This window comes from Trachypithecus francoisi, unplaced genomic scaffold (genome assembly GCF_009764315.1).
Source record: "Trachypithecus francoisi isolate TF-2019V2 unplaced genomic scaffold, Tfra_2.0 Lachesis_group16, whole genome shotgun sequence".
Classification (NCBI taxonomy): Eukaryota; Metazoa; Chordata; class Mammalia; order Primates; family Cercopithecidae; genus Trachypithecus; species Trachypithecus francoisi.
Window position 1 is genome coordinate 74,929,753 of NW_022681461.1, and position 288,358 is coordinate 75,218,110.

At 38.9% G+C, this 288,358-nt stretch overlaps 1 protein-coding gene and 1 non-coding gene across 5 annotated transcripts; one reads left to right on the top strand and one right to left on the bottom strand.

Annotated features, from left to right (window-relative positions):
* The first annotated feature begins 33,823 nt into the window (after positions 1-33,823).
* Positions 33,824-218,623, top strand: LPAR1 (lysophosphatidic acid receptor 1). Of its 4 annotated transcripts, none has more exons than XM_033237838.1 (5): positions 33,824-34,027; positions 106,438-106,515; positions 107,767-107,914; positions 135,211-135,958; positions 216,168-218,612. In XM_033237838.1, exons 3-5 carry the CDS (start codon positions 107,870-107,872, stop codon positions 216,467-216,469), a joined length of 1,095 nt encoding a protein of 364 aa, XP_033093729.1. In that variant the 5' UTR covers positions 33,824-34,027; positions 106,438-106,515; positions 107,767-107,869; the 3' UTR covers positions 216,470-218,612. The 4 variants fall into 4 exon arrangements, with proteins under 4 accessions (XP_033093729.1, XP_033093728.1, XP_033093732.1 ...); XM_033237837.1 differs by lacking the exon at positions 33,824-34,027 and adding an exon at positions 34,209-34,511 and having other exon boundaries at positions 216,168-218,623; XM_033237840.1 differs by lacking the exons at positions 33,824-34,027; positions 106,438-106,515 and adding an exon at positions 107,111-107,151 and having other exon boundaries at positions 216,168-218,101.
* LOC117099475 lies at positions 179,375-179,480 on the bottom strand. The gene has a single exon (XR_004443813.1). It is a non-coding gene; the product is annotated as a U6 spliceosomal RNA (small nuclear RNA).
* Positions 218,624-288,358: the final 69,735 nt, after the last annotated feature.

The following is a 288,358-nucleotide window of genomic DNA, read 5'->3' on the forward strand; positions in this document are numbered from 1 at the left end:
GTGAGATGATGCCTCGCCCTGCTTCAGCTCTCACTGCTCGGGCTGCAGCAGCTGAGCAGCACCGATTGTCTGGCACTCCCTAGTGAGATGACCCCAGTACCTCAGTTGAAAATGCAGAAATCACCGGTCTTCTGTGTCACTCGCGCTGGGAGTTGGAGACTGGAGCTGTTCCTATTCGGCCATCTTCGGGAACAGCATTTTCATAGACACATGCAAACACAGAAGTCCAAACAAAGTAGCTCACAAGGTATATATATATATATATATATAATGTATATAAATCAATTATATAGTGTATACATCTTATACAAATTATATTTAAATAAAATAGAATATTCCATATTCTATATGGGATAATATACTATGGTAGTATATATGTCTATATTATAATATCAATAGTATATATTACACTACATATATATTATATATACTACATACATTATAGTATATATAGCATATCACATGATTTCATTTGAATATATTTTCTTTTTTTCTTTTTGGAGACAGAATCTCACTGTATTGCCCAGGCTGGAGTGCGGTGGTGCTATCTCAGTTCACTGCAACCTCTGCCTCCCGAGTTCAAGTGATTTTTGGGCCTCAGCCTTCCAGGTAGCTGGGATTACAGGCGTGCATTACCATGCCTCGCTAATTTTTGTATTTTCAGTAGAGATGGGGTTTTGCCGTGATGGCAAGGCTGGTGTCGAACTCCTGGCCTCAAGTGATCCACCCGCCTCAGCCTCCCAAAGTGCTGGGATTATAGGCGTGAGCCACCACTCCCAACCTGAATAGAATTTGCTTAATGAAAATAAAACGTTAACTAGGTGGTAAGGCATCAAGGAATTACTATCCTTATTTTAACTTTTTCTGAAAATACCTCTGACAGAAGCTGAAATTTCAAGAGCTCTTAGCATACAAAAAATGGGTCAGATTCTTGCAAATGGTATTAAGGGTAGAGCATAACCTTACTAAAGCTAAAAATGGAAATGTGGGAACAATGGAATATGAGGTAGCAAGAAATTTAACCTGAGAGAAATGATGATGTTGAAAGAGGGAGTAGCGTGGTGAGAATTAAAAGTGGAATTCAGCAGATAGTGCCAAGCTATATGTGCACAGTGAACTTCGCGATCTGCATTAATGAATAGGTCTGAAACTTAGAATTTATAATAGAATTTGTATTTCAAAGTTCGACAGAACTTCGGAAGGAAAAAGCACATTTACCAAGCACTAACTATGCACCAAGCGTAACATTTTCATACAGGTATTTTCAGGGAGGCAATACCTTTGAAGTCAGTTAATATAGATGCAAATCTTGGCCCTGTCACCTTTTGTGGCCCTGGAGAAATTAATTAACCTATTTAGTTATTTGGTTCCTTCCTTCCTTTCTCCTTTCCCTTTTTCTTTGCTTAGAACTTAATGGAACACACTGGGCTTACTTTGTTGGAGTTTCTTTTCCTCTCTTCTTTGTTATCTCCTTCTTCTCCCTCTCTTCCTCTCTTCTTCTCTCTCTCTTTGTCCCCCTGCTTCAGTTTCCTCATGTGTATATATATAGAGAAAGCCTTCTTCTTCTTCTTCTTGTTTTTTTTTTGGAGACGGAGTCTTGCTCCGTTGCCCAGGCTGGAGTGCAGCCGTGCGATCTTGGCTCACTGCAAGCTCCGCCTCCTGGGTTCAGGCCATTCTCCTGCCTCAGCCTCCTGAGTAGCTGGGACTACAGGCACCTGCTACCACACCTGGCTAATTTTTTGTATTTTCAGTAGAGATTGAGTTTCATCGTGTTAGCCAGGATGGTCTCGATCTCCTGACCTCGTGATCCACCCACCTTGACCTCCCAAAGTGCTGGGATTACAGGTGGGAGCCACTGCGCCTGACCCAGAAAGTCTTCTTTGCAAGAATTTTGTGTGAATAAAATTGAAGTAGTTCTCTGAAGTGTATGGAACATTGTAGCTACTCAGTGGATGTTAATTTTCTGCTATCCCTTTAATAGTTTAGAACACTGAGGCTTACAGGTTAGGTGTCATCTTCGATGAAGAGATTTGGCCAAATTTAGGTTGTTTTGTTTTGTTTTGTTTTTTCCTGGTTACCCGCCTCCCCCCACCTCAATTACACTTTGTCACCACTCAAGTTTGAATGATGTCTACTAGGTAACCTGAACACAGCTGGTGATGCCACGTCACTAGGCAGTTTCTAAAAAGGCAACTATTCCTTTCTGTTTCCTAGAAATGCGTAAAAAGTAGCCCTACCATGGAGACAGCGAGGCAGATGACCAATCAACTGTCCCTGAAGGTGCATAATTTAATCCAGTGGTTGAATTAGATGGAAAAGAACTGCAAGATATTGTATAGTAGGAAAGGTCAGGCACTTAGATGATCTGAGTGGAACAGTGAAAGTATTTATTAATGAAAAAGTGTTTATTGATGGGCCACTGGGATGGTGGAGCTAAGCTTTTGGGATCTTGTGGCTATAATATGAAAGCTATTTTTTTCCAACTTTGAGATAATATTTCATCTGTCATTTTCTGGAATAATTGGACATTAACAAGACATTAAACACTGAGCTCACTGATTCGGATTCACACAGAATAGAAGCTTCAACAAGTCTTTTCTTGGGAGAGGTCAAGCTTATCTAAGCACTCTGAGACTTGTGTGGTATTATTCACGCTGGACAGATGCAAAAGGGCACTGGCTTAAACTCCTTCTCTTTCTCCATTTGTTTTTTATAGAAAAATATACAAGGATGATCATGCCTGTGTATTGTACAAGTCAAAAGCCATGTGACTTGTGGTTTTATGAACTTAACTGGTAGCTCTTTCCAATGGGTAATAGCCACTCCGCTCCTAGGAACATACCCTAGGGGCAGATATGTAGATTTGTTGATGGCAGACATGAGACATCATACCCTTTACTGGGGCTGTGGTCCCGTGGTCAGATAAGAAACAGACATGCTGAGTGGTGTGCTCTCAGACAGTAAATGGAAGGATTGATGTCACTTGATAGTCCATACTTCACAATAAGGCACGAAGTCTAGCTCTCTATCCCTTCAGAACTGAATCATGCGCACAAGCCTAAAAAAGGAAAACTAAAAGCAGAACATGAAGAATATGTTCCATTATAAGCTCAGGAGGGAGGTGAAAAGTTTAAGCAAATGAAAAACAGAATCATTGTCAACGGTTGGATATTGTGATTCACATACAAATGCACCAACTCATTAACCAACTGCCAATTGTCTTTTGGGGGCAGAAGAAAATATTCCAAGATATAAGATGGATATTTAGCTAGTTTTCCTTAGCATAATAAAATGCAGGCTTTCGATCTTTTCCAACTCTTATGTACTATGGAGATAGGGTTTTAGTAGAGAGTGAAAGAACAGATCCCCGCCACAGGGACACAAAGCTGGTATAATCAGAGGAGGGAAAAGACTGTATTATTTAGGATAAACAAGAAAGGGAGAGCAATTTAATTGGTTCCTGATGTTCCACATAACACAGGCCAGGGCTTTTAAAATCCAGTGGCTTATTTTTATTTGTGAATATATTTGAGTTTTTTAAAAAACGGGTTTTCTGGCTGGGCATGGTGGGTCATGCCTGAAATCCCAGCACTTTGGGAGGCTGAGGCAGGCAGATCATGAGGTCAGAAGTTTGAGATCAGCCCGACCAACATGGTGAAACCCCGTCTGTACTAAAAATACAAAAATTAGTCGTGCGAGGTGGCACGCGACTGTAATCCCAGCTACTCACGAGGCTGAGGCAGGAGAATCGCTTGAACCCGGGAGGCGGAGGTGGCAGAGAGCCGAAATTGCGCCACTGCACTCAGGCCTGGGTGACAGAGTGAGACTCCATCTCAAAAACAAAAAACAAGAAACAAAACAAAAAAAGCGACACAACAACCGGTTTTCCATCTGTGTTGGTGGAATTCCAGTCAAGGAACTTCGATCCTGGCTGCTTTGATCTTGTGTTCACCTTTCAAAACCATAAAAAGGTCTTGTCTTTTCCTTTATGTAAAAGTACTTCCAGCCAATATTTAATATGAAAGGGATGTTTATCAGATTTGGGATGAGCATATTGAAGCTATTCAGAAGTTGATGCTTTCTTTCCCTGTCTCTTCTTTTTCTCATATACACTTTTTTTCCCCCTACCAGTCTCAATGCCTTAACTATATTTCCTGTTGTGGATTTGTATAGCTGAGAGAAGTATAGGTAGAAATGAAGTTCTTTTAAAAGCAAGTGAGAAGACTAAGAATTAAAGGGGAATTGCTACGTAAGAGAGAAATGTGCATTAATTCAATTGCAAAACCTCTGACTGACAGTGAGCTGAGATTATTTCAGAGAACTGACAATTTCAGTACTGTGTGTTTGCCAGATCTTGATCTGAAGTCCAGACTTAGAGGCGGTATTTGGAAGATAATTCCCAGTGGGTGCTGTTGTTACATTTTTTTCCTTCCTATCTCTAGGAAAGCTATCTGTCTATAAATTATCTAAATTCAGTAAATCAAATGGGTTTCTTTGTGAACTTTTGCAAATAAAAATGGAATTTGTTATTTTAAAAACAAACTGAGGATTATTAAACAGTTTTTTTTCCATGTGAAAGAAGTATCTAGTTTCTGAATCATGAAGCCTCATGACCTGAGACAACTCTAAAGCAAACTAACATGTTTCAATCCACTTTCCCCATAATGTTTTTTATAAGCTGTGATACTCATGAGTTAACTTACATATAATTAACATGTTTCTGATACAAGGTAAACATACTTGCAGCGTTTGTGTTTATCTCAACCTTTAAAACAAAACACTCAGTGGAAGACGTGCCTCTATTTTAAGAAAAATAATTTTTTGATCAACCTTAATTTATAAAATAAGACACAATAGGATGAATATTTTCATGTCAAAAAGAATTAATTACTTGACCAAAAAGTTACTACACAATTCCTTTAAATACAGACTCTGGCAATACTATTTAAGTATACTTTTACTAACCATAATTTCATCAACATGTAACTTTTCAGTAACAGATTGCAATAAAGGACCACAACCTTCTAATTAGTTGCATTTTTAACTGTTTTTAATAAAACAACCACAGTCTTTGCCTGTATTACACTTCTGCAGGCAACAGTTTTTGAAAAGATTTTTTTTTCATACTCTTCTAACAGAACTCTAGTAACACATGGAATATTTAAGCCTTTTTTCATAAGGTCTATAGGATGGAAGCTTTCTTGAAAGATAATGAGCTAGTAAAATTATGGTGAAGGATAAAGGTGCCAGGACAATGTCAGCTTTTAAATATCTATTTATCATACATTCCAGATGATAGAAAAGAAATGCTGGAGCAAGAGGTCAGCTGTTTTAATGTTTCTCTCTGAATCAAAGAGGGGAGGGGACTTTATGCATCCCAGCTGTGCTTACTTTCGGGTTTCCTGGCTCGTTACCATTCCGTATTCTGTAGTCTACATGTCCAAAGCTCAAGGGAGATTTTGATCCAGCAGCTCTTGCACAAGTTAGTTTTCTTTTCTTTTTTAAAATAAAAAATATCAGATACTTGTAATGTTTAGCATGCTGCCATGATGCACTTAAATGCCAGGCCAAGGCAGGGCAGGGGTGGTGGTGCAGGGATTTGAGGGGAGACCGGGAAAGGAGGAGTTGGGGAGAGGCTGAGAAAAGAGAGATGAAGAAAGAGGGGAAAAGAGGAAGAAAGACTCCCAGAAAGTGAGCCCAGTATGTTCCATTAGGTGCCAAGGATAGAAAAAAGGGAGCAAAGAAGGAAGGAACCAAACAACCAAGAATTGAGAGGATTAAAGGACCTTATGTATTTTTTTTTAACCTCTTTTCTAGGTCAGTAGTTCTTTTTTTAAAAAAGTTTTTTTGAAACAGTCTTGCTCTGTTGCTCAGGCTGGAGTGCAGAGGAGTGATCTCGGCTCACTGCAGCCTCAACCTCCCAGGCTCAAGCAATCCTCTCACCTTAGCCTCTCTAGTAGCTGAGAATGCAGATATGCACCACCATGTCTGGCTAATATACATTTTTAAAAATTTCTTGTGGAGACAGGGTTTCACCATGATGCCCAGGCTTGTAGGTCAGTAGTTCTTGAGTGTTAGTATGCATCATCATCTGGAAAGCTTACAAAATACAGACTCCCAGGACCTGCCCAGAGTTTCTGATTTGTTGGGATGGGGCTGGGGTCTGGGAATCCTCATCTGAACAAGGAAATACTTAATAGTAATACTAGTGTTGAAAAGCAGTTCATCCAGGTATTGGGGCCTTGGAGAGGTTGCTTGAAGACGGGCTACATGCACTGGATGAAGTCACATACACAGAAAGAATGAACATTTCAGATGGAACTGGAGGACATGGGGAGAGAAGTGTCTAATGAGCAAAACAAAAGTAACAATAATGAGATGTGGGAGAAGGGGAGTTGAAAGAGGAAGTGAGTAGCTACAGAGATCCATTTTAGATTATAACATCTAGATTTGCCTACCAAAATGAAATAGATGACCATGTTGCTGTTAAGACATTCATTAAATTAGAACTTATGGCTAAATTTCTTGATCCCGTGGTCACATATCCCAACATTTCTCTTTGAGATACTTACTGCACAACAGAGAAATCGTAAGAAAGTACCATCAGAAGTAAATTACTGACTGAAATAATTGTCCTTATTACCAGAGAGGAAGATGGTATTTCAAAGTAGCTGAAGCAAACCTGTTGCAGAAGAGACATGATCAAAAAATTCACCAACAGAAGGATGGAAGCCTGTTATTCTCTGCCTCAAAAAAGAAAACTTCAAAATTCAAGTGCTCGTTTTAAGGGTTTAGAGTTGAAAATGGTACCTGGTTAGCCACTGATGATTACAAAATTTATATGTATAAAAAACTTGGAGGCAGCAATAGGGTTGGAAGGAAGCCTAAAGTTGGATTCACACAACACTTTACCTAAGTTTGAGAAAGTCAGCTGTTCCTTTCGAGGAATAAGGGGTGACAGAGATTACTGGTATTGGAGTAGGGGTGGGTAAAGCTATCCTAGTCTCTTTTTTGGTGTGCCAACAAGGATACTATTTCCTGAAGCAGATTTACATGTCTCACTAAAATTTCCATAAAACCACAGGAAAAAAATGAAAACATGAGTCTTCAAAAAGACAAACTATCGTCTGCATTCTGGAGGGAACTCTACTTAGACTATCAAGACCTCAGAATAACCTATACACATGTCATCACTGCAGTCTCATTGTCTCAACAACATTCATGTGCACTGGTCCACCAATCTCTTTGGTGTCCTATGTCCTCCCAGGAAGGCATGTGCTAATGTCAGGTGCCCCTGTATGGCTCACACAAACGTGGGAAGCCATCTATCCAGTCACTCTCTCGGCCAGTGCTGCATTATGGCTCTCATACATTGTTGGACATCACATTGCACAAGTGTAGTTAGGGGTTCTCTTAGTCCCAAGAAAGCACTCCATGAGCTCCAGCATTCTCAGTTTCTCTGACACCTTTTCTGGGTGTTTTCCTCTAAGAGGAGGAAAGTGAGGACACTGGTTTCTGATTTCATCCTCTCCTTTCTCTCAAAACTCTGCAGAAAAAGAAAGGATAGACTTTCACTCTTTCCTATGTGGCAGGGGCTTTGTTGAGTGCTGTCTACTTTATACTTGTAATGAAACTCTATGATCAAGCTAGTAATTGTGTAAGTGAGAACTCAGATAATTTAGGAAATCCCCTTCCAGTCGGTCAAAGCCATTTGACAGTCAGAAGCTGAACATCGACTGCTTTCTTTCTCTTGCACTCCTGCTGTTAACAGTCCTAATCATCCCTGACTATCACCCAAACTAGATGGATAATCGAAAAAGGAAAACCACATTAAAATATTTCAAAAAATAATTTTCATATTGCATAAATATTTTTCCCAGTTTATCATTTTAAAAAAATATTCCTTGTTTTTATTTATAGGCATTTTAAATTATTATTTAATTTAAACCTGTCAGTCTTTTTCTTTATGCTTTCTTCCAGTGGTGTCATGCCAAGCCATTCCCAAGTCAAAAGATTTTTTAAAAAATCAATCATATATTTTTCTAATGCCTTTGTATGTATTGTAGGTATTTATTTCATGAACGACCACTGCAGTACCCCCATCTTAGTAAATAATACTTCCTTTCTTCCCGTTGTTCAGGGCAAAACTTTGGCATCATGTTTACTCTGTCTTCCTCTTATGTTAACATATTAAATCCCTCAGCAAACCCTCTTAGCTTTTCCTTTGAAATATATTCAGAATCCAACCATCTCTTGTCTGGTCAATTGCAGTAGCCTCCTAAACGGTCTCCTTTCCCCTGTCCCCGGTAGTCTCTTAACACGGCAGGCAGATTGTTCTTTTAATACCTGTTATTTTTCTGCCTAAAACCTACCAGACTGCCATCTCATTCAGAGGAAAATCCAAAGTCCTTCCCATGGGCTGAAAGGTCCTCTGTGGTCTCTACCACAATATACACACCAACTCCCACCACACCCAACTTTCTCTGACTTTCTCTCCCAGCCTTCTTTCCCTTACTCCTTTCTCTCCAGCTATGACCTTGACCTCATTGCTGTTCATTGAATAAGGGAAGCAAACTGCCATCTCAGGACTATTGCACTTGCCTTCCTTTCTACCTGGAATGTGCACTCCTGTCCCTTCCTCACCTCCTTATCTGCTTTCCTCAGGTCTCTCTTCAAAGGCCATCTTTACAAAAGCTCGTTCCTGATCACTTTATCTAAAATAAGCACTCACAACACTTATTGCTACCTGACATATCACTTATTTTCAATTTTCTGTCTCCTCCCATTAAAACAGAAGCTTGAGGGAGAGCTGTGTTTTGTATATTGTCATATCGCCAAGGTCTAAAATGGGACTCTACTATCTTTATTAAGATGTCTTTTTTTTTTTTTTTTTTTTTTTTTACATTTTGACCACATTTTGCTACGATTGATGAATAAAATTACAAGTCACTTTTAAACACCTAAAATTAATTGTATGTACTTATTTTTAAATTTCATAATAATGGAATCTACTCTATAATGTTACCTTTCAAACATTTTAATCTATACTTATGTCAGATTGGTTTGTACTTTGTTTTGCTGTATTAAAATCTTGTATTTCTAATAATTTTTGCTTTAGATAGTTTAAGGCAATATTGCTTGAAGCTCAAAGGTTCACTACTGTAGCTTTTTGATAAATTATGTTGTGTATTCCTATGCACTGTCCATGTTTACCTCATTTAATTTTTTCCTTGAATATTACTTAATCTGATCTTAATAATGCCACCCATGAGTTTTTAAATTAGCATTGGCTTAGTACTTTCCCATCCTGTTTATTCTCAAACTTCTGTTTTCTTTTCATTCTAGGCATGCTTCTTAAAAATAGCAGACATTTTAAATTCATTCAACCTTTAAAAAAATGTTCAAACTTGTTTTTATTGCTACCATTCATGTGTCCTTCAATTATTTAGAAAGAAATCTCAGACATCATATCATTTTACATTTAAATATTTCAGTGAATATCTCAAAGAGAATTCTTTTAAAACGTAACTATAATAGTGTTATCACACCTAAAAATTCATAATAGTTTCTTAATATCACGAAGTACTCAATTACAATTCAAATATTCCAATTGTCTCTTTTTTCTTTTTCTTTTTTTGAGATAGGGCCTCGCTCTGTTGCCCAGGCTGCAGTGCAATGGCGCAATCTCAGTTCACTGCAACCTGTGCCTCCTGAGCTCAAGTCAACTTCCCACCTCAGGCTCCCGAGAAGCTGGGACTACAGGTGCATGCCAACATGCCCAGCTGATTTTTATATTTTTCACCGAGATGGGGTTTCACCATGTTTCCCAGGGTAGTCTGAAATTCCTGAGTTCAAGTGATCCACCAGCCGCGGTCTCCCAAAGTGCTAAGATTACAGGTGTGAGCCATCATGTCTGGTTCATTTTTCAAAATATAATTTATTTGTATGAGAATCCAACTAATGTCTAAGCATTGAAATTGGCCAATATGTCCCTTAAATTCTATTTATTCTAAAGGTCCACCTCTATCTCTGATTTTTTTTTTCTTACTCCACCCTTCAGTCAAATTCCTCACCTAAAACTGTCCCAGAGCAAATTGTCAAGAGAGAGCCTTGGACTTTACAATGAATGGTGCATTTCACTGGTAGCCTCACATTTATTTTATATTTTCCAGGTCTCATCAACATCTTGGACCAGACTCAGGTGGAACAGGAGTTAGATACAAACGTTATCTTTCCCTGATATGTCTGCTATGTCCATGGCTTAGTAGTGGTTTCATGAGGTAATATGTACAATCAATGAGAAGCACATGTAGTCGTTTACATGAACTTTCTGAAAACTCTTACCTTTCTACTTTCTCTTATTATAAACTGGGGTTGGGGGAAAAAGTGTTGTTAATAGCTAGGACATATTATGCCATCTCTTATTACAGCTTGTAAGTCTGCCACCACTTTTTAGCATCTCTCTTTAGAAAGTGCATACTTGGAAGCTCTTTATTTTCAGCTGTGAACCTTAATTACCCACTTTTGTAAAATTTGAAAACTTATACTCAGCACCATATCAGTTGCCATAAAGCAGTTGATCTCCCATATCTTTGCTTTATATTAATAACAATAGCTAACATTTATTAAGTATTTTATGTCAGACATTTAGAATTTTGCATAAATTACCTCATTTAATCCTTGTGGCAATTCAGTAACAGAGGTACTACTAGCTCAATATAATAGGTGAGAAAATTGACACCTAGAAAGTTTAACTAAAGCAGTATGAGTCTAAATAGCTAAAAAGGAGTGGAGCTATGATTTGAACTCAAGTCTTCTAACTAAATGTTCATGATGCCATCACAGTGCTGCCATGGTTATACTCTGTTCTAGAAGAACAATGTATATCAGTGACTCTAAATCATTAATTTGATTTCCAGACTTCTGCTGCTTAATTGGTTTTGCTTTTCTTTGTTGGCAGTCATGTTTTTAAATCTATTAGAATTCATTCTTCTTTTCCAATTACTACTTTCTAATACATTCTAATGGAAGCATTTTTTTAATTGTATTTATGCATTATCCAAAAGATCTTATTGGAAGTGCCACTTCAAAATTTTTAAAGGCCTTATCTAGTTTTCTTCATTACCATTGTTCCCACTGAGGCCATTTTTCCTGATTTTAAAAAAATTTCCTTTTCTCTTCTTGTGGCTTATTCTTTTCCTTCATCTGGTGATTTTTCACTGATCTTTTACTTATAAATGAGGATTAGAATGATCAGCACCAGTGGGCTTCCCTAACAATCTGGTTGGATTGTGTTTAATATTCTTTGGTGGGGACCTATCCCTCCTTCCCTTTCTTCCTTCCCTCCCTTCTTCTCCCCTCCTTTCTTCCCTTCTCTTGCCTTCCCTTCATGGGCTTCCCTAACAATCTGGTTGGACTGTGTTTAATATTTTTTAGTGGGGCCCTTCCCTCCTTTCAATCCTTCCCTTCCCTCCTTTCTTCTCTCCTCCTTTCTTCCCTTCTCTTGCTTTCCCTTCATGGGCTTCCTTAACAATCTAGTTGGATTGTGTTTAATATCCTTTAGTGGGGCTCTTCCCTCCTTTCCTTCCTTCCCTTCTCTCCCTTCTTCTCCCCTCCTTTCTTTCCTTCTCTTGCCTTCCCTTCTTGGGCTTCCTTAACAAACTGGTTGGATTGTGTTTAATGTTCTTTGGTGGGGCCCTGCCCTCCATTTCTTCCTTCCCTTTCCTTCCTTCCTCTCCCCTCCTTTCTTCCCTTCTCTTCCCTTCCCTTCATGGGCTTCCTTAACAGTCTGGTTGGATTATGTTTAATATTTTTTTGTGGGACTCTTCCCTTTTCTCCCCTTTTTATGAGAAAGGAGAGAAGGCTGTGGTGAAAGATTCAGAAAATGGGAGTATTAGAATAGATGTCAAGCTGCTATAAAAAAAAAGTACCTCAAAATACTGGCACTTAAATAGTATACCAATTTATTTCTCTGTCAATTATCAGTCTAGTGGTGAGTAGTCCAGGTTGGTGGGGCAGCTCTCCTATCTTCAGTTAGTCATTTAAGGACATTGTTTCTTCCATCTTGTTGCTTCTTCAATCCCTATGGTGTTATCTTAACTGGCTGAAATTAGATCAAGCTAGAAGGAGAAAGTACAGTGATGAAGGGCAAGCAATTTCTTTTCATGCAAATGATATAGAAGCTGCTGCAGACATCTCTTCCACTCACATTCTTTCACACACCTCTTCCATTTCCATTGATGAGAACTAATCACATGACCATAACTGGTTACAAAGTAGGTTGGGAAATGGAAGCTAGAGCTGAATATCTATGTGCCTAGCTAAAATTCCACTACTACGCAAGAGGAGAAGAAAAGATTTCTGGTGACCACTAGCAGTCTGCCACACCAAGTTGATAGGAAACAGATCTCTTTAAAAGTATGTAAAGCCAGGTCAATAATGTTTCTCTAAGAGCCCAAAGTCATCTGTGTGGCTCACAAGCTAAAAGGTGAGTCTCTGAAGTCTGGTGCAGGAGCACAAATGGAACCTCTTTTTTACCACCATAAAACTGGTTTTTAAATTGTTGAAATAATTTTCTTTTCCCTTCATCCCCAAAGATTCTATGTGAAAGTGCAGAATACTTTTTCTGATGTTCTAAAAGGTAGCAATCTAGGCTATTTATTTAAATACCCTGAATGAAGAAAGTCTATTCAGGGATATCCTCAAATCCCAACTCTTGTTCTCTCCAGAGTCTTCTTCAAGTGCTCCATTGTTTCCCTTAACAAAGGAAAACGGAGAAATTCTCCCCAAAGGGGCCAGGGACTCTTGGTTCTCTTCCTTCTGTTGGAACTCCTTAGACAGCAAGGGAAAATTTAAAACTCTGAAATAAAAATGGGAATGTATTCGCTATGCAATGTAAAAGTTCAAGGAACAGACAAGAGATTCAACTTGATCCAGGGGTTCAAAATAGGTCATCGGGATATGTATTCTAATGCTACTTTTCTGAGTGTTGGCTTACCCCTTTGGCAAGTTCTCAGTCATGGCAGTCTCCAACATTTGAAGTTTTTGGTTTCACAGCTCCAATTCTATTTTATTTTATCATTAGTTTTTGAGACAGGGTCTCACTCTGTTGCCCAGGCTACAACAGTGGCATGATCATGGCTCACTGCAGCTTCAACCTCCTGGGCTTGAGTGATCTTCCCACTTCAGCCTCCTAAATAGCTGGGACTACAGCCACATGCCACCACACCTGTCTATTTTTTTTTTTTTTTTTTTTGCCTCAGCCTCCCAAAGTGCTGGGATTACAGGCATGAGCCACTGCACCTGACCTCAACAGCCCTACTTCTAGCAACAAAAGAGCATATACCACTTTCTCATCAGCTCAAGTGAAAGTACCCAAGATCATTAGCATAGACCAATGACTCTGACTGGATCACTGGTACATCTTAGAACTTTTCAATTCCGTGATCACATGAATGTTCTGAATGGTCAGTACCACATCATCCACATCATAGGCACCCATAAAAAGCAAAAGGTTAAGACCACACAAAGTAGTAGAAAGGAAGATCAAGATGCTGTTAGCAGAAGGGAGCTTGGATTGTAGGCAACAAAATAACAACAAATGTCCACCACTTATCCATTTGCCTATGGAGTTGACACATCTGGCTAATCTTAGGATGACTCTTAAATACTTGCCTTTGAGTAAGGATGTTCTGAAAATCCCTTTAAACTACTGAGTTTCCCTGAGTCTTCCCCTTGCAGTGTCTTATTCCAAGTGTTTGTGGTTATCGTGCCCCCACGTTCTTTCACTTTCGGGGCAGGCATATGTCTTCCCACTAGGACCTACTGATCCTGAATAATATCACAATAATGACCATGTTGCAAAACTCCTTGTAGTGTTGATTTTATAGGTCATTTCCATTTTCTGTAACTTCATGCCACACTTTATTTCTTCTGCAGATGGATATTTTTTAAAATTTCATGTTTCACTTTAAGAAAATGGGGAACACCAAGAGTCATAGCAAAATAGGTTGTAAAGAATTTTAGGGATAAAAAAACTTTTATTTAGTAAACAGAATAATGGATCTCTCCAAGATTTTTTTTTTTTTTTTTTTTTTTTTTTGAGACAGTGTCTCACTCTGTCACCCAGGCTGGAGTGCACTGGTGCCATCTCGACTCACTGCAAGCTCCGCCTCCTGGGTTCACACCATTCTCTTGCCTCAGCCTCCTGACTAGCTGGGACTACAGGTGCCTGCCACTACACCCAGTTAATTTTTTGTATTTTTAGTAAAGACAGGGTTTCACTGTGTTAACTAGGATGGTCTCGATCTCCTGACCTCGTGATCTGCCCACCTTGGTCTCTCAAAGTGCTGGGATTACAGGCATGAGCCACCGTGCCTGACCGGCTCTCCAAGATTCTTTAAAGATTGGACCTATTGATACGTGGTTGTATACCGTGGGGTTTTCTCTAAGGCTTGGAATAGACAAGTCATTTGTTACAATAATACCAAGGCTCTGTTCATATTGATGAGGACTAAGAGGGGAGCAGAGAATTTTGTTTTACCATTGTTCTTTTGAACAAGATAGATTAGTTGGGACTTCGACAATGTGGTGTGTGGTGAGGTGGCTAAGAACACAGACTGTATCAAAATGCTAGTTCTGCCACTTACTGCCTACTTGATCTTAGGTAAGTTACTTGACTTCAGTATTCCTTATTCTTCAATAAAATGGAAATAATAACAGTATTCACTTCACAGAGTTGTGATGCTTATAGGAGTTAATGTGTACAAAATGTTTGGAGTAGTGTAAGAACTTGAAAGTAATATAAGAGCCAGGTAAGGACACAGTAAGAACTTTGTTAGTGATTATTATATTATTTTTCATGAAAATTCCTACATAAATATTCAATGAACAAAGTGAAAGAAGTGGTTGGGTGAAGTGTAATCTCAATCTCATGCCTGTAATCTCAACACTTTGGGAGGCTGAGGCAGGAGGCTTGCTTGAGGCCAGGAGTTTGAGGCCAAGAGTTTGAGACTACCCTAGACAACGTAGAGAGAATCTATCTCTACAAAACAACAATAACAAAATAAAATAAATAAAAAGTTTAAAGTGAGAGAAATATGCAGTAGCAAGTTCCTTGAAGAAACAACCAATGCACAAAACCCATATTTTCTTTTTATGAATTCTGCCTAAATTATCTGCTTCTGAGTAAGAAGGTAGAAGTAGCATACTAATGGAAAAACAGGCTAATGAGCCTACCCTAGTTTCACATTCAAGAGGTGGAGTAATTTATGGGAAAGCTTTCAAAGCTTCCAAATGCTGCAATCAAATCACCCTATGGAGAAAGCTACAAAATCAAATTCCAAACAATGAAGACATCAGTTTCTTAATGGAACAGTTCCAACCATCTGGCATTCATATGTTGTTTGTAGGGGTGGTTATTGTACAGATATAATGACCCAGTTCCACCTCTAGGCAAGAAGCTTTCATGAAGGAAATTTACCCTGGCCACTTGTGGCTGGTTAAAATGACCAGAAGAGTTTTTTTTTTTTTCAACTGTGCTATTGTTAATGTTTCAAATTCGGACCTTTTCCCAGCAAAACACAAAAAGAAGTAGCTTCAAATATATTCATAGAGTGCAAGAAAGTGAGCAGGAGATTTCAATGTTTCAGAGAGAAATTTTTTCTTCAAGACAATTTTTTTTAAAAAGAAGTGCCTTATTATATAAGCTGGATCCAGGATTAATGATACTCAGTTATTACTACTAAACAGGTTTAGATTTGGGATACATTTTTTAAACTACACGTTAAAAACAGACTTTGAATAAAACTTGGGACACAAAAAGTAAAGACATTTCATTTTCCTTTGGATGCACTGCCAATTTTGTTAGCATAGCTTCTTTTCCATTTACTATGGAACTTGACCTACAGTCTAAGGTTCAATTGTTCATTTAAAATTAATTAATTGAACAAGTATTTACTGTGTAACTAGAAAGTGCTAGATATTGAGGTAGGTATGTTTAATGGAGTGCAAAAAAGTGGTTTTAAATAAATTGGAACAGGCAGGTTGTGAAAAGGGCAGGTTGATACAAAATGTTAACAGCGTGAGAGATTTTTTAAAAAAAGATAACCAGATAAGATGACAAAGAAAATGGAAGACAAAAGGGAGACATGCGAGAAAAATTAAAATGCATTCTAAATAAAATCTATATTGGAGTAATTAAAGATAAAAATGTTCTGGTTAATAGTTAGTAATGTGGATTTTACAGTTTATAAGCTCTCCTAGGATGCAATGGGGAAAGGCAAAGAGATAAAAATGACAAGTGAGTGACTGAATGGAGAACAGAGATCTCAGAGCCAATATGTGGATAAGGCTGTTCTCGAAGAAGACTGAAATGAGCAAAAGCAACAATTAAATGTATGGTAGAAGAAAACTTTCCTGAACCTATTTTATGAAGGTTTATAACACAAAGACCTATTTGTGTAGATTTGAAGGGGTTTCTTAGTTCCAACATAGTTTTTTAAGGGAAGAAAAACATTTAAAGATGTGCCAAGACTAAAATATAGATCATTGCTGGAGTGCATTTGGGCTGCTATAATAAAATACACTAAAATGGGTAGCTTTTAAACAAAAGACATTTATTTAAAACAGTTCTGGAGGTTGGGAAGTTCAAGATGAAGGCAACAGCAGATTTGGTGTCTGATGAGGGCCCATTTCCTGGTTCACAGATGGTACCTTCTTGCTGTGTCTTCACATGTGAAAGGGGTCAGGGCACCTCTCTGAGGCCTCTTTTCCAAAGGCACTAATCCCATTCATAAGCACAGAGACCTCATGACTTAATCATCTCTCAAATGTTCTACCTTCTGATATCATCACCCTGGTGATTAGAATTCAACATATAAATTTGTGGGCAACACAAATGTTCTGACCATAGCAACACCCAGGAGGCCTTGTTGAAAAATGTAAAGATTATCCCAAGCAACTGAGTTGTATACCAAGTTGAGAGCATTTAAAAAGTATTATTAAGGGCTGGGTGCAGCAGCTCATGCCTGTCATTCCAGTGCTTTGTGAGGTCCAGGAGGAAGAATCGCTTCAAGGCTGGAGTTTAAAACCAGCAATGTAGTGAGACCCCATCTCTATAAAAAATTAAAAAGTAAATTTAGCGAGGTGTGGTGATACGTGTCTGTAGTCCTAGCCACTCATGAGATGGAAGGATTGCTTGAGTCTAGTTTGAGGTTACAGTAAGCCATGATTGTGCCACTGCACTCCAGTTTGGGTAACAGAGTAAGACTCTGTCCCAATAAATAAATAAATAATAAAAAATTATTTAATAAATAATAAAAAAATTATTAAAAAGGAAGAAAAAAAATTAACTGAGCGTTCAGCACCAGAAAAGAAAGAGGATAACAACATAAACCCAAGGAAGTCAGTAGCAAAATAATTAATGAGATACACAAGAGTAAAATGAACTGCATTGATAAATACATCCTGGATCTGATTTTGCAAGTTTTTTTTAAAGTATCTACAGTACTAGGGTAAGCAAAGGGGTAAAGTACAGTAAGCAAATACCATAACAATTTCAGTTCAGGCAATTTGAAATCTCAACAAAAAGATTATTACATGAAAATTATTTTAAGATAAATAGTAAGATCCATAGGATAGTAGCTATGGAAAAGACTTGTTATAGGGTGAGTTCTCAGGAAGTAGATAGGGGAGATTTAGGAGTGCAGAGGGTTCACTGGTGAGTAACATCTGTGAATGGAAAAGGTAGAGAAGCAGGATAGGGCAGGGGATGCCATCAGATCGTGATACAGACCCTACAAAGTCTTTGCTATCCCAACGTGGATCTTGGGAGCAAAGATGGTTCATCAGAGAAACTTCTCACTGGGCTCTTGCCCAGTCATTGGGCATGGTACACCATGAGAAGAACATAACCTCGGCTATCACCTCTTTGCTCATTTATTGGCTGAAAGGATGCCCCAAGAGGAATATGAACCCACTTCCGAAGCTACACAGGACCCTGAAGGCGCTAAATACCATGGGCTATTAGCTAACTATACTATTTGCAGCTGGTCAGTGTGCTTTCTTGAAAGGGATCTGAATGGCACATTTCCATGTCTTCTATAGTCCACCCCTTGCTCCATGTGGAGCTATTTCTCCAAACTTGTTGAGGTAGCAGCACCTCCAAGTGTCTGATGGGCCTCTTTTCCTGAGGGAAAACTTAGAAGAGGAAGATAAGCAGGATGTATGTCAGGCTTCATCACAATAGTTGGTCTCAGGATCAAAAATAGTATTCACCCTCTTCTTCCCTTATTATACACGCTAATTCTCTAAACCCTCAGTGAACACCTCTGCCGGTCTTGCTAATGTACCTCATGGTATGACCCAAGCCCTCATTCCTCACAGGTCTGTGTTTTCTTAACCGTACTCTTCTTTAGTTGTGATGTTTGTCCATTCATAGCCATAGTTGGACAAGGGAGTATCAAAAGGCACCCAAGTGGGCTCTGTGAGTTTCATACATCTTCCTTCCTGCCCCCATTTAATTACAGCAGCCCTATCTCCTCCTGTTAATTATCAGGGTGGATTATTCTTGAAAGGATGGTGATTGCACTTGTCTGCTGATTTCTAGGCATAAGGACCCCAATTTGCCCAGACAACAACCATGGCTTGTAGTTCAATGGGAACTTTGCAAGAGTGCAGAACCTCTAACCCTGAAAAGCCCAAAGTTGTGTGAAGGGAAGCACGAGGTGCTGCAGGGAGTCACTGACAGTGATGATAAGTGGGGTCACTTCTGCTTCCATCTTCTTGGTCCATGGACCCATGTATTTTTCCTGTTAGTGGCAAAGCACTGCATAAACATCCCTGATCCAATGCATATAATGCATCCTGAAAAATAGTTCTGTATTCTTGCCAGGTACTGTCCCAAGTTGGTGCCTTAGCTGCGTCTTCATCGCAACATTCCATCCGTTAGTAGGAAACTTCTGGATGGTGCAGTATGTGATAAGCCCACATACACCTTCTTCATTGTAAACTAAATGCCCAGGTTGAATGTTGCATGGTTTTCCATGCCTGTAGGTCAGGCATTCCATAAGCCCTGGATAGCAATACTGGCTGAGGCCCCAAGGGCAGGAAAGGAAATGACATATCCAGACTAGGTGTCTTTTCCTAAGGAAATGAACTACTAATCCGTCCAGAAAGAAGAGGCCCAACCTAGCAATCTTGCTACCAAGTTACTAGTTGGTCTCATCAAAGAATCTAGGGGCTGAGCTGGTCTCTGTTGTTGGCAGTTTGAAGGTTCAGAAGTAGCTCTAGCTAGATCAGCTTTGGTAAGTGGAAACCCATGCTCTTGGGCCCATGCAGCCTCCCTCTTTGCCATGGTGGCCACTTCATTCATTTGTTCATTGTGTTAGCACTGGTAGCGCTGCTAACAAAGGGTGACTCAGTGTTCCTGCTTGAGAAGATAAGCAGCAATTCTACCTCTTCCCTCTCCTTTGCCTGTCGGAAGAATTATGGAAGCAGGGGCCAGGCACGGTGGCTCCTGCCTGTAATCCCAGCACTGTAGGAGACTGAGGCAGGTGGATCACTTGAGGCCCGGAGTTAGAGGCTAGCCTGGCCAACATAGTGAAAACTTGTCTCTACTAAAAACACAAAAATTAGCCACACATGGCAGCACACACCTGTAGTCCCAGCTACTCAGGAGGCTGAGGCAGGAGAATCACTTGAACCTGGAAAGTGGAGGTTGTAGTGAACCTAGATTGTGCCACTGCACTCCATCCTAGCCAACAAAGCGAGAATCTGTCCTAAAAAAAAAAAAGAAAGAGAGAAATTATAGAAGGGGAGGATTGTATTCATTCAAGTTCATCTTGGAACTGATTATGGTACTCAGTTTAATACACTTGCCAAAACTTGTCCCTAATGGTCAGATTCATGCTCTCTCAATCTAAATTTCTACAAGTCAGGGCAGATCTCTCTCTGGGAAGAAGTCCAGTAATTTCTACTGTTAATCTTTCAGAAACCTAAAGTCTCAGAAAAAATTTTTAAAGATAACTTTTCATATTCCTTCCTTTCTAGATGTTTTCTTAGAGATTGGAAATAAATTATCCTCATCAGCAAATCCTAGTAACACTCAAGTGCTATCACTTTCTTTCTTCTGATCACACTGCGTCTTCCCGAGGGGTTTAAAGTGTCCTCTGCTACTGTTTCAAACTCATTACAGTCAATTTGTATTCTGCAAATTAGCAGTGATTTCTGCAAGGTCACCTCTTGTCTGCATAGTAATCCACTCCAGGTTGTGACTATGTCTTATACCAAAGTGGCTCTTACTCTGGGATTTGTAATCTTTCCATAGTGTAGACATGAGGTGCCCAAGGATTCCTGGCAATCATGGATGAGGACTCCACAGTTAGTGGGTATTATAGGCTGAAACGTTTCCCCTTCTAAATTCCTAACTTGAAGTTCTAAACCCCAGTACCTTAGAATGTGTCTGTTTGGAGATAGGTCCTTAAAAACAGTAATTAAGGTAAATGAGGTCATATGGATGGGTCCTAATTCAACACGACTCATATCCCTATAAGAAGAGGAGATTAGGACATAGATACACACAGACCTAGGGAATATGAAGAGAAGATACAAGGAGAAGACAAGCCAAGGAGAATGGCCTGAGAAGAAACAATCCTGCCAACACTGGGACCTTGGACTGCCAGACTCCAGAACTTTGAGCAAATAAATTTCTGTTGCTTCAGCCAGCCAGTCTGCAATATTTCGTTATACTAGCCTTATCAAACTAATACAGTGGGCTTATTCCTTTTCTTTTCTTTATTTAAATTATTTTTAAAAACAGAGACAGGATCTTTCCATGTTGCCCAAGCTGGTTTTGAACTCCCGGGTTCAAGCAATCCCCTTGCCTTGGCCTCCCAAAGTGCCAGGATTATAGGTGTGAGCCACTGAATCTGGCCAGTACAGTAGATTTGAATCATCCCATCAATAAATTTAGATATGCAAGAGTATTTTTCTTTATTTCAGATTAAATTCCTGCTCTGGTACCCTTATTCTTCAGAGTTAGTGGGGAAACAGGAGCTCAGCTTTTTGGAGTTTTCTTTCATTCTTAGGGAATTACACATAGCTACCCAAGTCAGTCAGCATTCCAGGGTTTTCTGTAGTTGCAACATGTTGGAAAAGGTCCAGCTAGTTTTGGTCATTAGAGGTTAACTTTGCTACTTCATTTGCCCAAGTCCATCGCCACTCTGCCATTGACGGGACATAGGCATCTGTGACTAAGCTATTCTAGGGTCCATCTACCTAAGAATTCCCATCTCTTGAAGTCTTTTATTCTCCAGGGTCTTTCTGTCTCCCCAGCCTCACTGCTGGGAAGCAGGGCAGATGACCTCTCTGCTCTCAGGATGCACAGACCTCTGTTTATCACTCTTTCACTTATAGAGTATCTGTTTTTAGTCTATGGAACTAAGGTCTATTCACACCACTTTTTAAATCCCTTTCTCCTAATCTTTCTGTAAAGATTTTTGGCTCTTCTGTTTCCTGTCCTGTCGTGTACTTTCTTGAGCAATAAGCACAGAGTATATTACTATGCAACAATGAGAGAGGGAAAAGTGGAAATACAGGGAGAAGACAATACGGAATAAGAATCTCAAAATAGAGTCCTGTCAATTAATTCTTCTATCCCGCTACAGACAGAAAAACCATACACACTGATTATCAAAGTATATTTTATGGTTACATGGAATTAGGATGCTATCTCTAAGAAACCACAAGCTTTATGCATAGGAACAAACTATTAACTTGTTTCTTATAATTTGTCTTAGGACATGTTTATCGTGTGTCTTGGTTTTACCTAGGAGTACAATCACTTTCTGCTGTTAGGTGTTACAGTGATAGTATGTGGTTAATCACAACAGTAGCTCCCAAAGGATCTAATGGCTGAACATTATTCCATAATAGTTTTAGAAATATTATTGTAGGGATAGACCCCAATAATTTCATTTGCTTTTTTTTTTTTTTATTTTTTGAGACAGAGTCTTGCTCTGTCACCCAGGTGGGAGTGCAATGGCGTGATCTTGGCCCACTGCAACCTCTACCTCCTAGGCTCCAGCGATGCTGCCTCAGCCTCCTGAGTAGCTGGGACTACAGATGCATGCCACCACACCCAGCTAATTTTTAGTATTTCTAGTAGAGACAGCATTTTGCTATGTTGGCCAGGCTGGTCTGGAACTTCTGGCCTAAAGTGATCTGCCGCCTTGGCCTCCCAAAGTGCTGGGATTACAGGCATGAGTCACCACAACCTGCCTCATTTGCATTAAAAAATATATTATTGAGGTATAATTTAAAAACGATAAATTCTACCAATCTTAAAAGTTCAGTGCAATGTCTTGCATCTTGCTTTGTGTGGTGGTTACATATACCCATGTAAATATTATTTACATATTTACATATACCCATGTAACCACCACACAAAGCAAGATATACAGGACATTTCCCTAACTGCAGTTTCCTTGTGTGCCTTTTCAGTCAATCTCCACCCCAAAGGCAATCAATGCTCATAGATTAGTTTTTTCTATTGTAGAGCTTTATAAACATGAACTCATGTAGTATGTACTGTTTTGCGTCTGTTTTGCTCATCATGTTTTGAGATTTACCCATGTTGTGTATATCAGTAGTTTGTTCCTGATATTGCTAACTAGAATGTTATGCCCAGACCGTTTATTCCCCGAAGAAGACCACCAGAGTCCAGAGTCAAAGCCAAGCGGCAAGGATCTTTAATGCAAGTTCGAACTTGGTCCCTCCGTAACACAGCATTCAAGAGGGCCCTAAACAATGCGTGCGCTTGCTTTTTATAGCTCGAGGTAAACAGGACTTGTCAGGTTACAGAGGAACAAGGCATTTCTCTAGGCTACAGCATTACAATTGGTTTACATGTTAATGTTAAGTTATGCTTTTAGCAGCCTTCTTATTGGTTCCTGCGCTTTTACAAACGGTTGTAACCTTATTGGAGCTTCTCCAGGTGTTGTTTTTCTTAATGTGTTTGTGTCGGGCAGGCATATGGGGGGATGTGATGTGCTCAAGGCTGTGATGTGTTTGTGTTGGGCCCAGGAAGTGGAGGCATATGGAGGGATGTGATGTGCTCAAGGCTGTGATGTGTTTGTGTCGGGCCCAGGAAGTGGAGGCATATGGGGGGATGTGATGTGCTCAAGGCTGTGATGTGTTGAGGAATGTGTTCTTTCATTTCCCCCTCTCACTGGAATGTACTCTGTCTCTGTATCTGGCAGAGTATATATTGGCCTCTGAGAAATGCAGGGGTTTGGCAGAGTCCTTCAGTTCAACATAATCAGTGCCCAATCCAGCAGAGTTTCTGCAAAGGTGTCACATCTCTAACTTGTCCACTTATAGTGAGTGCTCACTCTAGGGGAAGTACATTCGAGTCTCTCCTTTTCTCTGATCCATCCACGATCTAGGCTACAGGGTGTCATTGAACCCCTGAGATTACGTTCAAAAGGTGTGTGAATATATGCATTACTTAAGCTAAGATTCTCACAATTTAATGGATCAAGGAAATTTCTTTTTCACACAAGAATCCATAGTGGCTATTTATGTTAGCAGAGAGGTGCTACTCCATATGAATGCTTAGGTGTCAGGACTATGGCTGCTTATTACCTTCAACTCATGGCTTCCAAAGTTGGTGTGAGCAACACTATCTTAGCCAGAAGGGACACACAGCACAGAGGAGCACCCATGGGAGGATTTCATAGGTAGTCTCAGAACCGGCAGAAGTCGCTTATGCTCACATTCTACTGGAGAGAACTGTTACATATCCTCAACTGTCTCCAAAAGAAGCTGATGTCCAAGATGGAAAAGAATGGATATTGTCACTAGGGGCCTCTCCTACAATATGTATATTCTACATTTATCTATAGCTTTGATTAGGTTCTCAAAGAGACAGGTCTATACCTAGAAATATTTCAGAGCCTGCTATAAGGGCACATGGGCACTGCTGCTTCCACCTTGCCCTAGAAGGTATACTAGGCCATCAAGGCAAAACACAGAAATGACATAAAATACATATAATGTATGAAAACCTCTTTCCTGCTGTTGCACAGGATGACATAATACTGTTCACATTCCCTGGAATACTCATTGCAGAACTTGAGGCCAACATCCTGTGAGCTACTAGATCTCGCAAAAATCCAGCATATCAGAACAAGCCACATTTTATTTGAAAGAAAGGAGAAATTCTTTGTGGTTTGTATTTTTGTGTCTTTTGTAAGAGATTCTTTTCTACCTTGAAGTGATGAAGATATTCCAAAAATCTGGAAGTTCCACTTTGCAAAGTTAGGTTTTTAATTCATTAAGAAGTTTTTTTTTTTTAAAACTTATTTAATACTCATTTTATATATAACAAAGTAACTTTTAATTAATTAATTAATTTTTTAAAATTATACTTTAAGTTCTGGGATACATGTACAGAACGTGCAGATTTGTTACATAGGTATACATGTGCCACGATACTAAGATAATTGGCACTTTATATAGAGGAAAAATATCAGATCCCTATGTCACACTACTTTTTAAAAGGTTCTTATAGAGGAAAAAATATCACATCCCTATGTCACACCATTTTTTAAAGGTTCTTATAGAGGAAAAAATATCAGTTCTCTACATCACACTATTTTTTAAAAGGTTAAGAACCTTTTAAAATGGCCTCCAGCTCCATCCACGTTCCTGCAAGGGACATGATCTTATTCCCTGTTATTGCTGCATAGTATTCCATGGCATATATGTACCACATTTTCTTTATCCACATTTCCTTTAGCCCATCTGTCACGGATGGGCATTTAGGTTGATTGCATGTCTTTGCTATTGTGAATAGTGCTTCAAAGAACATAGGTATGCCTGTGTCCTTATAATAGAATGATTTCTATATTCCTTTGGGTATATACCCAGTAATGGGATTGCTGGGTTGAATGACATTTCTGTCTTTAGGTCTTTGAGGACTTGCCACCCTGTCTTCCAGAATGGTTGAACTAATTTACACTCCCACCAACAGTGTATAAGCTGTTTTTTTTTCTCCACAACCTCACCAGCATCTGTTATTCCTTGAGTTTTTAATAATAACCATTCTGACTGGTGTGAGATGGTATGGTATCTCATTGTGGTTTTGATTTGCATTTTGCCAATGATCAGTGATGTTGAGTTTTTTTTCATATGATTGTTGGCTGCATGTATGTCTTCTTTTGAAAAATGTCTGTCTGTGTCCTTTGCCCACTTTTTAATGGGGTTGCTTGTTTTTTCTTGTAAATTTGTTTAAGTTCCTTACAGAGGCTGGATATTAGACCTTTGTCAGATGCAAAGTTTGCAAAAATGTTCTCTCATTTGGTAGGTTATTTACTGTGTTGATAGTTTCTTTTGCTCTGCAGAAGCTCTTTAGTTTAATTAGATCCCATTTGTCAATTTTTGCACTTGGTGTCTTCATTATGAAATCTTTACCTGTGCCTATGTCCTGAATGATATTGCCTAGGCTGTCTTCAAGAGGTTGTTATAGCTTGGGGTTTTACATTTAAGTCTTTAATCCATATTGAGTTAATTTTTGTATATAGTGTAAGGAAAGGGTCCAGTTTCAATCTTCTGCATATGGCTAGCCAGTTATCCCAGCAACATTTATTGAAAAGGGAATCCTTTACCCATTGCTTGTTTTTGTCAGGTTAGTCAAAGATCATGTAGTTGTAGGTGTGCAGTCTTATTTCTCGGTTCTTTATTCTGTTCCATAGGTCTATGTGTCAGTTTTTGTACCAGTATCATGCTGTTTTGGTTACCGTAGCACTGTGGTATAGTTGGAAGTTGGATAGCGTGATGCCTTCAGCTTTGTTCTTTTATGCAAATCATCCTTGATGTATGAATTTGCATGGACTTGGACATTTACATGTAGTTGTTTCTGAATTCTCTTTCACTACGTTATTTATCAGCTACTGCACCAATACCACATTTTTTTGTTTTTTTTTTTTAATTTGAGAAAGAAGCCTTAGATTATCTTGATAGCTGGATGGAAAATTTTCCCTCATTAAGCTTCTCCAGAGTTCTCTTGATTATTCTTAGCTTCTTAGGCTTACCCCTGAATTTTAGAATCAAGTTGTCAGAGTCTGTGAAAAACCCTATTGCAAGTTTGAGTAGATTGCATTATGTATATTGGAGGTTTTGCATCCACAAACATGGTGCATATTCAGGCCTTTTAATGTATTTTAATAAAGTTTTATAATTTTCCATACAGGCACTGTACTTTTCTATTAGTTTTGATTAAAGTTATAATAAAGACTTGTTGCTAATATGGGCCAGGCACAGTGGCTCATGCCTGTAATCCTAGCACTCTGTGAGGCCAAGGTGGGCAGATCACTGGAGCCCAGGAGTTCAAAACCAGCCTGGCCAAAATGGTGAAACCCCATCTCTATAAACATACAAAATTAGCTGGGCATGGTGGTGCATGCCTGTAATCCCAGCTACTCAGGAGGCTGAGGCAGGAGAATGGCTTGAACCCAGAAGGCAGAAGTTGCAGTGAGCCGAGATAGTGCCACTGCACTCCAGCCTGGGCAACAGAGCTAAACTCCATCTCAAAAAAAAAAAAATTTTTTTTTTTTAAAAGACTTGTTGCTAATATTGAGATGGTATTTGTTACCTTGACCTTGACCCCCTTCGTGGACAGGAATGGAGTGGCTCATTTTACTCAGCCAGCAGTCCGTGGATGGCTAAGTGTTAACAGCTCAGTGAAGAGTCAGGGTGACAGCCTCTTGCACCTGCCCTTTTTGACACTCAGTTCTTGTTTGGTGTCCAGGGAGAATCAGGTCACATGAACTGTTTAAAACATGAATGCAGAAGACTTTAGTGAGCAGTGGAAGTGGCTCTTAGTGAAAGGGGAGCTGGAAAGGGGATGGTGCAGGAAAAAGGTGATCTTTCCCTGAAGCCCAGCTGTCTCTGACTGGGCTCCCTTCTGAAACTGCACCTTCTGAAGTTAGCCACATTTATCCATAGCCTCTGATGCTTAGTTGTTTCTCTGCTTGCTGCTTGGCTGCTTGTATCCCCTCCAGTCAGCTGCTTGTGCTTCTCTTTTCCTTTTATTTTCTGCCAGCTGGTCTGGTTTTTATGGGCACAGGATAGGGGGCAGGGTGGGCCAAAAGGCAATTATTTGGGCGGAAAAATGGGGTCAGCTGTTTTCACTTAGGGCCGAGGTTCCAGGCTTGAGGGTGGGGCTTAGCCAGAAGCCCAGCCCTTCAGGATCAGCGGTTTTTACTTAGATCAGGGGTTCCAGGCTCAAGGGTGGGGTTTAGCCAGGAGCTCAGCAGTTCTGTATCAATATGTGTGAGAGGTCTTTAAAAAATTATCTTTTCTAAGGGGGTGTGGCTTTTTTGCATATTGATCTCATATTCAACAATGTTGCTAAGCTCTCTTTATTAGATACTTTACTGGATTTGCTTGAATTTCTTAAGCAGACAACTATATAACCTATAAATCATACTTTTCTTGTTTTCTAACTTTTATACCTTCTAATTTGTTTTTCTTGTCTTATTATATTGACAAGTGGCTTCAGTATGATATTGAATGGAGATGGTAAAAGCTATCTTTGTTGCCAATTTCGAAAGAAAAATGTTGAATGAATTAACATTAAAAATAATGCTTCTAGGCCGGGCGCGGTGGCTCAAGCCTGTAATCCCAGCACCTTGGGAAGCCGAGACGGGTGGATCATGAGGTCAGGAGCTCGAGACCATCCTGGCTAACACAGTGAAACCCCGTCTCTACTAAAAAAATACAAAAAACCTAGCCAGGCGATGTGGCGGGCGCCTGTAGTCCCAGTTACTCGGGAGGCTGAGGCAGGAGAATGGCGTAAACCTGGGAGGCGGAGCTTGCAGTGAGCTGAGATACGGCCACTGCACTCCAGCCCGGGCTACAGAGCGAGACTCTGTCTCAAAAAAAAAAAATAATGCTTCTAGAGTTGGGTTATTGGTAGCAACTCTTTATCATGCTCAGGAAATTCCTCCCTATTCGTACTTTGCTAAGATAAAAAAATGAGTTGTGAATTACTTTACATTTTCACATTTTCATATATATATATATATATATTTAAATTATTTATTTATTTATTGTTTTCCCCCAGAGTCTCACTCTGTCACCCAGGCTGAAGTGCAGGGGCGTGATCTTGGCTCACTGCAACCTCCACCTCCCAGGTTTAAATGATTCTCTTGCCTCAGCCTCCTTAATAGCTGGGACTACAGCCGTGCGCCACCATGCCTGGCTAATTTTTATATTTTTAGTAGAGATGGGGCTTCACTATGTTGGTCAGGCTGCTCTTGAACTCCTGACCTTGTGATCTGCCTGCGTCAGCCTCCCAAAGTGCTGGGATTACAGGCGTGAGCCACCGCATCCAGCCACATTTTCTAATATTAAGCCATCTTTACATTTATGGTATCAATCCAACATGTTTATTATGCATATTGTGAAAACACATTGGCCGGGCGCAGTGGCTCACGCCTGTAATCCCAGCACTTTGGAAGGCCAAGGCAGGTGGATCATGAGGTCAGGAGATCGAGACCATCCTGACTAACACGGTGAAACCCCATCTCTACTAAAAATACAAAAAAATTAGCCAGGTGTGGTGGCGGGCACCTGTAGTCCCAGCTACTCGGGAGGCTGAAGCAGGAGAATAGCACGAACCCGGGAGGTCGAGCTTGCAGTGAGCCGAGATTGCGCCACTGCACTCCAGCCTGGGCCACAGAGGGAGACTCCGTCTCAAAAAAAAAAAAAAGAAAAAGAAAAAAACCCAAAAAACCACAAAAAACAAAACACATTGAACTTGGTTTAAAAACACTATATGTAGAATTTATCGTTTTTTTATTCCTTATTGGATTGGTCTAGTATTTTCTTTTCTATGGCTTTGTCAGGTTTTGGTATCAAAATTTTATTAGTTCATAATGGACTGGGGTGCTTTTTTTCTTTTTCTATGCTTTGCAACCATTTGAATAGAGGTTATTTGTCTATGAAGATTTGGTAAGTCTTACCAACCAAAACTTTGAACTTTTTTGCATATTTATTTAGAAATAAGAATTTAAATTATTTAAAGATCTTAAATACATTCATATCATTTTTGAATTAATACAATTTTATAATTTATTAAAAAGTATCTGAGCTCTGTAATTTTGCTGTTTTTCAAGTTTTAAAAATACTGAGCTTTATATTACTTTAAAATTTTGCAAATAAAGTAAAATTTTCTTGATATGTTTATCATACATTTAAATATACTTTGGCTGGGTGCAATGGCTCATGCCTATAATCCCAGCATTTTGGGAGGCTGAGGCAGGCAGATCACCTGAGGTCAGGAGTTTGAGACCAGCCTTACCAACATGGAGAAACCCCGTCTCTACTGAAAATACAAAATTAGCTGGGCATGGTGGCACACACCTGTAATGCCAGCTATTCGGGAGGCTGAGGCAGGAGAATCACTTGAACCCAGGAGGCAGAGTTTGTGTTGAGCCGAGATTGTGCCATTGCAGCCTGGGCAACAAGAATGAAACTCCATCTTAAATAAACAAATAAATAAATGTACTTCAATTAAAATCATACAAAATGTAACTATACTGTCTTGCTAAATTACACTACAGAGAGTTTGCATGAGTTTATATCTATATTGCAAATATCATTATTTTAAAAAAGCTTTGTTAACAAAGGAAAATGTAAAATCATATATTATTTCAATTTTCATCTTTTATTGAATTAAAAATTAACTTATTGAAGAAAGTGTTTCAGCCAAGTTTAATGTTCATAGTATTCTGAGATTTTAAAAGTTCTACTAAAAGTGTAATTATAATCTCCATATTCATAGCCTTGTTTCTTTTCTCTTTTTTCATTGTCAATTTTACCAGAAATTTATCTATTTTACTATTGTTCTATAGCACTAGGTTTTTGTTTTGTTGACCCTTTCTATGATTTCTTTGTATCCAGATCCATTTTTAGCTTTATAGTTGTATATATAACACCCATAAATTTTTTTCCTGTTCCTTTTCTGTCTTCACTCTGTTTTAGATCTAAGCCTTTTTTTTACTTTGGGTGAGGGAGCCTACAGAGAAAGGATTTGCCAGCCTTGACCTACTTCCGATATTACCCAGATTATTCATGCAGATGTATGTGATAAGAAAAAGGTGTACACAGAGTTACTCTGTTTGGGGTTTTCATTGCAGCCTAGTCCTTGCAGGAGGCTGCTGCACACAAACCCAAATTCTCTTCATTTTTGGAGTCTCCTTGTGCCACCTGTATTCTAAAGAGTGTTATTATTATTATTTTTTTACTAAATTGGGCTGCCACACCCACTTTTGCCGCTGGCCTTTTAAAATAGAAAGGTTTCCTAAGGAGAATGCTTTTTTTTTTTTTTTTTTTTTTTCCCCCTAGCCAAGGGGAAAAACACTGGAGAGGCACAAATACCCTAGTTCAAGGAGGAAGAAAACTATGCCTGGAGGCATCTGCAAAACTTTTCCGAAAAGGCTGAGTTCTCTCAGGGTATTGTTTCACCAAAATACAGTCTTTGAATCAGTCTCTACCTTAATAGACTGGAGGGAAAGTTTCCAACAGATCGTTTTGCTGATAGTTTTGATTACTCTCTAATAGAAAATTTCAAAAGCTTTTTGCCAGAGGGAAGTAAACAGAGGGAGGAAGAGAGAACTCTTCCATGAGTGTGCCATGACTGGGGAACGCTTTTGAGCAAATAATAGTGCCAAAGGCAGTGACAGCCAATTTTTCCACCCTAAATGCTTCTTAAATTATAGTCCTTGGATCACTAGCTTATATCAATAGTCTGACAAGGTCTATGGTGTCCTTCCAGATATTAATGTAAAACCCAAACTTGAAATATCCATCACAGTGTTTCATTTTGCTGAACTTTTTCTTTTTTGAGACAGAGTCTTGTTCTGTTGCCCAGGCTGGAGTGCAATGGTGCAATCTTGGCTCACTGCAATCTCTGCCTCCCAAGTTCAAGAGATTCTCATGCCTCAGCCTCCCGATAGCTGGGACTACAGGCATGCGCCACTATACCGGCTAATTTTTGTATTTTCAGTAGAGACAGACATGTTGGCCAGGCTGGTCTCAAACTCTTGGCCTCAAGTGATCTGCCCACCTCGGCCTCCCAAGATGCTGGGATTACAGGAGGGAGCCACTATGCCTGGCTTCATTTTGCTGAACATATATATTTAAAAATGTAAAAACTTTTTAAAGAGACAGGGTCCGGCTCTGTTGCCCAGGCTGGAGTGCAGTGGCACAATCATAGCTCACTGCAGCTTCGGACTCCTGGGCTCAAGTGCTCCTCTCGCCTCAGCCTCCCAAAGTGCTGGGATTATAAGCACGAGCCACTGTGGCTAAGTATATTTTTTGTCATGTTTGACAGCTCCAGGTGTCTTTTGGTTCTTCGCCTCTGCTGAAGTCATTCGAAGAAACAAATCTAAAGAAATCCTGCTTAGCAGAGGGTAGGAGAGAAAGATTAGGACAGAAAGCATCAGGATGACTCTTCAAGAAAGGGAATGTCTGAATGACAAGAGGACTACAGACAGGAGAAAACATTCAAGAAAATTTATCAAGGTATTCTTTGTTTCTGTTGAAACCTCATCATCAATGTTAGTGTCTTCAGAAGCCCACTCAAATATATTATTTTATTTTGATAGAAGACAACTTGGAACCATATAAAAGACTGCACTGGTACTATTATTCCATTTTACAGATGAGAAAAGTAGCTCATTTGGAACATAATGAGCTAGGTTTTATGGATTAATCTAGAAGATGAACTGAATTCTGTATTGTATTTCATTTTCTCTTTCCTTTTCCACTGGATGTACATACTTACATTTAATTTTAAAGTTATCGATCTAAAGCTGGCTGCAGAAGCTGTCTCATTCAGACAGGTCCACGCTTGTCAGGAAGACAGGTCTGTCCAGGCAGACCTTTTAGTTTGTTCTGTATTTCATTTCAGGCCACACCAGGCCAAATAAAGAGGAAATGAAGTGTTTTATAGCAAATAACTTACTTTTGAATACACATGTCTTGTACGGACAGGCCTCCCAATTTGACGTTAGAAGGGGCCACAGAGTAGTTAAAATAGTTAATATGTAGTCAAAACAGAAGCAACTGTGTTCCTTAAGAAGGTAAGAGAAAAAAATCAACATATTAAAAATATTCAAGTTGAGTGGTAAGAAACTCCTTTTACTTTACCTTTGATTTATGGGGGAAGGCTAAACATGGAAATAATTAATTTTAAAATGTTCTTTATATTAGCTATAGAAGTATTGGTGTTAAGAAATCTGACAGTAAGTAGAGTGTATAGGAAGAAAGAGACAGGAAAATTAGCTAATAAGTGATTTTTCTGAATTGAGTAGAGCTATGGTTAAAAATATATGGAAACCTCTTTCGAGTATATTTTTTTCTTACCAATATATACTTTTTATGATACTTAGATTTTATAGTGAACATTTGCCTATTCATCCCAATATAATATTTCTTATAGTTTAGTATCAACCCCTATCATTATCTGTGAGATAAGGGAGTGGTCTGTCTTCATGGGTATACGTATTTATACACATTTCTGCATGCTGTACACAAACATAGTAGCATTCTGCATGAACATATTAGCACTGTGCATGTACTAAAATTTCAATTTTTTCACATAGTAAATTGTTATAAAACAAATCATATATTAGTAGGAAAGGTATAGAAAGCAAAGTTATTTAAAGTGGATTTTTAAAAAAGATTTGAATTTTTTTTTTTTTTAAGAGTAGAACCATTGTTTCAAAAAGGAAACAGCTTTAGATAGTAAATTATTTACAGCCAGGGCTCAGCCCTGAGCATCCTGCGAAAACCACACGAGCTTGGTCAAGGTTCTAAGCAGTCACCGGTGGGAGATGGTCATGGTCCCGTCACAGCATAACTCACTTGAGGCTTGAAAAGCTTCCTTCCAACTGCGGTTTGCAGTGACCTTTCTCTTTTGCAAAGCCCACGGTTACCCGGTGGCCACCACCAACATAGCCCTGCCCCGCTGTTCTGCGTTTCTCTCAATGGGATCAGTTCTGCTGAGTTCCCATGCCTTACTGCTGTCGTGCTGTGTCCTCTGTGCCATTTCAAGGCGAGGGCTTATGAAACTTTTACTCACACGCTGCTATTTTTGATATGCGGTGGCCTTAGCTGTGCAGCGAGAGGTTGATAATTCTGATTACTCCGGAAATTCTGGGAAGCCAGAAGTGGGAGATGGGTGTGGTGAGGTGGCGTGGCTAGGGAGACCCCATCGAGTGGGTGTTGTTGTAAGACCTGGGCGAATCCCTGTGGCTGCCACTCTCCTGAGAATGATCCCTGGGCCTTAGTCCCGCGCCGCGCCCACCTACACCTCCAGGTGTGCAGTCCCCGCCCTTAATTACTCTCACTAAAATTGATAGTTTACACTTGCAAAGCTACACTGGGAAAGCGGAAGAGAAATGTATAATCATGGATATGGAGAACTAGGGGAGCAGACACACTTGCTTTGGTTTGCAGATCCAGTGAAGTGAAAAATCAGAACTAGAAACGTATGCACCTTTCTAGCAGCAAAGCCGTCTCTGCGTTCTTCTCAGCCTCCAGTGTAGGGCGGCGCTGGGAGAAACTTTGCGCCCTCTGGAAAGTTTAGAAAATGAACCACGAAAGGGAGGCCACATTTCGGGGGTTTGCGGGCCCCGCGATGTTTTCCACAGCTTTTCGAGTGGCAAGAGGAGAGCAACAACGTGAAAATGCCCCGTGCCGTGCCGGGGCGTCCACCGGAGTCCTGCCAGCTGTCCCGCGCTGGCGTGAGCTCGGGGGGGGTGGGACCCGAGCTGGCGGCCACGGGTCTCCCGCTGCGGGTCTGTCGGCTCGGGGGCGGGGCGGGGGAGGCTGCTGAGATGATGAATGGGAGACTAAGGCCACCCTCTAGCCCCGGCCCTGCAGCCAGCGAGGGCTGTCCAGCCAATGAATGGTGGAAGGGGCGCAGAAGTCAGGAGCGCTGGGGGCGCCACACCAGGTAAGGGGTCCAGCTTGGGAGCGGGGAGGGCGGACTCTGGGGGTTCGGGAGTTGCTGACTTGTGCTACGTGGAGCAAGCAGAAAAGAAGGAAGGCGGAGGAAGAGAAGACGCTGGCGTCGGCGCTGCTCCTCCGGCCCTCCCTCTGCGCCCCCTCCTCCTGCCAGCGCGCCAAAGCCGGGCAGTAGGGCCGACCGGCGGCTGACGCTTCCCGAGTGGCGACTCCATCTGCAGCTCCGCTGCTGAGTGCGGGCCAGATCTGGGGCGGCCAGGGCCCGGAGCCGCGGAGCCCTCCCCGCCGCCCGGCCGAGCACGGGATCCCGGCGGGGTGGGCGCAGGGGGCGGCCTCGCTCTGTGCGACGGCCGAGGGGCGGGCGGAGGGACGGACTCGGCTGGCGGCGGGGCGGGGGCCGCCGGGACTGGGCGCGCGGCCTGAAGCCAACCCGGAGGCGGCGGGAGCTGGACGCGCGGCGGCAGCAAGCGCAGGTAAAGGGGCCGGCGCGGCGTGTGGGGACGGCGCCCCCTGGGCGCGAAGCCAGAGGCCGCGGCGACGGCTCTTTCGCCACACGGCGCACTGGTCTCACACTGTCCCGCCGCGGACGGGCTTTGTGGTTGGGGGCGCGCGTGCGGGTGCCAGAGAGAGTGTGAGTGCGCGCGCTGGGCCACGGCGCGGGTGGGTGGCCGTGAGTTCTTGCGAGCCGGCCTGCAGGAGGCGAGGCTCCCCTGGCCTCCCGCACCCAGCGGCTGGCCGATCCTCGGGAGGGAAGTTGCCGCAGCCGCCCGGGCCGCCGGCCCTCCTGTCCCGCGCCAGGTCAGTGCGCCCCGGGGCCCGCCCAAGTGACACTTAGGTGGCCTCCGGTTACCTGGGTCGGGGTGGGTGCGCGGGAGAGTTTACGAGGGGCCCTCGAAATTTTCCCAAAACCTCGTCCCGCTGGACGTGCACCTCCGAGGGGTCCCTGCGCCACTGGGGCTTCCACACCTCTCGTTTCCCACTGACGACTCGGTTGTCCCCTCACACCGGGCTGAGGACTTTTAACTAAGTTTCTGTCCAGCCGCCTAACAAACGTGCTTAGCAAGTAACTGGAGGTTGTAAGGCAAGGGAGGGACCTGGCTTTGAGTTGATGGTTTTGAAATCGACGGCTCCTTTGGCTTGCGTGGGACTGCTTTGTGGTGAATGGATTTAAAGTTTATTCTTGTTTTTCTTTGCTGCCATTTGGCCTTTGAAATGTTACGAGTGAAGGCATTCAGGACTTGCTGCTGCCTGCTGTCTGGGGCCTGAGGTTGTGGCTCTCTGCTTCTGCTCCCCTCTCTCCATTTTTGTTGAAATCCGTGGATTTTTTCATAAATATGGGTGCTGACTTGTTTCATTATGGACGCGTCGTTTCCTATGGGGTTAGATAGATATTGGTAAACATAAATATTGAAAACGTAAATAATGATCACAGCGAAATCCTCTATTCCTTCAGGCTCTAACAGTTTGTTTTTCACGTATTTGCATAAGTGTGTTTGCTCAGCTAAGCATAACTGGTAAGCCAGAGGTCTGTGATTCAGAGTCTGCAGTTCTGGTTAAGGGGAGACTGTGCACTTGGAAAATGCGAAGTTTTTAAAGAAGTTACTCTCTTGCCAGATAGAAGAGTGAGTCCAAGGAAAAAGGGTGAATGTTAAAGGTATGGTTATTGAACCAAACTAAATAGAATTAAAATACACAGGGAGGTAGAATGTCACCTAGTTGTTTCTGCCCTTGATTTCCATATCCCAGTAGGAGCGAGGATAATTGCCCCAATGCAAAATTATGAATAATAATCAGCATTGTAAGTATTATTAAGGTTGCATTTTTTTCTTGATACTTGTCTAATTTGAGGATAAAAACACCAAGTGGCAAGAGAAGGAGGTAGCTTGAGGCAGGAAGGCACGGGCGAGGAGCGAGGAGGGAAGGCTGGGTTGTCATCATCCGAGCCCGCAAGGCACACCACGTCCCCTAGCGGCGCGACCTCAGCCGGTCGGGTCAGCTCAGCTCCTGGTCTCCTCCGTCTCCCCATCCGGAAAATGGAAGGGGTTGGTGATCCTTGCTGTTCCTTCCAGCTTCCCAAATAGCTAGAAACCGGTGGGAGGTTATTTTATGTTAGAGCAGTAGGAAAAGGTAGAGGGGGAAGTGAGAGGTCCAGAGAGCCAGGAAGATGGAAGAAAACCAGCAACAGAGGATGCCTGGAGGAGAAAAATCCTTAAGCTGGGAGCTCATTTCCTCTGTTTTTTTTTTTTTTTTTTCTTTTCCTCAAGGGAATCAATACTTCCCCCCTCAGATCAGTCTCTTGTTACCTTTATTATTTAAAGCTTGTGAGTTTGCTTAGCTAATGCACTAAGGTGAGGTCAAGGTGATTCTTGCAGTCTGACTTATACTAGGCATCACTTGACCCATTTGCATCATTGCCTCTCAGGGGAACAGCTCCTGCTCAGGTCTGTGGGCACACAGCACTCTCCCTGTGAGTGATGGGAAAGAAATAACAGAGGTAAGAATGTAAGTGGCAGCCCTTTCGAAACTCCTATTTTTGTTCAAAGCTAATACTTTCCAGAAAGTAATTTGATTTTTTTTGTTGTTGTTGTTTCAAATTATACCATAGACTCTGCAAGGTTTTACTGAATCTATTCCATTAGTGACCTACTGGAACATTCAAAGAATAAAATTTTCACTTGCTCAGTGTTTTTGATACACAGTGACATTCAGTCTGAAGTAAGTGATATTTAGGGCCAAGAATAATTTCAAATGCTTAGTATGGAAAGTTGCAATCTGGGCAGAATACACTGTATCATTTTCACTGGGAAGCTCCAAGTATTCAGCAGATAACAGAACTTTTAGAATTTAGTTTGAGGTCAAGATTTTAATGTCTGTGCTTGATGTGTGGCCTATCTTCCTTTTCTTTTATGTTTTGGTATCAATATGCCTACACCCTTGAGGAACGTTATTTATTTTAAAAGCCGAACTGTGATGTAATAAAAACTTAAACATAAGCTCTTGGTTTAAAGTCCAATAGTCTTCTCTGGCCTTAAGTCAGCATCGTACTACTGTTTGGTTTCTTATTTTTACATGTCATGTGACCCTCTTATTTAAATATCCTTGGCCAGGTGTGGTGGCTCATGCCTGTAATCCCAACACTTTGGGAGGCTGAGGCAGGAGGATCACTTGAAGCCAGGAGTTTGAGACCAGCCTGGGCAACATAGTGAGACTCTGTCTCTACAAAAAAATAAATACATTAGCTGGGTATGGTGGCATGTGCGTGTAGTCTCAGCTACTTGGGAGGCGGAGGAGGGAGGATGGCTTCAGCCCAGGATTCAAGGCTGCAGTGAGCTGTGATTGTGCCATTGCACTACAGCCTGGGTGACAGAGAGAGACTGTCTCTTAAAAAAAAACTTAGGGAAAACTATTGTAGATGTCTTAGAAAGTTGAGAGAAAAGGAGGCGATTTTATTTCAGCAGTTACTGAATTCCTTCCATGTGGTAGATGCAAGGCTGGTGAAAAGGAAGCTCCAGAAAGAACTGCAATGCAGGGGGGAAGATGCAGTGAGCCTCACGATTTATATTGAATATGTATGTACAGTGTTGTGTAACTGGGTGGTAGCTGTAGGGTCCAAGAACTTTGGCATGCCAGGGAATGGAGAATTACGTTTCGATTCAGGGGACGACTTTATAAATGTGGCTTGAAGAATAACATATCTTTTAAAAGACGAATGGTGGGGTAATGAAGACAAAGAGTGTGGGGTGATGAAGGCTGGAAAGTTACAAAGGGACAAATTGTGGGGGAGTTGTGCTACATGGGGATAGGGAGGCGAGGAGGAAGTATTACATAACCTCAAGATGCAGAAAGACACTGAATAACACATATTGGGGCAGAGTGAGGGGCAGAGATGATGGACAGAGGACTGGGCTTTTATTCCACTACAATCCGTGTAACTTATGGCTGCTAGGTTTTAAGACACTATTGCCAGTTTACTCAAATTATATAAAGATTGTAGAATAAACTAATAAGTGGTTTCTTCCTCCCCACTCCCCGCAAATTGATAGTGCTTTGTACTTTTGAGAAATTTAGTTTAGTAAAAATTAATGATGCTATTGTGTTACAGCTAGACCTTGTGGAGCCTTTTGAACATGTGGGATTGAAGTCATTCTGCAAGCACAGAGCTGTCCAAGAAAACATTTTTTTCCCCCTCTCTTTTTGTTTAGGGAAGGGCTTGCTGGTTAATGCTAATTTAAACATGACTCTTCTGGCAACTGGCATTCTTGACCCTGTTTATGTTATACATGGTATTTAACCACAGTGGTTGGGTATTTGTAGCACAGAAGAAAAAGAATTATTATTAGTTTGAAACTGGCATTAATGCCTCTGTAAATGGTAGGGCAAGGCAGTAGAGGGAAGGAGAGAGGGGGGAAACCAAGTAGCACCCTGGGTACTGCAGTGAGAGATGACATAATGATGAGAATTCTTTAAGTTTAACTTCCCGTAGAAGTAACTTGCTTTCTATATATTTTAAATCCCTAGAGCTAAAGCATTTAACTCATTATCTTCACTCTGTGGGATCCATTTGGGAGAAGTATTCAGGAGCTCTGTAGGTTCACATGTGCTCCCCAGTACCTCTGTGTCACAGGAGGATATACGTCGGTTTTCAGTTGCATGTCAGAGGTGGAACTGACTTGGATGTCTCTGAATTGCTCTTGAATCTGGAGATGCTAGGGTACCCAGGAGACAGACAGGAAAGAGAAGAGGCTGAGCACAGTGACTAACGCCTGTAATCCCAGCACTTTGGGAGACTGAGGCGGGTGGATCACCTGAGGTCAAGAGTTTGAGACCAGCCTGGCCAACATGGTGAAACCCTGTGTCTACTAAAAATACAAAAAATTAGCCAGGTGTGGTGCCGGGCATCTGTAATCCCAGCTATTCAGGAGGCTGAGGCAGGAGAATTGCTTGAACCTGGGAGGTGGAGGTTGCAGTGAGCCAAGATTGTGCCATTGCACTCCACCCTGGGCAGACAGAATGAGACTCCATCTCAAAAAACTAAAAAAAAAAAAATAAAAACTAAAAAAAAAAAAGAAAAGAAAAAGAAAAAGAAGCTGGCCAAATTTCTTTCAATTACCTTGTGAATTCAATTTGAATGAATGATCTTCCCAGAAGTTTGTTTTATCTTCTGCAAGGGAACTTGAGTTTGGCATGTTTAATAAATTAAGTTAATTAAGTTGGAGAAGCCCAAGGTTAGTACACTTCATTTTAGGACACACTTTTGGTGGGAGAAGTGGAGGGGTGGTGTGGTGGTGGTGATGATTTTATTTAAACTCCTTGGCATTTTTTAGCAGGTTAGTATGATTTCAAAGCAGTGTTGTTGTATTATTAACTTGTGGGGCTGGGCCAAAGAAAATTGTCTTAATACTTGCATGTCCCTGTCATCTAATCAGTGCTATAGAAACTTTAACCCTGAAATCCATGTAAAATTCTAATTACTTTTTTCCAAGAAATGAAAGAGAACTATTTTACTGCATTCATGGATTTAGGTTATAATTTATTTTATTTTTGTGTTACTGTTTAAAAAAATTGATATAATGACAGGGCAGACCCTTAACTTTAGTCCAGTGCTAAAACAAACATGCAATAAACTTGCATGAGGCAGGGCAAGCTGTGTTTGTTGTATTATGAAAATAAAGGAAAATGTTTTCAAAACCATCCTTTTTCTCTAAAAGCAAAAGACTTTGACTAATACCCAGCCATGGGTGGGATTTCCAACTGTTGGTTGAAGGAAATTTTGTTCATTATGGCCATTACGTGTGCTATGTTTTTCAGAGTTTAGGATTTGCTATGCTGAGATTGCTACTGTGAACCGTTCCTTTATAGCCAGTTTCCCCGTATTCATTACCTTGTGTGTCTAAACAATGCTCTAGATTAAACTTTATGTCAATCTGCTATACTAAATTTTCTTCGCTTATGTCTAGGTGTTCTCTTTGACCAAACTTTAACTGCCCTGGTCCTGAAATTCTGCCCTAATTGAAGGATATTCCTGGGTCTTTGGAGGGAGAAATGGTTCAGGGGCAGAGGCAGAGGAAACATGTTTTTATTATTATTTTTTATTTTTATTTTTTTTAAGCCCCCATCTCAGGAGCACTTAACTGACTGCCTACTATATACCAGACTTTGTGCTAGTTACTAGGGGTGAGTGTGAATAAGGCAGGAATCCCACCCTCCAGGAGGAGCTTACGCACGATTAACAGATAATTACAATTCAGTGTAACAAGTTTTATGAGAGAGATAACTTTGCGGGAGCACCAAGCGAAGCACTTGACCCTTAGCAGTGAGGTGGTGGAGGTCAGGGAATGCTCCTGGAAGGTTAGGATCTGGAAGGACCCTGGAAGATAAACCAAGCCTAGAAGAGGTGAAAAAGGGATCAAAAGGCTTTCTGTCTCCAGTTTTGCTACTCCTGGGTAGGTCAAAGTGCCTGTCTTTTTACATCTGGAAAATAAGAATAAGAACTGATATCTGGTTGGTAATTCTAGTTTTCATTTACTACGTATTCCTTAATCCTTTATATTACTCTTCCATATTGAGTAGACATTTGTACCCACCCTATACTGGGAAGATAGCACTGCAGGAAACAAGATGTGGATGGATCCCTTCTGTCATGGAACTTACCTTCTATCATATGACATTAGTAAGAGAAGTTCTTTTAAAATGCCTTCAAACTCAGGCATATATATCTTGTTACTCTTCCATTTTAAGAACATTTTCTGCAAGATAATCTCAATACTTTGAGGTGAGTTGGCCTTTCCCTCTTAGGGAAGGAGACCACAGAGCCTGGTAATCTCATTTTCATTTTATATGCTTGAAATGTTTTGCTAGGATTTATGTGTTTTAAAGTCTAGAGATAGACATAGCTGTGTTTTATCTATAGCCCTGCCTTGCTTCCGTCTCATTTTCTCTATTCTTAATTTAACCCAACTTGTGTTTGAGATTCTTTGCTCAGTGTATAGTTTGCTTTCTAGAATAATTCAAATCTAGTGCCTGTGGAAAGTCAGACTTATTTCTTATTTATTTGAGATAGGGTCTTGGAGTGCAATGGCATAATCCTGGCTCACTGCAGCCTTGACCTCCTGGGCTCAAACTATTCTCCCACTACAGCCTTCCAAGTGGCTGGGATTGCAGGTGTGTGCCACTATGCCTGGTATTTTTTTCTTTTTCTTTTGCTTTTTTTTTTTTGCTTTTTTTTTTTTTTTTGCTTTTCTTAACTGCTTTAATTAAATTTTACAGAATAAAGATATTGACAGAATAAGAATACAAACCTGAGGACCATTTTCCCTCAAAATGCACATATTGAATACGTTGCCCGTCCTGACACAGGAGGAATTAATGCAACAGAAAACATTACCATGCAGGGAAAAAATACATCTTTTACTAAGACAAATTTAGCAGGCCCAGGATTACCTGTATGGTTCTCTGTACCATGCTTAATTACTTGTATGGTACAGAAAATCATAAAGTCTTTTTTTTTTTTTTGAGGTTTCAAGATTTTTTTTTATTTATGAGTTTATGTTTTATTTTTTATTTTTTATTATACTTTAAGTTCTAGGGTTCATGTGCATAACGTGCAGGTTTGTTACATATGTATACTTGTGCCATGTTGGTGTGCTGCACCCATCAACTCGTCAGCACCCATCAAGTCATCATTTATATCATGTATAACTCCGCAATGCAATCCCTCCCCCCTCCCCCCTCCCCAAGATAGGCCCCAGTGTGTGATGTTCCCCTTCCCGAGTCCAAGTTTCCTCATTGTTCAGTTCCCACCAATGAGTGAGAACATGCGGTGTTTGGTTTTCTCTTCTTGTGATAGTTTGCTAAGAATGATGGTTTCCAGCTGCATCCATGTCCCTACAAAGGACGCAAACTCATCCTTTTTTATGGCTGCATAGTATTCCATGGTGTATATGTGCCACATTTTCTTAATCCAGTCTGTCACAGATGGACATTTGGGTTGATTCCAAGTCTTTGCTATTGTGAATAGTGCCGCAATAAACATACGTGTGCATGTGTCTTTGTAGTAGAACAATTTATAATCCTTTGAGTATATACCCAGTAGTGGGATGGCTGGGTCATATGGTACATCTAGTTCTAGATCCTTGAGGAATCGCCATACTGTTTTCCATAATGGTTGAACTAGTTTACAATCCCACCAACAGTGTAAAAGTGTTCCTATTTCTCCACATCCTCTCCAACACCTGTTGTTTCCTGATTTTTTAATGATTGCCATTCTAAGTGGTGTGAGATGGTATCTTATTGTGGTTTTGATTTGCATTTCTCTGATGGCCAGTGATGATGAGCATTTTTTCATGTGTCTGTTGGCTGTATGAATGTCTTCTTTTGAGAAATGTCTGTTCATATCCTTTCCCCACTTTTGATGGGGTTGTTTGTTTTTTTCTTGTATATTTGTTTGAGTTCTTTGTAGATTCTGGATATTACCCTTTGTCAGATGAGTAGGTTGCAAAAATTTTCTCCATTCTGTAGGTTGCCTGTTCACTCTGATGGTAGTTTCTTTTGCTGTGCAGAAGCTCTTTAGTTTAATTAGATCCCATTTGTCAATTTTGGCTTTTGTTGCCGTTGCTTTTGGTGTTTTAGACATGAAGTCCTTGCCCATGCCTATGTCCTGAATGGTACTACCTAGATTTTCTTCTAGGGTTTTTATGGTATTAGGTCTAACATTTAAGTCTCTAATCCATCTTGAATTAATCTTCATATAAGGAGTAAGGAAAGGATCCAGTTTCAGCTTTCTACTTATGGCTAGCCAATTTTCCCAGCACCATTTATTAAATAGAGAATCCTTTCCCCATTTCTTGTTCTCTCAGGTTTGTCAAAGATCAGATGGCTGTAGATGTGTGTATTATTTCTGAGGACTCTGTTCTGTTCCATTGGTCTATATCTCTGTTTTGGTACCAGTACCATGCTGTTTTGGTTACTGTAGCCTTGTAGTATAGTTTGAAGTCAGGTAGCGTGATGCCTCCAGCTTTGTCCTTTTGACTTAGGATTGTCTTGGCAATGCGGGCTCTTTTTTGGTTCCATATGAACTTTAAAGCAGTTTTTCCAATTCTGTGAAGAAAGTCATTGGTAGCTTGATGGGGATGGCATTGAATCTATAAATCACCTTGGGCAGTATGGCCATTTTCATGATGTTGATTCTTCCTATCCATGAGCATGGTATGTTCTTCCATTTGTTTGTGTCCTCTTTGATTTCACTGAGCAGTGGTTTGTAGTTCTCCTTGAAGAGGTCCTTGACATCCCTTGTAAGTTGGATTCCTAGGTATTTTATTCTCTTTGAAGCAATTGTGAATGGAAGTTGATTCCTGATTTGGCTCTCTGCTTGTCTGTTACTGGTGTATAAGAATGCTTGTGATTTTTGCACATTAATTTTGTATCCTGAGACTTTGCTGAAGTTGCTTATCAGCTGAAGGAGATTTTGGGCTGAGATGATGGGGTTTTGTAAATATACAATCATGTCATCTGCAAACAGGGACAATTTGACTTCTTCTTTTCCTAACTGGATACCCTTGATTTCTTTCTCTTGCCTGATTGCCCTAGCCAGAACTTCCAACACTATGTTGAATAGGAGTGGTGAGAGAGGGCATCCCTGTCTTGTGCCAGTTTTCAGAGGGAATTTTTCCAGTTTTGCCCATTCAGTATGATATTGGCTGTGGGTTTGTCATAAATAGCTCTTATTATTTTGAGATATGTTCCATCAATACCGAATTTATTGAGCATTTTTAGCATGAAGGGCTGTTGAATTTTGTCAAAAGCCTTTTCTGCATCTATTGAGATAATCATGTGGTTCTTGTCTTTGGTTCTGTTTATATGCTGGATTAAGTTTATTGATTTGCGAATGTTGAACCAGCCTTGCATCCCAGGGATGAAGCCCACTTGATCATGGTGGATAAGCTTTTTGATGTGCTGCGGAATCCGGTTTGCCAGTAATTTATTGAGAATTTTTGCATCGATGTTCATCAGAGATATTGGTCTAAAATTCTCTTTTTTTGTTGTGTCTCTGCCAGGCTTTGGTATCAGGATGATGTTGGCCTCATAAAATGAGTTAGGCAGGATTCTCTCTTTTTCTATGGATTGGAATAGTTTCAGAAGGAATGGTACCAGCTCCTCCTTGTACCTCTGGTAGAATTAAGCTGTGAATCCATCTGGTCCTGGACTTTTTTTGGTGGGTAGGCTATTAATTGTTGCCTCAATTTGAGAGCCTGCTATTGGTCTATTCAGGGATTCAACTTCTTCCTGGTTTAGTCTTGGGAGAGTGTAAGTGTCCAGGAAATTATCCATTTCTTCTAGATTTTCTAGTTGATTTGCGTAGAGGTGTTTATAGTATTCTCTGATGGTAGTTTGTATTTCTGTGGGGTCGGTGGTGATATCTCCTTTATCATTTTTTATTGCATCTATTGATTCCTCTCTCTTTTCTTCTTTATTAGTCTTGCTAGCGGTCTGTCAATTTTGTTGATCTTTTCAAAAAACAACTCCTGGATTCCTTGATTTTTTGGAGGGTTTTTTGTGTCTCTATCTCCTTCAGTTCTGCTCTGATCTTAGTTATTTCTTGCCTTCTGCTAGCTTTTGAATGTGTTTGTTCTTGCCTCTCTAGTTCTTTTAATTGTGATGTTAGAGTGTCAATTTTAGATCTCTCCAGCTTTCTCTTGTGGGCATTTAGTGCTATAAATTTCCTCTACACACTGCTTTAAATGTGTCCCAGAGATTCTGGTATGTTGTATCTTTGTTCTCATTGGTTTCAAAGAACATCTTTATTTCTGCTTTCATTTCGTTATGTACCCAGTAGTCATTCAGGAGCAGGTTGTTCAGTTTCCATGTAGTTGAGTGGTTTTGATTGAGTTTCTTAATCCTGAGTTCTAGTTTGATTGCACTGTGGTCTGAGAGACAGTTTGTTATAATTTCTGTTCTTTGACATTTGCCGAGGAGTGCTTTACTTCCAATTATGTGGTCAATTTTGGAATAAGTGTGATGTGGTGCTGAGAAGAATGTATATTCTGTTGATTTGGGGTGGAGAGTTCTATAGATGTCTATTAGGTCCGCTTGGTGCAGAGATGAGTTCAATTCCTGGATATCCTTGTTAACTTTCTGTCTCGTTGATCTGTCTAATGTTGACAGTGGAGTGTTAAAGTCTCCCATTATTATTGTAGAGGAGTCTAAGTCTCTTTGTAAGTCTCTAAGGACTTGCTTTATGAATCTGGGTGCTCCTGTATTGGGTGCATATATATTTAGGATAGTTAGCTCTTCCTGTTGAATTGATCCCTTTACCATTATGTAATGTCCTTCTTTGTCTCTTTTGATCTTTGATGGTTTAACGTCTGTTTTATCAGAGACTAGGATTGCAACCCCTGCCTTTTTTTGTTCTCCATTTGCTTGGTAGATCTTCCTCCATCCCTTTATTTTGAGCCTATGTATGTCTCTGCATGTGAGATGGGTCTCCTGAATACAGCAGACTGATGGGTCTTGACTCTTTATCCAGTTTGCCAGTCTGTGTCTTTTAACTGGAGCATTTAGTCCATTTACATTTAAGGTTAATATTGTTATGTGTGAACTTGATCCTGCCATTATGATATTAACTGATTATTTTGCTCGTTAGTTGATGCAGTTTCTTCCTAGCCTTGATGGTCTTTACATTTTGGCATGTTTTTGCAATGGCTGGTAGCGGTTGTTCCTTTCCATGTTTAAGGCTTCCTTCATGGTCTCTTGTAAGGCAGACCTGGTGGTGAGAAAATCTCTAAGCATTTGCTTATCTGTAAAGGATTTTATTTCTCCTTCACTGATGAAACTTAGTTTGGCTGGATATGAAATTCTGGGTTTAAAACTCTTTTCTTTAAGAACGTTGAATATTGGCCCCCACTGTCTTCTGGCTTGTAGAGTTTCTGCCGAGAGATCTGCTGTTAGTCTGATGGGCTTCCCTTTGTGGGTAACCTGACCTTTCTCTCTGGCTGCCCTTAAGATTTTTTCCTTCATTTTGACTTTGGTGAATCTGGCAATTATGTATTTTGGAGTTGCTCTTCTGGAGGAGTATCTTTGTGGCATTCTCTGTATTTCCTGAATTTGAATGTTGGCCTGCCCTACTAGGTTGGGGAAGTTCTCCTGGATGATATCCTGAAGAGTGTTTTCCAACTTGGTTCCATTTTCCCCCTCACTTTCAGGCACCCCAATCAGATGTAGATTTGGTCTTTTGACATAATCCCATACTTCTTGCAGGCTTTGTTCATTTCTTTTTCTTCTTTTTTCTTTTGGTTTCTCTTCTCACTTCATTTCATTCATTTGATCCTCAATTGCTGATACTCTTTCTTCCAGTTGATCGAGTCAGTTACTGAAGCTTGTGCATTTGTCACGTATTTCTCGTGTCATGGTTTTCATCTCTGTCATTTCGTTTATGACCTTCTCTGCATTAATTAGTCTAGCTGTCAATTCTTCCACTCTTTATTCAAGATTTTTAGTTTCTTTGCGCTGGGTACGTAATTCCTCCTTTAGCTCTGAGAAGTTTGATGGACTGAAGCCTTCTTCTCTCATCTCGTCAAAGTCATTCTCTGACCAGCTTTGATCCGTTGCTGGCGATGGGCTGTGCTCCTTTGCAGGGGGAGATGCGCTCTTATTTTTTGGATTTCCAGCTTTTCTGCCCTGCTTTTTCTCCATCTTTGTGGTTTTATCTGTCTCTGGTCTTTGATGATGGTGACGTACTGATGGGATTTTGGTATAGGTGTCCTTCCTGTTTGATAGTTTTCCTTCTGACAGTCAGGACCCTCAGCTCTAGGTCTGTTGGAGATTGCTTGAGGTCCACTTCAGACCCTGTTTGCCTGGGTATCAGCAGCAGAGGTTGCAGAAGATAGAATATTGCTGAACAGCGAGTGTACCTGTCTGAGTCTTCCACCCTGTGAGATGTGGGGTGTCAGACTGCCCCTAGTGGGGGATGTCTCCCAGTTAGGCTACTCAGGGGTCAGGGACCCACTTGAGCAGGCAGTCTGTCCATTCTCAGATCTCAACCTCTGTGTTGGGAGATCCACTGCTCTCTTCAAAGCTGTCAGACAGAGTTGTTCGCGTCTGCACAGGCCTCTGCTGTTTCCCCTGTTGTTTTTTTAGCTGTGCCCTGTCCCCAGAGGTGGAGTGTACAGAGACAGGCAGGTTTCCTTGAGCTGCTGTGAGCTCCACCCAGTTCGAGCTTCCCAGCGGCTTTGTTTACCTACTTAAGCCTCAGCAATGGGGGGCGCCCCTCCCCCAGCCTCGCTGCTGCCTTGCGGGTAGATCGCCGCAGACTGCTGTGTTAGCAATGAGGGAGGCTCCATGAGCGTGGGACCCTCCCGGCCAGGTGTGGGATATATTCTCCTAGTGTGCCCGTTTGCTTAAAGCGCAGTATTGGGGTGGGAGTTACCCGATTTTCCAGGTGTTGTGTGTCTCAGTTCCCCTGGCTAGGAAGAGGGATTCCCTTCCCCCTTGCGCTTCCCAGGTGAGGCGATGCCTCGCCCTGCTTCAGCTCTTGCTGGTCAGGCTGCAGTAGCTGACCAGCACCGATTGTCCGGCACTCCCTAGTGAGATGACCCTGGTACCTCAGTTGAAAATGCAGAAATCACCGGTCTTCTGTGTGGCTCGCGCTGGGAGTTGGAGACGGGAGCTGTTCCTATTCAGCCATCTTTCTTTTTCTTTTTTAAGAAATGGGGTCTCACTACATTACCTAGGCTAGTCTCAAACTCCTGGGCTCAAGGGATCCTCTCACCTTGGCCTCCTAAAGTGTTGGGATGACAGGTGTGAACCACCGCATCTGGCTAATACTTATTTTGAAGTCACCCTATCATGGTGCTTTGCTTCACTAATGCATTTCACTTATGATCTTCAAGTCACTCAGGGATGTAAACACAATAGAAAGCATCCCAACCAAATCACCTTTTTGCAGTGATTCAAACACTACAGATGTGTCTAAAGTAAACATAAAAATCTCTCTGCCACTTTAACCTTACACATCTGATATCAGTTTGTTTCATAGCCTTCCATAGTTGTCGTTTTGCTTATAAAAACCTACAAAAATTAATACTTATGTATATTTATGTGTGTGTGGGATGAGTGTGGGTATGTTTATACATACTTATATGTATGTTTGTGTGTGTATCTGTCTATGCCTGCCTCCATTTTCGTTTGCTTTAGAGCGGCTATACTTGAGGCTGCCATTAAGAGTGAGAAGTTTGAAGCTGGAAGAGCCTGCATGGGCTCTTCTTGAACTTGTGCAGCATGACATCACTCAAGAGTTCTTGTCAGAGTGATGATGAATGTCTGGCTATTGTAAATGGGAACAAGAAAACTATTTCCAGCTATACAACAACCAAGCCGACAAACAGCATTGCAGAGAATATTATTGCCACAAGGACCCTGCTTCATCTGGGTCTCAGACCACAGGAGGAGGGGCATTTTGGAGCACGCGTTTGGCATCTGTGAAACTTTTGTTAGGTAGAAAACAAGTCCTGGATGAAAGGCCTATCAGCCACTTCTGGAGCAGAGAAGATAGGTAGAGTTATTCATTATAGGCAGGTTTCATTGCAGGAGTATTCAATGAGAACCCCTGCCTTGGAAGTCTGTAATCAGCAGATGATAAGGATGGTGTGTTCTTACTAAGAGAATAACACAAATGAAACAGAGTTGCCTTTTGTTAAGGGGATGCTTTGCCTTCTTGGACTACGATTGTGGGGAGAAGGATTATTGTCAAGTAAATGAGACATTCATTCTGTGCCCACTATTTATTGTAGTTCCACAGAGAGCTACTTGCTTTACTTTTTGACTAGGCACAGAGAAGTAAAGGTTCAAAGGCTAGGGCAAGATGACTGACTTTTCCAGATTCGGCACAATCTGTTCTCTGGTCACTTTGAGATGCTGTCAGTTTAGTTTTGTGCAACTAAGATCTTGGAGAACTTCTGTGTCCTCTATGTTCGGCTGAGGACACTAATTTTTTTTTTTTTTGAAGCAGAGTCTCACTTTATCGCCCAGGCTGGGGTGCAATGGCATGATCTTGGCTCACTGCCTCCTGGGTTCAAGCAATTCTCTTGCCTCAGCCTTCCAAGTAGCTGGGACCACAGATGTGCGCCACCATGCCTGGCTAATTTTTTTTGTATTTTTTGGTAGAGATGGGGTTTCGCCATGTTGGCCAGGCTGGTCTTGGACTCCTGGCCTCAAGTGAACTACCTGCCTCGGCCTCTCAAAGTGCTGGGTTTATAGGCGCAAGCCATCATGCTTGGCCTGAGGACACTAAAGTCAAAAAAATTTAAGAAAGTATGGTCCTCACTCTTGAGCAGGTCATGAACATGGAGTGACATGGACTCATCATTAAGATCAGGTAGGTGGTGATGAATGTGGTAAACCAAGGTTCAAGCAAAGAGCTGTCTGCGTATCTGAGGATGGAGAGGATAAGTCAGCCTTAGAGGGGGGAAATGACTTGCAGCAGGATGCCAGCCTCGATGGTCTGTGGAGCTCATTCCATGAAGAAGAGTAATGAGGAAGACCCATTGAGTGTCAGGCTTGAGGAGGAGTGCCTGGAATTGACGGTTTGTGGCCGGAAGTGGTGGGACCAGGCTCAAAGGCTGTGGAGGTAGAAGGGTACTGGAGACTACTGAGGACAAAAAAGGGCATGTTGATGCCATTACCAGACAGGACATGAGAGTATGCTAATTGTTGTAGTGAGGCTTGTTAGTTTTAGACATTTCTAAAACCACGCAGGCAGAGATTTTCAGCTGGTAGCTGGCAATTTGAGTTTGAAGTTTAGCTGAGGAGTCAGTTGGCAGTATTCAGGAATAATGGCTAAATGTAGAAGTAAATGCCAGTGAAATGTGTGTGATAAGATGGAGAGCATTTTTAGAGTGAAAAGAGTGATATATTTTCACAAGGACAAGACTTATTTCAATTCTTTAGTTTTCTTTAGCAGATTAAAGTAGTTTTATGGGTTATCAAGCATTTGTTGAGTATTTACTATGGCTTCTCTTGATAGGTGGTCCTGGGAATACAGGAAGGAAATGGTGCAGATTTCAACAATATCCCATTGGGGTGAACAAAAAATCCCTGAAACAGCCCATTCCAGCTATTGTTATCTGGAAAAAACTTCTTACCATAATTAGGTAGTGATTTGAGGTCTGGGGGAAATTGCAGATATAGTTTTAATTTACTGTAGGACTAGTGGCAGTGAGTGTCATATTGCTGTCATATAAAAGATAAACCTTCCAGAAGAACTTTGGAAATTTCAGTAGCCTAAAGACCACGCTTTGAGAAACTCATAAAGGTTGGTCATAGAGGTTTTAAAAGCTGATCAAATAATTTTAAGCTTTAGTTGCCTACTAAAAAGTAGGATGCAGTACAAGTTTGTCCTTTACTTGGTTAAAAAAAAAGTCTTTTTCTAATTAAGAATTTATTTTCACTTTAGATAATTTTATTGGCATGCCTTCTTGCATGCAAGATAGAAAAAAGATAAGTTTATTCTTAGTTTTCCTTTTTCTAAGCCATTATGATTCTTTTAAATTATACTCATTTCAATTTGATAGGGAAAAACAGTACATGCTCATTTTAAAACATTTGGAATGTACAGGGGATTCATGTGTAATTCCACCACTTAAGATTGACTTTCTTGCTGGGCATGGTGGCTCACGCTAGTAATCCCAGCACTTTGGGGAGGCGAAGGTGGGTAGATCACTTGAGGTTAGGAGTTGAAGACCAGCCTGGCCAACATGATAAAACCCTGTCTCTACTAAAAGTACAAAAATTAGCTGGATGGCTCTCTTGAACCCAGGAGGCGAAGGTTGCAGTGAGCTGAGTTTGTGCCACTGCACTCCAGCCTGGGTGACAGAGCGAGACTCTGCCTCAAAAAAAAAAAAAAAAAAAAAAAAAAAAAAAAAAATTCGTATTCCATTTTGGGATGATTTCTTGTAGTTTTAAAAAATATTTGCTTTTACGGAATATTTAACAGCATTCTCCTTTGTATCATAAGTATATACACAGGCCATTAAAATCTTTCATTTTTAACTTCTAATGGCTACATATTAGTCACACTATTTAATGTGTGTGACTAATTAAATACACCTAATTATGTTTAGTCATTCCCTATCTCTGCTTGCTTCTTTTTGTTTTGTTTTGTTTTGTTTTGAGGACTTGTGCTTCTCTGCCCATATTTCAGTATTGATGTACCCAGAGTTGTATCCTTACTCTAAATGATCTGTGTTTTTGAGCTTATCCACACAGTGGACTGTGGTTTCCTGGTCTGTGTCCTTCTGCCTAGGATGTTCTTTCCTACGTATCCACATGCCTGCTTTCATTATTTTCGTGTCTTAACTCAAAGGTCAACTCCATACTGAGGCCTTCTATCACTACATTTAAAATTGTGTGACCTTTCCTGTCTACCCAGCTTGCCTGATATTTTCTTCTCCATTGCACTTTCCTTTTGACTTCTTAGATGAGGACAAGACTTAAAAAAAATTCTGTTTTTATTTTCTGCTGTTTACCCAAAATATTTTTCTTGTTTTGTTTCTTAAAGACCATGTTTTGCTCTGTCACCCAGGCTGGAGTTCAGTTGCTCAATCATAGCTCACTGTGGCCTCAAACTCCTGGGCTCAAGCCATCCTCCTGCTTCAGCTTCCTAAGTAGCTGGGACTACAAGCACATGCCACCATGTTTGGTTATTATTTATTTATTTTTTGGATAGAGACAGGGTCTTGCTTTATTGCTCAGGTTAGTCCCTAACTCTCACCTTGACTTCTCAAACTGTTGGGATTGCAGGCATGAATGCCACACCTGGCCTGTTGATGTGGGGTGGAGAGTTCTGAAATTGAGGCAGTATTTAATAGCCTACCAACCACAAAAAAGCCCAGGACCAGATGGATTCACAACTGAATTCCACTAGAGATACAAAGAGGAGCTGAGACCATTCTTTCTGAAACTATTCCAAATGATAGAAAAAGAGGGACTCTTCCCTAGCTCGTTTTATGAGGCCAGCATCATCCTGATGCTAAAACCTGGCAGAGACACAACAAAAAAAGAAAATTTCAGGCCAATATCCCTGATGAACATTGATGTGAAAATCCTCAATAAAATACTGGCAAACTGAATCCAGCAGCACATTAAAAAGCTTATCCACCACAATCAAGTTGGCTTCATCCCTAGGATGCAACACTGGTTCAACATATACAAATCAATAAACGTAATCCATTGCATAAACAGAACCAATGAAAAAAACCACATGATTATCTCAATAGATGCAGAAAAGGCCTTCGATAAAATTCAACACCCCTTCATGCTAAAAACACTCAATAAACTAGGTATTGATGGAACATATCTCAAGATAATAAGAGCTATTTATGACAAACCCACAGCCAATATCATATAGGCAAAAGCTGGAAGCATTCCCTTTGAAAACTGGCACAAGACAAGCATGCCCTCTTTCACCACTCCTATTTGACATAAGTATTGGAAGTTCTGGCCAGGGCAATCAGGCAAGAGAAAAAAAGGGTATTCATACAGGAAGAGACGAAGTCAAATTGTGTTTGTTTGCAGATGACATGATTGTATTTTTAGAAAACCCCGTAGTCTCAGCCCCAAATCTCCTTAAGCTGATAAGCAACTTCAGCAAAGCCTCAGAATACAAAATCAATGTGCAAAAATCACAAGCATTCCTATACACCAATATAGGTGAACAGAGAGCCAAATAATGAATGAACTCCCATTCACAATTGCTACAAGAGAATAAAATACTTAGGAATACAACTTACAAGGGATGTGAAGGACCTCTTCAAGGACAACTACAAGCCAGTGCTCAAGGAAACAAGAGAGGACACAGACAAATGGAAAAACATTCCATGCTCATGGATAGGAAGAATTAATATCATGAAAATGGCCATACTGCCCAAAGTAATTTATAGATTCAGTGCTATTGCTATCAAGCCACCATTGACGTTCTTCACAGAATTAGAAAAAACTACTTCATATTTCATGTGGAGCTAAAAAAGGAGCTGTGTAGCCAGGACAGTCCTAAGCAAAAAGAACAAAGCTGGAGGCATCATGCTACCTGACTTCAAACTATACTACAAGGCTATTACTGGTATGAAAACAGATATATAGACCAATGGAACAGAACAGAGGCCTCAGAAATAACACAACACATCTACTACCATCTGATCTTTGACAAACCTGACAAAAACAAGCAATGGGGAAAGGATTTCCTGTTTAATAAATGGTGTTGGGAAAACTGGCTAACCATATGTAGAAAAGTGAAACTGGACCCCTTCCTTACTACACCTTATACAAAGATTAAGATAGATTAAAGATTTAAATGTAGAACTAAAACCATAAAAACCCTAAAAGAAAACCCAGGCAATACCATTCAGGACACAGGCATGTGTGTGCCACCAAAAGCAATTGCAAACAAAGTCAAAATTGGCAAGTGGGATCTAATTAAGCTAAAGAGCTTCTGCACAGCAAAAGAAACTATCATCAGAGTGAATAGGCAACCTACAGAGTAGGGAAAAATTTTTGCAGTCTATTCATCTAACAAAAGGCTAATATTCAGAATCTACAAGGAACTTAAACAAATTTACAAGAAAAAAAGAACTCCATCAAAACGTGGGTGAAGGTTATGAACAGACACTTTTCCAAAGAAGACATTTATGCAGCCAATAAACATATGAAAAAAAGCTCATCATCACTGGTCATTAGAGAAATACAAATCAAAACCACAATGAGATATCATCTCATACCAGTTAGAATGGCGATCATTAAAAAGTCAGGAATCAACAGATGCTGGAGAGGATGTGGAGAAACAGGAACACTTTTATACTGTTGGTGGGACTGTAAATTAGTTCAACCATTGTGAAAGACAGTGTGGTGATTCCTCAAGGATTCAGAACCAGAAATACCATTTGACCCAGCAATCCCATTCCTGGGTATATACCCAAAGGATTATAAATCATTCTATTTATAAAGACACATGCACACGTATGTTTGCTGCAGCACTATTTACAATAGCAAAGACTTGGAACCAACTCACATGTCCATCAATGATAGACTGGATAAAGAAAATGTGGCACATATACACCATGGAATACTATGCAGCCATAAAAAAGGATGAGTTCATGCCCTTTGTGGGGACATGGATGAAACTGGAAATGATCATTCTCAGCAAACTAACACAAGAACAGAAAACCTAACCCTGCATGTTCTCACTCATAAGTGGGAGTTGAACAATGAGAACATATGGGCACAGAGAGGGGAACATCACACACTGGGGCCTGTCAGGGTGGGGGACAAGGGGAGGGATAACATTAGGAGAAATACCTAATGTAGATGACGAGTTTATGGGTGCAGCAAACCACCATGGCACATTTATACCTGTGTAACCTGCACGTTCTGTACATGTATTCCAGAACTTAAAGTGTGTGTGTACACACACACGCACACACACACACACGCACGCATATATAAAAGATGCCCAGCACACTGAATGTATTAGCTGCCATTTTCATTATCTTCATTGGTAAGTTGAATCATATGAGATTGTTGGTATTTGCTCTTGACCTACATAATGGCAGTTTTCTGCGGTTCAGTCTAATATTACTGGCTCTTCAGATTTATCTGGCCAGTTGCATCTTCCGCATTTCCTGAGTTCAACTCAGGATTTTTTTCTACATTTGTTAGAGAATCTATCTTGTTGAAGTTCAAAAGGTATGGTATACATTGTGCATATGGTCCAAGAACATGCTTCTTACCCATTTTTTATACTAAGTAGTTAGTGGAAATAATGCCTTGACTTTGGCTTCTTTTTCCTTGTATATTTTTAGTGCTATTGCTAATTTTTGTCTTTGTGTGCACCTTCTTGAGCATTTTAATGGGAAATTGGGATGAGTTTTATTGGGCCATTTAGTTCAGTGACTTTCGAACTTTTTAATCATGACCCATAGTTAGAAATGTTCATATATGTATATGAATGAGACATTAGTTGTATATAGTTTACTACACATAGTAAACTCTGATATTTTCTTTTCTATTTTTTCCTATGATAATTTGTTCATTTTCATTTTTAAAAGTACTGGTTACAACTCATACATTTTGAAAACACTGATCTGGTCATAAACTGCAGTTTGAAAGACACGATCTAGTCTGTTGCTGTGCTGTCTAAAATCAGGTTCATTCATTTTTCAACATCCATTTGTTAGGTACATTAGCGGTTATCTTGGTAGTAGCTGGGAATAGAGTGATGAGTAAAGCAGTAGTTATCATTGGAGGCATGATGCATAGAGCCTAGTGGGATGGAGCACATGAACCAAATAAAATCATCCAGATGTATATATACTGTGCATGATCAATTCTGTGGGAGAAAAGAGCAAAAGCGATTAAGTGGGGGAACCTCATCTGACTTTGGGGGTGATGCAGGATTTCCCTGGGGAAGCGACATTTGGTTAGGTCTGCAGAATGAGAATGAGTTAACTCTGTGAAGGACTGAGCGGGGTGTGTGTGTGGGATTGTAGAGTCATGGAAGGAATAGTAACAGATGCAAAATAGAAAACTGGAAGGGAAAGACAGGTGGAAGGCAATCTTCTTTGTTTGATGAGTTGGCATTTTTTGTGATACTTAGTAGGTCTTCCTGTTTGTGTTTTTTTTTTTTTCCTTACTTGACAAAAGTCAAATAGGAATGTCAAGGATTTTTTTGGGGAGATGGGTATTAGTGTTTGTTGAAGTAGTTTTGTATTAAAGCAATATCATATTTTGGTAAATAGGGTTTTTTGAAGGCTTGCTCTGTATGAGGAGCTGTACAAAGTTGTGTATGATCTGTAGGAGAAGTAGATTTGGTTGGGTTAAAAATACTTTTATATAGTATAATTACCAATTTGTAACTATGCATAATTTGTAAGAAATTATAACACTGAAGTTAAGTTTTGGTAAGTGAAGATCGGATGGTTGGGTGAGTATTTCATTGCTTGTTGATTTTGAATGTAATGATAGGAATTATTGCTGTGCTAGGATTTTTATTTTTTTAACTCGGTAGGATTTTAGTGTTCATTTCCCCCATCCTCTTTTAAAACTACATGAAGTGTTTAAAAGAAAGCTTTTAAATTAGAAATTCATAAAGTAAGTTGAAGACCACATGAGATGGGAGACCATGATTCAAGTGCCAGTTCTTCCACTGCTGCGCATGGTACCTTTGACCTTTGATACCCAACCTTTGAGGCCCTGGGGTCCTTGTCTTCAAATGGAGGACTTGAAATCAGTTTTCAAGAATCATTCTCCTAGTCCTATTATTAATACTAAGTGCCTTTATGCTTTCTCTTTTCAACTTTGCTGTGACTCTTTAAAGACTTGGCACCCCACCATTTAACTAACCTAGTCTAACAAGCTCAGGCCAAACTTGGGAGAACTCCAGGTATTTGCATTTTTCTGTGTCGTTGTGGAGTCAGGCTCAGGTGGCACTAATTCCTTCACATTGGGCAACACTGCTAATGCTTCTCATTAAAACATGGAAGAATGGGCAAAGAATAGAATTCTCTTGAGACTTTTTTTTTTTTTTTTCTTTTGGTGATGGAGTCTCGCTCTGTCACCCAGGCTGGAGTGCAGTGGCGGGATCTCGGCTCACTGCAACCTCCACCTCCCGGGTGGTTCAAGAGATTCTCCTGCCTCAGCGTCTTGAATAGCTGGGATTGCAAGTGTCCACCCCCACACTCAGCTAATTTTTGTATTTTTAGTAGAGATTTGTTTCACCATGTTGGCCAGGCTGGTCTTGAACTCCTGACCTCAGGCGATCCACCCACCTGGGCCTCCCAAAGTATTGGGATTACAGGCATGAGCCACCGCGACTGACTTAAATCTTTAATACTTTATATCATAATTTGTAGTTTGACCACACTTGAAATTATTTGTTTTAATCCTTTCAGATTCAGCAAACATGGAAAAATATGATTATCTTATGTTTATATGCTGGATGCTTGCTTTGGAGAAATATGCAACATCTAAGTTATATATAATCCACATTTTATAAAAACCCATTGGATGAGGGTGATGTTATTTTAAAAAGATTTAAAGGGCTAAGGAATCATATGGAAGATGAATTCAGTTTTAATGACTATACCAAGTTTAAGGAATATTTTATAAGAAATGGGCTTATGTGGAAGAGAATGAAAGGTACTTGGCAATTCAGCTTATCTTTTCTTTTTCCTCCTAGCTTTATTGATGCATAATGACAAGCAAAACTGTATTTAAGGTCTACTTATGATGATGATATACATATATACTGTGAAATGAGTACTATTAACTATCATCACCATGCTGTGCGTTAGATCCCCAGAACTTACTCATAACTGGAAGTTTGTACCCTTTGACCAGCGTCTTCCATTTCCCCCACCAACTCATCTTTTCTTACCAGTATATTAAATCAGTTGATTCAAATACATTTCAACATTATTTTTTGTAATTCAGTATATTCAGTCTTTCAAGTTCATTTATTGTAATGTGAATATGTTATTACACTTGTTCTTGTTTTTTACTTAGAAATCAAGGGAAGAAAGATGAGATGCATGCTTTTTCTGTTTGTCTGAACTCTACTGAAGTCCTCATTCATAGTAAAATATTTACTCAGGAAGTCCAGGTAACTATGGAGATTTTACTTAGTGTGTTTTGGTGCCAATTCATCAGTTGATTTTATTTTTATTTGTTGTTGAATATCTTCTTAAGCTAATTATTATATGGAAACCATCCAGGCCTCCAGGCTCCTGATCTGAGACAAGGCAGGGGCAGGTCACACAGGCACAGGCAATGTTCGGCAATGTGTAGGTCCAAGCAGGTACTAGGCACAAGTGCTCAACGCTAGTACTAGAAACAGGTTGGGTCTGAAGGGGTTGGAGTCATGGGGTTAGGGTAGGTTCAAGGTAGACAAAGCCAGGAAGAGGCATAGAGCATGTAGATGCCTGGCCTAGAATTCCACAAAAGGCATTCTGGATAGCCCTAAGAGAGAAGTGGTGTAGACAAAAGTCTAAAGTTCCCAGGAGAAATTTATTTTCAGAGTTGGAAGCATCACTTGAACTTCTCTGATTGTTCAAGAGCATTTCAACACTCAAGCAGGGGTTTAGTCACCATGACCTTGGGAAAAAGTCCCAGCTTCTCTTTAAGCATTTGGCCATCTTAATTTGTGATTTAATTTAGCTTCGAAATCATAAATTCTCATCTGATTCAGGGATTAGGAACCTTGTTGAATACTATTTCTCTAGAAGCAAGAATTAGCCGAGGTCTCATGACGAAATGTATTCTTTCTACAAGAGATTTATTATAAAACATATTTAACATTTGCTATGGACTGGATTTTCTCCCTAATATTCATATTGGAGCCCTAACCCCCGTGTAGCTGTATTTGGAGATAGGACTTTTAGGAGATAATTAGGATTAAATTATAAGTGTGGGGTGCTAATCTGGTAAGATTGGTGGCCTTATGGGAAGAGGAAGAGAGAGATCTTTGTCTCTATACACATTCACCAAGGAAAGGCTGTGTGAGCAAACAGTGAGAAGACAGCTGTCTGCAAGCCAAAAGGAGAACCCTCACCAGCAACCAACCATGCTGGCACCCTGTATTACATTTCTAGCCTCTAGAATTATGAGAAAATAAATTTTTGTTATTTAAGCCACCTAATCTATGGAACTTTTTTTTTTTCTTTTTTTTTTTGAGATGGACTCTGGCTCTGTCACCCAGGCTGGAGTGCTGTGGCATGATCTCAGCTCACTGCAAGCTCCACCTCCCAGGTTCACGCCATTCTCCTGCCTCAGCCTCCTGAGTAGCTGGGACTACAGGCGACCACCACCACGCCCGGCTAATATTTTGTATTTTTTTTTTTTCGTAGAGACGGGGTTTCACCGTGTTAGCCAGGATGGTCTTGATCTCCTGTCCTTGTGATCTGCCCGCCTCAGCCTCCCAAGGAACTTTTTAATGGCATTCTAAGCTAATATAATATTCCATTAATTTGGGTAGGGAATAAGAGTAGTAACTCTGTCCAGTAGCTGTTCAGCAGAAAATACACACTATCATTTACCTGCCTTTCCTTTTTCCTTCTTCATCCTGTTTTAATGGCAGAATAACTCAGTGAGTAAAAATGTTTTAGTGAACACATCTTAAAGTGTTTAAAACCGTTGAACTTATTTAAAACTAATTGTTTTTATATGAAATACTGTTTATTATCTTTTAAAATATATCTCTATTATTGTTATTTTTAATAGAGAACGGGTCTTGCTATGTTGCCCAGGCTGGTCTCGAACTGGGCTCAAGCAATCTTCCCAAAGTGTTGGGATTAGACGTGTGAGCCACCATGCCTGGCCCTTGGTGTATTCTTATAAACATTTAAAAAATTATTTTTGCAATCACATTATGGCAATATTTACATGAACAAACCCACTTGTATTTGCAGTTCCCTAATGAATATATTTGTTATTTAGTCATGTTAGTTTTATGGCCTATTTCTATTATGTTCTATTTTATGGTCTGCTTCTACCTAGAAGTAACAAATATGTGTTCTTATTTCTACTGATCGTTTTTAACCCACTGTTATATAAGGCAATATAGTCTGAATCATATTTTTAATAGCCTGATAATAATCCATTAAGCTGTTAAACTGTTCATTAAACCATTGCCCTATTTTTACAGTTTTATTTCCTTTGTACTTGCTGTTTTAAAAAGCATTGTACTCAACAACTTTTATGTAATTTCTGTAGACCGATTAAGAGTTAGATCACTGATTTGAAAGTAGTAGTATTTGGTTTCCAAGTCGATTTTAAAAGGTAGTTTAAAAACTTGACTTTCAAAAGTAACACCTGTTTGTGTTCATTTTAGAAAACAAAGAAAAACATAAAGAAGAAGAAGGAAAAAGTACCCATACTCCCCACCTAGAGATAGCCATTGTCAAGTTTATGGGATATTCCCTTCTAATATTTTCTCTGTAAATTTTATCTAGTTGAAATCCTACTGGGCATAATCAGTACTTTGTCCTTTCTCTTAATAGTATGCAGTAAATAGAAGTGATGTTAATTCCATTCAGCTACTGCTATACTGAACTCACTTCAGTGAACATCGTTGCAAGCCTTTTTTTGCATTTCAGGTAATTTCTTTAGAGTAGATTCCTAGTAATATAATGTGCTGCCTTAAAAGGCAGGGATGATTTTTATGACTAGAGATAGAAATGATTAAATTGATTTCCAAAACAATGATAATGCTTCATACTCCTACCAGCAGAGTTTGAGAAAAACTTAAAGATGGAAATTAGTATAAGTGAAATGTGGATTTGTAAAACTTGGAAAATGATTAGAGCAATGGGAAACTAGTAATAATCTGTCGTGGATGACACTGACTAGACCTCATTGGCGGATGTTCTCTCCACTGTGGTGATATCCTTCACTCATCCACAATTTTGTCTTCTAACAGAGAACATTATGTTTCAAGCTTCCCTTAGTTTTTATGTCCTTTAATATGCTGTGAAAAGGTTTTTTTTTTTTTTTTTTAAACAGAGTCTTGCTCTGTCGCCAGGCTGGAGTGCAGTGGTGTGATCTCCACTCACTGAAACCTCTGCCTCCTGGGTTCAAGCAGTTCTCCTGCCTCAGCCTTCCTAGTAGCTGGGACCACAGGCGTGTGCCACCATGCCCAGCTAATTTTTGTATTTTTAGTAGAGATGGGTTTCACCATGTTGGCCAAGATGGTCTCGATCTCTCAATCTCATGATCTGCCTGCTTCCGCCTCCCAAAGTGCTGGGATTACAGGCGTGAGCCACTGCACCCAGCCAAGTTTTGTTTTTAACTGTATTCACTGCATCAACTGATGATAGGGTATTCCTGATGAGTATACTTCTGTGAAATAACTGGTTAACTACCAGAAAATGGAGCAAGTACTCTAAAAATGGATAGCAAAGAATTAAAAACTAAATTGTAATTTTATCTGTGCTGGTTTAGTGTGTATTTTGCATATTTACCCCCATAAGCTTAATTTTCTTCTAGATGCCATTGATATTACAGTCAGACACCACTTTCGTGCCTTGAGGAAATAAAGTGAGCTTCCTTAGGAGGTAATAGATTTGCAATTTCACCCATTACTGGAAGTAGTCACATGTAGTCCAATTAAATTTGACATCTAATTAGTGATCACTTATTAGACCCTGGAGATACAGAGGTGAGCAAGATGGAGGCCCACCTTCAAAAAACTCGAGGGATGGGAACTGAATGAAGATACCATGTGATAAATGCAATGTTAGAAGTTAGTTGCATATCTATTTTCCTATTAAATATAGTGAAGTTTAATAAGCATAGGAAGGAAATGGGGTAAGAGGAAGTGAGAGTGTGAATTTAAGCAGAGACCAAGACCAAGGCCCACCTTAGGGTGCTATTCATGTATTAGACAAGGGCCACACGTTTTGCTGTTCTTCCTCGTATTTGACATGAAGAGGGGACTCAATGAGCTGTGTTACCGTGAATATAAGGACTAACCAGGGGGGACAACTCTTCATGTGCTGGGAGGAGATGGGATTTTATCCATGGTTCTCCAAACATTAGATACTTTAATGTAATGAGTCGTGTCTCCAAATACAATCTTACAATGAATGTGACAGTGGGGTTAAAAAAATTGTATTGCTCAATGTAGGTTAATGGCATAATGCCAGTTGCTTATCTCAGAAAAGCCATTCTGTAAGAGCCAAAGCAAGACAGTTCAGACAAGCAGCTCACTGCTGGCTCTGTCCAAGGATAGACATTCCATATTCTTTGTGGAATGCTGAATTAGATACTTTTCAGGATGTTCCCTATGAATATTACTTCATCCAAAAGGATATTTTTGATAAGAACTGAGTAGCAGTGAGTTCAAGGTTATTAAGCTCAGTACTGCATCCTCTCTTTGTGGTCAGTTAAGTGTAGGTTCCTGTGCTTTAAGCGCTGGCTTGACTGAAGATAGCATGAACAAAGATCAGCCTATGAGCACGGATTTTCTGGAGTCTTTTGCTTCAGGGAGCAGAAGGAAGAGAAATGAAGGCTCCGACGCCTTTGGCCAGAGTTTGCAAGACTGGAAGTCTATGTGCTAAATGAATTTGGCTCCACATACAATTTATTTGCTCAGGTCAAGTTTCAAAAGTCAACATAGACAGGTGGGCATTGTGATTGTTCCTCGTGCAAGTATAGTTTCTGTATCATGGAAGTTGAAGGTCTGTTTTCACTAGGCACTTCATGTATTTATGATACCTGGTTGGTCCCTGTGGGTATTTGTGTTTGTGACATTTGCTGGCATATGGTCACAGTATAATGATGTATGTGTAAGTTCAGAAGCAGCATAGAGGTGGCGGTGACTAATCTGGGTGGGGAGTAGGACCCATAAAAGGCTTCATTGAAAAGCTGTGACTGGAAAGATGAGTAGGTATTTGCCAGGCATGGAATTTGGACAAGGGAAGGTATTCCAGGAAAAGCCAAGTGCATATGCGAAGACAGTTGTGTGGATTAGCATTATATGTCAGGGGATTTCTGAGTAGATCCAAAGTGCTGGGGCTTAACAAGCAAGGTGAGTTATAGCCTAAGCCAGAAGTACGTGAAGGACTCAGTTTGCTGTACATGAGGAGGCTGGGCTTGGGGCAATGGGGAACCGTGGAAAAGGTTTAAAACAGATCATTGCCATACTAGATTTCTGTTTTAGGCAGATTATTCTCCAAACACCCGAGAGAAATAGTTGCAGGTAGAAGGGACTAGAATAGCTTTTTTTTCTAAAAAAGTTATTTATGAAAACATCTTTATTTTTCCTATCAGTAGTTTTCCCAAGTGTAAGAATTACTTCCTATTGTCAAAAAAGAAATACACACATAAAGTTAAAAGCAAGGTTTGGAAAAGAAGAGAAAGGTGGAATGTTGGTTCTCTGAAATTATTTTTGTTTACAAAAATGATACTTGTGTTCAGTATCACAGAAACATTTAATTGAAAAAAATTACCCATAATTATATTATTGAGAGATATCCATGACATATCATTCTAGGTGACTATTGCTGTTTTTTAAATCCCAAATTAAATAGCTTTAAGCAATAATTTATTATTATCTTTCACTGTACTGGGATGAAAGGTCAGGCATTGAGGAAGGGCTTGGTTGATACCACTTGCGTTGGAAGGTTAGAGGGGTCCCTGATTATCGCTTTCCTTGTGGACTCCACTGAAATTATGAGGAGGACATCAGGGTATGAATTTTTTTACACCCTTTATTTGCATCTATTGAGATGATCATGTGTTTTTAAAAAAATTATTAATATACTTTGTATGTATCAAAATATCACTATGTACCCCATGAATGTGTGCAACCATAATTTTTTAATAAGAAATTTAATATTTTCAATTGACAAATCAGAATTGAATGCATTTATAGGTACAATGTGATGTTTTGATCTATGTACACAGTGTATGATTAAACCAAGCTAGTTAACATATCCATCACTGCACTGACCTATATCATTTTTTATGGTGAGACATTTGAAATTTAGTCTTATTTTGAAATACAGAGTACATTATTATTGACTCTAGCCACTCTGCTGTGCAGTGGGTCTCAGAAAGAAGTTATTCCTCTTATCTGTCTGAAACTTTGTACCCTTTGATCAACAACTCCCTATCTCCCACCCTGCTGTTCTTCATCCCTTGCCTGCAGACTCTGGTGACCATCATTCTACCCTCTACTTCTTGGTTCAACTTTTTAAGATTCTACCTGTAAGTTGAGATCGTATAGTACTGGGATATCTTAAGAGAGATAATTAGGGCTCGAGTTAAGGCAGTAACAGTGGGTTTGGAGGGAATAAGGTAGATATGAAAGACATTTAGGGGGAAGAACTGATACAACCTGGCTGTTGAATAGATATGGTGGGTGAGGGAGAGGGAAGAGTGATGGTGAATGGATGGCAATGCCATTGAATGAGACAAAGTAGGAGAGAGTAACAAGGACATGGAAAGTGTATTTATATTAGATTGCCAGGGCTGCCTTAAAGTCCCATGGACTGGATGGCTGAAACAGCAAAAATTTATTTTCTCATAATTCTGGATGCTGGAAGTCATAGAGAATTATGAGGACTGCTTACTTCTGAGGCCTCTCTCTTTGCCTTGTATGTGATGATCTCCTCCCTACGTCTTCATGTGGTTTATTCCTCTGTACTTGCCTTTGTCCAACTTTCTTCCTCTTATAAGGACACTAGTCATATTGGATTAGGGCCTACTCTAATGACCTCATTTTAACTTAATTACCTGTTTATAGACCCTGGCTCCAAATGTGGTCACATTCTGAGGTACTGGGAGTTACGACCTCAAAATATGAATTTCTCGGAGGGACACAGTTTAGCCTAGAATAGGAAGGATGAGGAGTTTGGTACATGTTGAATTTGCAAACCCTATGGAGTATGTACTATAATGCATTTGGATATGTGAGAACACAGCCCAGAGAAGAACTCCATTTAAAACCATGGGCGTGGATAAAATTGTCTTCACCAGTAATACCCAACCTTGGCTTATTTTAAGAACACCTGGGGGAGCTTTTGAAACATACCATGTGCAGGGGGCTCACTTCAGGCCATGACTCAGTCTTTGAAAGAGAGGCCAGGGCAGACACATGGTCATTCTAATGTGATCCAAGGTTGAGAGGATGGGTCTAGGGTAAGTGTAGAGAAGAGATCTGAAAGAATGGCTTGGATCATTTAAGTCGTGGTTGGTAAGAGAGAGAAGGATGGGAAGGATGGAGGTTTGTGGGGTTTCTTGCCTGATGTCCATCCGCTTCTCCATGATGGATGTGCAAACTGGGGAGTTTCTTTGAGGGGATTTAAGGCTTGGAAGGGGTGCTAAGAGAAATGGCAGCATTGATGGCTTCTCTTTGTGGGCTCATCTGAGATTAGAACGCATTGATTAATAGTGACAGCTTTACCTTGTCCTTAAGTTTTCCCCACGAGGCCTCTGGAGGCTGTGAATGGGAGCAGAACAGGCAGTTTGGAGTTTAATCATGATTGTGGTGTTAAAGGGCAGATTGACAGAAAGGAGCGTGGATGGTAGGTAGCAGTCTGGTGTGAGGGGAGCCCAGAGGGCTGACCATGGTATTTAGGCTGGGCATTGTGAGAATTGACCTTGGATGGGGCTGTTGAACAGGAAAGAATGGAAGGAGCAGGAGGCTGGGTATTTTGGAGGGCTGAAATAGTGTGTGTGAGCGCAAACAGCTGCATAGATGCACAGTTTCAGATATAAAGGGGGATTTTGAAGTGTCACAGGCAATTCTGAGGGATGAAGGGCTAAGTGGTATAGTTAGTTCAGTAACTAACTTGACAGGTCAGACTGCTGGGTGTGATGAAATTGCCCTTGATAATGACTTGCTTGATGATTGAGTTGTTTGCAAGAGGGAATGAAGGTTGGGGAAATTTACTAGATAACCTTTAAGGTTTCTTCCAGCCTCAGGATTTAACAAAATGTCATTGTTTTGTGCCAAGCTCCTTGATCTCCCTTTTTTTCTTTTTCTTTTTAGAATCAGAAGAATAGAGCAATCTGAAAAATGCCATCTAAAAATCCAGTTCTTATTGATCCCATTGTAATTGTAAATGTTTGACAGGATATAGCCTCTTTAAATGCCTTTGGAATCCATTAATGCATGTTTCATAGAGTTCACACAGGGTAAAGTGGTACTTTGGTCAGAACATGCTTTGCTGAATGTCACTGATTTGTCTCTGCCACACAGCTGGCTTCTGAGGCTTATAATGGGCAATTAGGACAGGAAGGAGTTACTTAAGTTCTTTTTAAGGTAACATTAATTGGATTCATCTTTTACCACATGGTGAGGATCATGGTTATTACATTTACCATTTCGGGTTTGGTGTTTAACCTCTTTATTGTGGATTGGTTGGTTCTGGACATTTTCAGATTTAGTTTTGTGGTAGGATGTTTTGTCTGTAGTTTGCATGTGTATTTAGAACTGGAATGAAGTGTACTTTATAAAACTGTGACCCCAACAGCAAAAAGGATTTTACAAGCACTTTTGGCCTTCATTGTTAGAGTTTCTTCTTGTTCTATGAGGACATAAATTTGACCTCATCCTGGAATTAAAAATAAATCCTTGAATGTATTTTTTGGTGTTCTTGCTACAGCAAATGCAGATATCAGCGACTTTTGTGATGAGTTTCCTTATTTAGGGGAGAACATTTTCTAAATCACATAAAGCTTAACATTAACAGAACAAAACTTGAAAATTAAAATTATGAGAGTGAAATCCTAGACCTTTCACAAAGTTACAGGCTGAATCCAGCTGTTCTACCCTGTCCAGTCACAGGAATTCCTCCTTACTATTACTTGAAATTTTCCTTCCTTCTTCCTCTCCTCTCTCTTTCCTTGCCTTTTTCTCTCCTCTCTTTTGGCATATTTCTCTCAATTAAACAGTTTCTTAGTCTTTTACCACCAACCTCAAAGAATCAAGTGTGAATGAAGTAATTGCTTTATTTTAGGCTCTTTATTTTGCCCCATCAGCCCCATTTAAAACTCTGTCTCATCCACCTACCACATCCCAGATAATGTTCTCTTCTTTAGGGGACAAGCTTGGACTGGAACTGAAAGATGTGATTACCTCGGTCTCGTTCTAATCCCAGCTTTACCATCAATTGAGACCAACCCAGATTCACTTCCACTTTTGTGGACTGCCAGGACACTGAGTGTGTGTGTGTGTGTGTACAAGTGTGTGCGCATGCATGTGCATATTTGTGTTTGTTAAAACAATAACAATTTGGCAAGCATAGGGTAAGGCATTGGTTCTCACTGTTTACTGTCATCAGAAATGCCAGAGGTGTGTATTTAAGTGCACAGTTTTCAGCCTGCTCACAGTGTTCACGATTCAGACAACTTGGGAAGGATCTAGGACTCTGCATTTTTTGTTTGTTTGTTTTTGTGAGACAGGGTTTTGCTCTGTTGTCCAGGCTGGAGTGCAGTGGCATGATAACTGCTCATTGCAGCCTTGAACTTCTAGGCTCAAGCAATTCTCTTACCTCAGCTACCTGAGTAGCTGGGACCACAGATGTGCACCACCATGCCTGGCTAATTTTTAAATTTTTTTGTAGAGACAGGGTCTTGCTATGTTGTCCAGCCTGGTTTTGAACACCTGGGCTCAAGTGATCTTTCTGCCTTGGCCTCCCAAAGTGTTGGGATAACAGGCATGAGCCACTGTGCTTAGCCGAGACTCTGCATTTTTGACAGACAACTGGTGGGCCACATGTTCTTTGAGAAACAGTGGATTTGGGGACTTCAGTTATCATTTTCCATCTCACTGTACAGCATTTTTCAAAGTTGGGCCAATTTGAAATGGCTGTTTTATCAAACTGTAGGCAGTTTTTTTTTTTTCCATTATAATGTGCTCTCTAAACACCTCATATCCAAACATTAAGAGCAAGTGGGTTTCATCATATTCTGGACTGGTCAGAACTAGCCAGCAAGGGTACCATATTGTGTTTTAGGTGTCATCCTTGAAGGATAGAATAAATCAACTGTCGTGTTCTCAGTGAAAAGTGGAAAGAAGTTGTAAAGGATCTGCAAATAGAATTATAAGACAGAGGAAAGAAAGAAACAGACAATCTGATCTCTATCTTCATCGACCTGATAAGCTTTGAAGTGTTCAACGAATGGGATTCAGTTTGGTTACAAAAGAGTAGCTGGGCCCCAGGGATGGGTTTTTCAGTTTAGATAATCTGAACTACATTTGAGAGAGAATTTCTAGCAAACTCTCTGTCCAAGGACCTCATGACTGGCCTTGGAAGGTAGTGAGCTTCCCGTTATTGGAAGTGTTCCAGCAGACATCATAGAGAATAGATTCTGCAGTGACTAAAGGATTGGATAAGATGTAGAACTAGATGACCTCAGAAGTTTTCTTCCAATCATGAGATGCTATAAATTTTATGAACAACACACTTAAAATAGCTTTAAGACACTCTACACGAATTCAAGGCTGAAATAAGACTAGTTAAACTATAGTCAGTCAATTGATTATTAAAACCAAGCACAGACTTACACCCGCTACACACACTTATGCCCACAAATGATAAATGCCAGGATAGTTTGGATTGCCTTTGAAGTTTATTATTTGCAGGTGTAGAAGCTCTTAAGTTTTAGTTTGTAGTGTTTCTAAAAGTGAGGCATTCTCTTGAACTGTCTTTGATGATTTGATGTTTATACATTGTGTCTGCTGTGAATTTGGAAAGCACTGCAGAATCACTTTTTCAAAGATCAGAGGAACGCGGGATAGAATAAATTAAGTTTTTGGCTAATATTTGGTATTCTTCTTTAGGGATCTGCTTTCAGAGGTCTGTTTCTGGAAGGAGAAGGGAAGTCATGACATTTTATGTGAACTCAACTGGGCAATGTGAAGTTTTCCTATCATTAGCTAATAATATACATTTAAAGTCACATGGAAGTGTGTTGCCTGTGATCTGAATTTTTATTCCTAAATAAATTAGAGATTAAAATCTGTGGTTTCCAGTTCAAGGGTAGTATACCAAAAAAATTTGTCTGATGTGGGTTTTTATGTCATTAAGAAAAGTGGAAAAACAGTTAAGCATTATTGGCTTTTCCCTTTTTCTTGGTTGATTGGTTCTTTTCCCTTATCTTGAAGGGCAGTAGTAAATGTTGACTTTTTGCCTCTCATTCACCTCAATGATTGTACATTTTACCATGTTTTAAGATAGGTGGTTTTAGCCCCTATCTTATTTTCCTGGTCCTCTTGCTTCCACTGCTCTGGTTCCCAAGAATCAAAGTTGAGGCCAGATGTGTGTTAACATCAAGAAACTCTGACTGGCTCTCTTGTTCTCTCCCTCCCCAGATATTAATGCAAGAAGGGAACTAGGACACCAGGAACAGCCACTGTTAACATTCTCCTGTAATTTCTGCCTGTTATTCCTCTGCAAGACCTTTATGAGAGCTGCATGTATTTTTGTTCTGTGTTTTAAAATTCTAACATTTAGAGGCAGTGCTTTCCCTTAACATTGTAAGTCTCTGAAAACATTGTATATAAATATATAGATATATTGCATTTTTGTTTTCAATTTTAAAATGGGATTTTATTGCACAAAGTTTTGTACACAATTCTAAGGCCAACTGACCTATCTATGTATCTACATATATATTTATCTTTTCCTAATTGTGAAATGATAAATGAAAATATGTAAAGTGTAAACTATATAAACAACAAAAACAAATGAGAATTTGTAAAATATAAAAATCATGGTAACTTAGCATCCATAATAAAATCTCTATTAATGTTTTTAAGTACCAAGTCTTTTCCCCTCCATATTTAGACATGTAATTTATTCAATTGTTGATTAGAAATTATAGGTAAAAATCATCCAAATCATGCAAATTCTCAAAAACTAGAAATAGCAGCTGTTAACAGTTTTGGTATATGTCCCTTCATATACTCAAATATTTATATGTATATATATATATATGCCCAGTATTATTTTCTATTAATTTTTAAATAACTTTTTTTTACTATGAAAGTGATTCATATATAATTCAGAACCCCTGGAAATTATAAAAATTTAAATTAAAAATGGACTGAAATATTTCCACTCAAACATAAACCAATCATTTTTACCAGTTCTTCCAAATATGTACACTTATGTCTGTAAACCCCACACTTTTCAAAAAATAAAAATGACACAAGTATATGTTGGTTTGTGGCTTTTTAAAAAATATTTAGGAATGTGTCAAACATTTTTATGTCAATAAAGGCTCAATAAAATTTGTTTTGGTATGAATTTTTTTTTTTAATCTCATTCCTGACTCTAAACCTCACTTTGAGATTTCCCGTCTGTGCCTCTGTGTAATTTGTTTGTAGTGATGGTCCAGTTTACTAATTATCTCTTCAGTTGCACTTAATCAGCTGTATTACCTACTGAATTTCTAATTTGAAATACTGTGTTTTTATATTTCTAGGAACCCTGTTTCTATTTTTATTTTAGGAACTCTGTTTATATCTTCTTAAAAGTTGTGTAGTCATTTTTAATATCCTTTAATATGTCCTCTTTTACTCCTAAACCTATTAAACATTTTTATTTTATAGTCTGTATTTGATAATCCTAGTATCTGTAGACTTTGTAAATCTGTTTCTGCTATTTGTTCTTTTTGGTAACTCTTGTAAATGTTGACTTGTTTCTGTATGTGCTTTGCGATCCCATCCCACTTCCCACTCTCCCAATGTAAGCTCGTGTTTCTAGGAACTTTTTCTCTGGGAATTCTTTGAGAGCTTAAGGTGAATCAGTTCAGAAAGAATTTGTGTTTTCTTCTGTTTGATGCATTAAAGACACTCTTAACCCATGTCCACATCAGATTGAATTATTAGCTTGAGGTTTTTGGGTGGCTACACCAGCAGTATGAGTTCAGGTCATCCCCAGTTGATTAAGGGCAAGTGTCCGGATATAAATTCTCAGGGGTGACTCTTTCCTACCTAGATCCATGTGTGAGACAGTCACATTTTCTGACCCTCTCCCTGTGTGACATGGGTCAGTATTTTTATTATTAGTTCAGCTGTTAAGGGTAGGATGTCCCAGCTTTTTACAGAGGTCTTTGATCTGACTTCCATTTTTCACTTGATTTTTGCTTTTAAAGCCAAAACTCAAAGTCACCTGGGATTATTGGGATATAATTGGCTGACAGACTCCGTTTTTTTTTTTTTTTTTTTTTTTTCTCTTTTCCCAGTTGACTTCTTGACTTATATTTGTTTCTTGGGAGATTCATGACTTTTGCCAAGTTGGGTAAGCATTTACAGAGGTGGAGGTGTGTGCTTGTGTATGCAGACACATACAGCAGTTTTACACGTTTTTGTGCTAGGAGAGTTTTCACTGTATTTTGCTCTTAGTATTCTGGGAAAAGACATCTATAGTGTGACTTTTAAAATAGTAGGACGTATTTTGTCCTTCAAATATATTGTTATTTACTTAATAACTTTTTTTTTTTTTTTTGAGACAGAGTCTTGTTCTGTTGCCCAGGTTGGAGTACAGTGGCACAATCTTGGCTCACTGCAACATCCACCTGACAGGTTCAAGTGATTCTCCTGCCTTAGCCTCCCAAGTAGCTAGGATTACAGGTGCCCACGATCAAGCCCAGCTAATTTTTGTATTTTTAGTAGAGATGGAGTTTTACCATGTTGGCCAGGCTGGTCTTGAACTCCTGAGCTTGGGTGATCTGCCTGTCTTGGCCTCCCAAAGTGCTGGGATTACAGGTATGAGCCACCATACTCGGTCTCTTAAATTAATACCACTTCTTGAAACCTTAAGGTTGCTTTCAATTTCACAGATAGAGTTTTGTAATGATTGTCCTCAATAGGTATGTTAGCACAGATTGCTGATTCTTTTCCAATGATAAACATCTTGAAGTAGAATTGCTAGGTCAAAGGGTGTGTTTGTCTGGCTTTTGATACATATTGCCAAAATCATCCTTCAGGGACAGGATGAGGTTGTTCCATACTGAAACCCCTGATCACAATGCACAAAAGTCCAGCAACTTCATTAACCTGAATATTATAAATTTAGAAAAATTATCAATGTGTTGGGGGCATTTTATTTTTAAAATTAGATTATTTAATCACTTGAAGTTAGGTACAATTTTTTCTTATGCTCATTGATCCTTTGTATTATTTCTCATAAATTTCCTGTGGATGTTTGTCAACCATTTTTCTATTAGGATGCTCATCTAAAAATTTACTTGTTTAAGCTATATATTTAATACATATAATTTTCTTTTTTAAAACTTTAAGAATGTTAACAGTTTATGATGTGATATAAAGCATTTTTTCATATATGCATTTGTTTAATATAATGAAGCTTTAAATGTTTAGGGTAGTGTATTAGGCCATTTTTATACTATTGTAAAGAAATACCTAAGACTAGGTAATTTATAAAGAAAAGACGATTAATTGGCTCACAATTCTGTGGGCTCTACAGGAAGCATGGTGCTGGCATCTGCTCAGCTTCTGGGGAGGCCTCACAAAATTTACAGTCATGGCAGAAGGTGAAGGGCGAGCAGGCACCTCATGTGGTGAAAACAGGAGCAAACAAGCACTACTGAAAGAGAGAGAGAAAGGGAGAGAAGGAGTGAGTTAGTTGGGGTGAAGTGACACATGCTTTTAAATGACCGTATCTTGAGAGAACTCAGATCACTTACCACCAAGAGGATGTTCCAGAACCATTCATAGGGATCTGTCCCCGTGATCCAAACACCTCCCATCAGGCCCCACATGTAACACTGGGGGTTATATTTCAGTGTGAGATTTGGGTGGAGACAAATATCCAAACTATTTTAAGTAGTTACCTTTATCAGTCTTTTCTTTGGCCTTATGCTAAAATAGCCTCCTCTCAGTCTGTGACTGTATAAACATTCTACTATATTTTCTTCTGGATCTTTTAAGGCTTTATTTTTCATACTTAATTCTAATGCATAAAAATTTGTTTATGTGCTGTAAAGATTTATACCTTATACCCCTGTGAATTTATTTGAGTTGGCTTGCCTGTGTACCAATTTGAGGTGTGATTTGGATCAAGCCAAATCATTTGGGATTTTTTTTTGTGTGTTGAGTCTGTAACTTTTGAATATGTAATTACTATGGCATGGAATTGGTAATATAGATATTTGCACAGGTAATGGTGAACTCCAAATTCATGATGGAACAAGCAGGTGAGTGTGTTGTGTGTTAAGGAAGAAGGAATAAGGTAAAGGATGTGCCAAGACAGAAAGTTAATTATAATGCTTAACCTTTAGGGAGCATTTCCCCAACATTTTGTATATGTTTCTTTTTCTTCCTAATGGCCATTGGGAATGGAATGTGTGGGATTGACTAGGAAGGCTCTTGTATCACCAGAATTTGCAGTGACTTGAGAAAGCTGGGAAGATTATATTACCAGCACTTTGTGTCTTGTGTACAGCCTTTTGCATGCATGTATGCATGAATGAAGAAAATCATTGGACAGGAAATAGTTGTGTTAGAATACTTGAACTTTTGGGCAAACCAATTCTTCAGTTCATTTTTCATTTTTAGTGGCTGTATGCCTTCACTAATTCCTCCTTTTCTTGTTCAATTACCCTTTATTGAGCACTGTCTATATTGCCAGGCACACTGAGCATTTGGATAAAGAAATAATTATAGTGCTGGCTGTATCCTCAGGAAGCTCAAAGTCCAGCAGTTGTCTCATAACTGAATAGGGTGTAGTGTGATGAATGTTATGACTTATGTGCAAGGTACAGAGGTGATGGCATATAGCAGGGCACACCAATGCACTGCTGATGATGTGTGAGTGGCAGTGATTAAGAAGGAGACTCCTGAGACATCAGCTGGACATTAGAAGATTGAAAGATAAAGGGAGTTCATCTTGTGGCTAGGCAGTGGAAGAAGGCATTTTAATTGTGAAAACAGAATATGGAAGGCATGAAGTACCATGATGTTTTCTAGGAACTCCAGGTAGTTTTGTTGGTAAATAATGTAAGACTTGCTAGTGGATGAGGCAGAGGCTGGATCAGGGGTGGTCTTGTGGAATGTAAAAAGGAATCTGAAGTTTGCTTCCTCCCTCCTAATTCTTTTTTTTTTTGAGACACGGTCTCTACTCATTGCTCAGACTGGAGTACAGTGGTGCGATCACAGTACACTGCAACCTCCGCCTCCTGGGCTCAGGTAATTCTCTCACCTCAGCCTCCCGAGTAGCTGGGACCACAGTCACACACCACCACACTTGGCTAATTTTTTTCACCATGTTGCCCAGGCTGGTCTCCTGAGCTCAAGCAATCCACCTGTCTCGGCCTCCTACAGTGCTGGGATTATAGTCTTGAGCTGTCTTGCCAGGCCTTCTTCCCTGCCAATTCTTAACAATTGAAAGATTTCCACAGTTTTGTTAGATCATTGCAAGAGGTTAAATTGGAGAGAGACAGAGAAATGAAATGAGATTAGAGATAGAGACCCTTGCAATTGTCCGGGGGAGGTAACTTGAACTAAGCAAGTGACAGTGGGGGCTGGAGGAGAAAGAATTTTTTTTTTTTTTGAGACTCTGTCACCCAGGCCGGAGTACAGTGTTGTGATCATGGCTCACTGCAGGTTCGACCTCCTGGGCTCAAGCAATCCTCCTGTTTCAGCCTTTTGAGTACCTGGGACCACAGGCACACGCCATCACACCCAACCGTTTTTTTTTTTCCTCTGTTTTTTTTAAAGATAGGATCTCACTTTGTTGTCCAGGCTTGTCTCAAATTCATGGGCTCAAGTGATCCTCCCACTTTAGCCTCCCAAAGTGCTGAGATTATAGGCATGAGCCACCATGCCCAGCCACGAATGGATTTGAATCTATTAAGTTCGAATGTTGGATTACGTTCTGGAATGGGGATGCATAATTAAGCATCACCAGACTGTAAGTGTCTGTGGAATTTATTGGTATGAATAAGATGACCTAAGGAGAGTAAGCAGAAATAGAATAGGAAAGGGCTAAGTACAGAGCTTGTGGGTAAGCCAACATTTCCTAGTCATCAGGGGAAGAAGGTCCTCCGAAGATGCTTAAAAAAAAGCTATCACAAAGTTAGATAATAATCAAGGGAGCATAGTGTCGTGAGTAGGGCAAAATTAAAATGAGTGATTAATGTTGCAAAATGCCAACAAAAGGTCAAGTAAGATAAGGACAGAGAAAGATCCTTTTTAGAGGACAGTGATCTCACAGTTTTGAGTTGGTGGAGGAAGCCATGGTTCATCATATAAAAATGTAAAAGCAATAAGCACTGTTTCTTCAGTATTTTGGGCCTTGAAAAGGGAGGATGAGGAAGAGGGACGGGAGAGAAGGAAGAGAAAGAAGTTGGGGTCAAGGGAGTATTTTTTCTTTCTTGAATAGTAAATTTAGCGTGTTTATATTCTGAGGACTGGGAACTGAGAAGAAAAGAAAACTGAAGCCACAGAAGAGAGAATAATTGAATTAAGTAAACTGCAGTTCAAAACAAGATGTGGCCAGCTGAAGACTAGGATGAATGGGAGAGATGTCTTGCAAAGTCATTGTTAGCCAAAATTGACAGTGACTATCATTGGAGGATCAAGACATGCATTTCACAAATGTTTATGAGCACGAAGAACTATGGCAGCTGTGTACTGGGTGAAGGATGGAGCCTTGATTATGCCCTCATGGAATGATTACTTTTTCTTAAGTCTGGGTTGTTGGGATGAACTTCATTGAAATAGTTAATGTGACTTTGACACTACTAACAGTATGAATATTACATGTTAGTTGGAGTAGTGGTCCAAGACATATATAAATCAGTTATTTCTGAGTTATGAATTCTGAGCCTAATTATTATTACCATTATATTTTTGTTTCTGTGAGCCATATAAATCTGAGATACAGCTGGAGGTTTGGGAGAATTATTCCTAGAATATGTGGCTGCAGCATCTTCCCTTAACTCCCACAAAGCATGGTTTGGTTTTCATGGTCCAGCTCTGTGGGATGGTGGAGGAGGAAGCTCCTGACCTGGCCACACTGCATTGGCTCCTGGGTGACTGCCCTTTCTGTGATTGCAGCCACCACTTTTTAGTCGCTGAACCCCAAATAATAGGTCACCATACTTATCCTCCCTTCCCCAAAGAGAAGGAGATTTTTCTTCCAAAAAACAAAACTCTTTAGGGCATCCTCAGGAATGCCTATGTCTTTGTAACACTTTTAGCACCCAAGATAGCCCTTTGTCTTTTGGTTTATGGTTCACTCTATTAAGCAAATTACATTCATTGTCCCTAGAGAATGGGTTCTAAGTAGATTTGTGTGCCACCCTGCTGGTCTCACTCTTGTCTGCTTTTACTTGAGATGTGAGGGTGCATGTGTTGACTCTGTCTTACCTTGGAGTGTTCTGGCTTGCCTACTAAACTCCAGGGATAGGGACAGCCATAATCCTCCCTTCTCTGTGACTGAATCTCTGTGGTTTAAATACATTATATAAAACTTACACATTTCAACTGATTAATAACAGCTATGCAGGAAATTCAATTCTGAGACAATTTTAACGTAGTCATTGATAAAATACAAACTATCATAATAAAATGGTTTAATTTACAGTTGATTCCACAGGATCAGGGGATTTCCATTTCAAATGGGATCCTGATGATCTGCCTGGATTCCCAGAATTTCTCATCTGGATATACAAATTAGGTTTCTTGTAACCAACACTTCATATTTTATTTTATTTTATTTTTGTAGAGATGGGGTCTCACCATGTGGACCAGGCTGGTCTCAAACTCCTGGCCTCAAGCAGTTCTCCTGCCTCAGGCTCACAAAGTGCTGGGATTACAGGTGTGAGCCACCATGCCTGGCTCCCTTCATATTTTAAAGAGAAGTTAACGCCTACAGTGCTTTCGACTTTTGATGGACACATCTTTCTAGAGCATAGTTCTTGTATTTATCTTTTACTGAAAGTTGTAATTGCTTATTTCCATTAGCCTCAGCAGGAAAAATCCTATCTCTGGAGTTTTAGGTCCCTTGGTTTATCCTTATTTCGATTAGGAATAAGAGAATACCTACCTATTCAACTCTCAAACAGCAATGAATATGGCACTGTGTTCATCCTCACTATTTCCCATTATTAGTTTATATTCTGGGACACTTTTTCTCTCTTTAAGGATAAGTTCATTCAGAAATATGTTCCCACATTGAGCCATACTTCTGGTTTTGTGTGATTAACTTTGGCACCCCACGAGTAGTGTCTGTTAAAATTAAATGCTTGTTTTGCCTCAAGAGAGCTAGAATACATATACCTATTACTGTAATTTACTGTTAAGTGTGCAGATTGAAGTGGTTTAGAAGTTTAAAATTAGTTTACCAAGGGAAATTTACAACAAAAGTATAGTAGATGAATATGTGATTAGAACTGTATTCCTTTTGTAAGTAAATTAAACAGTTTTATTATGATAGCTTGTATTTTATCAATGACTACGTTAAAATTGCCTCTGGAATTGAATGTTCCTGTGTAGTTGTTATTCATCAGCTGAAACGTGTAAGTGTTATATAAAGTAAAAAGAGCTATAAACAGAGGAGAAAGTCTCAAGATACAACTTTAAAAAACCACTGTTATTTCCAGGTAAAATATTTAATTTCCAAAGAAGGTTAGCATATATTAAAAGCTAAATCTTATTCTGCATTTTTGGCTACATTTATATGAATTTTTATATGGAAGTTTCTATCCAGGGCATTTATTAGTCATTTTAGAAGTTTTTATCCAGGTATTTATTAGTCAGCATCTTATATGTTCTTTGAGAAGCTATATTATATATATTATTTATATATAATTATATATATAATATATATAATTATATATATATAAAATAATATATATATTATTTTTTAAAACAGAATTCTAATTGAGCTTTTAATCTGTCTGCTGAATCAGGAACATTACATGACTCTCTTTGGAGGGGAAGGAAACCAGTGGTTAGTTTTAGGTATAAAAGAGATCTTCAAGCACAATATCAACTTTTTAACTTTTTGTTTCTGTATCATTTCAGGAGATAGAGGCAGCTTTCCCTACATTAGACTGTTAGCACAGAGTAACAGTAGAAGCGTTCAGAAATGAAGCTAAAAGGAAATAAGAGACCAGCATGATGCTGGAGTTCCCCTAGGACAGTCAAACTATGTTCAGGCCTTTAATCCATCTGGATGTTAGTTCTGTTTATGATGTGAAGTTAGAGTGTCTGATTATGTACATTTTTTCCTTTTGCCTTAGAACCATTTTTTTTCCAGTCCCTTTGTGTCCCCACTGTAATGTCATGTGTATCATTTATGTAAGACTGTTTTGAGACTCTGTGTACTTCTGAATGTCTAGCCTGGAACAGTTGTCACATTACCTTCGTTATATGGCTTTTTATGTGTCTTACTCATTGGTAGGTCAAGTCTTCTACTTCTGTTCTCTTAATTTGTATTGGCTATTTTGGTCCTTAGCATTTCATTGGAAATTTTGGAGCAGGTTCATCTGTAGACTTTCTTGGACTTTGAATTTAAATAATCATTTTGATTACAAATAAGGAGAGTTTTGACTCTTTTACTCCTTGCATGTTATTGTTGTCTTGTTTCATTGGATTAACTAGCCTGTCTAGAACTGTGTTGAATAGTAGGAGTAATAGTGAAATTCTTGTTATTCCTGATATTGAAGAAAATGCTTCTAATGAGAACCTATTCCTTTTTGAGGAGCATTATTTAAAACAGCTCAATATTTCCATGTGTTTGATTTTAGCATATTAAAACATAGGAAACACACAGTGAACAAAAGGGGTTATTATGAGCTTAGCGTACTAGCTGTCTTAATGTTTTCATTGTTTTAGAGGCATTTAGTCAGATTTAATTCTGACTCCAAAATGACCGACCTCTCTGGAGACTGTATTTTGTAGGAGAGAATAAGAGTATTTCCATTTTAATTGAAAAGTTGCCAAGTGTCCTTCCACTTCGTAATTTTTGTGGATAGGATTCCAGCACCGTCCAACAGATTTTTGCGATAATGGAAAATGTTGTATTTCTGCACTGTGCACGTAGAAGAGCAACTATCAAATTGGACAGTGCGGGCCTAGACTTTGGAGTTCTAACCATGCCCCATTTACTAGCTGCCTGGTTTCTGCCTGGTTTGAGAAGGCTTATTCTTTTGGGCGAGCACAGCTCACACTGAGGCACGTGGCTGGGGGGGTAGTGCAGTCCTTGCTGGATTGCAGCCATGGCTCTCCTTTTAGCTTGGTGCCTTTGTGCAAGTGACCAGCTGGCACCATTGACAAGGGTGATCCTGGTGACTACCTCTGGAGGCTCTGGGCCCTGACTGCTGAAACAGGAGAAAACCCTGGCCCCATGCCCCTAAGAAGTCACCTGATCAAAGTGGAGCCTGTTGTTTCCCCAGTCACAAGTCAATGCTAAGAGATTTGGCTAGTGACAAGGAAATTTTTCATGTTAGAATTCTTGTACCCAGCTCCTTTAGAACTGGACTACTGTTCTCCCATATTCAGGAGGCCATGAACCAACCAGTAGATTGTTTATTGTGCTGATTTATGAAAAAACTTCTTTGTACAGAACTTCTGAAAGGGGTAAGAGAAAGGGAGAATAGCAGTGTTATGGACTGAAGATTGTGTCTCCCTGAAATTCATATGTTGAAATCTCAGTCCCCAGGGTGATGGTATTAGAAGGTGATTAGGTCATAAGGGCTCCGCCCTCATGAATGAGATTAGGGGCCTTATAAAAGAGACACTACACCCGGTGTGTTGACTCACACCTGTAATCCCAGCACTCTGGGAGGCTGAGGCAGAAGATTTGTTTGAGCCCAGGAGTTTAAGACCAACCTGGGCAACACAGCTGGACCCTGTGTCTACTATTAATAACAACTTAAAAAAATTAGCCTGGCGTGGTGGTGTGTGCCTGTAGTTTCAGCTTCCTAGGAGGTTTAGGTGGCAGAATCACTTGCGCCTGGGAGTTTAAGGCTATAGTGAGGTATGATCGCGCCACTCCAGCCTGGGTGGCAGCAAGACCCTGTCCTAATATGCTCTTAGGAGTTTCATTAAATGTGACCCCAGAAGAGCTCTCTAGCCCTGTTTCCACTTGTGAAGCTGTAATGAGAAGATCACAGACCACAACCCTGAAGAGGGCCCTCATCAGAGCCCAACTTTTTGGCACCCTGGTCTTAGACTTCCAGCCTTCAGGTCTGTAAGAAAGAAATGTTTGTTGTTTAAGCCACCCAGTCTATGGTAGCTTTCATAACAGCCTGAACTGACTAAGACAAGTGGATAGCTGTTTGGTTGTTTTAGAAAGCAGGGCTGCACAGTGTGGGGATGCTGTTGCTGCTCAATCCTGCTGATTCCAGTGTTCTGGAAAATGAGGTAGGGTGGGGGAGGTCTGAACCTTCTAATTTATTTCTAGCTGTTCTTTTTTAGCAAGCAAAGCATTCATTGGACACCAATTGCTTTTAATTCAGTTCCATCTGCACTGTACTTAATAGATATTACTCCCAGGTTCTTATAAATGGCTGGCTGTTATTCTTGGTTTCTGAGCTATTTTGAGTTTTTGTCTTCATGTATATTTTGAGTGGAAATTGGATATGGACATATTGGGGAATTGGGGCTGATGTTGTCTTTATTCAGAAGTCACTTTATGACCATTTGTGGGATATATTAATTTCACCACAGCTTTTGATCTTAATAAAATGTCTCTGGGTTGAGGTGACTGATCATGAAGATTTTAGACTTTAATGTTTCTTAAGAGGATTGATACAGCCATCCAGAGAATAATGTAGTATATGGGAGTTATCTTTTGGCAGATCAAGTTCCATTTCCAAATGGTATAAAACCCACCTGTGTCCACAGCCTTATGCCTTCTTTTGAATCTATGATTTAATAACTTAAGAAACCTATCTATGCATTAGATATTGCCTTTCCGATAGAGCTATGGTGTGATCTTATGCTCACGAACAGAAAATGAATTTAAGAATCCTCAGACCTATTGGCCAATTCTTTTCTTTAAGGAGAACTTGCTATTGACTTTGTCAAAACTAAATCTGTTGCCTTGCGCGGCACCCTCCAAAATTCAGATTCAGATGGATTACACTAAATACCTTTATGCTACAGATCAAGTCATATAATGTGGAGGTACACTTGCAGCTCCCTTATTGTTGTAGATGCTTGCCGGGATGAAGTTCTCAAACTTAACATGGTCTTAGGAGTTTCATTAAACATGTGTGTGTATTTTTAATGTCCAAGATTTATAAATGGTAACACCTGCCCTCAATCCTTTTTTCCACTGGTCCACGGTGTTTCAGTTATAGTCTTTATTGAATAATTCAAAAGTTCTCTCCTAAAACAGTATTTCTGTCAGTCCTTATAATTGACCAAGTGGAATGGCCTTCAGTTTGGATGAAAGTCCAATTTATTTATTTATTAATTAATTAAAATGCCAAATTTGTCTTTTATGCCAGGTATTAATAGCACTTAAAACTGTTTCTAATCAACAATACTAAACACTTAAGATACTTATCAGAGACTTTAGTCTTGAATTATATATTATTTTAAATTATTATTTCCAGTTCTATTAAAGGCCATGTGAAGCCACTGATTTATTAAATGGATAGTTTAGTGAGTGGTTCTTAAAGTGTGGCCCCATGACCAGCACAAGCATCACCTGGAGACTTGTTAGTAAATGCAAATTCTTGGATCCACCCTGGACCTACTGAATCAGACATGCAACGGGTTGGGGCTCATACATTTGTGTTCGAACAAGCCCTCCAGTGAATTCTGTGTGCCACATATTACAGTTTGAGAACCACTGGTGTAATGCAGTAGTTAACACCCCTAGCTTTCAACCTAGACCCACTTTGGGTGCTTGTTAAAATACAGATTCTTGGTTCTCTCTCACACAGCATCTTATTCACCAGCTTTGGAGAAGATATAGGACTCAGTGTTACTGTATTCTGCAGTAAAGCTTGCTCTGCTCACCTTGTATCATATTAAATCACTTACTAGCAGTAAATGTAGAATATGAATATAATACATTTGTTCTAGTCCAAGTGTCTGTGAAGAACTCTGATTTAAGATAATGGCATGTAATCAGACATATGCTTCGGAATTAAGAAGACTTAAAAAAATACAGGTGTCTGGGTTCTACTAAATCAAAAACTCTGTTTTGTTTAAGTCTGGTTTTGTTTTGTGTTTAAATTTCATGGGCGCTATACTGTGCAAGAACCATTTATTTTATCTTCAGCTTTCACTGAGAGTTGATAGAGAAGAAATAGCCGTATTAATATTTTTGTGTATTTTATACCATTTGATAACTCTTACTAGGATTTAGTAGAAGAAAATAACATCTCTCTCTCTCAATAGTTCATATGCAACTCTTCATTTTCCCTTTTGCTTTGGTTACCAGAGAGCTCAGAGTAACATTTTGCCCTCAGTTTTGAAATACCTATTTCCCTTGCTTACTTTAATCCATGACTCTTGTTCTTTATAATCTTCTGTAACATATCTGAAACTTATTTGGAAGTAGATGAGGCTCCAAAACTAAGTAAATGGTGAAATATCTGTCCTTTGCTTTGAAATGGGCTTCTTGATGGACTCTTTCCTAGCTTGGGGTCAGTGTCTTCTTTATAGTGTCCTTCCTTTCATAGACAAAATACAATTGTTGGTAGCCTGACTGTGAAAGAGTTAATGTTTCCCAATACCAGGCACTGACATAGGCAGTAGGAAAAATCTGGTTCATTTCGTTTCAAAATACACCATACCACGAATAAGTACAAACAGCTGCAATTTGGGCTTGGGGCCAAAAGAAATCAGTGTGGTGCTATGAATTCCAGCTGAGAGGAGGAGTTCATGTAACTTGGATCAGAGATCAGTCTCCATAACGAGACCATCAGACCCCAGAAGGAGAAGGGTCCTTGTATGTCACTTCAGTTACCTCCACAGTCACCACCAAAAGAAACTGGGGTAGTTCTTTGGAGAGTTGGCCTTTTAGAAATCTAAAATTATACCCTTGGAGCCACTTCTCTGCAATGGGTTGAACACATCACATTTTATCCCTTGCCCCCAGCACTATATTACTGTAAAATGGGGAAATCTGGGAATACAAAAGATTTAGAGACTTGCCACCTGCTCATTTTATCGCTATGACTTGGCTTAAAACAACAGTCACTCTAACCTCAGCCATTTGGCACACTGCTCCCTTCTCAAGCCCCAGGAAATTCTTGGTCAGGTCAAACCCACAGCCACTGAGTCTGGTTGTTTCTTCTTCTCCCAGATTTGTTAGGGAATATTGGTTTAATAAAACTTAATTTTTTGTAAGTGGACTCCTTTTGTTTCAGAATTCCCTTCCTTTAAAAATATTTTTGTATTTATTATTTTTTTTATTTTTTATTTTTTTATTTTTATTTTTTTATTTTTATTTTTATTTTGAGACGGAGTCTCGCTCTGTCACCCAGGCTGGAGTGCCATGGCCAGATCTTAGCTCACTGCAAGCTCCGCCTCCCGGGTTTACGCCATTCTCCTGCCTCAGCCTCTGGAGTAACTGGGACTACAGGCACCCGCCACATCGCCCGGCTAGGTTTTTTGTATTTTTTTAGTAGAGATGGGGTTTCACCGTGTTAGCCAGAATGGTCTCGATCTCCTGACCTCGTGATCCACCCATCTGGGCCTCCCAAAGTGCTGGGATTGCAGGCTTGAGCCACTGCGCCCGGCCTATTATTATTTTTTAAGTAGAGATGGCATCTTGCCATGTTGGCCAGGCTGGTCTCGAACTCCTGGTCTCAAGTGATCTTCCTGCCTTGGCCTCAGAGAGTGTTGGAATTACAGGCGTGAGCCACCACACCTAGCCCAGAATTCCCTTTCTAATGTCATAATGCCTTATCTCTTTTTTGGAGTGGTCATCAAATTCCTTTTCACACTAGTTAGAAGTTTTCTGTGTGACATTCTCTATTCTCTACATATTTGGACTATCCCCCTGTGTTTTTTGGACATGTCGGACAGCATCTTTCAGGCCAATTAGCAGATAGAAGTCTTTCAAGTGGGGCCTCACAGCTGTTTTTAGGTCTCCAGTTGGTTTTTAGGTCATGTTCAGACATAGGGGCTTTGTGGCTACTTTGTGGTTTTACTATCTTCTCACCGTTTATTAAAAAAGAGGCTTCTTTTCCCTTCCATTTTCTGCTGCTTTCCTGATAAAAGACTTCAGCTATTATTTTAAAAAGTGTCCGCTATTATGTTTTAAACTCTTTCATAACAGGAAAACAGGAGTTAACCACTCACATAAGTTAGAGAGGGGACCCCCCCCCCACCTTTTTTGGTGATTTTCATAGTTACTAAATCATTGTGAACAGAGAAAAGTCACTTAATTCCCTTTGCTTCACTTCCTGATTTCTTCAACAGAGTGGTAACATTTGAGATGTTATTCATAGAATTGTATATCAAAGAACGAGGCCAGCTCTTTCTTGGTGCCCCCTCAAGTTGGTAAAATCACATATGTGACTTCTCAGGAAGCCGGAGTATTTACATATCCTCTACCCAGCTGGGAATAATTCATCCTCTAGCACAATACTAGTTTTCTTTAGATTCCCCTCTATACTTACTGTTTTAGAGAGGTATTGCCAAGAGGGTTTTCAATGAGGAAGAATGGTAATATGCTGGGAGCAGGAAAGGAAATGAAATTCAAGCGTCTCATTATTTTTCCCATGCTGAAGTAGATACTAGGATTGTATTCCACAGGTCTTATTTTCTTCACCCTCCCCCGCTCAAAACTTTGGGCAGGATGTATAAGTCTAGACTTAGGTTATATACTGATTTTTTTTAAGCTTTTATCTCCAGTTTAATTAGAGGCTGGTGAAGGAAACTGGGTTTCTTATTTGGCTCTCAAACTTTGAAAATAAACAAAACTTTCATGTATTTGAATAGCACATTTGGGCCAAACAACATCTGGAAGAGATTAGTCTCACTGGTAGGCAGAAGAAATTTCATAATGTACCATCTTCAAAGAACATGGTACCTCGTCACATTTCTCATGTGACATGTATCCTGGAAACAGAAGTACTTAGGGCCACATTGCTGGAGCATCTGCCTTTGTCTTTGTTTTGTGTTGAACATAAATGTATCTTTCTAATACTATGATATTTAGCTTTTTTGAAAACACAGCTAAACCTGGTGGTATGATGCTGCCTGCACTATTGACTGTGGTCTAGACTTCTCCTTTTTCAGAAGTCCTATTTGACTTTTGGCAACATGCCTCTTGGAGTTTGTGATTTGTTTGAGACATCTTTTCCTGTCTTCTCTAAAATCAGGCACATGTGTGTCTGGGGTAGTCATGTACTTTGTAATAGTCACTTCTAGCCAGATCTTGGGGATGTCTATTCTTGTGGTTAGTAGTGACACATGAACCCTCTCTTCCACTTACAATTATTTTATGTAAGATGACTGCCTCTCCTTCTAGCCCTGCTCCTTCCTGTGCTCCTCTACTCTGCCTCCCTCAAACTTATAGAAAAGTTGCAAGTACAGTAAAAAAAGGTGTGAAGAACCTTTTATTTCCCTAAGTCAATTAAGAGTGAATTGTTTACACTGATGCTCTAACATCCTCAAATACTGTTTTTCTCACAAACAAGCAAATTCTTCAACATACTCACAAAGCAACCACTGAAATCAGTAAATTAACCCTGTTATCTTACTATCATCTAATTATCAGATCCCATTGAAATTTTCTCATATTGTCCCAACAATATCCTTGATAGTGAAGTATCCAGCTAACCATCTTGCATTGTATTTATTACTAGGTCTTTTCTAAGTCTACTTTATTATGGAATAGTTTCTCAGTTTTTTCTCGGCTTTTATAACCCTTGATCTCTTGATTATAGGCTGTTTATTGTGTAGAATGTTCCTCAGTGGGTTTGTTTCATGTTTCCTGTTGATTCAATTCAGATTTCGAACTTTTGGCAGGAATATGACAGAAGTGATATTCTCATTGCATTTCATCAGGTGGCACACACTGTTGATTTGCTCCATTATTGGTGATATTATTTTAATCACTTGATTAAGGTGATGTCTTCCAGACTTATTTACTGTGAAGTTATTATTTTGCATTTTATAGTAAGTATTTTGTAGGGAAGTGTTTGAGTCTCTGTAAATACCATTTTTTTTGGTCAAACTTTTATTTATATTAAAATGAACTTACGGATTCTTTTTTTTGTTTTCAAAGTTAGAAATAATTAGACCAGTGGGTACCTTTGAAACTAGTTTCCTTGTCCTTTTTACATGTCTGCATAATTCTTTAAGTGCTGTCTTAACTGTCTGCTCAAGATGTCCAAGACATCATATATTTCCCTAATCTGAAGAGCATACATATCTCCAAGGAGCCTGGCTCCTTTCAGTAGAGAATGGTATTAAGAGACCAAGATATAAGTGTTAGGTGTGCTCATTGTTATTGGGATATCACTACTCCCAAGCTTCTCACTGTGCAACACACACATTGATAACTTTTTATTTCTATTTCTATTGAAAACCTCTCTCCTTCTCTCCTGGATTACCCCTGTCTTTCTCTCCTGGTTGACCCCTCATCTTTCAGGCTTTGACACAAACTCTGGGCTGCCTTCCCATGGGGGCATCCTCTTCACTTCACTTAGACTCTGACACGCTACATTGGGTTGTCCTTGCATTGTTACAAATGTATAGTTTTTAAAAATTAGTTTGTGGTGTCAGGCAGGGGAGCATCACACACTGGGGCCTGTCAGTGTGTGGGTGCTGGGGGAGGGATAGTTAGGAGAAATGCCTAATGTAAATGATGAGTTGATGGATGCAGCAAACCAACATGGCACATGTATACCTATGTAACAAACCTGCACATTGTGCACATGTACCCTAGAACTTAAAAGTATATTAAAAAAATTAGTTTGTGGTTAGTGGTCATATTTTCTTGTATGCCAGAGTTTGCCATTTAAGGAGAATGTTCTTTAAATATTACATTTTAAAAAGTTGTAAAATAGCATTTTTCTTTAAGACTTATGCTTTCTTTTAATGTTTTCATTGATAACAGACTGCATATATTTAAAGTTTACAATTTGATTTGTTTTGACATATGTATATGTCACTCTCAAAATTATCACTGCAATGAAAATGGTGGACATATCCAACACTCCTCAACTTTTCTGCTATTGAAATCCTTCCCTTATGTCATTCTGCTCTGGTACTCCCAGGCAACCACTGAACTGCTTTTGGTCACTATAAATTAGTTTGCATTGTCTACAGTTTTATATAATGGAATCATACAGTAAGTGCTGTGTTTTGTCTGGCTTCTTTCACTTGGCTTATTTTGAGAGTGATAGATAGTATTATGTATACCAGTAGTTCATTTGTTTTTATTGCTGAGTAGTCTTCTGTTTTATGGATATATAACAATTTGTCCATTCATTTATGAATTGACATTTGAACTGTTTCCAGTTTTTTGGCTATTTACAGATAAAACTACTAGAAGCATTTGTGCTCAAGTCTTTGTATAGACAAATACTTTCTTTTCTCTTGGGTAAATACCTAGAAGTAAAATGGCTGAAGTGGATAATTAACTTTTAAAGAAACTGTCAGATTATTTTCCACACTGATTCTATCTTACATTCCCACATCAGTGTGTGAGAGTTACAGCTTCTTTAAATCCTCACTGACACTTGGTATGGTTGGTTTTTTCAGTTTTATCTATTCTAATAGACATGTAGTGGTGTTTCATTGTGGTTTTAATTTGCATTTTTCCTAATTGCTCTTCTATGCTTATCTGCCATCTGTATATTATCTTTGGTAAACTGTCCCAATCTTTTGCTCCTTTTTGAATTTTGAAATTTCGTATGTGCTTTGGATACAAGTTCCTTATGAACATATTCTTTGAAAGTATTTTCTCCCAGTTTGTGGCTTGCCATTTAATTTACTTCACGATGTCTTTTAAAAAGTAAATTTAAATGAAGTTCAGTTTTTCAGTTTGTTCTTTATAGATCATGCTTTTGATATTTTGACTAAAGAAAAAAAACAAGCTTTTAAAGAATTGTAAGTTAGCTTTATTCAGAAGTCTTACTTAGAGCTATAGCCTGAGGACTACAGCCTGCGGGGAGTCCTTCAGAAAGGTTCTATTGCCCAGGAACGGTGGCTCACGCCTGTAATCCCAGCACTTTGGGAGGCCAAGGTGGGCGGATCACCTGAGGTCGGGAGTTCGAGACCAGCCTGACCAACATGGAAAAACCCCATCTCTACTAAAAATACAAATGGCACATGCCTGTAATCCCAGCTACTTGGGAGGCTGAGGCAGGAGAATTGCTTGAACCTGGGAGGCAGAGGTTGTGGTGAGCCGAGATCGTGTCATTGCACTCCAGCCTGGACAACAAGAGTGAAACTCCATCCAAAAACAAAAACAAAAACAAACCCCAGAAAGGTTCTATCACACTGCTCCAAAATAGTGTTTCAACTCATAGTTTATATACAGGTTCAGTACATATAAAATCACATCAAAGTTTGGGTACAAGAGTCTATCTAGTTATAGATTACAGAAGCATAATCACTAACCCTGTCAGGTGTTCTCTTATGTGTAGGAAAAAGCAAGGCAAGGACTAGAGCCGTTTATCTTTTTTTTTTTTTAGGGAGCCGTTTATCTTTTAAGGGAATACAGTGATTCAGGCAAGAGCTGGAGGGTGGGAGGCCCTGTTCTTTATTCTGTTTTGTCTTCGATGAAACTTTCTGGAGAGCTGCACATTGTCACAGAGTCAGGGGCTTTGGGAGGGTATGTTGACAAGCAGAAATGAGCAAGTATGTCTTTTTACATTTGTTGCTGTGTCCCACAGGTATCTTATCTAAGGAAACTTTGCCTACCCAAAGTACACAATGATTTTCTCTCATGTTTTCCTCTAGAAGTTTTATGGTTCTAAGTTTTACATTTAGGTTTATGACCCTTTTCAGTTAAAATTTGTATATGGTATGAGGTATGAATCAAAGTTTGTTTTTTCAGTTTATAGTTTTGCTTACGGATATCTAATAGTTCCATTATGATTTTAAAATTGTGACTTCATTTTTTTTTTTTTTTTTTTTTTTTTGAGACGGAGTCTAGCTCTGTCGCCCAGGCTGGAGTGCAGTGGCCGGATCTCAGCTCACTGCAAGCTCCGCCTCCCGGTTTACGCCATTCTTCTGCCTCAGCCTCCCGAGTAGCTGGGACTACAGGCGCCCGCCACCTCGCCCGGCTAGTTTTTTGTATTTTTTTAGTAGAGACGGGGTTTCACCGTGTTCGCCAGGATGGTCTCGATGTCCTGACCTTGTGATCCGCCCGTCTCAGCCTCCCAAAGTGCTGGGATTACAGGCTTGAGCCACCGCGCCCGGCCAGACTTCATTTTTAAAAGTGGAAAAAAGGCCATACTACACTGTCTTAATCATTTATTATACTTTTAATGTCTCTGACAGGGACAATAGTAATGACCCCTTTTTCAATTTTATTATTAGTCATTTATATCTTCTCACCTTTTTTCTTGACTAATCTGGTTAGAGGGTTAGCAATTGTATTGATATTCTTAAAGAAATATCTTTTGGATTTGTTTTCTAGTTTCTATATAATTATCTACTATTTTATTTTTTCCTGCTTACTTTGATTTTAATTAGATTATCCTTTTCTAGTTTTTGATGGTAAAAGAGGAGGTCATTTATTTGAGACTTTTCTTCTTTTCTGTTGTATAGTGTTGAATGCTATGATTTTCCTCTTTGGCACTGGTTTAGTGACATCCCACAAATTTTGATATGTTTTGTTTTCATCTTCATTTAATTCAAAATATTCAATTCAAAATATTTTTTAATTACCCCCTTTGACTTCTTTGATTTATAAGGTATATAGAGATATATTACTTATTTTCCAGCATTTGATGATTTTCCAGAGATCATTCTGTTATTGATAATTTAAGTGTGGTCAGAGAACAGACTTTTTATGACTCAAATTATTTTAAATTTGTTGAGACTTGTTTTATGGCCCAGAATATGGTCTATATTCATATAGATTTCTTTTGTTCTTGAAAGGAATGTGTAGTCTGGCGTTGGGTTGAGTCTTTTCAAAATGTCAAATTAGATCAAGTCGACTGTATTGTTCAAGTCTCATATCATTACTGATTTTTTCTGTTCTGTCAACTAATGACTGAGGAGTATTTATCTCTGGCTATATTTGTAGATTTGTTTATTTCTCCAGTTACGGGTTTTTACTCCATATATTTCAAAAATCTGTAATTAGATGCATATGCTTTTAGGATTGTTATGTCATCTTGATAAAGAGACTATCATTATGAAATAACTTTTTTTTAAATCCCTGGTAATATGTTTTGCTCTAAAATCTACTCTGTTAGATTTTAATATTGGCACTTCAGCTTGGTTTTGTTTTGTGTCAGCTGGGTATTTCTTTTTTTTATCCTTTTACTTTTAATCTATTTGTGTCTTCATATTTAAGGTATGGTTCATGTAGGGAGTATATAGTTGTGTCTTGCTCTTTTATCCAGTCTCATAATCTATGCCTTTTAATTGAGTTGTTTAGACCACTTACATTTAATGAGTGTATATATATATGTGTGTTTTCATATGATTATGTTTAAATCTATCATCTTGCTTTTGTCTATTTGTTACATTTGTTCTTTTTTGTTTTTTGGATTTGGTGTACTTTATGATTTTATTTTACCTTCTGGTTGGATTATTAGCCACAATTATTTATTTTGTTTTTAGTGGTTGATTCAGTGTGTGCAGTAGGCTTTAATTTATTGTAGTCAACTTTTAAGTGACATTGTATCCCTTTATGTATAGTACAAGAACCTTACAATAGTACACTATACTTACTTTACTCCCCTGCTTTTTAAAACTTTTTAAAAAACTCTATTGTTATTATTTTCGTTGATTATCTTTTTTTGAACAACTTTATTGAGATATAATTTAGTACCATAAAAGCCAACCATTTAAAATTCAGTAGTTTTTGATACATTAAGAGTTCTGCAGCAGTGGCATGTGCCTGTAGTCCCAGCTATTCAGGATGCTGAGACAGGATCACTTGAGCGCAGGAGTTTAAGGCCAGCCTGGGCAACATAGCCAATCCTTGCCTCCAGATAGATAGATAGATAGATAGATAGATAGATAGAAGATAATGTGCAACTATCACCCCAGTCAAGCTCAGAAAATGTGTATCATTCCAAGAGAAACCTCATATTTGTTTTCAATCACTCCCTATTTATCCTCTTCCAAACTCCTGAAAAACACGAATCTACTTTCTTTCTCATAGATTTACCTATCTTGGACATTTCATGTAAACAGGCTCATATATTTGTGGCCTTTTTCGATTGGCTTTTCACGTAGAAAAAAATGCACAATACTGCATGTTGTAGTACGTATCTTTCTTTCCTTTGTTGTTATTGCCCAATAATGTTCCATTGTTTGAAAATAACATATTTAACTTTATCCTTTCAACAGCTGATAGACATTTGGATTATTTCTACTTTTTGATGATTCTGTAATGCTTCTATGAATATTCTTGGAGAAGTTTTTGTGTGGATATATATTTTCAGTTCTTTTGGGCATATACTTAGGAGTGGAATTGCTGGGTCATATGAAAATGCTATTTAATATTTTGAAGAACTACCAGATTTTCACAGTGGCTGCACCTGTTATATTCCCATCAGCAATGTATAAGGTTTCTAATTTCTTCACATTCTTACCAACACTTGTTATTATGTCTTTTAAATTATAGCCATCTTAGTAGTTATGAAGTGTGGATTTGACTTTTGTTTCCCTAATGGCTAAAGGATATCCAGTGTCTTTTCATTTTCTTGTTAGCCATTTGTCTATTTTCTTAGAAAAATATCTATTCAGATATTTAATCATTTTAAAATTGGCTTGTCTCTTTATTATTGAATTGCAGGAGTTCTTTATTCTGGATACAAGTCCCTTATGATTTGCAAATATTTTTTCTTTCTATGAGTTGTTGTCAATTATATTTTTAAGATACTTATATAATAAAATGGTTTTTATATTTATCCATGTTATTACTATTAATATTTTTGGTATCCTTCATTTCTTTATGAGGATCCATGTTTTCATGTGGTATAATTTTCCTTCTGTCTGATGAACTTCTTTTTAACATTTCTTATAGTCCAATGTCTGCTTATGATGAATTCTTTCACCTTTTTTATGTTTGAAAATGTTTTTGTTTTACTTTCACCTCTGAACATTTTTTTATGTGTATAAAATTCTAGATTAATAGTTCCCCCCACTTCTCATTATTTTAAAGATGTTGATCCCCTGTCTTTTTGCTTGGATTGTTTCTAATGAGAAATCTGCTGTCATTCTTATCCTTGTTCCTCTCTGTGCTACATGTCTTTTTTTTCTTTAATCCAGTGACTTTAAATATTTAATCACCATGGTTTTGTAAATTTGATTGTGCATTAATTATTCTTTGTTTCTTGTGCTTATGCTTCGTTGAACTTGTTGAGTCTGTGGGTTTACAAGGTTTTTATTTTTATCCTTGTTTTTTCACTCTCCTTCTTTCCTTTGGGGACTCCAAATACATGTACAGTTGACCCGTGAACAACATGGGTTTCTACTGTGCAGATCCATTTATATGCATGTTTTTTTCCAACCAAATGCAGATCAAAAATACAGTATTCATGGTATGTGAAACCCACAGATATGGAGGACCAACTTTTTATATATATGTGCAGGTTACATAGGGTTTTCTGTGGTGCAACTGTCCAATGGGTTCTCCTTACCTACTCCCCAGATAGAACTGATTTATCAAGACAGGAGAATTGCAATAGTGAAAGAGTTTAATTCTTATAGAGCCAGCTGAATGGGTGACTGGAGTTTTATTACTCAAATCAGTCTCCCCCCAAATTTGGAGACTGAGGTTTTTAAAGAATAATTTGGTGGGTAGGGGGCCAGGGAGTAGGGAGTGTTATTGATAGCACTGGAGATGAAATTATTGGTGGTTGAAATATTATATAAACATATATATTATATAAACATATGTATATGTTATATATACATATATGTATATATGTTAATATACACCTATTATATATGCAATATATTATATAGAATAAACATAATAATTGAATAGATATTATATAATAGTTGAATTGAATGTAAATGTAGTTTTAATAACAAGTTGCCAAGTACTGTATTACTGAATGCTTAGACTGTTCCTAAATTTTCCTATCATACATGATATTGCTTTAAGCATCCTTGTAGCAAACTCTTCGTCCTTTATATTGTTCCCACAGTATAAATTCCTAGTGGTGGAGTCATATGCCTTCTGATTCAGCATACTTTTTAGGATCTTGATGCTAACCATACATATACACACGTATCCCTAATATTAGCATTCCAGAAAGGTTACAACAGTTTCACCTATACCAGGAATTTGAGTGCCTATTTTCCTACTTTGTATACAAACACATCAGAAAAACCGTCTTTCAAGGATAACTTGCTTATGTTGAGGCAGTTTTAAATCACAATCCTTCAAGCACTCAGTATTGATTTTGATTCATTCTCCCAAAGGTGCTTGAATTTTAAGCTACTTGAAACTTTAAATAATGAAAGATGTCTCTGTTAAGAGAACCCTCTGCTATTGAACACTGTTATTCAGGGATGAATCACTTTACTTACCACAGCCACAGACTTCTGTATTCTGACTAGCTATTTCGACACTTTGTTTCCACCCCCATTTGTCTCTTTTCTTCCGTTTTTCTTTCCTTCACTTCATATATTCACATTCCTTCTATTTTAGGCCATTTGGGAATTACTTTTTTTTCTTTTTTTTTTTTAAGAATAGTTTACTTTAAAAATTTTTGTTTTATTTTAATTTTTGTAGAGAAAGAGTTTCACTATATTGCTCTGGCTAGTCTCAAGCTCCTGGGCTCAAGCAATCATCCGGCCTTGGCCTGTCAAAGTGCTGGAGTTACAGGCACGAGCCACCACACTTGGCTGAGAATTACTTCTGATGTTAGAAACATGCACTTACTCTTAGAATAAAATATTTTTCAAGACTCACCAGTGGTTGGAAGAGTCTAGGCTGGCTGAAGCTTGGTTATAGAGGTTGTAATTCTCCTTGTTCTGAAAACCATGGACTGAAAACACCCCACCTTGGCACAGTGGCGCCCTCAGTAGAAATGTATCCACTCTGTAGGGTGCTTCTCCTGTAGGTGAAAATCCTAATTCTAATTTATATTTGCATTGGTCTAGGTCCCTATGCAAATGACGGAGGGTCATGGCGTGTACACACTAAAAAGATCAAGAGTTTAGATGACTCCAGAAGGAAACGGCAGAATGAAGTCTGTCTCTTACTCAGAGTAGAATTCTACTTTTCAAGAGGATTTTTTTTTCAGTCTTCTTTGTTGAATCCTCTTCATTTTCCCTTAAAATGTAGATGTCATTCCTTCTCTTCTTGCTCTCTGCCTTCATGACTGATCACACTCCCTTGAGTTCAATTTTCTCCAACTCAGAAATCTGTAGTTCCAGGGCTGTTCCTGATTTACCACTTCTAAGCAGAGATTTTCTCCCATTTTCTAAGCATTGTAACACAAACTAGCTTGACCTTGAGGCCAAACAGTTTGGCCAATATATCCTTTGCCTTCATGGTGACACTTATTCTAAGATGGTAATCTCCATAATTTGAATTTTACAATTCTTGGTTATTTTGGTAAGTGTCAGGATAGCATTCCTATCCATCAGGACCACTTCTAAAGTGAAAACTATATAGTTGGCAATACAGTCTTTGAAATTAAGACAGTGAGTTTACTTATATAAGTTTTGACCAGTTTCTCCAGCTTCTAGAATACTGTACCCTGACCTGATAAAATACATGTAAAATGGCGCAATTGTGTTAATTGTGTTTCTCTCTCTGCATTCAGTGTGCACAGGATGGGCTGGTTGTATTTCTTCCTTGGAATGCATCAGCTCTGTGCCCTGTAGAAAAAATGATAGACTTTTAGACAAATTTGAGAATAAAAGGTCTAATTGAAAAGCTGGAGAAGCAAATGAAAAGACTGATCTTTTTTGTGGAAAAGGATTTATGAACGTGAAATATACTGTATCCTGTGAGTACACTGAAGCAAGATCTTATAGGCCTGACGCTTTGAGGAAAAGAGGAAAGCCACAGAGAGGAAAGTAGCCTGTAGCCACAGGTGGCGATGGTATTTTAAAACAAAACATAAGGTAGTCATTTGGTTTCTCAAATGCAGTTCTGATTTCTTTGTCCTGAATCTGCATGTGAAGCAAATGGACCCATAGCCTCCTTCATCCCAGCTGAACCATTTGCTTCACTGTCAGTGAAGGGGATAGAGTCAGCGGTATGCTAAGTGAAATAAGCCAGTCAGTGGTAGGGTAAGTAATCCAGATAAAAAGTTTAGCATGGCCATATCTCTGTCATCCTGTTTTCCCCTTTCCTTTTTCCGATTCTTTAAACCAGAAATTCTGATTTTATCAACTTTAGAAATGAAATAGTATTGATTGGCTCCTTTCTCAAAAGGTGAAGAATGGTCTCCTTTTTCTTATGATTTTCTGGAGTTTTCATCTTAGCTTATTAGTTACACGTATTTCAACTGTATGTGTTAAGTGAAATAAGCTAGTCACAGACAAACTTTGCATATTCTTATTTGTAGGAACTAAAAAAATTAAAACAATTGAATGTATGGAGATAAAGAATAGAAGGTTAGTTGTGAGAGGTTAGGAAGGTGGGTTGGTTAATGGGTACAAAAATATAGTTAAATAGAATGAATAAGATCTAGTGTTTGGTAGCACAACAGGGTGAATTTATTGCATATTTTATAATAAAAGTATAATTGGATTATTAGATTGTTTGTAACACAAAGAAAGAATAAGTGCTTGAGGTGATACATACCCCATTTACCCTGATGTGACTATTACATATCGCATGCCTGCATCAAAATAGCCCATATACCCCATGAATATATACACCTACTATGTACCCACAAAATTAAAAATATTAAAAGTGGCTTGTTTTTGTTATTGCAGGTAAACAAAGGCTTGATTGGCTGTAGAATTTTTGAATCATTCCATATTTCTGACAAAATCTTGAAATTTATTCCTTCATCTTATTTGTTGGGGTGAGGTTAATGGCTGTGTCCAGCCCATTTTTTTTTTTATTATGATTTGATTTATTTTCCCCATTTGATTTTTTAATGGGATTTCTTTTAATTTTTAAAGCTTATTAACTTAAACCTGTTTTTCAGTTATCATTTACTTCATAGTTTTCCTGGAATTTTTAATCATGGTAAAATACACATAACATAAAATTTACCCTCTTAACCATTTAAGTGTGTAGTTCAGTAGTGTTAAGTGTATTCAGACTGTTGTGCAACCAATCTCCAGAACTCTTTTCATCTTGTAAAACTGAAACTCCATACCCATTACACAGCAATTTCTCACTCATCCTTCTCCCCCAGTCCCTGGCAAGTACTACTGTACTTTGTCTCTATTAATTTGACTACTCTATTAGCTATCTGATATATGTGGAGTATTTGTCCTTTTTGACTGGCTTATTTCACTTAGCATAATGTCGTCAGGGTTCATCCACGTCATAGCATATGCCAGAATATCCTTTTGAAGGCTGGATGATAATCCATTGTATGTATATACCAATTTAGTTTATGTCTGTTCATCTGTTGTTGAAAACTTGGGTTGCTTCTACCTCTTGGCTCTTGTAGATAATGTTACTTCGAACATGGGTATACAAATATCTCTTTGAAAAATCATTTTCAATTATTTTGGATATATACCCAGAGGTGGGATTGCTAAATCATATGGTAATTCTATTTTTAATTTTTTGAGGAACCTCTATACTGTTTTCCACACTGACTGTACCATTTTTGGTCCCACTGGCAGTGCTGAAGGGTTCCAGTTTGTCTGCATCCTTGCTAATACTTCTTTTCTTATTTTGATAATGGCTATCTTAATGGTATCAGATGTTATCTTACTATTTTGATTTGCATTTGCATTTTGCTGATGATTAGTGATGTTGAACATCTCTTCATGTTTGGCGGGGTGTGTGTGTGTGTGTGTGTGTGTGTGTGTATACATTTTTGTAGAAGTGTCTACTCAAGTCTTTTGCCCAATTTTTAAGTTGCTTGTTGTTTTTGATTTTGAGTTGTAGGAGTTAGGAAAGTTTACTTTTATCGCTAAGTAACTTCTGTTCCACTTATTTTTCTCAAGTGTGCCGATTTGTTAAATCTTTGTGTTCTGTAATTTATATCTGTAATTTCTTTTTAAATTTTTTTTTTTTATGTTTTATTATTATACTTTAAGTTCTGGAGTACATGTGCACAACATGCAGGTTTGTTACATAGGTATACATGTGCCATGTTGGTTTGCTGCACATATCAACTCATCATTTACACTAGGTATTTCTCCTAATGCTATACCTCCCCCAGTCCACCGTCTGATAGGCCCCAGTGTGTGATGTTCCCCTCCCTGTGTACATGTGTTCTCATTGTTCAACTGCCACTTATGGGTGAGAATATGTGGTGTTTGGTTTTCTCTTCTTGTATTACTTTGCTGAGAGTGATGGTTTCCAGTTTCATCCATGTCCCTGCAAAGGGCATGAACTCATCCTTTTTGATGGCTGCATAGTATTCCATGGTGTGTATGTACCACATTTTCTTTATCCAGTCTATCATTGATGGGCATTTGGGTTGGTTTCAAGGCTTTGCTATTGTGAACAGTGCTGCAATAAACATATGTGTGCATGTGTCTTTATAGTAGAATGATTTATAATCTTTTGGGTATATACCCAATAATGGGATTGCTGGGTCAAATGGTATTTCTAGTTCTAGATCCTTGAGGAATCGCCACACTGTCTTCCACAATGTGGAATTTACACTCCTACCAACAGCGTAAAAGCATTCCTATTTCCCCACATTCTCTCCAGCATCTGTTGTTTCCCGACTTTTTAATACTCGCCATTCTAACTGGCGCAAGATGGTATCTCATTGTGTTTTTGATTTGCATTTATCTAATGACCAGCGATGATGAACATTTTTTTGTAAGTTTGTTGGCTACATAAATGTCTTCTTTTGAGAAGTGTCTGTTCATATCCTTTGCCCACTTTTTGATGAGGTTGTTTTCTTCTTGTGAATTTGTTTAAGTTCTTTGTAGATTCTGTATGTCCATAATTTCTAATCAATCTAGTAAATTCCATTATTGTAAGCACATGTACTTTTTCCCAAGCCAGACTTCCATGGCACCGACTCGGTTTTCTGCAGTGGCACTTCTGTCTTTTGTAGTTTTAAATTTTTAGTTTCTGCAATGATATTATTATTATTTTTTAATTTTCCTAAAAAATTTAAAAATCAAACTTGTAAATTTTTATAATTTAAAAATATATAGGTAGATACTTTATTTGGCAAACAATTCTAGCTATCACTTTTACCATGTTCACTATATTGTTCACAGTATCATAAGTATTACTGCAGATATCTTAGGTATATTAATCAATTCAATTCTTACAGTTATACGTGGCAGCCTTACTATTATCATATCCATTTTACAGAGGAGAAACTGAGACAAGGAGACATGACATAACCTGCCCAAGGTCACACTGGCAAGACAAGGATTTGAACCTAGGCAGTTGGATTCCCTAGCTTACTGTACTTGTAACTACTATGCAGCACTGCCTGTCTCTCTTCCTCCTTTTCTTAAAAAAAAAAAAAAAGAAAAGAAATGTATGTGCTTTATTTGAATTCTGACTCAACCAACCAAACTGTTAAAAGTTATAAGAAAATTAGGGGATTGTGAAATTACTGAATATTTGATGATATCAAGTACCTATGGTTAATTTTTTAAGTGGTGATGGTAAGGTAGTTTCCTTATACAAGAGTTCTTTTAAGGACAAAACAACTAAATTGGTTTACATAAAGTTATTTACAACATATATTTTATGCTGAGCTATTTGCAGAAGAAATTAAAAGATGCTTGGGATTTGTTCCTCTATATTATCTTTTAATATATTCATTTTAATTGACATACAGTTGTACATATTTATGGGATACAGTGTGATATTTTGATACATGCATACAATGTGTAATGATCAAATTAAGGTAATTAACATATCTATCACCTCAAACCTTCATCATTTCTTTATATGGGTAACAGTCAAAGTCCTTTCTTCTAGCTATTTGAAAAAATACAATAAATTGTTATTTGCTATGTCACTCTTCAGATCTATAGAACACTAGAAGTTATTCTTGCTATCTAAGTGTAACTTTGTATATCCGTTAACCAAACTCTTCCTATCCCTCCCTGTTCCCTAGGCTTCCTAGTATCTAGTAAGCACTATTCTACTCTCTACTTCTGTGAGATAAACTTTTTTAGCTTCCTCATAGGAGTGGGAACGTTGCAGTATTTATCTTTCTGTGCCTGACTTCGCTTAACATACAGTCCTCAAGGCTCATCCCTGTTGCTGCAAATGACAGGATGTATGTAATTTAAAGTGTTAAGTAGCTCTGAGGCTTGCCAGGAAAGAGGAGTCCTTGCTCCCTTCCTACAATTTTACCTTCCCCACAGCTATCACTGTCAGTTGTTTTAGCAGCCTCATTTGATACTTGCATTGAATCTGTAAGATTTTTTTTTTTACTTCTTTTTGAAAATTTTTAAAATTGTGAATATGTTTTGAAATATATACTTTGTGGAATTCTAAGATTTTTATTTATTTTTGTCTTCCTAGTTTTGAATATTTATAGATGTACCATGTGCAAAGTGTACCATTCACATACTCCCATCCAGAACCTCCTTGTCTTAGTATAGTTTGGTCAAAATTTTGACTAGGCCATTATTCAGTGTTAATAGGATGATGACCTTGTTAATGCCTTTCATATCTGAGCCATGTAGAATTCTATGAATCCTTTTCCTCTTCTGCAAATTTTTTGTTCTATTTAAACTAATTGTTCTTTTGATGTTTGCTTAGTTTTCTATGGGCTTTTTGCTCATTCAGTCCTAAACGCTCTTGGTTATCCAAATCTCCTCTTGATATACTACTTCTTGAGTCTTCTCGCGTATCACCCAAGGATTTCCCTTCATAATTATGTCAGGAGTTCCTTTTTTCCCCACTCCTGTATCGGACTCCTGTTTCCTGTATCACATGCCTGTCTTTTTCCTAGTTTCCTCCCTGCTTTGCAGAAGAACATCCGCCAATAGAGTTCTAGCTTGTAAACTGCCTTCCTCATTGCTTCATTGTATTCTAGCTTTCAGGGTTGCTGTTGAAAAGTCCAAAGACTTTCTGATTCCTAATCCTTTGCTTATGAGCTTCCCTACCTGCTTTCTGATATTTTATAGGAGCTTTTTAATATCCTTACAGTTAAAAAAATACAACTCATAATGACAGATACTGTGTTTAATGTGGGCATATTGAAATCAAATGAAATGGGCAGGTAGGCACTCAGTGAGCCCTTACAATCTGCACAATTATAACCTTACATTTTAGGAAATATTTTGAGTTAGTCATTTGACTTCACTCCCACCCCCATTTCCTTTACTCTTTTATTCTGGAATTCTATTTGGCTATTAGACCTTCTGGACTCATTTTGTAGCCTTCTCACTTTTACTGTTCTAGTCTCCTTTACTTTTTTTTTTAAACTCTACATTTTGGGCACATTCCTTAAAGTTATATTCCAGTCTGTCTACTGAATTTTTTTTGAAATTCTTAAAAATTGACATATAAAATTATATGTATTTATCATGCACAACATGATGTTTTGAAGTATATATATATATATATATATATATTATATATATATATATATATATACATATATATATAGTGGAATGAATTAACAAATGCATTACTTCACATAGTCTTCATTTTTTTGTGGTAAGAACAGTTAACATCCACTGCCTTGGCATTTTCCAAGAACACCATGTATCATCATTATCTATAGTCACCATCCTACACGATATATCTGACCTTATTCCTCCTAACTGCAGTAGATCTGACCTTATGCCTCCTGTCTAACTGTAAATATGTATCCTTTGATCAACATCTTCCCAACTTCCTCTCTCCACAACCACCCCAGCCTTTGGTAACTACCACTTTGCTCTATACTTCTGTGAGAATAACTTTTTTAAAATTTTGAATTACCAATTTTTAAGCATCCTGTTTTTGTTTGAATAAGTGCAATATATTATGCTTGATGTTACTGTTGTTAAACCTATTCATCTGCTCAGATTCCAGAGAGAAAAATCATTCAGCCTCAGGCCTTAGATGGTGTAAGATTGGCTTCAGATGCTATTTAGCTCTGATATAGGGAAGAGATAATAAGAAACAAGACAAGCTTCAGCTCTGGCCTGCCTGTATCTCATCTTGTCCCTCCAGGTTTGGGGTTCAGGAATTTTTTCTATTTTGTTTCTATCAAACCATAGGGCTCTCTGAAGAATGATACATAGTCTGAAAAATTTCCCCATTTTATCTAAATTGTTGTTCATCTGTAATAGTTTTCTAAAGTTTTGAGAATAAATGTGTCCTTTCCTGGTTTCAGCATTGATGGTTTCTTCTTTCCTCCTTTATTGCTTTTTGTTCATCTATTCTGTTTTGGGGATGAAGGCTTTAAAATCTTTACCCATGTAGCTTCCCCCAACCACCTCTAAAAGTCTGTTTTATCTTTTGCATCACTAATTTTATTTTTTAAAAATATTCTACTTTCTGCTTCATTGGTTGCTTTTATTCAAGTTCATAATTCAGATTTTCTTTTCTGGTTAACACACTCTTCTGGTCTCACGTTTCTTTCTATGACTACCTGCTCTATGTGCAAAGATTCTGCTATGTCCCCTAGAATTTTAAGAACATGAGCTAGAAATTTTCTGTTAATAGAGTTTTCTCTTTTATGTAGTATACCTATTTCTTAAGTAAATATTTGCTCTGATTCTAGAATCTTCCCCCTTTTTGAACCATAATGTGTTCTATTTGCTTGGTGGATTTAGATTTTTCTCCTTTGCTTATCCTTAGGGAAGTCAATGCATATTCAGTATCGGGTATTGCCCTGTCTCTCTCCCTCCCTCCCTCCCTCCCTCCCTCCCTCCCTCCCTTCCTTCCTTCCTTCCTTCCTTCCTTCCTTCCTTCTTCCTTCCTTCCTTCCTTCTCTTTTTGTTTTAAAAATTTACTTTAAGTTCCGGGATACATGTGCAGAACATGCAGGTTTGTTACACAGATATACATGTGCCATGGTGGTTTGCTGCACCTATCAACTCATCATCTAGGTTTTAAGCCCCGCATGCATTAGCAACCCTGTGTTCTTTCAAGAAACTTGGATGAGTCACTGTTTGACTCAAGTCCAGACAAAGGAAAAAGGTTACGTTTGTAGTAGATTAATTTACCAATTATGAATTCATATTCCTGTGAGGCCTGGGAAAAGTGCCAGCATCAGTTCCAGAAGTAATCACAGGGAAGTTTGCCTCAAACCAGAAACTTTCTTTTAGGTATTTGGTGTGGCACTCAGTAATTAGCAAGGTCATTGTCACTTGGCATGGCTGCCATTGCCAGGAGCCAGCTGGGAGTGTCTTTTTCCCACGTGTTTTCCGTGGTAGTCATCATAGCCACCTGTCAACCAGAAGTAAATGCAGCCAGAGGTTACTTGCTTGGCTGGCCTCTGAAACCAGGAACCCTTTTAAAGGAGTTAGTGTATTCTAAATGTACCCCGAGTCTCCCTGGGCTTCAGTGCCCCCATCCCACTGAACTAGGGGTATCATTATGGGTTTAGTGGATTCTCATTTGCTTATTTTCTGGTCGTGCAGTTGCAGTTTCACATGAAGAGGATATCATGTTTTAGTCCTTTTGTCAACCTCCCATGTTGATTCTTTCAAGTATATATTTCTAGATGTTTAAGATCTATCTCTAGTTTCCAGGGCTGATTCAGGATATTTCCTGTCTTATAATCAGCTGGTCATTTCTTTGGTAATCTGGCGCAAAAAAATATGCTTATAGCTTTCTTATTTGGAAATTGTATTTTATACATGAGATTTGAATTGTAGGGGGGATATTGAGGTAATTTAGACCCAGTGATTGTAAAGGAATGGATGAATGATCCAATAAATAAATAGATGACAAAGCTCATCTTTTGCAAGTGAGAGGCATTAGAGGTAATTTTACGGTTTTGAGAAGAGAAATATAGATGAGAAGAGATGCCTAGGAGAATAGAAAATGGAGACAACTAGGAAAGAAGAGAAGGGGCAACAGTAATGCTCCAAGGGCAGTTGGAGAGCCTGATGTCAGCTGGGCAAACCCACATTGCTTCATGGTTTTCTGTGACTAGAACACAGTTTTGAAGCTCAAGCAAAGGAAAGGGAGAGTTAGGTTGATGGCAGGCTGGAAGAGTTGCAGCACAGGTATTGAAGTACTTGGAAGAGTTCAGAGGGGTGTATTTCTTAGTCTCACTCTGTTGCCCCGGTTGGAGTGCAGTGGTGTGATCTTGGCTCACTGTAACTTCTGCCTCCTGGGTTCAAGCAGTTCTCTGCCTCAGCCTCCTGAGCAGCTGGCATTACAGGTGCCTGCTACCATGCCTGACTAATTTTCTTTTTCTTTTTGTTTTTCTTTTTTGTATTTTCAGTAGAGATGGGGTTTCACTATCTTGGCCAGGCTCGTCTTGAACTCCTGACCTCATAATCCACCCGCCTGGGCCTCTCAAAGTGCTAAGATTACAGATGTGAGACACCACGCCCTGCCCGGGGTGTATTTTCTTAAAAATTATTGTGCAACTCTCTAGTTGACAGTCTGGGGCTCTGGTAAGGCGGGGGTTTGTCTGTCAAAGTGAACCAGCTTACTCAGCTAGATACTGCATGGCATGATTACTTAGGGTGATGTCTTTTTTGTCTCTAGTTCCCCCATGATATGTGCAGTTTCGTAAATAAGTTGAGAAGCAAATAGATTTCATAATATAATTTTAAGACTTCACCCCCAAAAGAAAACTGATTTGTACCTTTGAAGTTAAATGTCATTTAGCCCTTGTATTTGGCAAAGTAACCATACGCTATTTTATAAAGCATTCTCGTAATGTTTGAATAGGTTCAACAAAATTAGACATGTCTCATGTTTTAGGAGAAGGTAGTTAATTTTCTGTCTTATTTTCTTCTTGAAAATGTGATGTTTATTAGGCGTCTGTCATGTTTATTAGGCGTCTCAAGGAAATGAAACATCCAAATGAGGGTCACATGATTAAAATTTTATATAGATGAGAGGAGCACAAGGTTCTCTGTCTCAGGGTCACTCTGCAAGTCATCTGACTTTCATCCTACTTTCTCCATTTTTTATCTGACATTTTTGCTTAAAGATTCCACATGCTTTCCATCTCTTTTTAATCTTTGATCACTTGGAGTATTGGCCTGTGGAAAGAGTATGAATCTTAGCGTAGGCCCTGGTTCATACCTCAGCTCTTTCAGTTCCTGACTGTGTGACTGGGGGTATGTTGCATAATCTCACAATACCTTTCAAAGCCTCAGATGTCTCCCTTGTAAAATAATTGAATAGTATCTGCCTCAAACTCTAGGGTAAATTACTGCTCCAAAGCTCAGCATCCAGTGGCCTTTCATTAAATCCCAGTCTCCCATCTTTCCCTCTGCTGTTGTTAGTAATAACGCCATATGACATATTTGTTTGGTGGATCTCATCCATTTCTATATCGCTTTCCTTACTGTAAGCTAGCTGCCTCTATTTACCTTTCAGGCAACTCTCTATATTCTGAATATTGAATATATTTTAAGGTTCTATTGCTTAATGACATAGCTTGGTGAAATATTAGACCTGAGCATATAGTATGCATCCTTAAGAATGGAATCTTGTGTGCTTGATTTTTTGCTTTATAGTTATATTATTGATATATTCATTTATGTCACATAGAACAAGATAATGTGAATTATAAATACATAAGAGGGAGAAAGGAAAAATGAAAGTAGGAGTGGGCAAAAAATAATGCCAGGAATAAGTTCAGTATAAAACAGTGCACCTTGAGGTTCCTGTAATTTTCTTGGGTACGTTCAGCACTCCAGCAGTCATCTTGAAAAAAGAAAGGTCCTGTATACATATACTCTTCTCCTGGGTTGTTTATTTACTTTCACAGTGTGATAAACAAGTCTTATTTGTCCTATAACTGGGACTAAGGAGATCATCAGTATTGTCACAGGGCAGCGTGGAATTCGCTGTTGAATGTCATGACAAGATAGCTTGATAACTTTACTACTTATTTGTCAATGAAAATAATTGCTTGAATGGGAGAAGAAAATAGGAAGGCTCTATAGTTCTAAGCAGCTAGAATCTAAAGTGATTGAAACTGTAGTATGAAGGATACTGCACAAAAATGTAGCAATTAAAAATTTAAGCTTATAAAAGTTGCTGTCAAACCTAGATTATTTCTTAGAAAAGCAACACTTCTGAGCCTCTCATTTGCCCAGTATCCCTGAGCTAATATAGGGTAGCACCATGGGATTCGGGGGACAAAGGACTTGGATTAAATGTCTAACTGCACAGTTCCTAGGATACAAGATTTGGATCTTGTGACCTCTGGTTCATTACTTTTACTATTATGAAAAGTATCATTTCCCAGTAGTTTAAAAAGTGTTCAGGTAGCCGGGCGCAGTGGCTCACACCTGTAATCCCAGTGCTTTGGGAGGCCGAGGCGGGTGGATCACCTGAGGTCAGGAGTTCGAGACCAGCCTCAACATGGAGAAACCCCATCTCTACTAAAAACAAACAAACAAAATTAGCTGGGCGTGGTGCTGCATGCCTGTAATTCCAGCTGCTCGGGAGGCTGAGGCAGGAAAACTGCTTGAATCTGGGAGGCGGAGGTTGCTGTGAGCCGAGATCGGGCCATTGTACTCCAGCCTGGGCAACAAGAGCGAAACTCCGTCTCAAAAAAAAAAAAAAAAAAAAAACCTGTAATCCCAGCACTTTGGGAGGCCGAGACGGGCGGATCACGAGGTCAGGAGATCGAGACCATCCTGGCTAACACGGTGAAACCCCGTCTCTACTAAAAAATATAAAAAATTAGCCGGGCGAGGTGGTGGGCGCCTGTAGTCCCAGCTACTCGGGAGGCTGAGGCAGGAGAATGGCGTGAACCCGGGAGGCAGAGCTTGCAGTGAGCTGAGATCTGGCCACAGCATTCTAGTCTGGGCGACAGAGCGAGACTCCGTCTCAAAAAAAAAAAAAAAAAAAAAAGAGAAAAAAGGTGTTCAGGTATCATCTTGCATGCTGGTGAAGCTAGAAAGTGTATTTACTGGCAAAACCTCCTTAAAGGCAAGGTTGGCTTAGCCTTACTTCTTGTGCACACAGTTCCCTATTGATGCTCAATAACTTTTTTTTTTAGATGGAGTCTCACTCTGTTGCCCGGGTGGGAGTGCAGTGGCATAATCTCGGCTCACTGCAACCTCCGCCTTCTGGGTTTAAATTTTTAGTAGAGGTGGGGTTTCACCATGTTGGTCAGGCTGGTCTCAAACTCCTGACCTCTAATGATCTGCTCCCATTGGCCTCCCAAAGTTTTGAGATTACAGGCGTGAGCTGCTGTGCCCAGCCAATAACGTCTTTGAATAAAAGAAGAGATATTGTTAGGGGGTATGAAAATCACCAGAAAATGAAAATGTTTCTTAAAAATGAAAGAATTTTTTAAAATTCTTTTCTTAAAATGAAAAATTTTTTCTTCTGGGCTAAATTGCAATGTGGAAAGAGTCACATCAGCCTTTGGACAGAACTAGGGCCGTGATTTAGTGTGGGGAAGGTAGCATCTGTCTGAGTTTTCCTAATGAACATGTAAATAAGAGAAGATTTGGTTATACTTTGTGTTTATTTAGCATCCTCTCTTTGAGGATGTCAGAAGGATTTTAGAAATGTTCTCTTTCTCACACAGGTGGACGTCTGATTTATGAAGCTCCCCATCCACCTATCTGAGTACCTGACTTATCAGGACTGACTCCTACAGCATCAGGTATCTTGCCTTTCTTTAGTCTTAAAAGCGGTGACTAAGTTCCTTGAGTAAATATAGGCAGGGAACACATTCACTTTGTTACGTTTCATATAGGCCTGGGAATTGGAGTTACTGCTGTAGTCCTGGTCCTACCATTAAATGTGTGACTCTAGTCCCTTTTCTTCTCTAAGCCTCAATTTTTTCTTCTGCAAATAGGTGGGGTTGAACTGGGTGATATCTAATTACTTGACGGTATTATGGTAGTCCACCCTTATCCGAAGTTTCACTTTCCACAGTTTCAGTTACCTGCAGTCAAACTTGGTCCAAAAATATTAAATGAAAATTTTCAGAAATAAACAATTCACAAGTTGTAAATTGCACTCCGTTCTGAATAGTGTGGGTGAAATCTCATACTGTCCATGTGATTCTTCCCTTTGTCCTGCGTCTCCACACTGTGTATGCTACCTGCACATTAGTCACTTAGTAACTGTCTCTGTTATTTACAGGGTTGGGTACTATTCACAGTTTCTTTTTCTATTTTTTAAAGATGGAGTCTCGCTCTGTCGCCCAGGCTGGAGTGCAGTGCTGCCATCTTGGCTCACTGCAACCTCCACCTCCCAGATTCAAGCAATTCTCCTGCCTCAGCCTCCTGAGTAGGTAGGATTACAGGCACGTGCCACCATGCCTGGCTAGTTTTTGTATTTTTAGTAGAGATGGGGTTTTGCCATGTTGGCCAGGCTGGTCTCAAACTCCTGACCTCAGGTAATCCTTCCCTCTCGGCTTCCCAAAGAGCTGAGATTATAGGCTTGAGCTACCACACCTAACCCACTATCCACAGTTTCAAGTATCCACTGGGGGGTTTAGAATCCACTCCTCAGATAAGTGGGGGTGGTTACTGCATTCCCTTTGCCCTCTATGTAAGCCCTCAGCTCTCCACTATGGATTATTCAATTCCTTTATTATTTAATGGCAGGATGACTTTTCCCCCCGACTCACCCTCCCCAGCTCTGCAACTTGAAACTGTCTTCCCAAAACATCTACCTGGCATGTTGGATTCAAACCTATGAAAATTCCTCAACTTAAGAGTATTTGGACAGATAGCACAGAAGTCATGGCTTTTAGACTTTAGCTTTTCCCTACAGGCTTTCTGTTTGCATTAAGCTAGTATTTGAAACTTGACTCTAGGGATTCTTACCTCCTTTGGCCAATGGTACTTCACACCCATATGCTAGTCCTTTTATGCTAAATGTGGGTTTTCCTGTTGTTTTCCAGATACACAGCTTCTCCTAGCATGACCTCGATCTGATCAGCAAACAAGAACATTAGTCTCCCGTAGTTCTGGGGCCAGTTCACCATCTACAACCACAGAGCTGTCATGGCTGCCATCTCTACTTCCATCCCTGTAATTTCACAGCCCCAGGTAAGGGCTTCAAACTAGCAGAGGTCTGACGTAATTATAAGTTTGTCAAATATTTAAACTGGGTTTCAGGAAGTGTGTTTGACTCTAGGGATCATGCATATCTCTCTCGCTATCATTTGGGGCGTATTTGAATAATGGTGCTTTTGTGAGTGAGGTGCCATTTAGTTCAGGAAGCAGCTGGAACAATGAACAAGTGATTTTAGTGAACTGGCCTCTGTTCATAGGAGGCCTTGGTTTTCAGTGCTTAGGATGCCCGACTGTCACTATAGGCATCACACTCTAAATCAAAATAAGTCAGTAGTAAACCCTGCTGCTTTTCCTGTCTTGGCTTTTTTTGTGGGTCAGGGGTTGGAGTGGGGTTTAATGAAATATATCAGAATGAATTTAACTTTAACAAGTTTTTTGAGGGCTGTCTTGTCGTCCTTCTCCTGTACTTACTCTTTTGCCTTGACCTGTTCTAGGAACTTTGAAAACAAAATGCAATTCCAGGAACTTCTGAACAGTAATCGTATGAGTTATTTTTTTCTGTCCAGTGAAGAGCAGTAATACGGCAGGGACATGGTCTTTGTTCGGATGATTTTACAGCCTGATTTAATCAAGCATTCACTGGACTCTTTCAGATTCAGCAGGCAGCAGGGTACAATGTGGAAACAGACTTTGGAGTCATAAGGCCACAGTTCACATCCCTGCTCCTCTGATTGCGGGATAAAGAGCCTTAGTCATGCCAACCTCTCTCTGCTTCAGATCTCTCTCATGTAATCGTTCCTCACATGATGGTTACATGGATTAATTGATGGTTTATATACATGAGGCATACAGAGGTGCTCAGGAAGTGTAGTTTCCCATTTACTCTTCATTTATCTTCTTTCTATAGTGTGACCTCCTCTCTCATTCGTGACAATCATTTTTTGGCCAACTTTATTTTTATTTATTTATTTTTTTGAGAGGGAGCCTTGCTCTGGTGCCCAGGCTGCAGTGCAGTGGTGTGATCTTGGCTCACTGCATCCTCCGCCTCCTGGTTTCAAGCGATTCTCCTGTCTCAGCTTCTTGAGTCGCCTGCCACCAAGCCCAGCTAATTTTTGTATTTTAGTAGAGATGGGGTTTCACCATGTTGGTCAGGCTGGTCTTGAACTCTTGACTTCAAATGATCCACCTCCTTGGCCTCCCAAAGTGCTGCGATTACAGGCCTGAGCCACTGTGCCCAGCCTCGGGTAACTTTGAAGAAAAAAGCATACTTTCAAGAAAGAGCCATATTGATTGAAATTTGAGCTTGATACAGAACGTTATTCCACACTGTTTTTTTCAGTATGATTTTGCAGGCTCTTTAATTTTGTATGTATTTTAATAGGGGTTTGTGTGTTTGTGAGAGAGGGAGAGAAGAAGGAGAGGGAAAAAGGAGAAAAGGGGCATTTTTCCTTCATATAGTATAGTGTTTTCTCCTCAGCACCATTTGGGATGTCATCATTGTTATCCACCTTGGGATTTTATCTTATGAATAAAGCCCTTTATTCATATCATATGAATACAGAATAAAGTACCAAGGCCTTCAGTATTATTTTCCAGAATGTTTAGTGTTACCATCGTCATATGCATTTCTCTTTCTGGTAAGTGGACCATTGTCCTTTCAACACTTCATTTACTTTGGGTGTTTGGTTTCCCTTATCTTCAGTAGACTTTTTTGGTATCCGAGAGACTTGGAGAATGGGCAAAGAGATTTAGTGCCTGTTACCTGAGGTCACCATTTCAAAGTCCACAGAAGCTGTTCCCATGTAATGACTCTTCGTAGTCCTTTTGTGAAGTGAGTTAGGCTAGTGCAGGTTTTCTAGACAAGGCATTTCCACATCCTGGTGTTGCTGCTGTCATCTGTCAGCATTTCCAATAGCTTCTTCTTATCTATACATCTTCTCTGTTACACAAGCTCCTATCAGCTGGTGAGGAACAGAAATACCTCTAAATGACTCATTTAATTAAAATGTTTAACACTGCTCAAAGGAGAAAGAGGTTCTATTTCATACAATTACTGGGGGAAATGTGTACTCTTGTAAATTCTCTGTGGGAAAGTAAGTTGGTACAGTCACTCTGGAGGGTAATTCAACAGTATCTATTCAAATTATACATTTCTGCACATGCCCTGCTGCTGTCTTGGAATCTACGTTAGAAAAACACTCACACATGAGCCCAAGGAGTGTATAAAGATATTCATTGAAGCACTGGTTGCAAACCAAGAAATACAAAAGTTTGTGAATATCCAATAGTAGAAGACTTAATGAATTCAGGAATGTGGACATGATTGAAATACTATTCAGTCATTTCATTTCTTTTTTCTTTCTTTTCCTTCTTTTTTTTTTTTTTTTTTGAGACAGAGTCTTGCTCTATTTCCCAGGCTAGAGTGTAGTGGTGCAGTCTTGGCTCACTGCAACCTCCGCCTTCTGGGTTCCAGCGATTCTCCTGCCTTAGCCTCCTGAGTAGCTGGGATTACAGGCATGTGCCTCCACGCCCGGTTAATTTTTGTATTTTTGGTAGGGACGGGGTTTCACCGTGTTGTCCAGGCTGGTCTCAACTCCTGACCTCAGGCGATCCGCCCGTCTCGGCCTCCCAAAGTTCTGGGACTATAGCCGTGAGCCACCGCACCCGACCACTACTCAGTGGTTTTAAAATGAGGATATCTACACAGCTATATATTACTCCAAGATATCGTATGGAAGAAAAAGAAAGCAAGATGCAAAATAGTACTTATGGGAAGATACCATTAAAATTCTAAAACAAGACTGTGTATTTTTAGGGACAAATATATGGTACATTAATGGAAATGGATAATGAAAGTCCTAGAACATACATTCTTAACATAGTGATATTGCCCCAAGAGGACAAAAATTGGGTTTTGGGAGATGAAAAAAATTCCTCCAAAGCTTATACCTCTATCCAACAAAATCTTATTCCTTAGTGTTTAGTTTTTTCTCATTACAGAAAATTTAAATATAATTAATTTTTCTCCTTAAGGATCACTAATGAGAAAAAAATGTGGCCAAGAAACACTGGTTTCTTGAGGGAGAAACATAGGCTCACCAGTCACCCTGCTTCGATTTACTAATTACCTGAGCCTGAGGGGAAGGTATCCACCCTCTTAGTGCCCCTATTTCCTTACCCACAGAATGAGCCTGGTAATAATGAAGCCAACCTGATAGGGTTATTTTAAGGAGGAAATGAAATAATTTCTATAAAACTCAGAATAGTGCCTGGGACATATTCTGGGCACATATTGCCCAGTGTGTGTTAGCAAGCATTGTTATTATTGTTCAGCAAGCCTGTGGCAGGCCTGGGGAATACAAGAATAAGTAAGATAAATAAGTTTTGCTCTGCCAGAGTTTAGAGATAAGTGGGAGATATACAGATAAAACAAAAAGTTACAAGGTTTTGTCACCAATGTAGGAATGCACAAATACAGGAAGTATGGGTGCTCTGGGAGGAAAGTGGAGAACCCGGAAAAGATTTAGAGGATCAGGGAAGACTTCCTGAAGGAAGACCACTAGGCTGAGAACAAATGAATATGAGTTATCATGGTAAAAGAGAAGAAAAAGCATGGGTGAATGTCAAGTGTCCCAAGGTGGTGTGTGTGTGTGTGTGTGTGTGTGTGTGTGTGTGTGAGAGAGAGAGAGAGAGAGAGCAAAGCATTTAGAATTCTGTTTTGGATGGTTGCACTACAGTGGGGCGTGAGATTGTAAACAGTGATGTCCCTAGAGCCACCTATACCAACTCACAGAGGCAGATTGTTAAATTTTCAGGAATTTTGTGAGCCAGTTGACTTCATGCTAGCTTCTTGAAATCAGCCATATGAAATAGTTACACTGCAGAAATTGGCAAATGCTGGAATTAGCATAAATAGGTTAGGTTATAAAATTGGAGATTTTACAAGGCCTTTCAAACCATATTAACAAATTTAACATTGATCTTAAAGAAGTCTGTGTTAGCTTAATGGTCCCAGCCTTTGAAATAGACTTGGGTTCAAGTCCTGACTTTCGATAATTGTTTTATTGAGCAAGTCTGTTAATTAACTTTAACCAGGGTAGTTCCATTATTCTCACTGTATTTTGGGAATAGTGGCAGCCTCTGATGGTTGGGGAACTAAGCCCACGGGGAAGGAGCCAGCTATACACTCGGGCATTAGGTCATAGAGATAGATAGCTTCTTCTGGAGAGATGCAGACCATTGGGTCACTTGGTTCCCAGGATCCTTTGGCCAGTGATGGGCCTCCTAATTATATGTCAATTCCTCACATGTAATTTGTACAGTCAAATTTAGTTCAAGGCTCACTTGCCCTTGCCCTTGCCCTGAAAATTCTACTGATGTCTTCTCCCTTATTATCAGTTTTGCCCATGTTCAAAGAAGGTAAAAATAATTTAGATATAGCATCTTCTTAGGCATAGCATAATAAGCAGCTCACTCAGTCACCTTAGCCTGGTATTGTTTGGCACATCAACTTGCATTCTTTTCCAGTGAATTCAGGGACTTTGTAAAGATAAATCCACATTCAAGTGTGAAAGGCCCGAAAATCCTTTTCTAAGGCCAAAACAACAATTTTTTTAAAAAAGCTTTTGGTTTTGTTTGTTACTCTATTCATTTAGTAACAAAGAGCATTTTTCTAATCAAGGCTTCCTAATACTACATATAAACTAATTAATATGGACAAATAGCTTGTGATTGTTTCAAACAATAATAGGGAAGAAAGCTTGCATTGTCATGCCTGCTGGGATTGCTGTTTAGTTAGTTGAAAGATATGCCTTGTGCTTTGAAGTGGGGCAAGTTCGTATTCTCTGCTTTACCCCGCCTTGACTCTGAGATAGATTTTTATTTTCTCATGCTAAGAGAGCACCTAGCTCTTACAAAGCTAGGTGATGAATACTAAGACGAAACTGGACTAGCGGCAGCAAGAAGATTCTGTGTTTGTAGCCGATTTGTAATTCTGCTGGTCCAGACCCAGAAAGAGAGTTTTCTTATTCAAAGGAAACTCCTGGGACGTATTTGCAGACAGGAACCTGTTTATCATTAGGCTGAGTTAATGTGTTCATGTCCTGTGGATATTGGGGGCATGGGGATGGGGTAGTAAACCAAACAAACTTGCAGCTCTCCAGAGCCATTTTCTGTTTCTAGCACTGTGTTAGGCACGTTACCCTGTGCTTGATCAGGTTACTGTGGATAGAATTTGGATTAAAAGTTTCATTTTCGTTTTTCATGAAAGAGTCAATAGTTCAGTACCAGAGTGAGCAGTTTGGCTTCTCACAAACCTAGGATTATATTAGAGACCAGAATAGGTATCTGAGAACCTCAAAGGTATTCAGGTCTCACACCTGTGATTCTGGTAAGGAAAGATTCTTCTATATCAGTATTTTTCAAGGTGTATCATGCTGTCTCTCATTTGTTATATGACCATTTTGTTATTTTTAAATTTTAATTTTTATATTTATTTGAATTTAAATTATTTTATTTTAAAATATTTTACTTTAAGTTCCGGGGTACATGTGCAGAATGTGCAGTTTTGTTACATAGGTATACATGTGCCATGGTAGTTTGCTGTACTGCTGTACTGTCAACCCATCATCTAAGTTGGATTTTTTTTTGAGATGGAGTCTCACTGTGCTGCCCAGGCTGGATTGCAATGGTGCGATCTTGGCTCACAACAACCTCTGCCTCCCAGGTTCAAGTGATTCTCCTGCCTCAGCCTCATGAGTAGCTGGGACTACAGGCGTGTGCCACTATGCCTTGCTAATTTTTGTCTTTTTAGTAGAGATGGGGTTTCACTATGTTAGCCAGGCTGGTCTTGACCTCCTGACCTCGTGATCTGCCCTCCTTGACCCCCAAAGTGCTGAGATTACAGGTGTGAGCCACCATGCCCAGCCCATCATCTAGGTTTTATGCCTGCATACAATAGGTATTTGTCCTAATGCTCTCCCTCCTCTCTTCCCTCACCCCCAGACAGGTCCTGGTGTGTGATGTTCCCCTCCCTGTGTCCATGTGTTCTCATTGTTCAACTCCCACTTATGAGTGAGAATATGTGTTATTTGGTATTCTGTTCCTGTGTTAGTATGCTGAGAATGATGGTTTCCAGCTTCATTCATGTCCCTACAAAAGATGTGAACTCATCCTTTTTTATGGCTGCATAGTATTCCATGGTGTATATGTGCCATGTCTTCTTTACGCAGTCTATTGTTGATGGGCATCTGGGTTAGTTCCAAGTCTTTGCTGTTGTAAATAGTGCTACAATAAACATGTGTGTGCATGTGTCTTCATAGTAGAAATGATTTATAATCCTTTGGGTATATACCCAGTAATGGGATTGCTGGGTCAAATGGTATTTCTGGTTCTAGATCCTTGAGGAATCACCACATTGTCTTCCACAATGGTTGAACTAATTTACACTGCCACCAACAGTGTAAAGGTGTTCCCATTTCTCCACATCCTCTCCAGCATCTGTTGTTTCCTGACTTTTTAATAATCGCCGTTCTAACTAGTATGAGATGGTATCTCATTGTGGTTTTGATTTGCATTTCTCTTATGACCGGGAATAATGAGCTTTTTTTCATATGTTTGTTGGCCACATAAATGTCTTCTTTTGAGAAGTATCTGTTCATATCTTTCAACCACATTTTGATGGGTTTTTTTTTTCTCTTAAATTTGTTTAAGTTCCTTGTAGATTCTGGATATTAGACCTTTGTCAGATGAATAGATTGTTGGCCACATAAATGTCTTCTTTTGAGAAGTATCTGTTCGTATCCTTCACCCACATTTTGATGGTTTTTTTTTTTTTTTCTTAAATTTGTTTAAGTTCCTTGTAGATTCTGGATATTAGACCTTTGTCAGATGGATAGATTGCAAATTTTTTCTCCCATTCTGTAGGTTGCCTGTTCACAACCATTTTGGTTTTAAGCCAAGAACATAAAGGTATTTTGATCCCTCCAAGTGATTTCCTGTAGCTTTCATTGAAGATGTGAATTTGGGTAGATTTTCAATGTCTTAGTTGAGAGATTGTTCCTCCAGTTCTCATTCTGTTCTGATAAAAGGTGATTGAGGCTGGATGTGGTGGCTCACGCCTATAATCCCAGCACTTTGGGAGGTCGAGACCGGTGGATCACCTGAGATCAGAAGTTTGAGACCAGCCTGGCCAATGTGAAACCCCGTCTCTACAGAAAATACAAAAATCAGCCAGGTGTGGTGGTGTGCACCTGTAATCTCAGCTACTCAGGAGGCTGAGACAGGAGAATTGCTTGAACCCAGGAGGCAAAGGTTGCAGTTAGCCAAGATTGTGCCACTGTACTGCAGCCTGGGTGAAACAGTGAGATTCTGTCTCAGAAAACAACAAAAAACAAAATGCAAAAAAACGTGATTGGTGTCTGCTTGTTGTCTTTTGGAAGACACTTTTTTTTTTTTTGGACATCCTTACCAATAGGTTCTCTCAACAAAATATGTATTTTCAAAATCTGTGTTTTAGAAGGTTTTATTTCTGATATTAGAAAGTGGATTTTTTTTAAATCAAAGCAACGGAATTTCACATTAAGTGGGTTGCTTTTTTTTGAGGCTGAAAGATTTGTTTTTTTAAATAGAACTTTGTACTATGGCAGTTTTCAGACATTCACAAAAATAAAAATAGCAATGAATCTCAATATAGCCAACACCTAGATTCAGTAATAACATTTTGACATACTTGCTTCACTTGCTCCTGTTTTTGGGGATGAAGTATTTCAGAATCTCTACCATTGTCATCTTTTAAAAAGTCCCCTTATGTTAATATGCATATCTAAAAAATAATTTGCTTAAATAACCACACTGCCATCATCACACTTAGCAAAAGTACAAATAACTCCCTAATATCACTTGATACTCAATTGATATTCAGGTTTCTTCAGTTGCTGTTCTAAAATGTGTTTTTGTAGTTGGTGGGTTATTTTTATTTTTTAAAAACATTGATTAGATCAGTTTACTCTTTTGCATAATATGATTCAATGACTCTTAAGGTTTAGAAAGGCAATTCCACTTCCTCTCTTTATTTTCTAAGTGGGAATATAGATTGAAATTATAACCAGAATATTTCACAACTGAAGAATACAAAAATGAGACAAACAGAAGACTCCAGAGTAAGGGAATTAATACAATGTTTGCAATTATTAAATTATGAGTTTCTGAAGTAAGGGATTACAGATTATCTTGATAGTGCTTTCTTTCAAACTAAAATGTGAACAATTAATTGCAGTATGAAGTATGTTTCCAGTGGCACACAATAATTTCATCTAACATGGAATTGAGAAAAGGTAATGCATGGGCATAGACCCAGGTGGATTTTGGTTCAAATCTAGACTGTTATACACCATAGCTAGGGGATCTTCAATACATAGGTCTTTTTCAGCTTTATTTTTTAAAATCTCTAGAATTCAAATAACATACACTGTAGTCACAAGTTTAAATGGCAGAAATAACTGCTAAGTGCTTTGTAGAGTATCAGCCTTTTAATAGATACCTGACATATGTTAGTTCTTTCCCTTTTCCCCATGATTATTCTATAAGTTCTTTACAGGGAGAAAGGGGGAACCACTACATATGGTCTGTGTATGTGGTATGCCAGAAGACCCATCAAAGGAAGGCAACGTTGGATAAACACTCTATGGAAAACTCCAATGTATTGCCAGAAATAAATGCATCTGGAGATAAACATTGAGACTTCTGACTTCATCTTGAACCATGTTTCTATTAGAAGTTAAATTTGTTTCCATATTGCAATTTAAATTCATCTTGTGCCTCCTTTTGTGTTTATAAACTCAGATAAAGTTTGAAAAGAGATATTATTTTGGAATCTGAAAGCCCATTTTGAATTTTCTATTCATAAGATGAAATTGTACAGGGGCACCTAGGGTAAACCACGTATAACACCTTTCATGTTTGTTTATTTTTCTTTCTAATACATCCTTTTTAATTGGTTTAGTCTTTAATGGTTAGTGGAGCTACTCCTTTATCCTTCAAAGTGGGTCTGGCTTATTCCCACTTCTTGCCCATTAGGAAACTGCCCGATCTTTTCGTACACCTGGATTCTCCAGTCATCTTTCTTTGAACTTTTGTTGCAGCTTTGCTGTGACTACACACTAAGGTGGGACAATGGCCTGCTGTTTTTTTCCATTTGAGGAAATCGTAATTATAGAGCCCAGGGAATTTCTGTCTTTTAATATCTGTACCTTGCCTTAATAAGACTGTCACTAAAAAATATCAACCTTTCCCTGCTGTGTGATAATATTAATACTGCCATTTGGTAATTGTATAACATCACTTAAGAGCTGCCCTTAAGTTAAACTTATCCCATTTCATACCTGATTGTGTTAGACAGGCTCAGGCCAGGAGAAAAGTAAAAAATACTTGCTTCTCAGCATCAGAGAATATGTTTATCAGAGGGCCATGGAACATATTAGTTTCTGAAAGCATAGCTTGGAAATAAAGCAACTTTCAATGATTCAGACAGCCTTTAATAGCAGGAATTCCAATCTTGCAGGAAAAAGATTAGGGTGTGTGTGTTGGTGAACTAGGTGGCTGATTTCAAAGTCAGAATGTCCAGCAGGTGATATCAAAACATTTGCACTTAGATGGTTTTCCACCACCAAGCACAGGAAGGTTTTGGAGTGGATCAGGTGTAGGCCCCAATTCTCAGAGCTTTGCATACTTAGAACTCTGTTTAGTATTACCTTAATTGTGGTTGATCAGGTTACTGAAGTAACCTAGTAAAGACAATGGAGGAGAAGACCCCGGAAGCAGCCCAACTCAGTGGCACAGGTCATAGTGCAGGGCTCACCTCTGACATGCTGGATTGTGTAGAGATGACTGATGGGAACTTAAGAATGAGCTGTCATGGTCAGATGTAAATCCCACTATGTAAGATAGGTCAAGATGGAGAGACTCAGCCATAGATCATTCCACTGTCTCATTCAAAACTAGCTGGAAAACTAGGGCAACATTGAAGTTGCAGAGGGAAATTCAATGCTATGGCAGTGCAGAAAGAAAAGGCAGAAGAAACAAGGTGGCAAATGATTGTGAGAATTATAGTAATCAGTTACACCATGGTATTTTACTCTTTCGAATGATGTATCACGAATATACATGATATGGTTTGACTGTGTTCCCACCCAAATCTTATCCTGAATCATAGCTCCCATAATCCTTATGTTGTGGGAGGGACCTGGCAGGAGGTAATTGAATCATGGGGGTGGATTTTTCCCATGCTGTTCTCATGATAGTAAATAAGTCTCATAAGATCTGATGGTTTTATAAAGGGCAGTTCCCCAGCACACACTCTCTTGCCTGCAGTCATGTAAGATGTGGCTTTGCTCCTCTTTCACCTTCTGCCATGATTGTGAGGCCTTCTCAGACATGTGGAACTGTGAGTCCATTAAACCTCTTTTTCTTTCTTTCTTTCTTTCTTTTTTTTTTTTTGAGATGGAGTCTCGCTCTGTCACCCAGGCTGGAGTACAGTGGCACGATCACAGCTCACTGCAACCTCTGCCTCCCGGGTTCAAGTGATTCTCCTGCCTTAGCCTCCCAAGTAGCTGGGACTACAAGTGTGTGCCACTACACCTGGCAAATTTTTGTATTTTTAGTAGAGACGTGGTTTCACCATGTTGGTCAGGCTGGTATTGAACTCCTGACCTCAGGTGATCCATCCGCCTCGGCCTCCCAAAGTGCTGAGATTACAGGTGTGAGCCACTGCACCTGGCCCTAAACCTCTTTTTCTTTATAAGTTACCCAGTGTTGGGTATTTCTTTATAGCAGTATGAAAATGGACTAATACATTTACTCATAGGAGTCTTAGGAGCACATTTGGCTTTTTTTTTTCCCCCTTAAAATGGTTATAAATGAATTGATCTCAGTATCTAAACTATTAAATGCTGTTTTTTAAAAATTGTATAAGTTTATTGCTGTCTCTTAACTCGTCACAGAAAAAGATAGTTTATAGAGATAAGCTGTTTCGTAATTAATAAAAGGACAATAATGGAAGGTAGTAGAAGATAATAAAAACTAAAATAGATACAAAATTCCATTTTTAAAATTGAAATGGAATAAGTTTATAAGGAAATATATTGTTATTAGCCTTTCAGCAAAATGAGCTAATGGAAAATAATTTTTCATTTTTGTCAGGATGAATTATTATATTGTTTTGACCTGTCAGTTCAAGTAAGGCTGCATTTTAGAGCTGGCATTTGGTTTATGAAGGTTCAAGTCTTCTGGGTTTCTGATTAAAAGTTTCAGGAGAATAGATGTCACAGAAATAGAGTTCTCAATGCTCAACATATAAAAAAAGGTGATCTTTTCCTCTTTGTTTTATGGATGAGTAAACTAACATCCCCTCCCGTTTCTTCCTCTCCCTCTTAATGGCTCAGACGGAATTCAATTTCTTTCTTTCTTTTTTTTTTTAAAAAAAAAAATGAAGCAAAATGAAATGCATACAGGGAGTTATAATGCAATAACATAGCTATTACCAAGCTTTGTAAAATGTTAACATTTTGATGTAATTTCTTCAAGATCTTTTGGGACTTAATACATAAAACAATTCAGTAATTACAGATAAAGTTGGAGCCCTTTTACTCCTTCCTAATTCCATTAGCCTCCTCTTTGCCCAGGCCATTACTTGATACTTATCATCTCTCTGCATGTGTTTGTGAATGTATACGTATGTGAGAAAAACATAAAAAGCACATAGCAGGCTTCTGCAGGTTTATTTATAGATACATAATGTTTGTACATGTTTACAGGGTACATGTGATATTTTATTACACACAGAATGTGTAATGATCAAGTCAGGCTATTCATCACCTCATGTATTCATTATTTCTGTTGAGATGTGTTGGTAACACATCCATGTGTTCCCATCCATATCAGTGTGTAGGGAGCATTTTAAGTTCTCTCTTCTAGCTATTTGGAAATATACCATACATTTTCACTAACTATAGTCACCCTACTGTGCTATCGAATGTTAGAACTTACCCCTTCTATCTAACTGTATATTTTTTGTACCCATTAACTAACCCCTCTTTATCTTTACCTCCCCATTACCCTTCCCAGCCTCTGGTAACCACCATTCTATTCACTATCCATCAGATCAATTTTTTTTTAGTCCTATGTTCATAGACCCCATGCCTGGGATATTTGTTGTTCTGTGTCTGGCTTATTTCGCTTAATATAATGACTGCCTCCCCCACCCTCCGCCCACACTCCATTCATATTGCTGCAACTGACATGATTTCATTCTTTTTTATGACCAGATAGTATCCCACTGTGTATATGTACCACATTTTCTTTATCCATTCATTAATTGATAGGCACTTAGGTTGAATCTGTGTCTGCTGTTTTAAATAGTGCTGTGGTAACACATGAATGCAGGTATCCCTTTGATATACTGATATCTTTTTCCTCTTCTTTTTTTTTTTTTTCTTGTTTTTTTTTTGAGATAGGGTCTCACTCTGTCACCCAGGCTGGAGTGCAGTGTTATGATCTCAGCTCAACTGCAACCTCCATCATCCAGGCTCAAGTGATCCTCCCACCTCAGCCTCCCAAGTAGCTAGGACCACCGGTGTGTACCACCACACCTGGCTAATTTTTTTGTATTTTTGGTAGAGACGGGGTTTCACCATGTTGCCCAGACTGGTCTTGAACTCCTAAGCTCAAGCAATTTGGCTGCCTCAGCCCCCTAAAGTGCTGGGATGATGCCCTCCTTCCCTTCCTCTTTTCCTTCCTTCCTTCTTACCTTCTCTTTCTTTTTTCTCTTTTCTGATAAATAGCCAGTAGGGGGATACCTAGATCATATGGAATTTCTGGTTTTAGTGTTTTTTGTTTTTTAATAGTGGCTGTACTAATTTACATTCCCACCAACAGTGTATAAGATTTCCCTTTTCTCTGCATCCTTGCCAGCATTTGTTGTTTTTTTATCTTTTTAGTAATAGCCATTCTGGCTGGCATAAGGTATCTCATTGTGGTTTTGATTTGCATTTCCCTGATGATTAGGAAAGTTAAGCATTTTATTTTCATATACCTACTGGCCATTGGTATGTCTTCTTATGAGAAAGTGTATTCATATCCTTTGCCCACTTTTTAATGAGATTATTTGCTTTTATTATTATTTTTTTAAACTCTTGACTTGTTTGAGTTCCTTCCTTGTATACTCTGGATATTAGTACCTTGTCAGATGAACAGTTAGAGAATATTTTCTCCCCATTCAACCAGTTGCCTCTTCATTCTATTGATTGTTTTAAAACATTTAGTTTAAAATAGTCCTTTTTGCCTGTTTTTGTTTTTATTTGTGCTTTTGAGTTCTTAGCCGTAAAATATTTGCCTAGATCAATGCCCTGAAGTGTTTCCCAGTGTTTTATTTTAGTAATTTTATAGTTTGCGGTCTTAATAAAGTCTTCATCTTGAGTTGATTTTTATATATGGTGAGACATAGGGGTCCAGTTCTATTCTTCTGCATGAGGATATCCAGTTTTCCCAGCACCACTTACTGAAGAGGGTTTCTTTCCTCAATGTAGGTTCTTGATGCTTTTGTCAAAAAATAGGTTGACTGTAAATACAAGGATTTATTTCAACGTTTTCTATTCTGTTCCATTGGTCTATGTGTCTGTTTTTATACCAATACCTTGCTGTTTTGATTACCATAGCCTTGTGATATATTTTGAAGTCAGATAGTGTGATGTTTCTAGCTTTGTTCTTTTTGCTCAGGATTGCTTTGCTATTTGGGCTTGTTTTTGGTTCTGTATGAATTTTAGGATTGTTTTTTCTATTTCTTTAAAAAATGACATTGGCATTTTGATAGGGATTGCATTGAATCTGTAGATTGCTTTGGGTAGTAAGATCATTTTAACAATGTTAATTCATTCCATCTATGAGCATGGGATGTCTTTCCATTTGTTTGTGTCCTCTTCAATTTCTTTCATCAGTGTTTTGTAGTTTTCCTTGAAGAAGTCTTTTCCCTCTTTGGTTAAATTTGGTCCTAGGTATTTTATATTATTTTATTTTGTTTTGTTTTTATAGCTTTGGAAAGGGGATTGCCTTATTTATTTCTTTTTCAGATAGTTCATTATTGGTGTGTAAAAACACTATTGATTTTTGTGTGTTGATTTTGTATCCTGCAACTTTACTGAATTTATCCAGTGTAGGAGATTTTTGGTGGAGTCTTTAGATTTTTCTAGATATAAGATGATGTTATCTGCAAAGGGGGACAATTTGCCTTCCTCTTTTCCAATTTGGATGCCTTTATTTCTTTCTCTTGCTTGATTGCTTTGGCTGCAACTTCTAGTATTATGTTGAGTAGGAGTGGTGAAAGTGGGCATCCTGTGTTGTTCCAGTTCTTAGAAGAAAGGCTTTCAGCTTTTCGCTATTCAGTATGATGTTAGCTGTGGATTTGTCTTATATAGGCTTTATTAGGTTGAGGTATGTTCCTTTTATGCCTAGTTTGCTGAGAGTTTTTGTCATGAAAGAATATGGAATTTTATCAAATTTTTTTGCATCTATTGAGATGGTCATATGATATTTATTCTTCATTCTGTTCATATGATGTATTGTGTTTACTGATTTGCGTGTGTTGAACCATCATTGCATCCATGAGATAAATCCTACTTGATCATGGTGCATTATTATTATTATTATTATATTATTATTATTATTATTATTATTTTGAGACAGAGTAATGCTCTTATCACCTAGGTTGGAGTGCAATGGCACCTTTTTGGGTTGTATCTGTTTGGGGATCCCTGAGCCTCCGATAGCTGGATGTCTAATTCTCTTGCTAGACTTGGGAAATTTTCAGCTATTATTTTGTTAAATAGGTCCTCTATCCATTTCATTTTTCTGTTTGCCTTCTGGAACATGTAAAATTCAAATATTTGATCAGTATATTGTGTCCAATATGTTACATAGGCTTTGTTCATTCTTTTTTTATCCTTTTGTTTCTCTTTTGGTCTGCCTGAGTTATGTCAGAAGACCTGTCTTCAAATTCTGAAATTGTTCTACTTGATCTTGTCTGTTGTTGAAGCTTTTTGAATGTATTTTGTATTTCTTTCAGTGAATTCTTTAATACCAATATTTCTGTTTGGTTCTTTTTAATGATATCTGTCTCTGCTAAATTTCTCATTTATATCCTGAATTGTTTTTCTGATTTCTTTTATTGTTTAATCTGAATTCTCTTATAATTCACTGTTTTAAAAAATATTATTATTTTGAATTATTTATCCTGGATTTCATAAGTTTCTTTTTCATTAAAGTCTATTGCTGAAGAATTATTGTGCTCTTTTGAAGGTGTCATGTGTCCTTGCTTTTTTGTGTTTCTTTTGTTTGCATGTTGATAATTTACACATCTGATATAAAAGTTTCTTATTCCAGTTTTGGGAATTTACTTTCATAGGGGAGGATGTTTTCCTGAAGATGTATCTGTGATGCTGGTTGTGTAGGTCACTTTGGCTTTGATTCTGAGTATGTGAAGTAGTGTAGTCTCCATATAATTTCTTTGGCTGTAAATGCATCAGTAGTGTCTGTAATTTTTTTTTTTTTTGAGACCAAGTTTTACTGTTGTTGCCCAGGCTGAGTGCAATGGTGCGATCTCAGCTCACCACAACCTCTGCCTCCTGGGTTCAAGTGATTCTTCTGCCTCAGCCTCCTACATAGTTGCAATTACAGGCATGTGCTACCATGCCCAGCCAATTTTGTATTTTTAGTAGTGTTGGGGTTTCTCCATGTTGATCAGGGTGGTCTTGAATTCCTGACCTCAGGTGATCTGTCCACCTCGGCCTCCCAAAGTGCTGGGATTACAGGCATGAGCCATCACACCTGGCCTACGTGTCTGTAATTTTTTAAGTGTCTTAGGGTATGGTTGGTTGTGGAGGCTGTGGGAAAGATTTGCTGGGGCCAGGGATGTCAGATGGGTCAGTCCTGAGCCTCAGTAGTGGCAGTTGCAGGCTGAGCATGCCTATTCTTGGTGTATGCTGGTACCAGTGTAAGGGGTCCAGGCAGGCTGATTCTTGGGCTTCCAGGCTTGCCTGAGTGGCAGCAGTGGGCCAGGCATGTGAGTAGGTCCTTAGGTCCCTCTGAGTGTCAGGTGTGATGTGGGAGATAGCAGTATTAGTGATAGGACAACCCTGTGGGATCCAAGTGGTCCATACTGTGTTGACAGTGGCTGCAACAGACTGGGAGCGCCAGTCGCTAGTCCTGCAGGTGGCACATATGTCTGTGTGCCAACTGAGGTGATAGTGGCAGTTTGGGTGAGCCCATCCTGAGGCCCCCAGGAAGCATGCTCAGATGCCAGTGGTAGTGGTTGGGGCAGGGAGATCCCGAGGCCCCTGGATGGCATGCTTGAGCACTGGGGGTAGACGACGGAGCTGGGCTCCCAAGTGCTGTGTGCCGGTGCTAGCTGTGGTAGGCAGGGGTTGGGTGATCCTCAGTTCTCCAGTGGAATGCTTGGTGGGGGTGGCAGTGACTGTGCTGTGGTCCTGCTGCTGGAGAGGGCGGGGTTGCTTTCAGTGGCAGCAACCATAGAGAGGTGGCTGGAGCGCTCATGCTTCAGCCCCAGGTGGCAGCTATAAGCAGAGTAGCCATTCCTCAGGGCACTTTTAAATGTATTGTAGCTCTGCTATTGCGGGCAGCAGAGTTGCTGCCAATGGCAGTCAGCTGTGGTGGTAGATGCAGGCAGGGGGTGTCAGTGTAACTTCAGATATGTGGAGCGAGGGGGGTCTTGGGCCCCTTGAGTAGGATGCAATTTGGTGGGGGCTGGGCTCTCAAAGTGGTGCTTTGCTGTAGCTGCTTAGGACTAGAGGGTGAGGGGGAAGGTGGGAATTGGCATGAGCTCCATCTCTGGAATAATACTGTTGTATGGTCTCCAGGCAGCTCCCTACGTGAGTCTCAGGGCCCTTGTGGGTTGAGGGCCTCTTCTGTGTCTAGGATTGGAATCTGTGGTGGGATTGTGGACCACTGGGGGTCCTTTCCCCTTTCGCTGCATCAAAGAGCCATTCCAGGCTTTTCACCAGTCCCAGAACAGCAGGCTGCCTTGCTTCCCTCTTCTTCCTTGCCTTAGGTGTTTCCTGTCACTTCTCTGTTGAATTCTAGTACTCTTTCTTAGGTGGTCTTTTTGAGGTGTGATTATCTACTTGCTATTTCCATTCTTTGTGGAGGAGATGAGTACCAGATGCCTCTAGTCAGCCATCTTGGCTTCTGCAAGTTTTTAATATTCACAAGAATAATGTACTGCATGCATCCTTGTGCAAATTGCTTCCATCATTAGCATATTTAAAGCTATACTTTGTTTATTTTAACTGCTTTATAATATATCTTTCTGGTAATATTGTGGTGTATTCGTTTACCAGTTGATCAATATTTGTGTTACTTTTGATATTTTGATATTATAAAAGAGTGGCAACTGGAATTCTTGTGTCTCTCCTTAGGCACATGTTTGATTTTTTTTAACTAGGGTTAGAATCTTTTGATCTAGTATATGAACATGTTCATAGTTAATAGTTTTTGCCAAACTGGTTGTCAAAGCTGTTGTACTAATTTTACTTTCACCAGCACTGTAGGACTGACCTCACTGACTCTTTACATTTTCCGACTTGGTAATTTTTGCCAACCTGATGAAAATAAATTGGATCTCACTGCAGTTTGTAATTAATTCTCTGATTCCCTGTAAATGTAATTTTCTTTTCATGTGATTATTGGCTCTTAAGGTTTTCTTTTCTGTGAATTGCCTATCCACATCCGTGCCCCTTTTTCTATTGGATTTTTTGGCTTTTCCCTTTTTGATTTGCAAGAAGTCTTTACATTTCGCTGTAGAGAAAGTCTTTCTTATGTGTGTTTCTAAAGTTTCTACTAATTTAGTTTTTCTTTTCACTCATTAGATTTTGCAGCACAGAAGTCTTAAAATTTTGATTAGTCTAGTTTTATCGATGCTTTTTGGTCATATTTAGAAATAGTCCCCTCTTCAGAGCTTATAAATATATTTTTTCATTTTCTTCTTAAAATTATATTTTATTATATGTATATCTTCATATTGCCTGAAATGGATTTCTGTGTTTAAAATAAATGTTAAGTTTTTAAGTATTTTTACATGAATGAAGAGATAGGTCATTTTCTCAATTGATGGGTAAAATCATATCTCTCATATCAAGTTATAATATGTGTATTTCAGGCTCTCTATTCTGTTCCATTGGGCTATTCATGTGTTCCTATGCCAATATCACAATGTCCCAACTACCATCACTTTAAAATGTAGTATTCAATAAGGCATCTAGTTATTCGTTTTCCAGTTGTCTTGGGTGTTGTTCTTTTGTGCTTTCATATTAATGTTCAGGGAGTCTGTCAAGTTCCATGAGAAACTCTTTTGGGATTTTAATTTTATCATGTTAAATTTATATATTGATACTGGGAAAACTGATGTCTTTACATCTTTATTCACAAAATATTTTATTTCTTCATTTAATTAGGTTTGCTTGTATGCTTTTGTAAAGTTAAACTTATTCCTGGATACATTAGAGCTTTCATTATTGTAAATGTGTTCTGTCTGGAAATAATAACTGGCATTTTTTTTTTTTTTTTGAGACAGCGTCTCGCTCTGTCGCCCAGGCTAGAGTGCAGTGGCATGATCTTGGCTCACTGCAAGCTCTGCCTCCCGAGTTCACACCATTCTCCTGCTGAGTAGCTGGGACTACAGGCACCTGGCACCACGCCCCGCTAATTTTTTGTATTTTTAGTAGAGACCGGGTTTTACCATGTTAGCTAGGATGGTCTCGATCTCCTGATGTTGTGATCCGCCTGCCTTGGCCTCCCAAAGTGCTGGGATTACAGGCGTGAGCCACCGCGCCCGGCCTTTTTCTGGTATTTTTATAGTAGCACTTGATTCATATGGCTTGATGATTAATTCAGAAAATTTATTAAACTCTCAATACAGTTTGTTTATAGGTGTCCTGCATTTTCTATGTAGCTGATTATATTATGTGTGGATAAAAATAAGGTTTTTTAAAAAATTTCGTGTTCTTTTTTTTTTTTTATTGAGACAGAGTCTCACTCTGTCACCCAGGCTGGAAGGCAGTGGTGCTATCTCTGCTCACTGCGACCTCTGTCTCCCAGGTTCAAGCAATTCTCATGCCTCAGGCTCCCAAATAGCTGGGATTACAGGCATGTACCACTATGCCCAGCTAAATTTTGTATTTTTATTAGAGTAGAGATGGGATTTTGTCATGTTGTCCAGGCTGGTCTCAAACTCCTGGCCTCAAGTGAGCCACCTGCCTCAGCCCCTCAAAGTGCTGGGATTATAGGTATGAACCACTGCACCTGTCCTTGTTTCTGTTTGAAAGTGAATGCTTAAATATGACATGAATGTCATATTTAAATATGATATGAATGTTTGGAAAGCGAATGCTTAAATATGACAATTAGTGTACATATTTGATAGCTACCTTTCAATAAGTTAGGGAAATTAATTATCTTCTAATTATAGATTGTCAAAATATCATGAAAGTGTATTAAAAATTACCAAGCACATTTTCCATGTCTTTTTAGATGATCATTGGCTTTTTTCTCTCTTTGAATTTGTTAAAGTGGTTAATTATGTAACCAAATTTTTAAATGTTAAGTCATCTTTGCATTCTGGAATAAACCCTATTTAGTCATAAGAAATATATATACATACACACAACCCATTTAGTTATACATACACACACCCTATCTTGTGTGTGTGTGTGTGTGTATCTTGAAGATACATGTTTTATTTACTTGCATTTTATTTAGAAACTCTCATTTATGGTCTTAAATTAGATTAACTCATCATTTATCTTGTTCTTACTCTCCTTGTTTGTTCTTGTAACATAATTCTACTGGCTTCTTATGGGGTAACCAAATAAACTTGGAAAATAAGTAATAGCAAATAATTTTAGGTAGGCTTCAGAACAAACGGAAGTAGAATGTTGAGCCACAGTAACATGTAAGATGGGAGTGGAGGCAATGGAGAGAAAACATATCAAGGGAAGAGGATTACCTTTAGACTTCTCGTCAAGTGTGCGTGTTAAACTATTAAGACTAAGCATTAAGGAATAGAAACAGTGTATAACTCTTGAACAAATAGAAGTGGAAAAGGGAGAATGCAGTTAGTTCAGTTTTGTCTTTAATCATTTATTATCTGACATTCTTGGGTCTAATCCTGCTGTGGACTGTTCTGGGGATTCTCACATGTTGCATCCTCCTGTGTTTTTTCACTTTTGGAAGATGAGTTTATATTCAGTGGGGCTGGTTTGAGAGAATCCCATGTGACTGTGTTGAGGTCTCGTCCTCCAGAAAAGTTTGGTGTTCGCTAGTATTAGGCAGTGAGTGGAAGGAGCATGGGGAATCCCAAACTCAGGGCCTTGGTTTGTGTTAATTTCTTCTCCTGGAGGTTCTCAGACTTGACATAGTCTAACTTCAAATCCCAGCCTTGTGTGATTTATGGGACTAGAGTCATGATTTCTTAAGGGACTCTTTATTTATTTATTTTCCAACCTGGAGCCTGAGCTCGACAAAACTTCCTTGTTCTTCCCAATGCAAGTAGGGATATCTTTTTTTTTTTTTTTTTTTTTCCTGATCTACACACTTACTGTTATGAAGATCTTTGAGGCTGCTAGCTTGATGGGTAGGTCTTAATTCCAACTCACTGCCTCAGTCAAGCCCAAGGGCTTATCTTGTTTCCCAGTAGTATTAAAGCCCTGTCCCCATGATCTCTGACAGTCTGCTGCCTGGACAGCCTTTCACCTTGGTTTAAGTTCCCTCTTAGCTTAGCAGTGCATCTAAGGACTATTTATTATACTTTATCCAGTACATCTTAGTGTTTTTAGTGAATTTTTCCATTCCTTCCTCTTAGGACTGACACAGAATTCTCTTTGGAAATCTGGCAAGTGTGATGATGTGTACCTTTTCTCAGCATGGTAGACAATGGGCTGTAATAGATAAGAAGTGCTTTTATTAACTTACAATTTATGTGTTCCACAGTTTCTTTTTGCCTATGTGTATATCACATTGATATACATTATTATTTTATAAGAAGTAGCATTTTATGTACTTTTTTAGGTAAACCTAAAATTTACTAGTTGCATATTCTTCAGCAATTTTAAGTATTCTAGTTTAAAATCATTTTTAGTGGATCACAGTATTGTTTTGTGGCCCATTTTCTAGTTCTTGTGACAAAACACCTCACTTTTGAAAATGTCCAATTTGAAGCTCTAAGAAGGGTGAGGACTTTTTTCTTGTTAATAGAGACTTAATGGAATTTAATTAAACTCTATGCTGTCTCTTTTCTAATCTTTTTTTGGAGAAAGAAAATAGGCCTGATTATTTTGAATTTAAGAATAAGAATTTAAAAAGTCTTAGAGGTCATCCTTACCTTAATTTACAAATGAGACAACTGAGATTCAGAACAGTTTTGGAACGTACTGAAAAACAAATTAGCTGGTTGAACATGAGAATCAGAAAGAGATCTGCTTAACCAAAGCTACAAATCAGGCTCCCGCCTCGGCTCACTCTATTGTATTTTAACGGAAGTGGAGGAAGTAAGTTTTTTTGATTTATATCTTATTACTAGTTCTTTATCAGCAGAGATTACAGTCTCTCAGTAGAGTACATATTTACATTCATATCTAAATACTAAACCACATTGATGTAATTACTAGTATGTGAGTTTATGCCAACTGTTCCTTTTTCCTCTTGGCTAATGCATATGTAATTGTCTTTCAAGAGATGAAAGAACACATCAGATGTACTATGAGTGGCTCCATGGCAGGCACTTGGGTGCATTAGTCATACCCCAGAAGGCATAATGCAGTGCCATGCCCAACCTGTTATCCTATTAAGGTTCATGGATGTATGCATGGATGAATGAAGTGCATGGTGAAGGTGAACACCATATGTAACGCTTTAGAGTTTAGGCTTGGCAGATTTGTTATAACTTATTTTGAGATCACACAATAAGGTGAGGTAAATTTCTGAGATTTGGAACATCTACTGTACAGAGCAGCCAGAGAGATCACTTCCCTTGAACCCTATCATCTTAAGATAAAATAATTGGTGGGTGAGAAAAGGCCATGAATATGAACTTCTCTTTTCAGTTTTGAGGACAACTTAATTTGGGAATAATGCTATCTTATTTAATGTTTTTGTTGCTTGGGCAGGGTAGAATTCTATAACTTCTTATTATAGAGAAGTTTCTAATTACAGTGATTTGGATTTCATAATGAACTTTTTAGAAAAGTACTTATTGAACTTTGTATGATGTATTTTTGTTCTTCCCAAAATTTCTTGCAATAAATATGAGCTACTTTCTAAAGATGAAAAAATCATCTATAATCTCACCTATGTAAATTTTATAAAATTGTCATTCTGTATATTGCTTATGCATTCCTATTTTGCACTCTGTTTTTCTCCAGTAATACAAAAAGTTGTCATTCTGCTTTAGTGTATTAATTATTCAATTCAGTGGTTTTGAATCAGCATATTTAAATTTATTTTTGAAAACTTGTCACAATTTTAATCGTCTCATTTTTACTTGAGTAATAAGAGAAAATTAATGTTTACATTCTGCTTCCCCATTTCAAGTTTTTATATACACAGTAAGTAATTTTAATCCCAGATTATTATTAAATTGCTATTTTATTAATAGGTATAGCTTCTTTCAATAATTATTTTTGGTATTTGCTTTAAGTTTTATAACCCTATGAAGAACAATGATTAAGAATCATGTTCTGTGGGTTTTAATGCTTGCTGCCAGGGTCTCGTATTTACTGTATGTGTATATTGTTTTTTTCTTTTCTCATGAGTTAAATAGTATATATACTTTCTCTACGAAGGAAGTGTAGATGGCATTCTTTCTGAATACTTACATTTCTGTGACTGTTCTTTATTGTCCTCATATGAAAACATCAATGTAGTTGGCTGTGTATCTCAAAAAATTTCTCTGCATAATGGGTCTGGTTTTGCAATTCTTATTCTCTCTCTCTTTAGATATTTGACTTGTTATTTATTTTTTCTCTAAATTCTTACAATTTTTCTTTACCATTGAGATCCCAAAATCTCATCAGGATATGCCTACATTTTAGTTGCTTTTAATTAACTTTGTTTTGTAATCTATGTAAGTTTAAATTAGTAATCTGAGACCTTTCTTTTCAGGCAATAACTTGTCTTCTGTTTGGAGCTGTGTTTCTTCAGGTTCCTTCTGATCTTTCTTGGATTCCTGGTGCATCTTGAGTTTTTTTCCTATATGTGCCTTTTCTTTTGTTCTTGTCATCTCTGACTCTTTTCTGAGTATTGGGTGAATTTCTTAAGTCTCCTACCTGCCATTTCAGTTTTCTGTAATTTTTATTCTTCATTTCATTGTCTGCATTGCCATTTTTAATTCAGAAATTGTTTTTCAGTTTGTTCTGATAGGCACAATAATGGCTTCCAAAGAGATCCATTACTTAATCCTCAGAACCTGTGACTACTACCTTGCATAGAGAAAGGGACTTTTCAGATATGTTTCAGTTAAAGATGTTGAGATAGAGAGGTTCTCCTAGATTTTCGGGTGGGCTCAGTGTAATCACAAGGGTCACTGAATGTGGAAGAGTGAGAGAGAAGATTGACTGTCAGTCATGTGAGGAAGACCTGACTCGTCATTACCAGCTTTTGAAGATGACAGGTGACCATGAGCCAAGACATATGGGCAGCCTCTAGAAGCTGGAAAAGACAAGGAAACGGATTCTCCCCTAGAGCTTCTGGAAAGAAATGTAGCCCTGCCCTCTCTGTGATTTTAGTCCCATGAGACCTATTTTGGACTTCTAACCTCTAGGACTGTAAGATAATAAATTTGTATATTTATGCCACTAAATTTATACCAATTTGTTAAAATAGCAATAAAAAACTATTTTTGTGAAGTTTTTACTGATTTCTTTTGTCTTCATAATGGCTTGTTCTATTTTCAGTGTTACTATATTAACGAAACACGTTGAGGACACAAATCAGAGATGTCCCATCATTTAATCTTTTTCTCTTTCTATCTCTTCTTTTTTTTTTTCCCCTCCCATACATCTGCTTCAGTGGAAGGTGATTTCTTCTTTGGTGGGAGATGAGTGGCCATCTCCTTTGATGACATTTTTTCCCGTTATGTTCCATAATTGTTTTTCTGTTATTATAGCACTGACTATCTTACTGGCTTATAGTCCAATCGCAGTTAGATTGGATTCTCTCTGAACCATGTGGGTTTTCTAAGTCTGTCAGCTCCTGAAGAAGTAGGAAAGCCCATTCACACTGCCCTTCTGACTGCCATTGGAGGTACTTTCAGGGTCTCCACTGCTTATTCTTTTGACCTGTTGCTTTCTGCAGACGATAAGAGAGGAGATTTAATTCCTCTCTTTTAATTCCTCTATTGTCATAAAACCAACTGAAATTCCTCTCACTTCTTCTCAAGCATATTATACACTCCCAATTTTTAATTCCTGGTGTATTTTCTACTCTTTCAATATTTAGCTGCTAATTTTCATGAAATACAGAGTTCTTATCCAGAATCCTCTTAGTATAGGATTTTAAATCTGAAATAGACCTTATGTATAAGTTAGTCCAATTTTCTCATTTCACAGATGATAAAACTGAGTTTCAAAAATCATTTAAGTTATGCCATTAAATATGTATGGTTTTTATGGCATTACAGTCAATTGTTGAGAGAAAAAAAATGGCACAGGACGGAGCACTTTTCTCTACCAGAGAAAATCTGTCAGTTTTACTCATCTTTGTATATTGTGGCTTAAAGAGATAATTTATACTTTTTAATTTTGCCATCCTTAACTTTGTAGTTTTTCCCTGTGGAAAGGGCTAAGAAGCTTCTTATATCTCTGCTTAACTTTGTTGCTACTTGGTGTTCAGAAGTTGGAATGCTGTGAAATAATATATGCTTGATATTTGGTTTAAACCTTTCTTGATTCAGAGAAGGTAAATGGTTATAGAGACTAATGAAAAGAACAGACTTTTATATTTGTCTTGACAAAGTTTTAAATATCCTTTGCAGAAAGGAAAGTTGTAAAGTTTAAACACTTTTGGAAATATCTTTAATTTATTAAGGAAATCAATATGTATTTAGCATGTAGTCCATAGAACAGTTGAATACTATACAACAATGAATATAAGCAAGCTAGAATCTCTGTGTTTATAGGGTTTCATAGCCTAGTGTAGAGGGGATCAACAAATAATTAAGCAATTATGATATAGTGATTCCCTGGACCAGCAGCCTTAGCATTACTTGGGACCCTACCTCAGATCTACTGAATCAGAAGTTCTTACGGGATATGTCAGCAATCAGTGTTTTACAAACTCTCAGGTAATTCTGATACAGGAAACCACTGTTTTCACTGTTGAGAACCAGAGTTGAGAGAGAGAGCACAACACATTAAATAGAGCTGAACCTGAGAGTTTGGAGTCATTAATATCTTGAGTTGAGGCTAGAGAGGCAGGTAAGTAAGGTCTGATAAGATGATTGAAGAGTTTAGACTTTTATCTAACGTGTGCTCATAAGCCATTCAAACATGTCTAGTGGGGAAACAGCTTGATCAACTTTGTCTTTTTTTTTTTTGCGATGGAGTCAGGGTCTTGCTTTGTTACTCAGGCTGGAGTGCAGTGGCATGATCTTGGCTCACTGCAACCTCCACCTCCTGGGTTCAAGTGATTCTCCTGCTTCAGCCTCCCAAGTAGCTGGGATTACAGGTGCCCACCACCATGTTAGTAGAGAGGGGGTTTCACCATGTTGACCAGGCTGGTCTTGAACTCCTGACCTCAAGTGATCCACCCACTTTGGCCTCCCAAAGTGCTGGGATTGCAGGTGTAAGCTACCGTGCCCAGGACTGTAATCTCTTAAAGAAGCAGACAAGTAAAGAGATAAATAATTATACAGTGTATTAAGTATAATGTTTGAAGCATAGTCTAAAAGCTATTGAAGTCTAGATAAGGAAAGAGACTTTAGATGCCTGGGTAAGTCAGAAGACTTAACCACTTAAGTGTTTCACATTGTTCTTGGAAGTTTCAATGTTTGGTAAACATTTATGTACAACCTATGGATATTCAGTAGAATATTTGATCAAAAATAGTGGTTAAAAGTGTCATATCTTTTGGGTAATTTATTAGATGCAAAGCAAAATAAAAATGAAATAGTAGAATGTGAACTGTCTTCAAGATACATTTTTTAATTTTAGGGGTCCCAGGTAAGCTTACAGCTTCAAGAAGAATGACTTACTCTATGTGATGTACAATTTTCTAATTTCTCTTTTGTTACTTATTTTCTAATTTTGTTTAAATATATTATTATATATAATTACATATTATATATAATTATTATATATTATGATATATGTAAGTAAATATATATTATTCTGTTTTACACTGTCTCAATCCTTTTTAGATTTAAGTGAGAGTATAAATAATAAGCAAATATATTCTTATCAATGATGTTGAAGAATAAGTAAACATGTTATAAAGCATTGTCACTCCACACTTTAAAAAATACGCTGCATCTAATCTAAGTATATTTTACTTGTAGAGAATTGTCAAAGGGTCACCTACTCTTTGGAGGTTACGTTGGGTCCTCCAAAAAGAAAAAAAATCCTCAAATGTCATAGATTGGTTGACGAGTCCTATTCTGAGGTTAAGGAGTTATGGGAGTAGGCAGTGCTGACCACAGGAATGTTGAGCAGCAAATGCTGGCTTTGGGCAAAAAACCTTTGATGCACAGTGACTTCTTTGAAATGTTCAGAATGATGGTCCTTGTGGGAACCTGCATTACAAAATGTCTATCCCACATAGAACATACTATGTGAGAATAGAAATGGAGAATAATAGGGCAATGATACCCTATCTAGAAACCAACTGTGTTTACAGATTCCCTAAATAACAGATCAAATAGATTTTACTATGGTAAATATCCAATTGCAATGTTCTGCAAAATTTTTGTCTGTCTCATATATTTTGAGCAAGATTTCTTGGCCATGTGGCTTTTCTAGTAGACTTCAATGACATGAAACCACTAAACAGAGACCTTGTCATTTATTTAACTTCAACTGCCTTTAATCTTGAGGACAGTAATATTGTGAGAAACCTTGGGGTTTCAACATAATCACAAGATGGTATGCAGGATCAAATATTCAAATTATTTGCTTTTGTTTTTCTGTTGCATGTACTATAGAAGTCTTGTGTTGTCTATATAAGCTTTAAATTTGGACCTGTGGCTTCTTTTTCATCATCTTTTCTCCTTTTTCTTTTAGTTCACGGCCATGAATGAACCACAGTGCTTCTACAATGAATCCATTGCCTTCTTTTATAACCGAAGTGGAAAGCATCTTGCCACAGAATGGAACACAGTCAGCAAGCTGGTGATGGGACTTGGAATCACTGTTTGTATCTTCATCATGTTGGCCAACCTACTGGTCATGGTGGCAATCTATGTCAACCGCCGCTTCCATTTTCCTATTTATTACCTAATGGCTAATCTGGCTGCTGCAGACTTCTTTGCTGGGTTGGCCTACTTCTATCTCATGTTCAACACAGGACCCAATACTCGGAGGCTGACTGTTAGCACATGGCTCCTTCGTCAGGGACTCATTGACACCAGCCTGACGGCATCTGTGGCCAACTTACTGGCTATTGCAATCGAGAGGCACATTACGGTTTTCCGCATGCAGCTCCACACACGGATGAGCAACCGGCGGGTAGTGGTGGTCATTGTGGTCATCTGGACTATGGCCATCGTTATGGGTGCTATACCCAGTGTGGGCTGGAACTGTATCTGTGATATTGAAAATTGTTCCAACATGGCACCCCTCTACAGAGACTCTTACTTAGTCTTCTGGGCCATTTTCAACTTGGTGACCTTTGTGGTAATGGTGGTTCTCTATGCTCACATCTTTGGCTATGTTCGCCAGAGGACTATGAGAATGTCTCGGCATAGTTCTGGACCCCGTCGGAATCGGGATACCATGATGAGTCTTCTGAAGACTGTGGTCATTGTGCTTGGTAAGCTTTGTCTTGACTGTAACTTACCTTATAGATTCTCAATGACTTAACACAAACCACATTTTTGTTTTTGTGACAGAGGTAACCAACAGTATGAATATTCACCAGGTATATATGCAGGAATCACAAGGGGATGAGGCACCTTTATATTAAATGTCAGCTTATGAGTCTTTCTAAAATTATAGAATTAGTGTTAGGGAAACATGGGTCTCAGTGGTGCAGTATAAATGATGATGATGTAAAAAATGTCATTGAAGAGTTTGGCTATCTAATATTGAAAATACTAGAAATACCAATCAAACTCGTTTTGTTTTTCTTACAGCCTAAATTGTGAAACTTTTGCATTGTAGTTTCTGTATTACGTATTTTCAGACAGAAAGTGCTTTCATAGAATATGAATATGCTTCCATGTATAGTTATTTTTATTAGTCTATTCTGTAATTGTTACTACATTATAGGTAAGTATATCAAAGTTTTGTATAGATTTACTGAACAAAACAGATTGGAATTAATGATATTCTCTGACCGTCATCTTCATGAAAACTTCCTTCTTTTCTATTAATTTTCTATTTGTAGTAATGGAGGTTAATCCATATTTCAAGGTGAAGAGCAAGATTTGTAGAGTCAAATACTTTCTGCTTTTAAATAAGCATTGTTTTTCTTGGATGAAAAATTCATAGTAGTGATCAAGAGGAACATATTTATTCACTTATGTGTGTAGAAGGTAGTTAAAGAGCACCTACTATGTTCTGGGCTCTGTGCTAGCTCCTGGAGGTATAACCATGAAAAGGACAGATACAGACATTTCCTTTGGAGCTTTCCTTTGGAGTGAAAATTTTTTAAAATAATTACCCAATGGAATTACACATTCTCCATAGACTGTATTCAGGTTAACATTTGATCACATTAAAAAATCTTTTTTGAAAACCTTTTATCATTTCATCTTTCCCTATGGAAATTGAAAAAAAAAAAATTTTATCACCTCCTCTTTCCCCGCAGAAATCCAGTGGGAAGTTCCTGTAATTCTCTGTGCTCCAATTTGTGCAGCATTTTTGAGTGAATGTAACATGGGATTATGTGGTTCCTCTGAAACTTTGGGAGTGACCTTAATTTTAGCCACTGAAAGGAGACAGGGTCCTAATGATCATTATATAAAGTAGCATTCAGATTGATGCATAGGTCTCATCTGTTTTGGTAAGGGTGAATGCATCATGGACATCATTTTCAGCTGTACTCATTGTTGACTGTCTTGTAGACCTGTGAGAATAGCAACTAAGCCTTGGGATCACTGACACACCTAAAACCCTGCCTCACTAACTGAAACACTGAGGACCCCGTCACCTCAGATATGAGATTGTCTTATTTCATCCAATGAAAATTAGTAGTAGAACTACAAAAATGATTTCTCTGTATGTTTATTAACAGGACCTTAAGCACACCTGTGCCACAAGGCCGTATTTTCCATAATGTGGATGAAACACATCTTCGTTTACCATGGATGCTATTTTTGTATGAAATAAAACATGAGACATTAAATAACATGAGACTTTTTTTCTGTATTGACTCAAATGTTTATTTGCTGATGATCTAAATGTTGGTTGACATTTTTTATATGCGTGAACTTTTTCTATTACGAAAAGGGCTACTCATAGTTCATAGAATTGCCAGCAGCAAATGACTACTGAACTTGGACTATTAACTTGCCAAGTTCTTGTTTTAATTTTGACCTTTCTATAATATCTTATGTATTCCAGTGTGCAAAGTACTGAATGATTGACATACTTTTGGGCCTCATTGGGTTTTCATGTTGAAATAATAATTTTGAGGCTGTAGGAACTAGTGTTTCAGTGTACATCTGCCCTAAATGCCTCTTTCTCATGCCCAACTACTACCACTACACAACCACTAACTTTAAAATAACAGAAATAATATTTAAACTAGTATACTCCACAAAGATAGAATGCAGTTGACATCTGTGGAATAAAGAGCATGATTTCTAAAGCTGTGGGATGGAAGAAGTTTTAGAACATGGAAAAACCCCATCACAGTGACAGGTGAAGGTATTTGGTGAAGAAAGATGGGAATATGATTGTGATAGGGGAAGCAGAAATTAAATGGACCGTAGCCTTTTTGAGAAAAGTGGCAAGAATAAGAGAATGGGCAGGATGTGGGCAGGGAGTGGTTGGAAAGCTTAGAATAGGGAAGTCGCAGTCTTTACAGATGTTTTTCAAGGCATGGTGCCTAATGCCATTCCTACAATGTGCTCCCCTATTTGAATTGTAAGTGTCCATCCTGAGATAGGCATGGTAACATGGGAGACATGGGTTGGTCTTGTCGTAGTGTAGGCAAACCCCAAAATTGGGGCTCAGCCTGGAAGAGTTCTTGGCTTTGCCCAGGAAAGAATTCAAGAGTGAGCCAACAGGGAAAGAAAGCAAGTTTGTTAGGGTAACAGTGTACAGCAAAATGACTGCTCCATAGGCAGAGCAGGGCTATCTCATAGGCAGGGTAGCACAGAGCAGCACTAATGGATTGCTGGCTAGTTATATTTGTACCCATTCTTTTTTCTTTTTCTTTGAGACAGGATCTTGCTGTATCACCCAGGCTGGAGTGCAGTGGCGTGATCTTGGCTCATTGTAGCCTGGACCTCCTAGGCTCAAGCAGTCCTCCCACCCAGCCTCTCAATTAGCTGAGACTACAGGTGCATACCACCACACCCAGCTACCCAGATTTTTTTTCTTTTTTTTTTAGAGATGGGATTTTGTCATGTTGCCCAGGCTGGTCTTGAGCTCCTGGGTTCAAGTGATCTTCCTGCCTTGGCCTCCCAAAATCCTGGGATTGCAGGCATAAGCCACCATGCCTGGGCCCCCACTCTTAATTATAAATATAATTAAACAGGTTATTCATGAACTTCCTAGAAAAGGGGTGGGGAGTTCCTGAAACCATGTAAGGTTAACTTCCAAGTCATTGCCATTGCATTTGTAAACCGTCATGGTGCTGGTAGGAATGTCTAATGCATATGTATTATGATTCCTGGTCCTTGCTGGTTTGGGTTGGTTTCTTTGCTACATCCTGTTTTGATCAGCAGGTTGTGAAAACAAGTCCTGCTGATCTCCCACTTCAGTAGGAACAAGAATTCTGGTCTACTCGAAGTTCTTCTCTTTGTAAATTAGTCCATTGATAATTCTGGTTATTTTACCTTAGTTTGTGCACATTTGGTTTTTAATATTTTTCTTCACTGCCAGATTGCCAGGTGTGTAAGGGCAGGCAAGATTGTAATGATTTGTTGTCTGTTTTCTCCACATTGCCACATTGCCTGCCATGGCTATCTGGTAGTCAATGAATGCTGAGGAAATGCATGTGATGACAAAACCAAGTTTCTGTGCCTTCAAAACTGAAGACCAGAGCCATAGTGAATTCATTACAGTAAATGCCACTTTATTCAACTATGTGGGAGCCAAACCTAGCGACACCTTTATGTTCCATGCCTTCTAAAATACAACAGCCTGGAAGATGCCTGGCTACAATGGGTGCTCAGTAAATAATATGTTTGTTTTACTTCCATTTATTCTGGGAATGATTACTCAGTTTCCATTTTAACTTCATCAAAATGATCCCTGGGTTTTAGACCTATTCAGCCTTCATGATCAAGAGAAGAATTTGTTGGTCAGCAACTGACTTCCTGTGAGTCAACTTATATTAAAATAAAGGCATCTTTGAGATTAATGATGGGCAATACCAATGGCTGATTTTTAAGCATAATCTTGTATTAAGCTGCTTTTGAGTGAGTACTGGATCTTAATAATTATTTTTAGTTGTGAAATACTTACCTGGCATAAATCAGGTGCTACCTTAGAAATTAGTATTTGTTTTTACAACCCTATAGAGTATAGGTACTGTTACTGATTTGTTATCCGTATTTTCCAGATGATAAAAACTGAGGTAAGGAGAGGTTAGGTAACTCTCTCACAGCCACACAGCTAGTAAGTATAGGAACAGGGATTCAAGGTCAGGAGCTGGGATTCAAGGTTGGGCACTTGGGTTTCAGAGCCCAAGTGTTTTTCCCCTCCATTTTATTCTACTTCCCTTTAATCAAAACAACTAGCAGCACATGCTGTATTTAGTGATAACATTTGAACAGCCAGCAGTGTGCTATTAAATTGAAACACTGTGATCTCATTTGTTTCTGTTGAAACTGCCTAACTTTGCTGTCTGGCCAGAGAAAGTTTTTAAGGGAGCAATCTTTTCTTCCTTTTGCCTCTGATGACTCTTGTTTCATCCACCCTTTTCCACTGTTTGGTGTTGCATTAGCACTAACTGATGGCTTCTGATTGAGGGAGGATTTTGTTCAAGGTATAGTTAACTTGAAGGTTCATTGCCCTAGCATGAAGTCGTGTTATCCCTCCCTAGGCTTGAAGTCTCCCTACTTGACATTTTACCAAGAATTCCTTCTGAGTCGGTTCCACTATTGAGTCAGAGTGGCAGTCAAGATGTTCTTCCTTATTTGACCACGGCATGTCTTGAATTATAAGTCCTTTCCTTTCTGGCTGTATTCTTTGTGATGTCACTTCTGTCTGGGAAACTTAGAAAGGAGGAAATCCAGAATTTGAAGAGAGAAAATCATGGTTAAGATGTGGAGGTTTTTACATCTGAGTCCTGTGGAGAGACGTAAAGTAAAATGAATCCAGGTGTGACTTACTTCTTTGGAGAAGAAGAAGGATACACTGTTTTTCTAGTTTGATCTGTTCTGGTTGGAAACTATCACCATGGAAATCAAATTGCTCCTTATGTCTGTCTTACTCTGTGCTAGGGTCAGTACGCAGCCCTACTCTTCCTGTGTTGTTTATAATCTTACATCAAGGAGTTACATTTCCTTCATTTTATGTTGAGGGAACTGAATTAGGATAGGATAAATAACTTGTCTAAGATCATTCTTTTTGTAAGTGGCAGAACTGGAAATCAGCTTTCAGATTCTTGTAGACCATGCCTTTTGACCACAGGACACTGACTCTTCACATACCATGGTGACTGTCACCAGTGGTGACGAAAGTGGCGGGAGTCAGATAAGTTTAAGACCATTGTTTTCTTGTTCACTCTGATGAAAGTTTAATTTGGCTAGTATCCTGTTAGCAAATCTATATGTGCTTTTCTTTTCAGTTTACTCCAGTGAACATGTTGTTGAGTGCTAATTGTGTTCTAAGGGATAAAAGAAAAAATTCTTTACAGAGCTTATGATGTAGTAGAGGAGATTAAAAAAGAGCTGCAAAGCACTCGGGTTCATGTGCTAGTAGAGGTATGGGCAGTGAGTGATGACAAGTGGAGGGATGGGAGGGGCTCCCAGAGGAGGCAATCTTGAGCTGAGTCTGGCTGGATGTAGAGGAGCTTGCCTTACTGTAGCACTGGGTAGAGGAGAAGGTGACCAGTTCATGAGCATTGATGATCACCTTTGAGGAACTGAAAGTAGTCAGGTGTGATTAGCATCTAGTGGATATGCCGGATGGAGTTTTGACAAGAGAGTCAAAACCTTTGTAACATACTAAGAAGTTTGAGCTTCTCTCTGTGGGAGATGGGAGATAGTGAAGGGTCCCCTAAGATCAAATGAACACCAATTCCTTATAGGCAGCATCCTCACATAATGTATCATCCAAACTGAGACACTTTTGGGAGCGAAAACAGGCACTAACTGTTGGGAATCTGGGATAACAGGAGTAAATCAAGACTGTTTAGGGCAACCTAGGATGTATGTTCACCCTCCTTTGAGGCTCTGCTCTGTTTGTTCTTTTTTTGTTTTAGAGACGGGGTTTCACCGTGTTACCCAGACTGGTCTTGAACACGTGAGCTCGAGTGATCTGCCCACCTCAGCCTCCCAAAGTGTTGAGATTACAGGTGTGAGCCACCATGCCTAGCCAATATTTTTTCTAGGTTCTCTTTCAGCTTTTCAAATGCAGCTTTCAACACTGGACTTGTATTACTGCGTATAATTGGTAAAGCTTTTTTTTTCTTTTTTTGGCTGGAGTCGGTCCAGATTTAGAATTCTTAGAACTTGAAAGGATCCCTAAAAATTACATCATTCAACTCCTACATCTTACAGATGAGGAGACTGAGACCCCTAGGTTAATTGAGAACTTCAGGTCTTAGTTAGCTCATGATCCAAGGCAGGATCCAGGTTTCCTGACTTCCACTAAGGTGCTGTTTTTACTGCCCCTGCCTTGTTCAGTCCCATCCACACTTTCCATCTTCATCTTTTTTGGGAACTTCAGCCATGTATTTATGTGGCTAGCCAGGATTAGGTGTAAACATTGTGGCTGTGAAGGTAACTGGTTCTCACAGAAAGAGTTTCCTTGAATAGGTCTTCTTATAACCAATTGGTAATCTCCCTCCCTAATGAAACCTTGAAAAAAGTCATCTGAAACCGAATTGCTTGTATATTATTAGCATCACATATAGTAGCTTTTCACATATATTAGCATCCTGTTAGCTTCCTTGACAACAGCATTATATTACTATTTTTCATTCCACTTGGTTTTTATATTAAGTTTGTGCTCTCTCTCTCTCTCCTCTCTCTCTCTCTCTCTCTCTCTCTCTCTCTCTCTCTCTCTCTCTCTCTCTCTCCTCTCTCCTCTCTCCTCTCTCCTCTCTCCTCTCTCCTCTCTCTCTCTCTCTCCTCTCTCTCTCTCTCTCTCTCTCTCTCTCTCTCTCTCTCTCTCTCTCTCTGTTCACTTATATTCACTAAGTCAGGGCACCTCTGGAATCTACTCTTTGACAAGAACTATCTGGATGATTCTGGGCAAGTTACTTTCCCTGTGTGTTAATTTTTTCTGTAGGATGAAGTTGACCAATTTGATTTCCAAGATTACTTAGGACTCTATTTATTCTATAAATAAAATTATAAGGACAGTACTTACTGTGGATCAACCATGTAGAGCTTTCTAGAGAAAAACTTGAAAGGGGATTAGGACAAACATAAGAGACTATGATTCTTCTTTGTATAAACGATGCGTCCCACCTTCTTTTGAATTTTTTAAGGCTAGTCAAGTAGAATAGTGGGAGTGGAGAAAGAACAAAGAAATCTGTAATTGGTTATGATCAATTAGTTGTACACCTCCCTGCACTCGGACCAGCCATTACCTTCTCTAATAATAAGCTTTTAGATGCACTATCCCCCATTAAAGGGAGTGGTGAGTGTATAAAGGATCCTCTCAAAGAGATGAATCTGGGGGCTTTGCTTTCCTGTGGAGAGCCATGTGACAGGAAGGGAAGACTTCCCAATTGGTCCTGTTGCTAGGGGCAGGGAGTGGACACAGAGTCTCTTATTCCCTGGTCACAGGTGACCAGCTACACATTCTGTTACTCTGAAGAGGAACTAAAGCTACCCCAAGTCTCCTCAGGTCCCAGTGGCATCCCTGTAAAGGCCTCTTTGAGGAAGAACCTCAGAGAATATCCATGAGAGCCTCCATTGTTTGGCCAGCCACTAGGCATGGGTGGTGGCCAGGAGACAGTCCTTGCAAAAGTCCCACAGTGCTTCCCAGACCCCACACCCTGGGCTTGGGTCAAAACAGAAAACAACTTTCAAACACCAGTCCTTTATACCCTTTTGTTGCCCATCTCCATTCAAATATTTTTTCTCAGAAGAAACGTTTAAACAGAAACAGAAACCAAAAATACCACATGAACCTAACAGAGTTCCTTTTGAAGTGTGGACAGAGGAACCAGAACATGAAGCTCTTATTTTAGGTCTGTTGAGAGTGATTCAGGCCTTGTCTGGCTGAGACTCTTGTTCATCCAAATATGAATGTTGGAAAGTCATTTACTTTTCCTTGTCGTTAAAGGTAATAAATGATGCAAAGATTTCTTAAATGAAGTGTGGTGACCACTGAGAATCACTGTTGCCTAGGGATTGAGAGTTTAAATTTGCAGTAAGATAGGCCAGAGTTTGAAGTTCACATCCTGGCTCCTCACTTACAAGTTCCATAATCCCGAATAACTGACTTAACCTCTCTGAGTCTTGGTTTCAGAATTAATAAAGTAAGAATCGTAGGACCTTCCTTAAATGGTTGTGAGCATTAGATGAACTGATTTATGTAAAGCACATACATGTGGCTTACAGAAAACACTTAATGGTAGCAAGTATTATTACTCTTAGGTTGTGTCCTCATGAGCATTCCCCTTCTTTTTTTCTCTTTCTTTCTTTTTTTTTTTTTTTTTTGACACAACCACATCCATTCACATCTACCTACACACCACGTCCACATATAATTTGATGTTTGAGAGGGTGTTTCATTTCTATGACGTAGTATGAAATTACTGTTGTGTTCCGGCAGCTGTTGGCTTGAATTATACTCTGCAAATTTTTATCCCGAATGAATGGCCTTTGCTTTTACTGCAGCTTTGCCTACACCCTACTCGTTGAGCCTCAGCCCTGTGTATGAAAAATCCTGTTAGCATCACAGGAAATGCTAATAGTTTTGACCTGCTAACTCTTCAGAGATGGTTAAATGGTGTTGACTATTAAAAAGAACTTTGGAATGGAACAGGCCACTTTGTCAATATAAGAAAGTCATGAGCTCCTTCAGATGGATCTGCAGTACTTAAGGCACAGTTGAAAGCCCAGGTATCATCTAGGGCAGTGGTCCCCAACCTTTTTGGCCCCAGGGATCAGTTTCATGGAAGACAGTTTTTCCATAGATGGGTTGGAGGAGAGGGGATGGTTTTGGGATGAAAATGTTCCACCTTGGATTGTCAGGCATTTAGATTCTCATAAGAAGCACGCAGTCTAGATCCCTCACATCTGCAAATCACAATAGGGTTCACACTCCTATGAGAATCGAATGCCACCACTGATCTGACAGGAGGCAGAGCTCAAGCAGTAATGCTTGCTCATCTGCTGCTCACCTCCTAATGTGCGGCCGGATTCCTAACTGGCCATGGACTGGTACTGGTCCTTGACCTGGGGGTTTTGAACCCCTGATCTAGGGTACCATTCTGTTGTTATATCTCCTTTTGATCAGCAGTGAAGGGCCATGTCTGGCATGTATAGAAGAAATGGCAAATGGTTGGGGTCATGAGACTTGATTGCTGTTGTCTAGCCAGTCCTAACTTCACAGTGTGACCACCTAGGAATCCTTTAGTCTGGGATTCATCGTCATTTACTTAGGAAGAAACTGATATTTATTAATGGCTCCTAATCTCTCACTGCTACCTCATGAATCTCTGTGAAGAATCGTCATGGCTGTTCTATGATGCTAGGGCTTTAATCCTACTTTCCAGCACCTAGAATAGGGCCTGGCACTCTAGATATTTGTTGAATGACTACATGAAATATACCTCTTGTTTTGGATTGGGAGTTTTACAAGTTGCCTAGTTACAATAGTAATATACCCAGGTATCCGAAAATTCAATGAGATTTAATAATGGGTCCCATTCAAAGGGATATTTGCCGTAAGGTCATTGTAATGAAGCAGCTATAACTCCTGCCTCTCAGGACTTTTTTTAAGGCTAAGTTCCAGTGCAAACTTTTTGATAATAGTTTACTTTGTCAGCAAACATGCATTGAAGTCTTCTAGACCCTCTGTTAATGAGGATGACTGCAAAGATCAACAAAAATATGTATCCTGCTTTCAAGAAGCTCTCATTATAGTAGATGACAGATAATTTAAATAGGTGCAATATAATATGGTAAATAAATACAATATAATATGATAAAATAGGCAAAGTGCTATATGAACGCTGTATTTCACCGGGCAGTGTCTGGAAAAGACTTCGAGATGAAATTGATGTTGGAATTTCATCTTAGATGGTGTAGAGAAGTTTTCCAAGTAAGCCTAGGCAAAGGAATTATTTCTATTAGATATTCTTTATACCTTGAATTGAATGAAATAGTCAATTACCTTTCTTATATTGTAATTAGTATTTCACTTAGCTATGACAATAACCCTTGTTAGGCATGTACATTTTGTATAAATCCTTAGAGTGGAAAGGGAAGCTTCCAGAATTGTCAGGCAATATTTACTTATAACTTTTTGGCTGCATTTTGCACTGGCATAATATTTACTTTTTTTTTTTGAGATGGAATTTCGCTCTTGTTGCCCAGGCCGGAGTGCAGTGACGCGATCTCGGCTCACCGCAACCTCCACCTCCCGGGTTCAAGCAATTCTTCTGCCTCAGCCTCCCGAGTAGCTGGGACTATAGGCATGTGCCATCACACCAAACTGATTTTGTATTTTTAGTAGAGATGGGGTTTCTCTATGTTGGTCAGGCTGGTCTCAAACTCCCAACCTCAGGTGATCTGCCCACCTTGACCTCCCAAAGTGCTGGGATTACAGGTGTGAGCCACCGCGTCCGGCGGAAAGGCATTCATTTCTATATGTCAGAATAACATCCTATGGAGAAGAAGGGATTGACAGTGACATGTATGTGTTTCAGGATCTGAAAGATCATTGCCAGGAGAAGTTGACACCTATACCTGAAGCATAATGGGAATATAATTTTCTATGGTATTTTACAGTCTGTAATGGCCTGGTTGAGGTTTCAGAATGTCTTCAGGTGTTTTTTGTTATTGTTACAGCAGTAGAATTCACAAGCAGCTGTTTCATCTAGAAATGTATAGTTCTGTTTTCAGGGGTTTACATTCTTTGCGACTTGAAGCATCATTTCTGATTTCCTGATACAGATTGAAAAAATGAGAATGAACATAGGAGGCACACACATGAATTGCCGAATTCAGCCAATAAAAATAATTGCATAGGATATACTTATACTAAAAACAAAAGAAACACAATACTTCTTTATTTGAAATTAAGATTTAACTGGGTATCTTGTGTTTTATCTGGTAACTATCACACACACACACACACACACACACACACACGCTATTGACTGGGAAATACAGCATTTTGGATAGCAATCAATTCTATGTTACATGGATTTTCTCCTTTGTCTTATAGGCTTCCATATTATCCTGGAGTTCAATTTAACTACACAAGAAGTTTCACTTATTTACTATTTCTGCATTTTATTTTGAGTTGGCTTGAAATAAAGGATTGTATTCAGTTTATAGTATCATGTATTTGTTTCTCAGAAATTTTGCTTGCTTATGAACAGGTAATGTTGTCTACTTCTATGTCAAAATTGAATTTTTCCCTTCTGTTACATAGTCTTTGTCATGCTCTTTGAAAAAAGCATTTTAATGAAATTTGTTTTTTCATATAAACAATTTTTTTTCTTCTGTTGGTACCTTTGATATTTTTTTCTTTGAGGCCTAACTAGAGCCTGTGCCTCTGAGAAGTTACTTTCTATTCATGTATTTTAGTGAAGATGATAGTGTCTAGACTGAATGTGGTCATGGCTTTACTTAAACCCTGGCAGGGCTCCTGCACCCATAGAGGAGTTATTATAATGATCCAAAGCAAATATGAAGTTCTAATAGGGTGACACAGCAATAACGGTCTTTTTGAAGAAATGGGATTTAATCTGGCATTGGGAGACTGGAAATTCATGGCTTCACTTATTTATTCTGCCCAAGTAGACTTTTGTTGACACAAAGAACACTGCATTTTAAGTTGGGTTTTCCATGAGTTCATTCTAAACAGGTATTTCTGTGCTTCAAAAAGCTTCCCATATTTATATTGCAGGCATGAACTCATTCACTCAAGTTATTTTCCTTTCTCTTGGGAGAGAGAGAAGGTAGTCACTTAGGAGCCTAGCCTTAAAGAACATGCAGAAAAGATGGATGAATTGAACAGTCAAGAAGCTTTTGCTGTAGCCAGCAAGTGATTCACCATTTTATGCTGAAGGGACTGGGTTTGCTAACCTTGCCAAGCACGTGGTACTCCTTTGTATATTGGTCCAGTCTGAGAGGAAAGGCCAAGCTATAAATTGAGGAGCTGGAATCAGTCAATTTCTGAACTAAAGCAAAAGAGGTTGTATTTAGACATTCTTTAAAAGTGTGTGTGTGTATATATATATGTGTGTGTGTGTGTGTGTGTATAAAACGATCAGATGGTAGAGATTAGAGCGCTGGCTTTGTTTATTTTGGCAAATTCTAATGTTCTAGAAGAAAAGTGAAGATGTTTTAATTAAAAACACTATTTAATTAGAGCATCATACATATACTCTAGATTACCAGTACATGAAAACCACTTATTTAGAGTGGAAGAGCATGCTTTAAAAACAAAATTTGAGTAATTCTAACAGTAGTTTATGTTATTATATAGCATAGTGAGATAGTAACATTAATAGAATTCCTTAGTGGAATTTCGTAATGCTTTAGTTCAATCTAAGTTAGTATTAATACTTTTAAGGCAAGACATCTGTCTGAAAGCATTTGTACATTTAAGAAGCATTAAAATTAGAAGCAGAAACAAAAAGTATTCATTTCTATGTATTGCTCTATCTATATTACATAACTGATTTACTACCATTAAATTATAAAATATTACATGTTCAATGTATTGTCCTTCTGCAGTTACCGATTTATAACTTTAATAGTAACAGATGTAACTTTATTACTAGGAAGCTTTTTGAGGTCATGGGACATTTTGACTTATTGTTTTGATTAGACTTCAAGGACATTTTTATACTGTCTTTATAAATATGGATATTTAAATCAGAATTACAGTAAGATTGATTTTTATTGAGAAGACTTTCTAGAGTGTATATTATTAATTCACTTTAATCCCTTCAACATATAGCACGGTTAAAATATTTCTAGTTTGCTACAATTTTGAGATACAGCTAAAATTTTCATAACAATAAAATCTTTGTGTATAAGTTACACAATGAAGGCTTAACTCATTGATTAGTTTTTTAACATATCAAATAGTTACTGCATCTATCTATTATTGTGAGTTATTTTTCCTCTCACGTTTACTTTTCCTTGGCCCCATTTTACAGCTAAATTTTATAAAAAGATTTGATTCATTTTTGAAGTTCTAATATGTATTAAACTTTATTGCATGCGATTTGGCTGTTTTCAGTTTTGTTTTCAATGTTTCCTACTTTTCTTAACTTTTCCTAGGTCAATATTTTTAGTTTTGAGAGTTTCTAAAAAGAAAATATAATAATGTTTAACATTTGAGTGCTTACTAGTTATCAGGACTCATTAAGTCCTACTTTGTCCCAAATTGAGTATAATTTTGAGCAAGAATCTTAATCTGTCTGAATTTCAGCCCCTTCATCTGCCAAATACAGAAAATATATTTTTGTGAGGATCATATTGGTTAATGAATGTGAGAGCTCTTTTTATAGGAAGTGCCACACAAATGTAAGCTATGAATGTTTTTGCAGCTGCTGCTTATAGAGCAGTGACCCAAATTTAAAAAAAAAAAAAAAGTGTGGAATGCTAAGCAAAAAATGTGATGTAGCGTAGTTGCAAAGGCGTTAGCTGTATTCTAATTCCAGATTTGCCGCTTACTAGTTGGATTGACTTTGGGCAATCCACTTAACCTTTACACAACTTCTTTATCTGTACCATGAAGGACTTCACCACCTCAGTGTTTCTCCAGGTGTGGTCCAAGGGCCACCTTGCATCTGAGTCACCTGGGATGCTTGTTTAACAGGCTGATTTTTGGGCCTGAGCCCAGACTGTTGAAGCAGAATCTTTGTGTTGGGATTCAGGCATCAGTACTTACATCACACAAACCTCGACAATGACCATGTGAGGAGTTGCTGGCTTTGGTTTAAATTACATGGCATTCAACCTGTCCTTGCTCAATTTTAAAACCCTTTTCACCTTTTCCACCGGAGTGGATACATTTTTGGTACTGTAAGTATCCGTGACTGCCCCAGGCATGTGAGTTTGCACATTTGCTTTACAGGGGAGAGGATCAGAAGGGAAAAGGAAAGGAAAGGAGAGTTAGGGGAAAAAAAATCCCACAAAACCACTAGGGCAAAATTCTTGGCTCTTGAAGAGCTATCAAAGAAAATAGATTGTTTCACACTAAATAGACTTTCCTCTCAAAATATTTGAAACATCCACACTAATTAGTTTTATCACCCTAGGAATGTTTGTCACCTGTAAATTAATGTCTGAAAATCACCCAATCTACTAAAAGGTATCTTGAGAAATTATGGGGTATCTAAGAATGTTTCAAGTAGGCATATGATTTTATATTATTCTGAGGAGAAACCATTTGTTTCCCGCAAGAATGGGGATGGAACAACAATGTTTATTTTTGCATTAACCTAATACAATTGTATGTGTCTGCATGGAAACTTTTGAAGAAAAAGGGTAAATCAATCATTTGCTTGTTCATAGGCTTTAATTTCTTCCTGAGTCAGCATGGTATAATCTGAAGAGCTTGGGAGTTGGACTTACATGTCCTTGTGTGCAAAAGCCCAGTTCTGCTGACATATTAGCTGTGTGACCTAGAGCAGTATATTTACCTTTCTGAGTTTCTATTCCCATCTGTAACTGGGGAGAGTACTCTCCCCTAAATGGGGAGGTTGTTGAGAAAATTAGATTTGTTCAAGTGCTTAGCATGCTGCCTGGCACATGCTGCGATGAATGTAATGCTCTCATACTTTTCCTATGGCTCACATACATGAAAGGGCCACCTGTGGCCTGCTGTGGTTAGTGCTTGGAGCTACCTTCCCAGGATGGTCATTCCTTGACATTATCTAGCTTCTTTTATAGGCTTGTATAATGATGAGTGGCATTTTCCCATTCCCTGCCTGTACAAGGTGATCTGAAGGTTCTATATGGGGATTCCACCCATTAATTTGTGTATTTATCCATAAATTCATTCTCTAATCATTCATTCAATCAATGAATGTAGAATCCCAGCAGGATTCTATAAACTGTCATCTATCAGGATTATGAGACTATCAGGACTATGATGTTCATACAGTCTTCCAAAGCCAGGCTTGAATTGTCTGTATGGTAGCAATGTTAAATGGTTTTTCAGCATCTGCTCAAACATCTTGGATACAGGGATACTGGCCCCCTAGAGGCCAGACAATCTTTAGATATATGGACTGTTTTATATATGTAAGATATATACAATTAAATATATATATGTAATATATTTATATATATCCAAAATCTCAGAAAAAAATTGTACTCTGGGGTACCATCCACTGAGTGTATTTGTCTCCTTGGGTGCCATAAAGAGCACTGCAACTATATACAAACCAATTCAGCTTGGGTGTCATATTGCCTATTGTGTGATGGGAAAACAGAAACCAAAATGTATAATCCCTATTCACTTACAAATATGACTAAAATACAGGGAAAATGGGAGTCAGACTCATGGCAGATGTAATTATGAAGCAAATATGGCCCTGACTTGCCAATGCCTATAGTCTGGTAGGAAGGATGGCACATATAAATAGATAATTATTGAGAAAGGCAAAAGGTGACAAAAGTACCATAAAAGAAGTACAAATAAAGCTGTATGAGAATTTAGAGGAGAGAGACTATCTTGTTGGAAGCAAAATCAGGAAAGCTTTATATAAATGAATTTTATGACTTGGGTGTTGACGTATAGGTGATGTTTACGGAATGAAGTATTAGACTGCATTTACCTTGTTAAGTACTGAATCTTATTTTAATCACATCACATTTCCTCTTTTTAAATTTTTTTTTTAATTTTAAGAGCTAGTGTATTGCTATGTTGCTCAGGCTGGAATTGAACTCATGGGCTTAAGTGATCCTCCTGCCTCAACCTCCTGAGTAGCTAGAACTGCAAGTGCATGCCACTACACCCAGCTTACTCTTTTTTTGATTAGCAAACTAATGCATATTCATTAAGAAAAAAAAAGAAAATCATTTAGAATGTTACCTTTCATAGTTAATCAAAATATTAAATTGAATATACTGTTTCTCGTCCTCTGCTAATTGTTTACAATTCAATTCATACAACACATACAATTTTATAGATTCTTTAAAAGATTGCCTTGAGCATTTATTATGCCGTTAAGTAATCTTTGAAAGTGTGATTTTTCTACCCAAAGTTTGGTACATTCATATGATGAAATAAATATATAATCACTGGACATCTAATTTTTTTGTTTTTGCTGTTATAGCATTAAGACAAATATCTCCTATGATTCCTTCCTCAGAGAGTAATGAATCATAATGACTTATTTTTAAATGTTCTTCAGAAAGTTTGTGCCAATTTATACTCTTATCACAAGGGAATTGGGAGTCTTTTGTCACATTCATGCCAATATTGGATTTTTTTTAATGGCACTATGTTACAACCTTTATGTTATCTTTATTCATGATGATAAACATTAGCAAACCTAAAAAAGAGATGGAAACTTTTTAAGGATTTAGAAACTAAGAATAAACAAAAATAGTAATGCATTTGGCCACATTTAAATATACGTACTCCTTTGAAGTACTTTGTTCCATGTGAAAGTCTAGTGTATATTTACTTCTTTAGAAACCCAAAGGCCTAACAGCTGAACAGTACAGCATGGTGATTAGCAGTGTTACTTTTGAAGTCCCAACTTCCTGGATTCTAATCCTGACACTACTGCATACCAGCAGAGTCCACTTGAGCCATGTATCCAATTGCTGCAAGCTCCAGTTTCCTTGTCTGTTAAATGAGAGACACAGCAGAAACAGTAAAACCTCAAAAGGTTAAGTAAGATTATTACACAGATGTTTCCGGACTTAACAGTGAGTGGGGTTACATCTCCATAAACCCATCATAAATTGAAAATATTGTAAGTCAAAAATGCGTTGAATACACATAACCTTGGAACATCATAGCTTAGCCTAGCCTACGTTAAACATGCTCAGAACACTTACATTAGTCTACAGTTGGGCTAAATAATCTAACACAAAGCCTGTTGTACAACAAAGCATTAAATATCTCATCAATTTATTGAATACTGAAATGAAAGTGAAAAATAGAATGGTTGTATGGGTACCCAAAGTACAGTTTCTAAGGAATGCTTGTATCACTTTCACACTGTCGTAAAGTCAAAAAATCCTAAACAAACCATTGTAAGTCAGGGACCGTCTTTTTAAGATGCCAAGTATATAAGCATTTAGCAGGTACTATTATAAAATACATGATACATAAGTTCTTTTCATCAGATTATCATATTGCCTTGCTGAAATCTAAAGTCCCTGAATTAATCCTCTTACTGTGGCAGATCTTTATTATGCCTTGAGCAGGACCAGACTACAAGGATCAGGACCCATGATGCTTCTGGGACTCAGTGGGGCAAGTCTCCTTTGTATTTAGTGGTGTTGCCATGTCAAAGCATGGACACAGGGCGGAGAATACCACACACCAGGGCCTGTCAGCGGTTGCGGGCTGGGGGAGAGATAGCATTAGGAGAAATACCTAATGTGGATGATGGATTGATGGGTACAGCAAACCACCATGGCACGTGTATACCTATATAACAAACCTGCACGTTCTGCATATGTACCCCAGAACTTAAAGTATAATAATAATAATAGGAAGGTCTCGAAAAGAGATATGCAACTCACTGCTGAGATCCTTTACTTTTCTATCTTCCCTAGACAACTTTAATCCCTAAGTAATGTTCCCACGACTTCTCAGTTCAGTGCTCATACTATCTCAGTTTTTTTACAGTGCTCCAGAGCTAAAAGAAATACCTAACAGTTTCGTTTATTAAATCAGCTTAAGAAGTATATTCAACTTAATTAGTTAATTCAACTTAATATGTATATAGGTCCTAATAAATTAGTAGCCATTTTGTAAAACAAAACCATAAAAATTGAAAGAAAAAATTATTTTTATCTAATTCTTCATATTTGCCAAGGTATGTATGCACCTGTTGGGCACTCCACAACTTCTCAAAACTTGAATTCAGATTGGAAAGCACCATCTTCATTTTCTGTTCCACACTGAGTTTTATGTTTACACTTCATTTTTATTATAGCAGATATCATATTGCAAGGACATGATGTCATTGAAAGGAATGTAATGCCATCTAATGTTGAAGCGCTGAACTACTTCATACTAGTAGTTCACAGGATGTCTGACAGATGTCGAGTGTTAGTTGCCCTCAAATTAAAAATATCTAGTAGTATTCCTCTGAATTAACTGTGGCACCCCAAGGTGCCTTGGGGCACAGTTTGGGAACCAGAGCCCTACTGTATTTCTGGTTTCTGGCTTTACTTCAGTTTTTTTTTTTTTTTTTTTGGTTTCATTGACTCTTCTTCTTCCTCAGTTCCTACTTTTATTTCTTGGTTCCATCTGTCTGGTTACTTTCTCCATTGCTCAGGTCGGCTCTCTGCATAGTCACCATCAAGCAGCAGCAGTCTCTGTAGCCTCTGGACCTTTGCAGACCTAGATGCAGCCCGGTAGGCTCTGATGTGGTTTGGTAGCTGGCTGTAGGTCAATCAATGTGTTCTAAATTCTACAGGACTTCTTCAGTTCACAACTCCAGGAAGCATTATGTCCATCATAACCTGCCCTAATGGCATGCCTTTCATGTGGCTGGCCATTAGGTTCTGTCTGCGGCGGTCTCCCTGCAGTGTGGGTGGGCTTATCCTCCACATCAGGTCTCCTAGCTCACTAGGAACACTCTCTGCTTTACAACAACAAAGACCACCTGTATGCCGAGACCACATCTCGTCGCTCCTTTTCTTGGAGTATCAACCCAGAAAATGTATTTGAAACAGTTGAGTGGTTAATTGTGGACTCTGGATTAATCTGCTTAACTTTTTTTATTACAGGTTTACCACTTACTCTTTAACTTCCTGAAACTTCAGATTCCCTATCTGTAAAATAGAGATAATTAGTTTCCTTCATGTGAGAATCAAATGAGAAGTTATTTGATGCCCCTTAGTCAATGTCTGACATTTATTAAATGTTAACTGTTACTATATGTATTTTTCTGACAGTAACTTTGTAATTTACTTTTAACTATTTTAATTTTTTTAGAAACAGAGTAATAAACTACTGGCTTTTAAAGTTTAGTTTGTCAGTTCATGAAAGGAAACATAAATATTGAAATGAAAAATACATTCATATAATTTTTAAAAATTAAATTGAGATAAGGTCTTGCTCTGTCACCCATACTGAAGTACAGTGACTAGATCAAAGCTCACTGTAGCCTCAGCCTTCCAGGCTCAAGCCATCCTCACACCTCAACCTGTCTGTTTTTGTTTTGTTTTTATTTTTGTTTTTTGAAACAGGGTTTTGCTCTGTCAGGCTGGAGTGCAGTAGCAATCATAGCTCATTGCAGCCTCAAACTCCTGGGCTCAAGGGATTCTCCCAATTTAGTCTCTTGTGCAGCTAGGACTATAGGCAAGTGCCACCACATCTGCCTAACTAAAAAAAAAAGTTTTATTGTTGTTGAGATGGGGTCTCATTATGTTTCCCAGGCTGGACTGGGACTCCTGGCCTCAAGCATTCCTCCCACTTCAGTCTCCCAAAGTGCTGAGAATACAGGCATGGGTCACTGTGCCTGGCCACATTTGGTTTATATATTCTACAATATCTTGGTAGACATATGATCTGTGATGATTTTACGGAATTATAGGTATGATAGTGCAGATAGTGTTTTACCCATTTTAAAGATGATAAAGCAGATTCAGAGAGATGGTGTGAATTGCTGAAGGAAATTCAGTATTTGCTGGACCTCATACCCTAACCTCGGACTTGTAGTTTCAATGCTGGTGCTTATTACTTGCTATTTTGCTGCCTTTAGTATTTCAAAAGTTAAAAACAAAAGGGGAAGAGAAGAAAAAAAGGAAAAGAAGATTGTTATTCTCTGATTTGTTTTTAAACAATGAAAATTTGCTATTTCTGCTGTGTCTAGTATATATAAGTATTATAATGGTTTTACTTAGTGCATAAAAATCACACAACAGTTGAAAAAAATTGCCAATTCTTTCTCATTAGAAATAATTTCAAAAGATAAATTGCTTATAGACCTTACTTAAACTATGCATCCAAAGCAGCATATTCCTCACTCAGAAAAGTATAATGTAAGCATTGGTAAGTTTGATTTCCAGTTGACAGAAAAATGCTTCAGAAAAACAGACAAACTTCCCTTCCCCCCATTCTCTACTTTTCTAAATATTCAGATGCCTAACCCTTCCACCCATGCTAGAGCTGTTGCTGCCTAACCACCTTCTGGGCACAGTGGCATGGAAATACATAATCAGGGTATAATTTTGTGCAGAGCAGAGAGAACATGCTATTATGGAATCAAGTCTCAGCTGAATAGCCTGGCCTTTGGCTGTGTTTTGATCTCAGTGCTAAAATGGAAATGAAACGTTGCCTCCTCCTGTGAGGCCTATACAACGTTTGCTGATTCTGTGCTCATTTGGTGATTTTCACGCCCAAGTAGGTGAAGGGAGAACAACTACGTACATAGATATGCAGCTTTGGGGTTGAAGGCATTGATGTGTGTGTGCTGAGTCATTATGACACTCTAAAGAGGACTCTCTGGTGGCTGATTAGAAAATTGTGGAAGTTACAGGCTGTCTGGGTTAAACATTTCCTGGTTTATTGGAGGCAGATCTCCTTGGGCAAGCAAGCATTGAAACCCCCACAATGGTATCATGTGATGGTTCTCCAGCGGAGCATTTTGGATATGGTGACAGCTGCTTTAGTTTAAGTATCTGGAACATCTAATGTGGGAGAACTTGGCTAAGTGATGTGAAGTTAAGAGAGGAGTCTGAAGTTTCCATTACATGTTTTTTCTGTTTAGTTGATTAAAAGGCAATTTGCAAGCAAATTGTCTCTGTCTTTAGATGTTGTATTCATTTTCTATGCTATATCACAAATTGTCACAAACTTAGTGGTTTAAAACACACCCACGAATTATCTCTTAGTCTCTGTAGGTTAGAAGTCCAGGCATGCTTAGCTGGGTTCTGTGCTCAGGGTCTCACAAGCTGAAGTCTGCATGCCAGTTGGGTTGCATTCTCATGTGGAGGCTCAACTAGGGAAGGATCTGCTTCCAAGTTCCTTAGGTCGCTAGTAGAATTCATTTCCTTGTGGCTGTAGAATTCATGGCAACTTGTGTCTTCAAGGCCAGCAATGGGTGGGGGCGGGGGGTGGGCAGAGGGAGAGAGGGAGGGAGAGAGAGAGAGAGAAATCTGTACTTCTTCCAGTCTCTGGCCTCTGTGAGAGCTCACTTAAGTAAGTCCCAGGATAATCTCCCTTTTGAGCAATTTATTGTCAATTTAATTACATCTGCAAAACTTTTGCTATTTAACAGAACCTAATCAAGGGAGTGGCATCCTATAACCGTTGTCATATTCTATGGTTAGAAGCAAGTTACAGGTTCTGCTCACATACCAGGGGAGGGGGGACTACACAAGAGTGTGACTCATTTTGGAACATCTTAGGGTGTGTCCACCATAGATGTACCATTTTGAGTACAGATGGAAAAAAAAATCAGCTTTTCAAAAATGCTGTTTTAAAGGAATTGATGTTGTTAGGTTGAAGACTAAAGGATGGAATGTTATGTATTTAAATGTATGCTTAGTTTTTAAAAAGTTTGTGCCAGGAATATTAGTCATCTGTTAAAGAATGTATCATCTAGTACTTCCTTTTTGAATTTGTCTCTAATTTTGGCTACAGAGACATTACTCTTTTCTGAGCCTCATATCTCTTTACCTGTTCCTTCACTTCCACTTCCTTCATCCCTTCTGTTTGTTTTTGAAATGCTGCATCTCTAACCTGATGGTCCCTTCTGTCCACTCTCCTCAAGGATGGCTAGAAATCTTATATCCAGACCACTTACTTCCTGAACATAGTGGCATGGAAACACATAATCACAATGTAATCATGACCGCATAGATAAGCCAGCTGCTCTGTTGGGTTCAGGTTGTAACCTGAGTGTCTGCTGAATGATCTGTGGGTGAGAGACCTTAGATTGTTTCAATCTCACTGTTAAAATATAAATGAAAATTTATTTTCTTTTTGGTATAGGAAATATGCTGGTTTCATTCATGTTGGGTGGTGTTTATGTCCAATAGCAGTATTGCATAAACAGTCTTACAAAAGTGGACAGAGTATGTGTCTGTTTATTTATACTTAATCTTTTATTAAAAAAAAGAATTTTGCTGGGTGCAGCGGCTCACGCCCATAATTCCAGCACTTTGGGAGGCCAAAGTGGATATGGATTGCTTGAGCTCAGGAGTTCGAGACCAGCCTGATGACATGGAAAAACTCCATCTCTACAAAAAAAAATACACAAAAGTTAGTCAGGCGTGGTGTCTTATCCCAGCTACTTGGAAGGCTGAGTTGGAAGGACAGTATGAGCCCTGTAGGTGGAGGCTACAGTGAGCCATGATTGTACCACTGTACTATAGCCTGGGTGGCAGAGCAAGACCCAGTCTCTAAAGAAAAGTATTTAAGACAGCTTAAAAAGATGTATTCAGTTCAGAGGACAAAGTTGAGTTTAAAATAAGCAAGAAAAAGGAGGGAAAGGGAAAAAGAAATCTAAGAAATTGACGTGGAGTCAGGTAAAGACATACTTTCCAGCAGTTAATGAAGATGTAAAACACAATAAGATTCGTGATTTAGTGGCCATAAAGTAAAATCAGGAGAAATAATCCTTCTAAGTACTGAGTCCAAAGAGACATTTCTCATGTGGGTGTTGCTCTGTGATGGATGCATCAGCTATGATGTGGTGTTCTGGAGAGCTCTACATTCTTTATAGTGCATTCAGTGCCATGGCCCATAAAGTCATGTCATATCATTTCTCAGTGAAGGTTGGTGGTCTGTAACCAAAGTGCAGTTCAATGAAAGCAATTCTTTGGGGCTTAAAAGATACAGCCCAGTCATGTGGCTTTCTAATATATTTGGTTGGCTCCCTCAACAATCAGGTTTAGCACAGTGTTTCTTAGTCTTATTAAAAACTTATTGCCCTGCCCCCGAAAAGCTTAAGAACTTTTTATTATTATTATTTTTGAGATGGAATTTCGCTCTTGTTGCCCAGACTAGAGTGGAATGACACAATCTCAGCTCATTGCAGCCTCTAACTCCTAGGTTCAAGTGATTCTCCTGCCTCAGCCTCCCAAGTAGCTGGGATTACAGGCATGCACACCATGCCTGGCTAATTTTTTTTTGTATTTGGTATTTTTAGTAGAGACAGGTTTGCACTTTGTTAGCCAGACTGGTCTCAAACTCCTGACCTCAGGTGATCCACCTGCCTCGGCTTCCCAAAGTGCTGGGATTACAGGCATGAGTCGCTGCATCTGGCCAAGAACATTTTGAAGTTTTGTTTTTCATATCTTAGCTTATATTTGAAAAGAAGTTATTTTATCTTCCAACTACAAAGTTGTTACAATATTGACAAGGTACACATTCAACACTAGTTATTCTGCTGTATCTGCCCTCAACAGTGTTAAAAAAAAAAAAAAAAGAAAAGAAAAGACGTTGTTTTGGCCTATCCAAAAGAATGAATTATGTAGTTCTCCATGCATATTGTTACAGTTATTTTTTCCAAGTTTAAAAAATATTATCTTTATTGCTAACATCTGGATATACCTTTTTAATAATTTCCAGTTAAAGTCAGTGGAGTTTTTTTTAGGGGGTGGTTTGGGAGTAATTAGCATTCTCTAGAGAAAACTGGAGGAATTTAAAAAGACGTCTGCCTCATTAGGAGACTGTTCCACGTTAGCTACAAGAAAAGAAGAGGAAAAAAAAATCATGGCCAACCCAAGGGTCTCTGCATAATAATAATAATGGCCTTTCTACGGAGGGTCTGAGTGATCCAGGCCACCTGGGTCTGAGTCACAAAGCCTGCATGCAATATTTATTATTCATTAATTTATTTCTAATTATAAAATTAAATTGTATCCTATATCAGTGTTTTATAGTATACAGAATCATTTAAATAAAGATACAAAAGTGATCCTGAACTTGACCACCATTTTGACATACTTCCATCCAGTGTATTTTTTCTTGTGCCAATATAGCATAGTGGCTAGGAGCAAAGGCCTCTGGAGGTATCCAGATCTAGAGTAAAATCCCAGCCCTGTCATTCCTACCTGTATTGCCCAGAGAAGTTTCATGACTTCTTTGAACCTCAATTTCCTCATTTGTAAAATACAGACAGTCCTATCTCATAAGGTTATTGCCAAGAACTACATGAGAAAGTATATTCAATAAGCTTATTAGCACTGTGCCAATTATATGACAGGCTTCAGTAGATAATGGCTATTGCATGCTTATGTGTGTGTACACATGCATTTAAATGTATACAGTAGTGTTATATAATTGATATCATACTCAAGGTTCCTTTATCCTTTAAATTTAACATCTGTCTAACATTTTATCATAAGGTTATATCATTCTATACTTACCTGTTTGTTTGATTTTAGTCATTCATGTTATTACCATGATTTTCAAATTGATAATTTGATAACATTATTATATTGACAGACAGAAGTAAGAAGTAAGACACTCAGAATTAAGCAAGAGAGAAAAATAAGGCACACTTGTTCAATTTTTCTTCTTTCTTAGGGTAGTCAGTGTTTCGTTTTTGATGATAACATATGGAAAAGTAGCTAAAATCTACATCTAAGGAATTTAAATCATTCATATCCATTTACATCTTAATAATTCCAGAAATTTATTCTAAGAAAAATGAGTATGTACAAATATATGATTGTGGTTATATGTGTACATACACATGTGGACATATGTATGTGTGTATATACACATGTACATATTTTGTATCATATGTTCACAGATTGGATTTTGGATCCTGGAGATGGAATTATAGATACTTTTTTGTTGTATATTCTTTTTTTTGGAGAGACAGAGTCTCACTCTGTCTCCCAGGCTGGAGTGCAGTGGCATGATCCCAGCTCACTACAGCCTCCACCTCCTGGGTTCAAGGATTCTTCTGCTGCTGCTGCCTTAGCCTCCCAAGTAGCTGAGATTACAGGCACATGCCACCACCCTTGGCTAAGTTTTGTATTTTTAGTAGAGATAAGGTTTCAATATGTTGGTCAGGCTGGTCTCCAACTCTTGACCTCCAATGATCTGCCTGCCCCAGCCTCCCAAAGTGCTGGGATTACAGGCATGAGCTACCACACCTGGCCTGTTGTATATTCATTTTCAAATAGTCTATAATGCATACTTTTTATTCTCGTGATCATAAAATAGCAATAAATATTACTGTTTTTTTAAAATGAAAGAAAATAAAGAAAAACTATGAATCATAAGCACACTTTAGAGGATACAATTATATGGGGAGTTTAAAAACCATTGAAATTATCCTTAAGGACAATGTCTGCATCTTAAATGAGAGACCTCCTTGACTGCGTTTGCATTCAGCTTGCACAAAGGGGCTCTCACTATCATTCTGATCACTAAATTCTTTTTTTTTTAATTTGTGAAATCTGTTTTATTCAAGTTTTTTTCAAGCCAAGTGGCTAGAACTAAGGATAGGTTTCATTTTTGAAGATGAGATTAGCATTTGACTTAGCTCGAGAGCTAAAACATTAATTTTGAAGGACGAAAAGTAAAACAGAAGTATCATCTCAGCAAGCAAAATAAAACAAGCTTTTCTTTTTTTTTCCTTGAGTCTTTAATGAAGAGAGGAAGTGAAAAGAGATAAAAAGAAGCCTGTCTCTGCATGCTGTACTAGGCATCTTACATGTCAGTATCGGCATTCTGCCTCTCTCGATAAGACTGTCAGCCTGGGAAAGAAGGAAACCAAGAATTATTCTCACAACCAGAATTGTTCTAAAAATTTTGTAGAAACACATTTATTAAAGACTGATATAGTTTGGCTGGGTCTCCACCCAAATCTCTTCCTGAATTGTAGCTCCTATAATTCCCCTGTGTTGTGGGAGGGACCTGGTGGGAGATAATTGAATCATGGGGGTGGGTCTTTCCCCTTCTGTTCTGGTGGTAGTGAGTAAGTCTCATGAGACCTGATGGTTTTATAAGGGGAAACCCCTTTCTCTTGGCTCTCTTTCTCCCTCTTGCTTGCCGCCATGTGAGATGTACCTTTTGCCTTCCACCATGATTGTGAGGCCTCCCCAGCCATGTGGAACTATGAGTTCATTAAACCTCTTTTTCTTTATAAATTATCCAGTCTCAGTTATGTCTTTATCAGCGGTATGAAAACAGACTAACACAAAGGCATTTGTGTACACAATGATAAAATGGTTTAAAAGTTAGGGAGACAGGCCGGGCGCGGTGGCTCAAGCCTGTAATCCCAGCACTTTGGGAGGCCGAGACGGGCGGATCACGAGGTCAGGAGATGGAGACCATCCTGGCTAACACGGTGAAACCCCGTCTCTACTAAAAATACAAAAAAAACTAGCCGGGCAAGGTGGCGGGCGCCTGTAGTCCCAGCTACTCGGGAGGCTGAGGCAGGAGAATGGGGTAAACCCGGGAGGCGGAGCTTGCAGTGAGCTGAGATCCGGCCACTGCACTGCAGCCCGGGCGACAGAGCGAGACTCCGCCTCAGAAAAAAAAAGTTAGGGAGACAGTGACATAAGACAAGGGGAAACAGGATTAGAATCAGGCAAAGGAGTTTGTAAGTTCTTGGGTGTGGAGCTTGCTTGTTCCTGGGAAGAGTTGTCTTTTGAGATGCTGGCATCCTTTGTGGACAGGAACCAAAGGAAAAAAGCAATGAGGGAACTTCTTTTTGTCCCAAATCGCCTGCCAAAAATAAGTCAGTGATGCTTGTCAAGCTTGGACGTGTCTTGTTCATACAGTCTGGTAATAACCAGCCTTCTTGTGGAAAAATATAGCAGGTACCCAATTGAGCTTCTTAGACGTTCTCTCCTCTTTGAGCATGTAACCTTTCATCTACGTTCTACAAAATAGTCACTTTGATCTTCCTACTCAACAATTTAAATGGATCCCCACTGCCTAAGAAGGAAAGCAGAAATCTCTTACCCTAATGTTCTCATCCTTCCAAAATCACATTGCAGCCTGTCCTTTAGTCTTATTTTCCATAACTCCACTTCACTTGCTTTGTTCCATTCAGAATGTGCTTTTTGTTTCTGGACATACTTGATTAGGCCTATCTGCTGGTCTACTCTGATTATTACATAGTTTTGTAATATCTAAAGCTAAAAATGGATATATATACTTATTGAAATGAACTTGATATGTGTGTACATATACATATATATATATGTATAAATACCTTTCATCAATACTTTTGCAAAACTTTCATTTAGAGACTTTTAGAAACAAATTGTGTGTATGTGTATTATGACAAGTTGGCACTGATTTTAATTTCTTTTAGGATAATGAACCTTTCTGATTTGGCTGACTTGTAGTAGTGGTAAATACTACCTATTGGAAACCTGTACTTAATCTAACAGGTGCTTTAAAAGTCTGTACTTTCTATGCAGCATGGTCTGGCAGAAAAATGCTTTTGGAGTCAGACAGTTCAACACCTATCTGATATATATAAACAAGAATTATCTACATAGAAACATAGCTAGATTCCTAGATAGATGGCACCTATTATATCCCAGATGGTTTTCTAGGTCAGGGAATATAATGAAAGATCTGGATTTGAATACAGACTTCAGTTTGAATGGAGCTTGACAAGTCAATTACTTTCAAGTTTAAGTTCCACTCTGGGAAATAGCACAAATAGCACACATGACACCACTTCATAGGATGTGCTAAAGAGTAACTGGCTTAATGCCTGTTAACCTCCTAACCTTGTTCCTGTGACAGTACTTTCTGAGGCAGAAAATCTGATCTTCCCAGGTTTGACCAGTTGCTCTATTTAGCTAAGGTCAGCCCATTTATTATTTGGGACAGTCCCAAGAGAGGCAAGATTAGCATCCTTTGAGCTGAAAGGAACCCTTCTCATCTGGTGGGTGAAGAAGGAAGAACAGAGTGTCCTGGTGACATTTAGAATGGAATCTCTAACCCTTCTCCTGTTTGAGTAATGAAAAAACTGTGATATGGAGACACTGTCTCCAGCAAGAAACTTATGGCTGTATTTCAATAGTTGGTTCAAATTTAGACTATGCCAGCTTCTATGGTTGATGAAAGCCTGAATATCCATACACTATCTCCATTAATAAAACCTCAATGTTCTCAGAATGAGGAATGTCTGAAAACGGGTTTTATTGTGAAAGGAGAAGCTCATTTGGTGTTTCCTCTTCTCTTTTTGCTTTTAGAAGAAAAAAAAAATGAGAAAATTCTATAGCCAGCCAAAAGATCTTTGCCCCCTAATAATTCTTTTTTTAAAACTGTCATGAAAAGATAAGAGTTTTAAAGTTTTGTATTCTATCCCTGGGTCAGAATCAAATATTTGCATTTGTAAAGAAATCAGAATTGTCTCTGAGGGGTGGAGATTCCTGGCAATGTTCAAGCTCACAAGCTGCACAATTCTGTAATGTGAAGTTCTAGTCACCTCGATGATGGAGAGGGTCACAGCAGAGTTCTGGCCTCATGGGTGGTCAAAAGTAGGGTGTGTTTAGAAAGAAGTAGTTTTTCTTTCCATTTTCTATTATTAAGTATTTAAATGCTGTGATGTAGTCACATTGTTTCTGCATTGATACTGTGCTTTCCTTTCTCCCTCCCACAGCCCTCAGTAACCCAGATGTTTATTCTTCTATCTACCTACCTTCACTTCCTATCACCCAAGGGTTTCTGCCTTTTAGGTTTTCTTCAGACTGAGATACTGTCTCCCTAGCCTTTCTGCTTCCCAGCTGGCCCTTAAAACAATCACTCAGCCCTTTTCTGTATTACAGGTGTTAATCCTGATCTCAATTGGGAAATAGGCAAGTGGGAAAGATACAGGCATACCTTGGAGATACTGCAGATTTGGTTCCAGACCACTGCAATAGAGCAAATACTCCAATAAAGTGAGTCACACAAATTTTTTGATTTCCTGGTTCATATGATAGTTATGTTTGTAATATACCATAGTCTGTTAAATGTGCAATAGTAATATGTCTAAAAAAAAGTGCATACCTTAATTTAAAAGCAGCTTATTTCTTTAAAAATGCTAACTATCATGTGAGTCTTAAGTCATAATCTTTTGAAAATAATTTTTCTTTTTCTTAAAAAAAAGTATCTTAAGTTGTTTCTTAATTTTTCAAATCCTCCACTTTTTTTTTTTTTTAGATAGGATCTTCTCTGTCACCCAGGCTAGAGTGCAGTGGCACAATCTTGGTGCATTGCAGCCTCTGCTTCCCAGGCTGAAGCAATTCTCCCACCTCAGCCTCCCAAGTAACTGGGCCACAGGTGTGCACCACCATGCCTGGCTAACTTTTGTATTTTGGGTAATGACATTATTACCCAAAATGACATCTTGCTATGTTATCCAGGCTTGTCTCAAACTCCTGGGCTCGAGCAATCCACCTGCCTTGGCCTCTCAAAGTGCTGGGATTACAGGCATACGCCACCATGCCCTGCACAGGTCATGATCTTTTTGCTGGTGGAAGGTCTGGCCTTGATGTTGATGGTTGCTGACTGATGAGAGTAGTGGTTGCTGAAGGTTAGGGTGACTGTGGCAATTTCTTAAAATGAGACAGGAATGAAGTTTGCCACATTGATTGATTCTTCCTTTCACAAAAGATTTCTCAGTAGCATGTGATACTTTTTGACAGCATTTTACCCACAGTAAAACTTCTGTCAAAATCTGAGTCAATCCTCTCAAACCCTAGTGCTAATGGAATATTTTCAATCCTTTGTTGTCATTTCAACAGTGACAACCAGGATATATTCTATCTCCAGAGACCACTTTCTTTGCTCCTCCATAAGAAGCAACTCTTCATCCATTAAAGTTTTATCATGAGATTGTAGCAATTTAGCCACATCTTCAGGTGCCACTTCTAACTCTAGTTCCTCTTGCTCTTTCTCCCAAATCTGTAGTAACTTCCTCCACTGAAGTCTTGAACTCCTCAAAGTCATCAATGAGGGTTGGAATAAACTTCTTATAAACTCCTATTAATGTTGATATTTTGGCCTCCTCTTATGAATCATGGATGTTCTTAATGGCATCTAGAATGGTGAATTCTTTCCAGGAAGTTTTCAACTAACTTTGCCAAGATCCATCAGAGAAATCACTATCTATGGCATCTCTAGCTTTACAAAATGTACTTACTAAATAAGACTTGAAAGTCAGAATTACTCCTTGATCCATGGGCTGCAGAGTGGATATTGGGTTAGCAGTCATGAATACAACATTAATATCCCTGTACATGTCCATCAGAGCTCTTAGGTGACTAGGTACATTGTCAACAAGCAGGAATATTTTGAAAGGAATCTTTATTTCTTAGCAGGTCTCAACAATGGACTTAAAATATTCAGTAAGCCATGATATAAACAGATGTGTTATCCAAGCTTTGTTGTTCCATTTGTAGACTACAGGCAGAGTAGCTTTAGTATAATTTTTTTTTTTTTTTTTTTTTTTTTTTTTTTTTTATTTTTTTTTTTTTTTTTTTTTTTATTTTTTTATTTTTTATTATACTTTAAGTTCTAGGGTACATGTGCATAACGTTTATATCATGTATAACTCCCCAATGCAATCCCTCCCTCCTCCCCCCTCCCCATGATAGGCCCCAGTGTGTGATGTTCCCCTTCCCAAGTCCAAGTGATCTCATTGTTCAGTTCCCACCTATGAGTGAGAACATGCGGTGTTTGGTTTTCTCTTCTTGTGATAGTTTGCTAAGAATGATGGTTTCCAGCTGCATCCATGTCCCTACAAAGGACGCAAACTCATCCTTTTTGATGGCTGCATAGTATTCCATGGTGTATATGTGCCACATTTTCTTAATCCAGTCTGTCACAGATGGACATTTGGGTTGATTCCAAGTCTTTGCTATTGTGAATAGTGCCGCAATAAACATACGTGTGCATGTGTCTTTGTAGTAGAGTAATTTATAATCCTTTGGGTATATACCAGTAGTGGGATGGCTGGGTCATATGGTACATCTAGTTCTAGATCCTTGAGGAATCGCCATACTGTTTTCCATAATGGTTGAACTAGTTTACAATCCACCAACAGTGTAAAAGTGTTCCTATTTCTCCACATCCTCTCCAACATCTATTGTTTCCTGACTTCTTAATGATTGCCATTCTAACTGGTGTGAGATGGTATCTCATTGTGGTTTTGATTTGCATTTCTCTGATGGCGAGTGATGACGAGCATTTTTTCATGTGTCTGTGGCTGTATGGATGTCTTCTTTTGAGAAATGTCTGTTCATATCCTTTCCCCACTTTTTGATGGGGTTGTTTGCTTTTTTCTTGTATATTTGTTTGAGTTCTTGGTAGATTCTGGATATTAGCCCTTTGTCAGATGAGTAGGTTGCAAAAATTTTCTCCCATTCTGTAGGTTGCCTGTTCACTCTGATGGTAGTTTCTTTTGCTGTGCAAAAGCTCTTCAGTTTAATGAGATCCCATTTGTCAATTTTGGCTTTTGCTGCCGTTGCTTTTGGTGTTTTAGACATGAAGTCCTTGCCCATGCCTATGTCCTGAATGGTACTACCTAGATTTTCTTCTAGGGTTTTTATGGTATTAGGTCTAACATTTAAGTCTCTAATCCATCTTGAATTAATTTTCGTATAAGGGGTAAGGAAAGGATCCAGTTTCAGCTTTCTACTTATGGCTAGCCAATTTTCCCAGCACCATTTATTAAATAGGGAATCCTTTCCCCATTTCTTGTTTTTGTCAGGTTTGTCAAAGATCAGATGGCTGTAGATGTGTGGTATTATTTCTGAGGACTCTGTTCTGTTCCACTGGTCTATTTCTCTGTTGTGGTACCAGTACCATGCTGTTTTGGTTACTGTAGCCTTGTAGTATAGTTTGAAGTCAGGTAGCGTGACGCCTCCAGCTTTGTCCTTTTGACCTAGGATTGTCTTGGCAATGCGGGCTCTTTTTTGGTTCCATATGAACTTTAAAGCAGTTTTTTCCAATTCTGTGAAGAAACTCATTGGTAGCTTGATGGGGATGGCATTGAATCTATAAATAACTTGGGCAGTATGGCCATTTTCACGATATTGATTCTTCCTATCCATGAGCATGGTATGTTCTTCCATTTGTTTGTGTCCTCTTTGATTTCACTGAGCAGTGGTTTGTAGTTCTCCTTGAAGAGGTCCTTTACATCCCTTGTAAGCTGGATTCCTAGGTATTTTATTCTCTTTGAAGCAATTGTGAATGGAAGTTCATTCCTGACTTGGCTCTCTGCTTGTCTGTTACTGGTGTATAAGAATGCTTGTGATTTTTGCACATTAATTTTGTATCCTGAGACTTTGCTGAAGTTGCTTATCAGCTTAAGGAGATTTTGGGCTGAGACGATGGGTTTTTCTAAATATACAATCATGTCATCTGCAAACAGGGACAATTTGACTTCTTCTTTTCCGAACTGGATACCCTTGATTTCTTTCTCTTGCCTGATTGCCCTAGCCAGAACTTCCAACACTATGTTGAATAGGAGTGGTGAGAGAGGGCATCCCTGTCTTGTGCCAGTTTTCAAAGGGAATTTTTCCAGTTTTTGCCCATTCAGTATGATATTAGCTGTGGGTTTGTCGTAAATAGCTCTTATTATTTTGAGGTACGTTCCATCAATACCGAATTTATTGAGCGTTTTTAGCATAAAGGGCTGTTGAATTTTGTCAAAAGCCTTTTCTGCATCTATTGAGATAATCATGTGGTTCTTGTCTTTGGTTCTGTTTATATGCTGGATTACATTTATTGATTTGCGAATGTTGAACCAGCCTTGCATCCCAGGGATGAAGCCCACTTGATCATGGTGGATAAGCTTTTTGATGTGCTGCTGAATCCGGTTTGCCAGTATTTTATTGAGAATTTTTGCATCGATGTTCATCAGGGATATTGGTCTAAAATTCTCTTTTTTGTTGTGTCTCTGCCAGGCTTTGGTATCAGGATGATGTTGGCCTCATAAAATGAGTTAGGGAGGATTCCCTCTTTTTCTATTGATTGGAATAGTTTCAGAAGGAATGGTACCAGCTCCTCCTTGTACCTCTGGTAGAATTCAGCTGTGAATCCATCTGGTCCTGGACTTTTTTTCGTGGGTAGGCTATTAATTGTTGCCTCAATTTCAGAGCCTGTTATTGGTCTATTCAGGGATTCAACTTCTTCCTGGTTCAGTCTTGGGAGAGTGTAAGTGTCCAGGAAATTATCCATTTCTTCTAGATTTTCTAGTCGATTTGCGTAGAGGCATTTATAGTATTCTCTGATGGTTGTTTGTATTTCTGTGGGGTCGGTGGTGATATCCCCTTTATCATTTTTTATTGCGTCTATTTGATTCCTCTCTCTTTTCTTCTTTATTAGTCTTGCTAGCGGTCTGTCAATTTTGTTGATCTTTTCAAAAAACCAACTCCTGGATTCATTGATTTTTTGGAGGGTTTTTTGTGACTCTATCTCCTTCAGTTCTGCTCTGATCTTAGTTATTTCTTGCCTTCTGCTAGCTTTTGAATGTGTTTGCTCTTGCCTCTCTAGTTCTTTTAATTGTGATGTTAGAGTGTCAATTTTAGATCTTTCCTGCTTTCTCTTGTGGGCATTTAGTGCTATAAATTTCCCTCTACACACTGCTTTAAATGTGTCCCAGAGATTCTGGTATGTTGTATCTTTGTTCTCATTGGTTTCAAAGAACATCTTTATTTCTGCTTTCATTTCGTTATGTACCCAGTAGTCATTCAGGAGCAGGTTATTCAGTTTCCATGTAGTTGAGCGGTTTTGATTGAGTTTCTTAGTCCTGAGTTCTAGTTTGATTGCACTGTGGTCTGAGAGACAGTTTGTTATAATTTCTGTTCTTGTACATTTGCTGAGGAGTGCTTTACTTCCAATTATGTGGTCAATTTTGGAATAAGTGCGATGTGGTGCTGAGAAGAATGTATATTCTGTTGATTTGGGGTGGAGAGTTCTATAGATGTCTATTAGGTCCGCTTGGTGCAGAGATGAGTTCAATTCCTGGATATCCTTGTTAACTTTCTGTCTCGTTGATCTGTCTAATGTTGACAGTGGAGTGTTGAAATCTCCCATTATTATTGTATGGGAGTCTAAGTCTCTTTGTAGGTCTCTAAGGACTTGCTTTATGAATCTGGGTGCTCCTGTATTGGGTGCATATATATTTAGGAGAGTTAGGTCTTCCTGTTGAATTGATCCCTTTACCATTATGTAATGGCCTTCTTTGTCTCTTTTGATCTTTGATGGTTTAAAGTCTGTTTTATCAGAGACTAGGATTGCAACCCCTGCTTTTTTTTGTTCTCCATTTGCTTGGTAGATCTTTCTCCATCCCTTTATTTTGAGCCTATGTATGTCTCTGCATGTGAGATGGGTCTCCTGAATACAGCAGACTGATGGGTCTTGACTCTTTATCCAGTTTGCCAGTCTGTGTCTTTTAATTGGAGCATTTAGTCCATTGACATTTAAGGTTAATATTGTTATGTGTGAACTTGATCCTGTCATTATGATATAACTGGTTATTTTGCTCATTAGTTGATGCAGTTTCTTCCTAGCCTCGATGGTCTTTACATTTTGGCATGTTTTTGCAATGGCTGGTACCGGTTGTTCCTATCCATGTTTAGGGCTTCCTTCAGGGTCTCTTGTAAGGCAGGCCTGGTGGTGACAAAATCTCTAAGCATTTGCTTATCTGTAAAGGATTTTATTTCTCCTTCACTGATGAAACTTAGTTTGGCTGGATATGAAATTCTGGGTTGAAAATTCTTTTCTTTAAGAACGTTGAATATTGGCCCCCACTCTCTTCTGGCTTGTAGAGTTTCTGCCGAGAGATCTGCTGTTAGTCTGATGGGCTTCCCTTTGTGGGTAACCCGACCTTTCTCTCTGGCTGCCCTTAAGATTTTTTCCTTCATTTCAACTTTGGTGAATCTGGCAATTATGTGTCTTGGAGTTGCTCTTCTGGAGGAGTATCTTTGTGGCGTTCTCTGTATTTCCTGAATTTGAATGTTGGCCTGCCCTACTAGGTTGGGGAAGTTCTCCTGGATGATATCCTGAAGAGTGTTTTCCAACTTGGTTCCATTTTCCCCCTCACTTTCAGGCACCCCAATCAGACGTAGATTTGGTCTTTTTACATAATCCCATACTTCTTGCAGGCTTTGTTCATTTCTTTTTCTTCTTTTTTCTTTTGGTTTCTGTTCTCGCTTCATTTCATTCATTTGATCCTCAATCGCTGATACTCTTTCTTCCAGTTGATCGAGTCGGTTACTGAAGCTTGTGCATTTGTCACGTATTTCTCGTGTCATGGTTTTCATCTCTGTCATTTCGTTTATGATCTTCTCTGCATTAATTAGTCTAGCTGTCAATTCTTCCACTTTTTTTCAAGATTTTTAGTTTCTTTGCGCTGGGTACGTAATTCCTCCTTTAGCTCTGAGAAGTTTGATGGACTGAAGCCTTCTTCTCTCATCTCGTCAAAGTCATTCTCTGACCAGCTTTGATCCGTTGCTGGCGATGGGCTGCGCTCCTTTGCAGGGGGAGATGCGCTCTTATTTTTTGAATTTCCAGCTTTTCTGCCCTGCTTTTTCCCCATCTTTGTGGTTTTATCTGTCTCTGGTCTTTGATGATGGTGACGTACTGATGGGGTTTTGGTATAGGTGTCCTTCCTGTTTGATAGTTTTCCGTCTGACAGTCAGAAGGACTGTCTGTTGGTCTGTTGGAGATTGCTTGAGGTCCACTCCAGACCCTGTTTGCCTGGGTATCAGCAGCAGAGGTTGCCAAAGATAGAATATTGCTGAGCAGCGAGTGTACCTGTCTGATTCTTCCTTTGGAAGTTTCCTCTCAGGGATGACTCCACCCTGTGAGGTGTGGGGTGTCAGACTGCCCCTAGTGGGGGATGTCTCCCAGCTAGGCTACTCAGGGGTCAGGGACCCACCTGAGCAGGCAGTCTGTCCGTTCTCGGATCTCAACCTCCGAGTTGGGAGATCCACGGCTCTCCCCAAAGCTGTCAGACAGAGTCGTTCGCCTCTGCACCGCCCCCGCTGCTTTCCCTATTGGACCTCAGCTGTGGGCTGTCCCCAGAGGTGGAGTCTACAGAGACAGGCAGGTTTCCTTGAGCTGCTGTGAGCTCCACCCAGTTCGAGCTTCCCAGCGGCTTTGTTTACCTACTTAAGCCTCAGCAATGGCGGGCGCCCCTCCCCCAGCCTCGCTGCTGCCTTGCGGATAGATCGCCGCAGACGGCTGTGTTAGCAGTGAGGGAGGCTCCGTGGGCGTGGGACCCTCCCGCCAGGTGTGGGATATATTCTCCTGGTGTGCCTGTTTCCTTAAAGCGCAGTATTGGGGTGGGAGTTACGCGATTTTCCAGGTGTTATGTGTCTCAGTTCCCCTGGCTAGGAAAACGGATTTCCTTCCCCCTTGCGCTTCCAGGTGAGGCGATGCCTCGCCCTGCTTCAGCTCACGCTGGTCAGGCTGCAGCAGCTGACCAGCACCGATTGTCCGGCACTCCCTAGAGAGATGACCCCAGTACCTCCGTTGAAAATGCAGAAATCACCGGTCTTCTGTGTTACTCGCGCTGGGAGTTGGAGACTGGAGCTGTTCCTATTCGGCCATCTTGCTCCGCCCCTGCTTTAGTATAATTTTTAAGGGCTATAGGATTTTTGGAATGGTAAATGAGCACTGGCTTCTGCTTAAAGACACACCAGTCGCATTATCCCCTAACAAGAGAGTCAGCCTACCCTTTGAAGCTTAGAAGCCAGGCATTGACTTTTCCTCTCCAGCTATGAAAAGTCCTAGGTGGAATTTTCTCTCTGTACTTATTGGTCAGTTATGTTGTGAAACTAACCTGCTCTAAAAATAACATTTGGGTTGGGCGTGGTGACTCATGCCTATAATTCCAGCACTTTGGGAGGCTGAGGCAGGTGGATAGCTTGAGCTCAGGAGTTTGAGACCAGTCTGGGCAACATGATGAAACCCTGTCTCTCCAAAAATTGCAAAAAATTAGCCGAGCATGGTGGCAGGCACCTGTAGTCCCAGCTAGTCCCAGCTACTCAGGAGGCTGAGGTGGGAGGATCACTTTTGAGCCCAGGAAACAGAGGTCGCAGTGAGCCGAGATCACACCACTGCACTCTAGTCAGGGCAACAGAGCCAGGCCCTGTCTCTAAATAAATAAATACATAAATATAACACTTTATTTAATAAATGAAGCAAAACAAAAAGATCACGGGTCACAGATCACCAGAACAGATATAATAATGAAAAGTTTGAAATATTATGAGGATTACCAAGATGTGACACAGACACAAAGTGAGCACATGCTGCTGGAGAAGAGGTGCCACTATCCTTGTGTGATACGGGGTTGCCACAAACCTTCAATCTCTAAAAAATGTAATGAGCACAGTGAAATGAGCTGTGCCTGTACAAGAAGGTGCTAGGATCATGTAACTTATACTATTACTGAAACACCAGGGGTTTGGTCTAGGTCCTGCTGCCTGCTGCACAGAAAGTAAGTCACTGAGATGCCAAGCATTGCCAAGGAAGGAGGCTTTACTTGGATGCTGCAGCTGAGGAGATGGGAGCCAGACTCAAACCCATCTCCCTGACTGACTAAAACTGGGGGTTTATATAGAAGGGGAAAAAAAGTCACAATGTGTAAGAAACAGGAACTAGGGAGGGGCAATGAAGCAATCATGACGAGTGAGGGATGTGGCATTTGGTGTAGTGATCTGGTGAGTTTTACTTCTTTGATACTTTTTTGAGAGGCCTGAAGGTCCTTTCCTAAGAAGGGAACTCAGATAAAATAAATATAAGTTTCAAGTAAGCTTTAATACAAAAAAGGTCAATTTCTATGTTTATCAAAAAGAACAGTCTGTGGAACAATGGGGTTGGTTTCAATACTACCCTGGCATCTGATTGGTAGTTCTCTTGTCCCTTCTGAAATGGAAACTGTAAGACTCCTTGAACATTTTTCTCTATGTGACCACACCAGTTCTTCTGAAAGGATGCTGGTCACACCTGCCCTTTCCCTTCAATATAGTTCTTTCCAGCAAGGGCAACTCCAAGAGCTGGCCCTTTGCATTTTCATGGCCTCTTAGGAAGTCATATTCGTGTCAGGGAATTCCTGGTCCACAGAAGAAGAGGTACTTCCTCATAGTGCTTAGGTAACTTCACTAACTAATGAATCTCTCTGAAATACCAGAATGTTCCATTCAATGCAGTTACTAAAATGTATTTTTCCTTTAAGGTTATTCTGCTTTATATTTCCCTTTGGATTTCTCTTGAATATAATATATGACAAGAGACTAATTTCAGTAGTAATTTCCTGTTTTAATACTTTATGATGAAAATAATTATAATTCAGTACATTTAAATTTTAATAAAATAGCATCTGGACAATAACTTATTAGTATCAATTTATTAATATATAGTTAATTATAATAATCCATATTAATTTTTAATAGTTTATTAAGCATTACTGAATTATAAAAATATTTAAACAAATGTTATTTTAAAATAATTTAAGTAAAATATTTTGAAATAGCTTACTATTTATAAACATTTAGATATTTAAAATTAATAATAATTTAGTTCCTAGTTTAAATAGAAAAATGTTCCTAAAATATGCATAAGAGGAAAAAAAGAAAAGAAAAACACAGTGATTATTTATTTCCAAAGAACAAGTAAACAAGAAGCAACTGATGAGAAGCAGAATTATTTGGGTTGGATATAAGCCTTAGCCTCCATCTTCTGTAGTGTAATTTTCTTATGAATCTATTTTAGTTTTTCCCTGAAATCAGAGTAGCTGTGTGTGTGTTTGTGTGTGTGTGTGTGTTTTGTCAAAGGTTAAGTCTTTCTTTTTTGATGTGAAAGTTTTAGAACAATTAAACTGATGTAAATCAAATTACTGTTCTTTGAATAGTAAGCCATCCTTATGCTCTCTGTAGTTTCTGCTTTTTCTGTTTTAATCTCTGCATTATTATTAATAAAAATTATTTTATTCTGTAAAGATAACATATGATCAGTACAGATATATAGGGAAATATTGAGAATCAAAGAGAGAAAATAGTAACCTGTAGTCCCACCATGTAAAGACAACACATATCCTTTATCTGAGAAGATTTTCCTGTTGTCCAGACATGTGACTGTCAAGAGAGAATATAGAATTAATGAATCAAAACAGTTTCTGTGAACTCATATAGATGTTGCTTTACTGGAACCTGATTTTTAACATTGTTATAGAAAAGTCTGGGATCAGTCTGATGATTCTCCCTTTACAGGTAACCTGTTTATTTTGGCTGAGGTGGTTGTGGGTTCTTTATCCTTATAGTTTATTCTCTATTCCCTTTCTTTCACCAGAGTCTGCTCCATTAAAGACCAAGAATGATTACCCCTTGCCTTTTTACAGAGCTAAGGGTATTAGAACCATCAGTGGCTCAGGGCCCGTCAAGTCTCCAGTGAGTCATTCTAGGTTGTTCACCATATATCTCTGTTCATCTTAGCTTCTCTCTTCCTCTCTTGGTTTTTCGCCGGACAGAATATTATCAGGAATATTTATTGTTTGTGACATCGGGGCCATCAGATTCTTAAATAAGATTTAGCCCTTTCTCAGGGGTAGTATTATCCTTTTCTCCCTTTTGTTAAAGTGAGGTGATCAATGTAATTTTTAACATTTTTCAAATATATATCAACTTTTGAAATTAGATAGCTGCATGTAATACCAGAAAATGTACATTCATAGAAATTGTTTTGTTCTTAATTCTAGTTTTTTAAGTTACATAATTAAAATGTTAATGTGAATCCATTTTGCATCAATAAAGAATTTTTATATCATAATTTTTAGAAACTTCCTTTATCCTTAAGTTGGCCTTCATAGCGTATATATCCAGTATCAGTCCATAGAAACTTTGGTTTTGCAAGTAAATATATAGTTCATTTACTTTATGTGATGTATTTGTTATGTTTTGTATTTGTTACATTTTGTATTTGCCGAATATACTTACGCATTTTATGTGGAAAAGCATTTTAATTTAAAAAGTTTCATTCTAGAAGAAAATAAGCTGTTTTAAAAGTATTTTGATAACTGATTATGAGCCATAATAGTATTGTTGTTGTGAAGCATTTTATTTTCCTAAGTGTCAGAGTCAAACCCAAGAAAAATATTTTAATATGAAAAAATGTTCTACCACACAATGATCAGAATATGTACTTTTATTAGATAATATTTGGAGGTGACCATTTTGGCATGTGTTGGGTTGCTACTAAAAATGAAAAGATAAACTTGCATTTTTAGCACAGGCTAAAATTATGGAGATGATACTCTTAATGATTATGTGTCTTTAATCAGAAGTTTTCACCCAAAGAAAAGAACACACGGCTTGAAATAAGTTTTTTAAAAACATCACCAGTGTCAACATTATATTATACAAATTAAGAAGTAGGATTTTTTCCTTTTTTTTTTTTTTTTTTTGAGACGGAGTCTTGCTCTGTCGCCCAGGCTGGAGTGCAGTGGTGCGATCTCGGCTCACTGCAAGCTCCGCCTCCTGGGTTCACGCCGTTCTCCTGCCTCAGCCTCCCGAGTAGCTGAGACTAGAGGCGCCCGCCACCACGCCCGGCTGTTTTTGTATTTTTAGTAGAGACGGGGTTTCACAGTGTTAGCCAGTATGGTCTCGATCTCCTGACCTCGTGATCCGCCCGCCTTGGCTTCCCAAAGTGCTGAGATTACAGGTGTGAGCCACGGCGACTGGCCAATTTTTTTTCCTTTTTTTAATGAAACACATTACACCAAGGTAGGAAGGGTTAACATCATCCTACATATAGTAGAAGACAGAGAGTGGACCAGCAATGTAGTCAGATGGTTGATTCTAGAGTTCCAAGGATCTTAGAAGTTCCTAACATAAGCAGGGAGAATTTTAGCTTTAGAGGTAACATCTGTCTTGTCCGTAGAACTTGATGTATTTTTGTACCATAACCTTTACTAATCTGATTTCTTGAAATGTTTTACTTTGTTTCCAAATCCATTGCTACCTATGGTAAAGTTTCTGACAAAGAGCATGCTCCTGGATTATAATAGCTACTGTAGAAAGCTTATTACATGTCAAGTGTTTGAGATACAGAAATTCATTTGGTTGTTATAGCACTGCTATAAATTAGGTATTACCATATCCTTTTCATAAACAAAGAAACTGAACCTCAGGGTATTGAGCCAGGACACTCAGCCAGCAAGTGCACACACTGGCATATTCTAGCCCAGGTAGGTTCACCACTATCTGTCTAGTAAAAATAATTCCGTAGAACATAAGACACTGAGGAAATGTTTAGAGCCTTTTAAATCTTTACATATTACTGATAAGAAAATGGAAGCCTTTTAACTTTTATAGTAAATGGTGCAATTAAGGTGTTTATACTTATTTATAAAACATAGCAGGCTGGGCACGGTGGCTAACGCCTGTAATCCCAGCACTTTGGGAGGCCAAGGCAAGCGGATCATTTGAGGTCTGGAGTTTGAGACCAGCCTGGCCAACATGGTGAAACCCCATCTCTACTAAAAATAATAATAAACAAAAATTATCTGGGTGTGGTGTCACACACCTGTAATCCCAGCTACAGGGGGAAGTGAGGCAGGAGAATCGCTTCAACCTGGGTGACAGAGGTTGCAGTGAGCCAAGATCATGCCACTGCAATCCAGCCTGGGTAACAGAGTGAGACTCCTTTTAAAAAAAAAAAAAATAGCAAAGGCATATTTTGTTTTAAATGTATGTCATGGTACAGTGTACCCAACCATCCATATATGACCTAGCACTTCTCAAAGGCAAATTATCTTGCCACTTATGCAGACTTGGAATAGGATAGCATGGTGAACTGAGGAAGAAGTGAGAGCATGTTAAGTTGGTGGACCATGATCAGCATCAGCCAATTTTCATATAGTTCCTTTAGTTCCAGGGATTTGTTATAGCTGATCTAGGAGGATGCTGAATGAACAACAGTAAATAGTTGACTCTGCTTTTCTTATTTGTGTTCCCTACCAGAGGTGGGAAAGAAATGAATAATTCCTCTAAGTGGAAATGGTCCATGCTCCAGGGGGTTTATGCTACACTTAAAGTGTCTCCCTTCTGTCACTTCCTCTCCTCTGTACTTTGGGGTTTGTGAGAGACTGGAATGTGTCATACAGTATCCTCTTTGGATTATGAACTTGCTTACAGTTTTCAGAGCACTTTGAAAGACATCTGAATCATAAGGGATAACACAGGATGGATGAGAAGAATTAAAACCTATAATAATGTATAGAATTATCACTGGGTGTGGTCCAGGTTGTCTTTCAGACCTACTTCTCCAGCCACTCCTATTTCAAAGATGTGGCAGTTAAGGTCCAGGAATTTCTGGTGATCCACGTTCCTAGTTAAGAGTCAGAAACATGCTCCAGTCTAGTTCTGTCTCAGAATGAGATAGCTCATAGCCTAGGGCTTTGCTGTGAACAACTTTATGCTTTTATTTATATTGAGTCATTTAATATGCAGAATCTCAAAGATATTGAGGACTTTTGGGATTATACCTCAATTTATTATGTCTTTGAATATACGTCTGAATAATTTTCCTTTTGGTTGCTCTCTCATTACAATACACATGTGACTTATCACAGTCTACTGATATCAACGTTTTACCACTTGGAGTGACACATGGGAGCCTTATTTCCATTGAAACGCTTTTACCTTTCCCACTTTTAAATATTATTACCTTGAGTATCAGATGGTGTTATGTTTGTTTCAGTCGTCTAATATGTCTTATGAAACTCATGAGGAGAATCGTCTATCATATGTGGCCATATTTCAGCTTGTTTTTTGTTGTTTTCTTTCCTCATGCTCCAAGATTCCATCTTCCATCATTTTCTTTCTGTTCAAAAAACTTATTTTAGCAATTTTTAAAAGGTCTGCTAGCAACACAGTCTTTTTGTTTCTCTCATCTGATAATGTTTCTATATTCCCTTCATTCTTGAAGTATCATTTTCCTGGATATAGAATTTGAAGATGACAGTTCTTTGTTTTCAGCACTTGGAAAATGCACCTTGTCCTTCTGGCCTGTATGGTTTCAGGTAAGAAATTTGCTGTTATTTGAGTTGATGTTCCCTAATGGGTAATATATTGTTGCTCTCGGAATGTCTGAATGCTTTCAAGACTTTTTTATTTTTCAATTCACTTCTCAAAATTTTAGTTATGAAATGTCCTGATCTGGATTTCTTTGGGTTTATCCTGTTTGAGATGTATACAGCTTATGAATCTGTAGATTTATATTTTTTTGCCAAATTTAGAAAATTTTAAGCCATTTTTTAAAATATACTTTTTCAGACCCACTCTCTTTTTTTCCCTCTGTGCTGGACCTCTGTAATATGAGTGTTGAACCTTTTGTTATTGTGTTACAAGTCCTGGAGGGTCTGTTATTTGTCGGGTTTTAGTCTATTTTCTTCTTGTTCATAATGAGTAAGTTTGGTAATTCTGTTGATTTGTTCTCAGGCTCATGGATTCTGTCCTTTGTTGCCTTCATTTTACTATTGAACCCACTAAGTTTATATTTGTTGTACTTTTTAGCTTTATAATTTCCATTTGCTTGTTTTTTTAATTTCTCAAAAAATATGGAACATGTCACGACTTTGCATGTCACCTTTGTGCAGGGGGCCATGCTAATCTTATCTATGCTGTTCAAATGTTAGCATATTTGCTGCTGAACTGTGAGTGCTGTGGTTCTTTTTTTATAACTTCTAGTTCTTGGCTGAGATTTTATGTTTTTTCATTTGTTTCTAAATAATTTGCAATTATTCATTGCACCATTTTGAGGATGGGTGCTTTAAAATCTTTGTCAATAAGTTCTTCATCTGATTCATCTCAGGGTTAATGTCCATTGTCATTTCAGAGTCAAGTTGTGATTTTCCTGATTTTTGATTTGATGGATAATTTGTCATTCTATCCTGGAATTTGGCTATGGTGTTAGGAGACTCCAAGTCTGATTTAAATCTTTTGTTTTAGTAGGCAGTCATCCCATTTAGGTTTAGCAAGAAAATCCTGGCCTAATTTTGTGGGCTGTGCATCCAATGACAATTACATTTTCAGAGACTTTGTGGTGCTATTTTGGTCTGCCTGGTTTATCTGGGGCTGCTGGAGTTCCTCCTGGTACCTGCTGGTGCTGCCTGAAGGAGTGGAGCTCCTGGGTATAGCCTCATGATGCCTCTGATGGGGGTAGAGGGAATACAGATATCCTGGAGACAGGCACTAGTGCTGAGGACTGCCCCTCTCTCCAAGGAAAACACTTTCCAGGTGGAGCCTTTTTTGTGGCAGGATCCCCTTTGCTAGTGCTGCAAGGCACCTGCTGTTTCTTATTGGAGGAAGGAAGTCTTAGGCTTGGTGAGTAAGGAGAGTGCTTTCCTGTCTCATGGTCAGCAGGTGTATTGGTCTCACGCTGCTAATAAAGACATACCTGAGACTGGGTAATTTATAAAGGAAAGAGGTCTAATTGACTCCCAGTTCCACATGGCTGGGAAGGCCTCAGGAAACTTATAATCATGGTGGAAGGGGAAGTAAACACATCCTTCTTCACAAGGCAACAGGAGAGAGAAGTGCTGAGCAAAGTGGGAAACACCCCTTATGAACTCATCAGATGTCGTGATAACTTACTATCACAAGAACAGCGTGAGGGTATCCACCCCCATGATTCAGTGACCTCCCTCCAGGTCCCCCACAACACGGGATTATGGGAACTACAATTCAAGATGAGATTTGGGTGGGGACACAGCCAAACCGTATCATCATGGCTCCTGCTCCATTTTCCCTGGCTACTACCGCTGGCCAGCCTGGTAGTGTTATTGGGACTCCCCTTTGGTCTGAGTGGGAATGAGCCTATTTGGGCTGGCCACTAGGGTGAGGCTCTAGAAATGCTGGGCTTGGGTGACCCTCTGTGAGGTTGTGGGTTGTAAGACACTGTCACTATGACATTCCTCTAGTTGTGGGGTATCTAACCAGTTCATCTTTTGGAGTTCTCTGGCTTCTTTTTGTGTTTTTTCTAGGGTATATATTTATACTTAGCTGGGAGGAACAGGGAAAAAGTATCCATACAATCTTGTCCAGACCAGAATTCTTGTGCAGGGATTATTTTTGGGTAGAGGTGGGGTGGAAGAAGACCCTTAAGACTACTCATAATAGAAAAAATGAATTTGATTAGTGGCTTTGTTTCAGTAGAAAGTTCTCTATTTCTTTATGTTTCTACCTTTCATAGTTCCCTGCAAACAAAACTGAAATGCAGTCTACCTGCCTTCTTTCTTCCCCCTACTTCATAATCATGCTGTGATATGGTTTGGCTGTGTCCCCACCCAAATCTCATCTTGAATTGTAGCCGCCACAATTCCCACATGTCATGGGAGGTACCTGGTGGGAGGTAATTGAATCATGGAGGTGGGTCTTTCCCATGCTGTTCTCATTATAGTGAATAAGTCTCATGAGATCTGATGGTTTTATAAAGGGCAGTTCCCCTCACACACTCTCTCTTGCCTGCTGCATGTAAGACATACCTTGCTCTCTCACCATGATTGTGAGGCCTTCCTAGTTGTATGGAACTGTGAGTCCATTAAACCTCTTTCATTTATAAATTACCCAGTCTCAGGTGTGTGTGTATTAGCAGCATGAGAGCAGACTAATACATGCTGCCTCTATGGGCTTCAATGAGCTGAAGTTCTTACATCTTTAGGAGTATGGAGGAAGAGTTAAAGCCTCACTTTCAGTTTTGCCACTCTTGTCATAGTGGGAATGTGAGTCAACAAATACTCTATCTTTAGGCCACCACTTCTCCTTCTCACCACTTCCTCCTAATCACCTCTTGTCAAATTCACCGGCTGGGAAAAATGAGCTTTTAAAGACAGTCAAATCTTATATGTCAAACTCAAAAAGGGAAAGAAACCCTAAGTGTAAATGCCATCTGGCGTTATTTACTCATCCTCGCCCATCTCAGAAACACTTTGAGCAGATGCAGGCTTTCACTCTAAAGAGCAATTTATAGGAACAGATTGAAGAAAAGGTTTGTTTTAAACATTTTAGCACTATAATTAGATTCAATTAAATGTGTCACTAAGTGTTCTGTAACTTAAGATGTCCTAGCCCTTGGCACATATGAGCAAAAATCTAAAAAACACAGGGAAGGTGCTGATGAAGGTTTTGGATGAGGGTTCAAATAACCAAATACTACCTTCACTTTTAAGATAAATCTAAAAGAAAAAATTTAAAGTAGTAACTACAAGTCTATAAAATACAAATGGAATTCTTAAATTTCAGGAAACACCCAAAGATTCAGAAATGAATCATATTTCCTCATTTGTTGGGCATTAAAAATGTAATTTTATACTAGTGATAGCAACAGGATCAAGAAAGCCTGGGAATGGTGCCAGAAACTGTAACATTGGTTCTTCTTTAGATGAATTTATGTGTGACTAGAAATGCTATGAAATGTTCTCAGGTAGGAAAGTACTTACGGCACAGAAGAAAATTCCTGTTCTCTTGAATTTTGGGGGAAAACTTTATTATAAGTTATTCTAGATATGAAATCATTTACAATTGTAATTTTAATTTTAACATGGTGGAAGTGAGAAATATGGATCACTAAAGATGCTCACATCCTTTTCCCTGGAACCTGTGAATATGCCACTCCACATGGCAAAAGAGACTTTGCAGATGTGATTAAGTTAAAGGCCTTGAGACAGGGAGGTTTTATGCTGGATCACTGGCTTTGGAGATAGAGGAAGGGTCCATGAGCAGTGGAAGCTTCTGGAAGCTGGAAAAGTCAAGGAAACTGATTCTTCCCTGGATCCTAAAGAAAGTGTTAGCCCTGCTAACACTTTGATTTTAGCCTAGCAAGGACTCACATCAGATTTCTGACTTCTAGAATTATAAGATAATAAATTTGGGTTATTCTGAGTCACAAAGTTTTGTGATCGTTTGTTACAGCAGAAATAGAAAATGAATACAAATAAGTGAGTTATTTTAAAGAGTGTTGCTATTTGTCTCATATAACTTTTTATGTAAAAGCATTATCTACACCACTGACTTTGCCCTGGGAAAACATTTGGCAATGTTTGGAGACATTTTTTATTTTCGCAATTGGGGCCGTGGGAGGTGGTGGTGTATTACGGGCACCAAGTGGGCAAAAGCCAGCTGTGCTGCTTAATGTCTTACAATGGAATGACCAGTCCCACAAGAAAGAATCATCTAGCCAAAGTAGAGAAATTCTGAGCTAGGTTAATTTATATACTCAAAGCATGTAGGAAATTGAGGCTTCCCTATTCAGTTTGCTCTAAACTAACTGCATAGTCTAGAGCTGCACTGTCCAATAGGGTAGCTATTAGACACACATGTCTGTTCAAATTTAAATTCATTACAGTTAAACAAATTGAAAAAGTCAGTTTCTCAGTTGCAGTCATCATTTTTCAAGTGCTTGATAGCCATATGTGCCTAGCGGCTACCATATTCAACAGCTCTGATACAGAACCATTTCTTTTTTTTTTTTTTTTTTGAGACGGAGTCTCGCTCTGTCGCCCAGGCTAGAGTGCAGTGGCCGGATCTCAGCTCACTGCAAGCTCCGCCTCCCAGGTTTACGCCATTCTCCTGCCTCAGCCTCCCGAGTAGCTGGGACTACAGGCGCCCGCCACCTCGCCCGGCTAGTTTTTTTTTTGTATTTTTTTAGTAGAGACGGGGTTTCACCATGTTAGCCAGGATGGTCTCGATCTCCTGACCTTGTGATCCACCCGTCTCGGCCTCCCAAAGTGCTGGGATTACAGGCTTGAGCCACCGCGCCCGGCCCAGAACCATTTCTATCATTGCAAAAAGTTCTATTGAGTGCTGGTCTTCTAGACTCTTGCTACCCAAAGTGCTGTACATGGATGAGTAACATTAGCATTACCTGACAGCTGTTATAAATGCTGACTCTCAGGTCCCACTCCAGACCTACTGAATCGGAATTTGTATTTTAATAGATCTCTGGGTGATTCATGTACACATTCAAGTTGATAAAGCACTGGTCTAGGTGACTTTCTCTTGCTTAAACTCTCCCTGTCATTTCCTTTCTCCTCCCTCTGCTACTCCCTGCACTTACGTTTCCCGTTTAGCTACAAAAATCCTTTCTTCCCAGCTTCAGTTTCTAGTCTCCTCAAGCCGGGTCTGTGTTTTATTTCGTCTCTATATTCTCCCAAAGACACTGACCACATTGCATTGCACAAGATAGCTGCTTGACACCATGGATCAAATGAGCTTCTGAAAATTCTTGTAGATAATTTTCGTTGGAACTGAATGGATGGCTGCCATCATTTTTACTTTGTACTTTAATTCAGACATTTCCTAGAGTTTCAACTGTGAAAAAAGATAGTCATTTCAAATGTCTAGAAATTTCATAGTAAATTGAAGCTTCCTAATGATTTCACGGTGTGAAGAAGGAAACTCATCCTCAGTATCCTATATTCTGATTCTTTATGTGTAATAAAATGTAGCCAGTATTTCCATTCTTTTTTTTCTTTTTCTTTTTTTTTTTCTTTTCTTTTTTTTTATTATACTTTAAGTTCTAGGGTACATGTGCATAACGTGCAGGTTTGTTACATATGTATATTTGTGCCATGTTGGTGTGCTGCACCCATCAACTCGTCAGCACCCATCAATTCATCATTTATATCAGGTATAACTCCCAATGCAATCCCTCCCCCCTACCCCCTCCCCATGATAGGCCCCGATGTGTGATGTTCCCCTTCCCAAGTCCAAGTGATCTCATTGTTCAGTTCCCACCTATGAGTGAGAACATGCGGTGTTTGGTCTTCTGTTCTTGTGATAGTTTGCTAAGAATGATGGTTTCCAGCTGCATCCATGTCCCTACAAAGGACGCAAACTCATCCTTTTTTATGGCTGCATAATATTCCATGGTGTATATGTGCCACATTTTCTTAATCCAGTCTGTCATAGATGGACATTTGGGTTGATTCCAAGTCTTTGCTATTGTGAATGGTGCTGCAATAAACATGCGTGTGCATGTGTCTTTATAGCAGCATGATTTATAATCCTTTGGGTATATACCCAGTAGTGGGATGGCTGGGTCATATGGTACATCTAGTTCTAGATCCTTGAGGAATCGCCATACTGTTTTCCATAATGGTTGAACTAGTTTACAGTCCCACCAACAGTGTAAAAGTGTTCCTATTTCTCCACATCCTCTCCAGCACCTGTTGTTTCCTGACTTTTTAATGATTGCCATTCTAAGTGGTGTGAGATGGTATCTCATTGTGGTTTTGATTTGCATCTCTCTGATGGCCAGTGATGATGAGCATTTTTTCATGTGTCTGTTGGCTGTATGATTGTCTTCTTTTGAGAAATGTCTGTTCATATCCTTTCCCCACTTTTTGATGGGGTTGTTTGTTTTTTTCTTGTATATTTGTTTGAGTTCTTTGTAGATTCTGGATATTAGCCCTTTGTCAGATGAGTAGATTGCAAAAATTTTCTCCCATTCTGTAGGTTGCCTGTTCACTCTGATGGTAGTTTCTTTTGCTGTGCCGAAGCTCTTTAGTTTAACTAGATCCCATTTGTAAATTTTTGCTTTTGCTGCCATTGCTTTTGGTGTTTTAGACATGAAGTCCTTGCCCATGCCTATGTCCTGAATGTGATTATCTCAATAGATGCAGAAAAGGCTTTTGACAAAATTCAACAGCCCTTCGTGCTAAAAACGCTCAATAAATTCGGTATTGATGGAACGTACCTCAAAATAATAAGAGCTATTTATGACAAACCCACAGCCAATATCATACTGAATGGGCAAAAACTGGAAAAATTCCCTTTGAAAACTGACACAAGACAGGGATGCCCTCTCTCACCACTCCTATTCAACATAGTGTTGGAAGTTCTGGCTAGGGCAATCAGGCAAGAGAAAGAAATCAAGGGTATTCAGTTAGGAAAAGAAGAAGTCAAATTGTCCCTGTTTGCAGATGACATGACTGCATATTTAGAAAACCCCATCGTCTCAGCCCAAAATCTCCTTCAGCTGATAAGTAACTTCAGCAAAGTCTCAGGATACAAAATTAATGTGCAAAAATCACAAGCATTCTTATACACCAGTAACAGACAAACAGAGAGCCAAATCATGAATGAACTTCCATTCACCATTGCTTCAAAGAGAATAAAATACCTAGGAATCCAACTTACAAGGGATGTCAAGGACCTCTTCAAGGAGAACTACAAACCACTGCTCAGTGAAATCAAAGAGGACACAAACAAATGGAAGAACATACCATGCTCATGGATAGGAAGAATCAATATCGTGAAAATGGCCATACTGCCCAAGGTTATTTATAGATTCAATGCCATCCCCATCAAGCTACCAATGAGTTTCTTCACAGAATTGGGAAAAACGGCTTTAAAGTTCATATGGAACCAAAAAAGAGCCCGCATTGCCAAGACAATCCTAAGTCAAAAGAACAAAGCTGGAGGCATCATGCTTCCTGACTTCAAACTATACTACAAGGCTACAGTAACCAAATCAGCATGGTACTGGTACCAAAACAGAGATATAGACCAATGGAACAGAACAGAGTCCTCAGAAATAATACCACACATCTACAGCCATCTGATCTTTGACAAACCTGAGAGAAACAAGAAATGGGGAAAGGATTCCCTATTTAATAAATGGTGCTGGGAAAATTGGCTAGCCATAAGAAGAAAGCTGAAACTGGATCCTTTCCTTACTGCTTATACGAAAATTAATTCAAGATGGATTAGAGACTTAAATGTTAGACCTAATACCATAAAAACCCTAGAAGAAAACCTAGGTAGTATTTCCATTCTTAACATTAATTCTCCAGAACAATAAATTGGGTAATGGAATAATTTGTATTATATTTTTAAAAAACAATGATCTGATATTAGTCCAAGGAACCTAAGGGGATTTTCAGGTTTTTGGTATTTATCAAAATCTGTTACTTTATATGATGGTTACAACTACAAGGAATTATCTCATTTTTTTTCTTTGCACGAATGCAGTGAAAACACTCATAGGATGTTTTGGAGTTAAGGTGACACACATTATGTGAAAGGCCTGATTTTATGAATGCTGCATCTTACAACAAACATAAGAATTCAGTGCTACAGAAAAGGAGCAAGTTAAAAATTCTAGTTTAATTAGCCAGAGATATCTCAGGCTGTTAAGTGATCTCCTTCATTTTGCAGATGAAGAATTTGAGGCCTCGAGAAGTTGGTGCTAGTCAAAAGATCAAACCATTGCATGTTTTGTGGAAAGGACAATATTGGAGGCTTGCTTTTAAACATAGCTGTCTTCATCTCGTAAATTTGTGCTGTAAACCAGATGACCCTTGAGGACCTTGCAACTTTTAAAACATTTTAAATCCGGTTCTCCCACTCTAAATATAGTGTTCTTATAGTTTCATACTGCCTCACTGTAGACTATTTCTGTCTGGAGAAAAGGATGGGTAAATAGATGGAAGCTGTCACTACAATACTAGTACAAAAGTTAGATTTAAATTCATGTTTCTTTGCACACGGTAATCTACATAAAAATGTTTTTACTTTATATGTAAATGAATAAAAGTGCCAAGTTATGTTAATTCTCTGATAAAATAATTTTGTAATTCCAAAGCTACTGGGCGAAGTCAAACAGACACATATTTTTTAAATTTCTAAAAGCAAAACTAGCACTGGAAAAAAATAACTTGGTCCAGAAATATTGGTTTGTATTGCTTGGAATTGTAAGCGTTGTGCTGTTTTAGAGTCCTTCTTACCCTTCGGGATAGAGCCATGGCTTTCACTGGACTCCCAGAGGCACCAGTGTCACAGAAATGAGTCACTAGTTTTTTCAACTCTTGAAATATGCATCTGAAGACCAGTGAAAATCTGACTTGTCAAGACTATGATTCTAATTACTAGGGTTTCTTGAGCTCACTGTTTTTGCTATTAAGTATTTTCTTCCTTCCTCCAGAAATTCTGTGTTTGAGGATTTTATGTATCCCTTGTGAAATAATCCCCAAGTAATGAAAATTCAACAATAACAGCAACACAGAGACAATGATCCTTGACTACAGTAGTGTAGATATCTGCTCATTAAAACAGAAGAAAATGAAAAAGAAAATCAAAGGCCTTATTTTAATCTATATCTAGTTATTTTTTCTACTTTTAAATGTTTCTCCCTATCTTTCTAGAATTAGTTCTCCAGTTGTCTTTTTCCTTCTACCTATGTTGTCTTATCTTCAAAGACAGTGTGATGGAGCTTAGTAAGGATGCTATGATTTGAAAAACACAGATGCCTCTAACTTATGGAAGAGGAAGCCAAATGCTGTTCCACTCTCAGATAAACAGATGACATGGATGCAAAAGTTTCTCCCTATAAGATCTGTTTGTAATTCTGATGCGTAAGAACTTTGCCAGCATGCTAAGGGAATTGAAGCACACTGTATTAGTCTGTTTTCACACTGCTGATAAAGACATACCTGAGACTAGGCAATGTACGAAAGAAAGAGGTTTATTGGACTTATGGTTCAACATGGCTGGGAGGCCACACAATCACGGAGGAAGGCAAGGAGGAGCAAGTCACATCTTACATGGATGGCAGCAGGCAAAGAGAGAGCTAATGCAGAGAAACTCCTGTTTTTAAATCAGATTTCATGAGACCCATTGCTATCATGAGAACAGCACAGGCAAGACCCTCCCCATGATTCATTCATCTCCCACCAGGTCCCTTCCACAACACGTGGGAATTGTGGGAGCTACAAGATGAGATTTGACTGGGAATACAGAGCCAAACCATGTCAGGTAGGAAGGCAGGATTCAGGAAAATAAATGTCTCTGTCTGATTAAAGAGTTCACTAAAAAGTTGCATATTCAAATACAAGTCATTTAACTCACCCCCTCCCAAATTTTAAGTCATGCTTCAATGTATTCTGTGTTTATTTCAAGTTCATACAGTGCTTAAATCCCAAAGTCACCAATCTAGTAACCTCACTCTGGGTAATCCTTAGTGTAGTATTCTAGCGGATCCTTTCCTTTGTTTTTGTTGCCTACTTAAGTGTAGGGTTACTTTCTAGATCATACCGTGGAGTACAATGGGGAATGTTGTAAAAATCAAATACTTAAGTGCAAAACACAAAATAAGTTGTAATTGAGTTATAATCAGACTAAGCAAATAAAAAGCATTCTGAGATGCCTTTTAAATGTTTCAAGTGTGGGTTGCCCCTGATAAATTTAATTAGGCATTATAAAGATATATAAATGCATTTAAAAGATGTAATTGCACCTCAAAACTTTACATAGTTAAAAATCAAAAGGCCACAAATGACCTGAATAAATAGCAGGAGTCTGAAAACTAACTGTCAAAAAGAAAATTGTCAGCAATGTTTTTGAAAATAAGAGGGCCCTAGAAAGTATCCAGCACAGTTAAAAATCTTTCATGGTAACAAGAATAATTATGAGCAGGACTTGAAGTTCTTCATTAGCATCATATACCTGGATTAAATGGAGCAAGTACATTTCTCCCTCTAATCTAAACTGGAAGCGAGCACTTTACTAGTTTACAGTTAAAGGAAGACAAAGGAATTGACCCAGCTTACATCTTCCCTAACGAAGTTTTTCACTCTGTAAACCTAATCTGATTAAGATCTTTGATGAAGAAATGGATACGAAATGGATGGGTGAATGGCATGAGAAGCAAGAGAAGTACCCAGGTGTCCCAAAGGCTGTCTTTCTATTCTTCACACAGGGCCAACATGAAGCCCCTCTGGGCTGCATCTGGTTCTCTTTTGTTGCTACTTTATTTCTTAGGAAAATTCTTTTTATTGTTTTTTAGCCAGAACTGTTCTGCAATGAAATTCTCTCAGTGCTGGCCTTTGCCCAGCAGCCCAGCTGTTTCTGTAGGGTGGGGTCCAATCTTACCGAGGTGGCCAGAGTGCATCCAGCTCCGAACACCCCCCGGTCAGTGCTATGTGGTCTGATAAGTCTCCACCAGACCCTCCCAAGCTGTAACCTGTGAAAAACAGAAATACAAGGCCTGCATGTTCACTCCCTAAAGAGTTTCCTCCCTGGCTTATCTGTTTTCCTCAAATATCTCAACTAGGTCAGGCCCTGTCATTGAAAAACAAGTGGGTTTCCCCTAGTTTCCCAGCTAAGAAGATCTGGCCTCTGCCTTAGGCCCTGACTGGGGGTCCCTGTGCAGCAATAACTGATTGTGCAGCCTACACAGCCGAGTGACCAGGCCCTAGTGTCTGCCCCAGAGAGGAGAGGTTGGAGCCAGCCACCCAGAAGCTTTGCTGGCTACACCTGGCTGTGGGCAGCTGTTCTGGCTATGCAGGGGCATCCACTACACCCTGTCTTCCCAGGCTCTCTAAAACCGGAAGGATTTCATCCTTTTCCAGAATGTGGTACTTTAGCAGGCTGAGATAGCACATTCCTCTTAGAAATTATTCCCCTCTACTTGAAGGATGGTAAAATAAAGGACCATTTAAACTTTTAAACTTGACTCTTACCTCAAATTCTTTTTCAAATGAGATAGGGTCTAAAATTAAGACGTTAAAAGCAAATACTCATTTTAGATTCTTTTTTTATTTTTTAAGACTAGGTCTTGCTCCGTCCCCCAGGCTGGAGTGCAGTGACGCAATCATAACTCACTGAAACCTCGACCTCCTGGGCCCAAGCAGTCCCCACACCTCGGCCTCCCATGTTGTTGGGACCACAGGTGTGTGCCACTGCACCTGGTTGGTTTTTTTTTTTTTTTTTTCCACTTTTTCTAGAGATAGGGTTTTACCTTGCTGCCCAGGCTGGTCTTGAACTCCAGGGCTCAAGCGATCCTCCCACCTCAGTCTCCCAAAAGGCTGGGATTATAGGTGTGAGCCACTGCACCTGTCCCTTATTTTTAATTTTAAGCAAAAAGGGGACTGGCTCTGAAGTTCAAGAAGTCATCAAGAAATGCTGATGGGTGACTTCAGAATTGTTACAGATGAAAGGACAGCCTGATGTCACTCTGTGACTAGGGTAATGGCATTGTAGGGAGTACAGCTTCCCACTTTGCTATCTCTAGGTTGGGAGAACCAATAACAGTTCACCCAAAATATCCACATTTCTTGGAGGCTTAACCTTTGGGTATTCACTGAAGAGGGAAAGGAAATAAATGAAGGGAACCCATTAGGTGGCTCTGTGCTTCATATTCCACTTGCAGTGTCTCATTCAGTCCTCACAATAGTGCTGAAAGTAGATCATATCCGCATTTGACACATAAAGAAATTGAGGCTGGACAAAAGTGAATAACTTGTCCAATGTCCCATAAGTAGTAAGGAAAAGAAACAGTATTTGACTTCAGGTCTGTCTCTTTCCTCCTATAAAAGATGAATACACACCTTTAAAGTCCTCCAAATTATGCAGCCTTGGAGATTAAAAGAAATTTTATTTCCAAGATATCTCTAGTTTTCTTCCTCCCCACTAACTAGCTTCTTGAGTTCCCATGTGAATATTGTCATTCATCTCCTTAATTATTAAAGAAAAACGTGTTTCTTTTTTTAATGGTAAATAATGTTTAATAAAGGTTTTATCATTATTTTTAAAACATTTTTAATGAAGTTCTTTCCATTGAAGCATTTCTAATTTATTCTAATGAAGCATTTCCACAGAATTAAAAAAAGTAATAATTTAGGGTTGGTTATCTACATCAATATCATTATCAAAGTCCACTGTCTGTCTTTCCTCTTTTCTCCTCCTGCTTAGACCAGGGAGCGTAGTAGATGTACTTCATGCAGGCCAGCACCCTGAGACCACGTGTAGGCAGGTGAGAAAATGATGTCCATGAAACAGACAGTCCCATACCACTTTTAGTTACAAACACTTACCCTGGATGAGAGCAGGAATTGAAACCAAGTTTGTGTCCCAGTGGGTTCCAGGACTTTTTTTCCCATCAGTTTCCACCCTGTCCTGGGCAGGCTTAGAAAAACATATTTCTTACCAAAAAATTTACAAAAACAATGTTTACATTAAAATTTAAAGTCCATGCAACTGCCTCTGGTTCCTAAAGGTAACTGCTGCCAATGATTTGGTGTGTATCCTTCTAGACATTTTTTGAAATGCATATAGGGTACACATGCATATAAGTACCTATAGCAATTTTATAATAAGCGACCTATGTACATGATGTAACTTTATAGACTTAATGTAATGTGCATATCTTCCCATGTGGTAAATATGGTAGAGCAGTGCCAATCTGCTTAATGGCTGCTTACTACTCCACTTATGTATCCTATCAGTGGATATTGAGATAGTTTCTAATTTTCTACCATTATATATATTTCATTGAACATTTTGTGGTCATATTTTTATATTTTTCTTCAAGTATATCTGGATGATACACTTCTAAAATGGAATTGTTGGGTAAAAAAGGACGTTATACATTTAGATAGATATTGCCAAATTGCCCTTCAAAAAGATGGTCAAATGACTCTTCTATCAACAGTGTATGAGTGTGCCCATTTATTTATTGCCATTATGTCATTAGTAAGAGCATTTTAAATCTTTCCCACTCTGCTAGCTATTCTTTTTAAGATCAGAATAACATATTTAATACTGATGAGCTTTAGTTCTGAAGCCAAAGCACTTGCTAACATTTCATCCCTGGATCAACAGACTCAACCACCCAGCCACAGATATTGCTGGACAATCATGGGTTTCCCCAGGAAGGGCACAGCCTGCACCACTAAGCTTATTGAGTGTTTTTGAGCCAGCCAGCCTGCCTGCCTGCCTGCCTGCCTTCGTCCCTTTCTTCCTTCCTTCCCTCACAGAGTGAGACTTCTCTTGGAGTCTCACTCTGTCACCCGGGCTGGAGTGCAGTGGCATGATCTCAGCCGACTGTAACCTCTGCCTCCCAGGTTCAGGCGATTCTCCTGCCTCAGCCTCCCGAGTAGCTGGGATTACAGGCACACGCCATCTCACCTGGCTAATTTTTGTATTTTTAGTAGAGATAGAGTTTCACCATGTTGGTCAGGTTGGTCTCGAACTCCTGACCTCGTGATCTGCCCGCCTCAGCCTCCCAAAATGCTGGGATTACAGGCATGAGCCACTGCGCCGGCCTGAGCTATGAGCTACTTTATACAGGTAACAAGAAGAAGAAACTAAAGATGGTTGGCACAAGCCTTTCTAGTGTTGGTCAATCTCTTCCTCACTCTCTGTCATTCTCTCTTTCCTACTTTATTGAACTATAATTGACATATAACATGTTGTTGCATATGTTGATAATTTGTTTCTTTCTATTTATTACTGACTAGTATTCCATTGATCAGAAATACTACTGTATATTCATCTGTTGATCTGTGGATGGACTTTTGGCTTGTTTCTAGTTATTGACTATTACAAACATTTTGCTCTGAGCATTTCATACACATCTTTGTGTGGACATATTCTTTCCTTTCTCTTGGATAAATATTAAGGAGTAGAATGGCTGAGTCATATGATATGTGAATGTTTAACTTTTGAAGAAGCTGCCAAACTGTTTTCCAAATAATTAATACCATATTACATTTTCACCAGCCGTGATGAAAGTTTCAGTTCCACTATATCCAAGTCAGCATTTGCTAGGGTCACTCTTAAATTTTGGACATTCAGTGGGTGTGCAGTCGTATCTCATTGTGGATTTAATTTGCATTTCCCTGATAACTAGTGAAGCTGATCACCTTTTCATATGCTTAATGTGCCATTTATACATTTTCTTTTGAGAAGCATCTATTAAAATATTTTGCATTTTAATTGGATTATTCATTTTATTATTGTATTGATATATAATGGGAATCTAACTTTGATATCCCTCCCTCAACCTAATGTCAAATTATTTCAAGACTATTTATTGAGCATTTGATCTTTTCTTCATGTTTTAAAATATGTATTAGATTTTGTTATGTAGAAATTCATTTTTGGATTCTAATGTGTGCCACTAATCCTCCTGCTAGTACCAAACTAGCTTAAACCTGTGGCTTTATAGCATGTTTTAATGAGATAAGCCCCTTTCATTAACTTGCCCCTGCAAATGTGTTTTATACTAACTAATTTTGAAAGAATTCCTATTTTAAAAGTATTGAATCTTCCCCTTCAAGAATATGGTACTAGCTCCATTTATTTAGGTATTTTTTCTTAAAAATTATATAATGTTCTTTATTGAAGAATAACATACTTTTGCTAGATGATGATTATCTTGCAAATGGGACCTACATATTTATTGTAAGAAATCCATTTAGTTTTGCACTTTAATTTATATATGCCCACTTTTCTGAGGTACAAATTTTTTTCCAATAGTTGATTGAAGTTATCGGGTATTTTAGTTTTTCTATTAAGAAGTAGGCAATCTGAAGACAACTTATTTTCAATTGTTTATCAGTTTTTTCTTTTCCAGCTTAATTCATTGACTAGAATGTCAGTACAAACGGATATCCTTTTCGTATCCCTTAATGGAATACTTCTAGTATATCATTGTTAAATAAGATTTCTGTTGGTTTCTAATAAGTTTTCTGTAGTTTCCCCCTATTCCCAGATTACTAAGTGTTGTACTTGTAATTATATTTTGATTTGTTGTTGGTGTTTTATCTTCCTTTTAAAAAAGCAAATGTTAAATTTTACCATGCTAGTCATTGATGCTAATATTTTTTCTTAATAGTGTGGTGAATTGCATTAAGTGATTTCCTAGTGTTAACCCTTTTAGGTTGTATCGTAGCATTCTGCTAACATAATGTCGAATTCAATTATACTCATGAAGTTGACAGTCTATACAGTTATTCTCAAGGAAAGGTGGTACTTCCTGCTGAGTATTCTCCAGGGACATTTGGGAATGTGAGGGAGCAGTTTTTGCTGGCCACAATGGGCAGGGTGCTAAGGACCCTGTAATTCATGGAACAGTTACCTGCAACAAATAAGTTTTCCATCCCCAAAGCCAATTCTGATCCCATTGAGAAAAACTCATCTATAGTTTTGTGGTGGAGAGATTTGTTTTGTCAGTTTTTTATAGTTTATTTTGGTCTTTTAGAATGAATTGGAATTTTAAAAAACATTTTAGTGGTTGGGGAACAATATAAATTCCATAGGAAGTAATATGTCCCTTAGTGGTTTGATAAATTTCATCTACAAATCCATCGGAATCTGTTGCCTTTTGAGGGGGTGAAGGAACTTTTTTAGTAATTATATACTCTATGTTTTTTGTTTTGGGTATATTCAGAATTTCAAACTATTGCATCAGTTGTCATAGTTTGTTTCCTTAGAAAAACAATTTTAGCCATATTTTCAAATTTATTGGCAAATAATTTCATGTAACTTCTTCTAGTGTGTGAACTTCATCATCTATGGTTATCTCTTCTTTCTAATCTGTTTTATTTTGTTGGTCATATTTATAAGACAGTTGTCTCTTTGGTTGTTTCTTTAAATATCAGATTTGTTGTCTTAATCAAGTTTATTATTTTTTATTTTCTATTTCAGTCATGTATTTTTATTTCTTTTTTCCTTTTGGGGATGTTATATGTTTTTGCTCAACTTCTTGAGTTTAATGCATGGTTCATTTCTTTCTCATTATTTGTATTCATTTGTAAAAATATTTTGGCCTCTGAATGCAAAACTGTGCCGTTAATGGATTTCTAGTCTGTTACAGTCATTCCATTTGGATATAATGCAATCACTTAATTAGGGTGTGTGATTTGTATTACTAGAACCGATAGTGATTATGCTATTTGCACAGCAAACAAACCTAAAGCCACTTTGAATTTCCAGCAGCTCAGTTGGTATCCTGTTGTTATTGACAGTTGTAAACTCAATTACAATTTTACAATTAATTTTAAAGTAATGATTTGTGATAAAAATTCTAGTAGTTAAAAATACATAATGAGTCTACTTTCTCACCCCAATCTTTAGCCATGGCAATACTAATTTCTGATGTAGAACTTTTAAAAATTCTCTACATATATAAGCATAAGCGAGTGTAGGAGGGCACATGTGTATCTGCATATACACACTGAGTATATGCACCTATTCTTACATGACTTTTCACCAACTTAATGTGTTAACAATAGTTTTGTGAAACATACTAATTCATGCCCATAGCCACTTTTCTATTCTCTTCCAGTAAAACTGCTTCAAAGGTTTTATATCCTTGTAGTATTCAGTTTCTTTCCTGTTCTCTCTTGATCTTACTCCAGTCAAGCTTCTGTTCTCATGACTCCACTGAACTGTCATCAGTGACCTCCTTGCCACTAAATTCATTTTTTCAGTTTTCAGGTATTTTTAACTTTTCTCCTTCTCTCTAATGTCCAGTCTGTTAGCCATACATATCAGCTGTACGGTCAAAATGTGTCTATGATCTCCACTTTCCCGTATTCAAAGCCACGATTATCTCTTGTCTGATTTATTGTGTGAGCTTCTACCTGCTCTTCTTGTATCCACACTTGCTCTTCCATAGTCTCCAAATATTATTTCCCTCTAAAATGTATCTTACTTATTTTGTATTTTGTTGATTGTCTTTCTCATTCCTTTTAGAACCTAAACTCAATGAAGGCAGAGAATTTTTTTCTCCTGGGTTCATTGCTGTATCCCTAGTTATATAACTAATTAAATAATTATACTGTCTAATAAAATAAGTGCAAAAAGAAGACATTGTTTCTATGAAAATTAGGTGAATGCTTTGTTAACATTCAATTAAGGTAAATTGGGGGGAAAAAAAGAGCTGATAAAAACAACTGTTGAAGTTTGGAGAAACCATAAAAACACTCCCCAAGGTTTTTCACTGAAATTGCTTTGCAAGAATTTTAAGTTTTGACTATTCTAGAGGAGCCAAATTGGAAGTAGTATGGGATGCTTAATTGGGGTAGCTTTTGCTTGGAATATGACACAGAACTCCAGTCAATGGACCTGTGTTCAAATAAAAAGCCTTGACTCTATGTCAAAAGATTGATAAATGAATACAAATTTATTTTTTAAATAAGATGTTTAAAGTATCATTTTTATGATTTGTTGTTCTAAACACTATTAGATGCCTTGACTATTATCCTCAGTTAAGGCTTACTATAGGGCATCTGATGATTTGGTATCAGTAAAGGCAGAATATCTAAACTGGTAGAAATTGAATAGGATTTTACTTTATGGATGCAAGTGTACCTTATTTTACTTCTCTATTGATGGTTATCTAAGTTATTTACAGTTTTTAAAATAAAGAATGCTGCAAATCTTTGCACATGCATAATTGTATTGTGTGTAAATATATCTATAGGATAAGTTTCTATCAGTGATATTGTTGCAGTTTATTTTGACAGCTTTAGAACTGATTGACTTTTGCTTAAGATTTATGGGCTAGTCAGAATTTGCTTTGTGATATTTAGACTTGGTGTTGTCAATTGTATCAGCCAGCTTTTGTACTCTACGCTTGTAGTTAAAATAATTGAAATTTATGTAGAAAAAATATGTTTATGATTGTGAATCTGGAATTCTGTAGCCTAAACACCCACTTCCCAATTGAATCATTGTTTTTATAACCTTACTTTAAGGAAATTTTTTAATTTATAAAAAGTTTTTGATAATAAGAGATATCTTAGATACACAGCTATCATCTTAGAACAGACCATACCTCCTTTCTGCTCTGCCTAGAATCTGTGCTTCCTAAAGATCAATCCAGGACGTTTGGCAGCTATAGGAGATGTAACTAATCTCAAAAAGAATGACAATGACCACATTTACAGTTGATACTGTTCTTCTTTTCATGTCTTTTGGCTATTAAAAATTACATAAATATAAACATTTTAGGTTATGTAAATAATTCACAAAGTTTTCTGAATTGGCTTTTAGATTAAATTTTTAGTATTTTCCCCATTTTGATAGTAAGGAAACGAATTGTAAATAAAATTTCCATTACGTTTCTCTATCCTTGAAGTTTGTCTCTTGGGTAATACATATCTTGTGATTCATGAAATGCAAAGAAAAAAATCCACAGGATTTTGTCATCAGCTACATTCTATGAGAATTTTCAGCCAGATTTCAGTACTTGTTTAGATTTATATTATTTTGGGAGAATTTTAATTTGTAGTTAAAAAATTAAATATGTTGCAAAACCAATTATAAACTTCCTGGTAATGTTGAACTTTGCTAGGGAAAGATTCTGAGGGGAATTTCCTTTATCCTTTTAAAGGGATAAATATTATTCAAATCACCTTAGTAACAGTTGGACCACAGTCATGCAATTAGTTTAGTATCACTTTCTCAGTTAGATGGTGTTGGTCTGGAGTTGACAACACTGATTTTCTGTGAAGTTTATTATTTATTATTTTTTAAATAAGGGGGAAATTTTGCTTTTTAAAACATTTGCAGTCTATCACTAGGTTTACGAGGCAAAATAGATTTAATCATTTTGAGAATTGTGAATTACTTTCTATGTGAAGAATATATGTGGCACCATCGTTTTTGATTGAGTCTCATAGTGCACATTATGTAAAAGAAAACAAATCTTACTGTCTTTTTTATGATACAGCAAAGTGAAGACTATCCTGAGTGTGCATGGTGCATACATGTTATGTATGTGTTATATGTGTATGCATACATATGTGTGTGTGTATATATATATTTTACAAATTTAAAATAATATCAGTGACTTGCAAATAGTAAGGGCTTACCAGGTAGTCTTTTATTTATTTATTTATTTTTTGAACTTTGAACCACTTCTTAATTTATGCTTCTTCATTTCCTCCACAGGTGAATGCTGGCTTTTCTTTTTTTTTTTTTTTTTTTCCAAAAGGTTACTCCCATTTTATTGATGAGGAGTTATAATTACAGAGAAATTACATGATTTGACCATGGTCTTGTGAAAACTTCAAGTATTTGCTTCTTTTTTTTTTTTTTAATTATTACTATACTTTAAGTTCTAGGGTACATGTGCATAACGTGCAGGTTTGTTACATATGTATACTTGTGCCATGTTGGTGTGCTGCAACCATCAACTTGTCCGCATCCATCAATTCGTCATTTATATCAGGTATAACTCCCAATGCAATCCCTCCCCACTACCCCCTCCCCATGATAGGCCCGGGTGTGTGATGTTCCCCTTCCCGAGTCCAAGTGATCTCATTGTTCAGTTCCCACCTATGAGTGAGAACATGCGGTGTTTGGTCTTCTGTTCTTGTGATAGTTTGCTAAGAATGATGGTTTCCAGCTGCATCCATGTCCCTACAAAGGATGCAAAGTCATCCTTTTTTATGGCTGCATAGTATTCCATGGTGTATATGTGCCACATTTTCTTAATCCAGTCTGTCACAGATGTACATTTGGGTTGATTCCAAGTCTTTGCTATTGTGAATAGTGCCGCAATAAACATATGTGTGCATGTGTCTTTATAGCAGAATGATTTATAATCCTTTGGGTATATACCCAGTAGTGGGATGGCTGGGTCATATGGTACATCTAGTTCTAGATCCTTGAGGAATCGCCATACTGTTTTCCATAACGGTTGAACTAGTTTACAATCTCACCAACAGTGTAAAAGTGTTCCTATTTCTCCACATCCTCTCCAGCACCTGTTGTTTCCTGACTTTTTAATGATTGCCATTCTAAGTGGTGTGAGATGGTATCTCATGGTGGTTTTGATTTGCATTTCTCTGATGGCCAGTGATGATGAACATTTTTTCATGTGTCTGTTGGCTGTATGAATGTTTTCTTTTGAGAAATGTCTGTTCATATCCTTTGCCCACTTTTTGATGGGGTTGTTGTTTTCTTCTTGTAAATTTGTTTGAGTACTTTGTAGGTTCTGCATATCAGCCCTTTGTCAGATGAGTAGATTGCAAAAATTTTCTCCCATTCTGTAGGCTGCCTGTTCACTCTGATGGTAGTTTCTTTTGCTGTGCAGAAGCTCTTTAGTTTAACTAGATCCCATGTGTCAATTTTGGCTTTTGCTGCCGTTGCTTTTGGTGTTTTAGACATGAAGTCCTTGCCCATGCCTATGTCCTGAATGGTACTACCTAGGTTTTCTTCTAGGGTTTTCATGGTATTAGGTCTAACATTTAAGTCTCTAATCCATCTTGAATTAATTTTCGTATAAGGAGTAAGGAAAGGATCCAGTTTCAGCTTTCTACTTATGGCTAGCCAATTTTCCCAGCACCATTTATTAAATAGGGAATCCATTCCCCATTTCTTGTTTCTCTCAGGTTTGTCAAAGATCAGATGGCTGTAGATGTGTGGTATTATTTCTGAGGACTCTGTTCTGTTCCATTGGTCTATATCTCTGTTTTGGTACCAGTACCATACTGTTTGGTTACTGTAGCCTTGTAGTATAGTTTGAAGTCAGGAAGCATGATGCCTCCAGCTTTGTTCTTTTGACTTAGGATTGTCTTGGCAATGCGGGCTCTTTTTTGGTTCCATATGAACTTTAAAGCCGTTTTTTCCAATTCTGTGAAGAAAGTCATTGGTAGCTTGATGGGGATGGCATTGAATCTATAAATAACCTTGGGCAGTATGGCCATTTTCACGATATTGATTCTTCCTATCCATGAGCATGGTATGTTCTTCCATTTGTTTGTGTCCTCTTTGATTTCACTGAGCAGTGGTTTGTAGTTCTCCTTGAAGAGGTCCTTGACATCCCTTGTAAGTTGGATTCCTAGGTATTTTTTTCTCTTTGAAGCAATGGTGAATGGAAGTTCATTCATGATTTGGCTTTCTGTTTGTCTGTTACTGGTGTATAAGAATGCTTGTGACTTTTGCACATTAATTTTGTATCCTGAGACTTTGCTGAAGTTGCTTATCAGCTGAAGGAGATTTTGGGCTGAGATGATGGGGTTTTCTAAATATGCAATCATGTCATCTGCAAACAGGGACAATTTGACTTCTTCTTTTCTTAACTGAATACCCTTGATTTCTTTCTCTTGCCTGATTGCCCTAGCCAGAACTTCCAACACTATGTTGAATAGGAGTGGTGAGAGAGGGCATCCCTGTCTTGTGCCAGATTTCAAAGGGAATTTTTCCAGTTTTTGCCCATTCAGTATGATATTGGCTGTGGGTTTGTCATAAATAGCTCTTATTATTTTGAGGTACGTTCCATCAATACCGAATTTATTGAGCGTTTTTAGCATGAAGGGCTGTTGAATTTTGTCAAAAGACTTTTCTGCATCTATTGAGATAATCATGTGGTTCTTGTCTTTGGTTCTGTTTATATGCTGGATTACGTTTATTGATTTGCGAATGTTTAACCAGCCTTGCATCCCAGGGATGAAGCCCACTTGATCATGGTGGATAAGCTATTGAGGATTTTTGCATCGATGTTCATCAGGGATATTGGTCTAAAATTCTCTTTTTTTGTTGTGTCTCTGCCAGACTTTGGTATCAGGATGATGTTGGCCTCATAAAATGAGTTAGGGAGGATTCTCTCTTTTTCTATTGATTGGAATAGTTTCAGAAGGAATGGTAGCAGCCCCTCCTTGTACCTCTGGTAGAATTAAGCTGTGAATCCATCTGGTCCTGGACTTTTTTTGGTGGGTAGGCTATTAATTATTGCCTCAATTTCAGAGCCTGCTATTGGTCTATTTAGAGATTCAACTTCTTCCTGGTTTAGTTTTGGAAGAGTGTAAGTGTCTGGGAAATTATCCATTTCTTCTAGATTTTCTAGTTGATTTGTGTAGAGGTGTTTATAGTATTCTCTGATGGTAGTTTGTATTTCTGTGGGGTCCGTGGTGATATCCCCTTTATCATTGTTTATTGCGTCTATTTTATTCTTCTCTCTTTTCTTCTTTATTAGTCTTGCTAGCGGTCTGTCAATTTTGTTGATCTTTTCAAAAAACCAACTCCTGGATTCCTTAATTTTTTGGAGGGTTTTTTGTGTCTCTATCTCCTTCAGTTCTGCTCTGATCTTAGTTATTTCTTGCCTTCTGCTAGCTTTTGAATGTGTTTGCTCTTGCCTCTCTAGTTCTTTTAATTGTGATGTTAGAGTGTCAATTTTAGATCTTTCCAGCTTTCTCTTGTGGGCCTTTAGTGCTATAAATTTCCCTCTACACCCTGCTTTAAATGTGTCCCAGAGATTCTGGTATGTTGTATCTTTGTTCTCATTGGTTTCAAAGAACATCTTTCTTTCTGCCTTTATTTCGTTATGTACCCAGTAGTCATTCAGGAGCAGGTTATTCAGTTTCCATGTAGTTGAGCCGTTTTGATTGAGTTTCTTAGTCCTGAGTTCTAGTTTGATTGCACTGTGGTCTGAGAGACAGTTTGTTATAATTTCTGTTCTTTTACATTTGCTGAGGAGTGTTTTACTTCCAATGATATGGTCAATGTTGGAATAAGTGTGATGTGGTGCTGAGAAGAATGTATATTCTGTTGATTTGGGGTGGAGAGTTCTATAGATGTCTATAAGTTCCGCTTGGTGCCGAGATGAGTTCAATTCCTGGATATCCTTGTTAACTTTCTGTCTCATTGATCTGTCTAATGTTGACAGTGGAGTGTTGAAGTCTCCCAGTATTATTGTATGGGAGTCTAAGTCTCTTTGTAAGTCTCTAAGGACTTGCTTTATGAATCTGGGTGCTCCTGTATTGGGTGCATATATATTTAGGAGAGTTAGCTCTTCCTGTTGAATTGATCCCTTTACCATTATGTAATGTCCTTCTTTGTCTCTTTTGATCTTTGATGATTTAAAGTCTGTTTTATCAGCGACTAGGATTGCAACCCCTGCATTTCTTTTGTTCTCCATTTGCTTGGTAGATCTTCCTCCATCCCTTTATTTTGAGCCTATGTATGTCTCTGCATGTGAGATAGGTCTCCTGAATACAGCAGACTGATGGGTCTTGACTCTTTATCCAGTTTGCCAGTCTGTGTCTTTTAATTGGAGCATTTAGTCCATTTACATTTAAGGTTAATATTGATATGTGTGAACTTGATCCTGCCATTATGATATTAGCTGGTTATTTTGCTCGTTAGTTGATGCAGTTTCTTCCTAGCCTCGATGGTCTTTACATTTTGGCATGTTTTTGCAATGGCTGGTAGCGGTTGTTCCTTTCCATGTTTAGGGCTTCCTTCAGGGTCTCTTGTAAGGCAGCCCTGGTGGTGACAAAATCTCTAAGCATTTGCTTATCTGTAAAGGATTTCCTTTCTCCTTCACTTATGAAACTTAGTTTGGCTGGATATGAAATTCTGGGTTGAAAATTCTTTTCTTTAAGAACGTTGAATATTGGCCCCCACTCTCTTCTGGCTTGTAGAATTTCTGCCGAGAGGTCTGCTGTCAGTCTGATGGGCTTCCCTTTTGGGTAACCTGACCTTTCTCTCTGGCTGCCCTTAAGATTTTTTCCTTCATTTCAACTTTGGTGAATCTGTCAATTATGTTTCTTGGAGTTGCTCTTCTGGAGGAGTATCTTTGTGGCATTCTCTGTATTTCCTGAATTTGAATGTTGGCCTGCCCTACTAGATTGGGGACGTTCTCCTGGGTGATATCCCTAAGAGTGTTTTCCAACTTGGTTCCATTTTCCCCCTCACTTTCAGGCACCCCAATCAGACATAGATTTGGTCTTTTGACATAATCCCATACTTCTTGCAGGCTTTGTTCATTTCTTTTTCTTCTTTTTTCTTTTGGTTTCTCTTCTCGCTTCATTTCATTCATTTGATCCTCAATCGCTGATACTCTTTCTTCCAGTTGATCGAGTTGGTTACTGAAGCTTGTGCATCTGTCACGTATTTCTCATGTCATGGTTTTCATCTCTGTCATTTTGTTTATGACCTTCTCTGCATTAATTATTCTAGCTGTCAATTCTTCCATTCTTTTTTCAAGATTTTTAGTTTCTTTGCGCTGGGTACGTAATTCCTCCTTTAGCTCTGAGAAGTTTGGTGGACTGAAGCCTTCTTCTCTCATCTCGTCAAAGTCATTCTCTGACCAGCTTCGATCCGTTGCTGGCGATGAGCTGCGCTCCTTTGCAGGGGGAGATGCACTCTTATTTTTTGAATTTCCAGCTTTTCTGCCCTGCTTTTTCCCCATCTTTGTGGTTTTATCTGCCTCTGGTCTTTGATGATGTTGACATGCTGATGGGTTTTTGGTATAGGTGTCCTTCCTGTTTGATAGTTTTCCTCCAACAGTCAGGACCCTCAGCTGCAGGTCTGTTGGAGATTCCTTGAGGTCCACTCCAGACCCTGTTTGCCTGGGTATCAGCAGCAGAGGTTGCAGAAGACAGAATATTGCTGAACAGCGAGTGTACCTGTCTGATTCTTACTTTGGAAGCTTCCTCTCAGGGGTGTACTCCACCCTGTGAGGTGTGGGGTGTCAGACTGCCCCTAGTGGGGGATGTCTCCCAGTTAGCCTACTCAGGGGTCAGGGACCCACTTGAGCAGGCAGTCTGTCCGTTCTCAGATCTCAACCTCCGTGTTGGGAGATCCACTGCTCTCTTCAAAGCTGTCAGACAGAGTCGTTTGCATCTGCACAGGTTTCTGCTGCTTTTTTTTGTTGTTGTTGTTTATCTGTGCCCTGTCCCCAGAGGTGGAGTCTACAGAGACAGGCGGGTTTCCTTGAGCTGCTGTGAGCTCCACCCAGTTCGAGCTTCCCAGCGGCTTTGTTTACCTATTTAAGCCTCAGCAATGGCAGGAGCCCCTCCCCCAGCCTCGCTGCTGCCTTGCGGTTAGATCCCAGACTGCTGTGCTAGCAATGAGGTAGGCTCCGTGGCCATGGGACCTTTCCGGCCAGGTGTGGGATATAATCTCCTGGTGTGCCCGTTTGCTTAAAGCACAGTATTGGGGTGGGAGTTACCCGATTTTCCAGGTGTCGTGTGTCTCAGTTCCCCTGGCTAGGAAAATGGATTCCCTTCCCCCTTGCGCTTCCCAGGTGAGGCGATGCCTCACCGTGCTTCAGCTTTCGCTGGTCGGGCTGCAGCGGCTGACCAGCACCGATTGTCCGGCACTCCCTAGTGAGATGACCCCAATTCCTCAGTTGAAAATGCAGAAATCACCGGTTTTCTGTGTTGCTCGCGCTGGGAGGTGGGACTGGAGCTGTTCCTATTCAGCCATCTTGCTCCGCCCCCCCCTTTTTTTTTTTTTTTTGGTTATTGATGGCTAATCGTGCTCTGGTAAATCAGTCTTTTTTTTGTTGTTTCTTTTTCTTTTTTTTTTTTTTTTGAGATGGAATTTCACTCTTGTTGCCCAGGCTGGAGTGCAATGGTGCAGCCTTTGCTCACTGCATTCTCTGTCTCCCAGGTTCAAGTGATTCTCCTTTCTCAGCCTCCTGAGTGGCTAGGGTTACAGACATGTGTCACCACACTCAGCTAATTTGTTTTTTTTTTTTTTTTTTTTTTTTTTAGAGATGGAGTTTTGCTCTTGTTGCCCAGGCTGGAGTGCAATGACACGATCTTGGCTCACTGCAACCTTTGTTTCCCAAGTTTAACCAATTCTCCTACCTCAGACTCTGGAGTGGCTAGGATTATAGGCGCCTGCCATCACACCTGACTCATTTTTGTAGTTTTAGTAGAGACAGGGTAACAACATGTTGGTCAGGTTGGACTTAAACTCGTGACCTCAGGCAATTCACCCGCCTCAGGCGCTCAAAGTGTTGGGATGACAGGCATGAGCCACCATGCTTAGTCTAATTTTGTATTTTTTTAGTAGAGACGGGGTTTCATCATATTGGTCAGGCTGGTCTTGAACTCCTCACCTCAGGTGATCCATCCGCCTTGGCCTCCCAAAGTGTTGGTATTATAGGCATGAGCCACCATGCCTGGCCTGGCAAGTCAGTCTTAACCTCAATTACTTCACCCTAAGACAGAGCTGGGTAGAAATCAGAAGACAAGAATTAGGAAAAAAGGAAGAGGCAGTGATCCAGCTTAACAAGGTTTAGACTGTATTGGTTTTATTGCAAGCAAATTAAAGCCTTTCCTTTTTTGTATGCCTATAGACCTCAGGGGTCACATTCTATTCCTGAGAATAGTAGCTACCGTTGGCAGTGAAGTATGTGTGCATGCATCCTGGATCTAATTAGGTGGCCTGTGCTGCTTCCATATTTTTGGGACATTATTCTGACTTTATTTGTTCTATTTGTAGATAAGAACATTCAGAGAAACTCTCTGCCCATGTAATTATCTAATATAGCATTTTGCCTACTCAGATGGCATGGCTAAATGTTTTAAGTATAGGGAAAAGCTGACTTTGGTGGCAACTCTTTATGCTGTCTTCTCAAATTAAGAGGGTCCTCTATTCAGGAATGTTTCCTGCATAATGAATAGACATTCCTTGAAGCATGATGATCCCCACCCACTGCATTTGAATATAGAGCAACATTTTACATGGAAACAGTGATAGTATAGGAAGCACAAAATAACATCAAATAAACTCTAATTAGTAGCTTCACAGATTCAAGAAGATACTGTGTTGACTAAATTAGTACACATTACTATGTAAAAGGATCATTCAGAGAACAGTGTTCCTGAAAATAAAAAAATCTGATCACCTCCCCTCCTTTACCCATTACTAACAAACAGACAAACTGAAAGTCACTACCAAGTAGTGACATGGATATAGCTAAAAATCAAATATTTGACCTTGAAAATAAATCCAGGATATCACCCAGGATACCAAATCAAAAGTAAAGTGTTAAAAATACAAATGAAAAATTAAGAGCTGTCAAGGGTCAATCAGTTTTTAAATGTAGATTCCTAAATATCCAACATTCATTGTAAAAGAAGTCTCAAATGAACAGAATCAATGGAGAGAAAAGTAGTCAAAGTAATAGGATATTTCCTTAATCTAAAGACAAATGTGAAACTGTAGATAAAATTGCCAGTCAGGGGCCAAGCAAGAATTATGAGCAAAGCCGAGACATCATATTCTAATGCTATTTGTGATCTCCCAAAGTTAATGAAAGACATTGTGACAGTTTCAGGTAGGAGAGGATGAGAAAAATGTTTGGTTAATGGCCTAGGTAGCTAGCTTACTAGATCCTTGTTCTTTCTTTCACTTACTATTTTTATTCATTCAACAAATGTTTATAGAGCACTTACTATATGCCAAAAATTTTGTTAGGTAATATAGACACAGTGGAGTAAAAATAGTCGGATGATGGACAGAGGTAATCAATAATCACACTATAAATAAAAATAAATTACACCTGTGATAACTTCTACCCTGGAGAGTTTTATAGTGCCAAGAGCATGTTACAAAGGGATTTTTGACTTAATCAGGGAAGGCATCCCAGAAGTAGCGGTAAGTAACGTGTGAGTAGGAATTAGATTGTGAGGAGAGCAGGTAACATTCCAGGAAGAGAGACTAACACATACAAAGGCCCATGGTTAGGGGGATTGCGATAGATTGAAAGGAATGGAAAAACTAATAAGTCCAGAAAGCAGACATGCAGTGCAGACAAAGCTTGGCGAGTAAGTAAGGACCTGTACTATCCAGGTGTTTTACACGAAAAGAATGGGAATCATACATCAGACTTCTCATCTGCAAGACTAAATACTAGAAGACAGTGTTCTGAGAGAAAATGATTTTAAGCTTATGCAAACTTTCTAGAAAGAATGCTCATGGTACACTCTAGAAAATGGGGGTGGAGGAGGGAGAAGAAAAGAGGTTCCAAAAAAAAGATGTACGTTTGAAGAAGCAATGTACCACCTGGGTATGTAAAATAAGCAACCCCCAATGGAAGCTGAGAAGCAGGCCTAGAAATCAATGGGTTCGATTGGGTTAGTAAGTCAGAGGGCTAAAGGAAATGTCTTTGGGGATAAATTGTATAATTAAAAAGCTGGAAATACATCTGTGGTATGCTTCTGCTGTAATAAATCACGTGTTTCTTATCTGTAACAAAAGAGAGAGAATAAAAAGAGAAAGCAGTTAGAAGTTCAAGGGAAAACAAAAATTTGTTCAAAAGTCATGGTGTTGAATCTGTTTTTTAATAAGAGAATTAAGGGCATCACATTTATGATGTCTAGTCCCATGTTTGGGCTTATTCTTGACATTCTATTTATGTGTGTGCGTTTCCTTGCTTTTGCTTCTATCTTTTGTTTTCCTACCTTTTGATAAATTGAGTTTTCTTTTCAAACTGTTTTGTTCTTCCTTCATTTTTAAAAAATGTTTCTTTCTTTTGTGGTTTGAGTGGTACATCCAATATCTATTTTTAATAGTGGCTAATTTTAAATTTTAAAAACATACTTTAAAAAATTCAAGATATAGGCCGGGCATGGTGGCTCATGCCTATATTCCTAGCACTTTGGGAGGCCGAGGCGGGCAGAACACCTGAAGTCAGTAGTTCAAGACCAGCCAAAGGCCAGGCGCGGTGACTCAAGCCTGTAATCCCAGCACTTTGGGAGGCCGAGACGGGCGGATCACGAGGTCAGGAGATTGAGACCATCCTGGCTAATACGGTGAAACCCTGTCTCTACTTAAAAAATACAAAAAAAAAAAAAAACTAGCTGGGCGACGACGCGGGCGCCTGTAGTCCCAGCTACTCAGGGAGGCTGAGGCAGGAGAATAGCGTAAACCCGGGAGGCGGAGCTTGCAGTGAGCTGAGATCCGGCCACTGCACTCCAGCCTGGGTGGCAGAGCGAGACTCCGTCTCAAAAAAAAAAAAAAAAGACCAGCCTGGCCAACATGGTGAAACCCCATCTCTACTAGAAGTACAAAAATTAGGCATGGTGGTGTGCACCTGTAATCCCAGCTACTCAGGAGACTGAGGCAAGAGAATCGCTTGAATCTGGGAGGCAGAGGTTGCAGTGAGCCAAGATCATGCCACTGCACTCCAGCCTGGATGACAGAGTGAGACTCAGTCTCAAAGTAAAATAAAATAAAAAATAAAATAAAATAAATTCAAGATACAATTCAGTATATACAGTAGCCCCCAAACAAGACAAAACTTTTAGCAAACTTTCTACTGTTCTACCTGCTCTTCTTACCTCTTACTTAAAAAAAGAAAAATCAAGACTTCTAGTTTCTTGTTGTTAACATTTCTAAATTTATAAATATCTGAATAAGAGAGTCAAATATATAAAAAACACAAAAAGTAATGTGACAATCATCTAATTACCAAACATTAAAATCAAACATGCTAACATTTTGCGTAATTTGCTTCAGGTCTCTGAAAAGAATTGTAGATATAACCAAAGCACCGTCCCCCACTCCTTCCTCCTGCCCATTGTCTCAGAAATTGTCCAGAAATTGCTGCTTCTTGTTCTCATTCATGTGCTTGCACTTTTATTATCTGTGCACTTATTTAAAAAACCCTCACACTTAAAACTAATTTGGCCAGGTAATACAGGTTAAAATTATAGGATACAAATTCTGAACCTTCAAAAGTGTGTAGGAATTGTTCCACCATTCTAGAAGTTGGTCTTCTAGGGTCTTGCTTATGCCCCTTTGAATGTCCTATAGCATCCATTTAAAGACCTTACACATGGTAGATGTTAATGTTTTATTTTCCACCCATAATTTAATGACATTTCTACTCATTAATTTTTCTTGTTTGGGATATATGTACTAGGCACTTAGCTATGACTTGCTAATTCATCCAATGGAAGATACTGAGTGTCTACTGTCGCCAAGTGATATTCTAGATTCCAGAGATACAGATATGAAAGAGATAGCATTCCTTCCTTCATGGAGTTAATATTCTTGTTGAGGGAAGATAAAACAATAAACATGTAAACCAATAAATACGATAATTTTGGGTATAAATAAAGGATATGTCATTTGGTTATATCATCATGTGGTGATAATAAAATGGGAGAATATGGTGATGGTGGTGGGCTGCTGCTTTGGCTAGGATAACCAAGGATAGCCTTTTAGAGAAAGCGACATTTAATAAGTAAATGGACATAAAGAGCTGCAGAGAGAGTAATCTCAGCAGATAGATCTATAAATGCAAAGATCCTGAGACAGAAATGGGCTTGGTCTGTGTGACTGGAACCTCGTAAATGGGGAGTGAGTGGAAAGAGATGAGATCCAAGAAAGTGGCAGGGGCCAGTCATGTGTAGGGCATTATGGATAGCAGTAAGGATTTCAAGTAGGAAGATTTTGGAGGGTTTTAAGCAGGAGAGTCACTTAATGCAAATTGATTTATTCTTGTCGTGTACAAGCTGGACTTTAGGGAAGCAGTGTGGAGGAAGAGGAACTGGTCAACAGCCTGTTGCAATTGGCAGATAAAAGGTATTGCTCACTTGGCTAGGGGAGGTAGCAGGGGAGAAGTGGTTTCTCCTGGCTTTTCAGCACCTGAATGGTCTGTAAGAATGGCACTAGCACACGTCATTTCAATGTGGACTTTCCAATGTACAGTTGCAGGATGAGAGCTAGTCTGTTGGAGGGTATGGAGTTTGTACATGTGTGATACACACTACTTAAGGAGAGTATGGGCCGGGCGCGGTGGCTCAAGCCTGTAATCCCAGCACTTTGGGAGGCCGAGACGGGCGGATCACGAGGTCAGGAGATCGAGACCACCCTGGCTAACACTGTGAAACCCCGTCTCTACTAAAAAAATACAAAAAATTAGCCGGGCGAGATGGCGGGCGCCTGTAGTCCCAGCTACTCGGGAGGCTGAGGCGAGAGAATGGCGTAAACCCGGGAGGCGGAGCTTGCAGTGAGCTGAGATCCGGCCACTGCACTCCAGCCTGGGCGACAGAGCGAGACTCCGTCTCAAAAAAAAAAAAAAAAAAAAAAAAAGAGTATGCCAGAGGAAAGGCAGCTTTGGCATTCTCTTGGGTACAGGAAAGGTAGCATTGTGGTGATCAGGAGAGTCTAATGAAGCTAAAACCGTCACCCAGGAATGTTAAAAAGAGAACATAATGAGTATTCTACTTGCTTTAGAGCTCTGTATGATGTTATTATCCTTCTCTAAAAGATAAATGTTGCTCTCAAAAGTAATGAAAATACTAGAGCACATCACACAGTAAATGAAATTGTGAAACTTTAAATGTGTGCAACATGTGCTGTGACCAGGAAGGAATGGCAGTGTTGAACACCAAACTATATGGAGTAAAATTGGTATCAGGGTGGAAATAACATAGAACAATAATACTTTGGAGATATCTCAGTTAAATTACAAAGTTTCAATAGTCAGGAAAAAAGATTTTATAATTAATCTGAGTTACTCTTTTAGAAAAAGCGTTAATCTCAAAAAGCCATCCACATATACCCCCATTATAATGAACCTTAGCTGCGAGATTGAGGAAGAATAAGCTTTGCACCTGTGGCCTATTTTTCTGACATAGACTCTGTTAAGATACATAGCATCGAAGGATTTCCTAGCTAACTATGTATTATGTGTGTATCTTAATAGCAGAAATCACAATGTAACTACAGAGATGAACTAAAATTTGATTAGATTCTGGGATACCAAGCTGCCTGACCTGAGGGAATAAACAATTTAGGGAAAACAGAAAAAGCAACTTAGGCACTCACCTATTTTCTCCCTTGATTCCCACCCCAGGTCTCTGAAATAGGACTGTTTCTGGGATCCTCATTTGAAAAACAAGAAGAGTGAGGCCACCTTGGGCACAGTGCTGATGTAGAATTGATTTACCTTGACTTGTTTTGGATCTGTGGGATGTCTGGTTCTTTTGTAAAAACACAACTTTGCCAGCCAGACTGGAAATGCTTTCTGTGTTTTTCATCAAAAATCTCGGACACTCTCTCTAGAGGTCTTCTCTGGCAAGGACTGTTTTCCTCTTCAACTTTGGTTCTTGCATTCCATATGTAAGCAAAGTTCAACTAGTTAGGAAAAAGTCATTCTAGAAAAAAAGACTGTAATTGTGAGACCAGATGGTAAGCATTATTCAGCTGATGAGGTTGTGTAGATTTGAGGGAAGGTGTGGTAATATGATCTCGATCTGCAGCTGTGACCTGTTGTTCCAAAACAGCCTCATTCCTTCCTGCCTTTTGCATCTGCATTCCAGCACCTCTCCCTCCATCTTTGTGGGCACTGGGGTTCTCACGGATTACTTTGACAGATGCATCAGGGAGGAATAAAGCTTGTTCAAGGAAGGACAACCCACAGCTCTGTTTTGAATATCCTCCACCCCATCTTACTTGTAATATTGGCAAATCCGTGAGAATATAACCACTTTTGTTCAGCATGCTGAGAGACAGTTTCCCATGACACAAATTGCCATGAGCCTATTTAGATGTAATTAAGGCATTTCCATTTGATGTCTTGCAGGTACCTCAAACTAAACACATACTGAACCCATCTCATTAGCTCTCTTCTCCTTACCTCCCCTAACAAAACACCAATCAAGATTTTCTCCTGTGTTTCCTCCTTCAACCAAAGGGAAAATTTAGAAGTCATTCTAGACTTCTCTGTCTCATCCATCTCATGGAGTCCTTCTCCTAAATACTTCTCCAGTCTTTGTATATCTCTTCCTAGTGCTGCTGCCCTGATTCTGGCTTTCATTATTTCTCTTTTGGAATTTGGAAATAGTTTTGCCTTTACTTTATTTTCTTCTTCCACTCTGTCACCAATGTTGTGTCTTAAATGAAAATCTGACCAGTAAGGCCAATGAGATTACAATCCCACAGTGGGAGGGGTGGATGAAGGTCTTTATTTTTTAAAGAAGCTCTGCAGGCTATTGTAATATGTGGCTATGGTTGAGAATGTATGCTGGACTGGACAAATTTCAAATATCTTAGCCAGATATACAAGACCTTTGTGACCTAGGACATCTTATCTTCTGATTTTTCTTCTGTTTCTGACTTTACAATACATAACCATAAACTACTTGTACTTCCTCTTACTTTTTTTTTTTTTTTTTTTTTGATATGGAGTCTTGCTTTGTCGCCCAGGCTGGAGTATAGTGGCGTGAGCCCGGCTCACTGCAACCTCTGCCTAGTGGGTTAAAGTGATTCTCCTGCCTCAGCCTCCCAAGTAGCTGGGACCACAGGTGTGCACTACCATGCCTGGCTAATTTTTGTATTTTTAGTAGAGATGGGGTTTCACTATTGTTGGCCAGGCTGGTCTCGAACTCCTGACCTCAGGTGATCCGCCTGCCTCGGCCTCCCAAAGTGCTAGGATTACAGGTGTGAGCTCCCACACCGGGTCCTTTCTCTTTCATACTGTTGCATACTATTCATCAGTGCTGTGCCTGGGTTTGTGGGATTCTTCTATCAGAAATGTGCTGGAAATATAAAAACTAATCAAAGCACTATGACTACTGAGTACTGTATTTCATTCCCCATCTTGGTTGGTGTTGGCATTGACCCATGAGAACCTCCAGAAAGATTTGAGGCTTACATGCTTCCCTGTGTTCTCTCTCTATTCCCTCTTGTTATCTTCTTCATACCCAACTGCAAGTCCTAGGAATCTCTTTATAATCAGGATAGTATTGTCTCAGAGCCTTTTGACATGCCAGCTCTTCCTTGTCCAAAACACATTTTCACATTCTGCCCTTGGAGAATCTGTCCTAGGGCTCTGTAACAGCAGCTGCCCCAAGTCTGTGCTACTCACATAAGTCATGGTGGTCAGGTAGATATGCAGTTTATAGAGGGCTTTTACAAGTTAAAGCTAGGTTTGATCCTCACTGTGCCATGTGGAGTAGGCAGGGAGCTATTATTTCTCCACTTTACAGGTGCTGAGATGGAGGTGTTTTAACCAACCTGTCTTTCAGGTGTACACTGGACTCTACAGATTACATGTTGATAGGGTCCGCAATGCACATCTCAAGTACTGTAACCTGACTGAATTATGGTTAGCTCCCTATTATTAAAGGAGTTTAGGTGTGGTTTATTATTGTTTTCAGAAGCTCAAGGAGAAATCCCTAATTTGAGCAAATTTTATTTCAGAATATCCATTCATTATTGGTTAGGAGCCTCATCCCTTGAAATTTTCCAGCCCCCATTTTCCTCTTCTGTATTGCATCCTCATCTTTTGGTCAGTTTGATCCTTGAGGCCTCTGTGAAATAGAAAGGAGGGGGAGGGGGCGTGGAATTTCCATATGATTGGTTTTAGATGTTGATTTCTGAGGCCTGTACTGTGAGTCACTGAAATGATTGGATTGAGTCTTGAAGATCCAAACACAGAGTGTTGGGACTGTGTGGTTGGGCCTAATTCTAGTACAAAAACCAGTTCCTTTAAGTGAAGAGAAAAAGGGAGGACTGTAGGTTCCTCAATGAAGCATCCATACATAGTAGCTCCTGTGTCAGGCTGTGGCGTTTCCCACTTCCTGCCTTCAGTCTAGCAGGGTTCCTTGCATTTCTTGATCTAAAAGTAAGGCTCATGGGCTCTTTCTGGAAACATCTTACACCTTTTAAATTTTAACATTGGGAGAAATTATAAACAAATGACAGTATTTGAATTCTCTCACTTTTGAACAAAGTTAAGCAGCTTAAGTATGTCAGAATAAAGATATTCCCTTCTGCTGCCCAGAAGGAGAAAAAGATCATTTTATTTAAAATCTAGCTATTGACATGCATGTTCCTTGTGTCTAATCAAGTTCTGAATTTGAACTCAATTAGAGCTTTGATAAAAGAAAGGGGAAAGGAAACTTGAAAGAATGCTGTTCCATTCATGAAGGGCCTGTGTGTTTTTAGTTTCCAAGTAAATGGCATAATGGGACCATGTATTTTCCATCCAAGCATTTTCCATCCTGAGAATAATTCCCTTCCTGGCTTCTCAATGAATAATGCATTATTTCTGAAACCCAAGAGGCATTCCTTTGATTTTCCTTTATGTTTAGCTTTCTGAATGATTTTCAAGCAAGGAAATTCAAGGACTTGGAATGAATGCTTTATTAACATTTTTATTGAAGTTCAAATCACTCCTTGGCTATTATCTCCTGATATTTGAAATATTTTTTTTCTCTCCAAGGAAAGTCTAAGGTATTGTATTTATTAGAAAATGAAGTACCTTGGCCAATCTTCAAAGTGAACAGCAGTTTAAAACCAATACACATTTGTGTTGTAGAACAAAGAGCTTTATGGGGGTACTTTTCTCCTTTATTTTGATTTCCCTGCTGAAAAGTTTCACAAAAGAAAGCTCAGATTCAAAAGTGGGCTGTTTGGAGACTAAATCTCATTTGTTTACATTTTGTGAAACTAAGTCCTTGAGGCTGGACCAAATCCATGACCCCAGTCCAAGCCTGCATCCACCAAAGCCAGTGCCATTTAAATCTGAAGATGCAAATGCCCTTCTGGGATTGCCCCTACTTCCGCTCTGCCTGATTACACATATGTAGCCTGCCTGATTACACATATGGGGCCCATTAGGTGAGGTGTAATGGGATACAGTGGTGCCCACCGCTATTGGCTCCAGCAGAGTCTGGAGTAACACAGTGGTAGGTTTTAATGCTCTTTTACAACCTCCATTTTCCTGGAATCCAAATGATGAGTGATTTCAGAAACTAAATGAAATAGAATTAAGCATATCATCTATATTTTAATTCCTCTTATAGATATAGTAAAATTGTAATGATTCAGAATAATTGGGGGAAGAAAGAGAACAAAGTTGATCTAAATTAATAAAACATCTGAAACATTAAATTTGGTTTAAAATATTTAATGTTATCATTTTCAAGAAGTAGAAATGTAATATTTTCTAGAGCTTGAACTCTGGAGGCAGCCTCTAAGAGCAGAAACTCTGGGATTTTTCTACTTTCCAGTACTGTGGCCTTGAGCCAGTTATGTAAACTTTCTGGGTCTCAGTTCCTTCACCTGTACAATGGGGATATTAGTTTCTATGTCATATGGCTACTGTGAACATTCAATGAGTTATTACTGGTACAGCATATAGGACAGCACTATGTAGGTAGTTGTTGAATAAAAATAAAACATAGATCTTATCATTGAAAATCACAATTTCCAAACAGGTTCATGCTACTCAGGTAATATTATTGTTATTGTAGGTACAGATTGAGTGATTATTTCCTTAACGTTCTTTTAATCCATACAACAAACCTCATGAGGTGTAAATATAATCATCTGCATTTTTCAGATGGGAAAATTAAGGAAAGAAAGTAGTTTGCCTAAGTTCACCTGGTTCATTACATGTCCAACAAGGATTTGGGCCCAGACAACCTGAATCCAGAAACTATGCCTTAATTAAACATTAAAGGACACTTAATCATTAGTGCTTATCTTTTGCCTGAAAATAACACTGCTGTTAAAAACCATGTTGTTATGTGAGGTGAAATGTGTCCTGAATGCAGTTTTTCATATCTCAATTGCTTATCAAACTCTTTGTGTTTTGCTCAAAATAAACATCATCAATGTCTCATAATTACCTGATTTTAGTAACGTCTGAAATAAAATTTTAAGTTGACTATCGTTAAATTTTTTCTGATTATCTCAGGAAATGAGTATTTCATTTGCAACAATGATTTGTGGCTTCCAACTTTAGTATTTTTATATTGAACTGAAATCATTTCACTTTATGGTTGCATGTTTTATAATGTTTTTTCATTCTCTTTTAAAAAATCCTCCTGATCCCTATCCTTGTCCTTGTAGGGGCCTTTATCATCTGCTGGACTCCTGGATTGGTTTTGTTACTTCTAGACGTGTGTTGTCCACAGTGCGACGTGCTGGCCTATGAGAAATTCTTCCTTCTCCTTGCTGAATTCAACTCTGCCATGAACCCCATCATTTACTCCTACCGCGACAAAGAAATGAGCGCCACCTTTAGGCAGATCCTCTGCTGCCAACGCAGTGAGAACCCCAGCGGCCCCACAGAAGGCTCAGACCGCTCGGCTTCCTCCCTCAACCACACCGTCTTGGCTGGAGTTCACAGCAATGACCACTCTGTGGTTTAGAACGGAAACTGAGATGAGGAACCAGCCGTCCTCTCTTGGAGGATAAACAGTCCCCCCTACCCAATTGCCAGGGCAAGGTGGGGTGTGAGAGAGGAGAAATGTCAACTCATGTACTTAAACACTAACCAATGACAGTATTTGTTCCTAGGTCCCACAAGACTTGATATATATTGAAAATTAGCTTATGTGACAACCCTCACCTTGATACCCATCCCTTCTGAAAGTAGGAAGTGGAGCTCTTGCAATGGAATTCAAGAACAGACTCTGGAGTGTCCATTTAGACTACACTAACTAGACTTTAAAAAGATTTTGTGTGGTTTGGTGCAAGTCAGGATCAATTCTGACTAGTTGAATCCACAACTTCATTTATATACAGCCTTCCCTTTTTTGTTTTTAAAGGATACGTTTCACTTAATAAATATGTGTATGCCTATCAGCATGTTTGTGATGGATGAGACTATGGACTGTTTTTAAACTAACATAATTCCATTTTATCCCTTACATAGGAAAACTGTAAGCTGGAATTGTGTTTTGTTTAGAAAGCATGCATGTAATGTATGTATGCAGTATGCCTTACTTAAAAAGATTAAAAGGATACTAATTTTAAATCTTCTAGGAAATAGAACCTAGACTTCAAAGCCAGTATTTGTTTAGGTTATGAAGCAAACAATGCTCTAATCACAATATTAACTGTTTAATTAAAATGTTGTAACAAGTTTAAAACAGGGAATGTAAATTTTTGCCAAAGTGGTATGTATTCCAAAAGAGTCATAGAAGATGAAGCACTGTAATATTGTTCCCACATATTTAAAATACCCAAGTACATTCTAATTACCAGTGTATCAGAGGAAAGTTTTCGTAGTCTTTGTAAAATAATATACTCATCATAGAAAACTTGAAAAATGCAGAAATGTATAAAAAAGCAAAAATTATTACTGATAATATCACAACCCAGAAGGAACCACCTTTCAAAAGCAACCCCCATGTATGCCTATGTATGTATTGTATACCTTTTTTACATAATTGGAATCATACTGTAAGCAGTTTTATAAGTAGATCTTTTTCATTGCAAAATTGCCACATTTTCTTATGGTATTAAAAATTTTACAAAAACAATTTTAATGGCTATATTATATTCCATTTAATGGATGCAACTCAGTTTATTTAACCATTTCCATGTTGTTAGCCATTTAGGTTATTTCTAATTTTCATTTTGCAGAAATTTTGTGTACATAAACTTTGTCCATATAATTGATTATTAGGGCATATTCCCATGAAGGATTCTTTTTTTTAAAAAATGTGAAATTTCATCTTTTATTTACACCTTTCATAAAAAGGGACTTCCTGCTTTTGCACTGCATGGGTAGCAGTTGTGAGGAAAAACCAGTCAAATGACCTTTTTACAAAAGAAATGCAGTGGTCACTTTAGTTGAGAGTGACTTTTTAATATAACAAGATCAACTAGAAGCATTCAACTGTCTCAAGAATCAAGGTACCCCAATATATCTCGCAATTCCAAACTTTGTTTGAGCGACTGGTTATCCAGCTCTTGGTAGCCACACCTGCAATGTAAAATTGAAGAAAATTCAAAGAAACCAAATGTGCTGAGTGAATAAAGGATTGCCATATCAATTAGTTTGGGTCCATCTGTAGCAAATGGGTTGAGTGTGTCAGTATGTGATTGGTTACTGTGTATTCTCCAGGAATCACCCTGATAGGCTGCTGCCCTATTAGGTGACACCTGTTTAATACATTGTCCAGGTAAAGTAGTAGTCGCATCAGCTTGCTGTAACAAGTGACCAGTGAAGTAACACAGTGGTGAAGCAGGTCAAGGGAGGTCAGGAGGATGTCTGAGAGAAAGAAGTCTGGGAGATGAATGGCTGTCTAGGAAGGAGGACATCAGTGTACAGTTAGTGTTTGAGCAGAGGGCAGACTTGTAAAGTATCCGTAGTGAAAAGAATGTGGGGACCCAATTAGCAGAAAGGTGTTTGCACATACTTTTTACAAAATACAGAATACTTTATATTGGAAGTGAAAGAAATGAACTTGGACTTTTACGCATGTGCGTATTTTTCTGGAGGCTGTATGGATTATTTGAAATGAAAAGCATACTAATTGGACTTTAATAAATCATTTTCAATCAGCGCTTGGTAATGTGTGGTTCTGGTCAGTGCTATTTCTCTTGTTCGAGAGTCTTCCAGCTTGCCTTGCATGGGTGTTTTTCCCACTGTGACCTCCTTTATTTCTCTGTTACAAGGGCTGCTTAACCCTGAGGTGGAGCAACCATGTGCTCCCCCAACCCCCAACTGTTTTTTTTCAATCTGAGTAATAAATCTTGCCAATGTCTGGAAGATAGTAGTTTATGTTCCATGAGAGGAGACAATTTATTAAGATGGTAATTTACCTCAACAGGATAACTGTTAGAGTGAGTTTCTTTTTGAAAAACTCTGATTTTACAAAAAATGTTGACAACTTTCAGGAAACACTCTCACTAGTTTATAAAATCACAGTAGTATTTCTACTTATAGATTTAATAACCAACAAGATAAAAGTTATATGTATCTTCCAATGATATAACCATTATAACATTTTCAGTATATCACTAAGGTGTTGGAAAAAGATAAAATATTTATTCAAGTGAATGTCTCAGGATTTGGAAGAGAATTCTGAACCTTTAATTTTAGGTGGATATAAGATTGTTAGAAATCAAATATCTTTGAACTGTTCTTTACAAATTAGCCACCCCTCACATATTCCTCTTTTGAAATTAGTGAAACCATAATTTTCAAGACCTAAAACCACAGCTAACATACAATTAATGAATCTTATCAGCCTTCCTTTTCTCCTTCCCAGTTAGCTATTGTTTTAGGTTCCACTGTTCATCTTCCTTCTAATTTACTCCAGAATTCTCTCAACTTCTGAAAAATTATATACTGCTTCTAGCTCCTTCCCTTAAAACCGAGAGTGTGCACTCATGCTAGGTAAAAACTGTAGAAACATCTCTTTTGTCACATGCCTTAACTATAACAAAGTAAACAGAACATTTTAATGAAAAGAGCTTTTGAAACAAAGTGCTAATTGTTTCATACCAACTGAGCTTCACCTGATTCCAAACCCCATAAGAATTAGGGATTATTTGTGGGTTTAGAATGGGTGGTTTGTGAATGAGGTTGGACACTACATGATAAAAGAGGTGTATGTAACTAGGAGCCAGGATGTATTGTTAATCTTCCTAAACAGGGTCTGTTCATGTTCTAGCACTCACCTGCATCTTGTGTAGTCTGACAGCAAATTCTCTAATTCTTCCCTTAATGTTATAAAGCTCATATTCATATACTATTAGCAAATTATTAAATTATAAACTTAAATAATAAATTATTAGCAAATAGTCTATGAATATGAGCTTTATAACTCTGAATATGAACTTCAATGATGTGACATGTAATGATCATTTGAAAATATGCTGGATTTGCAAACTAAGGCACATTAGTCGAATCCACTTATTTTTGTATGACCTATGAGCTGAGAACAGGTTTTACATTTTTAAATAGTCGGGAAAATATTTTGTGACACATGAAAATTATAAGAAATTCAAATGTCAATGTCCATAAATAAAGTTTTATTGCAATACAGCCATCCTTATTAGTTTATTAATTCCCTATGACTGCTTTTGTACCATTAAATACTAGCACAGAGTGGAGTAGTTGCAACAGAGACTATAATGGCCCTCAAAGTCTAAGATATTCACTCTCTGGCCCTTTATTGAAAAAGTTTGTCAATCTTTGATTTAGAAGATTCCATTTTCAATCATGCTATCCTCATTTGACTATGGATATTCATCAGAAGAGGAAGAAGGAGAAATTGGGAACAAGATTCCTTAATCTAGCCTGCAGAGAGAATTCTCAACCCAATTTTTTTATGCTAAAGATAACTTGTATTTTGGAACTTATGGAGAAGCTAACCAAATTTACAGATATTTGTGAATAAATTGCCAACATGATGCCCCATCACCCCGAATACTTTCTTATGTAATTCCTACAGATAAGGACATTCTCTTTCATAACCTCAATGCAATTATTAAAGTCAAATTAACATTGATACAGAAACAACCATTTAATTCACAGATCCCACTCAACCTTCATCAATTTGTCCAATAATGTCCATTATAGCAAAATAACCTAGTCCAGGCTGGCTGGCTGTATTACCTCTCTTTGAGTCTTCTTAAATCTTCAACGGCCTCTAAGTTTTTTCTTGACTTTCATGACCTTGTCACTTAAAGATCACAGGTCATTTTTTAGAGTGTCTCTCAACTTGGCTTGTCTGACATTTTAAATTGTATTTAGGTCATTTATCTTTGACAGAATAAGAGAGAAATGCTGCTGTGGTTCTTCTGACCACATCCCATCCAACAGCACATCGTGTTGATTTGTCCTATTACATACTTTGATTATGTAGTTAAGGTGGTATCTACTAGGTTTGTCCACTATGAAGAAAACAGATACCTGTTGCACACACACCCTCAATCATTTTTTCCTTTGTAATAAGCATCCTGTAGAGAGATAATTGGGACTATGTGAGTATCCTGTTCCTCATCAAATTTTAATGTCTAGTTTTAGCATCCATTGATATTTCTTGGATGAATTTATTATTATTCTGATAGTTGCCAAATGATGAATTTCTAATTCTCTTTTCAAAACATACTGGCATTCTTCTGTGAGAAACTTTTTCTCTCAATTTATACTAGTATGAACTCATGGGTTCCTGTTTTGTTTAATTGCTTATACTGTTACTGTCGCTTTCCAGTTAAATCTTTCCTTTTGAGATAATTGTAGATTCACATGCAGTTCTATGAAATAATATAGACTGATTCCGTATCTTTTACCTGGTTTCTCCCAGTGACCAGTATCTCACAAAACCATAGCATAACGTTACAACCAGGATGTTGACACTGATATAATCAAGGTACAAAACAGTTCCGTCACCACAGAGATTCCTCATGTTGCAATTTATGGCTTCATCCAACTCCCTTACCCCCATTCTGACTCCTACCATTCACTAATCTAGTCCTCATTTCTTCAATTACATTTAATAATTTTCTCATGCTAAAACTCATAAGACTTCTCTGTAACAATGGGTGTGGTGCTGATACTTCCCTAGAGTTAATAGAAAGGGAGAGAGAGTCCCTATATACATGAACTATAGACTATGTATAGTCCAGAAAGAAGTAATGCAAACAAATATTTCAAGGAATACAGAAATGAGTAAAGTAGAAAGTGGAAGTCTCCCCTACAGTTGGAAGTTAGACCACAGATAATCTGTTACACACATTACCTGATCAACACAGACATTCACAAAGTGATTTTACTGTTTTTTTGTTCTGTTTTGTTTTGTTTTGTTTTTTTGAGATAGCATCTTGCTCTGTTGCCCAGGCTGGAGTGCAGTGATGCGATCTCTGCTCAATGCAAGCTCCACCTCCCAGGTTCACACCATTCTCCTGCCTCAGCTTCCCGAGTAGCTGGGACTACAGGCACCTGCCACCACACCTGGCTAACTTTTTTTGCATTTTTAATAGAGACAGGGTTTCACCATGTTAGCCAGGATGGTCTCGATCTCCTGACCTAATGATCCACCCACCTCGGCCACCCAAAGTGCTGGGATTACAGGCGCGAGCGACCGCGCCCGGCCGTGATTTTACATTTTTGTTTGTTTTGTGGAACTCTCAACGTCTCTTTGGCATCAGGAAAGCCAGACTTCATTTTGTTTCCTGTGTAACATTGTTTATAATTTGCATCATTTAGCTTTCATCTTTCATGAAAGGAATCTTTGTATTTTCTATTATGAAGAACATATAGTGCTAAGTAGTACTTAAGACTTGTTTATGTAAGTGAAATGTGTGAACTACAAGTAAAAGCGTGCTTAATCAAGAAATGCTCTTTAATTCCACAATCCTGATAAAGGGTTTCCTTCATGTTTAAGAATATTACAGTTAAAATTAAGTCGGAATAATGTTAAAAAAAAAAAAAAAAAAGCTTAAATCCTTTGAGTGATGTGACCTACCAATGTGTTTGTGTTTTCTGAGTAGTCAACTTATTTTGCTATGCTTTGGAAATATTTTTAATAGCACTATTGTGTTGCATGGGTAAGGGAATTTATAGCTCACAGAAAACATTCATTTTGATCTTTGTGATAACTCTTACACGTGAGTAAACAGTCTCAAAGAAAAAATTGGAGGTCTAATATTTGTTGTTTATAGCATTATTTGATGCCTAATTACACATTCTTTATATTGTAATCTATAATTCCTTATATATATTTATCTATTGTGGCTCCCCAAACAAATTATGAGTTCCTGTTTATATATTTTTTAATCCCTCAAAGAATTTAACACCATAAAAGTAAGAGAAGAAAACATAATGTCATTAACAGGTGCATGAACTGTGCTGTGCGGTGTTCATATTATTGCAGGCATGCCTATATTCTAAGCTAGAAAACAAGTATTAATATTTGAGAGTAAGATAATCTTGTGTTTTCCATGACCTTTTTATTATACCAATGACTAGAACAAAACTAGAAATGTGGTGTCACTCAACAGGTCTTAAGTGAAAATTTTGTGATCATAATTAGATGTGGTAGTTGTTGTTATCACTATCTGCCACTCATTCTTTGACTTATTCATCTACAAATATTTTTTCAGAGTCTTCTGTGTACCAGACTCTTACGTTGTTGCTGGGAATGTGATAAGCAAGATCTTTAATAGAACTTAGAATTTAGTTGCAGTGAAGGAGAAGAAAATAAGTTAAAGATAAAAGTACAAATTGTGTTAAGAGTTATGAAGGACACAATGGCATGACACAGAAATTAAAGGAAAATGAAACGGATGGTGGAAGGTAGGGAGAGGAACTATCTTTGAAAGGATAATTTAGAATACTCTGTCTTACAATGAGAACTGTCCTATCAAAGCCACTCACCTTGAACTTGAGTTGCACAGAAGTGTACCCCTGTTCAACTCTTGAACTTGCACTCACTCTGGTAATCAGTTTACATCAAAACAACCCTTTAGAAAAATTGGCATGCATCTAGCATATGCAGATAGGAATTTCAGACAAGATGTGTCAATGCTTAGTGAGAGAAAGCATGCCATTTGGGAAAGAAGGGCAGATATAGACTGTGAGGATGAGGCTTGAAAGGCAGGCTGGTGTGATGATTTGAGTGATTTTGGAAGTGATTTTATCCTTGAGAATTGTAGGAAATAAGCTAAAAGATTTAAGTTTAAAAAAACACACACACCATCTGGTTTATACTTCAGAATAAATTAGAGAAGAAAGACTGAAGGCAAAAGATAGGATCAGAGGCTGTCACATTAACTGAGACGAAAGATGAAGGTGGCAATGGAGGTGCAGAGATTAATGGATTCCAGGGGTGTTTGCGATGCAGTGATTGTTTGGATAAGGATGTTTTCCTGAGTTGTGACCTCGAACACTGGATGAATGGGAATGTGATATGTTGAGATAAGGAACATAAGAGCAATTTTACAGAGAAAATATAGTGAGTAGAGCCTTCAAATGAGAATTTTGTGGTAGGAAAGTGGCTATGTGAAACTTGAAGCTCAGGATATATCCCCGGACTGAAGACTTAGATTTTGGAGTCCGATTTTTTTCAGCTGCCATCTTGCTATATTCTTCCCCAAGATGAGAAGCACATGGCCTCTGATCTGCTTGAATAAGAAGAAGGGAATGGGCTAAAACAAGGAGACATATAAAAGCAGAACTTAATATCTGAATAGATTATCCAGAAACATGTGAAACTGTTTCTTTTCAACAAAATAAGGTTATCTATTTACAATGTACTTGGTTTTTAACTTGATAATACAGTATAGTTATCTATCCAAGTTTTGAGTATGTGTCTGCCTTACTCTGCAGTTGAAGTAGAGATTATTACAGGTCATCAATGTTTTGTTTACCCCTTCTTCCTGGAATCTTGGAAAGCTACAACTCTGTTAGGCAGGTCTGTGCCACTTGTTATGTCCAGTGGCCTGTGAGTGGATGTGACATCTGTCATTTCTAGACTTGATGAATTAAAATACCCCATGCTACTTCTCAGATCTTTTCTCTCTCCCCCTCCGCCTTCCCAAAGCCAAAAATAGAGGCAGCAGAATAAGAGAGTGAAACCCCCATCAGCTTGAGTGACTATGTAGAGCAAACTCCCTGACATCTCATATTGAATGGACAGCTTTATCAAATCTGAAAGGAAAATAAAATCTCACTATGAAAATCACTATGCCAAAAGAGAAAAATTCAGCTGAAATCTAAGTCATGCAAAAAATTGCTTTTCCTTTTGTCCCTAAGCACACGATTGCAGATAAAAGGCCAGATATCTTCACATCTCTCTATGTTCACCTTATCATATGTAAAGTGCTGATTTACTGAGCACCAGACAAATACATAACTGACATTTCCCCTATCTGCTCCTTTTCTTGTGCAACATGTGGATTCAGTAATGTGACCATACCTTCTCTCTTTCCCCTCCAAACTGCGTTTCCCATTTAAATACAGAAGCCTTTTTCCCTTTGGAGAAAGGCACACAGGACAGACTGTTTCTGTGATTTCTGTGTTCCTTTCTTCAGGGGATGTCCATAATGTTGACAAAATAAACTTCTAAATTGATTGAACATTGTCTCCGATAATTTCTGATTTATACAAGAAATAAGCACGTGCTCTGTTTTCAGTGAGATTTTGGCATTCATTTGTTACTGCAACGTAGCTTATCCCAACTGATAAATAGTATTCAGTCTTGATGAGCATTAAGATTGACTTTTGCCTTTTCCTGATTATAGGAAATAGACATTTAAATTTTCATTTTTTTGTAAAACATACCAAAGTGTACTCCAAAAATATTGTACCAGTTTATAGTACCATAGTGTATGAGATTATCTTTTAACCTATCTCTTCATCAATATTGGATACTATCAGTCTTTTAAGTTTCTTTAATTAAAAGAGTTTGGCCAAAAGACCCCAAAAGACTTACATGTTAAACAACACACTTCTAAATAACACATGGGTCAAAGAAGAAATCTCAATAAATTTAAAATTTGAACTAAATTTAAAAGAATTCAAAATTTGTGGGATGCAGTGAATGTAGTGCTTAGAGGGAAATTTGTAGCAGTGCATTCATATGCTAGAAAGGAAGAAAGATCTAAAATCAATAACATTCCTCTTTAGGGAACTTTTTTAAAAGAGTAAATTAAATCCAAAGTAAACCAAAGAAAAATAATAAAAATTAGACAGAAATCAATGAAATTGAAAATAGGAAGTCAATAGAGAAAAATCAATGGGAGTAAAAACTGGTTCTTTGAAAAGAGAGAAAATTAATAAGCCTCTAGCCAAACTAAGAAAATAAGAGAAAGTCTCCAAATCACTAAGATCAGAAAAGGAAGAGTGGACATTACTACAGATCCCATGAATATTATAAGGATAATAAAGAAATACTATGAACAACAATTCTATGTCCACGAATTTGATAACCTAGATTAAATGGACCAAATCTTTGAAAGACATCTTCCAAAACTCACACAAGAAGAAAGACAATCTGAGTCAACCTATAACTATTAAATACATTAAATCAGTAATTAATAACCTTTTAAAACAGAAAGCACTGGACCCATGTGGGTTTATTAGCTAAGAATTCTGCCAAACATTTAAAGAAGAAATTATACCAATTCTCTATAATCTTTTCCAAAAGATAAAAACAGAGAAAATACTTCCTAGCTCAATTCTATGAAGCTAGCATTACCCTATACCAAAATCAAAGATATTATTAAAATGAAAACAATATATTTCATGAACATTGATACAAAAATTCTCAACAGAATGTTAACAAACTGAGTCCAACAATGTATAAAAAAAAAAAACTATGACCAAGAGGATTTTAATTTGGGCATGCAAGGCAGATTTAACATTAAAAAATTCAATGTAATCCATCACATCTATGGGCTAAAGTAGGAAAATCACATGACTATATCAATAAATGAAGAAAACCATTTAAAAAATTTAATATTCATTCATGATAAAAACTTTCTAACTAGGGATGGAGAGTGAACTTCCTCAACTTGATAAAGAACATCTGCAGAAAACTTACAGCTTATATCATACTTAATGGTGAGAAACTAGAAGCTTTCCCACTAAGATAAGAAACAAGGCAAGGCTATCCCCTCTCACCATTCCTTTTCAACATCATACTGGAAGTCTTATCTAGTAAAATATGTTAAGAAAAGGAAATAAGTTTCAGAAAGGAAAAATAAAACTGACTTTAATGATTGCCTAAAAAATCTGAAGAAACTGACAAACTGCTAGAACTAATAAGCTAACACAACTATAACTAATAGGGAATTAAAAAGCCCAAAATACTGGCAACAACAAATGCTGGTGAAGATGTGGAACAATTGGAACTCTCATCCATTGTTGATGGGAATGCAAAATGGTATAGCCACTTTGGAAGATAGTTGGCAGTTCCTTACAAAACATACTCTTACCATGTGACCTAGCAATAATACTCCTTGGTATCTATCTGAATGTGTTGAAAATTTATGTCCACACAAAAACCTGCATGGACTATTTAAGGCAACTTTATTCATAATTACTGAAACTTGGAAACAACCAACATGTCCTTCAGTAGGTGAATGGATAAACTATGACACATCCAGACCATGAAATGTTATTTAGCACTCAAAATAAATGAGCTATCAATCCATATAAAAACATGGAGAAAATTTAAATGTAGATTACTAAATAAAACAAGCCAAACTGAAAAGGTTACAGTGTTGTCCAGGTCTCTTAGTGTTTGTAGGGATGATGGTGATGGTGGATGAAATCATTTGTGTTAAGAGTCTGTCGTGTCTATAGGGTGAGGCCTAGTTAAGAAGAGGTTCAGAAGAGCCTGACTAGAGTAGAACTTAGTCAAAGAAAGAGCCTTTGTCACTTCCTCCAAGGCTAGTAATCCAAGAAACCAAAGCAGAAGTGGCTGTGTATTTAACAAGTTAGTTGGGAAATCACACTCTATCACTTCCATAATATTCTAGTGGTCACATGGTCAGCTCTAATTCAGTGTGCAGGGAATCACCCTAAGGCAGCAATACCAGGAGGCAAAGATCACTGGGTGCCATCTAGAAGTCTGGTTACAACAGTTTTCACTCCACTCTCCAATTATTTATGTTTCTCCACATGCAAAACATATTTATTCCCCTTCCCAGGGTGCCCAATAGTCTCTCCTTTTAGAGTATCATCAAAGTACAAGATCTAACCATTTGTGTTTCTACATGTGGATGAGGCTGTTTGACTGTGGTTCCTTAAGGACAACCCCTCAACGGGGTTTCTCTCAATATGAAGACCTGTGAACTAAGGAGAAATAGTTATCTGTGCCCACATCCCCAACCCCATCCCCAACAAATCAAATAACTGATGGGACAGGCATAAAAATAACCTCTATAGACATTCAATAAAGGAGAGACATGGAAGACACATGTAAGGAATACATTATGCTATCCAACAAGAGAGCTGTTAGCAGTTCCTTGACTATAACTTAAAACTTGGAAATGATTTTCCATGGTTATTAGTGCCACATTCTGAATTCTTGGTTTGTCATTTGAGTTTTCCTATCTTCTCTATGAAAGCTGACTTGTCTACTAAGTTGTTTTCTTAGCCTGCTTTCAGACTATAGAAGTCTGGGCATTCAAACGTTTCTTTGCATTTGTGTTGTGTCTACTTCAGTTCAACCTGACAATCATTCTGATAATATATTTACCTTAAAACATTGTGGGTTTTCTATGAGTTTTATTGAGGTTTACTCCATTAAACAAAAGTATCAACCACTAAATAACAGATCCCTTTGAAATAAGACCTTTTTGTCTTTGGCTTTTTCTGAAGCTGCTAAGAAACAGAATCTTTTAGTTTCTTAGAAGCCCTATTGTTTGAATTATTCTTGGAGGCATCAACTTAGACCTTTTCCAAATCTGAACAAAATGTTTTACAGTCACAAACTTAACTTCATTTTTAGATCATGTTTTCTTGAAATCGCCCACAATTTGTTCTTTGCCTGAAGCTATTTTTTACTTAGCATCATTTTCCATTGTTGGAAATGGACAGTTTTCAAACCAAACAATTCCTGGATCTTTTATATTTAACAGCACTTTCTTTAGCTCTTCTATCTTCTCTTGCATTTTACTATAAATGGCAAAAAGGAGGTAGAAAAAACCTCCAACACCCCATTTGGAAATTTCCTTAGCAAAACCACTCAGTTTATAGGTACCTCTTTTACTTTCCATGTTACTGTAGGTGTCAGCACTGCTAAACTTTCTGCCCTCACCTGAGAAGGATTTCCCTTCCTTCTAGTTTCCAATATCATTTTTCTTGCTTTTCCTTAATTCTTCCCCAGTAGCGGCCTTGAGGTCCGTCATTTACAACTCTGGTTTAGAAATTTCACATGATCATTTCTTTGGAGTTTGTGTTAGTCCATTCTCTCACTGTTATAAAGAACTGCCCAAGGCTGGGTAATTCATAAAGGAAAGAGGTTTAATTGACTCACAGTTCCACAGGTACTGGGGAGGCCTCAGGAAACTTACAATAATGGTAGAAGGGTAAGCAAACAGGTCCTTCTTCACATGATGGCAGGAAGGAGAAGAATGAGAACCAAGCAAAGGGGGAAGCCCCTTATAAAACCATCAGATTTCATGAGAACTTACTATCATGAGAATAACACGAGGGTGACCACCCCTGTGATTGAATTACCTCCCACTGGATCCTTTGCACAACACATGGGGATTATGGGAACTTCAAGATGAGATTTGTGTGGGAACACAGCCAAACCATGTCATTCCATCTCTGACCCCCAAGTCTCATGTCTTCACATTTCAAAACAAAATCATGCCCTTCCAACAGTCCGCCAAAGTCTTAAATTGTTCTAGCACTAACTCAAAAGTCCAAGTCCAAAGTCTCATCTGAGCCAAGGCAAACCCCTTCTACCTATGAGTCTGTAAAATCAGAAGCAAGGGCTGGGCGCAGTGGCTCATGCCTATAATCCCAGCACTTTGGGAGGCCGAAGCAGGCAGATCACGAGGTCAGGTGATCGAGACCATCCTGGCAAACATGGTGAAACCCCGTCTCTACTAAAAATACAAAAAATTAGCTGGGCGTGGTGGTGGGCGCCTGTAGTCCCAGCTGCTCGGGAGGCTGAGGCAGGAGAATGGCATGAGCCCAGGAGGCGGAGGTTGCAGTGAGCCGAGATCACACCACTGCACTCCAGCCTGGGCAACAGAGTGAGACTCTGTATCAAAAAAAAAAAAAATCAGAAGCAAGTTAGTTACTTCCTAGATACAAGGAGGGTACAGGTGTGGGGGTAAATACACCCATTCCAAATGGGAGAAATTGACCAAAACAAAGAGGCTACAGACTCCATGCAAGTTAAAAATCTACTAGGGCAGTCATTAAACCTTACAGTTCCAAAATGATGTCCTTTGACTCCGTGTCACACTGGTGCAAGAAGTGGGCTCCCATGGACTTGGGCAGCTCTGCCCTGTGGCTTTGCAGGGCACAGCTCCCCTCCTGGCTTCTTTCACAGGCTGATGTTGAATGTCCATGGCTTTTCCAGGCGCACGGTGCAAGCTGTCAGTGGATCTACCATTTTGCCATCTGGAAGATGGTGGCCCTCCTCTTGCAGCTCCATTGGGCAGTGCCCCAGTGGGGACTCTGTGTGAGGGCTTCAACCTCACATTTTCCTTTCTTACTGCCCTAGCAGAGCTTTTCGATGAGGGCTCCACCCCTGCAGCAAACTTCTGCCTGGACATCCAGGCATTTCCATGCATCCTCTGAAATATAGACAGAGGTTCCCAAATCTCAATTCTTGACTTCTGTGCATTCACAGGACTAACACCATGTGGAAGCTGCCAAGGCTTGGGGCTTGCACCCTCTAAAGCAAGGGCCCAAGCTGTACCTTGGTCCCTTTTAGCCACTGCTGGAGCAGCTGGGATGCAGAGTACCAAGTCCCTAGGCTGCACACAGCTGGGAGGCCCTGGGCCCGGCCCACAGAACCATTTTTTCCCTCCTAGGCCCCTGGGACTGTGATGGCAGAAGCTGCTGGGAAGGTCCTTGATATGCCCTGGAGACATTTTCACCATTGTTTTGGTGATTAACATTTGACTCCTCTTACTTTTGCAAATTGCTGCAGCAGGCTAGAATTTCTGCCCAGAAAATGGGGTTTTCTTTTCTATTACATTGTCAAGCTCCAAATTTTTCAATCTTTTATGCCCTGCCTCCTCTTGAACACTTTGCTGCTTAGAAATTTCTTCTGCCAGTATTCGGGCAGGGTGACTCATGCCTGTAATCCCAGCACTTTGGGAGACCGAGGCAGGCAGATCATGAGGTCAGGAGATCAAGACCATCCTGGCCAACATGGTGAACCCCTGTCTTTACTAAAAATACAAAAATTAGCTGGGTGTGGTGGCACATGTCTCTAATCCAAGCTACTCTGGAGGCTGAGGCAGGAGACTTGCTTGAACCCTGGAGGTGGAGATTACAGTGAGTCAAGATCACAACACTGCCCTCTAGCCTGGTGACAGAGCAAGACCCCATCTCCAAAAAAAAAAAAAAAAAAAGAACTTTCTTCTACCAGATACCCTAAATCATTTCTTTCAAAGTTCAAAGTTCTACAGATCTCTAGGGCAGGGGCAAAATGCTGCCAGTCTCTTTGCATAGTAAGAGTGACCTTTACTCTAGTTGCCAACAAGTTCCTCATCTACATCTGAGACCACCTCAGCCTGGACTGAGCATTTTGGTCAAAGCCATTCAACGAATCTCTAGGAAATTCCAAACTTTCCCACATCTTCCTGTCTTCTTCTGAGCCCTCCAAACTTCTGCCTGTTACCCAGTTCCAAAGTCACTTCTGCATTTTTGGGTATCATTACAGTAGCATCCCACTACCTCATACCAATTTACTATATTAGTCTGTTCTCACGCTACTATAAAGAACTGCTTGAGACTGGGTAATTTATAAAGGAAAGAGGTTTAATTGATTCACAGTTATGCTGGACTGGGAGGCCTCAGGAAATTTACAGTCATGGCAGAAGGGAAAGCAAACTTATCCTTCTTCACATGATGGCAGGAAAGAGAAGAATGAGGACCAACCAAAGGGGGAAGCCCCTTATAAAACCATCAGATCTTATGAAAACTTACATACTATCATGAGAACTCATAGACGTAACTGCCTCCCATGATTAAAGTATCTCCCACTGGGTCCATCTCAGTGGGAGTTCTTTATGGGAACGACAATTCAAGATGAGACTTGGGTGGAGACGCAGCCAAACCATATAAGTGTTCTAATATATTGAATAGTTTCCTCTGCTGGAGTCCTCCAAAGTTCATTCCCATGCCTATTCTCTTCTTTTTCTATCATATTTACTATGTGCGTCCATCTAGTTCAAAGATTTTAAAAACACCTGTACACTGACAACTCTAAAATTTTTATCTCTAATCCTGTGTAGTCTCTTGGGCTTCAGGTTTATGTTTCCTATTGTATTTTCAAAATATTCCTCATTTTTATATGGAAGCTATTTTTATATTAGGGGAAATAACTCTGTCTATTAAAATATTGCAAATATTTTCTCAAATTTAACACCTTTTAATTGAGTTTTTAGTTTTTATTTAGATACATTTATCAATCTTTATGGCTTCTATTGTTTTGGTGGGTTTTTTTTTTGGTTTTTTGTTTTGTTTGGTTCTGTTTTTTGTCTTGTTTAAAGAAGCCTCTTCACCTACATGATAATTCTAAAAATCTTTCATTTTTCAAAAATTTTGTGACTCTGATCATTACACTTTATATACTTATCAATCTTCAATAAACAGTTCTTAAAATTTTGCCTTATAATATATTTATGTGTGTGTGTGTATACAAACATGTATGTATACACATACATATATATTTGTTTTTTTAATTATTATTATACTTTAAGTTCTAGGGTACATGTGCATAATGTACAGGTTTGTTACATATGTATACTTGTGCCATGTTGGTGTGTTGCACCTATCAACTCATCAGCACCCATCAACTCGTCATTTACATCAGGTATAACTCCCAATGCAATCCTTCTTCCCTCCCCCCTCCCCATGATAGGCCCCAGTGTGTAATGTTCCCCTTCCCGATTCCAAGTGATCTCATTGTTCAGTTCCCACCTATGAGTGAGAACATGCAGTGTTTGGCTTTCTGTTCTTAGAATAGTTTGCTGAGAATGATGGTTTCCAGCTGCATCCATGTCCCTACAAACTCATCCTTTTTTATGGCTGCATAGTATTCCATGGTGTATATGTGCCACATTTTATTAATCCAATCTGCCACTGATGGACATTTGGGTTGATTCCAAGTCTTTGCTATTGTGAATAGTGCAGCAATAAACATATGTGTGTATGTGTCTTTATAGCAGCATGATTTATAATCCTTTGGGTATGTACCCAGCAATGGGATGGCTGTGTCATATGGTACTTCTAGTTCTAGATCCTTGAGGCATCGCCATACTGTTTTCCATAATGGTTGAACTAGTTTACAATCCTACCAACAGTGTAAAAGTGTTCCTATTTCTCCACATCCTCTCCAGCACCTGTTGTTTCCTGACTTTTTAATGATTGCCATTCTAACTGGTGTGAGATGGTATCTCATTGTGGTTTTGATTTGCATTTCTCTGATGGCCAGTGATGATGAGCATTTTTTCATGTGTCTGTTGGCTGTATGAATGTCTGCTTTTGAGAAATGTCTCTTCATATCCTTTGCCCACTTTTTGATGGGGTTGTTTGTTTGTTTTTTGTAAATATGTTTGAGTTCTTTGTAGGTTCTGGATATTAGCCCTTTGTCAGATGAGTAGATTGCAAAAATTTTCTCCCATTCTGTAGGTTGCCTGTTCACTCTGATGGTAGTTTCTTTTGCTATGCAGAAGCTATTTAGTTTAATTAGATCCCATTTGTCAATTTTGGCTTTTGTTGCCATTGCTTTTGGTGTTTTAGACATGAAGTCCTTGCCCATGCCTATGTCCTGAATGATACTACCTAGGTTTTCTTCTAGGGTTTTTATGGTATCAGGTTTAACATTTAAGTCTCTAATCCATCTTGAATTAATTTTCGTATAAGGAGTAAGGAAGGGATCCAGTTTCCGCTTTCTACTTATGGCTAGCCAATTTTCCCAGCACCATTTATTAAATAGGGAATACTTTGCCCATTTCTTGTTTCTCTCAGGTTTGTCAAAGATCAGATGGCTGTAGATGTGTGGTATTATTTCTGAGGACTCTGTTCTGTTCCATTGGTCTATATCTCTGTTTTGGTACCAGTACCATGCTGTTTAGTTTACTGTAGCCTTGTAGTATAGTTTGAAGTCAGGTAGTGTGATGCCTCTAGCTTTGTTCTTTTGACTTAGGATTGTCTTGGCAATGCGGGCTCTTTTTTGGTTCCATATGAACTTTAAAGCAGTTTTTTTTCCCATTCTGTGAAGAAATTCATTGGTAGCTTGATGGGGATGGCATTGAATCTATAAATAACCTTGGGCAGTATGGCCATTTACACGATATTGATTCTTCCTATCCACGAGCATGGTATGTTCTTCCATTTGTTTGTGTCCTCTTTGATTTCACTGAGCAGTAGTTTGTAGTTCTCCTTGAAGAGGTCCTTGGCATCCCTTGTAAGTTGGATTCCTAGGTATTTTATTCTCTTTGAAGCAATTGTGAATGGAAGTTCATTCCTGATTTGGCTCTCTGTTTGTCTGTTACTGGTGTATAAGAATGCTTGTGATTTTTGCACATTAATTTTGTATCCTGAGACTTTGCTGAAGTTTCTCATCAGCTGAAGGAGATTTTGGGCTGAGATGATGGGGTTTTCTAAATATACAATCATGTCATCTGCAAACAGAGACAATTTGACTTCTTCTTTTCCTAACTGAATATCCTTTATTTCTTTCTCCTTTCTGATTGCCCTAGCCAGAACTTCCAACACTATATTGAATAGGAGTGGTGAAAGAGGGCATCCCTGTCTTGTGCCAGTTTTCAAAGGGAATTTTTCCAGTTTTTGCCCATTCAGTATGATATTGGCTGTGGGTTTGTCATAAATAGCTCTTATTATTTTGAGGTACGTTCCATCAATACCGAATTTATTGAACGTTTTTAGCATGAAGGGCTGTTGAATTTTGTCGAAGGCCTTTTCTGCATCTATCGAGATAATCATGTGGTTTTTGTCTTTGGTTCTGTTTATATGCTGGATTGTGTTTATTGATTGGCATATGTTGAACCAGCCTTGCATCCCAGGGATGAAGCCCACTTGATCATGGTGGATAAGCTTTTTGATGTGCTGCTGAATCCGGTTTGCCAGTATTTTATTGAGGATTTTTGCATCGATGTTCATCAGGGATACTGGTCTAAAATTCTCTTTTTTTGCTATGTCTCTGCCAGGCTTTGGTATCAGGATGATGTTGGCCTCATAAAATGAGTTAGGGAGGATTCTCTCTTTTTCTATAGATTGGAATAGTTTCAGAAGGAATGGAACCAGCTCCTCCTTGTACCTCTGGTAGAATTAAGCTGTGAATCCATCTGGTCCTGGACTTTTTTTGGTGGGTAGGCTATTAATTATTGCCTCAATTTCAGAGCCTATTATTGGTCTATTCAGGGATTCAGCTTCTTCCTGGTTTAGTCTTTGGAGAGTGTAAGTGTCCAGGAAATTATCCATTTCTTCTAGATTTTCTAGTTTATTTGTGTAGAGGTGTTTATAGTATTCTCTGATGGTAGTTTGTATTTCTGTGGGGCCGGTGGTGATATCCCCTTTATCATTGTTTATTGCGTCTATTTGATTCTTCTCTCTTTTCTTCTTTATTAGTCTTGCTATCAGTCTGTCAATTTTGTTGATCTTTTCAAAAAGCCAACTCCTGGATTCCTTGATTTTTTGGAGGGTTTTTTGTGTCTCTATCTCCTTCGGTTCTGCTCTGATCTTAGTTATTTCTTGCCTTCTGCTAGCTTTTGAATGTGTTTGCTCTTGCTTCTCTAGTTCTTTTAATTGTGATGTTAGGGTGTCAATTTTAGATCTTTCCAGCTTTCTCTTGTGGGCATTTAGTGCTATAAATTTCCCTCTACACACTGCTTTAAATGTGTCCCAGAGATTCTGGTATGTTGTATCTTTGTTCTCATTGGTTTCAAAGAACAACTTTATTTCTGCCTTCATGTTGTTATGTACCCAGTAGTCATTCAGGAGCAGGTTGTTCAGTTTCCATGTAGTTGAGCTGTTTTGATTGAGTTTCTTAGTCCTGAGTTCTAGTTTGATTGCACTGTGGTCTGAGAGACAGTTTGTTATAATTTCTGTTCTTGTACATTTGCTGAGGAGTGCTTTACTTCCAATGATGTGGTCAATTTTGGAATAAGTGTGATGTGGTGCTGAGAAGAATGTATATTCTGTTGATTTGGGGTGGAGAGTTCTGTAGATGTGTATTAGGTCCACTTGGTGCAGAGTTCAATTCCTGGATATCCTTGTTAACTTTCTGTCTCATTGATCTGTCTAATGTTGACAGCAGGGTGTTAAAGTCTCCCATTATTATTGTATAGGAGTCTAAGTCTCTTTGTAAGTCTCTAAGGACTTGCTTTATGAATCTGGGTGCTCCTGTATTGGGTGCATATATATTTAGGAGAGTTAGCTCTTCCTGTTGAATTGATCCCTTTACCATTATGTAATGTCCTTCTTTGTCTCTTTTGATCTTTGATGGTTTAAAGTCTGTTTTATCAGAGACTAGTATTGTAACCCCTGCTTTTTTTTGTTCTCCATTTGCTTGGTAGATCTTCCTGCATCCCTTTATTTTGAGCCTATGTATGTCTCTGCATGTGAGATGGGTCTCCTGAATACAGCAGACTGATGGGTCTTGACTCTATCCAGTTTGCCAGTCTGTGTCTTTTAATTGGAGCATTTAGTCCATTTACATTTAAGGTTAATATTGATATGTGTGAACTTGATCCTGCCATTATGATATTTACTGGTTATTTTGCTCATTAGTTGATGCAGTTTCTTCCTAGCCTCGATGGTCTTTACATTTTGGCATGTTTTTGCAATGGCTGGTAGCGGTTGTTCCTTTCCATGTTTAGGGCTTCCTTCAGGGTCTCTTGTAAGGCAGGCCTGGTGGTGACAAAATCTCTAAGCATTTGCTTATCTGTAAAGGATTTTCTTTCTCCTTCACTTATGAAACTTAGTTTGGCTGGATATGAAATTCTCGGTTGAAAATTCTTTTCTTTAAAATGTTGAATATTGGCCCCCACTCTCTTCTGGCTTGTAGAGTTTCTGCCGAGAGATCTGCTGTTAGTCTGATGGGCTTCCCTTTGTGGGTAACCCGACCTTTCTCTCTGGCTGCCCTTAAGATTTTTTCCTTCATTTCAACTTTGGTGAATCTGGCAATTATGTGTCTTGGAGTTGCTCTTCTGGAGGAGTATCTTTGTGGCGTTCTCTGTATTTCCTGAATTTGAATGTTGGCCTGCCCTACTAGTTTGGGGAAGTTCTCCTGGATGATATCCTGAAGAGTGTTTTCCAACTTGGTTCCATTTTCCCCCTCACTTTCAGGCACCCCAATCAGACGTAGATTTGGTCTTTTTACATAATCCCATACCTCTTGCAGGCTTTGTTCATTTTTTTTTCTTCTTTTTTTTTTAGATTTCTCTTCTCGCTACATTTCGTTCATTTGATCCTCAATTGCTGGTACTCTTTCTTCCAGTTGATGATTCGGTTACTGAAGCTTGTTCATTTGTCACGTATTTCTCGTTTCATGGTTTTCAGCTCTGTCAGTTTGTTTATGGCCTTCTCTGCATTAATTATTCTAGTTATTAATTCTTCCACTCTTTTTTCAAGATTTTTAGCTTCATTGTGCTGGGTACGTAATTCCTCCTTTAGCTCTGAGAAGTTTGATGGACTGAAGCCTTCTTCTCTCATCTCATCAAAGTCATTCTCCATTCAGCTTCGATCCGTTGCTGGCAATGAGCCACGTTCCTTTGGAGGGGGAGATGTGCTCTTATTTTTTAAATTTCCAGCTTTTCTGCCCTGCTTTTTCCCTATCTTTATGGTTTTATCTGCCTCTGGTCTTTGATGATGGTGATGTACTGATGGAGTTTTGGTGTGGGTGTCCTTCCTGTTTGTTAGTTTTCCTTCTAACAGTCATGACCCTCAGCTGTATGTCTGTTGGAGATTGCTTGAGGTCCACTCCAGACCCTGTTTGCCTGGGTATCAGCAGCAGAGGCTGCAGAAGATAGAATATTGCTGAACAGTGAGTGTACCTGTCTGATTCTTACTTTGGAAGCTTCCTCTCAGGGGTGTACTCCACCGTGTGAGGTGTGGAGTGTAGGTCTGCCCCTAGTGGGGGATGTCTCCCAGTTAGGCTACTCAGGGGTCAGGGATCCACCTGAGCAGGCAGTCTGTCCGTTCTCAGATCTCAACCTCCGTGTTGGGAGAACCACTGCTTTCTTTAAAGCTGTCAGACAGAGTCATTTGTGTCTGCAGTGGTTTCTGCTGCTTTTTGTTGTTGTTGTTGTTGTTGTTGTTGTTGTTGTTTAGCTGTGCCCTGTCCCCAGAGGTGGAGTCTACAGAGACAGGCAGGCCTCCTTGAGCTGCTGTGAGCTCCACCCAGTTTGAGCTTCCCAGCGGCTTTGTTTACCTACTTAATCTTCAGCAATGGCAGGTGCCCCTCCCCCAGCCTCACTGCTGCCTTGCCGTTAGATGGCAGACTTCTGTGCTAGCAGTGAGGGAGGCTCCTTTGGCATGGGACCCTCCCAACCAGGTGTGGGATATAATCTCCTGGTGTGCCCATTTGTTAAGACCCTTGTTAAAGCACAGTATTGGGGTGGGAGTTACCCGATTTTCCAGGTGTTGTGTGTCTCAGTTCCCCTGGCTAGGAAAAGGGATTCCCTTCCCCCTTGTGCTTCCCAGGTGAGGGCATGCCTCGCCCTCCTTCAGCTCTTGCTGGTCGTGCTGCAGCAGCTGAGCAGCACTGATTGTCCGGCACTCCTTAGTGAGATGAACCCAGTACCTCAGCTGAAAATGCAGAAATCACCTGTCTTCTGTGTCGCTCACGCTGGGACCTGGAGGCTGGAGCTGTTCCTATTCAGCCATCTTACATACATATATATTTGTTTTGGGAAACTTTTATTGGTTCTAATGATCAGTTTTCTACTATCATTCATTTTGTTTATGATAACTTTAAAACATTATTATTATTATTATTATTATTATTTTGAAATGAAGTCTCACTCTGTCACCTAGGCTGGAGTGCAGTGGCATAATCTCGGCTCACTGCAACCTCCACCTTCTGGGTTAGAGCAATTCTCCTGCCTCAGCCTCCTGAGTAGCTGGGACTACAGGTGTGCACCACCATGCTCCACTAATTTTTGTATTTTTAGTAGAGACGGGGTTTTCCCATGTTAGCCAGGCTGGTCTCAAACTCCTGACCTCAAGTGATCCACCTGCTTCAGCCTCCCAGAGTGCTGGGATTATAGGCATGAGCCACTGCACCTGGCCTAAAGCATTATTTGATATCTGATAGTACAAATCCCTCCTAATTAGTTTCTTTCTCTAGTATAATAGTTCTGGCTACTCATATATAACATTTCATCTGATTACAAGTATAACAGTTGTTCAGTGTAGGAAAATGTAAAAGTGTGAAGAAAGCAAAATAATAAAATGTTTTCAAAATAAAACAAAAAGTAAAAATCACTCGTGGTTTTCCAGCTATGGTAGAATTACTCTTTATATAAAATTTGGGACTACATTTGAGATATAATCGTATAATCTCTACCACTATAGTCGAGGTAGAGACCGCTAGTTGTCCACCCAGTAACCATTTATTTATCTTCTTTGCTAAGAAATTTCTAATCCTCCCTCACAGATAAGGTTGGTCATGTGTCATAGTTCAGATCTTTGAGATATAAGGAGAATGTGCTAGGTAGAGTTTTTAAGAAAGTTCTTTAAAGGGGGCTAACTCAGATGACGTATACTGTTTTGCTCTTTGCCCTTCCGCTTCTGGAATGTAGATGTGAGGATCAAATTATCTTGTGACAGCTGTGAAGGCTCTGGACTCCCTACATTAATGTTCTTCATGATATAAGAAAAGTAAAATCACTAATGTGTTTTTCACATTTCTGTTGATCACAGCTGAGTGCATTTCTGTTTATACATTCATCATAGCCTATGATAGATCTCTACTTGTGTTTTTCAAAAATAGAATCATACTTTACCTTCTCTTTTCCAAACTTCTTTTAAATATTTCTGTGGTTCCTAATGAAGCATTTATTTAGCTGTGCTAAACATATGCTGCATGTTTGAGAAAGTGGTAAAACGAGAAAGATATAGTACCTATCCTTACAGAGCTTACAGTCTAGAAAGGACATCCATTGGGAGAGTAATTATTTTATTATTATTATTATTTTTACACTCTCAGAAAGGAGAGAGTGGATTGACCTCTGTGAAATTAGATCAGCCGGTTGAGTAATTATTACAAGTGAGGCTGAGGTAGCCTTGTCTAAGAATGGGGTTGGGGTTGCAAACAAGGCTTGAAAATGATTTTAAAGTTTACAGCTAAGGACTGTGTAGAAGTTATTTAGGTGGAAGGGGCACATGGGAATGAGAATGGAATGTCATGTGTAAAGTTTTCAAAGCATGTGTTTAAGGACTTGAATGGTTACATATGTGGAGCATGTAAAATAGGGGCTGAGGTTGGGATAATTATTAGTAACTATATTAGACTGACCCTATAAATCATGCTAAGGAGTTTTTTCCTTATTTTTGAAGGCAATGAGCTCCTCAAAAGTTTCAAGATAGGGAGAAAAATGATGAGATAGGCAATTTCAAAACTTGCTAATTAGATAACTGTTTAGATGGGGCATGAGTGGATGGAAGGAGAGCAATTGGATGCTACTAATGTATCCGAAGTGAAAAATGACGTTAGCTTGAGTGAGGTGCTGGTGGTGTGCATGGAAAGAAGTGGGTGTATTTTAGATATATTTAGGAGGTAAAACCAATGAAGATTTAGTGATTGATGGGATGAGGTTTATAAGGGAAAATGAAAAACTAAGGAAAATCCTCTTGCTTCTGGCGTAAGCAATTGCACGGGTAGTGTTGCCATTTACTGAGATGGAAAATTTTAGAGAAGGAACAGATTTCGGGTGAGGGTGGAGGGAAGAATACAAGTTCAGTTACAGATGTGTATGGTAGTAGGTATCTCTGGAACATCAAAGAAGGGAGGTTGTGTAGGAAGTTGAGTTGTATTAATTGCACATATAGGACTTGCTTTAGAAGAAAGGAGTAAGTTTGAGATAAAAATCTATAACTGGCATATGGATGGCACTGGAAACATGAGCATGTTTGAGATTTCTCAAGGAAAGCATGCAGAGTGAGAAGAAAAGGAAAAGCCAAGAGCGACCCTGGAGAATTGCTAACATTTATAATTAGAAAGGAATCCATAAAAAAAGACTGAAGAAAGTTATCACAGTGGCAAAAAAGGGGGAAGACAGTAAGAGGAATCTCATCATGTCAAATGTTCCCAAGATATTATACAAGATAAGAAAAAATATAGCTTCTGGATTTACCTACAAAGTTGTCATTGGAGAAAAGTTTCAGAGAAATCATGGAGAAAGAATCTAGAGTGAATTAAGTTGTGATGTAAATCAAAGGTGAAAAATTGAAAACAGCAAATATAGTCAACTCTGAAAAGATTGGCATCTAAGGTAGAAAAGAATGGTTGTAATAAAAGAAACAGGTGGTTGATGGATTATCTATCTATCTATGATTTGAATATAGTTAAATGCTGATAGGAAGAAACAATTGATGATAAAATTGGGGATTACACAATACAAAATTGTTGATTAGGAGGAGAAAACAGCTTTGAGCACAGGTAAAATAAATGACCTTATTTAGGTAAGATGTAAGTAGGCTTGTAGAGTTTGTGATGTAAAGTCAAATAGCTCACTACTGATGACTTCTATCTTTTCTGTCAATTAGTAGGTGAGACGTTTTCTGGAGAATAAGGTTTGAGGTGAATAAAGAGAATGGAAGATAGTTGTAAGTGATTTGACTAGAAAAACCTTGTAGGATTGTCAGGAAGATTTGAAATGTTTTGTTTAGTTTCATTATCATGATTAGTTCTCAGAGTAACAATATACCAGCTTTCTGGTTGTTGTTTCTTTTTCCTTCAAAATATGCAGCATCTTAGAGTAGGCCAAAGAAGGCAGATAATTTAATTGATACCAACAAGTGACACAAAAAGACAGAAATGTGAATGAAGAGCTATGTTAATGAAAGGGACAGGAGTGTTGTTGACAGGCTTAATTTGGATTCTGTGGTCGAAATGATGCTTTGTCAGTTATGGGCTTAGCTCTGAGCCACACTGGAAGATACTCAGGTTACTCTATAGGACATAGAAGCCCTGTGAAGGAGTAACAGTCAGGCAAGTAAGTGAAGAAGTCATCTTAGACTTTCTAGCTCCAGTAGACACCATAAGGAAGAAAACCAAGCAACCCAGCTAATAGCCACAACCAAGGTGTGATACTGTGATATAAGAATTTTCTATTTGATTTTCATCCTCAGTTCCTAGCCTAAGGGCTTCTAAAGCCCTAGAAATTTCCTTTGAGATAGTGAGAGAAGTGACATGTGTTATTCTTAAAAAGCCCCTTTAAACGATACCTGAGTTTATGCTAATGTGGTGACTCTTGGTGGACACCTAGATAGACTCAGGATGGGGATTGGTTGCCAGAGAAACTAACCATGTGATAAGAGGGTTGGTACTTTTAGCCTCCACCCCCAGACCTCTAGGGAGAGGAGCGGGGCTGGATATTGAGCTCAGTCACCAATGGTGAATGGTTTAATCAATCATGCCTACATAACAGAAAGTCCATAAAAGCCCACAAATGGTGGAATTCAGAGAGCTTCTAGTTGGTGAGCCTATTGATGAAGTGCTTGGAGGGTGGTGTGCCCAGACTGGGTATGGAAGCTCCTGCCACCATACCTTGCCCTATACATCTATCTCATTTAGCTGTTTCTGAGTTGTGTCCTTTACAATAACCCAGTAATAATTTGTGAACTGTTTTCCGGAGTTCTATGGGCTATCATAGCAAATTATCAAACCTTAGGAAGCGGTTGACTGAGCTCCCTGACTTATAGCCTATTGGTCACAAGTATAGGAGGCTCAGACATATGATTGATATCTAAACTGACGCAGCCCTTGTGGGACTGAGCCCTAGTGGAGTCTGTGCTAACTCTTCATAGTTAGTGTCAGAAATGAACTGAATCATAGGACACCAAGTTTGTGTAGAGAGAGTTGGAGACTTAGTTGATATGAGAAGTCCTCTCCCATATTTGGTGTCAGAAGTGTGATATAGAACATTATCAGATGAAGCCTCAGACATATGTGCCCAATTAAATAGGCCCTCCATTTCTAGTCACTCAACTAGGTCCCCAGAGAGAGTAGAGCTGAATCAAGCTACCCTTGCTATGCTTTCCCAAAATGCTGACACATAGAATCATGAACATGATACAATGATGGATGTTTTATGCCACCAATTTTGAGACAGTTTATTACACAGCAATAGTCAACTGGAAAAATTCTAAGCTCACAAGGGTTGAAGTGAAGGCAGAAAAGTGCTGATGAATAAGGAGGAACTAAAAGGGCCAATACAATGAAAGTGTCAATAAGATAAAGAATTAAAACAAAAAGCAAATATAGGTAGTAATAGTTTATTTTTTACATTATTTCTGTTTTCTCCACAGTCAGTTCTGTGGCTTTATCTTATTCATTTTCCACATCGTTTGCTTTTCTTTAATACCTGATGACCTTGAGTTCTTCATTCATATATAAGAGTAAGAGTCCACGTAGATTGGTATTGTTACCTGACATGGATTTCTTCTGCAAGTGTGCAGGTCTGAAGTACAGGGCTTGGTGTGGACTCTGTAAAGAGTTCTGTATAGAGCAGTTTGGCAAGTTCTACACTCATCATAACAATAAAGGCATTTCACTGGAAATGAAAATATATTCTATTTCGTGACTGAGTGGAGTCATTTTTTTTTTTCTTGTTTTACTTTCCTAGTTCGTGATGGAGGTCCTAAGTTATCTGAATCTACTTCTCTGTCTGGCTCTAACACATCCCAGGTGCTACAATAAATTATGGTGCAGTCATGCAATGAAATATACCACTTAATAGTTAAAAAGTATAATGTAGACCTAGAGGAACAGATATGTTAAGATGTCTAGGATACACATTACAGAAAATATATTTGATATGAATTATTTAATAATGAAGTATACTAAAAATATACACCTGCACACATATGCACCCTATCCTGACTGACAGACAAGGTAAAGATACAGAACATTATTAATGGTACTTACTTTTATGGAACGTTTGACTTTAAATATTGTATTGCTATATTGTTAAAGTTTGTTAAAATGAGTATATATTATTCCTGTATTTAAAATGAACACAGGCCGGTGTGGTGGCTCACACCTGTAATCCCAGCGCTTTGGGAGGCTGAAGTGGGTGGATCACCTGAGGTCAGGAGTTCAAGGCAAGCCTGACCAAAATGGTGAAATCCTGTCTCTACTTAAAAAAATAAAAAAATAAAAGCCAGGCATGGTGATGTGCACCTGTAGTCCCAGCTACTCGGGAGTCTGAGGCAGGAGAATCGCTTGAACTCAGGAGGCAGAGGTTGCAGTGAGCTGAGATTGTGCCATTGCACTCCAGCCTGGGCAACAAAAAGTGAAAGCTCTATCTCAAAATAAATAAACAAATAATAAAATGAATACAGATTTTTAAGTATTCATATCATAGGAGAGGCAAGACCAACTTCAGAATTTGTGGGACCCAGTGCAAAATAAAAATGTGGAGCCTATTCTTCAAAAATTAAGAATATCAGGACACCCATAGCAGAGCACTAAACCACATGCAGTCTCTTATAAGTATGGAACCCTGTGCAACTGACTACATTGATCTTCTGTCCATGAAACCAGCCCTTAGGGGGAAATTCAGCCACCAAGTTAGAATGATAGGAGCTTATGGTCTGGCTCACAGAGTAGAATATCTGCATAAAGAGATTTGGAGGGTGGAACGATTTCAGATTCTAAGGTGTGAGAATTGGTGGTTCAGGTAGACAGGAAAACAAGGTTCATGCAGAGGAAAATATCGAGAGACTGAATGTCTAGAGTGATGGCCAGGAAGTCCACGTGAAGTGTGAATGGTCCACTTAGGATGCTGGCTGGACTTAAGGTGGAAGGTCCTGTTAGGATGCCGGCTGGATTTAAGGTGGAACGGAAGCCTGTGAGTCAGGAGCCAGAGTCTTCAATGAATCAGGGGGATCAGAAGACACATCCTGGGGGCCAGTAGGTGACAGCAACCAGGAAGTACTGGAAGTTTTTGGTAGAACGAGGCAGCGTTGCATGTCTAGAAGCAGCCCTAGGGAATGAGGAGGATGTCAATGATCAGCTCTCCACTCCCATTCCTAATGTACTTAAGTTTTATAAAAGTGAGAAGTTCAATAAAGAAATGAAGAAGGATGTGGCCGAATGTGTTCATCTTTAAAACATGTAATTGAGTCCAGCAGTATTTGTTTCATCTGGGAGCTTGTAAGAAATGCAGACTCTCAGGGCTGCCCCAGGCCTGCTGAATCAGAGTATGTATTTTAACAAGATCTCCAGGCTATGTGTGTGTACATTAAAGTTTGAGAGCTCTGCTTTAGAAAATACAATAAAAAAGTTTGGGAGAAACAAGAGAATTGGCACATTGGGCAAGGAGGAAAAGAAAATTATTTTGATGAGAAAATGGAGGGGCAGTTATTTTGAAATATATATTAGAAGAAAAATTAAGTTTTAGGGAAGGGATATTTTTATTTTTTCTTAACTAATATTTAGGAAAGCTTTCATGTACTACATATATTAACACTTTTCCATGTGTGCTATGAAGGTTATCATTTCCTCCCCCCCCTTTTTTTTTTATTATACTTTAAGTTCTAGGGTACATGTGCATAACATGCAGGTTTGTTACATATGTATACTTGTGCCATGTTGGTGTGCGGCACCCATCAACTCGTCAGCACCCATCAATTCATCATTTATATCAGGTATAACTCCCAATGCAATCCCTCCCCTCTCCCCCCTCCCCATGATAGGCCCCGATGTGTGATGTTCCCCTTCCCGAGTCCAAGTGATGTCATTGTTCAATTCCCACCTATGAGTGAGAACATGTGGTGTTTGGTTTTCTGTTCTTGTGATAGTTTGCTAAGAATGATGGTTTCCAGCTGCATCCATGTCCCTACAAAGGACGCAAACTCATCCTTTTTTATGGCTGCATAGTATTCCATGGTGTATATGTGCCACATTTTCTTAATCCAGTCTGTCACTGATGGACATTTGGGTTGATTCCAAGTCTTTGCTATTGTGAATAGTGCCGCAATAAACATACGTGTGCATGTGTCTTTATAGCAGCATGATTTATAATCCTTTGGGTATATACCCAGTAGTGGGATGGCTGGGTCATATGGTACATCTAGTTCTAGATCCTTGAGGAATCGCCATACTGTTTTCCATAATGGTTGAACTAGTTTACAATCCTACCAACAGTGTAAAAGTGTTCCTATTTCTCCACATCCTCTCCAGCACCTGTTGTTTCCTGACTTTTTAATGATTGCCATTCTAACTGGTGTGAGATGGTATCTCATTGTGGTTTTGATTTGCATTTCTCTGATGGCCAGTGATGATGAACATTTTTTCATGTGTCTGTTGGCTGTATGATTGTCTTCTTTTGAAAAATGTCTGTTCATATCCTTTGCCCACTTTTTGATGGGGTTGTTTGTTTTTTTCCTGTAAATTTGTTTGAGTTCTTTGTAGGTTCTGGATATTAGCCCTTTGTCAGATGAGTAGATTGCAAAAATTTTCTCCCATTCTGTAGGTTGCCTGTTCACTCTGATGGTAGTTTCTTTTGCTATGCAGAAGCTATTTAGTTTAATTAGATCCCATTTGTCAGTTTTGGCTTTTGTTGCCATTGCTTTTGGTGTTTTAGACATGAAGTCCTTGCCCATACCTATGTCCTGAATGATACTACCTAGGTTTTCTTCTAGGGTTTTTATGGTATTAGGTCTAACATTTAAGTCTCTAATCCATCTTGAATTAATCTTCGTATAAGGAGTAAGGAAAGGATCCAGTTTCAGCTTTCTACTTATGGCTAGCCAATTTTCCCAGCACCATTATTAAATAGGGAATCCTTTCCCCATTTCTTGTTTCTCTCAGGTTTGTCAAAGATCAGATGGCTGTAGATGTGTGGTATTATTTCTGAGGACTCTGTTCTGTTCCATTGGTCTATATCTCTGTTTTGGTACCAGTACCATGCTGATTTGGTTACTGTAGACTTGTAGTATAGTTTGAAGTCAGGAAGCATGATGCCTCCAGCTTTGTTCTTTTGACTTAGGATTGTCTTGGCAATGCGGGCTCTTTTTTGGTTCCATATGAACTTTAAAGCAGTTTTTTCCAATTCTGTGAAGAAACTCACTGGTAGCTTGATGGGAATGGCATTGAATCTATAAATCACCTTGGGCAGTATGGCCATTTTCACGATATTGATTCTTCCTATCCATGAGCATGGTATGTTCTTCCATTTGTTTGTGTCCTCTTTGATTTCACTGAGCAGTGGTTTGTAGTTCTCCTTGAAGAGGTCCTTGACATCCCTTGTAAGTTGGATTCCTAGGTATTTTATTCTCTTTGAAGCAATTGTGAACGGAAGTTCATTCATGATTTGGCTCTCTGTTTGTCTGTTACTAGTGTATAAGAATGCTTGTGGGCCGGGCGTGGTGGCTCAAGCCTGTAATCCCACCACTTTGGGAGACCGAGACGGACGGATCACGAGGTCAGGAGATCGAGACCATCCTGGCTAACACTGTGAAACCCCATCCATACTAAAAAATACAAAAAAAAAAAAACAAAAACAAAAAACTAGCCGGGCGATGTGGCGGGCGCCTGTAGTCCCAGCTACTCTGGAGGCTGAGGCAGGAGAATGGCTTAAACCCGCGAGGCAGAGCTTGTAGTGAGCTGAGATCCAGCCACTGCACTCCAGCCTGGGCGACAGAGCAAGACTCCGTCTCAAAAAAAAAAAAAAAAAAGAATGCTTGTGATTTTTGCACATTAATTTTGTATCCTGAGACTTTGATGAAGTTGCTTATCAGCTGAAGGAGATTTTGGGCTGAGACAATGGGGTTTTCTAAATATACAAGCATGTCATCTGCAAACAGGGACAATTTGACTTCTTCTTTTCCTAACTGGATACCCTTCATTTCTTTCTCTTGCCTGATTGCCCTAGCCAGAACTTCCAACACTATGTTGAATAGGAGTGGTGAGAGAGGGCATCCTTGTCTTGTGCCAGTTTTCAAAGGGAATTTTTCCAGTTTTTGCCCATTCAGTATGATATTGGCTGTGGGTTTGTCATAAATAGCTCTTATTATTTTGAGGTACGTTCCATCAATACCGAATTTATTGAGCATTTTTAGCATGAAGGGCTGTTGAATTTTGTCAAAAGCCTTTTTTGCATCTATTGAGATAATCATGTGATTCTTGTCTTTGGTTCTGTTTATATGCTGGATTACGTTTATTGATTTGCGAATGTTGAACCAGCCTTGCATCCCAGGGATGAAGCCCACTTGATCATGGTGGATAAGCTTTTTGATGTGCTGCTGAATCCGGTTTGCCAGTATTTTATTGAGGATTTTTGCATCGATGTTCATCAGGGATACTGGTCTAAAATTCTCTTTTTTTGTTGTGTCTCTGCCAGGCTTTGGTATCAGGATGATGTTGGCCTCATAAAATGAGTTAGGGAGGATTCCCTCTTTTTCTATTGATTGGAATAGTTTCAGAAGGAATGGTACCAGCTCCTCCTTGTACCTCTGGTAGAATTAAGCTGTGAATCCATCTGGTCCTGGACTTTTTTTGGTGGGTAGGCTATTAATTATTGCCTCAATTTCAGAGCCTGCTATTGGTCTATTCAGGGATTCAATTCTTCCTGGTTTAGTCTTGGAAGAGTGTAAGTGTCCAGGAAATTGTCCATTTCTTCTAGATTTTCTAGTTTATTTGCGTAGAGGTGTTTATAGTATTCTCTGATGGTAGTTTGTATTTCTGTGGGGCCAGTGGTGATATCCCCTTTATCACTGTTTATTGAGTCTATTTTATTCTTCTCTCTTTTCTTCTTTATTAGTCTTGCTAGCGGTCTGTCAATTTTGTTGATCTTTTCAAAAAACCAACTCCTGGATTCCTTGATTTTTTGGAGGGTTTTTTGTGTCTCTATCTCCTTCAGTTCTTCTCTGATCTTAGTTATTTCTTGCCTTCTGCTAGCTTTTGAATGTGTTTGCTCTTGCTTCTCTAGTTCTTTTAATTGTGATGTTAGAGTGTCAATTTTAGATCTTTCCAGCTTTCTCTTGTGGGCACTTAGTGCTGTAAATTTCCCTCTACACACTGCTTTAAATGTGTCCCAGAGATTCTGGTATGTTGTATCTTTGTTCTCATTGGTTTTAAAGAACATCTTTATTTCTGCCTTCATTTCGTTATGTACCCAGTAGTCATTCAGGAGCAGGTTGTTCAGTTTCCATGTAGTTGAGCGGTTTTGATTGAGTTTCTTAGTCCTGAGTTCTAGTTTGATTGCACTGTGGTCTGAGAGACAGTTTGTTATAATTTCTGTTCTTGTACATTTGCTGAGGAGTGCTTTACTTCCAATGATGTGGTCAATTTTGGAATAAGTGTGATGTGGTGCTGAGAAGAATGTATATTCTGTTGATTTGGGGTGGAGAGTTCTATAGATGTCTATTAGGTCCGCTTGGTGCAGAGATGAGTTCAATTCCTGGATATCCTTGTTAACTTTCTGTCTCTTTGATCTGTCTAATGTTGACAGTAGGGTGTTGAAGTCTCCCGTTATTATTGTATGGGAGTCTAAGTCTCTAAGGACTTGCTTTATGAATCTGGGTGCTCCTGTATTGGGTGCATATATATTTAGGAGAGTTAGCTCTTCCTGTTGAATTGATCCCTTTACCATTATGTAATGTCCTTCTTTGTCTCTTTTGATCTTTGATGGTTTAAAGTCTGTTTTATCAGAGACTAGTATTGTAACCCCTGCTTTTTTTTGTTCTCCATTTGCTTGGTAGATCTTCCTGCATCCCTTTATTTTGAGCCTATGTATGTCTCTGCATGTGAGATGGGTCTCCTGAATACAGCAGACTGATGGGTCTTGACTCTATCCAGTTTGCCAGTCTGTGTCTTTTAATTGGAGCATTTAGTCCATTTACATTTAAGGTTAATATTGATATGTGTGAACTTGATCCTGCCATTATGATATTTACTGGTTATTTTGCTCATTAGTTGATGCAGTTTCTTCCTAGCCTCGATGGTCTTTACATTTTGGCATGTTTTTGCAATGGCTGGTAGCGGTTGTTCCTTTCCATGTTTAGGGCTTCCTTCAGGGTCTCTTGTAAGGCAGGCCTGGTGGTGACAAAATCTCTAAGCATTTGCTTATCTGTAAAGGATTTTCTTTCTCCTTCACTTATGCAACTTAGTTTGGCTGGATATGAAATTCTCGGTTGAAAATTCTTTTCTTTAAAATGTTGAATATTGGCCCCCACTGTCTTCTGGCTTGTAGAGTTTCTGCCGAGAGGTCTGCTGTCAGTCTGATGGGCTTCCCTTTGTGGGTAACCCGACCTTTCTCTCTGGCTGCCCTTAAGATTTTTTCCTTCATTTCAACTTTGGTGAATCTGGCAATTATGTTTCTTGGAGTTGCTCTTCTGGAGGAGTATCTTTGTGGCGTTCTCTGTATTTCCTGAATTTGAATGTTGGCCTGCCCTACTAGGTTGGGGAAGTTCTCCTGGATGATATCCTGAAGAGTGTTTTCCAACTTGGTTCCATTTTCCCCCTCACTTTCAGGCACCCCAATCAGACGTAGATTTGGTCTTTTTACATATTCCCATACTTCTTGCAGGCTTTGTTCATTTCTTTTTCTTCTTTTTTCTTTTGTTTTCTCTTCTCACTTCATTTCATTCATTTGATCTCAATCGCTGATACTCTTTCTTCCAGTTGATCGAGTCGATTACTGAAGTTTGTGGATTTGTCACGTTTTTCTCGTGTCATGGTTTTCATCTCTGTCATTTTGTTTATGACCTTCTCTGCATTAATTATTCTAGCTATCAATTCTTCCACTCTTTTTTCAAGATTTTTAGTTTCTTTGCGCTGGGTACATAATTCCTCCTTTAGCTCTGAGAAGTTTGATGGACTGAAGCCTTCTTCTCTCATCTTGTCAATGTCATTCTCTGACCAGTTGATCCGTTGCTGGCGATGAGCTGCGCTCCTTTGCAGGGGGAGATGCGCTCTTATTTTTTGAATTTCCAGCTTTTCTGCCCTGCTTTTCCCCCATCTTTGTGGTTTTATCTGCCTCTGGTCTTTGATGATGGTGACGTACTGATGGGGTTTTGGTATAGGTGTTCTTCCTGTTTGATAGTTTTCCTTCTAATACTCAGGACCCTCAGCTGTAGGTCTGTTGGAGATTGCTTGAGGCCCACTCCAGACCCTGTTTGCCTGGGTATCAGCAGCAGAGGTTGCAGAAGATAGAATATTGCTGAACAGCGAGTGTACCTGTCTGATCCTTACTTTGGAAACTTCCTCTCAGAGGTGTACTCCACCCTGTGAGGTGTGGGGTGTCAGAGTGCCCCTAGTGGGGGATGTCTCCCAGTTAGGCTACTCAGGGGTCAGGGACCCACTTGAGCAGGCAGTCTGTCCGTTCTCAGATCTCAACCTCTGTGTTGGGGGTCCCACTGCTCTCTTCAAAGCTGTCAGACAGAGTCATTTGCGTCTGCACAGGTTTCTGTTGCTTTTGTTGTTGTTGTTGTTTAGCTGTGCCCTGTCCCCACAGGTGGATTCTACAGAGACAGGCAGGTTTCCTCGAGCTGCTGTGAGCTCCACCCAGTTCGAGCTTCCCAGCGGCTTTGTTTACCTACTTAAGCTTCAGCAATGGCGGGCGCCCCTCCCCCAGCCTCGCTGCTGCCTTGCGGGTAGATCGCTGACTGCTGTGCTATCAATGAGGGAGGCTCCGTGGCCGTGGGACCCTCCCGGCCAGGTGTGGGTATAATCTCCCGGTGTGCCCGTTTGCTTAAAGCGCAGTATTGGGGTGGGAGTTACCCGATTTTCCAGGTGTCGTGTGTCTCAGTTCCCCTGGCTAGGAAAAGGGATTCCCTTCCCCCTTGCACTTCCCAGGTGAGGCGATGCCTCGCCCTGCTTCAGCTCTCGCTGGTCGGGCTGCGGCAGCTGACCAGCACCGATTGTCTGGCACTCCCTAGTGAGATGACCCTAGTACCTCAGTTGAAAATGCAGAAATCACTGGTCTTCTGTGTCGCTCGCGCTGGGAGTTGGAGACTGGAGGTGTTCCTATTCGGCCATCTTGCTCCGCCCCCTCTTTTTCCCTTTTAATAAAGGAACCTTTCTTGTTTATTTATTCATTTATATATCTGTTTCACTTTACATAATTTTAAACGGTATGGTGTTTATTACACCAATCTTTTACTTGAACTTCCTAGCTTGCTTACAATTTTGCTTCCTATACTTAGGTTATGTCAATCGATACCTATGTTTCCTGCTAGTAATCTAATGACCTTTTTAATGCAATAAAAATGTGAAATCATTTGGAATTTATATTTTTAGAAGGTATGAGGTATATAGTTAACCTTCAAGAAACCAAGTTTTAAAATCATTTTTGAAGTTACCCTGCATGAGTGAGATTGATTTTTCTTTCTACCACTGAATGGAATTATGGTTTTATAAGAAGGCTAAATTCAGTTAAAGCAATAAAGTTAGAATATTGTACCTTAAACATGTAACTATGAATTTTAATCAGCATAATTCAAAAATTGGATCTTGGCATACATATTGCTTTGTAATATGTTTTTGGTTTTGTTTCTGTTTTTGTTTTTTACAAATTTTGGGTAACTCTGCATATATACACACATACATGCATCTCAGCTTTTCAAGTGCTACATGAAATTCCGTTGTGTTCATGTACTATAATTAAAATAATGCTTCCTTGGTGGCAATTTAAGTTTTTATAATATTTTATTTTATTTTATTTTATTTTATCTTTGAGAGAGGGTCTCGCTCTGTCACCCAGGCTGGGGTGCAGAGGTGCAGTCATGGCTCACTGAAGCCTCAACCTCCCAGGCTCAAGTGATCATCCTGCTTTAGCCTCCCAGATAGCTGGTACTACAGATGTGTGCCACCAAGCCCAGCTAATTTTTGTATTTTTTGTAGAGACAGGGTTTTGCCATATTGCCCATGCTAGTCTTGAACTTCTGAACTTAAGTGAACCTCTCACTTCAGCCTCCCAAACTGCTGAGGTCGCAGGTATACACCACCACACCTCGCCAATTTTTTCTTCTTATAAAAAATGCTGAGATAAGAATCTATATCTTTGTGCAGTTATTACTTCCCTAAGATAAATTTCTAAAAGTGAAACTACTGCTACATATATGAACATTCAATTTTTGTTACTACTGATTGGATGTCCCTCAAGATTTTTAGTTATTAGAGAGACCATTTTCCCATGTCTTCATCAATACTGGTTATGAGCAATCTTTTGATTTTTAGCCAAACTGGTATGTGATTATTTCTCAGTTTTATTTTAGTTTTCAGTTCTTTGTTTATTGGTGAAATTGAGGATTTTTTCATAACTTTATTCTTTTCTGTGCATATCTTTTATTTTTATGAGTTGATGTTTTTGTTAATTTGGAAGCTATTTATTTGTTACCATACTAGCTCTTCATCTTTCTTACATATTTTTTTCAGCTTTGAATATAATGTCTTTGGCTACATAAAAATTTTTCATTTTTTTCTTAATCCTGTATAATTTTCATTGATGGTTTCTGAATTTTGAGACAAGATTAGACATGCTTTTCCCTCTGATTTTTAAACTTATTTGACTATCTTTTCTTTTGCTTATTTTGTGCATCTGTTATTTTTAATTACTAAGTATTCAATTTCAGTGCAGTTTATTAAGTATATTATAAGAAAATGTACCTTTTCCCCCCAAAAAGCCCATCTTTTAACATCAGTTATGGATATTTAAAATATTTGTAAATGAGTGTTATAGATTATGTGCATATGGAGAAAGAAAAATAATAAGAAAAAGTAGCTTGTTGATCTCAACTCTTTCAGTTTAAAAATTTACACATTATAATTTTACATTTATTTTAATAATATAATATTTAAGTCATCATAATGTTAAATATTTTAATATGTGACATGGAAACTCATACTATTCCTCTGTGCCAATATTTTTGTAGGTATTCTTACACATTTGTTCCATTTACAATTTGGAATTAACATGTCAAATCCCTAAAACTTGAAAAGTTTGTAAGTTCTTTGCTGGATATACGAGTCTATATTTTCTTTTTTATAAAGTTTGGAACTGGTATGTTTAATTTAATATATCTTAATTTATTCTCTTCTACTTTAATTATGAAGTTAATATAGTTCTCATATGATCTCCCATTATGATTGTGATTTGGCCAATCTAAATGCTTTTGACTTAGATTGACATTGGTTGAACATTTTATTATGCAATCGAATTTTTTGTTTATTTGGTTTTAGATTACTCTAAATATTAGTACCTCCAAGACTGCTCTTTTTAAATTAATTTTCCAACTCTACATTATTTTGTTTTAGGCATATGTCTTATAAACAGCAGAAATCTTGTTTTTGCTCTATTATTCATTCCATGAGGCTTTGCATAATAGGGTTATTTAGTTGTTTTTTATTTCTCTTCATTATGCTTTTGTACATCCTTGTTTTTCTTTGTTCTAATTTGCCATCTTGAAATTATTTTTTCCAGTTACTTTGAAGTTGTCTGTTTAAAAAGTATTTTCCAAAAACATTTTAAGTTCTATTAATCATGAGATTATGTGTGTGTGTGTGTGTTTCCCTCTTTCAGATTCAGAAATTTATCAGAGTTGTAGGTCCTTCCTATTCTTTTCTCTAAAATTCCTCATCTATTAAAACAACTCCATATTTATTTTCAGATCCGTTTTTTTCCCCCCCAATGATGTTTCTCTTTGAAGGATTTTTTGCTAACATCTGCCAAGAAGTCCTTAGATAACTCTAGCTTGCCGGTTATGTTGCTTGTTAGGTTTTTTTTTTTTCCCCTTTTTTTCCCCCCATCTTCCTCTTTATCTCTTTATGCTGAATCATTTTTCTTTTGGCTTCCATAATGACTTTTTCCCCCAGAAAGCATACTTTGTCACTGCTTATATGTACGAAAACATATTTCATTTTTCCTCTTAAGTGAACATTTTTTGGCTGAGTTTATAGTTCTTGTGTAATAATATTTTTCTTAAGAAATATTAAAACATTGCTTAATTATTTCTAGCATTACGTGTTTCAGCAGTGATAAATGATGCCAGTCTAGTATATTATCTTGTAGGATTTAATCTTTATTTTGGAATTCAGAAGCCAAGAGTTTTTATCTTGGTATCCATATTCTAAAAGTCTCTTGCAGGCTTGAGAAAAACTAATATTCTTCAATGGTTGGATGCAAAATTCTATGTTTTCATTAGATCAGTCATGCTGATTATGTTTGAAAATCTTAGCTATTTTGTGTTTTCTGCTTTTTCTATCTACAATTGAGAAAGATAAATGTATATCTCCTACTTTGATGGTGCATTTGTCATTTTTACTCTGGGGGTGGGTCTATGAATTTCTGCCTCATATATTTTGAGGAGTATTCATGTTTAAAGTTATCTTCCTAGTGAATTAAATGTTATATCATTATATGGTGATGCTTCCTATATCTAATAATGCTTTTTAATTTACAGCTCTTAAAATTTGATATTAATATAATTGAATGTACTTTATCATGTCTCCAGAGAACTCAGTGAGTCTTTTTGCTGTAAATCTCAAGCAGCTCAGAGAAATTTTCTTCTATTCTTTCTTTCATTTGCTCTCTAGTGTTCTTCTGGAATACCTAATTATATAAATACTGTGTCACCCTTATCTGTTGTCCATATTACTGACAATTTCTCTTATCATTTATATCAATATATTTTTCTTCACCAAATTCTGTAACAATTCTTACGAGGATGAAAGCTCCATGAGACTGCAATTTATTTTCTTGATATTATATATTCAATGCTTACATGTGAGCCAGAATAGAGAACAGAGGAGGTACTTGAAGAATATTTGCTGAATAGGTGAGTGAATTTCTAGGTTGCTGTTCTAATTTGTTTTTCAGCAGTATAGTGTTCATTCTGCTATTTCTGGCCTCTTTTATTCATTTTTTAATTTTATAAATTATTTTTCCCTTAAGAGCCCATTCTATTCTCTGATTGCTTACTTTCCCATAGCCACATAAGTTAGTTTCATGCATCCCTAAAGCCTGTGAAACTGCACTGAAAATATGCATTGTGATCTTTTAGAAGAGTTTTTTTCCTGTTTTTTCTATTACCTCTTTTTCTCTGAGAGGAGAGGCTTTGACACTAAACTAGTGATCCTTTCTATAGCAAGGTGTTTTGATGAATCTACCTTTTTTTTTTTTTTTCCTTTTTTAATCAGTGAAAGGTAAGCTTGATTTATACTGGAACTGATGTGAGCCCTTTCAGCAATTAGATATGTCAGCTTTTAGTGTCCCCAGGATGGCTCAACCTGACTAGCTACTGACTGCAGGAGTCTGAGACCATGCTTTTCTCTGAGTATAGTAAATGGATGGAGATTCCCTTAGGTGCTCAGCACTAAAACTTAGATGGAGCCCAATGTTGAGGGAAGCAGAAAATTGCATGGGTCCGTAGATGGATGCCAAAACTCTGTGGGTTTTATCTTTTCATTTTTTAAGTGGTATTTAAGAGTGTTTTAAAGACTTTAGTGATTTGAATTTTTGTTTCTTTTCTGGTATTATGCCTTCTATTTTCTTTGACTTCCTTCAGAGTTTCTGACCTACTAAAAAATAAAAGATTTGACCTTATCTCTTACGGTTCTCATTTTGTTTCTCCGCTTTGCTATAGAATTTCTCAAATTTTGTTGAGAGTCACTATTTCCACTTCCTTACAACACATTTTTGTTTCATTTTTCTTTACTTTTCTTTTCTTTGAGGCAGAGTCTTGCTCTGTTGCCTAGCCTTGAGTGCAGTGGCACGATCTCAGCTCACTGCAACCTCTGCCTCCTGGGTTCAAGCGATTCTCATGCCTTAGCCTCCCAAGTAGCTGGGATTACAGATCTATACCACCATACCTGGCTAATTTTTTGTGTGTTTTTAGTAGAGAGGGAGTTTCACCATGTTGGCGAGGCTCGTATTGAACTCCTGACCTCAAGTGATCTGCCTGCCTTGGCTTCCCAAAGTGCTAGGATTACAGGCATGAGCCACCACCTTTTCAAATTTTTAAAAAGAGATTAAAAACTTTCTTTTTAATCCACCCCAATTGGGCTTTAATTTCTACCTCTCTCTTAAAAGCACTCTCGTCTTTCTAAATTTGTTGGTCATTTCTCTTATCTTCTCTTACTTACTCAGCAGCATTTGATGGGTTTGACAAACATCTCCCTCACTAGGCTTCCATAATTAAACGCTTCCATGGTTTTCCTCCTACTTCTATGGCTGCACCTTCAACGTCGGCCTTTCTGGTTCTGTTTCCTCTTCATAATCTCTAAATATTGTAGTGCCCCAGGGCTTGGTCCTGGGTCTTCTTCTAAATACTGTCACACTGATTTCTGTCAATAATAACAGGACTTTAAATATACCAATGTGTCTTTTAAATATATGTGCCTAGCCCTGTGCCCTCCCTTGAATCCCAAACTACCTGACAATCCCATCTTACTGTTTAATAGACCTTTCAAACCTAAAATATCTAAAACAAATCACTTCACATCCATTCTGTTCCCCTGCCCCAAAACAACCATAATCTTTTCCTATCCCAATACCTATCTCGACAAACACACCCTACTAGCCATCCAGTCACTTGAGCCCCATATTCAGAGGCACCTTCAGTACCTCCTTTTCTTCATTCACAACACAATCCTCTAGCAAGTGTGGCCTGCTTTATTTCTAGAATGTAACTCAAATTCAAATACCTGCTTTTCATTTCAGTTGCTACCTCTCTGGTCCCAGTTCCTATCATCAGCCTCTAAATTAATTTAGCAGCCTCTTAACTGGTATCCCTCATCTACCTTTGAAAAAAAATAAAATTGATGTTTTAGAACATTTTCAGATTTACAGAAAACTTAGGAAGATAATAGAGTTCCCACATGCCCTATACCTGGTTTCCACTATTATTAACACTCTACATTTCTATAGTATGTTTGTTATAATGAATGAATCAATATTGATACATTATTATTAACTAAAGTTCACAGTTTATTCAGATCTCATTAGTTTTTCCTAATGTCCTTTTTCTGTTTCAGAATTTTATTAAGATACCATATTTCATTCCGTTATCATATCTCCTTAGCCTTCTCTTTGCTGTGACAGTGTCTCAGGCTTTGCTTCTTTTTGATGCCCCTGAAAGTGTTGAAGAGTCTTTCCCTTTGTGCTCTTTTTGTTCACTGATTGCTATTTCATGATTTTGGGGCATCGTGGAAGTGCAAGAGGTATTAAAAGAAAAGGGCAATGGCTTATGTGGCTTTTGTGTCATAACCTGACACTGGAACCTCCTGCATGTCAGATTCTCAATTCCTGTTTTTCTTTTATGGGTCACTTTTATGTATTCTTTGCAAATTATCTGGGGATTTTTGATCTGTCACTACTCCCTAGTATTAGTAATTCAGTCTGCATCTGCCACCTCTGATGTCTTCTTATCGTTGGCTTCTGCTTCTCAGGTTAAGACTACAGAGCTCTTATCACTGAGGTCCCCTTGCCCTGGCCAATTTCTCAGGTAGAGACCTTGCAAGATGACTCAAACTAGGCTTCACTGAACTTCACTGCTACTCTGAGAAGGTCTGAAACTCTCATAGAACCCATTAGGAAAATCTCAGCCCAAATTCTCTATGGATAGGTGTATCAGTCCGTTCTCACATTGCTATAAAGAATTACCTGATATTGGGTAATTTATAAGAAAAGAGGTTGAGTTGGTTCATTGTTCTGCAGGCTGTACTGGAAGCATGGCTGGGGAGGTCTCACAAAACTTACAATCATGGTGGAAGACGAAGGGGAAGTAGGCATGCTCAACACAGCTGGAGGAGGAGGGAGAGAGAGGGAAGGAGGTGGTGCTACACACTGTTAAACAACCAGATATCATGAGAACTCAATCACGAGAGAGCACTAGGGGGATGGTGATAAATCACTAGAGACCACCCACATGATCCAATCACTTCCCACCAGGACACACCTTCAACATTTGGAATTACAACTCAACATGAGATTTGGGTGGGGACACAAAGCCAAACCATATTAATAGGCTACTCTCACATAAGCCCTATATCTTTGTTTTGCTATCACAGGTGGCCCCAGACAAGAGAAAAGTTTTACTCTATGGACCATCTACATTCCAGGAGATCCATGTCAACTCTCCATGTGCCTCCCTGTTTCCCCAAAAACTGTGTCCAGTTAAACTTGGGAGAAATAGTGAAAATCATGCTTGAGGAAATTTTGGGGAAACATGCCAACACTTTTAAGTATGGCTTGAGATTCTAATTTGACTTTAAGATTGTCTGAAATATCTCTTCTATTGTTTACTACCTGCATTATGTTTTACATTTGGTAGTTGTGATAATAGTCTGATATTCTTGGAATATTCTTGGAAAGCCTTGGAATATTTTCCCTTTGGGTCGTAAAGGATTCATCTAGGAAACGTTTTTCAATGAGCTACTGTGAGAGGAATTCAGAGAGAGTCTGACCTGCCTTGATTAGTTCAAGGCTCAGTCTGCCTTTACCAGAGGGAGTTAGATTCATCTTTCACCCCCAACCCTCACCCCCAACACACACACAGGGACTTCACGGACTTGCATATTAGCTTTGGAGGCATTTGGGACTGGCCAGTTGCCCCAATAGCTTGAGATATGAAAGTATATATTGTAACAGGGATAGAGGGGTGTGGTTAGAATGTGTCACAAAAATGTATAAGGAAGGTCAGGTTCAGAGACAGAGAAACGCTGCTATTTGTGTGAGTGCTGGGCCTCCCAAATGGAATGATCACAGACTCAGTCTTTCAATGACTGACTTTTCTGAGCAGAAACATCTCATTACCTTTGACCAACAGGAAAAGTGATTAGGGCTCATACCTACGCTAATTCATAATACTTTTGGGAAGACCCACCTTGTTTACACTGTCAGAGCTCTCTTCTGAGGGGCTAATGAATGAAACTTGGAGGCTAGAAAGCAGCCAGATAAAATTCATGTGGTGTCAGTTTATCGTCAGAAATTATCAAGCCCATCTGGAACTTTACTGCTACTCTGACGACCCTGTAAGTCTGTCTACTAGTGAAGAAGAATAGAATTAAGGAGGAAAAGCAGTCAACGTGAAAAACTCTCTGGACACAGGATTTCTTTCCAGAATGAAGTTCAGAACTTAATGCTGGGACACAGGGTGCAGGCTCCCCTCCACTCCTTCAAGACAGAGTCCCTGAAAGATGGGTCCCAGGGGAATTGTCTACGGCAACCAGGCTCTGACTCAGAACTGCACTTCTGATTATTCACGAGGAGGTTCTGCCCATCCAGGTGCTCATTCCCCTACTCATCCCATACCTTGCGGTGAGGGGGAGACTCATTCCTTTGTTTAGGTTGAGGGGACGAGGGACATCTAGTGGCAGCCTACAACCAGGAGGACTCTTACCAGGGAACATCACTTCCATGCCAAAAATCCGGGACAGAGCTCCTGAAGTGAGGGCCGATTAAATACGGAATTGACTGCATTTGCTTCCCAGGATTTTGCCTGTCCCTCAGTCTCAGTCGAGTTTGATAAGAAGGGGCTGTGGTCATCCAGCTGGAAGATGCTCAGAGGCACAATCACAAGGGCCATGACAGGTATCCCTGTAGAAGAAAATGAGTGGGGAAGTTAGACTGTAAATAAAAAGAGTTTCTGGGATCCCCACTTAAAATAAGAATTTTTCTGTGTGTGTATATATGTATGTGTGTGTGTATGTTGCGGGGTTGGGGGGAGTGGTAATTTTGACCAGAGGGGCAGAGAGACATAATAAAAATTAAACTGTATAAGTCACTTAAGCATCCCAGTTACCCAAGAGAAAGCTCTTTTCCTACATAGGGTAATCTCCATCCACTGCTCTCTAAGGAACATTTCTCTCTGCCCCACCAGCTCCTGGATGCAGAAAAAGGCACAGAAATAGCTGATGGGGAAGGGACCATGGTGGCTGGGGAGAGAGATAAGAAGTTAGTCTCCACAGAAAGATAGGAATGCTTTTACACTGTTGGTGGGAATGTAAATCAGTTCAACCATTGTGGAAGACAGTGTGGCGATTCCTTAAAGACCTAGAACCAGAAATACCATTTGGTCCAGCATTCCCATTACTGGGTATATACCCAAAGGAATATAAATCATTCTATTATTAGGATACAGACACACATGTTAATTGCAGCACTATTCGCAACAGCAAAGACATGAAATCAACCCAAATGCCCACCAGGGACAGACTGGACAAAAAAAATGTGGCACATATACACCATGGGATACTATGCAGTCATAAAAAGGAATAGGATTATGTCCTTTGCAGAGACACGGATGAAATTGGAAGCCATTATCCTCAGCAAACCAACTCAGGAGCAGAAAACCAAATTCTGCATGTTCTCACTTAGAAGTGGGAACTGAACAATGAGAACATTTGGACATATAGAGGGGAACAACACACAATGAAGCTTGTTGAGGGGGTAGGGGGAGGGAGAGCATCAGGATAGATAGCTAATGCATGTGAGGCTTAATTCCTAGGTAATGGGTTGATAGGTGCAGCAAACTACCATGGCACATGTTTACCTATGTAACAAATCTACACATCCTGCACATATACTCTGGAACCTCAAATAAAATTAAATTAAAGAAAAAAGAAGGTAGTCTATACAGTAACTCAGAGAGAATACAAGCAAGAGTTTTGAATGTACCATTTACTGTTTTTGTTGTTTTTAAAGGTTGCATGTTTAAGATTGAAAAAAACATTTTTTTGGCCGCTTCTGCCAGTGCTTCCTCGAATGTGACATCATCCAAGGGCCAGGTCCACTGTAACCGTGATTCTTAATAGTCACACGGATAGCCCTACTTGCCGCATCCCCCTTGCTGCTGATCCCTAACCCGAGTCCAGAATTCTGCCTCTTTTTGAATGGACTCTCCAAGCCTCAGCACATGAACCTCTGACTCTGACCTCCCCATTTCTATGATAGAAAGGACTTGACTCTTAACTCCCCATTTTAGTATCTTAACCCATCTCCAAACTCTTCCTGACCAATCCTGTTCCTGATGCTGTCTTTCAATAGTCTACTCCCAGTGTTCCTGTTTAAATCATTCTGTTAGCCCTGCAGAGCAAGGGGCATGTTCCTGTCTTATGGTTTTATAAAGCTGTATAGCTGTATATTCCCCTTCATCAGCACCCAAACAGAATATTTTCTAAACAGCACTCCTGCCATTTGGTTATTCCTATAGAAATCCCATACTGATTTCTTGGTTATTAGAAGCTGGTCATTCCATAAACATATAATTTCTAACTCTAGGCCTTTTTCCCAATCAGCACACAGATTGTATGTATTGCAAAACATCATGCCTATTTGTGATTTTCCTATTAGATAAATTGATTTTGGTAGAGGACGGTGTCTTTGCTTACCTCCTCTCCCCTCCCCACCCACCTTACATTCAGCTTTACAGTACAGGCAATGCTGGTGATATTGGTACCAATGCAGAGTGTTCCTTTTAGATGTCTTCAGTTAAATACCAATGAGGAGATATACACAGGTATCCAGAAAAAATCTCCCCTCCTTTTTTTTTTTTTCCTGGAAAACGAGACATAGGGGGTAAAGCCAAAGTCAATCAGAAGGTAAGTTAATTTGAATAATTAAAGCTGATGGATAGTTTTAACATCAAGTGCCTAAAGGGTTATTATGAACAAGATAGGAAAGAGATAGGGACAAGCTGTTTTCACTCATGTTTGTTAAAAGTAGAACAGGCTGTATATGGTGCATGAGGCTACCAAATAGGATAGAAACTTGAATTTGGAGATGAGGTCTGAAAATTTATCCTCTGAAAATGAAATAAAAATGAGCCTTCTCTTCTATGCATACGAGCACTCAACAAAAAAATGAAGTGTGTTTGCTGATAAAATATTTCTAACTCTTCAGCAAATGACCAAGGTCTATGTTCAATCAAGAAAACCAGTCAGGAGTATATAACTGGCATATAATTGAAGTAAACAGTAATCTTCTCAATTGTCATGTATCAGAAGGGCTGTAGTCTGTGTGGAGTCTAGAAATCTAAAGCCAAAGAGTGAGTCATGTGTCTCTAACCCAGTTTGGAGAGGAAACTGTAATGGACTGGAATGAATAGTGGACCCCTTGGTAGAATATCCCCATAGGAATACTTGGGCAACATTTCCCCACTGTTTTGATCTCACTCAATGCTCACTGAAAAACCTTTCTTTTTAAATTTTCAGCTTTTGTTTGTAGATATTATTTTATGTGATACATTTATTATTTTTCACCATAAAGTTATATTCTTACATATTTTGTAAAATAGATATATTTTTAAAAATTTCTTACCTTCACTCAACGAAACCCCTTTGGACATGTATTTTCTTATCTTTTTTTTTTTTCTTGAGACAACGTCTTGTTCTGCTGCCTCGGCTGGAGTGCAGTGGGCTCACTGCAGCCTCAATCCCCTGGGCTTAAGCTATCCACTTACCCCAGCCTCCCAAAGTTTGAGATTACAGGTATGAGCCGCCATGCCTGGTCAGGCATGTATTTTCTATCAGTCAGTTTTCTAGGAATATGTTATAAAATGATAGTGTACAAAACAATTTTGCTTTCTGTTTTTTCACTTAACATTATATCATTAGCATGTCCCATACAGCCCAGTCAGGCTCATAATCATTGTTTGTAATGTCTCCACACAAGCATCAAAAAGCTTGTCTTGTATAAACAACATAAAAGAATTATACACAAACTTTCTGTGTCACCATATGAAAAGTTTTGCAATAGAGGTTTTCCATGTCAGCCTGTCTCCCTCTCACCTGTGCCAGAGGCTGAATGGTCCACTAAACAACGGCAGTAATACCTTCTCATGAGTGTTAGAATTGGATACCCAAATTGCTTTTATTGGCACTCATAGTGGGATTCACTGCCTGCCTATTTCTCTGGGTTTGGCGATGAGTTTGGATTGTGAGCCAGCCTTTTTATTTTAGCGTCATCCCAAGACAGTGCCTTTCTGGTTTCTTCTCTCACAGACAAATTCCTGAGCTACCATCACTCTTGTAAGACATAGGCTTCTAGAGTGCTGAGCCCTGGATGGTGCCTAATGCCCCAAACTTTTGCTCCTGGCAAAAACAAACAAACAAAAACCTCAAACAAAAGCATTGAAAAATAAAAATATTTCTACTTGCATAGTTTTTCAAGTTACTCCAGATTTCAAGAGAGCTGGGCTCCCTGAATTAAACAAGGTGAAAGTTGGTTTGTTCATGGCAGAAAATAAGATGCTTCTTCACTTGATTGTCATATAAGTAAATGAAGGTTCCCATATATATGTAGAATATATTGTAAAAGTTAAGGATAAAATATTTTGGTTAAAGAATTAACAACTTAAGGGAAAGGGCTGAAGTCTTCATTTATTTGGAGGAATAGTACAAGGGAGGGTGTTATTATCTTTTGGAAAACTTTATTAGAAAGCAGAGAGGATGTTTTTTCCCCTTTGACTAAAGTTTGAATGGCAGCAGGTCAAGGTGCCAGTTTTACTTTCGCATTTGTCTTGGAGAAGAGCTGGACTAACGCATGCAGAGTGGCTATGGGAGGACAGAGATGGACAAATAAACTACACTAAATGTTTTGTTAATCTACAACATACCACACAAGAAGCAACCACACCTCTAAACTGCACATACCAGTAAGGATTTCTCTGACATGTCTTTTGGTCCTCTGAGGGTCAGCTGATTGGAGAAGTTCTCCATGTGTTTCTCATGATCATTTTGAGACAGGCTCAGACACGTTCTTCTCATAGGGATGTCATAAGTTTGTTTAAAAGGGTTTGGAACTGGCACATTATTACCTCTGCTTCTGTGCTATTGGCCACAGCAAGGCACAAGGATGGGAAAGTCTACTTTGGTCATGATGAAGCCATGGCAAAAATGTATAGGCAGAGAGTGGTGAGCAAATGCAATCTATCACACTGGGGAAAGGGTAGACCTCTTTTGAAAGGAATGAATGAATTGATCCTAGGAAGATGAGAAAAGAATAAGTTTTGAAATTTGGAATGGCATTCCAGTAGAATAAATGAGTGTAGGAAGGCGGTGATACATTAAACAGCATGATGTGTTTGGGAAAATCAAGATAATGATTGAGATGCAAGGGATGTGGGATTGCAGATGTGAGTCTAGAGGTAGAATAAAGCCAGACCATGAAGGGCCTGTGTACAAAACAAAGAAGCTTAAATAACTCTAGAGCTATGGAAAAGCCATTTAAGAGACTCAAACAGGCCTTTGATAAAGGTCATTATGGGAGGACTACATAAGAAAAATTGGCATGGCCCAGCAAGGAGTCAGGGAGATCAGTAGAGAGAGCAGAGAGGCTGTTGAAGGAGGTGTCATTCACTCTTGAATTAAGGCAATGGAGGTGGGGATGATGAGGAGCGAGGGGCTATGAACAAGGAAGAGTCCTCAAGACTTGATAATCTACTGTTGGAGCCATGAAAAAAGTTCTTGCTTCTCAAACTTGCTACTCAAAGTGTCATTCATAGATTAGCAGGATCAACTTCACCTGAGGAGTTAATTTTCTGATTTGGACAGTGTGGGGAAGGCATAAGGGTAGACACTTAGTTCAGTTTGGGGTCTGTTGAGTTTAGGTCTCCAAGGTTTGTTCAGGTGGAAATGTCTAATCTATAGTTCTGGGTCTTAGGATAAAGGTCTGAGACTTGACTCTATGGATCTGGATGAGGCTACCCAGGGAAAGGGATTTGAACCCTAATAGTTGAGTATTAAAGACAGATCCTAGATGCAAAGGATAAGATAAAGAATAAGGAGAAGGATCAGCTGACAGGTAAGTGGAAAACCAGAAAGGTGGTGTCATGAAAACTCAAGGAGGAAAGGTGATCAGCAGGGTACAAGGCCATGGAGAGGTTAAGTGAGATTTTAATAAAAGAGTGTATTGTACTTGGGAACCAGCAGGTTATTGGTGACATTGGTAAAGCTAATTCTGGTGGAATGACAGGTCTAAGTGGCTCAGCCAGGATCACACATAGTATTTAAATGACTAATTTGGGACTCAGACCAGGGATTCTGACTCCAAGTCAGTTTTCATCTGGTGTACCCCAGCTACTGATGTATTTCTAAAGATAAATTAATGGACTGACATCTTAGCCACCAAAACCTCTGTGGGAAGATGCATAAATGACTGGTTTATATATTTTTTAAAAATCTGGTAAGTTCATTTAGTCAAAGCTCTTGGATATCCCAGAATAACCCTTAGTTGAGCAGATTCATTTGGGCTCTTGGACCTGCAAAGCTGAAGACTCCCTTCAGCCTAGAGCCCTGGGGTCTCCAGCAGCTGGTAAGATGCTCCATGACATTGTTACTCTGTAATTTCCTTGAAGTCACACAGACTTCAAAGGACTCTGGGGCCTTTCTTTTTTCTCTACATTACTGGAGGTTTTGAATAGTAGGTCAGGGAAGACGGGAATACACAATATTGACCCTTAGCTTTTCTACTCTTCCTTTGCAAAAGTTCTTCCTTTTCTTTCATGTGGGCAATAAATCCTATAACTAATAAAAGGTCAAATCATTATAACCTAAAGATCCATGAAAAATTTTCCCCTCTTCCTTCCAGTTAAAATACTGACACACAAAAATAAACTAGCTGTCCAACATTGTGGTTTCAAGTATTTTTCCAGGCAAAATAGGCAAGGAGAAAGAATGTAAAGAATTTTAACTGGTATGCATTCTTGGGAGGTGAAACAGGACTTAATGATTTCCAGTTTATGGGGACTGTTCAGCCTGAAAGATGAATTTGAGCTCTAACCCTCCACTCCCATTGCCACTCCCACACGTGTATATCTTTTTATTTTCACAGACTTTCAGTTTCTTGGATTACTGAAATGTTGCATTACTAAAGATGATTTTGAAGTTGGTTTTCTTTTATTTTTTCTATTTATACAGACATAATTATTTTGCATTTTCTTTTTCAAGAGAAACCTCGTTTTTTCCTTTTACTTACTGACTGCATTAGTTAAAACATGTAGAATAAATTTAAGTTAGGGTAATGATAACAGATATGTTTTTTTTTTTTTATTACTTACATATGACTTTCTTGTGTCAATGTTAGGTATTAATTACAGTTATTTCAGATAGACGTGTAAGCATGCTTCTATTCTTGTTTACTTGTGGGAGTCATCCATCTATTTTTTTCTGCTAGAGATAGATACTGAGTGCTTTTGGGTTTAGTATTTTTTTCACTATTATTATTGGTGTGATATATCACTTTGGGAGATTTATTCAAATTGAACAATCTTTATATTCCTGGAGTAATTTCTACTTATTCACGAGCTTTCATTTTTGTAATATAATGTGGTAGGGCATTGTGGAGTAGTTAAGAGAATGTATTCTGAAGACAGATTGCCTGAATTTAAGTCCCAATTCTACTGTTTACTAGTTGTATAACTTAGGCAAGTTTCTCGACCTCTCTCTACCTCAGTTTTCGCATCTGTATAGTGGGGCTATTCACTTCTACCATCCAGCCTTGTTGCAAGGATACAATAGATTACGGAAGTTAATTATTGGTGTGATGCCTGGGGTGATGGGGTGGTAATGGGCTCAAGGAAGTGGGATTTCTTTTTGGGGTGATGAAAATATTCCAAGATTGATTGTGGTGATTAATGTACAACTCTGTGAATATGCTAAAAGCCATCGAATTGTACAATTAAAAATGGTTGCTTTGTATTTTATGTTGATGTCCAATAGATATTAGCTAAGAATATTAATATTGATACTATTTAATGTTGTGATTGAGAGCTTGGGTTTTATAACAGTGTTGTATAGTAAGCTCAACCACTTGCTAGTTGTATGATGTCAGGCAATTTACATAACCTTTTATGTGTTCCCTCATTGTAAAATGAAAATAGTAATAGTGTCTACCTTTTGGGTTGTTATGAAGAATAAATATATTAATACATTTAAAGCACTAAGAACAGTGGCTGTCAAATAGCAAGTTCTCAGTAAACGTTAACTTTCGTTAAAAATGTTAAGTAACGCCTGTAATCCCAGCACTTTGGGAGGCCGAGGCGGGCAGATCACGAGGTCAGAAGATCGAGACTATCCTGGCGAACACGGTGAAACACCGTCTCTACTAAAAATACAAAAAAATTAGCCGGGTGTGGTGGCGGGCACCTGTAGTCCCTGCTTCTAGGGCGGCTGAGGCAGGAGAATGGCGTGAACCCGGGAGGGGGCGGAGCTTGCAGTGGGCGGAGATCGCGCCACTGCACTCCAGCCTGGGCTACAGAGCGAGACTCCGTCTCAAAAAAAAAAAAAAAAAAAAAGTTAGGTAACATTTATTTAGGATTTAAAAAGCATGTTTTCTAAAATCTTTAAAAAATCTTTTCTTCTAAATTATATTGGTTCATTGTTCTTTTGTTCTTTGTGTGTTTTTTTTTTAAAAATAATCTCTTGTAACAAAGGGGATACTCTATTATTGTATATCTACTTAAGAAATTATAAGCAAAAAAAGAAATAAAATAAACCCACAACCACATTGTTCTGAAATACTCATTGTTACCATTTTTATAATCTTTTTCCTTCTCACTCTCATTCTCTTTCTCCCTAGAAATATATGTGTTTTGTTACATGTTATAAATTAAAATGTACATTACATGTGATATATCTATTAATGTGTACTGAATATAACACAATTTACAGGAATAATTCACCAAATGAGTTTGTACCCTATAACTTGTATTACCTAATTTTAAAACTCAGTGATCTATTGTGAACATCTTTCCATATAACTAAATATCCTCTAATTCTTTTAAAAAATGTGTGACAGTCCGTGTGAGGCAGCATAATTAACAAGCAATTACATACTGATAGCTTCAAGATGTTTCCAATGCATGTTGTTATACACCATACTAACATATAGCTTAATACTTCAAATACTAAAAAATATCAGTTTAAATGCCTAAACGTATCTATATTTCGTTCTATTTTATTATTTGGCTCTTTACATTTAAGGTATCTGAGGATTATTTTGGTTTGTGTAAATTGCTCAGCTCACCATCTAGTCCTCCTCCTTCTAATGCCCTTCCTTGCATTGCACAGGCTGGAAAACTAAAACCTGCAGTTTCCACACATCTATGTAACAAGTGTTGCTGACGTGACTTAGCTTTTGTGGATCAAATGTACTTGTGTGAGATTTAATTTGGCAAGTGAGTTGTGCAGAAACTAGCAAAGGCAGTATGGCTTCAGACCTAGCCACTGTAGAAGCAATTTAGCAAATTGGCACCAACTTTCCTAGCCCAGACCTACCCTGTGGCTTTAGGAGCTGTTCCTGGAAGTACAGACTATGTTTTTTTTTTTTTTTTGCCATTTCTCTTAATGATTCCGTAAGCCCTTTAGTGCCATGTAATAAATTTCCTTCTGCTTAAACTAGCTAATAAATACACTGGGTTTTTGCAATTGACCTTGACAGATACATAATGGTTCTAACTTATTTTTTCCCAAGTATAATTCACTAATCCATCTTGTTCTCACTGATTTGAAATGCGACCTTTATCATATTTCATTCCTTTCAGATTTATCATATTAATCTGTTTTTAAAAATTGACATTTTCTTGTTTATTCTACTGCCAGTTCTACACTTTTTGATTACTGTAGCTTTATGGTAATCTTTAAAATATGTTTGGATAAGTGCCCCCATTAATCCAACATTTTATAAGCCTCATAAGTTTTTCTTTCAGATGAATATTTTGTCAAGTTCTAGATGTATCTTTGTTGAATTTTAATTATATTCAGGAAATAACTTACATCTACTAATACTAATTATCCCATCTCAAGACATATATCTCTATTTAAACCACTTTTACTTTTATAATTAAAATTTAGGGGGCTTTTTGGGGTTGCTATTGCTATTTATATACTTCTTACACATTCATTTTCATGCTCACCAGTGGGATCATTCCCAGATTTTTTGTGTCTTTGAGAGTAACATAATATATATTTTAACCAGCTTTATTTAGATTATATTGATTGGTACATATTTAACTACCTACTCGCCTGAACTCTTTGATAAGTTTCATAATCTTCAGTTACTCATTGGCTAGCAGTGTAGTCAGTTCTATAAAATAATTTCCTCCATTATAATTCTTATATCTCATCTTATTATGTAAAGTTATGATTAATACATTGTGGCAAAGTAGGTATCCCTTTGATGGATCAGCTTTGGACACCAGTGGGATCATGAGGAAATCTTTATGGGTTGGGCAGTTTCCTTCAGACCTAAAAGGTATCCACCATGTTCCGTTCCTTTTCAACTGTGATGCAGCACACACTTATCCACCCTTCTGACCATTCATTCAAAGATCCCCTTGCTTAGCATGATTTTACTATTCCATATTTAGCCATAAATGATCTCATCGTTTTTTTCCAATGGAAGAGAATCCAAATCTGTATCAATAGGAGTCCCTGTTCTCTGAGTCTAAATCTCTTAGCAGTATCCACCCCTCCTATATTTCTGTGGCAAAGACAGTGTGCTATTTCTGAGTAAACTGGTCATTAGAATATAAAAAAGAATTTGTAAAGAATTGAAAGAATGAAAATATCCAGTTAGTAAGAATGGAGGGAAGCAGGCACCTGTCACTGGATAAATGAATCCCATGCACTCTCTGAAGAACTACTTGGCAATATGCTTCCAGATCTTTATAATATACATATGCTATGTTAATAAAAATTCTTTGGTTACAAGTAACAGGAAACAACAAAGAAGAAGGGTTGGAGAATTTACTACAAGAATGCAGAAGTATCACAGACAATCCAATAGCAGAGTTACAGTTGGGCTTTGAAACAGGATTAGAACCAGGATACTAGAAGTGTGAAGAGCTTAGTCCTTGAGCTTCATGTCTTTGTCCCCTGTGGATCTGTTTATCTGTACTTGTCTGTTCATATTTGTTTTTGCCATGGATACCCATCATACATTCTTCTAAATTCTATGTCCTTGGCTACCTATGTTCCTCTTTGACCCTGGTGTTCAGGCTCCCTATGTAGTCATTTGGTGTTCTGAGCTCTTAATTTTCAGCTTCAGCCTGTACTCAGTTTGGTCAACATTTACACTTTGCCATTCTGTCTGTCTCTTCCCAGGTGTTTGATCTTAGTTTTGGGCTTGGTTCATACTTGCTTAGCAATAAGCTGTGTCTGGCATTTTATCACTAAAGCATCTAAAACTACTGCTTCAATATAGAGATTAGTGACTTTTAAAACCTTTTTTTGATGCCATTGATTCCAAAATAAATTCCATTGATCAATTCCGTTGATTCTCAGAATAAATTACTGACCTCTGCCCCCCCAACCCCCGCCCCAGAATTAGGATAAGTGTTAAAACAGAGCTTTTGTGCTGGTTTTGGTGTGGAGTACTTGAAAGAGAAATAGGATTTATTCAAGCATCGTTCTGGTTTGGGGTTGCCAGTCTCGGCCCTAGGATACTAAGGATGCAAACCGGCTGGGTCTAATTTCAGGTTTCTTGGATTATAATAACAAATTATTCAGCTTGGGATTTTATAAAACAATGATGATACGGGAGTGCTGGGGAGGGTAGAGTGTGGTCCCTTTAAATAATAAGGAATGGGGGAACAGAAGTGCTGGTTAGAGACGGGGGTGGTCCCTGGTTAGGGCTCCATCCCCACAGACCTAGGTGAGTACTGGCACTTCTGCCTTCTTGCCCTAATGTTGCATTTTCCAAGACCACCCTGGCCAGTCACGCCCCCATCCTGGGACTATAAAAACATGAGACCCTAGCAAGGCAGAGACACAAGCGGCAGGACGTCCTGAGGAGCACATTGGAGGAAGAAGAGGCAAGCGGCTGGTCATTGAGAGGACGTTGAGAGGAGCATGACGGCAGAAGAGCATATAGAACAGGCACAGGCACCGGCAAGCCGGCAGGCCATCTACAGGTGGGACCAGGTGGAGTTCGGTGGGGCAGTCCGAGGACAGCCGCCCCCGAGCCGCCCAACTCCAGGAGAAAACCATCTCCCTTCTGGCTCCCCCATCCGCCGAGAGCTACTTCCACTCACTAAAACTTTGCACTCATTCTCCAAGCCCACGTGTCATCTGACTCTTCGGGTGCACCAGGCAAGAACCCGGGATACAGAAAGTCCTCTGTCCTTGTGACAGGGTAGAGCGTCTAATTGAGCTGGTTGACACAAGCCACCTATAAACGGCAAACTAATAGAGCACCCTTTAACACACGCCTGTTGGGGCTGGGGAGCCTAAACATTCACCCCTAGACACTGCGGTGGGGTCGGAGCCCCACAGCCTGCCCATCTATGTGCTCCCCTAGAGGCTTGAGCAGCAGGGCACTCAGGAAGCGAGCCACACCCCCATCGCATGCTCTGTGGGGGCCAATGAGTCAACCCAAACTAAGGAATAAAGTAAAGCACTTGTGTTTAGTAACCTTTGTCATTACAACCTACCCCCACCCTTTTCCGTGTGCATATCTGTGGTATGTTCCTTGTTTTTTTTTTTTGTCTGAGACGGAGTCTCGCTCTGTCACCCAGACTGCAGTGCAGTGGCGCGATCTCGGCTCACTGCAAGCTCCACCTCCCGGGTTCAAGCAATTCTCTGCCTCAGCCTCCGGAGTAGCTGGGACTACAGGCGCCCGCCACCTCTGTGGTGTGTTTCTATTGTTAGGTACCCATCCTTATTACTAGGTTATTGGTTAAATCTTGAGCCTGGAATGATCACTACTAGTCTGTTCTACCCTCGACAACAGGTTGCATGGAATATCCTATCTTAGTTACTTTTCGATTTTAGACAACACAATTTCACAGAACTCCCTGACTTGTAACATAATCAGTTTACTCTTTATGGAACTTCTTACTGTGACTTTATGATTTCATCCATGTTTTCCATTATTCTGGCTTTTGGAGGGTTATTTTTTGCTATCTGTCAATTGTAGGGATTATAGAATTCTGTCTGTTCTATAATGTTAATGGTTCTGAGGAAAAATGCCATCTAAAAAATTACTGAAATTGTGGTGGGAGAGGGTTAGAGACTTCTCTGGTTTTCGGCCAGGAAAAGGGTATCTTTTAAATTGGATGGTTTTTGAAAGACTTGCCCTCATCAATCAGAAATTCTTTCTTCTGTGTTCACTTTCTGTTTACCAATATTTAACATCCCTTAGCAGCAGGAGGTAGTGTTAAATGCTGTGCACCTATAGCCTTTCTGAGATAATTCTGCCGTTTTCCAAAAAATGAAAAGCTTCATTAATTAGTGTCCAAACTATTTATGGTTCTAATCATCATATCAGTGCATTGACTGATTTTTAAAATATTAACATGTGTGGAGAAAATATTTCTAAGAAACAAGACAGGATACTTAATACAATAATACTAATAATCTACTTTTAAGTATGCTAGCAACTAATGAATATAACAACCTAAAGTCGTTAAGAATGAGTCTCATTCTTGTACTAGTTGTCCAAAAGACTGTTAGTAATTACCCTTATTTGAGCACTAAAAGGGCTTTAGAAAAATCAACCATTAAAAATTGGCTCTGATTAACAGGCTTTCTCCTTTCTCAAACAACCAAGTGAAGTTTTATAGTATGGATTATTTTGGTGATTAGTCAGTTTGCCAATTGTGGTTAACAGATATTTTGTAAGGAAAATTAATTGCTTTATTGTCATAACTAGTATTTTTTCCCACAGCCTTACAATTTTAATTTTTTTGGTTTTGGTGAACTATTCAGTACACATACTCTCCTAATCTTCTCATATGTGTGTCAGCTGCTGGTCCCTATCCAAATGCTGAACTCATTTGACTAAGTACCGCCAGGGCCTTTTCTGTGTGATTTCCTGCCTCCCTTCCCACTTCTGGGGACGGGAGACTTCTATTTCTCCTGAATGCCTCTGTCTGGGAAAGATTATCTTGGCAAAAAAAAAGGGGGACTTTGGGAAATAAGAGAAGGCAGCTTCTTTGTTGCCAAGCAGAAGTAGTGCCTCACTGACTTCAGAGAAATGTGGGTGGGAGAAGTGGGAAGCTCAGGGCGTCCCTCTGTCTTTAAAAAGTGTAAGTGATCTCATTCCTTTTCTTAAATGATTTCAATCCCACAAAGCAAAGAAAGATGCCTGAGAGCTTGACATTCGAGCTGATCAATCTTGTTTTTACATAGCCTCAGATACATGATTTGCGGGCATTAAGATGACGTTACTGAGCACTCAAAAATGAGCCACTGCATGTATTTGTCCAGTCCATGAAACTTTGTTACCATAGCACATTACATGGTTGTCCTAGCCAGCAGAGTGGTGTTCAGATGGTATGCACTGGGGGACAGACCCGTTGTTAAAATGTTGAACTACTTCAGGGATCCTCTCGGTCTTCCTTGGGTCCACTAAGATATCATCTGGCAAGAGGGGGCCTCCAGGCCTTCTACGGATGTCAGTCTTTCTAATCTGTCCATGCCTGGGGCATATCAATTAGTAAATTATTTGATCATCTATCCTAATACCAATCTTCATTCCAGTTATTCGTTCCACCAACCTATTTATCCATTTTTAATTCATTCAAATTTAAATTATTCAAATTTAATTTATTCAACAAATGCTTCCTAATTACTTGCTAATGGCTAGGCATTGTTGTAGATGCTAGAGAAACAAACACTAGTGAATAATATGGACAAGGTCCCTGATCCAGTGGCGCTTTCATTCTAGTAGAGGAAACAAACAATAAACATCAGCACAATGATATAAACAAGATAATTTCATTAATGATGGGTGATATGGTTTTGCTCTGTGTCCTCACCCAAATCTCATCTTGAATTATACTCCCATAATTCCCACGTGTTGTGGGAGGGACTTGGTGGGAGATAATTGAATCAGGGGGGCAGTTTCCTCCATACTGTTCTGGTGACAGTGAGTCTCATGAAATCCTATGGTTTTATAAAGAGGAGTTCCCCTGCACAAGCTCTCTTTCTCTTCGCCTGCTGCCATCTATGCAAGACATGACTTGCTCCTCCTTGCCTTCCACCATGATTGTGAGGACTCCCCAACCATGTGGAACTCTAAGTCCATTAAACCTCTTTCTTCTGTAAAGTACCCAGTCTCAGGTATTTCTTTCTCAGCAGTGTGAAAATGGACTAATATAATAGGTGCTATGAAGGCAGTATAAAATTAGCGAGATTATTGCCCAATGCAGGGTTCATTAGGTGGAGGGGCCAAGGAAACCTCCCAGGAGAGGAGCATTCAGCTAGACTTAAGCGGGTGGTTCTGATCTCTGTCAGGCTTGAGAGATTTTTTTTTTTTTTTTTTTTTTTTGAGATGGAGTCTCGCTCTGTCGCCCAGGCTGGAGTGCAGTGACGCGATCTCCACTCACTGCAAGCTCCGCCGCTTCCCAGGTTAACGCCATTCTCCTGCCTCAGCCTCCCTAGAAGCTGGGACTACAGGCGCCCGCCACCACGCCGGGCTAATTTTTTTGTATTTTCAGTAGAGAGTATCTTTGAGAGTCTACAGGCTGCCCCTTGAGCTCTACTCTGTGTGTTTCTTACATATGTCAAGAAAATAAATAATGACTAAGGTAAAAGAGAAGGAACACATTTTTCTAGATTCTGCCTGTGTCACATTTGCTAGCATCATTGGTTAAAGGAATTCGCATGGATGAGCTCAGAGGCAAAGAGGAAAGGTGCCATGAAGTTAAATAATGAAGGACTTGGGTAAAGTGAGGGGTGAAGAAATGGGATAATTAATACAGTCAATCAACCATATATTCTTTTTGTTTCTTTTTACATTTTGTGAGTACATAGTAGGTATATATATTTGTGGGGTACATAAGATATTTTGATACAGGCATACAATGAATAATAATCACATTAGGGTAAATGGAGTATTCATCACCGCAAGCACTTATCCTTTCTCCATGTTACAATCAAATTATACTCTTTTACTTATTTAAAATGTATAATAAATTATTGTTGACTGTAGTCACCTCATTGTGCTATCAAATACTAGATCTTATTCATTCTGTCTAACTATACTTTTGTACCCATGAATCATCCCCTCTTCCCCCACCCCCATCTTCACTACCCTTCCCAGCCTCTGGTAACCATCATTCTACTCTCTATCTCCATGAGTTCAATCGTTTTATTTTTATTTTTTAGCTCCCACAAATAAGCAAGAATATGTGAAGTTTATCTTTCTGTGCCTGGCTTATTTCACTTAACATAATGTCCTTTTGTTCCATCCATGTTGTTGCAAATGACAAGATCTTATTCTTTTTATGGCTGAATAATACTCCGTTGTGTATATGTATCACATTTTCTTTATCCATTTGTCTGTTGATGGATATAGATTGCTTCCAAATCTTGGCTATTGTGAATAGTGCTGCAATAAACATGGGAGTGCTGATAGCTCTTTGATATACTGATATTTACATATGCCATGCCACTAACATTTGTATTATGTTTTCTGGGTGTTTTATTGTCTTCTTTTACTCTTTTCCTTCCTTTCTGTTCTTCTTTTAGTGAAGGTGATTTTCTCAGGTGATATGTTTTAATTTCTTGTTTTTTTTGTGTGTGTATCTGTTGTATGTTTTTTGATTTGAGGTTACCATGAGGCTTGCAAATACTATCTTATAACCTATTATTTTAAATTGATGACAATTTAACACTGATTACATAAAGAAACAAAGAGAAAACTAATTAAATTATACTTAAACTTTCTCTCTCAGCTTTTTAACTTTTTGTCATATCTATTTATATCTTACTATACTGTCTACATCTTGAAAAGTTGTTGTAGTTATTATTTTTGATGGTTCATCTTTTAGTCTTTCTACTCAAGATATACCACAATTACAGTGTTATGACATTCTGTGTACTTACTTTACCAGTGAGTTTCATACCTTCACATGATTTATTTTTGCTCATTAACATCCTTTTCTTTCAGAGTGAAGAACTCCCTTTAGCATTTCTTGTAGAGCAAGTCTGGTATTGATGAAATACCTCAGCTTTTGTCTGGAAAAGTCTATTTACCCTTTATGTTTGAAGGATATTTTCACTGAATATACTATTCCAGGATAAAAGTTTTTTCCTTTAAATGTCTTGAAGTAGTCTTCCTTGTGTTAAATTTGCTTGGTGCTTATAACCTTCTTGTACTTGAATATTGATATCTTTCTCTAGGTTTGGGAAGTTCTCTGTTATTATCTCTTTGAATAAACTTTTTATGACTATCTCTTTCTCTACCTCCTATTTAAGGCCAATAACTTTTAGAGTTCCCATTTTGAAGCTATTTTCTAGATTTGTAGGTATGCTTCATTGTATTTTATTATTTTTCCATGTATCTCCTCTGACTGTATTTTCAAATAGCCTGTCTTTAAGCTCACTATTTCTCTTGCTTGATCAGTTCTGCTGATGAGATTCTCTGATGAATTCATTCTTCAACATGTCAATTGTATTTTTCAGCTCCAGAATTTCTGCTTGTTTTTAATTATTTCAGTCTCTTCCTTAAATTTATCTAATAGGATTCTGAATTCCTTCTCCATGTTATCTTGGATTTTGTTTAGCTTCCTTGAAACAGCTATTTTGAATTCTGTGTCTGAAAGGTTAAATATTTCTGTTTCCCCAGGATTGATCCCTAGTGCCTTATTTAGTTCACTTGGTGACGTCATATTTTCCTGGATGGTCTTGATGCTTGTGGATGTTTGTCAGTGTCTGGGTATTGAAGAATTAGGTATTTGTTGTAGTCTTCACAGTTTGGGCTTGTTTGAACCTGTCTGTTTTTGCGAAGGCTTTCAAAGTATTCAAAGGAACTTGGGTGTTGTGATCTAAGTCTTTGGTTACTGAAGCCATATCTGCTTCAGGGGACACCCAAGCCCAGTAATGCTGTGGCTCTTGCAGACTTGTAGAGGTATCACATTGGTGGTCTTGGATAAGATCAGAGAGAATTCCTTAGATTACAAGGAGACTCCTGTTCTCTTTCCTTACTTTTCTCCAAACAGAGTCTCTTTCTCTGTGCCGGGCTGCCTGGAGCTGGGAGAGGGATGATACAGGCACCCCTGTGGCCACAACCACTAGGACGGCATGGGGTCAGGCCCAAAGTCAGCACAGCACTGGGTCTTGCCCAAGGCTGCTAGTGACCACTGCCAGGCTACTGCCTACTTTCACTCAAGGCTCAAGTGCTCTACAATCAGCAGGTAGCAAATTCAGCTGAGCATGTGTCTTTCCCTTCAGGCTGGCAAGTTCCCCCTAGCCCTGGGTGGTGCAGAGATGCCATCTGGGAGCCAGGGCCTGGAGTCGAGAACCTTAGAAATCTACCTGCTATTCTATTTTACTGAAGATTAGCTGGCACCCAAACTACAGGACAATTTTTTCCACTCTTCCCTCCCCTTCCCTCAAGCAGAGAAGTCTCTCCCGTGGCTGCCACTGCCTGAGGCCTGTACTGGGTGCTGCCTGGCTACTGTCAATATTCACTCAAGGCCCAAAGGCTAGTCAGTCAGCTTGTGTAATTGCTGTCAGGCCTGAGTCTCTCCTTGCAGGGCATTAGATTCCCCTCTGGCCCAGGGCAGGTCCCGAAATGCCATCCAAGAACCAATGTCTGGAATCAGGGACCCCAGGAGCCCACAAGGTACTGTACCCCACTGTGGTCCAGCTGGTACCCAAGCTGCAAGACAAAGTCATCTTTACTCTTTCCTCAGGTAGAAGGGGTCTCCCCATAGCCATCTCAGCTGAGAATGTGCTTGGTCACACCTGAAGCCAGCAGCTCTGAGACTCATCCAAGGCTCATAGCAAGTACTGCCGGGCTGTACTGCTGATTATTCGGGGACCAAGGGCTCTTTAGTCAGCAGGTGATGAATCCTGCCAAGAAAGGGTGCTTCCCTTCAAGGAAACATTTTCCCTTCTGGCCCAAGGTGTGTCCAGAAATGTTGTCAGGAGTTAGGGCCTGAAATGGGGGCCTTAAGGACTCTGCCCAGTGCCCTACCCTGCTGTGGCTGAGTTGATATCCAAGTTGCAAGACAAACTTTTCTTGACTCTATTCTCTCCTCTCCTTAAGCACAGGGAAGGAGCTTCTCCTAGAGCTGTAAGCTGCACTGCCTGTGGTTGGGGAAGGGGTGACTCAAGCATTCCCATGGCCACCCCAGCTGAGAACCATATATTCTTATATTGACTTTTCTCTTTTAGCTAAAATACTTAAACTTTAAAAAAAAAAATATTTTTTTCTCCTTTTCTATAGCAATCTGTTTTTATAGTTTTGGATGCAATATCTCAATATCCTCTCAAACTTCCCTGAGAATACAAATTAGAATTTTTTCCTTAGATCTTCTCAGTTCTATGAAAAATTGCTTTTTCCTCAGGGGTCATTATTATTTTTGTAATGTGCTCATTTGGTTCCTCTCATTGGTGTTGTGATTTGTCTTGGCTTTCTGCTAATGCTTGAGTCTCTCTTCCTTTCGTGAAGGAATGGGTTGGTGAAACTCAGGCACAGCTGTGAGTTTTTCTATAGATTTTTCCTTCAATAGGCCTCTCCCCTGAATCCTCATTTTGTTATTTGGCTATTTGCTCATTACTTTGGCTCTCTAAACTAAAGCCTGCAAAGTTCTCTGAAGTACCTGGATCATCAAGGGTAACTATAATCCTACCCAGATAAATGATTTACTATTTTAGAGAATAGCTTCTACTTTGGTTAAATGTTGGTGCCACCCATTACTCTATATGGTCAGGGGACTAGAACAGAGATGCTGGCTGAGCGGAGCAGCCATTCTAGTGGCTGAAGGAGACTTCTCTGTTTCCCTTTCTACTCTCTATGCCTGTCTCTGCCTAGCCAGAAGCCTCTCAACGATTCAGCCATGAAGAATGGCTTCTACTGCCTTGTTCTCTTGTTTCCTATGCTCTGTTATCTGTCAGCCTGACCCCATCTGCTTTCCATATTCCACATATGTTTTCAATCTGTAGTCTACTGAGGCCGCAGGTACTGAGACAAACACATGTGTTTCCTCTTCCATCTTGAATTGGAAGCTTATCTAAAATGTAAAACCTCACAATAAACCCCTCCCAAATTAAGATTACCAAGCACTAAATCTTCAAGTTAAGGAATATGGGTAAATCAATTTATATTTAACATCATACATTTTATATCATAACATCTTACTATTCATGTTTTCCTTTTTAACACAAAAAAGAATTAATTTTAAAGATTTCTGTTCAAAAGGTACACATCCATAAAATCCCCCTATGGGATTTTGGTGCTGACTATTCCAGGAGCAAATTGCCTGTAGGAATTACAGGTTTAGCCTAACTTTAACTGAACACTTTCTTCTAAAACTGTTCTACAGCTCTTAGAACCTTGTTTAATCTCTCTAGGGAAGACATATTTAGATATGAACGACGATTTTTTGGAAACTTATCTGCTGAGAAACATCTCAAGTAAAGTAGACCTTTCTGCCCCCCACACTTCCCCCTCCCAGTTGCCCCCAGCAAAGAAATTTCCTGGAGATAAACTATTCTCAAGTGATGATTCTGCCCAAGAGATTCCAGGCTCACAACTGCTTAGGCAAATTGCCCATCCTGCACTGCTGGTCCACAGCCAGGGGTTGTCCAATAACACAAAGCCCCAATTTAGTTGCCCCCTTCTTTGAATTTAAAGTTTAGGGAGGGTGAGCAACTCTTTCATCCCTTTCTCTTGAAGTTTTGGTGGGAGGCTTCTCCATTTTTCTGACTTTGGAGAATTGAAAAAAAAATGTTGATAAACACAATATCATTGTAATGGCTCTCAACACATACTTGATAGCAGGCCCTTTTGTCAGAACACTGGAAGACTTATCTCTGGCAGGAATTTTGTTTGACCATTCATTCATGAAAGGTATATAATTACAATTCCTAGTACTTAAACAAAAATATTTTGGGTTGTTTGGGAATCTGTTAACTTCAACTAACTAGAACATATTGAAAGAAGGGAAAAACATGTAAATCAAGTCAATAAGGCCTTCGTATACACATTGTAATTGCAATACTGCTGTGAGTACTCTTGTACCCTAAATATCCCTCAATATTTCAGCTATTTTCAATTGAACTATATTATTTTTTTGTACACCTTAGGTAGGGGGTAAAGACTTTGGGACAGGGCCAAATGGCTTTGACCGTGGTCTCTGGTCATACATACTAGTTTGTGACTAGTAGCCTATGCCTCAGCGGTCAGTCAAGGAGACACACAGACAAGATTTTTGCTGTAAGGACCAGCAAGGATCCAGAGGCACTGCATGTAATGTTGGGTTCTCTTTGTTGCTTTCATAAGGTCAGGTAATCATTTTGCCACTGCCCATATCCCATCCTGAAGAAAGACAGAGGATGGGTCACTCCATCTAAAAATCTGAGAGCCACAGAATTTTGTATGAGATGACTGAGTTTCTACAAGGACTGCTTAAATAAAGTTGGTGGACCAAATTTACTGTAGTAAACTCAAAGATAGATTTCCTTTCTACACAGCAGGTAAGATTACTTGAAGAAGCAACAAATAAGCTACATTTTTCTGTATTTTCTCTGGTTGTAAGTAAATCTGTGACTCCGATAGTATATGTATATATTGACCTGTTTTTCCAGCTTGGGACACAAGCATGTTCACATGTCTAATTTTTTCAGTTACTACTTCAAACACCCACCAATTCCTCCTCTTGTGTTCTCTCCTTCTATATCCTCAATTATCCAAGGACCCTAGGCAAAAAAGACTAGCTGTGCTTCAACATCCCAGAGGAGACAAGGAACTGGAAAGAGGAATCAGTCCATCAGCTCTACTGCTGTAGTTATTGCCCACAACACTGTTGCTGCTGGAGACCTGGTCTATGTAGACTGGTGGATGCTTATCCACTGTGCAGTGATCTATTATCTAGTCCAATCTCATGCCCGTGCTTTGGCAAGGGCTTAGGCTAGCAAGACTTTCTGTAAGTCACTGGTCCAGAGAGGCTTCCTACTTTAGCTTCATGCTGCTACAGAACTAGCCTCCCTTCCCAATTTTCATACCTTGTGTTGAGTTCCAGTACCATCCCAAACTTCCCTTCTCTTCTGGTGAGTGTTTCTGGGGGGCTTTGCTTGCTTTCTTGCTGGAGGAACTTGCACGAGACCATCTCAATCCATTCTGATGAGTCCTTCTAACTTTGAATCTTAGGCACGAGGAGTTGAGTTTCTTCCAGGAAACCAATGGCTTCCTGAAAATTACTCTGTCTCACCTTCAGAGTATAACAAGGTATTCATGGGAAAAGTGGACTCCAGCAATTGACAAAAAGCTTCTCTTTTGTCTTTCATTCATGACATTAATGACCTCACCTTACATTTGCTTAAGTAAGCAGGTACCTCAAGTGATATATTGTGCTTCTACTATTTGAAATGTATCCCACGAACCCAAATACCAAAGAAGAATTTTTTTACAGTGTTATTTATAATGATGCAAAATGTATAACAATTCAAACATCCTATATAATAATTTGTCGAATTGTTTTTTTTTTTTCTGCTGGAAAACAGATATTTGAGATGCTTGTCCTTCTGGAATGTGTTCCCAGTTCCCCACCCCCCCCGCCCCCCGCCCCGCACCAATGGAGTCTTGCTCTGTCACCAGGCTGGAGCGCAGTGGTGCAATCTCGGCCCATTTCAACCTCCGCCTCCTGGGTTCAAGCGAATCTCCTGCCTCAGCCTCCCAAGTAGCTGATACTACAGGTGTGTGCAACACGCCCAGCTAATTTTTGTAATTTTAATAAAGACGGGGTTTCACCATGTTGGCCAGATGGTCTTGATCTCCTGACCTCATGATCCACCTGCCTCGGCCTCCCAAAGTGCTGGGATTACAGGCATGAGCCACCATGCCTGGCCTGTTCCCAGTTTTAAGGCCTTTGTTCCTTTGCTATGGATGTTTTTTCAGTGCCTAAAGCCTGAGTTGCTTGAATACAAGCTTTCTTTTTGGCATTTGGAAAAGCCAAAAGCAATTGGAGAGAAAATGTTAAATGTCTCAAAAGGGAAAGTAGGGAGAGAAAAATGCCTTTTTCAAACAAGCAGGATAAAAAAGTAGCAAGAGAATGGAGAAGCTTCTCTAAGGCTGAGGAGACAGGTCTTTGGGATCCAGTGGTGATGGAAACCCACTTTCTAGGTGTCCTGGTGAAATGGCATGACTCCCAGGGCAAATGGTTTCTTAGAGCACCTAAGGAGACCAAACTGTAGGCACAGGAGTTCCTAGACTGACTCTGTAATGATTTGAATGTCCAAGTGTGGCATAGACATGGCAGAAGTCCCAAACTTCAAATGACTACATATACTTGCAATGGGCATCTCAGTGGTGGTCAGTGTAAACCAAACCCTAGAACATTCTTACCGAATACTGTACTCTGTTCAAGACCCCAGAGTCTTTGCATGACCCACTCTGGCAGGAGTGAGTAGGCCCAATAAAGATTAATAATAAAAGTGAATTTCTACTTTGAATCAAAAGATCATACTCTCGACAACTACTGATTTTTATCATCTTTGAGGGTCATTTTCTTGCTCACAAGGTAAGGTTATACACAATTAAGTTTCTGTATATCTTTCCCTGAATATTAAAAAAATCTGAATTTTCAGAGAAGTGACACAGTTTTTTCATTTCCTCTGGATAAATTTTCAGAGGCGACTTTTAGGTTGAAGGCAATGGACTTAGAGATATAATAAACACTTCAGCTCTGACCTCTTCACCTTCCTCTCACTCTTGTCTTGAAAGTGTTTTGCAGTGAGTTACTTATAATTAAAGGGCCCTCCAAGATTCTAGCAGAGGGAGATGGGAGAGAAATGATTGAGATTTTAGGTGAATGTTTAATATATAACAAAGTTGTATTAAAGTTTTCTGAGGTTTTGTTTTGTTTTGTTTTTTTGAGACAGAGTCTTGCTCTGTCGCCCAGGCTAGAGTGCAGTGGCGTGATCTTGGCTCACTGCAAACTCCGCCTCCCGGGTTCAAGTGATTCTCCTGCCTCAGCCCCCAGACTAGCTGGGATTACAGGCACCCGCCACTGTGCCGACTAATTTTTGTTTCTTTTTTAAAGTAGAGACAGGGTTTCACCACGTTGGCCAGAGTGTCTCAAACTCCTGACCTCGTGATTCGCCCACCTCAGCCTCCCAAAGTGCTGGGATTACAGGCATGAGCCACTGCGCCCGGCTTCCAAGTTATTTTTAAAATAACTATTTTGATAATAGAAAAAATGCTCATTTTAAAATTTAAATGTGAGATCTATGTACAATTTTAATAAAATCCCATCCATGAAAAAAAATAAAGGGCCCTCTTTCCTATTTGTTTTTGTTCTCCTACTAGAGGCTAGAATAGACTGTCCTGCTCTCATCTTATTTGCTTGCCTACCTTGGACCTATCTTTTAAGACTTATTTCAGAAACTGTCTTCCTCTGGAAGTGCCCCTTGACTCCATGGTCTGGGTTAAGTTCCCTTCGCTGCGTGTTCTTGCAGCAAGCTGCTCTATATAGCACCAGATCCACCCTGTTGTTTTAACTAAGCAAGTTGCCTTCTCCAAGAAAATCATGTTTTGTTTGTTTGTTTGTTTGTGTGTTTGTTTGTTTTTACAAAGCAAATTCCAAGGAAGATTGTGATACACGTCAGATTTATCTAATCTAGAAATTCACAAAGGGATGCAAAATTGTATTTTAATGGTGAAATAGGAGTACACATTTTGGAACCAGGCTGCATGGGATCAAATCTTGGGCCCACCACTCGCTGTGTGGCCTGGTGCAGGTTATTTAATCTCCCTGTAAGCATATTTCCCATAAGGTTATTGTGAAAATTAAGTGAATATATTTTATATATAATATATTGTAATTCATATAATATATATATATTTGTATATACATATATGATACTGAGAATAGTGCCTGCCAGTCCTGACTGTGCCTGCCACATAGTAACTCAATTATTACCTAAACTGAATACTATTTATATAGAGAGTTTTAGGACTCTTCAGAGGTCTCTGCTGAAGTATGGTGGTGTGGGAAGAGCTAGGCCCTGGATCACAGCCCTTCTACTCTCTTTTCCCACCCCTGAGTTTGCCCAACACATGAAGGATCTTGTGCACACATCTGTGTTCATTATTCTTACAATGGCTGCTCCTTGGACAACCTCCAGCCTAAAGATATGACTGCCAGAGGCACTGTCCACTCTACAGTAGAGGGACTCAGAAAAGGGCCAGTGCCAGAGCTGAAATTCCGGGGTCCCTCATATCTGAAATATGGTTTAAAAGAAGGGAGTCAGGTTCTAGGTAGGCATAGCCCTTTGACCCCTGGGACCCTCACCCCATGAAAAGGATGGTGCCTGGAGAAAGACCAGAGTGAAATCCTCTTAATAACAGTGCCCAAGTTAGTCTCCTCTTGCCCAAGTCTAAGAGTGGTACTGGTCTGTGCTGTGGATCATTCAGACCGAGTGAGACTCACTGGTGCCAGTTGATAGATTACATTGTTTAGTGCCAAGCCTGGAATTGTCTTTGCTGAGCATGGTCCTTTTGTGGCATTTGTGAAATATTGTCAAATCTACTTTGAGAACTTTCCCATGTGTGAGCAAAGATGTGAAATCCTTTGACAATGGGAAGAATTATGGTTTACCAGACTCTAGCTGGGACACTTCCCCTTTCTGGTTTCCAGCACATACAGACATTGGCCTCCGGGAATGTTCTTCATCAAAGTTACAGAAAAATCTCAGTTCCTTCTTAAATGCCAAGAAACCAGATTATAACAATGAAAGAAATAAGGGACACACTATAGTTTGTAAATACTAAAGGGGATAGAAAATTGTTTCTCTGTACTTTTTCTTCCTCTTTCCTTGTCTGTTCTCAGCATTTGTGACACTCTGAGAACTCCAAAACCCTGGGAGAAATCTTTTTTCTTTTTTGAGACAGGGTCTCACTGTAACCCAGACTGGAGTGCAGTGGCATGATCATGGCTTACTGCAGACTTGACCTCCTGGGCTCAAGGTATCTCTCTGCTTCAGCCTCCAGAGTAGCTGGGACTCCAGGTGCACACCACCATGCCCAGCTAATTTTTAATGAAAAAACATTTTTTTTGTAGTGATGGGGTCCTACTATGTTGCCCAGGCCAGTATTGTACTCCTGGGTTCAAGTGATCCTTCTGCCTTGGCATCCCAAAGTGCTGGGATTATAGGCATGAGCCACTGCACCTGGCACACATATTTTATTACTGGTAATCTGTAGTATCTTTTTTGAAGGGAAGACTTAATTAGTGGACTATTGTTATTATTGCATAAAAAAGGTAGAATGAGCAGCTTCTATTTTATTTATTTTGTATCTAGCTCAGGTTGAATTTGGAAAGTTAGCTCTTTCCTTTAAAGTTCACTTGCTTCTTCAACAAGAAGAAAATGGAATCTTGGACCAATCAAAAAGAACTGATTTTGTTACAATGATTTATGCCACATCTGTCAGCAGTTTTAAGGGAGGTCTTCAACATATAAGGCTAGTGTGTCACTATTATTTAATAAGATGACGGTTTCTATAAAAATAAGCTAGACAGTAAGAAATCTTCCCAGATTGAAAGTTGGGAAGTTAAGAAACCCTTCTTGAGAGGATTACCTTTGAATGACAGGAGCTGTCTCATGTGATGATGCCTGAGAGGTTACCCACCTCTGGCCCTTGCCCCGGGGTGGCTCATATCCAAAGGCCAAAGCAGGAGTATAACAGTTCAATCTCCTTTGCTTCTGGGTAGGACAATCTTTGTGGTACAACTCATACTCCAGAGCTCTCTGTGAGTGCAAGCTGAGGTCACACTTCAGCTGATAACACACCTTTGCCCAGCTCCTTCACTAAACAAACCTACTTCTATCACTCCCAGAGGCATTTCCTCTGAGAGCACTCTCTCCATAAACCACTTAACTCAGTCTTGGCTTTTTGAGAACCTGGTCTGATATGGTTTGGCTCTGTCGCCATCCAAATCTCATCTTGAATTGTAGTTCCCACAATCCCCATGTGTTGTGGGAGAGACCTGGTGGGAGGTAATTGAATCATGGGGGCAGTTACTTCCATGCTGTTCTCCTGGTAGTGAATGAGTCCTCATGAGATCTGATGGTGTGGTCTTTTCCCCTTTTGCTCAGTACTTCTTGTTGCCACCACGTGAAGAAGGACATGCTTGCTTCCCCTTCTGCCAGGTTTGTAAGTTTCCTCAAGCCTCCCCAGCAGTGCTGAATGGTGAGTCAATTAAATCTCTTTCCTTTATAAATTACCCAGCCTTGGGTATGTCTTTATTAGCAGCATGAGAATGGACTAATACATGACTTAACCCTGTATTCTAAGAGTAGTCCTACGAAGCATACCCTAAGGTTGGGATTCTGGAGTCAGATCACTTGCTAATAGCAATGAGAACTCCAGCCCTTGGAGAGGTGGAATTTCAACAGCCTTTGGAATGCTGTAGCAGTGCAATTACTAATAAATTTATTTGTGATGAGCAGGTGGAAGGGTATGCACTAATTCCTGTAATGTCTCTGCCTTCATAGAACTCACTACTATTTAAAATGATCTGTTTATATTTTTGTTTTCATATTTATTTGTTCGTTAGTAGAATTAAAACTCCCCCAAATCAGACTTGTCTATCTTGTTCACTAGTATTTCCCCAGCATCTGTGACAGTGCCTAGCATTTAGTAGCTAATCACTAAGTATTGGTCAAACGAATGAATAAAAAATTAATGGAGGATTTTAAGGAAGGAAACTGAGAAAAAGAATTGTTGTTAGGAGTGAGGGGTATGGCCCAGGCACTGACACCAGAAAGGTAATCATCTATTTGGAGTTCACCACCGCCCCTCCCCGCAACCCCCACTGCTTCCTGCCAGGTGATAGTATTTTAGTTAGTAGAGCTAGTGAAATAGTCTCTAATTAGCCTCTCAAGGGTAGAACCAAACAGATGGTTTCTATCTCTATTGTATCACTCTTTTGTTTACTGTGCGTTTTTTCTGTTAGCATGATACCATGTGTTTTCCATCTTGCAGAAATTTATCCAAATCTGTAGTCCATTGAGACTCCAGGTGGTGAGACAAACACATGCGCTCTCTCCATCTTGGACTGGAAGCCCACCTAAACATTGAAAATTCTATAATAATTATACTTAATGTAATTATTACTATGTCAAGGCTTAAGTCTGCCATTTTATTTGTTGCTCTTTATTTGCTCTGTGTTTTGCTTTTTTTTTCTTTTTCCTGTTTTCTTGTTCTTGCCTTCCTGTGGGTTACTTGAACATTTCTTAGAATTCAGTCTTGATATTTCTATAGTGGGTTTTGTTTGTTTGTTTGTTTTTGAGACATGGTCTTGCTCTGTCACCCAGGCTGGAGTGCAGTGGTGTGATCTTGGCTCATTGCAAATTCTGCCTCCTGAGTTCAAGCTTTTCTCCTGCCTCAGCCTCCCAGGTATCTGGGAGGCATGCGCCACCACACCCAGCTAATTTTTGTATTTTTAGTAGAGACAGGGTTTTGCCATGTTGGCCAGGTTGGTATCAAACTCCTAACCTCAGACGCTC

Coding starts and splice junctions, on each gene's coding strand:
- LPAR1 (XM_033237838.1), top strand. CDS start 107,870: ATGGCTGCCATCTCTACTTCCATCCCTGTAATTTCACAGCCCCAG. Junction 107,915..135,210: donor CTGTAATTTCACAGCCCCAG/GTAAGGGCTTCA, acceptor TTTTTCTTTTAG/TTCACGGCCATGAATGAACC. Junction 135,959..216,167: donor GACTGTGGTCATTGTGCTTG/GTAAGCTTTGTC, acceptor TTGTCCTTGTAG/GGGCCTTTATCATCTGCTGG.